Here is a 239298-nt window from a genome sequence, read left to right as displayed (position 1 = left end):
GATGCTTGACAGTGTTACGATTGAAATGTTGTGCCATCTATGCCTTAATGCCTGGTGCAGGTTATGATCTGGGTCATATCCAAAACTCCAGTATGAGTGTGAGGCTTGTCTGGCTTATTCTCACATTGGACTGGAATTACAAGGCATGGTAGCGAAAGACAACAGGAAACAGTCATTAAATTTTGAGGCAGAACTGCCTCCCTAAATGGCAACACAAAGAATCCATAAGGATGAAAATCTAAAAGCAGCTGCAGTCAAGGCATTATGAGAGTGAAGGGAACTAGCAGTAATTGCTGGTCTTAAGTAATTGGATCATTGAGATTTCAACTAGATAGAAAATTGAATCCCTAGTTCTGGTTAGTTCAGCTTAGAAGTCGGAGAGGAACAGAAGGATAAAGCTAGACAACCCAAAGAGAAGGCACCACACTGTATAATACTTTTTTTGTCTGACTAGAGAGCCTGGTGAACAGAAAACAATAGGACCATGAAGTTTCTAAACTGCAGCTCTCATGAGGCACCCCAGCTGCATTTCTAAATTAAAACATCTTCTGTGTCCTATCCTTCCTCATAAAGAACACAGGAAAAAAACATTTCCAGTATAAACTACTACCAGTAATGTGCAATGTTGGCATGTGACATTTCTCCCTTGTTGTGGTTCGTCTTCTAGTGATAGTTCAGTGTGATAGATTAGGCAACACAACACTGTGCTGAAATTTTGAAGGCTTTCTGTTGAGAAAGTTTAGATGCATGAAAATTAATCATAGTTGAATGTTTAAAAAAGCAGATTATTTACTCATTGTTTCCTTGTCCCTGCATGAATACTTTTTCCTGTGTAGAGAATGGCAGAGACAAGCAGCTGATGATGGAGAAGGCAGTGAGATTGCTGTTTTCTTTGTCAGGGCAGTGCTACCTTGAAGTTACCTTGTAGCTGTGGCTCTAGAGCAGAAACCATACCAGGGTCCTACTCATGTGCAATTCTGTTTACTTCCAACAGGAGGTTTATATGTAGAACTGATTGGACAATTGGGTCTTAGAAGTACAGGGAGCTTTGCTTACATCAACAGGATTATAAATTCACCAGATCTGGAGTCAGGAAGGAATTTCCCTCATGAGCATAATGTCAGCAACATAATCAGGGCAAGGGAACAGTCTGCTAGCACACAGAGAAGGAATTATGTTAGGACCAGGTGGGTGTATACTAGACACTCAGTTCTAATGGACACATATTTTGGGGTTGTATTCTTCCAGGATTTTGTTGTTTTCTTCCTCTCCTACCCTGCCAAGAGTCACTCAGAGCATGCTCATGCGGAAGTACAAAAAAATCACTGAGACTCTATGTGTGTAGAGAGGTCTACCATATGCAATTCACTGACTGGAGAGTAAATTAAGGTCAGTAGAGGCTAGAAGTATTTCAGGAAAAACAAACAAACAAACAAACAAAACAAAAACACAAACCCCAACACCTTATTTCTCAGACTCGAGAGAATAACTCCCTGAGAACACAAATAGTACATGTAATTTTAAAAAATTACAGAAATAATTTCAGGTATGCGGTTGTTAAGAATGAATCTACGCTGTTTATTTGAATCCCCTCGTTTTGGTGAAATTCCCCATCTTTATTTAAATATATGTCTTCTTGTGTGTAGCTTCACTTTTTCAAAAAGAGAGAAGACAGGATAAATAGCAAAAGGCAGCATTTGTAACATCAGTGTACAACATAAAGGTGGACTGAGGCAGAATGTATGTGATTCTGTCTGTCTCTCTCTGAACACTATATGGGAACAGGTATCTGTTTTGTTGCAATGATTTCCATAGAGCTCATTCACTCTGGGGAAGGGCACTATGAGATTCAGGTGACATGACCTACATAGAAAGGAGGGACATGTCACAGCAGATTTAGGTGAACTTAGGTGCAAACATCAGAGGAAAAGAAGAAATAAAATTCAAGTTATGGAATGGTATTTTTACCTGTTTATAATACAGTTGGACCAGTCACCTGATACCCCACAGATGTTTGGTTTGTTTGCTTTTGACCTAGCTTTGAAATATGCCCCTGACACAAGAACACATTAGCTTTTCAATTTGTACAGAATAAAGAGCTTCCTAGCAGCAATCCTGTAAACATGATATTGTTATCCTTCTGAGAATAATTCAAAATTCTTCCTTCAGCAGAGAGATGTTAGAAAATGTTGCCCTGATTTCTGTACCAGTTCCTTTCAACACTGCTTTTCTCACTGTGTGGTAGCATGGTCTCTAGACTGCACTTCTCAGAAATCAGGATATGAGCCAACTCCATGCTGCTCTTGCACGGAATGGAACAAAAGTGAAATAACACATAAGGCAGAGGAAGAAAAAAACACAGCAAAACAATGGGTGGTGTAAAAAGGAAAAAGAAAACTGTAGTGAAAGGAAATTCCCAATTAAAGGAGAGCTCTCATTAATATGCAAGGCAGCCTTCTCATCCGCTCTCCTTTCATGGTTGTCTCTTGTTCCTTCAGTTCCCACCCCCATTCCATTTCTTTAAGTATGACACACCCCTGTAGGAATACAAACAATGAGTCTGTCCTTCACTTGTTCACTTCAAGAATTTTCTGTCTACCAGTGTGGGTTTTTTCCTCCTCTAGTATGTAAACAAAGCAAAGAGGACAATTCTCAGCTTGGTTTTGAGCAACACAGACAACAAAGTTACAGATAGGAAGTATTAAGAAACAGTAACTAACAAGCTGGGTTTGTTTGTAAGGTCAAGACTGTTGTCTCATCAGTGCTTGACTATAACAAGTTAACATTAATAGGAGCAATGCACATGTTAAACAAGAAAAGTAGGCTTGTTATCTTGGTAGTGTAATGAGAAAAAATAGCAGGCAGCATGAGCTGGGATTTCCAAAAAAAAAAAAGTCAGAAATTCCTGAGTTTAGACTCCTGGCTCATTCACAGATTCATTGTGCTCTTCCTAAAGCAAAATACATGACTCACCTGACTCATTTTCTTAATCTATAAAATGGTACAGTGCATGCCAGCTGCACAGAATTTACATTGGTATAGAACTCTTGTTTATCAAGTTAATTTGGATTACTAATAAAAGAAGAAAGACACAAAGGACAAAGCAGACCAGTTTGACACCAATTTGACATGAAATTAAAGACTCATCTATGGCCAGAAATAGCTGCATCAACCCAGATATGTATTGTATGTAGTCTAAAATAGGGCATGAACTGGCATGACTTAGATCTGAAGTATTAAAGTAGGATTAAAACAGACTGTGTCAATATTTTTATGAAAATATTTCTTCTAGTGCCGAAGTCCTCAGATTTCAGAATGACTCATTCTAGCTTCCCTCATTACTTCCAGCAGGCTTCCAGACACCCCTTCAATTAAACTTCCTCCAGTTTCCTGGGTCCTTGCCTCAAATTTCTTCATTAGCCCCCTCTCCTAGTTCCCAGCTCTTTACCCAGCTTGCCTTTCTCATCTCTATCTCCATCATCTCCTTTTTCAAATCTATTGCCTTTTTTTTATTGTTTAAATTGTACGGTTTCTTCATGCTGATTAAAGGTCAGCAAGGGAAGAGAGGATCACTGAGAGATTAGCAACTGCTTTCAGCTTCCTTATCAAACTCAACACAAGCAATTATAGTTTTTCAGCAATGATGCAGTGGTGTTTTGGACTCACGCCTACTATTTCTTTCTGAATGGCAGCTATGCAGTCTGGCCATGCATGTGAGAGATTCATCTGCTAAGCAAGCATAGAATATTTTGAGACTTAAGTATTAAACTCTCACATGTCTCCAACATGTGCAAAATGGTGTTTCACAAAGTCTCATAATTTGGCCAAATTTAAGCAGATTTTCATAGGAATTTCAATAGCACATCTTTGATATTAAGGCCTCTTTCTATGAAATCTCAGCCTCCTACTCAAAGGTAGGGATTGCCAACCACTGAGATGAGAATGCATTAGAAATCAGATGTAGGGCTTACCCTGTTTCCTTTTGTCTTGACTTGGACTACACAAACAGTAATCACAATGAAAACAACAAGGGACAAACTGTGAGCTCAAGCTCAATGTAAGAGGAAGAAATGGGCTCATTTTCTCTAGAAGAATAAAGCTTCTTCCTTCTCCATAACCTCCCCTGTACTTTTACTTGATATAAGATGTTTTCACAGTCTTCAGAAAAATCAGACACCAGCTGACTAGTAGGATGATGCCATGTTATGTCAGTAGTACCCCAAATGTCCTTTGTTCACACATCCTTCAGTTCGACATCGCTACAACACCCTCACCAACACCTTTCTGGGAAATTAACAGCCATTACCCTGCTGCATCTCAGTAAAGACCAGGGTTCCTTTACAAACTTTCAGATTACAATGCATTCTGAAACAAACTTCTGGGAGGGGAATGGCCAGTAAAGAGGCACTGGCCAAACAAGTTTGTCTGGGTATATTTCCAGAGCTGCCTCTTGACATCAGAGTAAGCTTGTCCTGTTTTGTAGGAAGCAAGCATTTGGCTGGCTCAGTTACACAGGCAACATGCTTTAGCAGCTACAGTTATCAGTACACTATTGTTTGCCATTAAAAACTTTGCCTCTTTTGCTTAATTAGTCTTGACTACATGCTGGATCCAAGGGACTACTATGCTAGAGGGGCATTTCCAAGAAGTAGCTCAGGATTCTTTTTTGGTATCAAAACAGCATTCTCTAAAAAGTATGAATTATTTCATTACTTAGCACAGGGTATTTCATCCCATATGATTAAAGTTTTACAAAGTTAACAGTAACTGGATATTACAAAGTGAAATGTCAGTCAGCTTCAATAGTCATAGGCATTACCAGCCTGGTTCATAACATATGTGAACTAGCCATTCAGTTTTATTCTATGTGGATATGAATATAACACATCTATACCATGTAAAACAGCAACATGAATTTTTCAAAAGCAGAAAATGTTAGAGGTAATTGTTAAAAATAAAAGCAGAAATGGCTTGACTTGTTAGCCAACCTTGTTAGCCTTCACAAAGAAGACTCATAAATGAACCTCGTTGCTTTCAAAGAACTGAATAAAGACTGATTATCCACCTCTAGGCATGGGAAATTCCCTGTGCTCCTACTATAAGATGAGTAACATCAAATCACAGTAAAAATAGTGTAAGCAGTCAGCTATGTTCATTCAAAGCACAGAGAATTAATCTATTGCTATTTGGCCTTGTGCATTGTTTCTTAGAAATTAATTCCGTGGGCTTGATTTTTGGGGGTTGATTTAATCATGTTTTACGCCCACTTTGTCATTCATTGTAGTAACACAAATGACTGTGGTAGGAAATATTCACATGCTTTTGCCTTCAGAGCTGCAAACTATTATCATAAACATTAAGAATGTAAATATTGTCACCAAAGAGTATGTCTTCACTACACCACTTACTCAGGCCAGGCCTTTAAATTCACTACACTGTTAAGCTGCATTCACACAGTATGTCCATCTGTTTACAGTAACTTCTAAGTCAGCAAGATTTTTACCCATCTTACAGAACACTCAGTGCCTTACTAGCTAGGCTGCCCTGGTACAGAGAAGGATTAACCATAAAACTAAAGGACTCTGGCTATTCCAGTTTCCAATGAAGAAGAAATCCAGTGTAGGAAAATTATTTTTTCTTTGTTCAGATACCTGACTTTAACATGTCTTAAAAATAAGGGCTTTTATTCCCTTCAAACACTAGTTACAATAGGCATATAAGTCCATTTCCTAAAATCTCCTCTTCTGTCCTAAGTTATGCATTATTTCTAAAGTAAGAACACAATTTTTAGAAAATGGAAAAAAAAGCAGAATGACAAGAACCTGATTAGTTGATGGTAGGATATATCCAAATCTACTTGCTTATCAATATGCTTGGCACTATTTGCATTCACTGGAACAATGCTCTGGACCATTTATATGAGGACAGAAGCAAGAAATGATACTGTGAACTCAATACACTCATAGCATGCCTCTTATCACTGAAAATCCAGGAGAACACTGTGCCTTTTCTGTCTCTTCCTTTAACTTAGTTGAAATCCATGTGGAAATGTTATGTGCTGATTTATCTAAGATTGTTCTGGTTATAACATCAGTGGTTGGTCTTGATGATCTTAAAAGTCTTTTCCAATTCTAGGACTCCATGATCTTGTCTGCCCTGTTCAAAATTTTGAAGAAGGCTCCCTGTCCTTTCTTTCCCCCAAAATAATACATAGTTCAAAGTCAAGAATTCTGTTACAAATTAAAGTACTGCATGAAATAGTACTGGAAATACTGCAAATAATAAAATATGCAAATATCTTATTTGCAGTGAAATTAATCTCAGAATGGAAGTCTGCATTGCCAGCGTATTATTCTCTGTTCTCTAGAGCCAGCCTGGTCTGCAGGTAAAAGAATTACATCTGTCCAGATGGTCTTCCATTTCAGGAGTTAAAATGATTTGTTGTTACCTTTTAAAATCTGGAATTGCTTGGACAGCTGAAGAACTTGATTATGTGAAATATGTGTCCCCTGTATATCACATATAACCTGCTAAAATTGTGGGTGCTGCAGCTTATTGGACATGAGGGGAGAGAGCAACTCAAGAAACTGCGCTTGATTTTGTAATGTGTATTCTAACTTCCCAGTTGTTCTTTAAATTACTGGCAATCACTTCTTCCCAGCTTCTTTTTCAGTAGAACTCAAGAGGCACATTTGGCACTGCGGTGTCCAAGGCTTATTTCCAGCAGGTTATTCTTGAATCTTTGTTGGTTTGGTTTTATTGTTTTGTTTGTTTTTTTTTTTTAATTGTCGCTGGATCAGGGTCCTTTTCACCAAATGTGTATCTGATTTGGCCCACAGAGAGAAGAAAGAAGAAAAGGGTCACCCTGTAACACTTTGTATCACTCTAAGCTTTAAATTAATATTTTATGTGCTTACTGTGCTTTCATTTCATCTCTTCTTTCTGCACAGAAACAGTTGTATCCCATGCTGCCAAGCTACAGAGCCTATAGTATTTCATATTAATGCATTCTTACACAGAGATTGTGATGATTAGGGGAGGCCCTTGCTGAGGGACTGGGGCTGTCAGATAAAAGGGATGTTTACTAGTTATGGTTTCAAACAGCAGTGCCATGAGAATATATTAATCAGTTGGAGGTCCCAGATTGGAAGAAGAAACAACTTTTCCCAGTATCTGGTAGAAGACTATTATAGCCTCGTGGGCCATTAGCAAAGCACTGAATGGAGAGAGATAGTAAGCTGCAAAACAGATACAGGAAGTTCTCTCCAACACTTTCACTGACCACTGTGATTTTCTCATATTTCAGTCATTTGTAAGACTCATCAAGCAGGAATAGGGAAAACACACAATTGAACATTAAAAGGATCCTGAATTATGATGCTAAGGCTAGCTAAAAAATAAATCCGATTCTTACTTTTTTGGCTGGAAAGCATCCTGTGAACTAAAAGTAACAAGCGACCAAACACTGCAAACACAAAATTATTTCTTCACTTAGTACAAGTAGGACTTACCACGAACACTCCCTGGAACACTGCTTTAATGCTTAGCACCTGTGTGACACAGAGTTCAGTAGGTGGAGACAAAAAGATAGGCACTTGGTTCTCGCTAAGCATCAGCTTTGAGTAAGTTTAATAGTTACCAGTTAAACCATGCCTACAGAAAATCATTGGAATTTTTATTGGATTGTATGTGCACATACCCAATAGAATAAGGGTCCCAAGCAGGAAAAGGAGACAGAAGATGACACAACTCCCGTCCTTGACCAAAGGAAGAGTCATACTATGCCATCTGCTGTCCTCCACATTAATTAATGCCTGCACAGGTTATAGTGTGTAATTCTATCCATAAGAAAGAACAAACCTTTTATCCAGTAGCTTTGTCATCAATTCTGTTTCTAAGTGAGTCCGTAAATTCACAGTCTCTGTCCATTTTGTTGTTTTTGAGGCCTGTTCCATATCTTGGTTACCACTTCTCTACCTCTGCTGGAGGAATTTCTTACAGTACAGCCCTTTTTGGGCCAACCTCAAATCTGAGACAAACTCTTCTGCCTCAAAAGCTGTCCAATGTGAATGAACAAGTAGATGTACTTTATTTTCTTTTCCTGGCATTGACCTACTCCCTGCTTCATTCTTTCATTCTCAAACTTACAAAAAGTGTTTATCTGTAAGAGTTTGCCATCCAGAATTTTCTTCTTTGCTGTGCTCACCCCAGAGGACCACTAGGAGGTTGTGCAAGTCTCCAGCTAGCTCACAGCATGCTGGAACACAGCTGTCCCAGAGAGTCTCCTTTTGCATTGCTTAAATGAAATAGCTCTACAGAAATGGAAAAAGTCATGTGAAAACAGGGACTTAAACTGCTGTATGGTCCCTCATACTCAAGAGGTAAATGGCAAATTAGTAAGCAGACAGATGAAAATAGAAGTTGTCCTGAATTGTGCAGGGCTACAAAATAGCATCACAGTGCACATGCTGTAATTCAGGTTCACACAGCAAAATAGGTGAGATGGATACCAAATTACTTTAATTTATCCACTTCACTATGCAGGGGACTTGAAGTACATTTCCTAATATGACTTTTTCAGGAACAGATTGCAAGGTATAAAAGTATAAGCCATGCTTCCTCTCCTGTCCTATTTTTGGACATCAGTGGCCTTGTGTAACTCTTAACTTTTCCTCTCTGAAAAGAAATTGTTCAGAGTTTCATCACAGTAATTTTAGTTTTTTGTTGTCAGGAACCGACATGCTTTCCCGAATTTTTTTAAATGCTCACTGCAGACAAAGGTCTAGGTGCAACTTGAATAAACAGTTCAGAGTTAGCTCTAAATGAGCTAGTCTGGGTACTATAGGAGCAGCCCATTATTAGTGACCTGTGGTTACTCTGCACTAAATTAGTGAATTAATGAATAAGTAACCTATAAAATTAGCAGGCTACACTGCTGGATAAATGCAAACCAACGAGTTATATTAGCTTAAATTTGTTAATACAATCTGTAGTTACTGAGGATCTGCAGAGCTGAGAACTGTATCTGTGATCTTAGACCCTAAATTACACTCTGCCATGTAGCAATACATTACAGTCTTGTTGGCCAGTAGATGACTGAGTCGATCTGAAATCCAGGACCCAGAATCCCCCGCTATTTCTCAGGCTTACATTGAAATGAAATCCAGCCAGGCTTGACCTTCTCCACCACCTGGTGTTGATGGGTGGAATAAGAATTGGGCATGAGGCCAGAAAGCAGCTGTACTGTGCTCTGTGGAGGAACTAAGGAATCAGGGTTTGGGTATGTTGTGCAGCACAACACTTTGCAGTTTAGACTGGACTTGTGAAAGTTTAGACTGCTTTAGATTAGTTTCTTGAATACTATGCATATAACCCCCCTTTTTTTCCCCCTGAATTTAATCACTGATTAATCATGCTTCCCCAGCAGATAGTGCATAGATTAAAAAAAAAAGTGCATAAATATTTCAGATTCTTTCCCTGTTTTTCTCAGAGTATTATATAATTAATTTCCTGTTTCTTAAGAGTTACATATGGGAGGGGGCTTTCTAGGCTTGACCTCTGGATAAAGGAATAATTCCTGTTTGTATATAGCAACAATTCACCCCATATATTTCAGCACTTGGACTTTAAAACACCTCTATTTTTACTACATTAATCTTTTAAGGAAGGTTTAATGATGTCATGGTACTCTAACTCTCAACTTCTGTTTGCAATATCCGAAAGCTGCAAAAAAGCTATCTCAAAATTTTCATGTTGTTGTCATGTCGCATTTATGTTTGTTTCCTAAGCAATAAAACAAAGACATCTATTAATGAAGAGCAGACACTCAGTTAACCGCAGACACAGTTTTTTATTCAAGTAGTATTTAATTAAATTGGTAAGTCATCCTTTTGCAGGGATAGAAGTATGGAATCTAAGCAGAGATATACATCAAATTGCTCTCCCCTGCATAAGTACTACAGCTCACAACACAGTCATTTTAAAATGCCAAGAAACATTAGCACCAGAACATTTGCAAATGTCAGAAATTTTTAGTTAAGTTCATAGAGTTTTAACTCTAAATAACTTATTCACATCATAACTCATTGAACCTCTTTCTTAAGTTCCTTTTTTTTCTGAAGTGGAAAATTATTTATTTACACTGAGTGCAAGAAACCTCATACTGTAAACTAATTCAAATATCTACGTGAAACATTCCTAAAGCTACTTTAATTGCTATTTTACTCCTGTTTTAATTTTAATAGGATTTCTATTAATATTTCTTAGCATATTCTCTAAGAAAACAAGATTTGTGTGAAGGGTTGGTCCCCATCTGATATATTTTTAATTAATTGTCCAATTTCAAATAAAGCTGGCAGTAGGTTAGTCTTCCAGTTATGAAGTCTGAAAGTTACTATGAGGATACTAGGGCTAGACACTACTAATGTGTCTCTTGACAGCAAAGGAAGGAGAACTCAGGAGGGTTCTACTCTATTTGGCAGGAGTTGCTGCATCCTTATCAATGAGTCAACCCCTTCTCCTACCATGGTCCAGGCAACAAGCTGGAAAAGGGCAAACAGAGGGCAAAGGTGGCATCTGGAATAATGTACATATACTGGAATAACATGGTGGCAGAAAGGCATCTGAGATACAGAAGGCAGCTGAGGGTATTGGAAGGAAGTAAGGGAAGCAAAGAGAAAGAATAGTTTTATTGCATCATGGGCGGAGGAGTATGGAACACTGAACATAAATTTGTCAAAAAATGACCTACATTGGTTTTATTACTCATGAAACACAGTAGTGGTTTCATGGGTCAGCACCTTCTTAGTAGTTTTTAATGGAACCTATTTGCCAATAAATAATTTTCAGCTAATGAACATATACATGATTTATAAGTAAGAGAGATTTTTAAATGGACATTGAACCTTATACCTTGATTCTGATTGAGAGATGCAAGAAACATTGCAAGGTTATGATTTTAAGATAATACTCTCTCATTTGCACTGAGTTCAGATCTTCTAATTTATTCTCTTGTGGACTAGGTGAACTGCATTCTTCCCAATGTCCAAAGTCTGTTCACATTTTTACCAGTGTGTCCAAATATATTTGAAGTCAGATAAATACAGATCTTTTGTGAGTATTCTTAGCTCGGAAAGTACCCCTGTCTCTATGTCACTTATGTGAATCATCCTGTCTTAGAACGGCAAATCAGAATTTGCATCTTGTTCTTTAAAGCAAATCATGGATTTGTTAGTCTGACTTGCAACTTTGCAAGGCACATCATTTCAACTGCAGCCAGGCAGTGACTCAAGCTGCTTGTTGAGCGTGTGTTTATATGGCACATCTTGCTGAGAAAAACAGAGCATGCCTTTATCAATACGCTGTTATTGAGCAGGGGTGTATTCAAGCTACTTGCCCTTGTAATTTTTGCAGTTTCTGTAAAAGCTATGAAAAATCCTGAACCTAAATTCTTTGAACTTGGGTACAGCACTGTGAGCTGATTACCTTGAACTACCTGGAGCTGACTCAGATTTCCTCAATCTACCTGGAGGAAAACCCTTCTAAAAATCTGTCTGCAGTTTCTTATAGGGCATTTTATCCCAGTATCAGATCAATGGCAAATAATGTGTGCTGCCAGAGGATGCAGCTGCTGTTCACACACTACATAAATCTATTTTGTAGAAATATACACTTACCATGGATTTTTTTTAAGAGATCTCTTCTGATTGTACTCAAGTGAGTATGTGATTGAACAGCTGTGTAGGGGGGTGCTTCGAAATGCATTATGAAGCTTTGGTGATTTATTAGATTTTATGGTTGTCAGCAAGAGGGAAAGCATTGAAAATACAATGTACTTATACAAGATTACCCATGTTGTAATTGCCACTCTATTCTCAACCATATTTATGTAACAGGAAAATTAACACCAAGAAAATGAGTGGAATTTGTAGACCAGTGATGACTAACAGTGGCACAAAAACTTAATAGACCTATGAAAGAACAGTCTGTCTACAGAGGAGTGTGTTGTCCACAGTAAAGTCTCTGTACACAAATTGTCCACACAGGACTGCTGTGTGATGTTGCAGCAGTGAGGCACAGTGTTTCAGTGAATGCTGTTCACCTATCTTGGCTTTCATGAGTTTAAAATGGGACTTCCATACTACTCATGGAGAGAGTTTTTCACATTTTCTCAGTTTGTAAAGGGCAGTTCCAGATCCTATTCTAGGGAGGTGTGTAGAGCCAAGTAGCTGCTGATTAATGCCTTCTGTTTTGTGCCTGGAGAATTTTATGGATTACAGTGAATAAAAGGCTAATTTGTCTCCTAAAGCATATACTGATATAAATGTGATCACTTTTCTGCACTACCTAACTTGGGTTAATGGAGTGTTGCTTCAATGTATTGTGTTTCTGGCATGTTCTGACTGTATCATAATGTCTTTGTGTGGCCTGAACTTCCTATTCATTACAAATGAGTGAACAGCAGTAAGCACTTCAACAAACAGATATTTCTTAAGCCGTCAAAGCCTGAATAACCTAAAGAGGAGTGCAGTCAGACCTGCCAACTGTAAACAATAAACACCCTTCTAAAATGCAGAATGGCTTACAAATAAAATAAAACTGGAAAGTTAGGTTGACCTGCAACTCAGCTGTAGTTTATGAAAACATTAATACACAAATGAACAAAGGCAGCACCAGTGCCTGGTACCAACTACTTGCTTTTCTGCTCTTTTCTTTTTTCTCCTCCTGCTGCTTTCATGCACAGTGCAACACACTACAGGCATACAAAAGGAAAGGGCTGCAGGGTTCCCTGGATTGTGCGAGTCAACTCTCTTCATGTTGGACTGCTAAAAGCCATGCATAGAAATTAGAGGGAGACTTGAATAGATTTTAATGTCTTACTAAGAAGCTGAAGCAGCAGCAGAGCAAGAAGCAGGTGTTCATTGCTCTATGCAGATACCCAAAATGTAGAGCTACTGTCCATGTGAGTTTGGCCCTTCCCTTTAGCTTCTGTTTGTAAGAAATTATTCTGAAATTCTTGGGTCTGTACACACTTATACCCAAATTTGAAAAGATAATGTCATTTTCTTAGTTAACTTTTTTTTCAGAATCTCCATTCTTGCAAACTGCTTTGTCTGTTCCAGCAGTAGTTCAGAATCCTCTGATGAACTTTGGACATAATATTATGTGCCACACATGTCCATTTGGTCTTCTGTAGCAGCATGTACTGAGGATAAATAGGAAAATGCCCAGGCTCTCCAACCTGGAGCCTCAGACTGCAATGTCAACCTGGTAATTTTTTTGTGTATGTGTGGTAGAAACAGAGCACCCCTGCACTTTCTATTTCTACAGAATAAGGCCATCAATCACAACTGTATCATGTTAGGATTTTTACCCGGACCCACACCCACAGGCAGCAGGCAAGTATTGACCAACAACAGAAAAGATTCACAATATATTAAGATGTTAATTTAGATATTACTTTAAAGAAAGGTTTTTATTCTAGGAAAAAGCAGTATGACTGTCAGTGAAACAGTTATCAGGGAATAGAAAGTAAGGAGCTGAGTTTATTAGTCAAGGCTGTCTTTCATAGCAATGGATCAAAACCATGCATGTCTTGGAAGCCCTAGAAAGATGAAAAGGTGTCTTTTCAGTTTTGGAAGAGGAGACTGTCCTTTGAAGGACACAATGGTGCTTTTCAGAAGAGCAGTGACTGTGCAACATGTCTGTCAATGGAAGGCTCTATTCAGAGCAAACCGTGCTCTACTGCTTCCTGATTGACTAAAACTATTGTTGCATAAAATATCTGTAAATATCACCTCTTTGATATGAGTAAAAATCAGGGGGGAAAACAGATAAATTGCTTAAGCAACCACTCCTTGTGAGTCTCTTACAACTCAGAATACTCTGTAATTCTGTGACTTTTGGAAAGGTATCTGTTGAACCAGACTCCTCCCTCACCACAAATTGAGAGGAGGAAAGAAAACTATCTGGACTTCAGCATTGAGGGCTTGCTTGTCTGACTTAGCTCAGCTCAAACTGTGACTGGCCAATGGGACTTCAGCCCAAAACACTTCACCTCTCATTCTCTCCCCCGTTTTCTCTCTTCTCTTCCAACACGCGGTTTCCACAGAAACAGAGTAGCACAAATAGCACAGGTTTTGGGTGCCTTTCTGTAGAATTAATTTTTTTTTAACAAAAGTCTGCATATAACATCTCATTTTGATGAAAAACTTTATTAGATTCAGAGGCTATCTGGATACTAAAAATTATATTTAGAATTCTCTCTCAACATTTTAAACCTTGTGTAGTAACTCCATGGATCATCTGACAATCTGGTAGCAGAAATACAGATCTAATATTCTATTCTTTCACTTGGTTTGGGGCTTTTTCAGAATACTTCCCTCCCTAATATTCATCAGCAACATTGGCAAGCATCTGACAGAAGAAACAGAATCAAGCAAAACACTGTGTCAGCCCACTATATGGCTTTCACTGTGCCCCACAGCCAAGCTTAGACTTAAAGCAGAATCCTCCCTAACACTGCACTTATTTCATAGTGATAAGGTAATTCCGTACCCTGAAGAATACAGTCAAGGTGGTTGCTCTCAGAACATACTCCATGTTCTCAACTGACCACCAAGCAGGTACTGGAGAGGATTCAGGATTTTTTGAAATCATGGATGTTTTCTGTACTGCTTCTAGAGAGTAGCCTAAAGTCAGTTATGCTCTTTTTGTCAAGTAGCCAGGAGGACCCTGAGATTACTTTTGCCAGTGCTAATCAGTTTGATCAACTCCCCACGTGAATGAAGGATCAACGGTATCTCCAGGCAGCAGGAAAGAGATGGGTGATAGAAAGATGGAGGATTACCTGTATTCTGGATTTTATTGTCTGTGAACTACATGCAGAATTAGGCATGTAAAGAAGGAATACTACAATGTGGCTATACCCTAGATGTTAACCTAACTCAGGTACTAGGATTTTCTGTATGGATGATGGGGAATGAGATTTTAAAGTCATCCACAGCTATGAGTAAAAAATACACCAGGTATTGCCATAATCCATTTCAGTTTCAATGTCTGTGACCCTTTCACGTGAATGCTGCAACTTCTGAAGTTTTTTCAGTGGCCAGATCCAGTTGTACTGAGGACAGCAGGCATTTTACCAGGAGCTTAATAGGGGACAAAATTTCACACCAATAACAGCGATCAAATGCAGCCAAAATAATTCTTGGAAAACCCAATGTGACAGCAGGCATAGGCAAGGTGAGAAGGCATATAAACAGCACACTCTTCTACCCCACAGGCCAGCACTCAAGCAGCATGAGCTGTCAGGATAGCTCATCTTCTCCCTTCACCTTTGTAGCCTTTTTTCCTCCCAAATGTGAGGCAGCAGCTTTACTGCAGGAGAAGGTCCCACTTGGCATGACTTGCCATCCTGGCTCTCTTGTGGCCCTGAGAGCAGTGGGAGCAACCAGCTCACACTCCAGGCTCTGTCCTGTTCCAGCTGTTCTCCTCCCATGCACAAACACACAGAAAGGTGTTTTACCCCTTGGAGGTTAAAGGCTTTATGAGATAATTGTGAATGGGGGCAGAAACATATCATTATTCCTCCAGCTCAGATTCCTATTTAATGCAACACTTGCTCTTTACAGTCTTTGCAAAAATTGAACGCTGCCACTCAGATACTTGATCTGTGGGCGATAACATCCTGTTTTGTCTACACTGCTGCAAAGCTTTACAACGTCCCTGAATCAAATATCTAACAGCAAAACAAAGGTAAAAAAAGTGAATATATTTCAGTTACCTCCCAATCCTATGGTTAAGGTTTTACTTAATCTTCTGTAGTCACATACATTCTTAATTTAAAATTGCCCTATAGAGCACAGTACTTGATGATTTGTTTCCAGCTCCCTTTGTATCATTAATTTTTTACAGAGACAGATTTGGTCAAAAAAAACCTCCTGTCTGCCTAAAATTCTCCTTTTCTGTCTAGGTAAGATGCTTTTCCACCTCTCTTCTATTATTAACTAATTAACCAAAAGATTTAGAGGTGCACTTGAAGAATAAGCATAATTTCATTTGAAAAAAGAATGGGTGAAGGGAAAAGGGGAAGAATCAACTTAAAGGTGATGGCCTATTAAAGCGCTATAAAGTTTGATAATTTGTGTTCTCTGAAAACCTTTTTTTGTCACTATTTTGGAAATCTGTATGATTTGGTTTGGTACTGTTTTCAACGTTCTTCAAAGGACCTTCTCACTGAAATTACCTTGTGCATTAAATTCTGTATTTTAAAAAAAAAACCCTGTTTCATAATATTGTATTTTTAAATTTTGCATGGTAATGAATTATCACCTCCACTTTTTGCTTCATGTAAGGCTTCAAAACAAGCACTAGCAATGCAAACAACCTACATTCGAAAAATACATTAGGCTTTTAATAGTTCTTTCATTTTAATTCTCTGTGGTGCTATTAGTGACAGGTAAAAATCAGACTAGTTAAGTGCAGCTGAGGCAAAGGGGTGTAAAATTACAATTTATCTACCTGATTGTCTGTGCCCCTGGGAGGCATAACACTGAAGAAGAGTGAGTGCAGTTATTGCTGCTCTATTTTATCAGTTTTTTTCTACAGACTGGGAACAGGTCAATTTTGTACCTTTGGGTTTTTAATGAGCATCTTTGGAGGAGACTGACTCAACATGCTTCTCACTTGTGTTCTCTTCCTTGCCAGATTTATGCTTCCATCTGCCAAGATGTGCTATCCTGATTTTCCCTTCTGGGGAACCTGAGAGAAGGAAGACATTATAAACTTATTACAGACTATAACTATGGTCAGTCATATTTTTTTTTCCCCAAACAAACTTCCTTTAGGTTACATTAAATAAAGTTTCTATGGGAACATACTGATACTCACATTTTAATTCATATTGAAAAAATTTTTAAATTATACCACCCAATGGGTATTTTAGACCATTTATAATAAAAGGTTTTTTTAATTGTTAAACCAATCATAAGGAAAAAAATCAAGCTACAATTGCAGTCATATCATTATTTTCTTATTACATTTTACACTATAGTTCTGTACATAAAAGGAGCACTTGACTAATGGAAAGAAAAAGTGGTGATGCCCTTTGCCAGCTCACACTTGGAAACCATGTACAGATAGACTGTAACAGAAGGTGACTGAGCAAACCATATTTTAAGTACTGATGGTCTCTACTTGCCAGAATGGCTCAGTTTTGTCTCAGAAACTGAACTAGAGATTCCCTCCTTCCAGCCCCTGAACCATAGGAAGGATGGTCTCAAGGATTTTGTCTGTAGATTCTCAGATGTAGACAAACAGTTCTTTAATATGTCAGAGAATGCTTACTGGTATTGAGAAAGGAGTAATAAACTTTGCTGAATATATTAGAAAATTCAGGTAATGCAGAGGAATGATTATATTAGCTATTTACCTTGTAGTAGCATCTGCAGGTCCTTCAAAATGCTGGTTCTTCAGTGTATGAGGTACTTCATACCACTCCAAATTCTATCTGAGCTGACGGTAATGGATGATAGATGAACACAGTCAACAGGGAGAACTAACAGAAGGGTAATTATCATACCAAGCACAGCTGTAACATACAAGCTACTTAATTACTGACAAGGGTTTTGTAGACAGGGAGGTACTGAATGTAGGAATTTGGAGGAGGAAAAATAAGTATTTTAGGGACATTCTCCCACACAAGATAGAAGAAGCAAAAAGTTACACGACAAAGCAAGTTGGACTGATGCATGGTACAAGTCTTGCTGAAGGTTTCCCCCAGCCAGACATTTTGAGTGAGATGTCTTTGCCTGGAAGAAGTGAAGGAATTACTTTTCAACATACGAGAGCCACAGCAATTGGCCAAATGACAGCAGTCTTCAAATGACACATAGCTCTTTCTGCGCTGCCCCTGCCACCCAGACAGCCTGGGAGTTGGGCAATAGTAGTTCCAGCTCTGGCTTCCTTAGTGGTGCCACAGTCTTCAGAAGTGCCATAATCTGCCTTGTTATCACTAAAATCTATTGCTGTTTCCAGTCCACTGTTGACCTGTTCACAGGAGCGCACTAAACCCATTCCTGATACCCTCACTGGTATCTAGTGGGTTATTTAAATTCCAAGTGTGAAGGGTGGACAGGGTGTAAACTAAAGCTCTGTGATAAAGACAAAGCTTTGATCCCATAGTGCTTTATAAAATAAATCTCTATGGATCCATCTCTGCTCAGAACTAAGGAGAGTCACAAATCTTTGCTCCTTCCTTTTTTCCTTGATGGGGGTCTTTTATAAGCTACTCATAGAGCAATGCATGTGTACCAGGGATTTTTAAAATCCAAACCAAAGCACTCCATTGTGTTACTTTCTTATTCTACTCCAAGGAGGAAGGGATGAGAAAATAAGTTACCTCTATACACATAGCAGTTGTAAGCCTCATCACGTAAAAAGAGTGTGAATACAATACAACTAAAGAATGAGAAGCATGAGACACTAAATACTGGTGTTAATAGCCCGGCAAAGAGGAAGTCTGAGGCAGGCTAGGATCAGAAGATGACACAAAGGGTCTTAAAAATAAGGACAAATCTACGTGCTGAAGTCAATGAAAATACATTCTTTGCACCACTGCTTAAAATAGAAAGGAGGATAAAAGATGACATTCTGTCTATGTCAGAAAAGACTCATAGCACAGATCTGACCTGGTTTTATTTAGCTTTAAAATGGTAGTGTGATTTGCATAGCTACCGTGTAGGTTTTGAAATGGTACTCGAACATGCCCTCGTCGTGGGACTAATGCTCAATCAGCGCAGCGTGTTTCGGATGCCAGGGGAGCTCAGGAAAGCCACCATCTCGCTTACACGACTCCTTGGTTTGGCTACAGCCGCATTTTGGAAATTAAACTTTTTTTTCTGCAGAGTTGCAGTTCTCCTGTAAATTCCCATCTGCTTCCCCCAGACGCTCCGCAGGAAGCCGAGCACGGAGGCGCGGACACGAGCAGCCCCTCGGCAGGTACCACCTCCTTCCCGCTCCGCGCACCGCCGTGGGGCGGCGGGGCGGGCACACGCTGGGGCCGCCTCCGCACACGCGGAGCTGGGGCGGGCTCGTCCCCGCCGCCTGCGCCTCCCTCTCTTCTTCCTCCCCTCCTTCCCTCCCTCCCTCCCTCCCCGCCGTCCTGACGCCCGGCCCGTCCTCCCGAGCCGGCGTGCGGGTAAGTGGCTCCCCCTCCGCGGCTCCTGCCTGGCGGCGGGCGGAGCCGCGCTCTGCCCCGGCAGCCGCGGCCGCGCAGGGCTCTGCGGCGGGGCCGCCTGCCCGCTCCGGGCCCCCGGCCGGGGGGGCCCCGCCTCGGGGCAACTTCGCCCCCGGTCGCGCCGGGCTTTCCGCGGGCGGGCGCCGCGCGGTGCCGGGACCCCGCGGCCGCGCTTGCTCCGGCCCCCGCGCCCCCGCCCTGCCCCGGCAGCCCCGGCGCTGGCAGCGGCTCTTCCGGCGCGGCGCCCCGAGCGCTGCTGCGGCCCGGCCCGGCCCGCGGGGCTCCGGCAGCCCTCCTGGCCCGCTCCCTGCCCGCTGCCCCCGCCCCGAGGGTTGGCCTTCGGGCGCTGTTGCTGCTGCATCATCGCGCCCTCTCTCCGGTCGCCTTTTAATCCCACGTGCCTCATCTCATGAGGAGCCAGCTCCGTGCCCAGCGCTGGCGTGCTCCGGCTCTGTTATTTAGTGTGTCCCCCCCGCCCGCCGTGCCTGCCGGGCAGGTACCACACCATTCCCGACTGGGGAGGAGAATCAAGTCTCTTATTTGTAGTAGTAAATTCAGTCTCTGCTAAAACATTGAAATTGCTGTGGAGTTGCTGTTTATGCAGATTCTGGCTTTTATGGAAACACCTGTTTGTTGGGAAAAGGACCGAGGCAGTTGAGCAGCTGTCAGAAAATAATAGGCGCCTCTCAGCAGCGATCTGCACAAGCGAGGCAGTGTGTGCCCCGCTCACTTCAACTTGCTCCTTCAAATAATTATCCTGCAGAAATTATCCCAGATGATGGCTGCCGTTTGGCACAGGATAGTACTTGGTAGTATGTGAGTCATTGCTCTGCTGTGAGAATAGTCTGCATGTGACAGTTATGTGGAGTATTTGTGCCCAACATTGAATTCATCTAACAGTTTGTACAATTCAATAACTAGATATTACAGTTTTATTTTAGAAACATGAGATTTCTCTTGTTACCGCTTTTGGCAGGTGTCTCAGAGGATTTCACTGTGCCGAATGATTTCACTGTTTTGTTCGCCATGTGAAGACATTCAGAAGCCATCTAGAAGCCTTTTCCTCTTCAGTGCTTTATAGCCCGGGCTCTGTAGATCTCAGTACATAGGAGAAGAATCTGGTAATGATGGTGAACTGCTTCTCTCAGCTATGATTTTATTTTTTGTTCCTTTTAAAGAAGGGTTTTATGCACTTTTGTTTTTATTTGTGGATACAGTAAAATTGGTGCTTTCAGCTTGAAGGTACACTGATTTGCTAATTGCTCTGCTTTCTTCTGTGTGTGTCTTGTCACTTGTCAGGCAATACATACACTTATTTTTATAAGTTTCTCCCTCTTTCCCTTTTGTTCATTTATTTGTGTAGCATCCATTTTCAGTTCTTTATTTGAGCAAAACATTTCAGGTGTTTCTGAAACAGTTGCTCCTCCCTCCTTACCTTAAGTTTGTGATCTCTGCAATGGAAAGTCCAGGCCATGAAGTCAGCAGTGGCTAACAGCTTACTGGTAACAATTAGTTACCAACCCAGCACATGCTGATTATCAAGTTAGTAATGAGTCTTCCTTTAAAAACATACCACTTAAAATTAAATAGAATATGCTATCTAGTGGCTGGACAAATAATACAGGATGATATATGTAGCTCTGAAATACTGCTTTGTGCCTAGATTAATTTCTCAGTAACAGCTGAATCCTATTAATTTAGAAACTTGGTTGTTGTGGGCGAAACTGACTTGACATGGGAAATTTAATTTAATTTATTACTTGTTAACATAAACTTTTAATCACCTATTGGCTAGTGAGATACAAAGAAAACCACCACTTAAACAAACACCTGGGGATAACTCCTTTCCTCCCCTTCACTCCTTAACCCCTCAGGTTAAGCTCTGAACCTTGCACAAGGCAGTGGTAGTGCCGGAGGTTGGGGTTGGTACATGGAGGTTTCTTTCTACTGCTCGTTCCTTTCCCATTTCTTCCCATGAGGGCCTCTCCACAGGTGTGTCCCTGTCGCAGTTTAAGTACCTCCACAGGCCACAGTCCCGTCAGGGATGTCCTGGCTCTGGTGTGTAGAGCCTTCTTCCAAGAGTGCATCTCCAACCCCAGTGTTTGTCCCCTTCCCTGTGCCTTTTTTAGCACTGTCGTGCACCTCCTCCTGTGCTTTCTTTTGCATTTCTGCCACTGGCAGATCCTCCCTTTTTTAAATAAGCTGGAGCAGAGGCACCACGTGTTCATCTGATGAGTTGGAGGATGGCAAGTGGTGGGTTTATGGCTCCAGTTGGAACTGGCACATCAGCACAGGGCAGTTGATGGCCTCCTCCCCTGCTACCAAGTCCTGCACTTTGTCCCTGGTACAGCTGGTGTGCCAGTTGGGCAATGCTGGAAGAAAGGTCCTGTCCTTGCCTAATTAGTTGGAAATCCAACTTCCTTTCATAAACATAGAAATAAAACCAAAGTTCTCTCCTCTAGCTTGCTAAAAAGCAATAATGTGTTGTGCCACTAGGCTGGTAACACTTACCATTGTATTTGTTACTAACGAGTCCATCTGAGTAGCTGTGCAACCTGAATCAGGGACAGCTGGTTTCTGTCATGATCACATTGGACATGTTTTTGTAGTCTTTTTTTTTTTTTTTTGACTAAAAGTTTCTCAGAGTTACTTTTTCTCTGTTTTTCAGATCTGAAGGTGCTAGTTCTGCTGATACAAAGGTGGCAGCTCAAGTTGCCAGGGAAGAGTCAGAACTTTGTTCCACCAGCGTGAGTAGTCATGTTCTTCTTAGAGATCATTTCACTTCCTTGTTGTTTTGTTTGTCCCACTCATTTAATGATTTTGGTATCTCATCCCTCTTATCTTTTGGGCTGAATTGCTGCCACCTTGAGTTCCCTGTGGTATTGTGTGTGTTGGAAGAACATAGAAAAGGAAGCAATGATATTTTATAGTTGGGGGAATCGAGCCATCGTCTCTCAGTCCTTGGAAGATGGAATCTTGATAGAAAACGGAATAATTGAGAATAGTCATGTTTAACAGAAGGCTTGGTAACAAAATGTTTCTTGGGCACTACATTGCTGTTGACAGCAGGGCCTGTGTGTGCACAGGACTGGATGCAGCTATGGTAAGGGCTGGCAAGAGTGACGATGGTGGTAAATGGTCAGTGCAGTACTGAATCCTGCTGTGCTGTAGCCCAGCATGCATGGTGCTTTGTGTGGATATTAAGTCCCTGTAACATCTCCCTTCTCTCTTCCCAAGTACATATTGCTTCTAGCTGTTTGGAATATTTAGTTGATGTTTAACTTAGAAATGCAGAAAAAAGTTATGTAGTTTTTCTGAACCATTGCAGGGGGCAGAGTCCTTGGAGTGAAGAGGCTGTGTATTGATACTGCTCTTAAGCAGACAAGAAATAAACCATTCTTCTTCCTCCTCAGGGCTTTCTATCCTACACTGTGCCTTAAACATGGAAACTGTAGAAATGAACAGTGTGTCCTTGAAACATCCTCGCTCTGAGGATGATGTGGCTAATGCAGATGAAATCAAAAGACAGAAGATCTTGGAGAAATCTAAGACAGGGAATGACTCTGGGCAGAGTATTGAGACTGTAACAGAACCACCTGAGGACATGAAAAATGAAATAATTCCCAATGAGGAAAGTGAGGAGCAGGAAGAAGAAGAACTAGAGGATAGTGATGAAGATGGAGATCCAGAGAGCTTTGCAGACATGATGAAGCATGGACTGACAGAAAGCGATGTTGGCATAACTAAATTTGTTAGCTCTCATAAAGGGTTTTCTGGAATCTTAAAAGAGAGGTAACTCTTTGTCTTATTATATGTGTTAATTCCTTGTGTAGTGCAGTTGTAGTTCTCCATTTTCCTTTTCTGATTCGCAGGATGCAAATGGATTATGTGTGGCCACTAGGGAGGTTCATTACCTTTTATCTGGTGCTGCAACTGAAAGAAAGGTTTAATTTGGGACTTTTCTAGATTGTGGGTTGTTTTTGTTTATTTTCCTGTCAAATGGAGCTCTGAAGAAGGAAGCTGTTCGTAAGTAGAAATACATGATTACACTGACCTTTGCTGTTTGCCTTGTGCTCTGGCAGCAGCACGCAGAGTACAGCATACATAAAACCTTATGCAGTACACCCACCTTTTGTACCACTCCTCACTGCTGATACTAGGGGCACTGGAGAACAGCATCGAAACCATCCCTCTTTGGTTCTTCTTTGCTTTGGCCTGAGTGTTTTGTGCTAATGTCTTTAAACAAGTTTTTTACCAAGTGGTCCATTAGGCTTTAAATTATTATCTGATCAGTTCTAATGTCATTTGCAAAACATAAAAGGGAATTCTGTAATTCAGGGTGCAGAAGTTGTTATATATACACATTATATATTTAGTGAAATATTTGGGTTTTAGTAGCTTTTTCTTTATGAAGCTTCTAGGTTTTTTAAATTAAAGAACATCTTTGAATAAAACAGAATGCAAATACAAAAACTCACTGAAGTGGGAATCGTTGTTTCCTGGCCTTAGCAAAGCATTTAAGGATGCTTTGTTTACACACTGAAAAGTCCCCGTTTTTAAATACTGGCTTAATATATAGGTCATTTTACATAATAAAATGATATGTACATATTATGTGCATATTTAATCTTCATGTGTGGAGCATTAAGCAGCTAGCATAATCCTTCACTAGGGAACACAGTCTATGCTGAATCTTCTGGGAAATCTGCCAATTTTGATTGGCCAAAGGTAGCTGGATGGTAGAAAATTCGTGGGCTTGTGGTTATTTTTTGATCCTAGTTTATAACACCTATTATTAAATCAGTCCTGGCATTTTTATGGTACTAGTCACTAGTATGTCTAGACAGCTACAGAGAGTAAGAGAGAGGACACATAACGCTCCTCAGGAAAGAATTGTACCAGTATGATGTACAGCTGCACAGAGGGATGGCAAACGGGGGCTTGGGGAAGGTACAGTAGAAACATTCCCATGGTGAAGTTTCATTCATCTTTCAACATTCACAGAATAAGCATTTTCCATTGCAAGCAAATGCTACTTAAAAATCATGTTTTTATTACAGAACATAAATGACTCAATCAGAAATGTCCAATTCTTTGTTGCTGTCATAGAGAATGCAGACTAACTTTATTTGAATGATCTCTATAACTGACTATATGAACAAAGCTGAATTTGTCCTGCCTTCCTTAGAGTAGCTAAAAAGTGGCACTTTATCCTGCAGGTTACTTGAAGCAATGGAGTTAATGCATTCATGTTCACACTGTGGCAATGCAGTAGAGTCTTAATTGTCAGTAGTGACTGGGATTGAGGATATGCATTACTGATCTCTGCAAGCTAGTGAGAAAATGACTCAGAATAACTACAGCAGGTGTTTGGTGATGTGCAGAGAAGTCTGCTGTGTTTAGATGTGTGTTCTCATGGTATCTGTCTGGGGGGTGGGAATAGGTACAGCTTTCCCATGGTTTAGGTTTCTTTTATGTGAACTGACTTATGTGAATTCAGAATTCTTCAGTGAATTCTGCTAACAAACTGCTTCTTGGGAAAGGACTTCTTGTGATGTGGGATTTTTATTTTTATTAAAATGTAATGCATGTTTCTTCCTATCAGATACTCGGACTTTGTTGTCCATGAAATAGGCAAAGATGGACGTGTGAGCCATTTAGATGACTTTTCTGTTCCAGTGGATGATGAGGTAAATTTTGAGGTAAAAGATTTGGTAATGGTTATGCTTCTTAAAGCTCCTTGAGCAAGAACATTAAAACACAGAAAGTTGTTCCATGAGGGTTACTGGATGTTTTTTTTTCCTCCCGAATATGCATTAGGACCCATCAGAAGAAACATTTACAGTTTTGTCAGATGAAGACAAGCAGCGTTTAGAGGAGCTCCAGCTTTTTAAGAATAAGGAAACTAGTGTTGCCATAGAGGTAAAATTAATAAATTATATGAACTTTGGGGGTGAGGGCAGAGGGAGTATGAGGGAGTGAGTGGAAGGTACGTGCTTTCTAGTGCATGTAATCTGTAAGAGCAGTTTGAACAGGATGCAGGAGGCAATACCAAACTGTTTCCAGTTTAGAGTTTAATTCTGTAAAGTCTCACAGATGTACTCAAATTCATGCATTTGAGTTGTCATTTTGATTTTGGTGGTATTGAACACAGAACTTAAATGCAGGTTTTAATTCCTGCTTGCAATATTTTGGTTTTCTGTCTAGTATTGTTTTATAGAGTAACAAGGTTTAAATAAAACATCCATGCTGATGAAACACTGTTTTCAAGGGCAATGTTTAGTGATTTAATAGAAAAGAAGATAAATATGGTCTTCTGTAACAAGAAAGATAAGAAGGTACAAAATGAAATTAAAACCTTAGTATTTTTAAACATCCAAATATTCCATGTGTTTGAAGAATAACTGTTGAGCTAAATTTGGGACACAAAGATGAGTAGGATTAGATCTGGTAGTTTCAAATAAGCATTCACACACCAAATAATCTTATCTAGCTATTTTTTTTTCCTTTAAAGCATATAGAAAAAATTTGTTTTGCCGGAGTTTTCTTTAGAAGAGGGAATTTTATTAAGTGCAGAAGACAGGAATAAATCTTGAGAGTTTTCTTCTGTGAGTGTTGAGACTGAAGTTTGCAACAGAGTTATTTATTATTTTTCAAACTAATTTTAAGTAGGCCAGACTTTTAAAAGTATACCTATTCAGTATTTATTGTTATTTGGTAGGTTTTCTTTAAGCATGCAAAATTTAACTCCAAGAGAATCCTTCCCCTTTTGTATTAAATTATTTGGTTTCTGCATCTATGTGTGCTAACACAGGTAATTGAAGATACCAAAGAAAAAAGAACAGTCATCCACCAGGCTGTGAAGTCCTTGTTTCCAGGACTGGAGACTAAAACAGAAGATAGAGATGGAAAGAAATACATTATTGCTTATCATGCTGCTGGGAAAAAAGCCCTGGCAAGTGAGTTTCAGTATCACAGCAGTTGGGTAAAGTAAATGCTAAAATTATCCCGAAAATAAGAATTGTTAGTAAGTACTTCAGGTGGAGCATACTTCTTATGGTAGTCTGGCTTTGCTTTTTCCTTGTTGCAACCGATGCTGTGCATCTAAAATGACTAGGAACACAAGAAACATTTCAAATTTAAATTTCTACTTGTTTTTCTTTCCAAATAATTAATCCAGTACAACCACGTCAGAAGTGAGAACATCTCCTGCTCTTTCAATAGGAATAGGCAAAACGGGCTTTATTTTCAGTATTTTTTGAACTTAGGTTTCATGAACTTACCTGGATGTTTAAGTTTGCAGTGGGAGTACGAGGTTGTAGTTGGAATGTGTACATTACACTGACAGTCGGTGTAATCTTGACTGTCTTGAAAATTCATGACAAAATTCTCAATGACTTGAATAGAGACAAACACCTATTTGTTTTCCCAAAGTTGTAGTTTTATATAAACGTAGTATATTTACCATGATCTCTAAGACTACTTCTGTTTCCAAGGCTAATTATATTTGCAGAAATATGTCTTTATTAATTATAAATCACATTTACTCTTTTGGAATAGTCAAAATAATGAAGGATTTTCAAAATTAAGTACTATCCACCTTAATCTTGCAAATACTGTTTTGGTTACTGGGGATAAATTAATGTGTTCTACATTTTTTTAATGTTACTACTAATTTGTTGCTGTTGTAAGTTTAGAGGATTAATACCTTTTTTTAAAAGTGCACCATTCTGCATGTAGATAAAGTTTGGTTTAAATCGGTTGCTTTCCTGTGTCATTTCAACCTACTGCAAATGACAGTATGTAAATCTAATCCTTTGATTTTACAGGTGAAGGAGAAAGGATAAGGAGATAGAAAAGTTTAAAATTGGAAACAAAATCATATCCATATTCAATTTAGTTATTTTTTTAAGGCTTGTTCTGTGCAGCTATGGGAATGTTGTACTTCTATGGGTCCATTGATAATGTGTTTGTCTCTTACTTAACCGTGTTTAGAAAATGTGTATGTTTGCATGCTTTATGCATGGAGTATGGATACTTACCAGCACAAAATTCTCCTAAGCCAGTTTTGTTCTCTGTTGATTTGTAACGGTTTTACCTCCACCATTTCCTTCTGCTGCTTCTATTCTTTAACCATTGTTACAGTCAAGTGGTTGGTGTTAAGCTGACCAGTCTGATTTAAGAGATACTGTATGAAAGAATTCAAGTATTTGAAATATGCTGAAAAGAATGTAGTGGTGTGTCTCTAGGATTAAAACACTATCTGGAGCACCATCTTGTGATGCAGAGAAGCATCATCTATCTAAACCTGGATTCCTGAGCTGTGGATGCTTCAGACACCTGTGCATGTTGGTGGAGATGTGTGCAGTTCCAGTGAGTGTGTGTAAATGTTTATGGATGTAAGATTGAAGAGTGCAAGTTCTTTTTAGCCAGGATTATATTTATCTTTTGTGTTTACATAGCCACAAATATGTCTTAGTCCTGAGTGGGCTCCCCAGGCAAGAAATAATTCAGAAGTGTAGAATTTTCGAATATTAGCTGAAATATCTGATTACTTTTGTTGATAATGTAAAAGGTTCCCAAACATGCTTCCTAAAACGTAAAATCAGAAGCTGCTTGGTGTCCATAGTAAGTTTACACCCAAAATACTTAAAATACTGTCTTACTAAGTTGTCAGTAAACTGTTGTTTCATCATTGTCCACAAATTAAGTTTGTTGCATCTCCGATTTGAAGCTTTCCATATGTTCACTGTTTCCCTCTGCACGATTCCATTGCATAACTGTCTAAATTGCTGTCATCCACCACCTAACTATTGGATGCTTCCTGAAGCATAAATAATCCCATAACCATAAACCTGCATGTTCACCTCTAAAAACACTTTGACAGTCTAAAAATTAAATGCTACTCTTTTGTGCTCTTTATGCTCTGCATTGGGACAGAGGTCAGAACTGCAACAGGTAAGAGATGTTGACATTTCATGCTAACAGAAATGAAATGCCAACCATTATGACCTCCTAAATAGCAACAGGACTGGCCAAACTGGTAACAATTCCTTAAAAATCCCTACACAAAAATAATGCTTAAAATTCCCTGAAACAGCCAAGTATTGGGCTTGTTCTACCTCTTTTTTGTAGTGCAGTATAGGCAGTAGTCGTTTGGTGCAGAGAAAGTCTGCCAGTAATAAGGGATGTGAATTACCAATTTTGACAGTACTGTTTGACAACTGTGGTAAATTTTCCATAGATTTCAGTAAGCCAGGCCTTTGCCCTTCAGCTTATATTTCAGACACTACTATCTGTCTTTATACAACTTTAAAAGTATATATCATACATCCTGATATTGAAAATGAGCTTCCAGCCCTCAAGTTTCAGCAAAAGGTTTGGAAAAAGGGCTTGGAAATATAGATTCACTGTCAAAAATGTAACAGGACTGAAACACAGCAATAAGGACTGCAAACTGTCCTGTTGGTCCATCTACCCAGTTGAATACTTTGAAGTATTGGGTGAGGAATGGTTAAATATCAGGACTGTAGCTGTACCCTCTGTTGGATAGGCACATGGCTGTGATGCCAAAGCATGAGGAGCCCATTGATATGCATAGTATCTATAGAACCTCTACAGTCTAGACCAGATTAGGGCTCACTTTTTTAAGTGTGTTGAAATGATCGTGTGATGATGAATTAGTTCAATTTAAAGAATGATTCCAGCTGGAGAAGGCTTTCCTTGTGAATTGAGCTCAGTCTTTCCCCTCTTCCCTTCTAATTGCCAAGAGCTTCGTGGAGGAGGAGGTTGCTCTTCCAGCTGACTGCAGGTTTCATTGGTAGTGCTTAAGAGCAGTGGTGGCTCAGAAGGGGAGACCAGCAGAGGTGTGAGGTCTCTTAACAGGCTTTGGACCGTACTGCTCCGTTTAGGACCTAGGAAACTCTGTGGGAAGAGGGTTTTGCTTAGAAACTGATGGTGCAAGGCAAGTGGTGCAGTAATTCTGACTGATCGAAAACTCTACAAATAGCATTTTACACTGTAGCATCCAAAATTATTTTTGCAGAAGTGTGTGTATGGATGCCAGCTTCTCAAATAAAAAAAAAGAAAAGGAAGAATTAAACGTATTTACTGTTGGGGGGGGTATCTGGCCTTTATCAAACTAATGTGAACAAAAAGAGCAAAATTTCTCAAGAAGTTCCTGCATTGGTGTTTATATGTTGAAATAGGACTTGCTTTTTCAGTTAGCTTTTGCTGTTTTGAAAGATGCTTGTAACCTTTTTGTACAAAACCAGGAAAGTCTGCTTTGTGGTTGCCAAGAGATAAGGGACTTCTTATTTAAAACAAAACAGATTCTTAGTTTGTTCTTATAAAGCAAAGAATTGATAAAGCACCTCAAAACTGGTTGCTAAACCTGTGTAGAATCAGTCCCCCTTCCCAGTAATGCCATTAACGGTGGGTTATTATAAAAGGAAAGTTTTATCTCTGGAGGCTTTATTGTGCAACAGAAGCTTGACAAATCATCGACAGTTTTCTTCTCTGGAAAGTGCCAAATAATTGCACAGAACTGTACCTCAGTTGTTAGTCTGTGGGAGCTGAAGTTATCTCACCCTCCAGCCTTCTCTAGGCACAGCACAGTATCAGCCTTGTTAGTGTCTCTCTTGTGCCAGATATCTCTCTCCCATAGGATTAAAAAAAAAAAATCACCTTACAGTAATCTTTTGAGTGTACTTTTTTAGGCTTTTGTAGAGATACAATTCATGCTTTTGCATGACACATAGAAAAAATCCTACAGAAATAAAGAATATGTCCATACTATAAATAATAATTGTAGTCTTCCTACAAACAGGCTTCCAATGGTCCTCAACTATGAATTATAGAAGGCACTAGATGAAATGTGGAGTGGCTGCTACTGCTGAAAATCAGTGTAATGATAATGTTTTTAAGAAATTTAATCAGGTGATATGGCAGTTAAATGACTAGGATATATTTTTAGATAATTCCATGACAAGGGAAGTGTTGCTATTTCATTCAGGATTTTCTAGGTGACAGAGCTGATTAAAGAGAAGTTTACAGCCCACTGGAAGGGGAGGTATTTTTCATTGTGCTTTACAGCTTTTGCTGTCAGTAATTAACTCTTTTCATTTTTTTTTTTTAAAGCAGATGGAAATTAGCAGAAATTGGCTCTTGCATATTTGTTTTAAATGCAGCTGCAATGGCAAATATATTAATTAATTTTTAAAAAAAATGACACTAACTTTTTTGCTTTTAAAGATCCAAGAAAACACTCATGGCCAAAATCTAGGGGAAGCTACTGCCATTTTGTACTGTACAAGGAGAACAAGGACACTATGGATGCCATTAATGTCCTATCCAAATTTTTAAGGTAAGGCTGATGTTTATGCCAGTCTGGCAGCCCTGTATGTTTGATGTTACTGTAAGTGTTATGCTTCAGAATTATGTAAGAGCAACACAAGTGATTGCTATTGCCTAATTTGTAGACAGTGTTTAAAATAAAAAGTTATTTTAGAATGTCAGATTTGAAACTGAAAGGTTTTGTAGGGAGGTGAGAATGGAACAAAGTGAGCCTAAGAATTTTAAAAGACTACTCGGCTGCTTCAGTGGAAAAAGCCCACAATTGATGTTGGCTGATCTGAGAGAGGCTTGGCAGCTCAAAACCTCAATATGTGTAACCTGAATTAAAAGCCAGTTTTTTTCCAGTTTGTGAATATATGCAAGTATGTTATGAACCTGTTAGATATTGTTGTGATAATATGCTGATCAGTTCCTAAGCAGTTACACTTGATAAACTGTTGTTCTGTGTATTAATTTCTCCATGGCAACACAGGCTTAGTTCCTTTCACCCCATCAAGTGCAGAAACAAAAAGATTGGCCAAGGCATGACATGAACACAGTGAATTGCAGAGGAAGGGCAATTTTAAAATTGGGTCAGTTCAGTGATCTACTGGTAGGGAAACTTCTCCACTTCTCCTTTTCCTTTGGCCTCTTCCTGCCCCAAAAAAAATGTTTGTAATCTAGATTATAACCGTTATGCCACTTAGTATTTGTATTTGAGAACAGAATGGCAGGAGCATAGTTAGGTAGAAAACTGTGTGTAATGGCAATCCTGCTACCCCCTGGTGCCCATAGCTGGAATAACTGAAAATACTCCTTGTGTAACACAGGCTATAAAGTCCAAAGTGAAAAAGAAATTTTCCTCTCAAGGAAATAAATGGATCAAATTTTAAATTAACTTCTCATACTCTCACATAATGTGCAGGCATAGTATTCAAACAGAGGTGTTGTTAGAAGTTTAGGGAAGAAGTGGACATGAATTTTTTTTTTTTAGTGAACTTAGTGGTGGCTGTGCATTTGTACATTAAGTGAATGTATATGAAGAAGTACTTCAAAGCTCATATTTTGAAAGCACTGTTGTGGTAAAAGTGAATTTGTCTACATATAATTAAAACAGAAGTTTCCCTTTGTTTTATGTACTCATAGAGGAGACTAGAAAATGTCACACATCTGTCAAATTGTAGCCTAGTTCTGGGGAATGTAGGTATATTTTTACTATAGAAGATTAATAATTCTAGGTAATTATGCTAAAAATTATGTTTGATCTGTTGCTGTTTTAATATACATAATATCTGTTACTGTTGCTTTTAAGAGTGAAGCCAAACATATTTTCCTACATGGGAACTAAAGATAAAAGGGCTATAACTGTTCAAGAGATCGCTGTTCTCAGGTAAGTAAAAGTATACTCTGGAGTATGTGCACTGCTGCTGTGACAGCTTGAATATCTTGCTAAATACCTTAAAGACTCAGTGAACAAATGGCAGATTTGGGTCCTGATCTTGTAAAGCACAGGTATTAATGAAGATGCCATAATTCTTTTTTGTTCCATGGTGATCATCAGTATTTTCTGAGTCATAGGCTGGATATGTGTATTTGCTGAAGCAGTGGGACACATTGCCTATGTGCTCTCATGCTGCATGGATCCCATGCAACAGCAGAAAAGCAGAATGACATGGTGAAAATTATGTCCCATTTCTTTCCTGACTTTTGTTTCCCCCTTTCTCCAGCTGGAATCCTATTTTCTTTCTCACTGAACTCTCTGAACAGCTCCAGAGAAGGCTAAACCACTGCCTTTGCTCATCTGTGAGTAGCCAGAAGGGCAAAAAATTAGGAGGAATTTTTCCTATCTAAACCTATTCCCTTAAGTCACCTACTAAGAGAAAATAAAATTTATGTTGTCATATTCCAAGATAATTATATGGTTTCTGGACACTTTAAATAAGCGTTACACCCATAACTGAGAATGACAGATGTCTCCCAGTCATATATTACAATATCAGTTTAGCAAGTTGGAATATTCTGCCTGCACTACTATTTACAACTTTTTGAAAACCACATTCAAGTGAGGAATTCCGTGGTTTGAGAGCCAGAAGTTTGATGAAATCCTTGTTAAAAGGAGGGAATCCACTACTTAATTGTTGATATATTTCCTCCTGGTGTTTTGGACATGCGTATATTTGCACACGTAAAAGGAGATGCTGATCTGTGAATCGTGAGAAGCCCCTGATTCTTGTTGCTGCAAGGCAGGTTTGCAAAGTGATGACAGATAACCAAACCTGTGGTGTAGCCATCTCAGGTGCTGTTCTGTTTACTTTTTAACATGATCACTTTAAATACTGTGCCCAAGAGCTCCAGTGTGGAGCAAGCATGGACTGGGGGGAGTGTATTGATGTGTGGTGTCTGTTCAGTAGTGCCACAGCACCCGACTCTCCCGAACAGGACAGGAGATATTGCCAGCTAATCAGCCCCCTCTGAGCTTAGTATGCTGACCATGCTAGTTCATAAACTCCTCTATCCTGGTATAAATTTTAGCAGAAGGGTCCAAGAGCAGCTCAGTAATGCAAAGAACAGGATATGCTTCCAAAAATACTAGCAACAAAAACAACGGATATCAGTGACAGATTGGATTCCATGTTCCTTCATCTGCATTAAGTGTACACAGTGGCTAATTTTACTTAACTCTGTGTTGATGACTTAGGTAACTGGAGCTGATACTGTGCTAACAGCATTCATGGAGCAGTTAATCAGATAAAGCAGAGTTCAGCTTGTGGGGTACACTATGCGTTGATATTGCAACATACTTTTTTTGGAGTTCATGTTGTAACATAGATGTGAAAAGACAGTGCTATTTTCTCTTGTATGAGTAGCCTTTAGAACTACCTGATATTTTCTTTCAGCTGTTTCATTAAAATATTTTTAAAAGGCAGCAGTAGAAAATTGGGGAAATGGGGCTCGCTGCTTTTTGTTTTGTAATGCTAGCATTTCTGTATTTATCTGCTTTTCTAAGCATAGGTTGGTCACTGTTTTCTGTTTCTTTTCAGAATCACTGCACAAAGACTTGCTCATTTGAATAAATGTTTGATGAACTTCAAATTAGGAAATTTCAGTTACAAGAACCATCCACTGAAATTAGGAGAATTACAAGGGAACCATTTCACTGTTGTTCTCAGGTAGTATGTTAGTATGTTTTAAGACAGTTTGTTAGAATTTTTTTTCTTTCAATAGGTAAGAGATATCAGTGCAACTCGGGTTACAAAACAGAAATCTTATTGGCAGGAGTCTGTTGAATTTGATATATGCTATATAATATTGATGTTAAGCTTTAATATTATGAGCATCACAAAATAGCATAAGCTCTTAATAATCTGTCTTTAACTTTTTTTTTTAATACTAGAAACATAACAGGAACTGATGACCAGATAGAGCAAGCAATGCACTCTCTCAGGGAAATTGGATTTATTAATTACTATGGAATGCAAAGATTTGGAACCACAGCTGTTCCTACTTATCAAATTGGCAGGTATGTGTTGCTTTCATTCCCCTCCTTTTCTGTTTTGTTTTTTTTTTTTAAAATTTTATTCTTATCCCTATCCCTGTGTAACTTAATGTATTTTTGGGAACGTTTTTCTGGCATATTGCACATACCAGTTTTAATTTTAGATTCAAGAAAGATCTGGTTTCTGAGCATGCTTTAGCAGTTATCTTGCTTATCCCTATCCCTGTGTAACTTAATGTATTTTTGGGAACGTTTTTCTGGCATATTGCACATACCAGTTTTAATTTTAGATTCAAGAAAGATCTGGTTTCTGAGCATGCTTTAGCAGTTATCTTGCATAAGAGCACTACTTTTAATATTGCATAAGTCTAAACACAAATACTTATTTTTTTGTTAAGTTGGTAAATCCCCTTAAAATATATTTAGTTAGATCTTAATACACTTTCCTGTTTGAATCTTAGAGCTATTCTGCAGAACAATTGGAATGAAGTAATGGATTTGATATTAAAACCACGACCAGGAGGTAAGGACTGAAAAATGATACATCAAGTGTTTCTGCCTCTTCTCCTCCAAGAATTGTATATTCAGGAAAAACGCTTTTAGATTTTGATCCTTAATTTGAAAAGACATTTGTGAGGACAGCTTTGCACCTGTTAAACTTGAGGCAGTTTAGCAATGGAGAAGCAATCTTCAGACTTTGCCTTTCTGCTTATCTTTCCTTGCTGTGCAGTTTCTTGCAGTGCAGGTGAAAAGGGACCTGAATACTTACAGAGTCTGCTCAGACTCCATGTGAAGCCTTCCAACCTCAAGTGTTCTATGATTCTGTTCATTTCTGTAATTACTGTGACTGAAACTTTAATTTTTCAACTGTTTTAACAAAAGGTGAGATGGATGCTTTTTTGGTGTGTAGTTAAAATATTTTTATTTTACATTCTCATTCTAGCTGAAAAGGGATACTTAGTAAAATGCAGAGAGGAATGGGCAAAGACTAAAGATCCAGCAGCTGCCCTCAAGAAACTACCTGTAAAAAGGTGCGTGGAAGGGCAGCTTCTACGTGGACTCTTAAAGTATGGAATGAAGAACATAATCTCTGCATTTGGCATAGTGAGTGTGAAAGCGCTGGGGGGTATTTACTTCGATAAACATTCTTTTGATGGTATCATGATGAATTTGAAATAGACTCATAGATGCTTGATGAATGCCAAGTTAAGTTTAAAATCCTGCCTTTTTGGTTGCAGTACTGCTGCATGGTAACTGATGACATCTGTAATTAATGTATGCATAATAAGCTTTCCAACATATACAACAATCTTCCTGGTATGTTGGAAGCAATACAGTTATACTTAGTAACCTTATACTTAGTAAATATATAATAGGGATCTGAGAACTGTGCAAAAGTTCAGTTTCAGTGTTTTTCTGTGGCTTTAAGAGTATAAATCAAACTGATGCTGGGCTAATGAATCAGCCTAGTCTAGAGGTGATGGATTCACTTGTCACTTTCAAGTGCTGTAATCAAGATCAAGTCTTTGGAGAAAATACCCCATCACCAGCAAACTACTGGGCCCATTGTAGGAGACAAGGACTAATTTCTTGTTTATGAAGAAGATAATTAGAATAACACTGGGCTTTCACAGCTGTAAAGTTCACTTAAGATTTCAGGAGGCTGAGTATGAATTCAGTGTTTTATAATAGCCCCATGTGTTTGATCAGCTGTTGAATAATAAAAAAAAGTGTTGTTTTTTTTTTTTCTAAATTTAAGCACAATTCTTTCTTGTACAGATTTCAAGCGTATAAAAGCATTATTTCTTCACATACACTTTTCCCAAATAATGAACAAAAATCAAATCTGTATACCAAGAAATTGTGTTAGTCTTGTTGCTGGATAAGGTAACATTTCAAATATATACCTTTTTGGTTATGATCATGAGAAAAAACTTAAAAATACATCTTTCTAGTGTTTCACTTTTTTTTTCTTTACTTCTAGATACCAAGAAATAATCGTTTAATGTATATTCATAGCTACCAGAGTTATGTGTGGAATAATATGGTGAGCAAGAGAATAGAAGAATATGGGCTTAGAGCTGTACCAGGAGATCTCATACTTAAAGGAGGTAAAATCAGACAAAGCTGGTGATGCTGTGTAGTTCAAATTGCTGCGAAAACAAGGCACATAGCACATGTTTGTCTGATATAGCTTACATAATTTCTCTCTCTCCCATTTTGGCCCAGTGATATCTGAATTTGTTGGCCTTTTTTAATCAAATTTTACAAGGAATTGGAAGTTAGGTATTGCACTTCCATGAGCTCTTGGTTTGCTCATTTTTCCAAATAACTGGACAGGGAAGAGAGACGACAGAGGACTGATTATTCTCAAGAATGACCTCAAACCTAGTTAGGATACGAAGAAGTATGAAAGGATGTTATGAATGTTTTAGCCATAAAAGCTTTTGATTGCATTAGTCTCTTTGTAAAGCAGAAGCTCCACTCAGTTAAAACTTTCTTCACTTGGATTTGCTCTGGCATTTCCCACAGTATTTCTCCTTTATGTATGCCTGATGCCTGTAAGGGGTCTGTTCCTCTAGCAGTCCTTACTTACTTCATTCAGCTTTAAGTCACTGGAAGCCAGGCTGTGATTCTGCCAGTAACTGTGACAGCCTTGAAGGCTGTTACTTCTTTTCTTGGAAATGTCTATTAAGTGGAGATAAAAGACGGTAGTTATCCCTCTCATAGAACGTTTATTTCAATCAAAACGTTTGTTTTAAATTTAGCTAATGTTAACTGTCACAGACATCCATACTGGTAACTCATCGTTTTTCTGTCCTGTCTGTAGCCACAGCTGTTCATATTGAAGAAGGAGATGTTGATAACTACACTATCCACGATGTAGTGATGCCATTGCCTGGATTTGATGTTATTTATCCAAAGCATAAAAGTAAGTCTGACTGTTAACTGATATATTTACTCGGAAATTGTAAGTGTGCTTTAAGATTGTTCTTTAAAGGAAGATGAGATATGTACAGCCTTGGTGACCATTAAAACAATATACTATTTCAGATCTCTGATACATTACTGTCAGCCTTTTGTTGCTACCAGGTTGCTCTGTTTAGTCTCCTTCCCACTGGGAATCCCTGATGACTGTCAGCAGAGTTGCTCCCTAGCCTATAGCACTGCAAGGAGTTAATCAGACTCAGGTACAGGACTTTGTCCTTACTGAATTTCATGAGGTTCCTCCTGGCCCCTAGCACACCTAGGTCCCTCTGAAGGGCAGTTGGGTCCTTGCATGTATCTAATGCCATCCCAGCTTGGCTTTGTCCACAGACTCGTTGGGGTGAATTCCAGCTTCTCTCCATGTATGCTGATAACAGTGTTTAACAGGACATATTCCAGTTCCTTGAGGAACTCTGCTTCTAGGTAGAGCTTAAACCCATAGTGACTATCTTTTGACATGATGAGCCAGACAGTTCTTACCTGCACAGCAGCCCACCCACTGTAACATTCTAACCTTGGATACAAGGATGCTGTGGGAATATGTTGACAGCCTTGCTAAAGGCAACAGTCACTGCTCTCCCCTCATTTACAGGTGTAGTAATTTCATCATAGAAGGCAGTAAGTTCAGTGTTTTGGGTTTTTTTGTTTTTTTCTTCCTTTTTCTCCCTTTGTTAAAACCACACTCATTGTGTGCCCAGAGGGAATTAGCTCCATTATTTTTCCCCAGGGACCAGAGTGAGTCTGACTGGTCTGTAATGTCCTAGATCATCCTCCCTGCTGTTTCTGAAACTGAGTGCAACACTTGGTTTTCTGCAGTTGCCTGGGACCTCCCCAGGTCTTCATGATCTTTCACAGATAATAGAGGAAAGGGTTACCATGACATGAGCCAGCTCTCTCAGCCTGCATCTTCTCCCACTACCAGTAGTCCCTCTCTTTCTTGAACCTTGCCTCTAGGAAGAGAGGCCTGGGAGACCTTGCTGATCAAGGCTGAGGCAAAAGGACCACTGAGACCATCAGCCTTAGGTCTGTCACTAGACCAGCTGCCCCTGTTAATAGCAGGACAACATTTTCCTTGTTGTCTTCTTTCATTCCTTGTGTTGCAGCTTAACTCATGTTGTTCTTGATGTGTGTTGCTGAATTCAACTCTAGCTGAGCTTTGGCTGTACTAACACCATCCCAATGTGCCTGGACAATGTTGGTATATTCCTTCTTTGTAGCTGGATCTAGCTTTCAGCTACTGTGTGTATCCTTATAGGTTAGTCATTAGTTCCCTGTTTAGCCAAACCAGTCTCCCAATATGTTTTCCTCAATATTGGGTTGAACCGCTTTTGTGTTTGGTTGTCAAATTGTCAACTCAGTGCACTCTGCTGCTTTTTCAAAGGGAGAGTAGCAGATAGTCTGGCCCTTTGCCTTTTTTTCTTTTTTTCCCATATACCTGAGATTAGTCTTGTTGAAGTCTAGGTAATTGTAAAGCATGCATGAGATGGCAATAAAGTGTCAATAAAATATTTCGTAAATTTTGTTTTCAGCTGAAAGTTTAATTTGCTAAGATGTTTTCTTGGTTATTGCCTCTACTAATCAGGGTGTAGAAGCAAACATTGTAGATAATAAGATTTGCAGTAATTTTAAACTTCTGTGTAACATTTGTCCCATATATGCTGAAAACTACTAAACGCAAGGGAAAGAATGACCCATGAAAACAGGCTGTTTCAATTGGCCACACTATGCTCTGTCCTATTAAATACTTCCCTCTCTTGCAGTTGGCGAGGCCTACAAGGAAATGCTCGTAGCTGACAATCTTGATATCAACAACATGAGGCATAAGATCAGAGATTACTCACTTTCTGGAGCATACAGAAAGATTATCATTCGACCTCAGAATGTCAGTTGGTGAGTAGGAGGGTAAAGGAAATTACACTTGAATTGACAGCATAGAGTTTATGTGAGATAGTGACTAAGTACAGAAAACCATGAGACTGTTCCTTGGGACGTCTGTGTAAAGGAAGCATAGCTAGGGAGGAATCTCTGCATTTCCCTCATGTTTTTAATGCAGTTTGAACTATACTCTTATTTCTTCGTTGGTCCTCTGGTTCTGTGATAGATATCAAGATGTCTGTCTAGTTGTTCACTCTCCTTGCAAGGGCTTGAACACTTCATAGATAATTATTTATGTTGAAATGATGATAATATTCCAAACAGAGTGTTTTTTGTAATCTTGCTATGAGAAAGTTGGTCTCCAATTACCTATCAATCTCTTAAACTTACTAAATCGCTGTTGTTAGAGATACAACCTAGTTGTCACATGGCAACTGAATAAATACCTTTTAAATAGGTACAAATGTGTAGAAAGACTTGATCACAGATGCACAGAAAAAATATAGAGGGTTTAGGAGGGAGATCAACAATACAAATGTTTATACACTTGAAACATCACTGCTAATTAAGATAAAGCTTATCTACTTCCCAATTATTTTTTGAGCCTCGTTGTTACATATGAAAGAGGGACATATGGAAAAATTCCATGCATATGGAATTTCTGTTAAATGAATGGCGGAATATGTTTAAGCACTTTCTAGGTGTAGATGACTGTATTTAAAGGCTTCGCTTCTCTTAAGTTCTCTTAAGTTCTCATAGTGTTGACACCATTCTTACCTTCTTGTATAGTTGGAAATCCTGACAGCCCATGAGGAAAAACAGATGAGTTATGAAAGAAACTTCTCATTAATTTATTTTTTTTATAGTCTTCATCAGACAGAGGCATCTTCTACATAAAGCTTTACTAGTTATTGTGCCATAAATGCCAACTCCATTTCAGTTTTAACTTCCAAATTAGAATAATAATAAATAGTATTATTATAACATACATTTATATAAAATACCACATGTTATCCTAAATAATTAATAATGATAATAAACATTATGTATATTATAAAGGGAAGTTGTTGCATATGATGATCCCAAAATCCCATTATTTACTACGGATTTGGATAAACTGGAAGGAAAACCATTACCAGTTCTCCCTACAGGTGAGTTGATTTTTGCTAGTTTTCAAAACAGTAGTTTGATCTGGCTGTTGCTTTCAACTGCTGCGTATTGAAAGCTCTTTTAAGGAAGAGCTTTCATTTAAGTAGACTGTTAAGCAGTGGCATTAACAATCTCCAAAGCCAGGTGTCTAAATAAGGGCCCTTATTTCCCAAGGGTGCAAGCCATTGTTCCAGCATTTTCTTATAGGCATCTGTAAAATTGAGGAAATGCTGAGCAGTGAATGTCTGCAACTTGTAAAAGTGGAATTAAGCCACAAATTGTCTGTACAGTTGAGCTTGTATTATTTGTCCTGAACAAAAGAGATTACTCAAATACTTAACTCTGGTCACAAAATGTTTTTACGCTGCTTTCCAGAAAAGTGAAGAGAGGCTAGAATTCAGTTTTGAAAGAACAAATGTTTGCTTTTAAAACAAAGAAAACTCTTATGTTATAAAGATGTTGTTTTATGAAATTTCAGTGTGGATTGTAAATAGGAATGTGAGGACGGTGGTTGTTCTGCTTTAAGGGTTGGGGGATTGGTTGTGTCCGGTTTAGACGGCTTCCAGAATAAGCATTGCATAAGCCCTTAACAACTTTTTCTTGCTTTGTGTCTTCTCTTACACCTTATGATAGATGGTAAATTCAGGGCACTAAAGATGGAGTTCTCCCTTCCCCCATCTACTTACGCTACCATGGCCATTCGGGAAGTTTTGAAAATGGACACGAGCATAAAGAACCAAACACAACTGAATACTACCTGGTTGCGCTGAATGAACTGCAAAATGACTTTAACATAAGTAAAGTGATTTCTTATTTACATGTTCTGTACAAATCCTTAAAGATTGACAGTAAGAGATTTGTATTTTTTTAAGTTTTTTTAGTGCTAGCATTTAACTTCAGTAGTCATTTGCAAGATGGTGACTGTAATATAATATAGATCTTAGAGAATGGTGCTTTTTACTGAATGAGTAAGCTGCTTGAGCTGTAACACGGGTGCGTCTTTAGAAATGGGCTTTTAATAGCATCAGACCTGGAAGAATGTTTAGCTTGCTTTCTTTTGGCGAGCACTGAATGTTTTAATCAGTTCAGCACACCTTGAAGTCTCTTCAAATACACCGAATTACAGCTGAGGAAGATGAGTTACAACAAAGTGAAGATACTGATGAACACAGGTATCGCAGGAATCTTTGCTGGTAGCACTTGCACTGACGCAGTAGAGGATTCTGTTAGCGAGGCTTTTTGCGTGCTGTAAAGCTGTTTTAAATAGTCGGGACTTTCCATCCAGAAAATACTTGTATTTTCCAGCGGATACCTGTACCAAAGAACAGGTACTGAAAATAAATTAACCTGAAAGCCCGAGCGTGTATCAGTCAGTGCCTCTGTCGCGCCCCTCCCTGCCCTTTGCTTCCCTCACGGGCAGGAAACCGGCAGCGGCTCCGTCCCTCGGGCGCGCGGCCGCGCCTGCGCACCGGCACCGCGCGGCGCTGACGCGGCGGGGGCGGCGCCGCGGCCGCGGGGACCCGGCGAGGGGCTCCGGGCTGAGGCACCCCCGGGCTGAGGCACCCCCGGGCTGAGGCACCCCCGGCTCTGCTCGCCCTGCGGCACCCCCGGCTGGCCCTGCGGCACCACCGGTTGTCCTGGCCCTGCGGCACCGGCCTGCGAGGGGAGGCGGCGCCCCGGGGCCCGGCGCCCGCGGCGGGGGAGGAAGGGCTCGCCGAGTCGTAGCCCGGAGCCCGCGGAGCCCTCGGTCGATCCTTGGAACGGCCCGGCCCTCTGGCCGAGGTGGGTGCACGGCCGCGGGCCTCAGCGGGGAGGGAGTGGGAGGGATGCTCCCGGCGTCCTGTTCCTCTCTCCTGTATCCCTGTCCTTTCCTCTAGTAAGAAGAGAGCGCCGCTCGGTTAGTTGTTTTCTGCGGTTTTTTTTTTTTTTTTAATTGCTGCAAACAATGCTCTGTTTTCTTTATTCACTTCTTCCTCAGCAGCACCCGTGGTCTCCCAGTTCGTCCTTGCTGGTGCTCTCTATTGCCTCTCTAACTCTGGCTCATCAACTGCACATCAACTTTCCTGTTGTCAGTTTAATAGAGTTTGTAGCTTAATTAAAGCCTTAATTAAAGCAGATAAAGTGCAAATTTATAGATTTTATTTTTAAATACTGTTTTGGAAGTGATACTAAAAAGTAGAGAACTGGACTAGCCAAACACTCATCACTGTTGCGTTTTGAGAGGATGATCACGCACAGTGGAACAGTGTCAGGTTTTCTCTGGATGGTGCCAAATGTGTAGATCATAAGTGCCTCTTATATTATACTGTGTGGGTTTTTTTAAGAAATATTTGTTATGCTTTTACTTTCCAGATCACTGTAAGACCCGCTTGGACACTTTGCTAATAATATGTCAGTCATCAGTTGATATCTTTGAAACATCCTAAACGGTGTGAAAGGGTAGAGCAGAATGTTATCTTCCTTTGTATTTTAAAAAAAATTTTCCCAGTGCTTTTCGTTAGGTTTTCTGTATTATATATGTGGGAACTACATGTATATTGAATTATTTTTAATATATTTTACACTTTTGGGGATGAAAGAAATTAACAGGCATAGTTCTCTTCAGTAATTGATGTATAATAACTCACTGATTGCCTTGTGTGAGCAAGGTTTTATCAGATCTCAGTTAAGACTTAAGCCAGCAAATTATAGCACTTAAAGCAGTATATTTTGTGAATTTCTTACTTAAGTTTCAGGTTAAATTGAACTGTCCAGCTGAGTTTTCTGTCCTCAGTAGATCAATATTTGTTTGTGCTTAGTGGTGGCTAATTAGAGATTGTATACTCAGTATTGCAGAGAAGGAAAACATGGCAAGCGTTGCTGTTAGAAAGAAAGAAGCCACTAGAGATCTAGATCATTGTGATATCCCTTACTATGTTTCTGAATTTGTGGAAAGAGAAGTTGGAAATGACTATGATTCCCTGAGGAACCTAGACAACCTGATTGATAAGCTATCTGAAAACAAAAAGCAGTTAGAAGAACAGGTAAGCATCTTTCTTTTTCATTTTTTTTCTTCTTCTGAATATGCTGATGACTCATGACTGATTACATATATTTAACTAAATGAAATGTGTTAGTATTTCAAATGGTACTACTCTGCACAGTGCAGTGTTTTTATGTCAGCCTTAATATTTCTCTGTGAATATAGGTACTTACAGTTTCATCAGAAGTCCCTAAAAGAATTCAGAATGCCTTAAAGAATGCAGAAGATTCTAAAAAGTCTCTGAGTCGGCTTCTAGAGGAAGAAACTCTTCTGTCTGATTCGATCAATGCCCACTTACTGAAAGCTCAGCCATGGATGGAGGATCTTGATGTACTGATCAGTCAGGTAGAAGAGATTGAGCGACACCTGGCCTATCTCAAATGGATTTCTCGAATAGAAGAGTTAAGGTAAAGTTTCTGAGTACTGTATATGTGTTCCAAGACCGGTAACCTAGTTTATCCCATCATTAAAATATTTTAGATTCAAGAAAGTTTTGTCTTTGTTTTTCAATATACAAATTATTATTTTCTGTTATCTTTAATGAATATTTGGCCTTGACTTTTCTTGTATTTTACAGTGATAGCATCCAGCAATATCTGATGACCAACAATGTTCCAGAGGCAGCCAGTACTCTGGCATTCATGGCAGAACTGGATATTAAACTTCAGGAGTCATCTTGTTCTCATCTGCTTGAATTTGTGAGATCCACTGTTAAATTCTGGCATAAAATTCTTAAGGACAAACTGACGAGGTAAGAGAAGCACTGTGACTCCCTGGTCTTGGCCTGGTGCTGTGAGTTGGTCTTGAAGTGCTTGCTGTGTGTTGCAGTGACTTTGAGGAGGTGCTGACCCAGCTCCGCTGGCCCTTCGTGGGGCCGCCCCAGTCTCAGGCCTTTGGCCTTGCTGCTCCAGCCAACACTCCCGACGTGTACAGCAACTTGGAGATGCTGTTTTGTCAGCTTCTGAAGCTGCAAACCTCGTATCCTTTTAAACAGTACTTTGGTAACAATAAATGTTAGAGGTGCGCATTCTCGAGGGTAATTATTTAAAATGTTGTTCTCCCTAAAGACGGAAGGTAATTTGAATTTGCATTACTTTGTACTACCATTAGAATACTGGGGGGGGTTGTTTTGTCCTTTAGAAAGTGCCAAGCACCAGAGTTGCCCTTTTTCACAGTAGCAACATTTTAACTTCAAGTCATCAGATCTAGTGATCTCATGGTAGGTGACAGTTCAGGTTTCATGAGGATCTGGTCTTACACACTTTGGTACAATTACACAGTTTTACTTTAGTAAAAGTAAATGGTGATACGTGTTTTATTTTACGTATTTTATTTTACATTTCCTTTATAGCCTTATTTGAAATCAGCCTTAGTAACTTTAATATGTCCCACTCCAGAGGGAAAAGAGGGAAGACTAAAGATACGTGTCTTGGAAGGAGACTTTGCAAAAAGGGGAGACTACAGGAGGATTTTCATTGTGCAGCAATAGTAGTCTGCCTTTGTGGTTACTCAGAAGGCACTGCTGCTCATTCCGCTCCTGGTTTTTGTGAATTAAATAAAGCACAGCTAACCATTTTTTGTGACTGTGGATGTTTTTTGTTTGTTTTTTTGTTTTGTTTTTGTAATCATGGAGTGGGAAGCTGCAAGGCACTGTATACAACCCTGAGTTGGTAACAATTCTGGTTTGGCAGACTGGGTCACTTAAATCAGTTATGTGAAAATGGAAAATCACGTCTTGTATTTATTAATTCCAGGGGTCTTTATCCTCCTTTAACAAATATGAATAAGCATGTCTCTTGGACAGCCACTGTGTTTGGTTCTGACAATGGTGGTTTGCTGTGTTCTTTCTTTTTAATTACATCTTTCTGAAATCAAACTGACTTAAGGGACTTGTATTGTCATTGAATAAACAATCCTTAGAGGCCCAAGTTATGTTAAATATTATATAAAGTGGAATATTTTCAGTATCTTTGAGGAATTGTATTGATTTCATAATACTGCCTTCAACCAGTGAGGTAGAACTAAGCAGTATTGATTTTTATAAGCCCATTCTATTGAAATTATGATATTGGGAGAATAGCACACTTAAATTCATCCTTGACTGTCAAACTTAGAGATGAACTGTTAACCAAGCCTAAACAATTGCCAGAAAAGTACTCTCTACCCCCCTCACCACCCATTGTCCTTCCAATACAGATCATGCTGAATCCTCTTCAGAAAAGATTCAAGTATCATTTCACTGGAAATAAACAAACCAATGTTCTAAACAAGGTATGGGAGAAGATGGTTTGATATTTCTAAATAGCTTTTTTAAACAACAGAGAGACTGCTGTATTTACATTGTATAGGTTTCACAGTTTTCTTTCTGAAATGAAGATTCTTCAGAACTGTGCAGTGCCTATATGTATGGACAGACATGGAGATAGCACCTGGAGACCTTTCAGAGGCACAGGCATTTTCTCTGGGCTAGATGATATTTTTCCTTTGACCGGATCCTTTTCGTTGTACTGAGAAATAAAGACCACACAGAAGAACAAGAGGAAGTATATGAAGCAGAAAAGAGGCTCTCATCAGTGAGAAAGCTGTAGAGAAGGGAAAAATAAAAATGGAGCTTTTGTTTGAGAAGAAACAGAATATTTAGTACATTTAAGACAATGCAAATCCAGAAATATTTCTTTGATAATACTTTTATAAGAATCAGAGGTCAGTGAAACAGAATGAGAGACTTGTGTGACCTGAGATCAAGAGAAGGCAGGGGGAGAGAGTGGTATTTTTAGAAATTTGTCCTAAGATACTAGTAGCACTTGAATAAATGTTGTTTGGATGCATTTAATAGTTTGTTTTCTTTTTTTTAAATAAGCCTGAGTGGTATTTAACGCAAGTACTTATGTGGATTGGAAATCATGCAAAGTTCCTTGATGACAAAATCCAGCCAATACTGGACAAGGTGGGATCTTCACTGAATGCTGGGGTAAGCACTGTCATGGTTTCATGTATGTGAATATCTAAGTCAGCTTCTGATAGATATTTGTGTAATCCCATTTCCACTGATTTCAGTATGTGGTGAGACTTCATCTAGTAGCAGTTTGTTGTGTACATGTTTGCACAGGTTAATACTTCCTATCTCTGGCATTTTATTAACTTTCTTTTCTTTCAAAAGCTTGAATTCTCTCGTGCCCTAGTAATGCTGATTTTGGAGAAGTTGGCTGCTGATATTCCCTGCCTGTTGTATGACGATACGCTCTTTTGTCACCTTGTGGATGAGGTACTTCTATTTGAGAGAGAGTTATACAGCGTTCATGGTTATCTCAGCAGCTTTCCCAGTTGCATGCATATTCTGTCGGAAGAATCCTGCTTCCAAAGGTGGCTAACAGTGGAAAAAAAATGTAAGACTTCCAATGGATTTTGTTGGCCTTTATATTGCACAATCAGAAAGTATGTGTATAACCTGCACAACTGGCCTTTTAAATAGCATAAATCACCTGGACAGGGCTACTACAGAAACATTCGTATTTTTATACTCTGTGATTATTCTGAATAAAAATTGATTAGGCTCTAATAGTGCTTCTGTAGTTTGCAGGACTCTTGCCCCTTAAGCTGTATGGAATCAAGTGGGCTTATTTTTAGACAGATGTTATGTGTGTGCAGGCAAGGGTGAACTTTTAATTGATATAAGGGAAAGATATTGTTTTTGAGAAATGAGTAAGAAATATATTGGAAAGGAGCAAGCCAACTACTAAAAATCCAAAGCAAACCCCCAGTCAACTCTGACATAGCTGTTAATGGCATTATAAATACAGATACATTGAAACTGGTTTTGTATGAAGCCAGTTGCCAGTATTTTTTATAACCTGAAAATGCAAAATTTAACTTACTAGAGATAAGGCTTTTATGTTTATGTATTTTAGAGGGGCTTTTGTTAGAATTTTTTTAAAATGAAAAACTTAAATTACAAGTTTTGTGCATCTCAGTTGCTCTTCAGAAAATGGACTCTATGCTTTCATCAGAGGCTGCATGGATATCACAGTACAAAGATATCACTGATGTAGATGAAATGAAAGTTCCAGACTGTGCTGAAACTTTTATGACTCTCTTGTTAGTTATAACAGGTAATTATATCTATGGGCATTGCTGTTGTTTTAATGAATAGTAAAAAAACCTTCACCTAACAGATTTCTTTACTAAATATTCATTGTCAGCAGTAGTCACCAAATAATGGTGCAAAGTTGTGATGTTTGCAGCTTATAAAAGCTTCATGTTTGTTTTGTATTTTGGACACTAACACACACGAATAATCTTGAGCTAGTGACATGTTTGCAAAATAATAATTAAAAATACACATACATTTACTTGACAGAAGATAATTTGTTGCAATGCAGTAATAAATCAGACTGTTCCTTTTCAATCTGTGACAATTTAGAAGCTATTAAGTAACACCTGCTTTTTTGGAAGAGAACATGAGATCAGCTATGTTTTCAGGATACATATATTCAGTGGCTTTGTCTTCTTCTGTGTGAGGAGGCTTTAGGGGCCATACTGGAGGGTGCAGTATAGCCACACATTGCTCGTGTCTTGGCATGTTTAGCTTTTGCATGAGTAGTTTCCCTGAGGTTGTTGAAATGTCATTATTTTTAAATACTGTATAATGTTCTCACAGGCGTAAGGTGGTGCAGTAACATGACTTAATATTTCTTTCTTCAGCGTTGGAAAACCTAAAAGCATTTTTTTATTAATGTCTTTCCAGACAGGTATAAGAATCTTCCAACAGCTTCCAGAAAACTTCAGTTCCTGGGCCTACAGAAGGAGTTAGTTGATGATTTCAGGATACGATTAACTCAAGTGATGAAGGAAGAGACCAGAGCTTCCTTAGGATTCCGATACTGTGCAATCCTTAATGCTGTTAACTATATAGCAACAGTGTTGGCAGACTGGGCTGACAATGTAGTAAGTAATTATTCTACTAGGAAAAAAAATTAAAAATAGGCTTTGGATGTTTATTTCATAACAAACACTTTTTTTCAGTACTGTTTTAAGTGTATTCAGAAGATTTAATTACAGAGAAAATAGAATGAGATGTAAATTCAGATTTAATAGAAGATGTATAAACAAGGACAGATTATTGTTTGAGATCTAAGCTGTGTTAATTATAAACTTCCTAGGGAAATGCAAAGCAAGCCTGAGGAATGGAATAATCCAACAAAACAAAAAAAAAGTAGTCTCCTTTACATGCCTTTTTATTGTAAAAGACTCTTGAGTTTGGAGATCTCTGAACCACTATTAACAGCCCCTGATGTTGGAGTGTAGGCAGTAGCCTCCAAATTCTTTTTGTCTTCACAGGAAGCTGTGGCTCTAGCAAGGGATAATCTTGACTTGATAGGACTGCAGCCTTCATGTGTATAACTGCATCTGCTACAGTGTCTTGATCTGCTTAAAAGCAAACCAAAATGTGGTAACCATTGTTGGTTACCACAATGTCACATTAAATGGACTCAGTCCATTTTCTTGCTGTTGTCAGCACAGCAAACTTACGATTTAATGAATGCTCATTTCTAAAAAATTACAATTAAAGTTTACTTTTGCAAATGTTAAAAAGTTCAAGGTAGATTTTTTTTTTTATAGCATTCTGCATCAATCTTAAAACATCTTTTTAGTTTTTCTCTAGATCTGTTCCCATTACCTATCTGCTGTTGTATCTGGGAGCCGTATCAGTTCCATTGCTAGAATTAAACCACTATGATTTGTTTTTCACTAAATCAGGACCACAGGGAAAGATAAGAAAGTGTTTTTAAAATCTTAAATTTTTAAGTTTATAAATGTGCCAGAAGAGCGTTTTCTAGAACTGTGCCTATCGAAGTACCAATGAAAAGTTCAAATGGCAAGATGATGTTTTTATAGCGTTCATCCCTGGTTTTGTTTGCCTAGTTCTTCCTGCAGCTGCAGCAGGCCGAGCTGGAGGTCCGTGCAGAGAGTGACGCTGTCAGTCAGCTCCAGCTGGGGCAGTTGGCGTCCATGGAGAGCTCTGTCTTTGACGAGATGATCAACCTCCTGGAGCGCCTGAAGCACGACATGCTGACCCGCCAAGTCGACCATGTCTTCAGGGAGGTCAAAGATGCTGCAAAGCTGTACAAAAAAGAGAGGTGTTTGTCTGTTTAATCTCTTCCCATGTTACAATATTATTTCCTGTTAAAAATACTGAGGTAAATAAAGGCAGGAATAGATAATAGGTAGAATTTTTTTTCCTGAGTAGGAATGCTGCAGAGTAGTGAGTTTTGAAAAATTCTATTAATACTTACCTTAGAACTATTTTCATGATATGTTTTCTAAAGTAGTTCCACAATTAGTGGGTGCATTATCTTAAGAACCAAAGGAAGAATTCTGGATCACTCTAGTTTGGACGAGAATAATTTTATACATTGTGGTGTTAAAGATTTTATGCAAAATGGCCTGTAATGACTGTTCTGTCTTCACAGTCCCATAGAGCTTCTTGAATATTTCCTACAGAGTAGAATTTCTGAAGTACTTCATAAAAGGAATAGAATTTAATGATTTCCAGATTAGATGGGGTTTCCTGGAGTGACATGTTCAGAGATTTATAACTAAAGCATGAGTTTAATATTAAATGAAATTCAAACATAGCATTAGACTGATAACTTGTAGATTAGAAATGGAAAGGAGAACTGTCTCTGAACCATTGTAAATGGGTAAGATTTTTTTTTTAAAGGATAATTTTAACTTCAGTTGTTGTAGTATGAATAATTTCATTATAATGACTTCAGTGCAATGGTTTCTTTCAGGTGGTTGTCTTTACCATCTCAGGCAGAGCAAGCAGTGATGTCTTTGTCGAGCACAGCCTGCCCCATGTTGCAGACCCTGCGGGACCGTTTGCTGCAACTGGAACAGCAGCTCTGTCACTCACTGTTCAAAATCTTCTGGCAAATGCTTGCAGAGAAAGTGGATCTATACATTTATCAGGAAGTAGGTATCAGTGTGACCGGTGCAGTACCATGTAGTATCAGTGACTGGCTTAAACAGCAGATGCACCTCTTTGTGTTTGTAGATAATTATGGCAAATCATTTCAATGAAGGAGGAGCAGCACAACTTCAGTTTGACATGAGTAGAAATTTGTTCCCTTTATTTTCACACTACTGCAAGAGGCCAGAAAACTACTTCAAGCAGTAAGTAGGCTGCTTCTGATGTACTGGTATTTCAGAAGTGAGCGTCCAGATAACATGCGTGTTTTACGTAAGACCAAGATTTTTTCAGTTAGTTTTGAACCACACTTAAAACGTGTGGATTGTTTATGCCTTTGATGTTTTCAACTAGGAAAGTTTTTACTCTGAAGCATGTACTCAGCAACAGATTGTGATGTGTTCTGGGGTATTTTGTGCAGTAAGGATGTCTAGATACATTAACCTATGGAAGGAATATTAACTAGCACAGACTAGTGAAATGGGGGCCAAAGAAACTAATCAAAGATACAGTTACAACACAATAAACTTTACTGTTCGAAGAAAGACTAGTTTAAAATATGTTCCTGCTCAGAACTGCCTTGTGTAGCACTCTAGTTGCTGTCATGGATGAGAATCTACTACCTCATTTGTGATTAGTCTTTTTTTACACAGCCCACAGTCTTCTGAAGAGTCCAGCATCAAACTCTTAGGCTAACTGGGGCAGAAATCTTAATATTTTTAAACCAACATGGAGCATGGAAGTTTTTGTTACACTTCAATTTGTGCACACAGTGATTATCTTATGTTATATTAATCTGATTACATTGATCCATGTAACTTTTTCCTCTAGCATAAAAGAAGCCTGCATTATCCTGAATCTGAATGTTGGCTCTGCCTTGCTTCTGAAGGATGTCCTACAATCAGCCTCAGAAAATGAAACTTTAAATCCAAGCCAGCCCTCTGCAACAGCAGCACTAAATGAACTTGGAGTTTATAAACTGGCTCAAAAGGATGTTGAGATTCTTCTCAATTTGAGAGCTAATTGGCCAAATACAGGAAAATAAAGACTTACTCAGCAATGGTTAATATCTTGGTGTAGATTACTTATTCCAAACAAAACCAAAGCAAATATTTTTTAATATACTTGTGTAATTTTTTTTCAATTCTGTATGCTGAACAACTGTTTTAATCTGATCTTATGCTTTATTCTATACATTTTTTAAAAAAAAATTCAAAGGAGGGGGGAATAAGTCACTTTGTTTTCTTCATTCATACTAATTGATTTTTTTTTTCTGTATGAGAGTCTCTCCTAATTTTTTAAAAAGTTTCTCCTTAAAAATTGCATAAGTAGTGTGTGGCAAGTTTAAAAACAGCACTTTACTTGGAGGTGCTGCCTACCTTTACCTGTGGACATTTATTGTAACTTGTTGAAGTTGCTTTTTCTTTAAAAAAAACCCAAAACACAGCACAAGCCCCCAGAACAACTTAATTTTATTCAGTGGTAATGAGCCAGCTGGTAACAATCCTGTACTGTAAGCTGCAACCTGAAGGAGGAAACTTCAAACCACTATTTTAGTTACATAAGAAATCTCTTTTTTTTTTTTTTTTTTTAAACCATCTAACTGTATTAAGAAAATCAATTCTCAAACAATATCCCTCCAGTGCCTGGTAGACACGAACAAGTTCTTGTCATTTGTCCTTTTCAGCTGATTGCTCATCTGAAGCAGGGGGAGACAAGAAAAAGAATGCTGCTTAAAGTCAGCTATCCACAGCTGACAAGCCAGAAGAAAAACTGAGGAAGATGCCTAGTTTTTGTATATATTGCAGACCACAGCTCAAACTAATACACAGCCCAGCTCTCCAGCATCCTTTTCTTCCTAAGGCAGAAAAAGAAAACCTCTAGTTAGATAACAGTGGGGATAATTAGTTCATTACCTTTCAGTGACTGCAAGTTACTAAAAGTTGTCCCTACAACTCTATCTTGACTATAAGAAATTGTTAAAACTTGAGCTTATTTAATCTACAGCTGTAGTACCACCCCTGGCAAAGAAGACAACAGTGCCTCACTGTTTCACATTTCTAGATGAGTATTGGAACACCCTGGGCTGACCGATGAGAGGGGTAGGTAAGGTGAGAGGTTTCCTGGGAGAAGATCCTGAAACTGAGCTGGTAGAAGAAAATGGGAGTTTGGTTATTTTATAGCAAGCCAAGCTCGGTCAGGCAGTAACTGACCTTGTAAAATCTCAGATACCTCCTATGTGTATCCTCCCCTCCAAAAAACCAACTTTCAATTAAACTTACACTCCTTCCTTGAATACCTCCAGTGTGATATTTTCATCATCTCCAACTTCCAGATCCTCAGTGCTCAGTCCCAAAGTTTTAAGAGCTAAAGTTAAGGAAAGAGAATGTCCTATGTGAGTTTTTGAAAGATGGATTTAACATCTTCAAGTGGCCTAGATGGAATAGAAGGCAAGCATGTAATTTCACAACGTGGAATTTTTTTTAACTTCCCACGTTCAAGGTTGTGCCTGGGCAGGTGTGCCGATAATTCTTAAGTATACAGATGTGTAACTCTGAAACTATTGTATTACTTCTGCGCAAACAAACGACCAGCCCCGCGCAGCTTGGTGTGAGCTGCGGTTCAGGGGGACGCACCTTCCCTGTACTGCACTGGCGTGATGTGGCCCTGGCCCAGCACATCCAGCAGGCTGAACATGGCCTCCACGTTGGCCTCGTCCATCAGGTCCGGGTACTCCCCCTCGGCCCGCCTGCCAGCCTTCACCCTTTCCAGCGCCTGGATCAGGAACTCGCGTGGCTTTTCTGCAACCAAGTCAGACCGGGGCCCTCAGCCGGGGCGCTCAGGCCGCGCTGCCCCGCTCGCCCCGCTCCCTCCCCCGCGGGTCGGAGCCGCACCGGGGCGGTGGAAGAGCAGCAGCGCTCCGAGGTGCTGCAGCAGCTCGGGGAGCCGGTGCCGCCGCAGGTACTCTCGGCTCTGCTCCTCGCCCGCCGCCATCCCGCGGGGCCGAGACACGGCGTGAGGCGGCACCGGGCCCGGCGGGGGCTGTGCGGGCTCGGGGCGGGCTCGGACGGGCAGAGGAGCTCCCACAGAACCGGGGCCCGGGGCCGGCGCTCCCTCAGGCAGCTCCGGCCGCCGGGCGGGAGGCGGCTCCGCCGAGGCCGGGGGGAAGCGAACACTGGTTTTCCTGGATGTCGTCACGGTACCGCCGGAACAGACGCTCCCCGCTGCCGGCGGAGCGGGGGCTTCGCGGTTGCGTTAGTTCGCGGGGAGAGCAAATTAGCGCGGTAGTTTTTTAATATGTACGCGGGTGTTCAGGGTCTGTTTAGTCTGGAGAAGACTGAGAGGGGATCTCGTCAATACATATAAATATCTCAAAGGTGGTGCCGAGAAGATCGTGCCAGACTCTTTTCGGTGGTGCCCAGCGACAGGACGAGGAGCAATGGCCATACACTGAAACACAAGAGTTCCACCCCAGCATGAGGGAGAACTTCATTTCATCGAGGATGGCAGAGCACTGCTCAGGAGCGTCATCGATTGTCCCTCTCTGGGGACATTCCAAACCCACCTGGATGCGTTCCTGTGTCACCTGCTCCAGGTGACCCTGCTTTGGCAGGGGTTGGACGGGATGATCTCCAGAGGTCCCTTCCAATCCTGCCAATTCAAGACTAAGAGAGGTTACATTTAAAAATCATCACAGAAGCTTGCAGCACAGCCTGTGCAAACAGAGAAGAGACATCATGGAAGCTCTTGATTGTACTAACCAGTGTGAATAGGAAAAAGATAATCAAGTGTCCAAAATCAAGCAAATCTACAATGGTATAAGCATTTGCCATCAAATAAAACCAGATGATAAATGGGCGAATATTAAAGAATGGTATTCCTGTGAAAAGTCTAGCCCTATAAATACTTAATTATTTGCCAGAACTAAAACATCTCAAGACATTATAGAATTTGCTTTTTATTTTCTTAGATAAACTGGGAGAAAGGCAGGATCCGAAACTGCAGAGATTGTACAGCCAAGCCTTGTTTGTATTCACTAGTATTTTAAACTGATTATGCTGCATGCTCTGTCTTGATTAGGGCTAGGGGAAGTGTAGGTTTCTAACAGTTACCTCCTATGACAACTACCTGGCATTGATGGAAACTTCCTTTTCCTAGGGAATACATTTCATAGTTACTGAATCCATTCCCGCATTTGATTTTTCTGTGCCTTTCAACAGAGTTTGCAAAGCATTAGCAAATTTTTTTAATGAAAAAGAGCTATGAGAGAAAGTGTAGATTGAAATATGGAGAAGTACAAACAAGAAATTCAGCAGCAAATAAATAAAGACATGGAAAATATTTTCTTAAAATGAGAACCTAAGGATAGAAAGATTGACAGGAGAGGAAGGAGCAAGTGAAAGCCTGATTGGTAGGTAGGTAGGTCAGTGTTTGGGGTAGGGAAAACAGCATTTGGCAAAGGATGTTTCTCCTTTAGTAGTCAACAAAAATAACCAGTATGAAACATGTATGTTGAAGGCTGAAATTTTAAGAATAAACACAGGAATTACAGATTTAAGTGTGTTTCTCTGAGGAATGGTTCAAAAATATCACTAAGCAGAGCAAACCCTGATTTGATTTACAACTAGAAATATATATATTTTAAATTCTATTTCACTGTTAAGGAAGCACAATTTATTGCCTTGAAAAAAATGTTCTGATAATGAATCATGTATTTATTATTTAAGTAATGAATTATTATTCTCAGTTCATATCATGATAGTATCAGCTATATATATGAATCCTAAAAGTATGAGACTTTAGGATAATTTTTCAGAAGCTCACATGGACTATTCTAAGAGAAACTGAACTTTTGGTGACTGAGAAAAACAGGATTTCACAAACATTTGAGCGTATTCTGGTTCCATTACAGCGATGCTACTAAATGAATTTTAATAAAGAACTAAATGACCAAATTATCTTCATGTGTTTAAAATGTCCTGGTTATATAAATTGAATTTGTTTGAAAGACTTAATACCTGTTGTGGCAGAAGCTGAGCCTTCTACAGAATATCATTAGTAATTTAAGCCTTTTATCTAATTTAATAGGACTAAATAGACTACCTGGAATCTTATGGATTGTAATGAAGAGGAACAGGGACTGCAGGTCAGCTATGAAGCTGACTGCAGAACAAGCATTTGTCTTGCAGGGGAAAACAGGCAGATGGACATGTTCTTCCAAATGGGAGTGTCAGAAGACTAATGTCTAGGGCTGTGGGGAGAGACAGGAGCAATACAGATAGGAGAGGTCCGCCACCTGCTTCCTGTGCACACAGCTGGTGAGAGCAGCTCCTTTAATGCTTTGCCTGCCTCTACTCCCCCCCAGCATGGACATCAGAAAGGACTCCGTGCTAGGGGGCATAGGGTGAGCTGCAGGGATTGGGTCCTGCCATTTCTGGAGCTGCTGGGGAACAGCTCCACTGCACCTTTCCTCTGTGTGTCCTCAAGGTGAGTTCCTTGCTAGGGGATTTTACACTATACATTTATAAAGGAAAGTGCTTAACTGCAGAAATAGTGAGCTTCTGGGTATTAATTATCTCAACAGCCAGAACCATTTTTTGGTTGTTTTTACTGCAGAATAATTTAGGTTAGAATGGTCCTTTGGAGATCATGTGGTCAACCCCCTTCCCTCCTCAAATTGTGCTAATTTCCAAGATAGCTCAGGTTGTTCACAGACTTGTAAAGTTTTTACTATCTCCAGGATGGAGATTCCACAACATCGTTTGGTCCCTGACAAAGACTTTTTGCCTTGTCTCTTCAGAGACAATTATCAGAATTCCCCTTGCTCTACCTTATCTCTGTTGCTTCTTGCCATTTTGTTCTGTACCATTAGAAGCGTCTGGCTCCATCCTTCCTACAGTCACACGTCTTGTAGCTGAAGGCGGCACTCAGATCCCTCTCTCCTTCTTAATCTTCTTCTTGTAACACGGAGCAAAACACTTTTTTTAAGCGTATCATTCCACTTGATATGCTCCAGCTACTGATCCTCCGTCAGCGCTCCACTTGGACTCACTTCAGTTCCCAAGCTGAGTCCTGCGCATCGCAGGCCCAAATCAGACACGGTTCTGCAGATTCAGTCTCACGAGTGCCAAAACAGGGGTGACAATCCATTCCCTCCAACTGCTGCCTGTGTTCGTAAGACATGTAGATAGCAGTCAGACTGCTGAAGCTCAGGCTGTGTAGCATTCAGTTCCCTTACTGACTCGTGTTCAGCTTGTCCACCAGCCCCTTTTTCTGCAGAGTTGCTTTCTTGCCAGTAAGTGCCCAGCTTGTTCCATGCCATGGGGTTATGCCTCTCTCCCGTGTGTGGAGCTCTGTGTTTATCTTAGGTGAACCTACTGAGGTTCCTGCCAGCCTAATTTTCTAGCTTGTTGAGCTCCCTCTGAAGGACAGCCCCGGCCCTGCTGTATCAATCACCTCCCTGAAACCTCACCCCATCCCAATGCCTGGGATGGTAATGAAGCCCTTTGGCATTATCTGGCCCATTATTAACCCTTGAGGAATGTTACTAGTACCAACCAACAACCAGACTTCCAAGAGCCCATCTCACCCCTCTGAACCCAGCTGTTGAGCTGATTTTCCAGCCACCTCATAGTTCCCACCTTGAGTCCAGCTCTCTCCAGTTTATTGTAAGAATACAAGAGCAGATAGTGTCAAAAGCCTTGTTAAGATCAGACAACATTCTCTGTTCAGTACCTGAGGGCACTCATTTCGTCACAGAGAGGAAGCAGGGTGGTCAGGCAAAGTTAGACCTTAGTAAATCCAAGTTGTCCAGGCATGGCTTCTAGAATTGTTCCATAATCTGCCTGGGCTGAGCAGCCTGTAGTTCCCTGGGTCTTTCTTGAAAAGGGACATTGCATTTGCCTTTTTCCAGTCCTTAGAACTCCTGTACCCTGTTTATGATCTTTCAAGGGTGAGAGCAGCCTTGTAATGGTATCAGCCTGCATCCTTGAAACAGGCCCAGCTTTTCCCATGGGCTGCTATAGATCCAGGGTAAGCAGTCCTTAACTCAGGCTTCCTCTTAGGCACCCAGACTCTGTCCAAAGCTCTGAGCACAGACCTGTCCACTTAAAACCTGAAGCAAAGGCAGCAACAAGTGTACCCCAGTAATTTCCCTGTCCTCTGTCACCAGGTTACCTACCCCGTGTAGTGGGGGCCCACATTTTACTTAACCTTCCTTCCATGTTAATATACTGAGAGTGTCCCTCACATCCTCCAACTCCAGCTGAGCTTTGGCTTTCTAGTTCTGTTCCAGCATGCCTAGGCAGTGTATTCCTCTAGGGTAGCCCACCCCACTTCCACAGTCTGTGTACTTGCCTTTTGCATCTGCCTCCAGTCAGGAGCTCCCCCTTCAGCCATGCTGCCTTCTCCCATATCTGCTCAACTTCGGGCAGATCAGAATGGACTGTTCCCGTGCTCCAGCTGGCTCTCCTGGGCCCATCAGGGCAGTCTTCTGTGTGATTCTGCCAACAAAATGTCTGTAGGAGACAAAGTCTCCTAAATTCCAGGGTTGCAATTCAACTGTTTATCTTCCTCACTTCCCTCAGAATCTTAAGCTTTGCTATCTTGTAGTCGCTGCTGCCAAGGCTGCCACCAGTGTCACTGTTCCCAGCAGCCCTTCCTTACGTGTGAGCAGCATGTCTAGCATAGCCCCACTTGGCTTGTTGAGCACTTCTGTCAGGAAATTGTCCTTGATGTACTACAGAAGGAGCCGGATCACTTGTGCCACCACCATGTTGCCACCCCAGTCCCCTCCACAAGAACAAGAGCCTGCAGTTGTCAGGCTAAGCTGTGAATGTTGGCTTTTTTTTTCTTCAATCAACTGCAAAATAAAGACTAAACCTGCCATTGGAAATCACTGTACTGGGAAAAAATAAATATCAGGAATTAGAAAAATATTTCTTGTTTCTGAGTCAAGGAAAAGTAAAAATATGTCACAAAAAGGCTAGTTTAGTGTCAGGACACTTTGCTGTCTTACAGAACTGTCCACTTCCCAGCTGGCTGAAAACCCAAGAAACTCATTTCCTAGAACTACAGTGGGACTCCTGCTGAAGGCAAAGGGGAAAAAGAAGTTACTTTATCAGGAGCCTGCATTCTTTGAGTATAGTAGATTTGTCTGTTTAAGTGTGGCTCTGAGCCCATAGTTCTTAAGACCACAGATGCTTTTATTCTAGCAGTACATGTGGAACTTACACCAAAAGGCCTTCACACCTGTGGCATTTTGTAAATATTCGTGTGAGACAACTTTTCTGCAAAACTACTCCTGTGGTGTCATATCAACCATGTTGGCAACTGCTCCAAGTTAATCAAATCTAGATTCAATTTCAGAGGTAAATCTGCCAGGTTTGGGAAACCTGCAAAGGGCACAGCTGGATGTTTTGCACCATCTCAACCCTGAGATGAGCTCAGCTGGTCAGAGCATGGTGCTAATAACACCAAGGTCGTGTGTTTGATCCCTGCATGGGCCATTCACTTAAGAGTTGGACTCAATGTTCCTTGTGGGTTCCTTCCAACTCAGAATATTCTGTGACTCTGTGATCCCAAATCCCTACTCATGTCCTTACCGGCAAATCAAGTTCTCCTGGATCATGACTATTATTGCTGGCAAACTTCTCCTAAAGCTTCTCCTCTCCCTTCTGTAGGGAGAGCAGATCACAGACTAGAGCTAAATATTTCTGGGTCAGTCATACACAACAGAAATCTTCCAAAAAAGAATTCAGCCTGTGTCATTCGTGGTGCATTACAAAATGAGAACATGAGTACGTGTCCTGTCTGCCATGGATGCTCCAGCTGAAGGGCAAACAGAGACCTGCTGCTGAATGATCAGCTTTAGGTTTCTTCTACTTAGGAAAGTATCTTATAAAAGAGATCTGCACTTGTTTTGAGAAGTCACTCAGAACTACTAGAAGTCCTCAAGGAGCAAACAGCATAAAAACTTGCATGAAATAAACATTCTTGTGTTCTGAAGTCTGAATCTGTTGTATGACTCTCTTCCAAATATTTCTGGAATCAGTATTTGGCATTTTTTCCAATTGTGAATCCTAACAGATTTGGAAGAATAAAACAGATACTGGTTGCACACCGCAATGACTTTCTTCTAAAATAAATAGTTCTGTGGTAAAAACAGAAGCATAAAAACCAGAGTGCAATGAATAAAAAACTTACAGTGTGATCTGCCACCCTCTGAAACTGGTATTATTTAGAGCGTGTTTGAGAATGTGAGCAGGAGAGTAGTGCTACCAGCTACTTGGTGCATAACCGAAAAAAAGGAGGGGAAACCCCACTCCAAATAAGAGAACAACTTGCAAGAGCTAAAAACCTACTGATTCATATTTGGGAAATAAAGGCAGTGGTTTTCAACCTTTGCTGGCCACGGGCAACGATGGCAAGCAGCTAAGAACTCATGGCAGCAATATTCTCTTTTCTCAGCTATAGTTTTAATTTCTAATGGCTGCCAGAAGTGGCAAAGCATCTTACAAACACAGTGTCACTCTTCAGCCATACACGGGGACCACTCGCATCAGATGGAACTTCACCATCTACTGTTATCCATGATGTTCATTTTTTCTATACTGGAGAAGATAAACTCAAGACTAAAACAAAAAAAGCTTTCAAAACAAGCAGCTCAGACCAAGGCACTAATTGTGCTAATTGTAGCTTTTGCAACAGGTATCAGAAGGTGCAAGACATTACACAAAAAGCTGTTTACCTAGAAGGTAAAATTTCCCTCCTTCGATTCCTGTTTCCTGTAATGCAGCCCAGCTTCCAACTCCTCTGCCAGTTCTCTGTGTGCACACAAAAATGCAGTTTTCAGTCCAAATTGCTTGTTTTTAAAAAAGATCATACTGTAATTGTGAGCATCTTCCCTAAAGTATCTCTGAGACAGTTTCCAGATACTTCAGGAAAGGAGCATAAAAATGTACATCTTCCCCAGATTTGCAGAAGAGGGTGGCTGCGGGAGAAAAAAACTGCAATCCTCTCTGCAGAGCTGTCGAGCCAATGAACAATTTAAGTCTCATTTGATCTGTAATTGGAACAGGCTTTACACAGAACAAGAATCTTAACGCCTAGATAAGAGCTGCATTTTTAGTATTAACAACGATAAAAAGGCTGGTTATAAATTTGTACTGCCCATTGAAGTGAGAATTCCTAAATCTAGCAGCTGTAACGAAGTTAATTCTTACACTGATAAGGAATGAGAAAATGCATTCAGCTAAGCAAAGGAATTTAAAAATGATTTATCAGTGCAAAAAACCTGAATAGCTGATCATTGCATGTGTCCTGACACATAAATACAGAAATATTTTAGACATGAATGCCAAAAATAATCCCAAAGCAATTCAGCCTTGTACAGAAATGTGGGCAGATCTTTTGAACTACCCATGGAATTCTCAGAGCTGGGTATCTGCACAGCGTATTTCAGCCTCTAGGAAGAGAAAGGGCAGTCCTGCAATACACACCATTTTTGCTTTGCAAAGAGAAATAATGACAAACCCCATCTGTTTCTTACAAACATATAAATTATTTTATTTACAAAGCCATGTTACAAAAAAAAATAATAATAAAGCAAAAAACAAAAAATACAATCGCTCACTAGAGAATATCTCCAGGCCCGGTGTTGAACCATGGCAGTATCAATCAGATACATGTTTGTTCTGGTTTTCCTTTTTTAAACTGTAAGCCATAGAATTTACTATTTACACCTACTTTAGACATTTATTCTGCTTACAATTATCACAAGCATGGAATGAATTCTATTTGATACTGCTAATACATAAAGGTGCAGGACAAAGAATGAAAATACTTAGTGTTACAAAATATGGATTGTAGAAAAGAAATTGGCTGTACAAGTATGGCATTTTTTTTTTCTTAGAATGATTGGACATGCTTTCTTCAAAAGTCTTCTGGAAAAGATTCTAAAATCTGTAGTAGGAAAGCACAATATAGCAGGTGCAAATTCATTTCTGTGCAACAACAGTTATTTAATATATCCCATGACTGACCAGCTATGCAAAACCCACAGAGTTTTGTTAAAGTGCCATGGGTCAACAGCATAACAAAATATAAGGTGTAAATAGAAAAATTTCTTTTTTTCTTCTTTTTTTTTTAAAACAATAGTTCACTGAGAATCAGCAATAATAGAATATGCTGTATAAACTATTCTCTACAAAGGTCGATCAGCACTATTTACAATTGTTACATCGATACAAAAGAAGGCATACAAGTTATCCAAGTCGCTTTTTATGGCTGACGGGCCTATGCATTGCGTATGTGTAACAACCAAAGCTTCTGAGCCTCTATTGCTGGAAACAAATCACAAGATTTTCAGGCAAATGGGGAAGAAAAAGAACTACTGAGTGAATGCTACACTAAGAATGCATTATAGGCTGGTCCAGTTTGTATCCATTTTTTTCCCAAACGTTTATTCCATTTCACTTTGCAGGCTAAAATTTTCGATAAGTTTAATTAAGTAATGACTCTTTGATGATGAAAGAACACCACGGGATTTTTACTTCGTGCTTAACTTTCCTGAAATGCTGTCAGGTGTAAGCCAGTTGAAAACAAAATTTAAGCAGCATTCAAAGGACAGGCTCCATAATTCAGCTTTCCAATTAGAGGATGCATGGAAACAGCTAAAGCTTCCTAAAACTACAAAATTGCTCCTTCAGTCGCTGATTAGCATTAATTCTCAGAAGCAACCACTGAATCTCACAACCACTGTTTTCCCTCAACAACTAGAAATAGCAGTTCATTGATTACAGAGGATGACTTTGTTACTGAGATTTTTAAAATCCTGCAGTTTTATAACTCAAAATAAATTAAAAAAATCAACATAGTACTGCTCCTAAAACTGAACAAGACAAAAATTGTGCAAAAATAACAAAGATATGTACACATTTTTCAGTCTGAAGAAATGTACAATAAAAACATAATTCAAAGAACATTTTAAAAATATAAACATTGCTTAAACTTTCCTAAGTTTCATACTGTTTCTGAAACTATACCGGTCAGTTAGCTCTGAAGTATAGCAAAACATAAATTATTACAAAATTAACACTATAAAAATTTATTTTAAGAATATTTCTAAACTTTTTTTCAAAGGGTCTAGCCTTGTTTATAATTGCTTAAACATTTTTAGTCTTAAAATTTGCCTTAAGCCTTCTTTTTTTAAAAAAGAAAGTAGTAATAATCTCCCTATTTGCAGTCTCTCGCCTTTCCCCAAGATGTAAATAAACCAGCATATAAGTGCACTTTTAACACTGTAGAAATAAAAATTAACTCCTCTGTACTATTGTTCCAGTACCTAGTATTGGCTTCCTGATTATAAAATCTATATTTTATTAAAAAATTATTCAGTAATCCTATAAGAAACACTGTCAGTGCAATTCTATTAATGCAAGCCAATCTGCTCAACTCCTCTCCTTGCAAACCCAAACTGTTCACTGAAGTTATCAAGTGCTGTGTTCTTAAGGGTCTAGGAATCCCACGGGATGTGGGGATTTTCCACGCTGAGCCCCTGATAACAGTAATTGCAGTTTGGTGCAAAACTCCGCTATGCATTGATCGAAGTACGGATTCCTTAAGAGCCTGATCCTGGAAGAGGCTGAACACTCAGAATTCCCACTGAAATTATTAAATGCTGTAGGTACAGAGCACCAGTCAGGATTAGTCCCTAAAGTTGCAGTGCCCCAGCTGTTTGTAAATTACTAAGAAATGCACTCAATTTTTATCCATAGGACAAGCTTAAATACAGAATTACTGTAATTTTTATTTAATGAAAAAATTTGGAGATCCTTTAAATAAATTCAAATTATGATCTGGATTTTTTTTGGAATGTCCACTGTGTTCTGGTAAGGAAACAAAGGGAGCATTGCAACGCTAACAGCTTTAAAAGGCATGAAACATAACCAAGCAGAACGCACAGATCAGTGGCAAATACAAGTGGAAAAACTAAACAAATCACTATTACAGTTTTCTGTAAATTTAATTCTCTTTAAAACCACAAATTCATAAAAGGTTAAATCCATCTGCAGGACATAGAAAAGAAAAACCCTGTGGAGTAGGGCTGCTGAGAGCTAGAGATTATAGGCTGGTTCCTTTTCCTTGTTATGGAAGAGTCCTTATTCTACCAGTCCGGTTTGATGTCTTCTAAAAGAGAAACCAGAGCCAGGTTCAAAATCACACAATGTCTTTTGGTATAAAACACTTCAATAATGTCTGTGTCTGACAGTACTCAAAGCAGGAACTTATTTCAAGTCCCTGGACTAAATTTTCTCCCTGTTTACTGACTACATTAGACCTTTAAGAAAAGGAACTGCTTTGAATAAACAGCATATTTCCTTTTGGGACTGTCTGATTTTAATAAGCTTTGGTGAATCTCATGTTCATTAACTTGGTGTATCATTACAAATAAAGAGCAGCAATTAGACGACAACTCTGAAGAATCTTTTCCTCTACACAGCATGTTTTCATGCACAAGGAATCCTCACACAGCATACACGTTGTCACCTTCCCTTAATAAAATGATCTAGTTACTCAGTATTTAAAAACCACCGCATACTGAGGTCTTGAAGTGTTAACACTTTCAGGCACCTAAAAGCACTATGAAGACAAAAACACTTGATTAGTTAAAAACCTGGAACAAGGATAAAATCTGAAGAAAACAAACTTTAAATACATAGTTTATATCAGCACAAATAATTTGATTGTAAAACTACCATTCCATTAATGTTTGTTAAAAACCAAGTAGTTTTTGTAGAGAAAGGTAGTATTATTTCTACTAAAGCAACAATTGTTGGAAAAACAGGCATGCTTTTATGTATACAATCCCTTGTCAAATCTCAAAGACATGCAGCAACATTCAAATTAAACATTAATTGAGAACAATCTGTCTTAGTTTAACCTGAGTTTAATGAGATGGGAGAGAACTGACGGGCCCACAACAGTTATCCTCACGGGAGCACCTGAGTGCACTTCAACACAGGGAGCAAATGACTGAAAGAAACTACTCCTTTGACATCAAAACAATGACAGGCCACCTTGAACTCACAACTCAATAATGAGAAACACCCAGTTATGGGTGGCAGGTGACTTTCCCAGCATTGCCTTATGTCCTCTCGGCTCCAACCGGCCGCCTTTGGAAGGCGAGCGGGAAGCTTTCCCAGTCGGACTGCACGAGGTGGTCACAGGTGCACACACGACTGGGTTTACAGCCTAACACAACTTCCCAAATGCCACATTCTCACCCAGCCACTTGGCCTCGTGATGAGTTATGGACCCCCCCTCCCTTCTCTTGAGAAATAACCACCTCCTCCTCCCTTTGGCTCCCCCTCTGCACCAGCAGACAGCCCCGGCAGGTTGCCTGGCCAGGGAACACAGCAGAGCCAGCCCAGAGGAACTGCTCCATATGCACATTTAGCTTGTCAGCTGCAACTCTGCTTCCAACTGCATTGTTAAAAGTCTGTTGTTGTGATGTATTCATGAAAACTTGCCTGATTTTTCCAAATATAAACCCCTGGTGTATAGCAAAGATTGTCTCTCCCTACAGACCTTGCTTCACTTGGACTCCCTGATTATCATGGTTATAACAACACTAACATTAAAAACAAGACAGTTCACGTTCCCCAGTTATATCTTTACTGACACAGCATATACTGTAGATCCACTTATTGTTACCTAATTATTAACACCTTCATAATGAAATATTATAGCACAGTTTAAGACGGAAATTTTATTTAGAGACTATTTCATTGCTAGATTGAAGATAAAAGCTGTCAACAAACCAGCTCAGATTTGAAAGCGACAAGCATTTATTAAATAGGGAATCATTATTCATGGTTCAAATACTAAAATCCTGTGTTAGTTAAAAAAAAGAAGGTCAATAACACTTAATATTAACTTGATTTTCTTTTGTGTTTGTACTCTGAGCTCCACATTCAACTACCAAACTGACAGAAACATATTTTTAAAAATAAAGAGTTTGTCAGGCTTAAAACAAGAAAACACTTCTATTTTTGATAAAGTTATGAAAACAGGCAGCTGAAGAGCTCTGCAATAGCCTCAGTTTACATAAGGCTGCCACAAAATTAATGTTTTGTACTCTTAGCTTTTCCCCATGGGATCTAGGCAACAAGTTCTGCTCCCGGGTAGTGTGTATATTATACTAACACAGGAGCAGGAGGTTAAAGCAAAAACAGTTTTATCCCAAGTTTGTCAGTGGCAGCTGGACGACAGTGTCTCACATAGGAAAATGCCAACCCCTAGTAAAAGTATGAAGAAAGTTTCCACTTTTTTCTCTTCAGAGTATTTCTTTCATACATATACTGCTTTGAGAGAAAAAAAAATAGTTTGGCAGTTCATCTCAAGATATGAGTGATTCAGAGTATTTTTAATTGGGATACAGTGATGGGTTATCATTATTACAATCATTATTGTTCTTTTGCTGTGTCTACACAGCAGAAACTAAACAGCACAACCATTTGGAATAACTACTTCTGTATAATTTAGCCAAAATATGTAACAGAATTCTAAAACACTGACTGGTTGTATACAAAAATCTTCTGGACACCTTGCTGAGCTGGGAAACCTTTTCATACTAAGGAACTTGATAATGAATTCTTGATAAAGTACTCAACTTGGAGAGTCAAGTTTTATTAAAACAAATAAACTAGTGTATCAGTTCTCCAGACAGATGAGGGTTGGAGCATGGGTCAAGCACCTGTTCTCACAAAAAAGATGAGTTACAGCATTTATTATCATTACCCAACTCATAGCCTGTGTGATAAACAGGTAAGGTGGGAGTGCTCAGGATTTCTCACAGTCTAGGAAGGACTAAGATTACACACGGGTTAGTTATGCTTTCAGATTAGTTTCTCTGAATAGTCAAGTGCCCTGTCTTCTGTATCCTGTTTCTGTCCTCCCTTTGCTGCTTCATTTCTGGCCTATTTTCAAACGTTGCCCCTCCTATGCCAGTCTGGGGACTCTGCTGAGCCACCTCACTCAGCAAGAGAAGCTGGACAGAAAATCCACATCAGCTCAGCTGAACCCTGCACAGAGAGCTGTTGCTGCTGCTGCTGAGCTTGTGTCACCAAAGCAACAGCCAGGGAGCACATGAGCCAACCTGAGGTGTAGTGCAGGTGGTGAAAAACAAGCAGAAAATTTGTAATTCATAAATCTCGGGGGGGGAAATAGCTGGAAAAAATTACACGAGAGGAGAAATCTAATATTAGTTCACCAAAAGACAGCTTCTGTAAAGAACTGTATTCATAAAGAAATTGTATTTTAAGATTTTACAGTATAAAATATTTCAAAACCTCTTACAGACTACTTAAGTACACTGTTTATAAAGCAACTTACTTGTCTGTTGTGTACTGGGTTTGATGTACTCGAAGGACTGGATTGTGACAAAGCTACACTGCTATTTTTTCCAATCTGAAAGACATTAATTGAGCAGTATTGAGAGGCATATTTGTCAGCTGAATGCGGATGCTGGTGATGGCCTTCCCTTTCGTCTGTAACATGGCACTAATTGCTCTGCATTTTGAACACTGGTATTTTGTTATTGCAAAAGATGCACTTCAGATAGAATCATCATTAACTCTCAGAGCCTGTATACCTTAAATAAAGTCTTAAAAGGAACATAAATACTATTACAGTTCAGAAAACAACATATAAGACAGTTGCCGAGGGAATACAGACTGTAAATTCCCACCTCTCTAGAATGAAACTTGTTTCTCTAGTGCCTGGAGTCACTTAGAGCAACTGGTCAGAGAGCACAGAGTGCTCGAGGTCACAGGCTCCTCCCCAGGGACCTTCCCCAGTCCTGGGCAGTTTAAAGCAAGTAGTCAAGGACCAGAGCATGCCCTAAGTTATTCCATTTTCTTCCATACTGAATCTTCATTTATCGTTGCTCAATAAAGCAAATATTAACCAGAAGAACCAAACTCCAGAGATTCAAATTTGCAATTGTATCCATTTACTGCAGCAGAGAATTTCCCTGGGAACGTGTGCTAATTGTAGTACACATACATACATTTTAAAAATACTTAGTTATAATATTGCAATACTCAACTGCATATTTCCATGTTTGAGAGATTACAGCGCTCTGCAAGAGCAACCTGTCAGGTTTTTCTACAATGACCCATAAACATGGTGTAGATATTTCTGTTGTGATACAGAAAGGGAGACAGCTGTTGAGTCAGAGGAGTAGTTCCTCAGGGGTTACAAGGCTGACAAAGATTAACCATGGACATCTGTCTGCAAATGGCAGATGACTGGAGTGTGAAGAGTTATTCACAAGGTCACTGCAGTTCAAGTAATGTCAACTTAAATCATTTGATGGAGAGGTAGCAAGGACCTGTCTTCTAAACAGTGAGAAATGCAGTAGCCAGTTTCTTACTGGCTCGGTGGGGCTGTGGCGTTGCCTGGCAGGGCCTTCACAACAGCAGCCTTCTCCTTCCCCTCCACAGCATCGTTTGTTACTTTGCCATTTCACATACAGAGTGAAAGGTAGCCCCTGTCTCCCTCTCCACATCTGCCCTTTCTCATACAGTGACTGTTTAAAACAGTGTTCTCTGTTCACATTCTGTCCAGAAGAAATGTTTAAAGATTTTATTTACAGCCAGTTCTTAAGGCGCTCCCGTGATGCACAAAGATTAAAAGGGTGGGCCTCTGCCCATCCTGTTGCCTTCAGCATGTTGTTTTGCCTGCCACAGCTGTTCTCTAGGGAATAATATTCAATATACAGATCTTGACTAAGGATACACAACCTTGTACCCTTCCAAGCCATTCAGAACATGATGGCACATGTGCAAATCACTAAATACACCATTTACAACATTCATAAAACCCTTCGTAATGTCCACCTTTTAAATGGAGAAATAGTCACTAGGAAATGGACGTGCTGAGATCCTAGAATCATGAGAGGGAATATTGTACCTCTTTAGGCTTTCATGCAATCAGTGCTCCTTCTACTAACAGACCGACTCTCTAGGTCAGACAAAGCAGCACAGCTTTGCAGGACCATGTCTGGCCTCAGGCACCATCCCGCCTGCGCTCCAGGACAGAAGGGCCATTCACAGAGGCTGAGCGGTTACAGCACTCCATGAAAATAAAGACAGATTCCAAGATGCCTTGGGTCTTGAATGATGGGAACACCCTTTCAAGAAGATTAGGGTGAGGCCAAAACTCAACCCCCTTTTTTTTTACCTCTCTCTTTTAAAAATAAAAGTATACTTCAAAACCCAGTGGTCAACACTTCCAGTTACTATCTTCCAGTCCAGAGCTGAATTAAATGAACAAAACCTATACCATAGCCTATCACCCATCACTTGACCTTTTTTAATGTGTTCCTAGTCTTTAATCTGCCCTATTACATCAAGGATCAGGAGCAAGATTTTAAGCAATACCATATTTTTGGGTGGGATTTTTACTGTGATTGCATTTCTAGAACACAGCAAGTCAAACAGCACAGCTTAAAAAGGGATTTAAGTGTTGTATTCTCCAGAGTTTTAATATTCACATGTAGAGTATGTAATATTATTTGACCCATATGCATAAGTGGGTACAAATTCCATTTATTTTGTATTGCATACAGTATGCTTGTCACAAAGACAATTAGCAGCCAGTTAGACTTCTGCAATACAATGAACTCCATTTTTCCTCCTATTTTTGATTACTGCTGTAGTTCCAAAAACCGGCAGTATAAGAGGAAAGTGTGACGAACTATTACTTATATACATACACATATATGCATGTAGGCACCTGTACATATATATAAAACATTATGTTTAAATATCTGTATATTGCTACACTTATTACAAATATTTAACCTTTTATGTAAGGAAAAAATATTAGTCAGAATTACACTTTTACAAAAATTCAGTAAAGACTTCCGATTGATTCTTTGCAGTTTATTTACTTCTATTACTGTGCAACATGATGAAATACATCACAAATTGGAACAGGAATGACCCACAGGAACAGATTTAAACCCTAGGAGAGTCAGAATTTGAACTCAGAACCTCCTGCATGTAGCTGTAAGACTTCCTCAGACTGCACAAGCTACAGATACAGTCTATGTCCTGTGAAAAGATGATACAATTAATTTCCTACTACCTATGTTTGAATCAAAGCAACAATTTGTACTTACTTCTTCTTCCCATTTGACACCATATACCTCAGGGCAATTTAATCTTTTTGGGCACACACATATTTCAAAAATGAGATGTGTGACAGAATGAGGAATTTAAAGCATCCTCTGCTGACTTCAGTTACTTAAAGATCAGTTCTGATTGGACACATTTAAGAGGCTTTCAATAGAAAGACAACACCACTACCCATTTTAAAAAGCCAAACAAGTAATCTCTGTTGTACCTCTGCTGGAAGCAGGAAAGAGAAAATATACCTGCTAGGCCATTCTTTGAGACTTTCACTCTGCTTGCTATACCAGCTTTAGGATTCATTTATTCCTTTTTTCCACTCCCATTTCTGCCTGCTGTTACTTACGGATTGCCTTGCCCTTACCACCTCCTTTTCAAAATTCCATTTAATGCGCAATATCCTTAAGAAATGAGAGCTTCACAACCAAAAAAAAGATTCCTAAGCTACGTTCTCTGGACTCTCTGAGGTATTCTATTTTCTATGGCTTTGTCTTCCAGACACAAGGGCCAAGTGTTGTTTTCTGTGCACTGCAGAGCACTAGGCAGGCTGGCAGAATGAAACAGTACATTATTACAAAGATCGTATTGGCAGTTTTCCCACCAAATTTTACTTCACAAACACTTTTGTCCTTTTATAGCACCACTGAAAGAGAGGCCAAAGATCTGTTTCTATTCATAATGAAGTAAGCGTGTGTAACCTCATCTGTTGCACTACCTCCAGTATTCTGAACATATGTACACTAAAAAATATAACCAAATGTCCACTAAGCTCATCTGGTTAAGATCTTAATTTCTTAATTTTTCCAGTTTCAAACAGGAAATGGCATCTGAGGTCAGGTGTCTCAGACTCTCCCCAGGAGAAAGGTAGATATAAGTGTTTTACAGAAGAGAAATGAGGAGACTTGCACCACATTAAGAAATGAATCAGCAACAAGGTTAGGAAAAGAAACAAACAGAAATTCTGACTCTCATCTTCCTGTTTTAATGACACAATTTATTTCAGAGAGATGAGAATTAAGAAAGAAATTATTTTCTAAAAAGTATTCATTCTGGACACTCAATTTTACTTTCATAGATACAAATGGCTACTTTATTAATTGAATAAAAAAATCTCATAAAAATATTTTGAGAAAGTATATATATATATATAATTTTTTTAGCTCTCAAAACATCTATGACTGGTACAAAACAAATACAAATACGTTTCTGTATTAACCTAGAAAGTAAGTTGTGTGATGAGAACCAATCTGAAGCAAACACAGTATTTTCATTTCAAGAATGCATGAAATATTTCAAGGAAGTCAGACATGATCTGCAAAAAAATAACTGGAAGAGTCCCTTACCTGCCGAGAGATGGAGCTGCTTGTAGGATCTGGCACCGCAGAAATAAGGTTGGCAGTGCTCTTTCTATGAACACTATTCATACCAGGCATTTTAGTGATTTTACAGGCTTTGCTACTAGAACTAGAGTTTTTACGTTTTTTTCCTTCTGATTTGTCAAAAGAAAGGGGTAGAGAAGACACTGCATTATGTGCTCCCAGGGAGTGGTCCCCTGAGTGGTGCACGAGAGAAGATACAGACAGATTAGAAGAGTCAATACTGCTCACTACCATGCTCATGTGTTTCACTGAGTCTGTTGAACTACTTGATAATGAAGTCCGTCCTGAGGGCTCCGATTTGGCACTGAGTGGGCTTGTTCCGTTATTGGTATTGTGCACAGACACACTGTTATAGGAGGATGTAGCCTGATAGGAGTTCAACGTTGAACTGGGGTTCAGGACACAGTTCTTTTTGTGGGACCCTGAAAATGAAGATGAGGAAGATGTTTGCAAAGATAATGAGGATGATGACGACGACGATGACGACGACTGCGGCTTTTTCTTTTTGTTACTTGAAGACTCATCACTCCGAGATGACAGGTCTTTCACTTTTGAGGATTTGCTGGTTTTTGTTTTGGATGGCTTGTGGGATGGGGAAGGGATGACTGCTGGCACTGGTGACACAGCTGATGGCGCCTTGAAAGTTGAGTCCATGATACTTAGGCTTGCAGCCACATGAGGAAAAGCTGTAGTGTGTGACATAATGGAATTCGTCTCTGCCGTTGTCACAAAGGCTGCATTTGATAGCATGGCTGATGTCATTATGTAAGAAGAAGTGATTCTCGAACTGATAGGTGTTGAAGGAATATACACCGCACTGGGGTTGCTGAAAGGCTGTAAGACTGAGGCTGGAAAAGGAGTGGAGACATGTGCTGCTGGAGAAGGCATGGGACTATCTGCTGCAGGAGGAATTTTCCTAAACAGAAAAGGAAACAGAAAAAAAAAGAGATTTAGATACATAAAAAATTCCATCCAAACAATGCAGATAGGAGACAATTTCTGTGAAGGACTAACTCAAAAAGGTAAACTGAGTTCATTCTAATTTTGATTTCTATTTTATTAATCAGGTATAGCAATTAAGTGCACAGTAATCCAATTTAATCACTTTAATACAAATTTAATTTCCTTTTTTCCTCTCCTATTTTACCAAACAATTAAAAAATGCAAATAAAATGCCTGATGGTGGCACCTGTAAACAACTTAGTCACTACATTTCATTCATTGCTTATGTTTTGCTTGAAAGTTCAAGTTGTGGAACAGTTTCAATACCAACCTAAGCTCACAGGTTCGATTTGATCAAATGAGCCAGCCTGGGGGATTGTGAAGCACTTAATCACTGAGCTTAAGGAGGAAAGCTCATCTCTTTCCAAATGCAGTGCTATTTCCAACAGCTCATTTGAGAGCTGGTTAGATGGGATTAAATAGGGAATTTATTGATTAATTTTCACTGATATTGAAAAATTGACAAAATATTAAACAATGCCTGATAAGCTTTATAAATAATTGAACACACTTCTGCAATAAAATCTAATAATATTACCTGTGAAATTAGTAGAATGTATTCAAATTCATTTCCATTCAGCCATCATCTTCTATTATTTTATCTAATGCAGTGTTATCAAAGAACCAAACCTTCATAATGTCTCTTGGAAAATTATCATGTGAGCTTTTCCCATTATTTAGACTAAAATTTAATTCACAGTTTAATCCTATTTCCCTTTGTTAAGAAGCCATACATCACCTCACTACTGACACCTTTTCAGTTTGTAAAGGCTTACTCTTGCCCTCAAAGAAGTATGATAAAAGAGCAGCATTGGGTGTGTTGTTTCATCATAAATCAAATCCTAATTACCAGTGTTCTCTCATGGTATTCCTCCCATGGACACCATTGGACAGAACACTGTTTATGGCACAGTTACATAAGGGATTACATACAGTCCATGCTGCCAGAAACAAGGAATTCCTACTGCCTGCCACAACGCAAACAAAGCTGCTTATCAGGGCCGTTCCTCAGGTTAGTTTTAAAGAAGGGCCAACAATTCCTACCCATCTTTGTGAAGTACTTTGAGAACTAGGGATAAAAGTACTTTGTTAATGATATCAAAACACAGCCTTGCATCCCTGCACCTCCAGCCACAGCTGCAGAGCTGCACTAACACCAGCTGTAAAATACCAGACTTACACACACCCCTGCTTGGGGAGCACAGGAAAAGGCCAGTCCAGAGGGATGAGGACAAGAGAGGAATACAGCAGGGGTTAAGCACTGTCAACTTCCTGTGTTATACAGACAAGTCAGTACTGCTGGAATTCATTAAAATATTAGAGATTACGTAAACAGCTAGAATTTGGGAAAACATATAAAATTGGATTTAGTAGGAGCAGGGTAAGGTCTCTTTATTTCTTGTATCGAACAACTACTGCAGAGGTTATTTTTGTTTTCTGTGACAGTAGTGGTACTAATGACATGTTTGCTCAGATGCCTGAGTATCTTTTCTCCTGACAAACAAAGCCAATAGATAATAAGTTTTAATCTCCGTATTAAAGGAAACAAAAATATTTTCATTTGTGGAAGGCGACAGACACTAGTTAACACCCAAACTGACAAAGTAGAAAAGAGGAACCCCTTGCAGATTGAGCGTGATCAGTATCTAAACAGACAAGAAACTGGTCCTTTTACAGCAAATCCAACCATTTCCAAACTATGTCTTCTAGCACAGTGGCACTGTTATCATCAAGTTACCAGGTTAGTCAGACAAGCCAAGCTTTAGTGCTTAAAAAATATATTTAAATAAAAATCAAACCTTGTTTACCTAATGGCTGGCATCCAATGAATATAACACAGTCCTGATAATAAACAGTGACATGAAACACTGCACTTTAGTGTCATTACATTGGAAGAAGAATGCATATTCTGCAATAGAATACCACCCCCAAAATTAATTCTATCTGCAGATGCCATGAGTTGGTTTTGTTTTTTTTTAAAGAATTAACATCTATGTTAGAAGTGTAATCTGTTTTAATGTATCTATATAGTCAAAGCCTATAATGCTTGGAACCTGCATATGTGATACAGAGGTGCTTCAACAGTGAGTAATAATCAGAATTTTAAGATCCCAAATGTGGGAAGGACACTACGGACTAAAAGACTATTATATTCCATCTTACAGACAAATGTGTATAGAGTTCCTTATCTTACAACACATGACTCTTACAATGCAGAGCAAAGCGTGAATGGGTGATATGGGGGCATGATAAAGATATAAAAATCTAGGCAAAATTCAGGTTCAGATAGACTAAAAAAAGCCCTAAATCTGGCAGAAATTTATACCAGAATAGGAGATTGTTCTGTTGGGCTGTGTGTTCCTTAAAAGAAAAGATTTGTACATATATTACCACTATGCCTTAATACAGAGGTAATTTTACAAAAGCTGCTTAGGGAGTGTTTAATTTAGAAGTTCTACAGAATTAAAAATCCCACTTACTTCCACATCTGTGAGTTCAAGTGTTTTTCTACCATGGAGTTCAGTGCGAATCGAAAATGGTCCCATCTCCGGTCAAAGACATAGTACCCTCTTCCCATTAAGCGACTGCCGTATGAACAGAACTGAAAGAAAAGGTATTTCAATGTTGCTTACAAAAGTGTATTTCTATATTATAAAATATTTATTGATAGATCAAGGAAAACCATTGTAATTTGTATCATGCATCTAAAACATCTTTAAAAAGGTGTTATACTACCGATAGTATTCATGCTCTCTGCAGCATAAATACTTTTTTCAAAAATTATGAAATATGTGCATAATGTTTCACTGAGTGTAAAGTATATTTCCAACTTTGCTAATGAGTCAATGTCAGAGAAAATGTAACTGCTGAAGTACTTTTAAGGAGGCAATGCTGATTAGTAATACTCTTACTACCTCAGAAAGACAAGTTATGCTATTCTGTGCATATTAAATCTCATAACTGAGTAACAGTAATAAAAATATAACTAAAGAGGAAAAAGGTGCAACAGGAACATCTTTAGTGTGTATTTAATAAACAAACCACTGACATTTCAGTAAAAAAGTAAATTATCATCTATGGCATCTGTGCCACAACAGAACACAGGATACACTCTTCGCAGTGCATGAAAATCATCTAGAGGAGTAGTAAATATTTTGAGAATTCTGCAGAGCTCAGGAGTAACTCCCTCTAGAGAACTTCCTGTAATGTCCTACTCAGGAATCTACCCTTGCTTCAGTTAAGTCTTAGCGATCTACATGATGTAGACAAACCTGTTGTAAATCATCCTTAGAAAACAAGACAACTCTCCATCACACAAGGGACCAAGTCGCACAAATTCTGGCTGAGAGCAAAAGCACTGATGTGGTAGAAAAGCATCCACTTAAAGTTCTTTTCAGCTTAATGGACAGCAAGTGCTGACTGCAACTGTTCCTCTTAACTATATTTCATGACAAGGTTAAACACGTTAATTAAAACCACCACCTATGTTGATAAACTAGCCTCACCTCCCAGCAAGCTACCACTGACATCAGGTACCACTAAGAGGCAATTAAAAAAGCTACTGACTTTTCACCCCCCTTCAACTATTATCACCTAGCTGGCAGAGGGACTTTATAAGAAAAACAGTTCGCTTCAATATGAAATTCAGCCATTCAGCGTGAACTGTGCTGGAGGTGATTTACACCATCTTTTCAGACTTCAAGATGATATGGACTAAGAACAGTTGCACTACCAGTAACTGCTTCAGTTGACAGATGCTAAGATTTCAGAGAACAGATGACTCAGTGGGTTTGCCTTGAAACAGAACTAGGGTCCTAAACCAAAATGGCTATTGACAGTCATGCTTCATTGATGAGGCCTCTACAAGAACTGGCTGCGCTTAGATTATTTTTTAAATTGTGTGGGCACCCATGCAGTGAACCTTTAGTTTTTAATTCACAGACAAGCAGTCAGCAAAACCAAAGTAGAATACAAGAGTACCAAAGGAACAGGAGGCTCCTGCACATCACAGTACTAAATGGACTACAGTAATAATGATTTTCTCTGTAAGAACCAAATACAAAATTTCATCTGACAGTCATTTAACATTCAGGTCTACTTTTTCCTGGTGTCTGACAGTAACAAGTTCTCCTTTGCTCTAGGGAATATAAACAATGCTACAGTTATCACATGTTTGTTTTACTCTGCATATCATATGGCAAATATGTAAGTGCATTCCTTGGCTCAATTTTTATGAGATCCAGTTCTTCAGAAGTTCAAGAGTTCTTCCATCGCATCTTGGTTTGTACAACATAAACAAATTCACACTGCAGAGATAATGCCACAAAGCAGTTCATAGTACTTACAATGAAATTTCTCATTAACACAGGAGGAAGACAAAACCAGCTGCCAGAGAAACACATACTTAAGCCACAACCAGAGCCTTTCCATTTTAGATGAATTAAGCAATAGCTTCTAAGTCCACATACACTCACACAAATGATATTTAATTACTGCTTTAAACCAGACTACAAAAATGAACTGTACTAGCCCCCTGCTGCAAGGTACAGTTTTGGAAGAATTGTGACAACAAAGAGATTATCTGTTCATGTCACATTTAAAGCAATGCAACTTTCCTCAGTTTAGCAGAACTACACCTAAATTGTAGTCTACTGAGAACTAAAACTACTAGTTCTAAAACTAGAACTTCTGAATTTCTGCTGCTCATCTTGTCCTACAACCCATTTGTCATGTGTACTGACCAGTCTTCTCCTCCTACCTTATCCCATCCATACAATTTTCTGTTAAATGTATTTGTTCTCTTTAGAACAGTTTTCAGAATGTAAGGTCCTTATTCCTTACCTTTTTACCAAATTATTTTTTCTCCGCTCTCTAATTACATAAGAATAATGGCAAGGCATGCCAGAGACAGACACATACCCCAAGAGGTCTGGGATGGTGTCCAGAAAAATGACAGTCTAATTTCTCAGATTCTTCAGCTCCATCCGCTTCTCCTTCATCACTGGACAATCTGCTCGTTATATCTCCTCCCATGGAAGGCAGTGGCAGTTCTGGTACGTACCCACTGTGATTTGAAGAACTGTTGCTGTTTATGCTATTTGCAGATGAAGGTCTAGAAGGAGAATACGCATTTAAATTATCAGTGTTCAAAGTCTCTGCAAACTTACCTGCTGGCATCAGGCATCAAAGTAAATGATACCAGAAATGATCATGTAAAGAAGGACAGTAAAAGATACTGAATAGTTGATATTTGGTCTTGTCAGAAATACATCATGAGGTTATCACTAACATTAGCAGAAGCACCTTTGTATTGCCTGGAATTTTAAATTTGCCATGAAGTTCGGTTTTAGATCTTGAGAGAAGCAAAGTGTATTTAAAACGTAAATAAAAATCAGATGAGTAAAATTGTCTTACAATGCACCATTACTCTGCTACTTGATTAATCCCAAGCATCCAGTTATGAAGTTATATTTCATACCAAAATCCTACTGAAATCAGTGTACTAAATTTAATAAAAGTGTTTAGCTGACATCCTCTACAGCTAGATTAGTGGGTGAAGTAACTGGGAGAAGCTCTCATAGCATGTTTTTTTTGTTTCATTGGATTTTAGACAAAGATAAAGTAGGAATGCCTTTGCACCACAGGATGTGATGGTGCCTCACCTATCAAAAGTAGTTTGGAAACAAATTAGATTAGAAGTGGGTGGAAAAGGGTCTCAATTACAGACCAACACTTGGTCTATACAACCACGTATGGATGGAGGTCTCTGAGGCTGGAGGAGATGTCCACATTGGGCAAAATCTGCAGATGATCATCTTCAGTTTCACGAATTCACTGTCTCTGGGCATAGCAGTCACTAAGCCTGTGGACAGGTGCCCTCTCCTGACCCGTGCAGGGATTGCTCATGGATAGCATCAGCTGGGAATAACTGCTGCAGCTGCTGCTGCAAGGGATGGATTGTTCCAGTGCTCTGCAGCCTTCAGGAGAACCTGGCAGGGTCAAGCCAAGCCACCCGCAGTGAACCCAGCGAGCTGTGCCTCAGCAGAGCAGGGAGCACTCGCAGAACCCCTTCCAGCAGCGGAGCCACAGGCTGGCTGGCTCCCAGACAGGCAGCAAGGCTTTCCTCTGGCACGGCTGCTTGCAAAACCAGACAGGATGACCCAACAGAGGCACCTCAGCAGAAACAGAAGTGTAGGCTGTACAAACACAACATAGGACTGCTAAAATCCTCCTTCTTGTGCACCACTATCTCTGTAATTTCTTCAGCTGACTCTCATGGAATTGCATTCCAGTTTTGCTGCTTTGACTGTAACACCTACTAAAACCCATGTCTGCCTGTCTGTTCTCCTCTCTAGTTAAGGACTCTGTAAGGTCACTCCTTTAACAAGAACTTCAGGCAGATTCACACCAATTTATCTATTCTTTCCTTGTCCTTTCACTCAAACCCTCTAAGGTCCACCCCTGCCACTGTAGGAATAAAATTTCATTAGGGCTTGGTGAATTGAAACAGCTGTCTCTGTAAGACTTGAGAGAGCAAATACAAGAAGTATCTCTTTGAAATAGAGACTGTCATAGTACAAAAGCCCCAAAATGAGCTTGACCAAGGCTTTTGCAAAGAAATGAACGATGAATCAATATAAATATGAATAAAACCAACTAGTTTAGCTCTATGCACTCCAGCCAAAACTAGCACCAAAAAAAACCACAAATAAACAAAACATATGAGAAAGTTTTCCAGAGGATAATTAGAATTCAGCAGACCAAATACCTCATACTGTTTTTCGTAAAGAGATGCCTTCAGAAGTTTGCATTGTCTTTCTGAAGATTGTTTTTGTCTTTTCTAAGAAAAGTCTTCAAAACAAGGGAAGACATGCTATGGACAGTTTCACATCAATAGTTTCAAATCAACACTAAATTACACCTTTTTTTACAAGAATTCCATTGATGTAATCGGCGAAGTATTTGTAGAGAAAAATTCTACATTAATGTGCAGAATTTCACCTGTACTTCTCTAATACCTGAAAGATTCATGTAAACAGACTTTTATTCCTAAATGTCCCAGAATGATTTGAATATAAACTTTCCTAATTATTACTGGCCATTTTAGCAAAAAAAAAAAAAAAAAAGTCTGAGATTCTGAGCTGAAGGTGAACACAACTCCTTACCTCATTCCCAGTCAGACCACAGGTTACCATGGACAGATTTAGGTTAATAAGAGCTAGCAGAAATTCTTATATTAGTATGTTTTATTGTGCAATAGCCTTAAGAAGTATTGAATGCTTATAAAATGAGATGTATGAAAGACTAAGAATTTTCTTACAGCACCTTCAGAATGCACCATTCTACACTGGAGAACTGCTTACCTTGGAAGTACAGAATTTGGTGGTCTAGATTTTGCAGGAGATGTTACTTTAGATTCTTGCCCAGAGTTCACTGAGGATCCTGACAGAGAGTCTTGTGCTGGTGTGGGCTGGCTCTGATAGCTTTCTCTTGCAGATGGTGGATGCTCTTTGTCTTTTGCAACTTCTTTTTCCCTGGATCGAGCTTTGTGTTCAGCTAGAAGGATGTCAAACTGTTTTTTACGGCCTGGAACTGCTCGTCGATGATTAAGTGAATGAGTCTAAAAATAGGGTGGTTAAAAAGCATTTGTGTGTGCATGACATTGTTTATGAGTCCTCTACACTTCTGATACACCACAACTCTAAAAGATAAAATCTACTTCAAACAACTTTAGCCACAGTTATGAAAATAAAGCTGCTATACCACATTATCTTTGATAATTTATGAAGTCATTCTTAAGAAATGCCAACATCAAGGCTAAAATTACTTTTTGCAACAATTTTCATATAATAGAGACTATTGACTTACCTTTTCCAGACAGAAAATAGAATTCCAGTAATTTTAAGATATTAAAAAGTAACATCATTGTAGCTTTTAGCTTCCAATGAAAAACTGATTTCATTGGATTGAAAAATGTGAATACATTTTAAAGTGAATTTAACTGATCATCTCTGCTGACAGGCAGCACATACACATACAAATGTTCATTATAACTGTCCTACATTGCTGCTACTTTTTGACATGAGAGTAACTACTATCACAAGGGCAACCTCCAAGTAAGTCATTATAGAAAAATATGTTAATTTTTTTAAACTAAAACCTGACTATACTTCAACACTGTTGCACACATGAACCAAAAAAGGAGCATTTAAAGTAACACCTGGGCTTCTACACGAAACGTTAATGCTTTCTGCATAATAAAATGACAAGAAAAAAAATATTTTTAGAAACATCAGTGGAATAATGCAGATGCTCTGATTCAAAGAAACAGAATTACTCAAAAGAATTACCTGAAGACAGCGTCTGAATACCATACCCATTGTCTGTAAGACAGGAGCAGGTATGACCTCTCAAACTACTGTGGTAGGATTTAAACTATAACAAAGCATCTGATATTTTATCTTCTAAGAAAAATACCTTGCAGGTGAGCGATCTTGTGCAAGGTTTCTTTGTTTCAGGATCCAGTACTCCACAGTGTTTATTTGGGTCAAATTCTCTTTCTGTTTGATGAGGGAATGAAAAAGGAGAAAAAAAGAGATTACTACAGAAGTTTTAACCAGAGTAGCTTATAATTTTTGCCTGAACCACTGATCCCTACCCAGCATCCCTTATAAATAGTGCTGTGTGCCTCACTCATACAGTTGCGCAGTTTTTTGTCCTTGCATGTTTTAAACTATATAGAGCAGGATTTCAGCCACAGATTTCATGGCAAAAAGTCTGTTTACAGTGCTGTACTCAACGGAATGGCCCAAACATAGGACCAAGCCTTGCAACTTCAATTCCCTCTCTAACACTGCTTCTGAGGCCATGAAATGCAGTAAATCTTCCTCCTGAGCTGGGCTAACAATACATACACAACACATACAATACCACAAGTGCTTTGAACAATATTTTTTTCACATACTTAGAAATTCTAGAAAACAACCCATGGTGTCTCCAAAGTAAATGCAAGATTACTGGTGGCATTTAAAAAACAAAATTTATCTAAATCTGTCCCCTAAATCTGTATAAAAATAACATGTATGTTAGTTTATATTACCCTAAGTGGAAGGAGGCATGGAGTTTAAAGTTTGCAGAGATTGTGAAAACAAGGCATTTACATGAGTTCTACTCATGATTAACATTAAAAATGCATTAATATTTAATATGCTGTATTTACATATTTCATTTTCATTAATATTTTAGTGTTTATATGCCACAGATAGCATCACCTCCTTTAGGTTACATTAATATAGTTTTAGGGTTTCCACTAAGAGCTGTAACAAAACTAAGGACGTACACTTTTTAGTTTATGCAACCAAAAACCCCTACCACTACCTTCACACACCTTGACAAAGTGTGATTTAATTTGCAGACTGGTTTGCTTTTGTTTGATAGGGGAATATAAACTATTGCCAAATCCTATTTTAACTATACAGTAGTGTTACATTCACATATAATAAACATCCTGTGCTCAAATACAACATTTAATCAGAGGATCTAAAAATTCTTTATAAACAAACAAACGAGAGCTAAGAGAAAAACAGTGATTCACAGCTGTGTTACAATGTTATGACAGCATCACAGCAAGTAGAACAGCTGGAAGAAGAAAAGTGAGGCCAAGTAACCTATGTTAGAGAGCAACTGTCCTCCAGATACACAAATACTAGCAGTTTTATGTATTCTGCTACATGGACTTAAAAATGCTTTTGCAAACATTAAATGGCTATTTTATCGACCTATCAGCAGAGACATACCAAAAAATGAGTTTAGAAAAAACAGTTGTCACAGTTTTCTGGCGAAATCTACAAAGGGATTGAAATATGTCACAAGTAGTTGTAGATTCTGTGGCATTTAAAGCACAACAGAAACAGAAAAGTAGCTGTGTATGACTCAATATAATAAACATTTCTTTTTTACTTAATGAATGAAAACACATGTTCACGAACTAAAGGAGTTAATTACTCCTGGGGTTTGAGTGTAAGATGTTCCTATTGCAGATTCCTGAATCACCCATCTAAAAACCTTCAATGCAAATTAAAAAAACAAACTAAAAAGATGATATGGACTAATAAATATGCCTTTAAATGAAAAATCCTGAGGGCAATCATAAGGCTATGGAAAATGTTCTGAAAGTCACCAAGCAAGGACTGTTTTTGATCAACAGGAAAACATATTTCAAAAATCAAAAGCTCTCCAGATTGCTACTGGAGAGCATTAATGTCCCAACCAAGTAAGACTTGCAGGAGTGATTATAGTAAAGCCAGTTATCAGGAAAACATAAACAGATAAAATCAAGATAAGGAATTACAGTCAGAAAGAGTGGAAGCCTCCACCTTTGACTGAACAACAAAATAACAAGCTTTCTCCGAGAAACAGAAAATACTGAACAGGGAACCACTTCTCCTAACCGAAGCATGTGTGGCTGTTCCAGAGAAATCATGAACATCTAACTGTCAGCTACAGACATGCCTGGTTTGGGCAACACACTAAATGAAGCTTACCATCTTCTTATCAATAACAAAATGCAGCTTCTGACTACTTCTGTATTTGGAAATGTGTAGTGTGACAACCCCCAGACTCCTGTGCACAGGCACAGCTTCAGAAAACTGTCTCTTTGGAATGGATTCCACTTCTCCGCGTTGAGTGGATAATGTAAAGAGCATTTGTTATAACCTTCACTGAAAGAAGAGGACGGGCCAAAACTGAACTGTCACGGACTCCTGTTTGGTGTAACCTGGGCATCATCATTCTTTGACTTCACTCAAAGAGAGCAAGAACTAAGGCAGATTTAGGAAAAAAATTTTTTTTTTTTTTGCAGTTTGCTACTGGGAAACACTAATCCACTTATGCTGGGCAGCTACAGACTGTCTTTTGTGGTTCCGCAAGCTGTTTCCTCTCTCTCACCAAGGACAGTGCTCCTGAAAAGAGGGCAGGTTCATTCATCACCCAAACAACCACCAGCTCTCAGCAAAATAGAAAACAAACTTCAATCACAGTTGGGGAAATGGTGTGAGAGAGAGTAGAGGCTGCTAAAAAGGGAAGGAAACAGATGTAAACTGGCCAAACTTATTAAGGAGCTTCAAAAATTAACATCTGTACAGCTCCAGAGCAGCGGGCTGAGGGAAACCTAAATCCCCTAATCACCGTTTCATTCTTTTAACATGAAATGAATGAAATTATGCAATATCTAAAATAATCATCTCATTGACCTTCCAAGATCTTTTTCTCAGCCTTTGTATAATCCTGTATAATAATGGAGAGGAATCCATCATAGTGACACACAATCTACAGGCAATTCATCTCCAGTGCTCTCAGGACTTCCACTATTTGCATCATCGCTAAATTATTGCATTGCTGCATCAATACTCGAGGCAGCGGAAGTAAGACTGAACAGATTGTAAATTTGATAATGACAGAGGAGCTGTAAAAAAATCTCAGTTCTGTGGATTTGTTAACCATATAAAAGTAAACACATGCCTATCGGGGTGCTCAATCAGTCCTGTGCAGAAATTTCCACCAAGGAGACATTCCCTAGCCTGGAAGATATTGTGAGTGAGACCTCAGACACAGAACAGCTCAGGAGTCACCTCCACAGAAAAAACCAGCAAGCTGAAGGAAGGCTCTACAGAAGTGATTCTCCTTTATGAACACATTTCAGCAAGCACTTGTACGAAAAAGTACAAGTATCACCTACAGCCCTGCAGTGCTACGTGGTGACATGAGGGAAACCACTCTCAGTTTTAACTGCCCAAGGAGGAATTCAGAATTGATTAGCTAAATTAAGCATCTAAACCATTAAAGGAAATAACAGGTTAAAAGGAAGCAGTATTTCAAATTAATTGTAAAATAGAGAGAGTTTTTATTAGAATAATAAAATTGGATCTTAGAAAGTGAAAAGTAAGGGTTAAAGCCAAATCTTAAGCTGCTTTCTTGTAATATTTTTTCATTTTGTGCAACACTATAAATGAACAACGGTCTATCTTCTTATACACCACCTTTAACTAGTTAAGAAAGCAATCAGTGTACTGAACCCTTTCAGGCAATGGCATTGTTCCATGCCCCACACAGCCCTAGCAAACACCTCATACTGGACTGGAATCCAGCCAGGGTAGCAGCACCATAGGCTAGCTGCCAAATTTGAGAAAATAAAAAAAAATAAACCTGATATTCAGGCAAAAAATAGGGCACACTCATTAACTGGAAATGAAACCATCTATCTTGTACAACTTATACTTGGTTCATAACTAGTGCACATTTAGAAATCATGTGAACTAACTTTGTGCCAAAGTGACGATCCAGTGCGGATCATGCTGCCATTAGCAAAATTAGCCTTTCAGTACACACAAGAAGTTCCTGCCCGAGTCACAAAGTACTGCCAGCTGATGAATAGACCCTGCACGGCTTCTGGAGCCGTAAACTTGAGTCAGTTACTTTTGCTTTAAAAAAACCATAAAATAAAATCCCTCAAAACACCGTTTCCTTTTATTCGGAGCAAAATCTGTTTTCAGCTTTATGCGGCCAATTCTCTACTTGCTGCCCTACAGCTGGCATGGGTCATGTCCAGGGAACTCCACAGGAAATAATTCCTCCTCCCCATGGATGGCAACCTTTCTAACGGAGCCTCTGCCCTCCCACAACATGGTGGTTCTGTGCTTTGGTGGCAGGTTTGGATGGGGACCACACATCCTCAAGCTACTCTGCCTAAGACCATCCAGGGCATTTCCTATTTAATGGTGCTTCCTCAACTCCACTGTCCTGCCTTCCTGAGAAAGATTGAGAGGCCTATGCTAGAAACATCTCCACTCATGTGTGAACTGTAGAGGGGTAAGGGTGGAGGGGAATTATGACTTTTAAGACTTCCCCAGCATTTCCGTATCTTGTTAGAATTTTCTAGTATCTAAAACCAAGAAAAAAGATTCTTTAAAAAAAATCATGACTTGGAGGATAATTCAAAGTCTTAAACCAAAGTCTTAAAAATTCGACTTGATAATGACTGAAGTCACCCAACCAAGGCACATTTTCTTTTGTTCTAAACAAACCCAAATCCCATAATGGCTCGAGGAAGTCTTCTGCTTTTCTGTTTTAATGAATTTACTTCCTTAAAGATTTATATTTGGCCTGTTGACCAGTAATTTCAAGCTAAACAGAATGTGTACTTTGTAAATACTTTACACACGCTAAGACTGTGAAAGCTTTTTTTTTTATAATATATGCAAACTGGCATCTTACAGTAAAAAAAAATCAAAGCAGCATTTTATTAGCTGTATTACGAGTTATAGAAATATTAACAAAGAAAGACAGACTACCTCAACAGATGAACTACAACATCACTCACCTGAAAGTCTTTTGTAAGGCTTGTTACTACTTTTAGTGCCGTTTTGGTGTTTCTTGTCTATTGATGGAGCTACAATTCCTTTGCCATTCAGAATCTTTTCTGGTGATGGTGGCACTGACTTGGATGTCAAACCAGATTTAACCAGAGTTGGAGCAGGTATGGTGGATGAAGAGGCTGAGGAGGAGGTGATGGTGGTAGTGGTTGCAGAATTCATTTTAACATTGGCACCATCTGCCTTCACTAGGTTAGGAATTTTCTCTAGACTGACTACTGGAACAGGAACGCTGCAAAACCAAAGAAAAATCTTCAAGTGGTATTGCCTGTACTGAAGATTTACAGTTACTTAATCCCCTTCCACAGATATAAAAAGTTTGATGCAAGTGATACAGTATCTTAAGACCAGACTAAAATGAAATACTTGGTACCATTATTGACTATTTTTGTTCAATCAAACACTTACAAAACCAGGCATCTGTAAAGCCCGGCCATGTAGAGAATTAGGAAAACAAACCTTTGCATTTTTGTAAAAATCCAATTCCCTACTATTCATAAGCAAAATCAGCATGTGGTATTAACCAAAATATACCCCTTACAAATATAGTCTCATGCCTTTAACACAAGTGCATAGCAGATATGTGTACACTGTACTAAACTCACCACGATAACAAAGCAGTTTGCTAATAATATTAATATTTTTAAACAAACATAAAAATAATTCATTTGCTCAGATGTGTCTGAATGACATATAAGTTCTGGAAACAAGGAGAAAAGAGATTTTAAGCATAGACATCTTAACAGCGGTCTCTTTAAAAGTATTACAATCCTTGATGACTTGAGCATTACTACAATGTACTTCTAATAAAATCTTAGGAACTTAAAAATAAAAATTCCCAATATAATTATTAGCTTAGTTGGCCCTTTTCAGAATAAAGTTTGCAATAACTAATTTACTCCTACTTAACTACCACCACAGAATATTTGACAGTAACAAATGTTACCTTCTCAATTTGGCAGCAAAAACGACTGAGACAAGTGATTTCCAATTCCAACAGTATTCTAACATTTCTGGGTTCTATTTGCATGAGGAAATATCCAACAATGATAGTTGTTTTTTACCTACTCAACAACTCGAGAATTGGATGTCTTGTGTCTACCAACTAATATATAAATTATATACCCCTCCTTACTGAAACAAACACAAATAAAAAATATTACACAACTGTACGGTTAGGGGCTTATCCCCATTCACAACTGACACGTAATTTCAGTCTTTTGTGTCTGAAAAATGGCACCTTCACTGCACCTTCCTACAGATGGAATGGTTAATAGGTGTGGAGTTTTTACAATCAGAAAGAGACGACTTTGAGATGGCATTCTCCATTGGAAACATCGAAGCAGGATTGAAAATAACTCAAGTCTTGATCTTCCTGGGCTCCTACAAACCTCTCTTTCTCAGTAACTGCTGAAGATGACAAACAGAAAACGCGGCGTGTGTGGCTGGAGCGGACTCTCGCACACGCTCCAATCTTTCTTCTACGTGTCTTTTAACATAGGAAAATGTACGAACTTTGATATAAACAATAAGTATACACAACTGCTAAGAAGATTTAGGCACCAAGATAAATCCTGGAACTGGAATTAAATTATATGAAACTTCCATATCCTGTGGTACCATAAAGGGAGCAGTCAGTTAGTCAGAATACAGATCCGACTGCAGGGAGATGTAGGTCGTTGGCCAGTAACTGAGCAAAAAAATGTACCTTACTCACAAAATCAGAACTGTATTAAGTATTTCAATGAAGGCAAACATGTAGCTATGAAAGGGAGGATTTGATCCTCTACTTTTTTAAACTGCTCTGAATTTATTATTTATAAGGCAGGCAAAAATTACAACATTTCAGTGTAGGAATTATTTTTTTTCCCTTTAAACAGATGGCAATTACATTTTCTGAAAATAGGAGAATCTTACTCTACATCAAGTAGTTTTACTATATATAAACTATAAAAACATATGAACAAATCTTCATGCTCAGTTTGTAAGATCTAACTTAATTCAAAATACTGATACACAGTAAAAAGGTCAAATGTATTATCTGGACTAGTAGTAAAATATGGTTAATAAAAATGAAAAGGGTTTCTCTGTTTTGCAGTGTTCAGAATCTCAGATCCCAAGGCACATATGGATGGATCACTGTGATAATGAAAAATGCCCAGGTGAGGGAACATTTTTGCTTCATTTTATTACAGATCAACAAGTCAACCTTCATTATGCATTTCATTGCAGTGTAAAAGGAAAAAGAAAAATACTCCAGTATTTGAGAACACATGAATTCTACAACAGTCCTGGCACTCTATAGTAAATTATTTGAGATTTCAGAAGCTATAGATGATAATTTCTTTTTTTTTTTTTTTAATATATAAAAAAAAGGTACTGCATTCAACAGTGAGGAACTCTAGTTTAATCTTAGCATAACACATAAAGATGAACTGATAACCAAGCGCCAAATTGGAAGCTGCACAGGATCAGTGACTACAGCCAAATATTAAGGTCTAAAAAAGTAAATATATCACAAATGCTTATATTTATATTTGATGGTTCTTCCTCCAAGCAGAGTTTTTTGAATAAAAATTGGGCATTTATTTTAAAGGTTTGTTAGAAAAATAAAAATCAGGTTTTTTAATTTTATTTACTATATTTTAAAAAAAAGTTTTGAATTTAGATTTTTTTAAAGACAACCGTCGAAAGGGACAATTAGAACACCAACATGCAACAAACATAAAAATCAAGGAAAAAACATCTGTATTCAGTAAAGACAAATTTACTTTTTCTTGACAAAAGAAACTCTAATAAGATTAGCAGTATCTACCTAAAGGGCAATAAAATAGTTACTAGAAATGCAAACATGTCAGAAACATTCATTTTTTTCTTCTTAAAGAAGGAAATATGATAACTCTCTCTAATCAGATAAAAATGCTTTTTGATTCCCTCAGTAAGTGTAAATGCCAGCTGAAAAATAATGATTGTTTTTTTTCTTTTGACATAAGGAAATCTGCATAATGTGGCCATGAGTTCCAAAAGAGATGTAGAGATATCGGGTCTCAGCATATTAATTTCTAATTGATCTTGGAATACTTGGCAACTTAGAGAAGCTAGCTGACTGCTGCTCTTGCATCCATGCTGAAAACCCAAACCAAAATGTCTTGGAAGAAATAATGGAAAAGCTAATAAACTGATAAACAATTAGTTCACAGAGTTTTGCTGAAAATCAGATCTTGACCAAAAATCTGGTTTCACTTTTTGATGAAGTTACCTATAAAGCTGACAAAAATAACTGTGATAATGCTCCAATTCTTGAAAGGCATTATAAAACACATACATGAACACTCTAAAAGCACATGGTAAACAATATGAAATTCAAAACTAGTTTTTCAGAGATTTATGATTCATTAAAGGTGCTTGCTAGGGGGACTTTTTAGCCATCACTACCAAGCCTAAAATGACTGAAAACTTTGGTGGATTTGAGAAATAAATATAAGATTACTGGTGATAACATTTGCTGATGGAATCAGTATGGAGGAAAACTAAATAATGAAGAGACAAAGTTATAAAAAGCAGAATGGAGTGTTTGGTAAAGTTCACGAACTCAAAAAGATATTTTAATACAAGTGAATGTAAAGTTACACATGAAATAAGCTGCTCGGTCTGCAATGAAATACAGGGAAACAATATACTGGAAAGTAGTGACAAAAATATTTAGCGGTCACACTGATTAGGCAATATGAGCTTTTATTGTATTGTTGTGCTTATATCAAAAAGGGGATATGGCAAATAAGATTATGCAGCAAAAACAGTTTTCACATGTCCCTGGTTATACTGATATTGGATTATGATCTCCAGCGTTGCTGACCAGTGGTACAATACCAATGTCGATGAATTAGAAGGGAATCAGCAAAAGGCTACAAAGATGTCTGAGAGCTACACGAAATGCTTGAACATGACAGGCTTTAGAAGTTCATTCTCTTTTTCAGATAAGATAACACTTCCTTCTGTTTTCTCATGTTTTGTCAGGCAGTTGGACTAGATGATAGTTATAGGTCCCTTCCAGCAAGCAAGAAAAAGAATTGCAGTATGTCACAACACTTCTTATACCTAGAGCTCCTTATTACCTGTTTTCCTTTCTTTAGGTTTTTCAAAATTACTGGTTGCTGTTAAGTAATTTTGCTGGGTTTATGTTTTTGTCATTTGTAACTATATTAATTCTAAAATCTCAGCCACTCATTCAACTCTTTTCAAATTTGCGAGAAAAGAAATTAGCATTTAATAACATAAAACATTGCTCTATTTTACATTGCTGGGATTGCCTCTACAATGTGTAAAGTATTTGTGATTTAATGTTGGACTATATGGTCCAAGTTAATTCTGCTGAGTATTGTTTCCATGCTGCAATATCCTTAAATCATGACTATTTTCACTTCCTCAGCCTCAGTACAAACAACGGTATTTCCTAACACAAAAAGATAAAAACTAAGAGATTATTAGAAAATACTTTGAAAAGTGACATTATAAATTTTAAATGGTTACCCACAGGTATACCTTTGTGATCCTACTTCTCTTTACAGAAAGAGTGTCAGCTTTCTCTGTGTTGATAAAAACCACATAATTTCCATCTCATTTTCTTCATTTTCAGAACTTCTGGCAGGCAATGGCTGAGCTTTTGGAAGAAGGCCAAGGAGACCTGCTTCAGCTGCTATCTCAGGGGTAGCTTACTTGAACACTTTACCCCAATTTTTACACTGCCTTAGATCATGGATGGGTAGAAATGAACATTCGGTAGCACCACAGCACCTAAATCCTCCATGGTAGCACCCAGAAGCTGTGCTGGGGCACAGCAAGCAAAGCAGCATCCTTTGGGCAGCTCAGCAGTGAGGGAGAGAGCTCCTAGCTGCAGGAATGCCTTGTATAAAGGGTAAGCATCTGGGCTATGCTTATTAATTATGATCACTTGTTCATTGTTATTGTTATTGCTACCAATCATCTTACTCTTTTTCTTTTTCTATTTTCTACCCTTCTGCTGTACCTCTTACCACCTCGACTGCAAGCTGCAGAAAATAATGGCTTGCATTTATCTCGTGCACAGTGCAGTGGTGCTCCAGCTCTGCTCCAGTCTCTAAGCACTGCTGTATTATTAGCAACCATGTTAGAGACATACAGGCGAAAAAAATCAGAGCTGACAGATATTTCTGGATGATGTATTCACAATAACACTTTATATTCCAACTAGAGGAAGGGAAGTATTAAAACACCGGCTAAAAAATGAAATGGTTCCAGATCTCTTTCATCTGATCATTCTGATCATGCTTTTTAAAGCATTAGTCATGGAGCAACTTGGACCTGTGCAGCACACCTTAGAACAAAACAGAATGCGAAGAAGAGGAAGAGCTACTCAGTCAAGATGATGCTTCAACCAAAACTATAGAATTAAACAATGGAAGAGTTGGGTCTATATGAGGGTAGGTATGGCAAAAGACAGATCTAGTGGGCCATGCTCTTGCAGAGGCCATTCCCAAAATACTAATTGTAACAGCTAAAATTTAAAGGAGATGCTATACAAAAGAATCAGGCAAGCCCAACAAAGGTTATTCCAGGTCTGGAAAGCAATCATTACGATCATACAATTCCTGAATTAAGCTAATTTGACAACTGTCTGGAAGAACTTACGTCAAGTAAATGTTTGGTACGAGACTACAATGTAACAGACAAAAGCATGGAACAACTGGAAGTTTCGAAGGATCATAAACCACAATGCACTTGGATACATGATGAATCCTACTTGCATTTTTTAGACAAATGTTTTTGTGTCAATTGAGTATTTCCTTCTAAAAGATAAGAAATTCTATGGCTTGTACAAGATAGAATCTTTAAAAATAATAAATTTTAAGAATTATTTTATGAATTAATTTTTTCTCCTGATAGGAATCAGACCTGCTGAATATTTTCTAGAATTCTAAATAAATATTATAATCCCCTAATGGAATAGGAACAAACACTTTCTTCTGTAACAGCTGTCAGCTCTCTATAACCTGTGACGATTATCAGACAGATTTTATTCTTTAACAAGTCATATAATCTAAGGCACTTAATACTAAATTTGACAATTTCATTGATCTTCACTTCAGAGTATCTGTGATTTGTTATGTGGTAATTACAATATCTTTAACTACTATAAGCCTCATTTTTCCTCACTGGTAAACAAAACTGCAGTATGATGTCCCAGCAGAGCTGCAAAAACTGGGTAATTCTCAGGTACAACTACTGTCATATTCATTGCCAAACAATTAACAGAGCAGTACAACAGTTATAAATGGCTAAATCTACACTGTTAATCATCAGTAAATATTTGGGATGTTCCCAATAAAGGGAAAAGGGATTGGTGGAAATGTTCAGTTATTTTGTTCCCTTCCAACTTTTACTGACTGCCAGAATGCCATCTGTTGCCAGAACGGAAGATATTGTTTATAGATTCAGTTAGTCTGCTGAAATGTGGATATGTAAGTTGCTGTCTGTAACAGCAGGATGAGAAACAGGTTTATAGTCGATAGTGTTAATACTCTGAAGTCCGTTCTGATTTTCTTTTAATTAGACTTTAAAACCAAAATCCTCTCTTGTATAAAATTCCCCTCCAACATTCAGAGGAAAAAGTCACTATTTAGTCAATAATGTTTGGTTCTAAGTAGTTAATGAGGAACTTACACATAGACGAGATAGAGGCTATTCTAGTTAACGTGTGTATGTGATCTAAATATTCAGGTTTTCTATTTTCAGAATTATATACCATAATTGCCCATAACGCTCATCATGCGTAAAGAGGTGAAGGGTTCAGATTTATACAAAGAACAGATTTTGATCAAGTTTGTTCCAGTGCAAGGTAAATTCTACAGCCAGGCAGAAGCTGAAATCATACCAACTCGTGCATGTTTCAGAAAGCATAAGCTATTCCTTTACTAAAATTTGAGTTTATGCTTTGTCTCATGAGTGAATGGTTTGCATTAAATGATTTACTGCTTTTAGGCAGTTGTGTCCAGAAACACTGCTTAAAATCATAGCCTTCTTATGCTAGATATTACATATAAAAGGAAAGGATCTTTACAAAATAAGTAGATAAACCTTAAGAAAAAGGAAGTCTCACTATCTCACATGTACAGACAGAGAACTGAAGCTGAAGAAACTAAGGCATGACAGAACCAGGAACTGAACCCAGATCTCAGGTCACCAATGTAGTGACCTAATCACAAAGCATCTTTCCTGTAGATAACTAAAGACAAAACAGTTTTTTATGGGATAAAATAGTGACCCAGTTCTGCTCTCATTTACATTTTTGCAACTCTGCTGCTACCATCACAGTCACGGGAGGATGGGCATGGCAGTCTCAAAGCCTGTATGTGTATATATATCACAGTACATGATGTAAGATGCCCCCAAAATAGTGATTTTTGCAGCCAGAACTTTCTTCTGCCATCTTATAAGGCATCAAACATTATCAAAATACAGAATGAACTCCAACAGCAGCTGCTGTTGAAGACAAATGACTATAAGCAGTAAGTTTTCATGAACATCAGTTAAGCCAATATTAAGAACTCTGCAAAAATTACCCTACTGTTTAAAAGCATCAGTTTTAATGGCTGATACTGTAATGGAAGATGGACCTTAAAGACAGCAAACTGGGTCAATATCTCACTTGCTATATCCATCTTAGAAAAGCAGACATTCGATGGAACATTGGAAAAGTAATCCAGTCCTTTTTCCCCTTCCTATATATAGTTTTTTTCTTCATTTAAAAATATCCCAGTTTCCTTCTTTAGAAATGTAGAGGCTTAAACTGTAAACTCAGGTAAGATGAGAATACGGATTTTTTTGATGATTGTGATATATACATAGAGATACACTGAACACCAACATCTTTGGTAACCATTATTTTGGTACTTACCATGGTTTATCCCGTGACACTTTTGAAGGAAAGACTGTGTGCTGTTTGCTACTGGAGGTAAGTAGATTGTCTTTGGGCGTTTTGAATGGCTTTGAGTTGCTGCTGACAGGGTTATGGCCGCTGATACAGGATTTCGGTTTCATCTGTACTAGGGATGTCCTGGAATTACAGGCTGGAGAAGCTGGAGAAGGGGAAGGTTTACACATTGAACCGTGTCTTCGTTCTGTAATGGAAAAGGAATGAATTTTACAACATTTCATAGGCTAAAAGAAAAAATGGAAGTTGCGAAAGAGGAAATTGTTCATCTCTATGCTAGTTAAAATGATTTCATCACTCCAAAGAACACCAATTCATTACTATCCTGAATGCAATCAAGCCAAATGATAATTAAACAAAATCAACTCTGTGAAGTGCTCTGAAAAAAAAGGTAAAAAAAATAGTAAAACAAAGGATAATAATCTACCAGAAAATTTCACCAAGAAATCTCAAATAATTTCTTAAGCAATAAGCAACCACTATCATCTGCATGAGGTGCACTTGGTCTCCCAACTCTTTCATGTCAAGAAGAAAGAGAAGAATGTGTAACAGCAGTTCAGATGACTTGGTAAAATGACCTGTGACAGACATGAGATTGCTCCTATAATGGTTTATGAAGAATTCATGTGACCTGGTTATTGAGCACTTTGCTTTATGACTACCTTGTTTCAAATTTAATGGGAAACTATAAGAAAAATACCAGGAAGATTGAAAAGCAGCAAAAGGTCTACTGTTCCCGGCACTTCCAAAGGTTTGGAAGGGCCTTGGTTTGTACCTTGGAGGTTATTTCCAAGCACCATTCAAGACAAAAACTTATTTTTTTTCCATACAGAGAAAATGGTAAGTGCAAAAAACCAGGAAGTATATAGCTCAATTACAAACACGGCACCGGAGGTCAGCACTCGTTGCCCTCACACCAGAGACCTCTCGAGCACTGCAAAAAGCAAGGCCTGGCTGATCCCAAAGAACAAGCCTCAGGACAGACAGGCTTCAGTGAAATTGTTTTGTGTTTGGTTGCTATTAGTATTTTTTAAATCTAAATGTCCTATCCCTGATATTGTTAGGTAAAAAGATTGTTTTATGGAGGTATTTGGCCATTCTTTACAAATCATTCTTTACAGATCATGTATTCCTCCTGGCTAGTGCTTGGCCAGCTGGTTGAATCAATATGCTGCAAACAGTGGGCTTGTGCTGGGAACTTAAGCACAATTACAAAATACTACAAAAGACAGGAGCTGATTTTTGCTGAGAGGTGCTATAAATCCTGAACAGTCCTGTCCCCCTACTTGTGGGAACCCTGTTTCCCCAGCCCCTGACCCTGCAGTGAGCCGGTTCCAGTGCTCCCCAGCCGGAGGCAGCAGCGGGCGGCAGGGACAGGCTGTGGGAAGAGGAATTTTCCAGTCAGCAGGGCAGTGCTCAGCAGCAGCTGACTTCAGCATGCAGGTGCCCTAACACCAAGAGCCTCCATGGCAGGGATCAGCCAGGTACCCCCCTACTGACACAGTAATCAAATGTACCAAGTGGAATGTAATCATAGACCAAGAACTTCAGACAAGCTGCAGTTTCCTCTTCAACATGCAGCAATTTTTCCTTGTCTAAAGCCTTCAGCAATTAACTTTAGAATCCAAGTGGGTGCTATTCTTCGAGCTTGAACAGCATTGCCCAGTCAGCCAAGAGCAGGTGAGGGAAGCAACAGTGATCTGCTGCTGCAAGGGAAGGTTTTGTATTTGCATCATCAACCCTGTGCTTGCTAGTTTGATATTTCAAGGATAACTAAGAAAAATTTTCCCACAGAGAATCAAAACACGACCATTTGCCTGGCATCCTCACAAGTAAAAACTTGCCAGTAGCAGAAGGATTCATCCATGATTAATTTGCAATAGGCAAATACCTCAAGAATAAAGAGAAATGCTTAAAAAAAATATTCTAAACTGTTTCTCTTAGATCTCCAATGCCTAAATAAAGGCATTTTCTATTAAGATCAAGCACTTCCACATCTTCACATTCACAGCCTTAATTACCAATGAAGAAATTCCCTCCAGATTCTCCTGCAACTGAAGAAACAAAACAGTCTCAATTTTTTTTTAAATATAAAAGTATCACTCCTCGCTCCCGGAAATGCTGACTGTCATTTTCCAGTTTTCACCACACACCTCAGTGTGCCTTTAAAACTGCTTTGCAGGATGCAGTGAATTTATATTCCTTTCACCTCACATTTGTGGCAACAACCGTGTAAGCTACGCACCTGAGTCCAAAACGCAGAGTTCCATTCATGGAGCATTAATTTTTTTAATAATAGTTATTATTTCAAGATTTACCAACCTTCTCAGTAACTGTTTAATCAATTTAATTAGCCTAATCAAAACTTGCAACTTTGCCATTAATTACTTCAGGACTGATGAAAAGGAACTGTTACATAACCAACAAAACTGAGCAGTATAAAAAGCAAAACTTTGGAAAAAACATTATTTCCATACACAAATTACATAAATGCAAGATTAATTACTTAAATTTTTACCACAGCTACTGGCTTTCTCAAGCTTGACTGCTTTCTAGTAAACTGTGTCCTTGATTTCACCCTTATGGATATGTTTGGAAATGAAATATATTACTCTGTTATTAAAATTAATTTCCTGGAAAGACGAACATTCAAGATACTGATTCCCCAACTTTATGTTTTAAAGTCATCTAAGTATCGCATGCTGTAGCAAGTTATTTTCTAACAATCTCTTTGTACTGGATTTTTAGTCAAACTAAATGTTTGGTGCTTTTCTCCAGACAACTTTCTCAATGTATTGATTCCCAAGAACAAACCAGAACAATAACCATGGATTTTTTTATTCTAACATAGAAAATGGTGGAAGAGGTACTGTTGTGATATGACAATATAATAAAGGCATCCCACTATTTTAAATGGATGCTTACTTAAAAGATAGGGAAGGAAAAGATCACATGATTACTTATTTTAGCTGAGTCTGTCAGATTGGTGGTCATTCTTGTGATCAGAACCAAGAGCTACACTTGGCATTTCCTTTTACCTGGTCAAACTCCCCTCTTCCCCCAGAACATGGCTACAGAAAGTCTTCCATTGTTTAGACAGACTCTGTTTGAGATTCCTCAGCATTACCCAGCTTCTCTTAAAATTTCCTAAAAGTGAAATGGAAACTGTGACCACTGTGAAATCATACAGGAGAAAGAACGTAATTAGCCAGTGTCTCACAACCATCGGTGTTCTCAGACACTGCTCGGACAGATAAAATCTGCACAGTTACTCACTAAAGACTATCACTTTAGTGTCAGCAGGAGAAGATGGCAGCAATACCTTGCAGGTATGCCACAGCAGAAAGCTGCAAGAGTAACTCCCTACAAAAGGGCCAAAAAATCCCTGTTTGACCTGGGCAAGCATTGGCCACAGGAGGCTGGACTTGCCAAAGGTGTCAATTCTCAGACAAATTTCGATGATGGGGGCATAAATTGTAACTAAATATCGATATATTCCTTCTGAAGGACTATCGAGTTGCCTCTCACTTCCTCCCTCCTTGCTTTGTATGTGGTAGTGAATCAGCCTTAGACATCGGTGATATGTTTCAGAGAAGTAATGGTAACATGACAAAACAAGAAAGCCATCAGCTGTCAAAATCAACTGCTTAAAAGAGGGGGGTGGTGGCTCCTCTAGGAAACTGACTTCTCTGGTCACATCTGTTCTTTAAAATTTTGTACTAAATTGTCTGTTCCTATTTTACATATATACAAGGAATTACATGCAATATAGAAATCTGCTCTTATACAGACTATTTAATAAATTAGTATATGAATAAAAGACATTTACACACCAAATAGTTGTTATAAAATTAAATATTCACATACTAACATATTCATGAGACAATCAGCTACCTGTGTTACGATTTCTATGCTCGTTTGCAGTTCATATGTAGACAATTAGATCTAGCAGGGCCCATGAACTTATACTCAGACAGCTGTGGACATGGCTGTCCCCATTCACACACAGCAGTGGCACAGTCAGTGGACATAAGTGAATGTAAAGTAGAATGAAAGTTTTGGCTCCTAAAACTAAAAAAATCCTGCAAGGCAACTAGTTATCAACACTCCTGAGATACTAAAGTACATTCTCTACCCACTTTTCTTTTTCTGCAGAAGCCTGCAATGCTATCTACAAATGTGTATTCTAGTTTGAAAGAGAACTTTTCTGATTCATTTAAGTACTTCCAAATGGATGTTTACATTCCACATAAATAACAACACATATTCTGTTTTGTTTCTAAATACCAGTTGCTGTCAAATCCAAGAGCACAGGAGCGCAATCAAAGTTACAATCCTCTTTACCACATTAATCCTTCTGCAACCTCTCAGCTGTCTCCGTGAAGCCACTGCAGCAAGTGACAAGCAACGTGTGACTTCTGCTGTCAAACAGTTAACATATTAATGACATTAATCTTGGAAGAAAGTTTAACACTCTCACTGAATTACCTGCACTTTCTAAAGAATCAATTTCAGATCAATATCTGTTATTTTGTCTATTTAGAGGCAAGAGTCTAAAAGCTGGGCGCTATATATCGTTCTAATGCGCATTGCAAACTCTGCATCAGTAGCATTGCAAACGATCTTAAACTATTCCAGGAGATTCTCCATGTCCTATGGAAACATGGATATAGTCCAACTTTCTCAGCCAAATCTGAATTGTTTGTAGATGTGAAGTCCTTATGTTGTTAGAGACCTAACAGTTCTTGAATCTCCAGAGCTTCTCTCCTGTGCCCTTGTACTCCATTTCTAATCCTCCTTCCCGCATCCTGCACAATGCAACCCCCCACCTTTCCCCAAACCTCTGCTGCAGCTGCCAAAGTCCTCTAGGCCTGCCTTTAAATCTGTAATTCCACTGGATCCTCTCTGACAGGTCACCAGGGAATACTGGCAGCTGTTTTGCAGGAAACACCACATCTCCTTCTAATCATAAGCAAAAAAAGCAAAGCAATAGAGGGGCAACATGAGCTCCAGAGACACAAACACAGTGTGTGGGAAAATGAGGCAAAACCACATTCTGAGTAGAAATTCTCTTCGAATTTTTGGCTTGACTCTTTCACACAAGATCAAGCACTCAGCTCATGGCAAACCTTACAGACAACGACACTACAGCAAATATATTGCCACAAATATATGCCAAACATAGCACTTTTCTACCCAAACAGATCTTTATGTGATCCTGAAAATGCAGTTATCTCTAATTTGGACTACAAACAAAAAACATTCCTTAGTACATCCCACCTACATCCACTCTTACCCAACACGCGCTACTCAAAATCAATCAAATCAAGTGAAGTTTTTGCTCGGAGTTAAGTTCTTCTCCATCAATACAACACAGAAGATCACAAAGAAAAAAAGTCATGATACAATTTGAGCATAGAGAAAGATATGCCTTTGGTTTTTCAGTGGTTTTTTCTTTTTTTGGGTAGTTGAAACAAAGCAAAAAATTCCCTCTTAACGTTGTCAGAAGACAGACACTAGAACTTTGTCAGCACCAGTCATTTTGAAACATTACTCTGGTTTAGCACAATCTGACTTCCTGCGTGCAAGAGGCCTAAAGCAAAAATCAATTTTAGGTTGGCCCATAAATAACTCAGAGACCCAGTGTTATGGATTATAACTTGGTATTACATTTGGTAAAAACAAGCAAAATATAATTGCTGGAACTCAGAAAGGTAAGAGAAAGTTATTTGTAAAGTTATTAGTAAACATTTACAGAATAATAAGACTCCTTTTAAGCTTGTATTCATCATAATGCTTGAGTTCACACCCCTTTTACTTAAAATAGCATAAAGTAACTGATCCGACTGCCCTTAACACAATACGAATACTGTTTGTTACTCCCCATTTATAATATTTAAGCAGACGGTAATGAAATTAGTATCTCATTCGCAATGTAATTCTGTAGCAGTAACATATCACAGTCTTGTTGATAAAGATGTTACTTATGGTAACTCATACATGACCTATGCAAAATCTATTTACAGTATATCCTGAAGTGTTTTGTTGCACAGCCCTTCACTGTGCAAAGTTGAGCAATGTATACTTACAATTTCAGTAAACAGTAAATGAAACCTACCACCTTGTACTGATCCCAGTTCAGAGTTTGCAAATGTACTTGGCACTAATCCTAATAAAACTAAAACAGAAAAAAACCCACACATGCCCGAAAAGCAACAGCCAGCAACCAAAAAACTGAACAACTAGACTCTTGCAGAAATGTGTCATCCTGCAGTAACTGGCAGCTGGTTCATAACAAGAATTCATAAACACCTTGTAAGCACTTTCATTTTGCAGCCACAGTCTGAAAAAAACTAGCAAAACTCAGTACGTGAGGTTAAACAAAAATAAAATTGGATTTGATGTTAGCAAACTACAGCATAATGTTGCAAGATCGAAAGATAACTTTACCAGCTTTTTTGACAAAATACTATTCCAAGTCCAGCTGAAAAAGTTTGGAAATAATATCCGCAAACTGTTCCACCCTTCTTGCGCTGCGCACTGGAAAGGAAACAGCACAGTCGGTTTCATTTTGATACTTCTTGTAAACTGACAAAGGAAATAAACTGCCAGCTCCAACCCCCAGACTGATCCGCTGCATAAAACGCTGCTCAACAATCGCAAGCTTCATTCCAGGTCAAATGACATAATTGGGAAATTATCAAGTGCTAAAATAACCACCGTTCTGCTGGTGTTTATTTACAACAAACACAAGCTTTGCTTTCTGACAGAAACCCACAAAAGCGATTCTCCATTTCACAAAGTCTACAAGTGAGTAGGATCAGCAAAATTATGCAAAACATCCTGCTAGAAGAAGAAATGTAAACTGAGCCACTTACAGAGAGGAGCAGGCTGCCAACTTAATCTGATTCTACGACGACTGTAAACATGTACTTTTGGAACGTGAAACGATTCACATTGCCACAGATGCCGTCAGAGAAACACAGCAACGTGATTAGGTATTCTGCACACGGGAAAAAATCAGGCAGATGACCTGCCGCAGCAAATACCAGATCAGCGCTCGCACACACCAACTGTTTTGACTACAGGCACTTGTTAAGCACCAAGTTTCGGTCCTACCAGTTGGACACCAGAACTGAACCCGTGCCAAGAACAACATGAGCTGAAAACGGCTGCAGGTTTTTTTTTTCTTTTTTTTTTTTTTTTAATGATTGTTGATACAACCCAAGTAACTGCAGAAATGAACCAAAGTGCAAAATTAAAAGCAGCAAAAACACAAGTGTATATTTAGAGGAAGACACTGCATTTTTACTTCCTTGATTCAGGAAAGAAGGAGGGTGTTTGTGTATAACACAGTTAGATGAACCTGCTGTTTTCCTGGAAAAAATTTTGTTTATGGGATAACTTGGCATTTGTTGAGGTAATCATAAGAGACAGGAGAAATAATCTCTAGAGTATCACTAAATTACACTTAAGTGGTCAAATATCTTTAAAAATGGCCAAATTCCATAAAAAGCCACATACTCAGCATTTCTCGGAATATTTCCATTCCTCTTCAGTAAAAAGCATGAAAAGAAAAAAAAAAGACGGGTCAAATGGAACTCCAGCACACAAAAAAATGCTTCAAATAGTGCAATTAATTATCCTAAATGTAAAATGAAGCTTCTGGGTACTTGTCTCTTCTTTTACAAGGATTTTGAGATCTGAATATGAAGCTCCAAGGTATCATTGAAGCATCAGAGCGACAGGAAAACAATGGAAGTGTGAATACTCTGCCCTGGTGACAATGTCAGTCTTCACATCAGTCTTCATCTTCACGTGCACTGGGAGTCCTAGATTTAACTGTAGTGTCAAGGCCTGTTTCTGCAGCTATAAAAGGGGTATTAATGATTTCGGGTATTAACTTGATCAAAAAAAGAGCTGAAGATTTAAGTAGGAATTCATCACTTCTGTAATGATGACACAATTCCACACGTGTAATCAGCATTTGCCACCTGACGCATTGCTACTGCAGAAAAAATGACAATTTTCAACTCTAAGTCATACATATTTCTCAGCTCAGCAAGGCCAAAAATCCCCAGGCAAAAAAGAAATAACAGAGTATGCAAATCCTGGCTACACATTTTTCGAGTGACAGTCTACCAATGAAAAGCAAGGAAAGTTTATGTGCAGAAATTTCCCGTTCTGCTGGATAAGATGCTCTGGTAGTCCAACATGAAACTAGTGAGACATCCTGACGTCTGACAGTTTGAGCTAAATACCATCTCACACCTCATGTCCAGTGCTTACACCACAGGGACAGCCCTCACCACCCTTGTGCACCGGTATCTGATTACCTGATGACATGTAGTAACGACATTCCCACCATTTTTTGTGCTCAGAGGACAGAAATGTATTATTAGCCCTAAACTTAGGACAGATACATCAGGTGAAATGCTAATATATTTCTAGCAATCAAGCCAGGGTACTTTCAAAGGTAAGCACTACTGACATATCAGAATTTTGTGGGTGATTTTATATGTGAAGAGAAATCTTTTATTTGGCTTTTTACTGGATGAAAGAAAAAAGTATCTTTACATTTAAGACTGAAATATAACAAGGGGAACAGTTTACTAAATGTACAAATTTAAGAACAACTCACCTGCTAATTCCTTCAAACACCTGACTTAAATAATTTCACTGAAGATTGTTGCAAATAGAGGAAAATTTAGTATTGCCATCCTCTCATGCTTCATGCCGTGTAACAGACCTGTTTCCTCAGGCAGATCTTTCACATTCAAGATCATCTGATGATACATATTTTTATTTATTTACTTATCAGGTAAAACATTTCACTGTATCTCTATTTCCATCTTCATCATATTTACAAAACACTAACAAAAAAAGTAATTTATGTACATTATTGTTTTAAGAAGTAACTGGATGTTTCCCCTCATCTATCCTAAACCAGAAAAGTGACACTTCTTTAATGCTTTAATGAATCCAAACAGATATAATGGCATTTCTTTTTACAGATAAAAAAGATAAGCCATTGAAGAGTGAGATGTGACTACTGAGGTGGTTTGGCAAAAAGCAATGCTGCACTATGACTCTGAAAAAACAGGGTATCTCTTTTAGGAGATTTATGTTCTTGATCTGGTTTCATGCAAAACAGAACATCAGATTTTATTCAGTATCAAGATGACATGTCAGTAGCTCATTTTATCATTCCTTAGAAAAAACTTAACATAGAAACAGTAACTTCACTGAAATTAGCCCAGAATAACAGCTTTGCAGGACTTGCATATAATCCATTGTTTAAACCTTCTGGCCTTTTCTGTTACTTGGGATCCAAAGCCAGCATCTGGTTAATCAGTGTAATTCTTAACAAGCTGTTTTCTAAGCACAGAAATAGTGGAAATTTTTTTCTAAAAATACATAGGTTTGAACCCTAAATTGCTTCCTCTCTGTTACCCTGAGCTTCTTTGCCTCCCCGCACCCTCACTGCTTCATCCCGTATCCACAGTCCTTTGCCCCTCTCTCCAAAGGGACAGGATAAGCTCTGTTTGGTTTGCAGGTACATGTGTGCCAACTGCCAGTACAAGCTTCAAGAGTGCTCCTGCCACATGAAATACTGTTCTCTGGGGCACTTTAAGGTGCCTCTTCACAGTTGCAGATTTTCACAAGACTGCTGAGACTTCGTATTTTTGAACCAAATTAGCAAAGAGTTAAAAAGTCTTAGACAAAACAGGTATAATCACATAAGGTTTATTGCTATTATTTTTGTTATTATTTATATCATTATTACAATAACTATAATCTTTTAGGAAATCCTAAGTTAAAGTTATCTTTAGGAAATCCTAAAGTTAAAATCTATATATGATTTTTTTTACTTGCTTTTCTGTGTTTGCCACTCCTCCTGGGTATTCCCAGGCACCAAATTAATTCCCTTGGAATATTCAGACATCTTTTAAAAATACAGGTAACCAAACAGATCTGCCCAACTAAGGACACTGTTTTGTTTTAAAAAATGAATGAGCTTACATATAAGTTTCAATTTGCTTTATCAAAACCTGCTACAAAAGCAGCATAACTGTCATTCAGAGTATTTCCTCATTCCAGATGCTTTAGATAAATCAGCTCCCTCATCTTTCAGGCACACTAGCTTGCCAGAGGTAAGAAAATCTATTATTTAGAGTGCTGCATGAATATCCACAAGTGATATCCCTAATACACAGCCTCCAAAGCGAATGTGCAAAATAATTCCTGAAGAGGTCACTTATTTATGTTTTCCTCACTACATACAATAGCTCTTACAAACAAGAAACCAAACTCCTAACCTTCTACAGAACAAAACTCAACAGACAACACTGAAAAACATACCAATACAGAAGTGGGTTTGCAAGGCATTCCTCTCCCTTAAGAGTCTCTGTAGTTGTGTATCACATACAACTTTAGAACTAAAAAGTTTTCTACTTTAACTTGCATAATTTATGACTTCTAAGTGTGCAAACTAAAGAAACTTAGACCTAACTGCACATGAATGAAACAGATGCAAACCAATCTCTGAGAGTCCACGTGACAACTACTTCATATTGTCTCTGCATGCACCTCTTGACCATTCGTCACTGCAACAAACTTCATGCACTAGAAATCAACTCTTTTGAATAAACTATCTATCCATTCCTAATGTTAACAGCTTTCCCATCACTGCCCTGAGTGTTTTATGTCTCCAATTTTAAATGTCTGTCATACCTATATATATAAAAGATTTTTTTCAGATAGGCTTTTACTCAATTTTTTCAAGCTACTATATAACCAATAACAAATTGAGACTTCCAAAATTTGTTGAAGCGTGGTCAGTTGTTTCAGATGCTATGTGAAGAGAGGTGTTTTCCAAGGCCACACAGTCATTAAAGCACAGGTCTGAATTTAAAGCATTCCAGCTTTATTCACCCACTGATGTTGCCTCTGTTATGGATTAATGTGGTGGGAATGACACAAGGGAAAGACAGGTGATTTCCAGTAAAACTACCGACCAAGGTGCATGAACTGTACAAAGTGGCTCAGCTGTAACAGCATAGCTGTGCAATTCAGCCTTCCCTCCTACCACTTCCAATGCCTTGAACAACCTGACACCCAGTGCAGGTGGTTCCAACTTTCTATGCACCTTCTCAGAAGCACACACATACCATATTTTAGAAAAACTTTCGGGTAAAAAGAAATGTGTAGATGCTTACCAGCTGAAGACACAGGATATTTTTCCTGTGAGGCATTCTAATTACTTTCTATAATTACATATATAAGCTTATCGGGGAAAAAAAATTTGCTCATTAAAACAAGGCATAGCTCAACTGAGAAGAATTCTTGTGAGTTTTAACACGGACAGTAAGCAAACAAAGTGAGATCATGAAGATCAGACTTGCTTGCAAGCAAGTCCATATGAAGGAATCAATTTTACTGGAAGACTTTTAACTATGACATATGCAACAGGATGTCTCTGAGAAGAAGCATGCAACAAACATTTTTCCAAGGTAGCAAATGTTTGATGTGTATCAGTCATTTTTGGTTTAAACCAAATGAGGCAACTGGAGCCTAGGTAGAACATTAGGATGATTATTTCCTACCAGGACTTAGCTGGCTTTTTATAGTGCTAGAACCTGTTTTCATCCATGCTTGGTGTAACATTTTACTTCAGGTGGGAAGAATGACTCGTACATCTGTTTGTCAAGAGATGAGAGTAGCCTTTGGTCAGCCAACAAATGATTACAGAGGGAGTAAGCTTGGAAGCTAACAGGAAGAAGAGAAAACAATTTTAAGACAAGGATTTCAAAGTGGGTTATTTATAGAGTCAGCACTCAATTATCCATGGTCAGATTATCTGTACCAGAGATGCAGAAAAAAATCAGCTCCAGCTGGGCTCATTAGCCTAGGTGCAGTTTGGTGCAAATGTTCCTATACTTCTAGGGACAGTATGGGTTCAGGAATTATGCAACATCTTTTTTTCAGTGTAAGACTAAAGTCCTTTTTTCAATTGAAAGTGAGCCACTTTTTTTTCTGTATGGCATTTCCAAAGGCAAGAGTATTGGGGAAAATGGCAAAGACTTCAGGCGAGGCCACTGCCTGGCAGTGTTACCCCTGTGTTCTGGGTCCTAAGAAATGTTATTAACTCAGGCACAGTGTCAAACTCAAGCTGGCTGCACACATTCCGGCATCCTGCATCAGGGCTGCAGCCTCGCTGGGATGCTGGGAGCTGGGTGCAGACAAGCACAAGATGCTTGTGACAATGCAGGAGCCAGGCACTAGCCAGCAGGGCAAACAGCAATCACCTCAAACAGAGCTGGAATGGCGTCCATGTAGAGGGACTGAGCTGAGAAATCATTCAAGAGCACAATTTAAAGTTCAGTCATTTAAACCAGATATTCTAAATAAGGCCGAACTAAAAACACAAGTGCTTTCCTAACTGTAAGAAAAACACAGCCACAGTAATATCAACCCAGCTTGAAGCTGTTTTCCTGGCCACAATGCCAAAAGTGTAACTGACAGTGAAATACAAAGGTAGATGGGGAAGGAAATGGAAAAAATCCAACATTATGTTTCCTACCTATCAATTGCTTCCTCTGAATCAGATTGTGTTCCTGCTCAAGGACTGGAACCTTTCTCCATCTGTTAGGAGACAGCACACTCCAGAAGATACTTCATACTCTTTAGACTCTTCTGGAAGTTGTCCCTTTTCATCAAATTGATGCTGCTACAGTTGAAAGAAATTCTACTGTTTAGAGACAAGAGATACTTCTAAACTAGAGGAGTTCAAGATGCAGTTTATTTTTTTCAGCAGTGGAAGTCACTTGACCAAAGAGCCAAGGAAAGGACAACAAGCACAATTCTGACATGAAAAATCTCAGCTATAATCAACTGACTCCAGCTTGATTACAGAGGAGGAACTAAACTCTGTATTTGGCAAATGGATCACAGAGCAAGTATTTTCTAAAACTTTTTGCTGAGTCTGCCAATTGGTAGCTAGAGAGTACAGCAGATTTAACCAGCAATGGCTAACAAGTGAACCAAAACTAACCATGCCTGAGCTATCACCCCTGGGATTTGCCTACTGTATCTAAATACTGAGAGAAAAAGGTTTATTTACACTGAACAGCTCAAGTTAGTTTCAAATGATAGTTAGAAACAGAGGGTCACCAAGTGCAAGATGAGATAGAGGAAGAGGGTTACCTATCCCATCAGAACATTATTGTAACACTTGGGAAAATGTGCATGTGCTAAATCTACAACCTTATTACCCCTCTTCTCCTGCTGCCTAGTCCCAAATGCCTTCACTTTTCAGGTTGCTTAAGGTCTGAAAAAAAAGTAATTCAAGAAAAAAAATAGTTCAAAAGCAAAATTCACTATGATAGATATTACTTATCAGAGAACTCTGACACTTTTAGTTTTTCTTATTTCTCCTTACATTTCAGATGCCTAAATGCCTACTGCCTAAAAGGTGACAGCAGTGAAGTTACAGGAAGTCTGCTGTCTGTTATTGCTGTTTTACCTAAGGACATGAAGTTTATTCTTAGTATTAGGGACTAACATATTTTGGAAGGTGTAACTTTCAACAAACAAAACCAGAGAACAGATCTGGTGCTGTACAGTATTTGCAAGTCTTGTGTAGGGTATTTATCCTGGAATACATAGTAATGAGGACAGCAGCACAAGAGCAAGAAGGGAAAGGACTCAATTACTGTAAACAACTGGGAGCAAAAGACTGTTAAACATTCAACAATTTACATCAACAGAAGGTTTAAAAGTCTTTACCTCTTGTTTACTGTAACAAGATTAGGTCAACACTCCCCTCCTCCAACTCAGCCCTAGTAAACTAGGAAAGACTGTAAATGCCAAACTAGTGCACTAACTCACTGTAAGGTCTGAGGAAAGACACTCAAAGAATGGGGACGACTGCCACAGTAAATTTCAGCCTGTAACTACCAGGTAATTGGTTGCATATCTGTCAAGCACATAGATGTGAACTGCACTTACAAAACTTTCTGCTCCGTTACTGCTTCCCCACTCCAAGATATCAATTCTAGCCAGAAACTTGATTAGCAACAGACTGTGAAACACTTTCAGAGTACTTCAGAGGTGGCACTTACTAAAGGACAGTGAACTTTTATGGCCTGAAGGCCCCAGAGCAAAGCGTGGCAGCTGGCATCAGGCATTGCATGTTACAGCTGCAGTCATACCACCAACCAAACAGATGCAATTTCTTTTTCTGCTCTTCTTCCCTTTCAAAACATTCCTGGCACACCTTTGGCTTCATCCTAGTATTAATCCATGAATTACAGTGTACAGATAGAGACTAGGCACATTGTATAACATAACCTTGAGTCTTTCAGCAACTGCTTCCTAGAACAGGCTGCTTTCACCCTGCAAGTACAGCGTGTATTGCTGTCCCCAGCCATAGCCTCACAGATCCAATATACTGAATAGGCTTGCTGAGTCCACTTTCACAGGCAATCTTGCTTCATCCTGTATCAGGGACCTCTCTCTTGCTAGTAATTTTATGACAATTTACAAGTCATAAATGTTACATGCTACCCCCTCCTTCCTGGTTAACTGTAGAATTATTAAATACTGTAGTTACATGGACTACTTTTGTATGACTTCTGTCTTCTCCTTCATAATTACCTGTCAAAATCTGGCACATAGTGAGTTTTAAACAAATTAGTATATGCTGGTTTTGTATTTTAATTATATATAAAGCAACACTGGATAAATACCTCAGGACATCTCTTACTTTACAGAAATCAGAACTCACTTAGCAGCCACAATATTTCACAGACTTACACAGACATCACCTCTATCCAATAACACTGGTTTTGGGTAAACAAGTAGGTTTCCTTTTTTCCTCTGAAAACTCTAAAACTAGTGTCACTTAAATTTATAACAATTTAAATGAATATATAATGAAGATACAGAACTTTAAGATTTTCTCCTTTTAAGTTCATCAGAACAAATAGAGGGAGGCTGTAATCCATGCACATAGCAAGTAATTCAGCTGTAATTCAAACCACAGTATAGCAGAGGTAAAGCGGTAATGCCGACATTAAACCTGATACTATTTAGCCCTTAAAGCTTGCAGGTAATCCCTCTCTTTCCAAGAACTCCACACTGAGAGAAATCAGATATATTTAAAGAATAATTCAGCATAATGAAAGTACTCACTTCCTTTTAAATTAAACTTACACATCTAGAACCATATCAAAGCTTCCAAAAAGCAAACACTCAGCAATTGCCTTGTTCTTTATTTAAAAAGCTCTATGGAATACATATAAAAGAGTCCATAAAAAAGTTGACAGCTGCCAATTCAAGAGTCAGCAGTTTCCCACTACAGTGGCACATTGTGTTTAAACTACTTTGGTACCACTGTCATGTTATTAATCAAATTTTAAAGAACCCTATGAATTACATATTTCTAAAATATTACTTACCTATTACCTATGTAATCAGATATAGTTTGCATTATTTTTTCTAAACACATTGTCACATGTAAAATAATAGCAGCAAAACCAAAACATACAACATACAATACAAACTATGCATAAGGGAGAAATCAGAGTAGCTTCTTTGCATATATGGGTCTTGCTAAGTTCCTATTTACCTGCCTCTATTTTTCTTTAACCTTTCAGATGCTGCTGCAAATGGAGCTCAGTGTCTGCTCTTAAGCTAAAAATCTTTGCAGCAATTTGTGTAGATTTTTGCAGATAAAAATAAAAATCACATACTACATTAGGTTCCAAGACTGTAAGCAACATGAGCTATCATATTTGCACAACAGCATGCTGATATAGTTGGGGAAAAAAGTAAAAATAATCACAGTACAGATAACCAAGGGTCAAAGTTCTGGTTATGCCTTAAGTTTCAGTATTGGCACTTCCTGTTCTGAGTCTAAATACTCTTAATTATATCTATTTTGTCCTTCACTTCTAAAGTAATGAACTGCTGTTCTCTCCTCACCCTCATATATCTACACCTGATTTTGCTCACTTACATTACTATAAACTATTAGGCCAGTTTTAAAAAGTCCTCGGTCCACAAGAGGCATTGCCACAAATAGTCACGCAGGCCTAGGGCTGCGCTCAGGCTTCCTGCATGAGGCTCAGCCCAGGAGCACCCTCCCGGAGCGGGCGGGAGTTGGAAGGCATCCTTGCGCCCTGGAATGCCTTGGCTAGTTCGGACACCGCCGGTGCTCCTGACAGCCCTTAGATACGCGTCACCTCCCTCCTCACTGTGCACGTATGTAATTCTGTGGATGCTTCTCTCCAGCGAAGGTTGTGTCCTACAGCCTCGTGCGGCTCCTACAACAGGTTTCTCACGCCGCTCGACTCAGTGACAACAAAGGAAGGCAGGGTCCCTAGCGACCCGGACTCACATTCACCCCGCTGTGAAACCCACCAGCAGCACCTTCCCCCGGTGTGCTGACAGCTTCGCCTGGGGGGCTCCGGGCCCTCCTTCGGCGGGGCTGACGGGCCGCAGGCGCCGTCAGCGGCTGGGAGGCTGCCGGGAGAAGGACCAGGAGGAGGAGAGCAAAGGCCCGGGAGGAGCAGAGGAGAGGAGCGGGCCCGGAGCTCCCCCTCCCGGGCCCGCCGCCACCCGCTCCCGACATCCGTCTTGCTGTTCTCTATCGTCCCTGTTCAACGCGACGAGCAGGAAAATCCCTAACAGCGAAAAGCTCAGGATCGGCACAGTTAAACGCAAAACTTTTAATTGTGAAGACCCTGTTTCATTTATCACTCAATTCTCCTCCTGAAAAGTTGTCCAACTTCTGACTCAGTTTTGGAAGGCTTAGGGAAAAGCCGGTCCTTTGAGCAGCCAGTGTGCCAGCAGTGCCACGGCTTCAGCCACTGCCAGTAAGGTTACGTGCTCCATCCACCTCCCTTGGCCTCTAGCACTTGCTGAACTCCACACAATAATGTATAGTAACTGGTAATTAAAAATTAAGCTTTGAATTTTACAGAATGGAGTACAAGTGGATCCAGGATTAAGATCATGTTGTAGTCAGCTGCTGGATAAACATGAAGTTCTTAATTACCTATTTTTCTTCTTACAAGTACTCCATAATCACAAGCATGCAAATATCAGAGCTATGGTGTTACTACCTGAAATAAAAAGCTATATCACCAAGCTGAGCTTTGCTGTGGCACAGCTCTGTGTGTTAAAGCATTCCTCCGCCAAACCCTCAGCCAGCTGACTGCTGCTGAAGTGGCAGGTTCCCCATTAACCAGAAATTCCTCCTTTGGCATAACTCTCAAGATTTGGAATGGCAGCATGTTTAATGTTTACCTGATGCCATTACAAGTAATTTGTTTCAACCAGACTTAAAAGGGCAGCCCCTCAGCTCTTCTCACATACATGCAACTCCTCTGGCAGCTGAGTTGGTTTGTCCACTAAAACCAGCCAAACCCATCAATCTGTAGCAGGCCAGCATGGGACCCCAGTTTAAATGCAAATTTATTCTCACAGCTGTGTCCAACATGAAGCACACCGATAAATGCAAGCTCACATCACAAGGTATTTTAAAATGTTTTAGGATTAAATTCCATATATTTGCACACATGAATGGAGCAGTGTTCCCCAGGAAATTAAGCTGGAAGAGGTTCTCTGGAGTGCTGCATTCCCTTGCTGTGCACCCTCTCCAACTATGCAGGGATCCCAGTGGGGCGGGAGCAGGAATGGCCCCAATTTATTCAAATTTCTTAATCACAGAATCCTCTTTCTGAGGCCTTGGAAGGAGACAGGAAGTGCAAAAACACAGAACCAGAACTCTCAAAGATTAGGTACAGTAAGTAAGTTCTTCAGAGGGTACTGCGGGTCCTGGCAGCGATTTCAATAGAGTAGAAGACATAACTGGATTCAAGACATCCTAACCCACTGGATCCAAAAATGGAGGCCAGAAATTTGGCCAACAGATCTTTGAAGGTGCATAAACAATTGGTTTGTGGCATTGTTTGCTTGCTTTGTTTTTAATTTAACTTGAACATGGGGCTTGAAGTTGAAAATAAAATAGATTATTTGTTTGAGGCATAAGCCTACCTAAGCAAAATAGTCCTGAATGCTTCTGGGATTTCTGTGTAGGAAATCATTCACTGCAGGTATGCAGACCTCACAAACAGGCAATCGCTGAAGCCAAGGAATAATGAAACAAAATAAAATATGGAGGGATAAATAAGCAGAAGAGAAACAATAATGGGTATAGAAAAAAATAGGCAAGTGATATCAACATGTAAATAAATAATAAGACAAATAGTTAGGTAAAAAGTTTAAAACTGGCTGGAAAAAAAATCCAGCAAAAACACGTGCTCATAAAAAGCTCCAGCAAAGCTGAGAAATTGAAAGCTCAAAGAAACTACGAGTTGTGTTGCATACCTCCATCATTTTATGGCTAGGATGTTAGACACTGCTAATACCTATTTGTAGGTCTCAGATTCATGCCTGTGGAGCAGCTGTCAAAGCATGCTGTAACACATAATCCTGGGGATCCACCGGGCTGCAAGGCTGCTGCAAAGTGAGTGGTGATTGCTGCCTCACGTCAGCATGTGATAAAGGTCATGTCACAGGTCTTCAACGGCCAGTAAGACATTCTGTGGTTGTGAATGTTTAAAATATAACACAGGGTAATGATAAGGAAGGGTTAACTTCCACATAGAAGCAAAACAAGGCACCAGAATTTGAGGGGGGGTGGGGAATAGGCACACCCAGTAACCATGCAAACAATCTAGCAGAAGTAAATTCAAAGTGATGCTTTCACTATCTGAAAGTAAAAATCCATCTTCTGAAAACCAAAGCTGACCTTAGCTTTTGTTTAAGATACAATCAGGATGTTGACCGTTTTCTGTATCTTAATACTGGGCATCTCAAGTGATCCATCACCAGATCACCTAAACCAAATGTTTCAGGAAGTGATAACCAATGCTTTCATTTTCAATCTAAAAAGGGAAATTCATCAACAATATCAAGACACTTATTTAAATAGGAAAGGACTTCTACAGTTGGGCTGAAGACCATGGACATCTACTTTATAGACTAACTTCCTGTAAATGGTTTTCTTTATACAATGTCATGTAACAGACACAGTTTGTGCTAATGACAGACAAGTTCTGCACTCAATCTTATTTAGAAAACATTGTACAGTAAGTAAGTATTTTCTAACTGTAGAATCTTAATACAGAAGTTTTAGCACAGAACCCAAAATCTGCAAAAAGGCTGAGAACAAAACAAGCAAATAGTTAAAAGAAAAATTCATTGTAGATAATATGGGGGTGGAAAGGATATTTTTTTTTAAAGGATCACTCTCTTTGCTCATCTTGCAGCCTTTAACTAAGTGGCTATGAAATAAGGAGTAGCTAAGTGATTCCTTTGTAACATGATTTTTTCAGGCTATGTGTTTCTGGTTATAGTAATACTACATAAAAAACATTAAGAAGACTGCCTACTTACCAAAGACATTAACTTGCCTGATGTCAGCATGAAGTTAGGATTTCAGGCTGTTTTAAAGACTATCTTGAAAAGAAAACATCTAATCCATGTAGCTAGTTTTGAATTGACAAAGCTGGGTTTATCCCTATTGAAGAAAAAAAAAGTTGTATGCCAGCAGCACTTTATAGCAACTCTTTTATGCTGTGCATCAGAAGAATATTCCCATAGAATTTGGAACAGGAGGCCCCAAATTTAAATATGAAGTGCTTTCCTGATGGACACTGGCACTATCGGACAGCTTGCACATTTAAGCTACTTGAACCTGGGAACATTTCTTAGTACCCACCACACGGAGAGCGCCTAGTCTGGAATGCATTCTGGGATTAAAACTTTTAAAATGCAGAATCAAGAGTCCAATCTGTTGGGAGTATACATGTTTCTTGCTAAAGCTGTGCAGGCCTAAAATAGTGCCAAAATTAATTTTGTTTCCTCATACTGCTAGTTAGGTCAACATGCAGGGTTTTTTTCCCACTTAGAAACAAGGCTACAGCTTCAGGAATTCAGCACCAGCAAAACCAACAGAACAGACTTCAGGCAAAACACTTTAACCCAACAGAGAAACAAAACACGAGCATGTATTTGAGTGGCAGCTGTATGAAGTGTTTTGGGTTTTTCTTTGGCTGTTTATTAATCTCACTCTGAGCCCCAAATCAGGTTTCTTATGTTTCAGTGCCACAGATATTTTGGCACCAAAGAAGAGAAGAGGGGTGTTAAGAGAAATGCAAGTCATAGCGCTTGAGAAACACAAAGTTGTATTGATTTTGCCCACGGAGATTATTTCAGAGGAATTTCTAAAACTCTAGCTGATCATTTCTGCAGACAGCTTTTGGAAACTACCAAGGGGTATCTTACCTAAACCACATTTAGCAGAAAAGAAGAGAAGGGACCCAGATTTCTATGAATACCAAACATCCTCACTCAGCTTTTCCAACAGGTCAAGCATCTGATCCATTTTCAGAAACACACTCCGCAAAGCTGTGGCCTATAAAACACTCCTGCTACTCTTACAGCATTATAGACCTCCATAAACAAATGAAACTTCTGTTGTACTGAGGAAAAGTACAAAGCCCTGACTAACAAGTGGTGCTTGACAGACATTCAGCTGTGCTTACATTACCCTACAGATCAGACTGATGCCTCAGCAATCCCAAATTTTCAAGGCAGCTCCTCCAGAAATGCCATGGGATTCTGGCTTCTTGTTTAAACTCTTAGAAATGAAAAGTGAGGAACACTGATTTAGTTGAGGACTGCCTTAGTCCTGCACAATTCACTTATAAAGCCATCAATTAGACTATTATTTTTGGGAAATCCTAGAAGGACTGAGATACATCCATACCCTGAGATACTCCCTTTTTTTTCTGCTTGCCCCCTCCATGTATCTGAGATTTGTCCATATTTGAGACAAGGAACAACTACTCCACTCCCTTTCACTTGATTTCAGTCAGTCCTTGCATGAGGTTTCCTCCATCCTTCTCATACAGTGATTTATGACAAACACTGTTCTCTCCCTTTTCATTCTTCATTCAGGCCAAAAAGGTGTTTCCCATTTATATGTCAATAAGCATACAAATCACATTTTAAAACCAGCTTCTAACAGCACAAGAAAAGACAACCTACCATCTACTTTCTTAGGAAAACATCATCTTTTCAGAAAGTGTTTATTTAATGTCTAGCACAGGATAGCTGTTCCTCAGTCAGGCTTCCTAGAGATCAGTTTCTCTTATTAAAAACAAACTATCGTAACAAAAAAATTAAGAATGAAATTGTTTCCATTTTGAGTTGAACACAGCTTTCTTGCTGTATATCTTTTAACCTAAACTATCTAGGCAAGTTGAAGTACCAAGAAATGATCACACTGTCTTTCCAAAATAGCTAGAGTTAATATTGTACAACAACACAAAACCCAGTCCTTGTTCTCAATTGCTTATAAATTATGATTTCAAACACTTGGGCACTTCACCAGTGCAACAGAGCTCAGCAGTATCACTACAAGTGTAGCTTTGTGCTTATGTGGTTCTAGGATAACCAATGAAACTAACACAACGTGGAATGAACTTTCCTCCTCCAACATTTAAACCTGCAATTCTTCAAGCAAGCTCATGGACACAACAAATCCCTCAGTACTTCTCTCATACAATTTTTTCCACTGCTCAATGGTTCTGAAAGTTTTTGAGTATTCTTAAATAATATTTACATGTTAAATGATAACATTAGCTCATAAAAAGCTAATGAATTTACAAGCAAAATATGCAAAAATAGTATTTCTTATAGAAGCAACGCTGCTCTACATTGAAGTGGTTTCCGAAATCTATTACTTTTTTCCTCATAAACATATTGCTTCCTTATAGTGTTACATGGAAAGGCCTCAAATGTATCCTTTACTACTTACAGCAAACAAGAACAAATCTGTTGCCTGATGTGTGCAATGCTGCATATATCTTCACAAGTACCTCAATGTTAAATATATTTCTTAGTTGTGAAATTATTTCACACTCCCAAGTACTAGTTGGTATCTCTTACTGACTTAATTCAACTGATAATAAAGGGTTTATTTCAATTAGTCTCACATTAGAATCAGTAATTTAGATTGGAATTAAATTCACATAATTTTCACGTCCTGTGGGTATGCATGTTTTGACAGTACTGCAAAAATGTGCTGCAAGTTGCATAGAAGTTGATTGAAACCGTCAAACCAGTATTTAATTGCTTGCTGACATGTACCTCAAAAATATAAAAAAATATACCTCAGATAAATCCAGAGTGGATTTATCTGAACATACAAAAGTACATGCAGAAAACACATTTTAAAGTCATCTGCATGCACTGAAGAAATACAGGTTTTATTACATTTTTAATTCCTGAATCACACCCAACAGCTTTTGTCCATCATTTGCTCTGCAACTGTATGGATTACCTTAGACTTCAAGAAGTTTTTTTCCCACATAATGGATAATATAAAATACTACTTTTAAAATTAAAAAATATTAAAAACAAAGTTTTAAACATAAGGATTTCCTTACTCCTCTTGTTCTGATCCCCAGTCTTTGAATAATCATAACATCTGTGCAGTCTCATGAAATACATTTGCTCAGATAATGCACAATAAAAGCAATCCATAAATAAAATTCACAAAGTTTTTGCAGAAACTGGTATTCAATCTGTTATCCTCTCCCTCCTGAATTCAGTGTTGCAGAAGGCAATATTCTGGATATGCAGTCCAGCAGTCCTCACTACGTTTTCCCCCACTTAAATCTCATTTTCTGTAAATTAAAATTTTTACTTTAATCCTCATCAGTCAGAATATGTGAAGTTTTAGAGTTGTCTTCTAGACTTTCTATGTCTTTTGGTAATATTAACAGCTTACTCAACACATTAAAACTTACTCCTCACCACATCGCTCTTTAGGGCTGTGAATTCCTGTTAGAGAGGAGCCCTTTTGGGCAAAAAAAAATAAAATAACATGCTGCCACCAATTCTTAGATCACAGAATCATAGAATGGTTTGGGTTGGAAGGGACTTTCAAGATCATTGCGTTCCAACCCCAAGTGCCTGGGCAGGGACACCTTCCACTAGACCAGATTGTTCAAAGACCCATCCAGCCTGGCCTTGAACACTTCCAGCGATGGGGCATCCACAGCTTCTCTGGGCAACCTGTTCCAGTGCCTCACTACCCTCACAGTAAAGAATTTCTTCCTTATATCTAATCTAGACCTGCTCTCTTTCAGTTTGAAGCCGTTCCGCCTTGTCCTATCACTACATGCCCTTGTAAAAAGTCCCTCTCCAGCTTTGCTGTAGACCCCCTTGGTACTGGAAGGGGCTCTAAGGTCTCGCCAGAGCCTTCTCTGCTCCAGGCTGAACAACCTCAGCTCTCTTAGCCTGTCTTCATAGTAGAGGTGCTCCAGCTCTCTGATCATTATTTGTTGCCCTCCTCTGGACATGCCCCAACAAGTCCATGTCCTTCTTACACTGGGGGCCCAAGAGCTGGATGCAGTGCTCCAGGTGGGGTCTCATGAGAGCTGAGTAGAGGGGCAGAATCACCTTCCTCGACCTGCTGCCCACACTGCTTTTGATGCAGCCCAGGATACAGTTGGCAATATATCAATGTATTTATGTCAGCAGTCTGTAGCTACCAACTACAAAAAAAACCCTCAAATCTGAACAGGCACAGCACAGAAAAAGACCACTTTAAGATAAATTCAAGCAGTAAGTCTTTCATCTTCAAGGTCAGGTGTCCTTTTCAAAAGATACACTTTTAAGATTGTAGTTTAGAGAAGACAGGCAGAACTGAATTAATAATTAATTGCTGCTGCTGTTCCCTGTGTAAGGGCTACTCTGAACCATGCACTCTCTCTGCTTTCACCTTGCACTACCTCTGGCACTCACCTGCTGCCCCGATGAGTGAGCTTAGCTTGCTAAACCAGCAGAAAACTAACCAAAGAAAGGGGGAAAAGGCGCTAAACCACAAATAAATCAAAGTGAATGGCTTTCTCCTATTATTCGATAACAAGTTGAATAGTGTCACTACAGGGTGAGACAAGCAGCAGGTAAGGAGGAGGGTCCCAGGACTGGGTAGGAAGGGCGAGGTGCCCCCTGCAGCAGAGTGTCTTCAGATCCATTCAGGTGCCCATTAAATGCCCAATGAGTGACACTCTGACACCGTGACACTCAAGAGAGCTGTGTAAAGGGCACTGATACCACCAACAGAGAAAACATCATGGCGAGATGATAACATTTTAAAGCTACTCAAGGTTTTGCTGCTGTTGAAACAGGTTCTTGCTTATTTTACATGGACCATGGTTGTCACTTGGTGCTCAGTCCTCTCTGGAAAAGAGCACCGCTGCACCTTGTGATCCAGGGGTGCTCTCACAGCTGAGTCTCCAACTTGTATTGTCCTCTTCCAATACTTCCCAATTGAGGCTCAACAGTTTATTCCCATGAAACATCATTGACCGCTGTCCTATTTCAAACAATGTTATTTTGGGAAACAATGGCAAGTGTGACAGTCTGGCATCAATCACCAGATACTTGTACCATGCTGGTTGGTCTTAGTTAACCCACCTGCCTTCAGGTATGGCAGTAGAGAAGACATGACAAATAGAGTAAGAATGAGTAACTAACTCTAATATTTTGAGAAATGTGATCAGGAGTCTGTAAAGAACTGGATAAAGAATGAGAGAAACTCTTCATTTGCTATCTTTGTATCACCAAGAAAAAGTGTACTTCATTTTCAAGAACAAAACACTAGAAAAACTTAGAACTACTGGACTGCAGACCTACTTCATCAGTGACTTCTGCATATCTAAGATAAGACTATCAGACAAGTAATACAAAAAGACAGGGAATTTGTTATAACGCTTCTCCATGACTTGGGACTCAACACTATTATACTATTAGTATCCTCCTTCTGAGACTAATACAGTTCATTAAAAAAAACCTACTCCTGACACTGAAAATTCTCTATGTCCTAAACTTTAAAATGAAAACATTTTGCACCTTTAATTTGCCCCAGAGTTTTCAAGTAAAATATGAACTGGAAATACAACAATTGCACTAACTCATAGTTAATTAAAAACCACATTTTTAATTAATTTTAAATTGAGAGTTAGAAAGAAATAATCTCACTACATTAAATTAAGTTCTACATTCAAACAAAGTTCCACTATACCAAAATTGGTAAGTCAGCATGGAACAAATAAAACACAGGTTGCCCATAAAAAAAAAAACCAATATGAAAGACAGTGTAACACTGTTATGAAGATGTAAGTGTTCATTTGCACCACAAGCAAAGTGGTTATTGCATTTCTTACAACACTATATGAATATTCCACATATTAAGGAAAGAAAGATCGCTAAAGCAACAGACATCAGGAAGCCTTTTGATAATGTAAGAATAGATGGATTACAATCAACGTTAAAAAAGCAAACTACTACAAGTCTGTAAATGGCTAATCCACATTAATAAAACCACTACTAAACATCACTGCAGGTAATAATTTACTATAGATTAATATCGACTAAGCCAAAACATATTTTAATGTAACTGTGTGGGTTACATTTTAAAATTGTTTAGTCATTTTTGCCATCAGCACAATCTAATGTATCTAGGAATGCAAGTCATTTTTATTAGGCAGCCTGCTGCAGACATTGCTGGAACTACTAGGAAAATTACCATTCATATGCTTTCAAAAGCTTCCCGAACACGTGAATGGAGGTTGTGTCGAATGGCAAAAGTCAAACAATTTGGAAACTAGATTAAAAGAAATAAGTAGTGATTTATTTGCAGTGTATCCTTTTATGCCACATAAAAATGCTTGTGTTAGTGACCAAGATTTGGTCTATGCTTACAAGAAGGTACTACTGCAATGATGTATTATGAAATAATCTTTAAAAAAATGAACTATGAGCAACTACTTTAAAGAATTACTTTCATGCACACAGCACCAGGGAAGGCAGTGATGACTAATGGGGAGAGGCGCTGCTTGGCCAGCCAAGTCCCACAGTGTGGGGGAGGCACTTGCATACCAAGGAACACTTGCAGGGAATGTAAGGCAGATACTCTTATATCACAGGGAAAATACAGGGCAGTAAAACAAATAAAGTTGCTCAACCTTTTCTCCAGCATTTTTTTAATATAACTGAAAAGAAATTGCTAAATGTCAGGGTAATCTTATGCAAAGTGCCTTTACTTTTCTTATGTAAAGCTAATACTGAATGGGTAGCATCTTACACATAGATGTCTACACCGTCTTCACCTAAAGACAGGTAAGCCCAGGTCTCCATGCCTGTTCCACATAATATGTGCAAAGCCCACATGATAAAACCTTACATTTTGTAATAATATTGATTCTCAAAATTGCACCATTCTTCCTTTTTACCTGTAAATCAAACATTTTAAGCCAAAATACAGCTTCCTATACAATAGTTAACATAGCTGCCATTTTTCAATTTAAACAAGTTATTAATTACTACAGCTTCACCCAGCAACACTTCTTATGCATAGTTCTAGATGATCTAAAGAAACTTCTTAGTCTAAGTTAAAAATGCAGAGATTAAGTTCTTACAAATAGGTACACTTTTTAAAAAACCAATAAAAATAGACAACATTTCAAAATTTCCAGAAGTATCTTCAGGTGATCCGAATCAGACACTTAATACATCCAGCTGCAGTCTCTAATGACATAAAAAGTAGAATTAGCTAACATTATGTTGACCACACTTTATCCTCTCAGTGTGTAAGGAATGGCATTAGCTCAGCACTGTGGTCACTCAACTTTACCAAATCTTGGAAAACTTACATGGAACTTCTTGGCAGAAACTTTGCAGACTTGGAGCCCCGAAGCCATTTCTCCCAAAGCAGACCAGTATACATCCTGCTGACCAAGGGGACCTCAAAGATGTCATCTATACCTGCATAACATAACATGCTTGTGCTATATCCATGGTCCTCCTTCAGCTTGGAGGGTTGAATTATTTAAGAACAAACTGATCTTCCCAAAACTAATCATTTAATGGAACATTTTAAAAAAACAATTGGGACTGATCCCTGTGGTTCAGTTGAAGCTGAGCTTTAAAGTGAAGCATGTCAGAAAAATGAGAAAGGCAAAGTGTAACAAGTAAAACCAGCTTAGGTCAATAATGATGCTGTTGCATCCAGTGTAAATGTCTTATGTGAACTGCACTAAAAAAAAGAATCCCAGTTGAAAGGGAAAGAAAAAAAAAAAAAGGAGGGTCAGGCAGGGTGAAATACAGCCTTTAAAAGCCCGGAACAATTTGCAACACAAACACTGAGGAGCTAGCAGCTTCCTCTTTGAATGAAGCAAGGTCTGGCCCCTTCCTGTGTCACAACTCCCCGCACTTACTTAGTATATTTTCTACTGGCAGCAGAACAAACATCGATTCTATCACCTTCAGACATGTGTGTACTGAAAAAGACACCATACAGTATTACATTAAGTTTTAAAAGAGATAGAACATGTATTTGAACGAGCATCTTCAGATGTTTGTTCTCTGAACTGCTCCGTAGCATTACATGTGATAAAATAGCTTCATATATTAACTTCATTTTTTTGAACGGATGCTGTACAGCCACCTAAGAACACAAAATGACTGCTACAAAATTTACAGGCAAAACACAAGAAGATCATGAAGAAAATGGTACTTTGGCATCTTATGCAATCCAAAGGTCTGCCTTACAAAGCTGAGTTAAACCATGCTTTATGCATTACTTCACAGACATAAAATAGCCAGGTTAAATCTGACTCTTGGACACACACACACAAGTTTCATATGATTATGTTAACTGAAACTATGAACTTTGTAAAAAATTAAAGTAGTAGTGGACCCCTCAAGATCCTGTTCGGGTAGATCTGAGTGGAGCACAGTTTGTATTTGCCTAAGCTAAAGAAGAGAAGGCTGCAAAGTGAAGGTGTGACGTGCTGCTGCAGCAGAGAACACAGTTTTGTTAGATCATAAACACGTAAAAGCACCACCTGTTTGACTAGTTTAACAGTTGATATTATGCAATTTTGACTGTAGAGAGTCAGCTGGCATTCGTATATTCTTTTCCTATTAATCAGAACGTTCCAACAGATTCTAACTTTCTTTAAGTGTTAAAGAAAATAAGTACATTGGGGGTTTTTTGTGTTGTATGTGTGCTTTTTTGGGGGAAAAAAAAGTCAGTCTAACCCTACATTAAACATCAAAGTTTAAGATGTAACAAAATCAAGACATTAGGCAATTCTACTAAAATGACACTAAACCAAGATAGTTTAAAAACTGATTTTTTTCTGTTTTATAAAATGGAACTATGGAGAAAAACCTCAATGAATAACTAATGGTTAAAACAAAGTCTAGCACTAACCTAGTTGAAATTTTAAGTGTTCAATGGAATGTATTTGTTTCCATATCTCTCTTTTGAACCCTGATACTTGAAGCTCTATGTTTCATTTATTTGAACTTTGGTTCATCTCAGCGATACTATCTAGTTAGAATTGTCACGTTCAAACCTGTGAGTTAAAAACCAAAATTAAACCCAACTTATCTTCTCAAGGAGTGCTTCTGGTGCAAATGCTGGCAAAAACGTTAATTCCTTCATATAACTGCATCACATGATATTCAACTGGAAGTAAAACTGTCCTAGCACAGGGGATACTGAGTAACTTGAATCCCTCTGAGGATGAAAGCAAAGCAGAAGAGGCTGAAGTAAATTTTGCCAGGTTTCACTGAAGGAGATCTGAAAATACAAAGAGGAAAGGCAATTCACCCTTTCCTGCTGCATTTCCAAAATCTGACTTTGCATTTTGACTTTTCATCACACAAAACAAGAACAGGCCACTCACAGGTTCAAGATGACTGGACATCCTGAAATAAGGGCAGAAGCAACAACACAGCTTTGTTCCCTTATGCCTCCCTACAACGAGAGTGCTACGAGAATCATCATAAGAAGGCAGGAAAGCACATGGATAATACTGGTACGAAGTGCTGAAGAGGAACAACCTTAGGGAGCGCACAGGCAGAATCTTCACTTAACCCATGCTAACTGTACGAGAAAAATCTTTTCAACTGTTTGTTTCTAAGAACTCCTAAATTGGAGTATCATGGCGATGTCAGAACTACTAATGTCTGTGAGACATGGTAGTCCAGTCTTTGTGGTTTTGTTTCTCTAGTTTATGAAAATAAACTAGAGTGAAAGCTATGAACATAACATGGACTGCATACGCAAATATCCTGACCTGCCTCTCTTCCTAGTTCCTTAAAAAAAACCCCAAACCCTGCTAAGTGTGTTCCTTGCTGCAGCACTGCCGTTGACCTTTCATTCCTGTCCTTTTTCAGATGCAACGACAGGTTAATTTTGATCTAATTTATTCTCAATCTGCCAGATAATGCTTATGGAGCAGTAGGGATCTAGAACGTGGAAAAGAAAGCCCAAAATATTCCAGTTATTCCCAAGTCTGTCAAACAGACACTAGATGGAAGTTTCCATGACTCCCAGGACTCCAAGCTAGGACATGTGAACTGTGGCACTGGGGTTGTGTGTAATGGCCTTGTGCACCTCCTTCTTCTGCTCTTGGGAGACAATATAAAGAGTTGCTTTTTTTAGTTTTTTGTTGTGGCTTGGTTTTGGTCTTTTTACCCCTTTTCACCTCTTTTCAAGAAGAAGACTCTGACCTCAACAGAGCAAATATTACAGGGCACCTGGAGTATTATCATGCTACGTGTTAGGGAGTATTTAACTCAGTGTATGTACAGCCCATAGCTCTTTATAGCCACTGGACCAACAGGACATGAACTATGTCATGGGATCATAAGGGAAGCTCAGGCTTTGTCAACCAACCCAGTCCTGGTAACTGCTGCCTGAGTACTCCGACTGTCCTCAAAATTACTTTATATTCACAATACATCAGTAGTTATCACAGCAGGTGATACTGTTATGGCTTTTTGCCCCCCAGTATCAATTCATGATTCTGTGACAATTCTGTAACTGGCCTTATTTTTCCCTTACAATCAGCTACTTCGTCTTGGTTGAGAGTGGATTTGTATTTAAACTTCTGATTGATAGAATAATAAATATTTCTAAATATATTTTTTATTAAAAAGTCATTGAGTGCTAGGTTTCTAAACAAGAGAAAGGTGGTGAAAGGGAGATGACTACTTCCCTGATTAAAGCACTCACCTTTCTGTAATCAATCTGAACCCAAATCTTCCCCTCTTCATAAAAGGGCTGTGACAAGAGGATAAAGCCTTGTGAAAAGTGTTGAGGGGGTGTTCTCTCTCCCTCTTGCTTAAATAATTTCAACCTTTTATAAACATGTTTCCTGAACCACAGATTGGAAGCCAAGTATCTTACTTGTCAAAGTTAGCGATTAACTCCCCCTCTTACTCTGTTCAACAGCTGTTTAAGTATTTTATGCAAAATAAAAACATCAAAAGGAAAGAAGAAATCAGTGTGGACTGGAATTTGTGTTTTCCAGTAGTAGAAGCACCCAGTTCTTCAACCTGCAGGTAATTCTGAGCCTCTCTCAATCCTTTCCATTCCTTCTCCATATAAAACATGCAACTGGAGAAGCATGCAAAGCCTTGCAAGCAGAGTTGCTCCCTGGCAGATGAGATATCCTAATTCTCATTAGCATTTCTTTATGGAAAGGAGAACAAACACCCAGCAACACCAAGCAGCCTGCTTAAAGTGCTCTTGATTGAACTCCCCTCAGATTAGGGAAGAAAAGGGTAAAGAGGATGTCCCATATTGCACATTAACTGTTCTCATCACTACACTGGTGGCTAAAGAATCAGAAATCATTTTGCAGACTTTGAATTTAATTTCCTCTGGGTTTCTTTCAGTCTCCTAAAAGAGATTTTACCTCAGGCCAAGTGCAACATTTCACCTCTATGGGCATGGAAATTATTTTGGTAAAAAAATGCGAGAAAAATTAGTTATACTCAAGCCATTTTTTAATGTGAAAAACCTCTGTGTTTTCCTCTTCAGCAAGCTATAGGAAAAAAATCCCATTTTTTTTCCAATTGCATCTACTCAGGAAGCGGCAATAAATCACTCCCTAGCAGTTATTCCAGAAAATTAAGGCTACAAATGCATTCGGGGTGCAACGGACAGATCAGCCAATATATATGAATACATACTGGAATGCATACACAGACATAGACACATATGTACAACTCAAACTTTGCTTCATTTATAGTCTTGACAAAAACGACCTTCATGGGCCAGTACCTCCAAAGGACTTGGAAATCCCATCTCCAATGGAACTAGTGGCTTGCACAAGGGAAATCCAATTGACGCAGTCTACTTAAACTTCCAAGTGAAATGAGGCCATGTATGCACATTTCTTAGAGGAAAGATACCTGCTGTTGAGAGAGAGTGAAGGGTAGCAACCCTCACCCAAAGGCTAAGAAACTACTGACAGGGCAAGGAAAAGAGGGTAAAAATGTTCCTCAAAGAAAGAATTTACAATAGCATTCAGCAAGAGCCTGTATTAGGGTATATCAAGAAATTATTCAAAAAAGGTGGTGGTTAGTGAGAGAACAAGATCTTTCATATATAATTACTCAAGAGTACTAAAGATGAAAATCAACAGATGGCAGAAAGACCTGATACTGACCAGGGTAACAAAATAGTAAATGAAATTCAACGTAGACAAATGTAAAGATACAGATATGGAAGAATAAAGTGATCTTCACTTTATATACGCAATTACAGTCTCTGAATTATTATTACACAGTAATGAGACACTGGTATTTTAACAGTTCTATGAAATCTCGATCTGTGGTGGTTAACAAAGACAAAGCTAATGTTAGGCAAGAAATACAGCACATCATGCCACGGCTTCCCTACCTTCAAAAATGTTTAGAAGAGTTAGGCAAGATATAAAACCACATAGCAAAGACATCTGGAGTTTCCACAAGAGTGACAATTAGACCAATTTGGACTTGTCAAACTGGATGAGTGATGACAGAGGAGGGTTATGATGCACGTTTATTATGAAGGTGGACAGGAAATGATCATTTGTTGCTGGTTCAAAAACAAACAAACAAAAAAAGGTATTTCTTCACACAGTGTATAGTTAAGTTTTGAGAATCCTTTCCATGGAATCCCATAGCTCCCAAGTTTCCATTTAGTTCAAAAAACTCACTGGGTCACCAGAATTGTTTAGCAGAACAGTGACAAACACCAGACTTTTCAAGGTTCCATTTTTTGCTGCACCATTTCTATACTCATCTCACTAAACATGCAGTTCTGCACAGTGCTTTTCTTCATAACCTTATCTGTCTGGTCCTCACTGTGCCTTTCCTGCCCATACAAAAATGCTGAAAAATTTTACTGCTCATTCCAAGCATTCTTGCTACATTCATCCGGCATTAGACAGTGACAAAAAAATTATTTAAACTGCAAACTAATCCTTTGTTGTCCTGGACAAATTAAAAAGCATTATTTTTACTCACATCTTCCAGTTTTCATCTATCTATCTGTCTAGAGTCACAGAATGAGAAACAATTGTCTTCAGACTCATTGGGACATGCACAATACTACTGCAAGTAGTGCACAAGGATGCACTGATCTCCACAGACCATGCGGTCCTGTCACCATCACACACACACTAAAGCCATCTGAAAACACCTCTAATCCATGTAGATCTTCACAGTATTGTTGGCCAATTACTGCTCCATGTTTCAGCACACACAGATGTACTCTTGCATACTCTCTCGATATTTTGAGGTAAAGTGGTCCTGAAATGAGACTCCTCCCTGCCAATGCTAACCAAATGAATTAAAAAACGAAACAATTTTTCAATCACAAATCTCAAACCTAGAACCACATTAAAAAAAATTAATTAAAATTGAAAAGCAAAATTGAAAGCAAATGTATCAAATAATGACACATTAAAGCTTGCCTTAAACACATTTCTCATATGCAATGCTTGATATTTTATATAAGTATGGTATTAGTTATACTTCACTAGTTGCAGACCAGATCCTAGGCATGATAAAAAAATATTTCACAGAAACAAGAAGTCTGTCCAAAAAAAGGAGGTGGGGAAAATACGTTATTTCCTAGAACACTAGTCAAAGAAAATGTTCCTGATTAACAGCATCACTATTCTCACAAACAACCAGCTAATGAGGCAAGTTTTCTAAATTTTTTTTAGGTACCTTAACAATAGGTAGGTTTTGGTGCAGGGAATTAAATCAAGTATTTGAAAATTAATCATAATGAAAATATGCATGCAGTAAGGTGAACCAGGAGCCCATCATCATTTGCATAACATATTTTACAGTTCTTTCATTATATCTTGAAGAATATAACTTTATTAATCTATCAACATTGATGCAAAAAAATTATTTTGAAAATAGAAGCCTACAGTGTGTCTAACCTACCTGTAATAATAAAATGTATTTTAGAACAAGGTCTAATTCAATATTTTAGATTTTAATGTGACAATTATTACATTAATATCACCAGTTAAAGAGAATAGCAGTAAACCATTAAGGTGATTATATGAATCACTGCAGGGCTATGAAATGGGAAACACAATGAGCTTCAGCTGTATTTGAAATTTTGAGAACTTCTAAGTACAGTATTCTGTGCCCACAAATAAAATATTTGGAATAGATTTTGCTCTTGTCAGGTACCAAGAGGTTATGTACTACTATTAAAATGAAATAAACAGAACTCGATAGATTTTAAACACGAAGTTGTGACAAACATGCTTGCACACTAGATGAAAAAAAATCATATTAAAATAAACAAGAGGAAATATTTAAAAGATTAAAAAGGTATATGAAATCTAGGATAAATATTACTACTGAAAACTGTGGGAAAAGTAGATTTGCAAGGCTTGTACTAGCTAGATTATCACAGATGAGATTTCCCTCTACTAAAAATAAGGTTTTTTTTAAACAGCAAATAAAAATTATTTCTTCATAAAAGGCATTTAATGTAACTATTTCCAACTTGAAAAAAATAAAGCTCTTGAACTAGAGCCCAATATTTAATTTAATTGCTTTCCATTGCACATCTAAGGAAGAGGAATTATGACTACTCTGTCATCTACTTGCATGCCAATGGACTTTTGTTTTCCCCACTGCACCTCAAGTGGCCTGTAGATGTTAGAAAAGGCAATGGAAACACTGTTGGAAAGAAGTATTTTGGCCTCTCGCAAGCAGTACTTCTGGAACTTAACAAACTGCCGTTCAGTTTTCTCTCCACTCACCAGTGAACACAACCAGGCAGCTGTGAGCGCCAGAGCCATATTCTGGGGTCATCCAATGTCCTCCCAGGCCCGCCTGGTTCCCCAGCTCTGAAGGAAGCCCTGGACGCCCAAGATGAGTTGTACCTCCAGCCCCACCTGCCACCTCACTTGCAGGCTCAGCAACCACAACTCCTGGCACAGGAGATGTTCAGCTCCCAGAGAAGACAACACCCAAAAAAAGGTGCTGCTGTTTCCGTGAGGAAAAGCCAATAGTCAACGGACAAGAATCAACTTTATGAGCCAGCTCATAGTAAAAGTTTCAATACAAGGACAGTCAGAACTTCATAAACTTGTGATATGCTTTGCAAGAAAATGCTAAACAATAACCCAGTAGAAATTGCAACAGTCAGAAAACTAACTAAACCCAAAATATTTAGACAACTACTAAAAGTCATGATCACTAGGTATGGTTATATGCAGACATGACTTCTACAGATTTGAAATGGAACTTACAAAATTTGGCAGTGGTTAATCCAAATGTTAATTACCCTCTGTAACAAACAAAGTGAAACACTATTACCAAAAAAACCCAGACCCCACACTCAAAACCCGCCCCACATTTTCCTTGTCTAATCACATGCACAAAGTACAAGGAGATAACACAGAGAGGAGACTTGCTCTTAGCACTCCTATACTTTTGAATACAGTGAAGAAACAATGACTTGTTATTTGGGTCTTTGGCAAATTCAGATTCCCCTTCCAATTTTCTTTCTTGAGAGTGCATCACAATTTGATATAAGAAGAGATTTGGTCTTGCTTATCTTTTACTCATTAAAACACTTACAAAGAGTGACTTCAAAAAGCTCTTAATTCTGTTTTGGACTTTATCTAGGAATAGCACCATGAAGTCTTCTTTTAAAATTATTTTTAAAAACATTCCTTCTCTAAGATGGAAGGCATCCACCTTACTCAAAGACATGCTATGGAACACTTCAAGCCAAATACTCCTAATTTTAATTTTGTCAGGTTTTTACAGATTCTGACATAAAATTTCCACTACACTTTTCTCTCCCACTATCACAACCCCCATCCCTCCACCACTGAAGCAGCTGGAAGACTGATGCACTAAACACAGCCCTGTAAATTATAGTATGTATGAGATTAAACTTAAGCCTAATGCTACAGTCAACCTTCAACAGCTGAGTTCTATTAATGGACACTCCTTAAAAGAAATCCTTATTGGTTACTATTTAAAACTACAACTCTATTAAAGTCTTGACTGAAAGAAATTACATGTGATATGTATTACCCATCACTGCCAGGACAACAACCCCTAGTTACGTATGCACTGCATTGTTTACCACGATTCATATGAAGTAAAAAAAATACAAAAGGGTTCACTAATCAAATACTATCAATGAATACATTATGTGGAAAGAGATAAGCTAATTTATAATGACAGGAATTTTGTATAAACTAGAACAATAAGACTTCAAGTGCACTGGAAAGCCCAGTGCCATTATTACTCTTTCAGTCTCCTTCCTATGTGGATTTATTTAAGATCAGCATTGTAAAATTACAGCACAGTCAAGGCACTGTAAAGAACTTTATAGAAAACATCAGGGAAAAGACAATTAATTGATGTTTCACTTCCAGACTTCAATTTCATACACGCGCCCAGAAATAGGGGGAGGGTGAGTAGGTTACTGTGCTGAATAGGAACTGCACACCTGTGGCATTCTGTTCACTGCTGAACATCTTCTCCTGCAGAATACTTACTCCTCTCAAATGCACAATCCTTTCAGACTCAACTCTCCCAAGAGTTTCTGCTTTCTCATTCAAAGAATCTTTTGAATGAAGAAATTTTCAATTACTGACAGATCAACCTAGGGCCAAGTAGGCAGCTTCCTACTTAGACTACTCATTGACCTCTATATATCATACCTCTTTCTACATCTGCTTCCCTGTTTTAGGCTCTATCACTGATGATGAATTAGTAACAACAAAGAAGAAAGCCATTTAAGCAATGGGATGATAGTAGAAAATATATAAAAAAAGCCAACCCTATCAAATGTTGTGCTACTTGCTTCTAAGAAATCGGGTCAGCAGGTCTGAACACAGCTCCATTTTTAATTCACATGCTAGACTAAAAATGAAAGCACAACAAACTCCCTCCAGCCTTGAGCAGGTCTCAGCAACCTGCAGTGTGAAGACATAAGATGTGGCTTTTAACATCAGATACACATTTTTCAGTCCCATCACAGTTCATCCCTTGGACCTGGGTGTTACTCTCTACATTAGCTTTATTTTGTCTGGTACATCTCTGATGCAAAAAGCATGTGCTGTCTTGCTTTAGCCTGGGTTATGGTGTGCCTGGTGGTTAGGAGATTTTCATCTCTTAGGAGGTGGAAGGTGAGAGAATAGCTCCTAGGTGGTAAGGCTACTAAATCCAAATATCTTGCTTCCTGGACAAGTAAATACAGAGAAGTAGGATTTTGTTGGTTTTTTTCTTGAATGAACATACCCTTGTCAATCTATCTTTCACTGAAAATATAAAAAGGCTTAGGACTGTTTGCAGTCCTGAATAAGCACAGACAATACTGAGGTGACCAACACTCTCATGCATACAAGCAGCTATGAAGAATTTTTCTTTATTGCCTCATTTGAATCAAGTATTAAAATGTCAATTGATTATTTTATTGATCTAAATGCTTTTCTGAATCTGGCCAGACTCTATCAGCAGTTAGGATATAAACAAAGTAACAGAGTAAACAAAGACAGAATTTGCATTTTTGCATCTATTCAGAGGCTCAAGAACTGCTAACAAAAACTACATCAGTCCAAGAATATGTAGGGAAAAAGACGAATTCCAAGGACTGCTGGTTTAGTTTTGCCTCTTCAAGGGTAATATTGACTCAAGCTGGATGGTCCATGCAGGGATGTACTATCTAACTTCTATGGGAATGGCACAAAAGATGGCTCGTGACCCCAGTTTCAGTGTCTGCCATTATGCTGGGCTTGGACATCTTGCACTGACACGGACATGACAGACCCACATGTACCACCACAGCAACTACAGCTCAGATTTTCATTGCTGACAGGAGACAGGTTTATGCCACTGGCTGTGCTTTTGTCTTGAGAATAAGATTTCTGATAGAAAGATCGTAAAGCTACTGAATTTTTTTTTTGGAAACTAGTAGTTTCCAATTTAAAGCAATGGAAATGAAAGTTGCAGACAAGAATCAGCATATCCTAGGCAGTCACCTAAATAGAAATGGGGATATAAAGTACACAAAACATTCAATTTCTTCTGTCCCCACTCCTACCAAAAGAAAAAGAAAACTGGGATTCTTGTCAGTCTAGCTGCTACTGTTTCTGTTTTGAACAAAAAGCCAGAGGAATGAGACCAATTTTTATTATTTTAATTATTTTATGCAGCTAAACACAACCATGTGACAAGCAGAAAGTTATTTAATCAATAGTGATATCGCGTAACAAGGTTTGACATGGCTATGAAAAGAGAAAATCGCAGTAACAGAAGGAGAATCACTTAAAATGTCATTGTCCTTGAAGGGCACAAGAGTGCTCCCCCTGATAAAAGGTACACTGCAGTAGGTAAAATATTAACAATTGCAAAACCCCAAACATCTGTATTTAATAAAAATCAAGGCACTGAATAATTGAAAGTATAAATACTGAGAATCTGTTAAATGTGACAGTAATACCTGTATCAAAATCCTTATGCAAAAAAGATGCCAACTAGTAATGTTCCAGCTAGTTTTAAAAAAAGCAAATAATTTTTATTCACACTGTAAGTTCAGCCTTCTTGTCTTTAATCATGGTTCATCAAATTGTAACGCACAACTGGCACAATGTAAAATAGTCTGAGTAATTCAAAATATATAACCTCTCTTAGGAAAATAATTATGATATGGAAAATAATTTATTTATATTCTTCAGTACTGCATTACTTTCTAGTTTGTTTTTCTTTTAAATGACACTTATACAGCCAAACAGAAGGATAAAAAGGAAATATCCTTTTGCAACTTTCATGAGGACATGAAGATGCCAACCCAAGGATTTACAACTCAGAACTAATGAAAATCAAGTGCAGGGTTTTTTTTCTTTTTTTTTTTAAGGAATAAAAATTTCTTAATTAGAAGCCTGTTAAGAGAACCTTAGAGACAGGCAGGGTAGATAACAATGAACCTCCAAAAATGAAATTAGCAAAAGAAGAGGTCTTCATGGTCATTTCTCCTTGACGAAGCAGAACTGGTTTCCTCTGTATGCTACAACTTCATCAAATGGGGATCTTAACTATTCAGTTCATTAAAATACCATCCACAGTTTTGGAAATTGTTCCAGAGCACATTTGGAAACTTGCTTTGATGGTTATACTGCCATTACTGTTTAATCAAGCTGCATTATTTAGGTTGGTTAATTCACCTCTTCCCCCAACTTTATTCTTTATTTTTAACACTTTCCCTTCATTAATTTATTTCCTCACATTAAAAGTAAAAGCCAAGATGTTCTGACAAGCTTTCTGTATGTGCACTGCTTGATCTTTGCTATGACAGAACTACCTTTTATGAGAGGTTTTCCTTTTAACAGGGAAAGACCAAAGTTAACAAGACTATTACTGTACAGAACATTAATAAAAATAACCAGAACTGTACCTGATGCTCTTCGGTCTAGTAAAGAACAATGCAATAGAAGAATATGAAACTTTACTCTTTCTGCGGCCAAAGGAAAATGGAAATGTTTCTTGGAAGATCTTACAGGTGCCACCTTAACAAGTATTTAACGATGACACACAATTAGAGTTAGCAGAAGTCCTATGGACAGAGCTCAGTATTGGCTGCCAACCAAAAAATCTGTAGAAAACAGATGTGTTGGAGAAAAAAACCTAAACAAAGAGGAAGAACATTATTATACTTCAGTATTGTACTACGGTACCATATTTTGGTGCCCCAAGAAGTGCTGTGTATCTTCACTGAGGTTGGCACTTGGGAACAAATTAAAATTTGTTAAAAATCAAAACTAAAATTCCTGACATGTTAAATATACCTAAAAATGCTGCAAGCTGCATAACCAGACTGACTTCTCATTTCAAACTACTTTGTGGAGGAATAAATACAACTACATGTTTGCACATTAAAAAAAAATAAATCTAAGATATTGAACCACGGCAAGAGGTTACCAAAAGAAAAGAGCTTCAAAGGCAAACAACAATATTTCAGTGCTATTGTTGATGACATTATGTTATACTACTTTCTAAGTGCACAATAATACTGAAATTATTTGATGTACATGGTTTATCCAGTAGCCTATAACAGCAAGACTATTTCAAGTGGGCTTATGTCATATGTACATGAATGGTTTAATCCTTACAAACGGATATAAATGTTTATCCCACAGATACAAGAATGTGAAACTGCTCTTAAAAATAATTCAGTATTTCTCTGACTTAGGGGCTAGAACACATATACTGCCTTGCAACACTGAGCTTTACATTGCATTCACTACATATATTCTCAAGTCCAGCAAGCCAGGCTTCTAATTAGCCAGATCTCTACTTTTACCTTCCTGATTTCTACTGTCTAAGGTTGTATGATGTATTGCCTCCCATTAAAAATACCCTGAACTGCAACCAGATTTTTCTCATTTTCTGCTTGATATCCCAGGAATCAAACCCTTAAAAGTTAAATAACATCTGCCTCTATAATCTTCACAACTTCCCAGAGCCAAGGATGGTTGCCACATGTCTGAAATCAGAGGTAAATGAAACAGTGGGTCTTCTTACACTCCAGAGAAAGGCAAATGCCAGCAACGGCTCAAGAGAAGTGTTACAAAAACGTTTGCTAAACTAAGCATTCCAATGCTGCTCCAAAGCCAAGACCTTCAAGTTACAATGCAGGGAACCTAAAAACATAAAGCATGTGCCTGGCATGGACCTAATTCCTTACTGAGAATATGGACAGGATCTTACCAGGGATATTAGCAACAAACCACACTTTGTGGGAAATTCTGGGATAGATCTCTACAAGACCTTGTCAGTAGCAATAAAGACTCCCCATGACACAGCCTGCAAGAGCCAAAAAACCAGTAGTGGCTTCTAATGCTTTCTCATTCCATTGCCCGTGTTACAACTTTGAAGCTGCAATTCAAGACATTTATAATAATGCACTTCATGGTAAATATGACAGTCTAAACACCTCAAAGCCTACTGACAGACATGCTCAGCATCCCTGAATTTACAGATATACTGCTGCATGCTCTAATTAGTTAAAGAAAATCTGATCCACCAAATTGATTGTGTTCAAAGGTGATAATAGTCTAAATAAAAGAGAAAATTAAATATTCCTGCTTCACAGAAGAACCCTGTGCAGCCAGAATCAATGTCTCAAACGAAGATTTCTCCAGACCTTTCTCAATGGACTGTTGATACCATCACATATACAGTGAGAGACTATTCAGCCACAAGCAGCTCATGATTGATATATTTTCTAACAGATTTTTTATAATTTTCTAATCAGACAATGCAACTACAGATCAATTAATAACATCTACGTGTAGCTCTTCTTTAGATCTTATTTCTTACGAAAACAACTATGTTAGTAGATGCATTTCACATATACAACAGGTAGTACCTTTAACAGAGTAATTTTTTGAAAATAAACTATTAGTTATTTTACAGTAATTCTCAAGACCTCCAAGAAACCTTCTATCTTCTAAAACTTCTTTTATATGGTTTTAGTACATCACCTTTACTGTTTTTTCTTTAAAACAAAATAATTTATCTCTATATTTAAAGCTCTTTCACAGGCATTTCAGCAATATTCCTGTACATCTTTCCTGAAACAAGTCTGACTAGATTAAGTACAATCTTCAAGAGGTAACACCTTTGGTCAATTATTTTCAGTATTTTCCTTTTTTTTTTAATAGAGTCTATTTTTTTTTTTCAAGTCTTTATTGACCTTAGGCTCTTAAGACAAGCAATTCAGAACTAAACATTCAATCATCCAGTGTAACAAGATTGCTATAATGAAGATGAAGTAAAAGGAATTGTATAAATAATGGAGTAATGGAGAAAAGAGGAAAAAGAAAAAAAGACATTAACTCACAGGATCTTTGCAGTTTACGGGCAATACACTAACATGGATGACAACTCGTTACTTACAAAGAGCTCAGAAAGTCCTTTCTAACATGGAGCAATTTACTCTCATCTAGAGGTAACATCGTTCCATATGCCTACTACTTGAAAACAGGACCAACTTTCATACTGTTCCCCAAACCAGGCCATGTCCAGGAAAGAGCACAACTACGGAAGGCAACAGCAAGGTGTTACACGGGTTCTTCTGTTCTGCAGCACATCATTTACTGATGCACAGTTCAGTGTTTATGGTACCCTCTCTACCTATGACCACATCCAGAGCAGCTTTTCTGTCACTGAAAGAATCATAAGCTGGGCAAAAAAGAACCATAAGACCATGGGTAAGAACAAAATTTTGAAAAATAAAATAAAAACAGCAGGATGGCTTCTTGAAACAGTAAAATCAACACTTGTCCCCACCATTAAATTAATAAGCCCTTCTCACCCTATAATAATACTTTTAGATCTTTTCTTATTCACTGGATATTTCACTATTACCATTTTTCCACAGTTATTTCAATCTAGGTCAAAGCTGGTGGCGAGTCATACAACTGCCTCACAACATGAATGCAGCTGCTCCTGGTTGGTTGTCAGCAGTGCATCCATACAAACGCAAGGAAGTATTTTGGTAATACATCTTTAAAAGTAAATAAACTTCTTTTCTGTCCATCCCACTTACATTTTCCCCTTACTGAGTTGCTTTGCTGTCAAGAAGACAGAGAGGGGTGTATGATTTGTGAAGTTTACTTCTTATATGCAAGCAAGGAAAATCTCGCTGGGCTTTTTTTTCCTTAATGTATTTAATTGATTCCATCCTCAGTATTAGCTGCCTTTCATTATTATGCAATCACCTTCAAATTATTTTGATTAAACTAAATTTGATTAAACCTCATGCAAAGCTAGCTATTCCAGTCACATCTTGCAATCCTTTAAAAAAATAATAAAGCAACAAAAAAAATCACCACAGAAACAAATCACGGAACAAATAACAAATAAACCATGGGATAAGTAATAAATAAACCAGACTTTGGGATGAAGTTTTTCAGAAATAATTGAAAGTAGTTTGTTAATCAATACCAAAAATTTCTAACCGGAGTAATTTTGTTTGCAAATACTCAACATCAAAATTGTCATCTCACTGTTGTCATACTAATTCAGAAATAAACATCTGCATATTTCTGCTGCTTCTCAAGATTCTCTTGAAAAATATTAATTTAAGAAACGTGACTCAAAATGCCAATTATGTAAAAAACTAAACCCTATGATAAATATAAAACTAAACTCTATATGTAGCTATGGATAAATCCCATCAGAAAACAATCCATAACATCCAACTTCTAGTTAATGTAGGTCAGTATCACAGACCTCACTTTGCAGCTTTGATAAAAGACAATCCAATGTTAGGTCATAATAGTTTTAGCCTAGCTAGTATCTAACTAACAGGATTTATTTGTTGTAATAGGTTAATTTAGTATAACAAGTTCAATGTGAAAAGCTCAGCTTCTAGAACAACTAATTTAACTTCCTCTACAGGAAATACGCTTGTTTGAAGGCATTGCTGGTATTTTCTGTGGAAAGAACACAAGATAACCAGAAAAGTCTATCTGCAATGCCTCTGTCATGATCGTATGCAATGATTCTTAAGAGACCCATAAGCCAGTTTGGCACTGTAATTCAGGAAAGAAAACATGCACTTACCGCAGTGTGACTGGAAAACCTGTGGCTTGACTACCTGATTGCAGATATTGCACACTACAAGATAGAAATCATCATGAGCTGGATAATGGCCAAATAAGTGCATATCTGTGGGAAAGTTAAAAATATATACAAGAATTAGAAATTGTGCTTTAAATATATATTAAGAAAAAAAATTGAAAATACTGTAGGGCCACTACTGTTATATTAATTTATACAAAGCAAATTTATACATTGCTCCATAAGAGCTTCTTACTAAAGAATCTTAAAGAGATTTTTTTTCCCCTCTTCTGGGTCTCGAGGTCCTGTACTAATGCTCCAGTCTCATCCCTCAGTCTGAGTCAGAACACAGGCTGCAACACCTTTGTCTTAACACTCACTGCCAAGAAGTGGAATAAGCATTTCTGTATTGGTCAACTGCTCAAACAGTAAAGCAGTATGTTTTTAAAAATCTCTACCTAAAGATCCTTTTAGGAAACAAGTTGCATAAGTTATGCTCCATGTTACAATATTCCAAGCTTGACCACAAATTGCTAGAGAAAGGCTCCTGCTTAAAAGCTAGTTATAGTAATCAAGGTCAAGGATCCTACAGCTTAAAATACAGTCAGGAAGTTCATAACATGACATGAAATTTCTGATTCTGTGCAAATGCCCTTCTCTAGTTCCAATGCCCTGTTGTTTGTCCCCAACAAATACTCCGGGAAGAGACAAAGTTGGTTAATGAGGTATTTCTCGGGTGATGGTATGAGGAATTTCGTGAAATCCAAAGATGGGTTCAGTCAGACAATGACAGGCACTTGTCCCTCTCAGCTGAAACACAGAGTGCAATACATGCATTCTTAAGCCATTACAAACAGAGTAAAATGGGCTTAAACTACTAATTGAAGGCCTCAGAGCTCTAACATTACAAGTGAGGTAACCTGTTTCACTCTGCATTGCTATAACTTAAGAACAAGCACACATACTCATCCACCACAGCTTGGCTTAGAGGGTGGAAACTCCAGTCACTTTTATGCACTTCAGTGGGATCATGTCACCATGTCCAGTGTTGTTAATGAAGGTGTTGCTGCATTAGTAACCCCATGACAAATATCGGCCCCACAGATCACACTACCTCTCAAGACAGGGCAGTGACATCTTTATTTAAAGATGTTGTAAAATTGCATTCCAGTGTTATTCAGCAGCATTTGAAATCTATTACAGGACTTGCAAATGCAGCTTCCGACTCAGATTGAAACATCAACCTGCCGCCTTTTAAACATGAGGAAAAATGAGAAGACCCTCTGTAAAGACAAACGTACAACAGCAGCTGTGATTGATGAATATCAACAACTAAATCCTGCTTCTCCAGTACATCGTGTATTTCTAAAAAACAGTGATTCCTTTCAAAAACTGACTCAAGCAGGTACCTTAGTTCATTAGTTCTTAGCCAAAGCAATCATTTTGGCCCTAGAGCTATTTTTATAAGCAATTCTGCTGTGGCCTGTACCACTGTAGGTAACATCACTGCTCATGATGGCAGTTGTTCGCAGGATGAAGTGAAAAGTGTCTTCAGTCCCTGGAAACCCAGAGGAACAAGACATCCCTCTCACGGTAATTCAGGTAGTACCACAAGCAGATCCAAAGAGGCTCGTTCAAGCACTCTTGGGCACAAACCAGCCCCACCAACCTGCAGGTATTTCACAGTACGATATGATATGAATCGTTCCTTTATCCCCTGAAAACCAAAACCTTCTCTCTGTTACTGCTCATATCAGGCTATGAAATTCAGTTCAAAGGTTAACCAGTCATGACCCCTTTGCAGTGCTGGTCTTGGACTAACCAAGCCTTTAAATACAGCACAGCCAGATGAACGCAGTCAACATATTCAGCTTAAATTTAAAGGAACACCAGTGGTGAGGTGTAAACTCCTTTGGTGTAGTGTAAGTACTAATGAAGCTAAAACTGCAAAATTAGATTAATTCAAATCCTCCTTACTGACAGAACAAATAAACAAAACTATGCAGGCACTACAACTTGCCTGTTTATTTTATTTCTTGTTTTAATGTGATAAGTCAGTGATCTTAAAAATCACTTTACATTGGCAATTCTTAGCTGAATAGTTTTGATCGGAACCTACAGATTTCCACTAACAGCACTGCAAACTCCACAGAAAGGAGTATTTCTTCTGGATATGATTTGACAAAAAGTCTCAGCTCAAAAACATGCATTTAATTACAATTATGAAATATTTCAAAAATGGTTAAAACATCTCAACTACTTAAAATACTTTTTTTTCCTGTTGTTTGAATAGTCCAGTGACAATCTTCTTATGAAAACATACAGACTCTGCCCTTTGCAAACACAAAAGTCACTATTTTTTTCCAATTGGAATTCCTTAGGTTCATTTAACCTTCACAGCTCTGTATCCCAGCCTTTAAAATATGCCCAGCTCTGAGGCATCTAACGTCTGGCCGGGTCTGTCTGAGTTTTTATGAAGTCTGTCTGCAGGGAATAACTTAAAAAAACATAAGGTATTAATACTGGAGAAATCTATTAAAGGTGGAATAAGGAATCAGGTTAGTTCAGAGGATCACAGAACCATCTGTGTTTTCACCAGGCACCACCAAGACGACAGAGCAGTGAAGGAAATGTCCTGGTATCTGTGAGCTTGCTCCACAACCCTGGCAAACACCACTGCACCCAATGGGAAAAGAGCACTGGCTAAAATCTGAGCTTTTATCATACTGTGGCAGCAGAGGTTGATATGCACTGATGTCTAGAAGAACACATCAAAATGCTGTTGTGAGAAACACAGCATCAAAAGGATGCACAGACATAGAGTAAGTGACATCCTGAAACAGCACTTTTGAAGTTTTCTCATTTTGCAGCTGCCCAGAAAGAGCTCAGTGGAGATGCAAACATCTACTGTAAATGGGAGTTTTCTGATATGAACTGAAGTTATTAACCCCCTCTCAAAAATCCACTTAAAATAATCCATGAATCTCAAGGACAAAAGTTCATGGGTTGGAAATAAGAATCACAGCACACAAATATACTGTTGTTATTGAATCAGAACAGGTAAAAGCTTAAACTAAACATTGACTTTTGGATTTTTAGGATTCCTTAAAAATCTCACTATGCAGGGGTTTTTAATAGAGGAAAATTCATCAAGCCCAAACAGATTCAACTACCTCTCCTAGTTCATCGATGTTAACAAGATTGGCACAAGCCTGTTTTCATGATTAAACTCATGATTTGTAAGCACACACAGCGTATATATAAATTACTTTTTAATTGAAATTGCATGAAGTATTAATATTGTCTCAGTACAAATTCCAACTGGGGATACACTTTATTGGATGTAATAATATTACTAAAGCAATCCAGATCAGAGAATTTACAATGAATAAAGCAAGGAACGTTTGAAATTAAAAAGAAAGTAGAAAATATAAACAACTATATATGATTTTATACACGTTTTTCTGTTTTAAATAAGAATAGTTCAATGCTCCCATGTCCTACTCAAAGTGACCAGGACTGAAGGATTATTCTGGATGCTGGTATCATTCTTAGATCAGATTACAGCCATTTGACAATTTACACCTCCTGTGTGCAGCAAAAAAGACAATGGCCTCTCCAAACAAAAAATTACCTTCTAAAGGCTACAATCACACCTCCCTGCCTGCTTAGGCAGAAGCAATGGTGATAAGCTTTTCAGGAAGGACTAATTTTGGGGAACGAAAACTTGTGTCTCTAAAGGTAGCTCAGGAAAGACTTCATGGAAAAAGACCACTAAAGAAGATAGGCTATAATCAGTGAATAAGGTGAGTGACTATCAAATAATACTGAAATAGTTTTCAAAGTACAAAGAGAACAGGAGGGACAGAAAAGTAACTGCAAAGAGTATTTATTTACTACCAAAAACTGCATTCCCCCCTAAAAGTGAAACATAGTGACCATGGGTGGCATGACTCATCCCACACTGGCATGGTGAGCTCTCCCTGAGCCTGTGACCTCTTTGTTCCCTATGTGTAAATACAGATAGACACAAGTCTGAGACAGAAAGGGCTGCCCAGCCCTTTCGCTGGGTAAAAGCAGTCCAGAGCCCCCCTCACAGTTACCTCATTTTACTGGAAGATACTTCCAATACATTCAAAGTAGGTTCCTGACAGCAAGAAAGAATTGATAACTTGTTTTTCAGTACCCACACACTCTTCAGAAGTGCTATCTACACATATCCCACTCCTCGCAGTACTGAATCGTCCTCCCCTCAGAATGAAATCTTTTGCCCAGTCGTGTCAGTTGATACCATACGACAACAAAAGCCCTGCTTGAAGATGAGCTGTTGAACTAATAGGATACCAAACCATATGAAAAATATGCAAGATAGGTGGAAATCTGAGACAGTGAATGCCGACTGTTGGAAATATTACTTTCCTAGATTAAAATCTTAAACAAAATATTACTTTGTGTATACTTTGCTATGGCGCTTAAAAAAATAAATACAACTTCTCCTTGTAGCTTTTATATTACTAACATTTGCAAATAAAAAGACAGCTGTAGCCATATGACATAGTTTTGTAAGACATCAGCTTGGTGAAATGTGCATCAAAACCACAAATACCATAGAAACAACAGAAAATGTTGCTTCTGCAAATTGTGGCACAAACACAAAAATGCAGGTGTCAGATATGACTTTATCTTCTCCAGTAACACACAGAAAGGAATTATTTTTAGTAACAATCAAAGGCAGGTGACTTATATGAAGTTCCTCCTCTATTATTATCTAATCATTTACATCCCACTGTATAATAAAACACAAGTTAGAAATAATCTAAAACATTCTTCCACTGCGGAATTAAGGTTGTCAAACAGTAAGACCTCACAACACTGCATGGGAAATCAAGTTTTTAATTATCATCTTTTGCTATAAATTATACACACTTGAAACATTCACTTATATATCTGTTTCTCCACTAAATATACGCAGAAAGCCTATTTGGAAAAATATTAGTGATGTTTATGTGCCAGGAGAGAGATGAGGAGGAAGGAGCAGGGAGCCAAAGACTATTCAAGACATATTGGTTAAAAACTAACAGAGAAGATGAAAAAGAAAAAAGGCAATGGCAAAAATGGTAATGGACAAAAAAAAAAAATCTGTGTGGTTCCTCCAGCTCCTGGAGCTACAGATTTTTAAAGCTGATGTCTAGAAATGTACTCAATATTTCCCTCTTGTTCCACAGAAGTGACAGATCTGTACATCATTCAAAAACTGGAGGAATCTACAAAACCTTTCAGTGCATTAGATTACTTAAAAAACTAAGTAATTTGAATGGTGAATTGAAACTTGAAACTGTAACAATAAAAAGACATCTTCAGGTATTACTCAGACAGCAGTTAAGCACGCTTGCACAGAGAGGTTAGTCTTATCATAGAAATGAATGTCATACTCTTTCCACTTAACATCAGCTTATTGTCCCCCGAGTGCAGTTTTCCTTTAGTTTTCCTTTCTTATGCAGAAACCAGTAAGTTGCTTCAGTAATTAGTTAGCCAATATAAATTGCATTTTACTCCTGAAAATGTCAGAGTCACAGTTGCAATCAATCACAGAATAATTTAGGTGGAAAGAGATCGCTGGATGTCATTTACTCCCAGACCCTGTTCAAATTGTGGCTAACTTCAGGGTCAGAACCACAAAGTAATGCTCAAACTCATTTCTTTTTGATGGAAAAATGCAGGTAATGGCTAAAGTAATCATGAAATTGAGGAAAAAATAAAAATTAAAATATGCACAACACAACTAACATAGGACCTGTTAGTTGTCCTAAGTACTGACTGATGTCCTTTGGATGTTTATGCGAGGAATTGAAAGATTCTACATGCTAAAAAGTCAAGTGAGAAGAAAAATCAATGAGAAGACAACAAATACTGGCATTTTCAGCAACAGCAATAATAAATGAAACATGACAGTGACAAAGAAAAAAAAACAGAAAAAGCAGCAAATAGACTTAAGTGTCAGTGTGGTAAGGAGTCAAGGTCATGATACCTTTAAATCAGTCCTGTATGGTCGAATGGTATGCTGCCTCCCAGATTAGAGCAATCATAAGGATACTGGCAGTCCTAGAGAATGCTGGGAATAGTTCATTAATTATAGTTTATACAATAAATACTACCCCCAATGACACAGAAAAACTTTGTACTACATTGCCTTATCTAGGCATTATGAAACCATACTGAAGATGTAAGTGGTACCCTCCATTCCCAAAGACCCACAAAAAAAAGAAAAACCAAAAAGTTCATAATTGGGAACTAGTGATATAAACAAATATTGTGAATTAACCATACTGGCATATCTTTTGTAACAACCTGTGTTGGGAAGGGATTAATAAAGTAAGCTACACAACACTGACTTTACTATTCTGCATAAGACACTACAGATCAATAAAAAAGAAAAAAGAAATCACCGTGTGAAAATGTGACAGCCTTTCTTCTACAATTCTGAAGACTTTTATGTAATTTATATAGGCTACTTGCCATCCCAGTCTAAAGTAATTAGACAATATAGGACCAGAATTGCCTGGGCTACCAGATTAATGTATCACAAGAATACTAGAAGAGAAAACCCCAAACTCACAGGTCAGAAAGTATGCTGCATACCTGTGACACCAAGAAATCTCAGCTTTCCACTTCTTTAAGGAATCTAGAGGATAAGACAGTAGCTCATGTAAGTTTTTTCTCCTTGGAAAACTTTCTTAAAACTTCCTATATGGAGGCACATGGTCCTTTAGCTCCTGGAGTAGGCACAAGATAGTTCATCTGCTTATGGAGTCTTTATTACACTTTCTGTACACAATTTACAATTTAAACTGATCAAAGTTATCCATCAGTACAGTCCTTTTGGACTCCAAGCTTCATATTCCTATCCCTCCCTTGTGCTTTTACCATCAATTAACTGATTATACAAGGACTCAAGTTCAAGACAACTCTAAATCAGGAGCAAAGTAATACAAAGAAGGACAGAACAAAACAGGAAAATGTTTTCAGACCATTTAATTCCAAAAGCTGCTCCCCTGCAGAACCTGATAAATGCTATCGCTGGTGTGAGGAGAAGGAAATGCAGAGCCCAGAACTGAACAGCAGGAGGACTAACAGGACCAAGACCAGTTAAAACCACTGTGGAGTAGCCGTGCATCTCTAGCTTACACTGAAATCTGTCACAGAGGTATCTTTGCAATATTAAAGGAAGACACTTGGCTCAAAGAGAAATCTTGTAAAACTAAGGCTACTTGCCTCTCAGTTAAAGATAGCAGTAAACACATTCATTAATTTGTGACATATAAAAACATTCAGAAGCATTGTAATGGGTTTGTGTGGCAAGGTTTTGGTAGCAGGGGCAGTGGAGGGTGGGGCTACAGAGGGGTTTCTCTGAGAAGCTGCCAGATGCTATCACAGTGTCCAACAGAGCTAATGCCAGCTGGTTCCAAGACAGACCCGCCAGGGGCCAAGGCTGAGCCCACCAGCAGTGGTAGTAATGCCTTTGTAATAACATATTTAAGAAGGAAAAATAAAAACCCACTGCACAGAAGTAACTGTGGCCAGAGAGCAGAGGTGAGAAAATGTGTGAGAGAAACAACCCTGCAGACACGAAGGTCAGAGAAGAAGGAGGGGGAGGAGGTGCTCCAGGCACTGGAGCTGAGATTCCCCTGCAGCACGTGTTGAAGATCATGGGCTGCAAGGGGACAGCCTGCCTCACCATGGAGGTCCACAGTGGTCCAGAGATCCACCTGCAGCCCGTGGAGGACCCCATGCTGGAGCAGGTGGATGCCCAAAAGAAGGTTGTGACCCTCTGGGAAACCCACACTGGAGCAGGCTCCTAGTAGGACCTGCGTACCCATGGAAAGAAGAGCTCACACCAGAGCAGGTTTGCTGGCATAACTTGTGACGCCATAGGGGACCCACACTAGAACATCCTGTTCTTGAAGGACTGCACACCATGGAAGGGGACCCACACTGGAGCAGTGAAGGAGTGTAGCCTGTGGGAAGGACTCATGTTGGAGAGGTTCATGGAGGACTATCTCCTGTGGGAGGGACCCCACACTGGAGCAAGGGAAGGACTCCCCTACCTGAGGAACAAGTAGCAGCAGAAACATGTGAAGAACTGACCGTAACACCCATTCCCTGGGTGGGCAGGGAGAAGGTAGAGAACTGGGAATAAAGTTAAGCCTGGGAAGTAGGGAAGGGTGAGGGAAAGGTGTTTTTAGGATTTGCTTTACTTCTCACTATCCTGCTCTAATTTCGACTGGTAATAAATTCAGCTAATTTCCCTAAGTCAACTCTGTTTTGACCGTGACGGTAATTGGTGACTGATCTCTCCCTGTACTTACCTCAACTCATGAAACTTTTGTTATATTTTCTCTCCCTCAGCTGAGGAGGGAAGTGATATAACAGCTTTGGTGGTTACTTGCCTCCACCTATGGTCCAACCACCACAAGCTTATCATCTCCTTTCACAGAATTCTTTAGGTTTCTAACACTTCAGATTACTGAACTAATCTCTAAAACCAGATTCCCATTATGCAATTTAACTTTTCAATTATTTTGTGCAATGTAATCACACAAGGTAATTTTTACCTTTTCAGATTCTGAACACACTGGCTTTCCTGCCTGTCCTTCAAGTAAAGAGCCTTCCCATTTCGGACATGAAGGGTGCAGGTATTGAGAAACCAGTGCACATATAAGAGAGGAGGTTATAGACCACTGAGGTCTGCTTGGATGGTTATGGGAAATTTGGTTAATAACTTTCTTTTTGCTTTTTTATCATCTGAATTTTAATGAACATTTGCATTTAGACACTGCATCCCAGGGCTGGAGTGACAGGGGATGGCCCTGAAGAGGACCTGCTAGAGCAAAGACAGACCATTCACCAACTTCATAATGCCCTGCATGGCCCTTCTCTTGCAAGTCCACATGGAAGAATGTGGAGAAAGGAACAAGGCTCCAAAGCAAGACAAAACAGAGTTTAGCAGGGTGACAGGAAATAAGCCCCATGTTTATAATTGAAACAGGCATCATTCCATTACATAGTATTTAGTTTTCAGTAGGTAAGTGTAATTGTAACATGAACACAAGGCAATTGTAACAATTCCTGCAACATCAAACTATTGTCTACACAATTGTTAACCAGTCTTATGTGTTTCTTTAATTATTAGATTGCACCATGTAGCTTCCTTCTTGTGAAATTGGATTTTGAGTTGCCTCTCTTTTTACATCTAACAACATATTCTAGGAACTAGAGCAACAACTTACAAAGTCTACTATTGTAAAACTGTACAAAGTCAATACCCAGAAAAAAATCCTGTTATGTTGTAAAATATTAAGGGTTAAACATGTTAAGGGATCCAAAGACAGAAACAAAAGAAAAAAAATCCCAAAACGAATCCTCCACAAATCAGATACAAAACATGCCTCAAAATACAAGGTGAGCAAAATACAAGGAAGAAATAGGCTTTTCATGTGTTCAAAAGCAAGCTAGAAGAGTCATGTAAATGCAGACAGTGTCTTTAAATAGACCAACAGGTTAACAGTTAGATCTGGCTTTTGGGCTTTAAGGAGATGTGTGCCCCCAAATGTCTCTATTTTCCCTACCAGCTACAGTTAGTCTAACTAAAGATATCACCTTCAGCTACAAATTTCATCTTGCTTATATCTGGAAATCTTCAAGACAGCAACAGTGGTGTTAAATGGCTGCAAAAATTAAATTACTGGGGGCAAGGAAAAAAAGACACATTATTTATAAAGATCCAGACTATGCACCCCATAACCAGAAGCAGAGGTGACATCAGCTGTGTAGAACATATTAGTAAAACTTCCCTAAACTCCTGAGTATGGACAGTGTGGCAAAAATCTGATGAGGACACTTTCTAATCCTGCAGAAATAGTGGATTTCTCTCAGATCTCACACGTATCACTATCAAAAACCTTGGAGAGTGAGCATGGCTGCACACAGGTGTGCATACAAAGGTTAGAGACTGTGCAGTAAGATTATCAGACTCCTGATTTCTCAGCTTCCCACAGGAAGACATAAGGGAATGAATGGCTGGAAATCAGCTTCATTTCCCTCATAATTCGAAGTGAATGTCATGCACCTTGACTAGAGAGTCTCCATAAACCACTACATAGCAACAGAACAATCCTCAAACATGTATCAAGAGAAGTCTCGCTGCAAATGAGATTTGTCAGCACAAGTAGTACCCTTCATGGATGATGGCACTAAATTTCAGCTCAGATTGATGCATGGCTCTCCAGAATTAGACATTTGACCTTTAGCAACAGTTAGAGGGTTGTACCACATCCACACTTTCTGCAGCAGGTAGACTCTGAGAGCTTCTCTGCCAGGAAAACACACCTTGACACAGGAAGAGATGTCATCTGTGAGTTAACTACAGTAACTCACAGAAATACACAGTGTTTCAGCTTTTGACTTTCCTGCTAGAAGATGGTTAAGCTTTCTGACACACAGCCAAATAAACTAAAGAGGCAAGGAAACATCATGAATGTACTGGTCCTGCAGAAGCAGTAAGGTAAAGATCTGGAGATATCAAATGCTGGTTGATATATGTAATCTTTGAATTTTTGCCACAGTATTTCCAAGCTACAGAAGTACACAGGGTATGCAGAGTGTACCTGGGACCCCTTCTCAACTTTCACCTCTGGTATCAGAGCAGCTGATGATTGCTGCAGGGCAATAGTTTGGTGGTACTGTCCTTCATTTGTGGAGGGAACAACCCTTGTTGGAGCCTGAGACATAAATGGGTTTCAGAAAAGCATACTGGACTTCTGCAAGTCATTAGTGTCCTGAAAATTCCATTATATTAGTCCGTCCAGACCCAAATGTCAAAACACAGTATGGGTAACAATTAGGGAATTTTTTGCTGGAAAGACGGGCCATTCAAACAGTCCTACCATAGATCTAACTTTCTGATAGTCTGGCACCAAGAGTCTGGCCCAGAATGCTAAAGGGAAACTTCTTCCCTTTTATCTGTGATGAAGGCTGTCTACTTCATACTTCTACAGCTGTACTATGCACTCAAGCATAGGTGATTTCCAAGACTGCCAAGACTGACACCAATACAGTCAACAAAGCGAATAAGGGATTGGAAAAAAGGCTTTTCCGGTCTTTCAAACTAAAACCTGCAGAATTTGAAGGAGACAGCTCTGCTTGAGAGATGGGAAAACATACCTACTTTATGGTAACAGAGAACAACTATTTTTTCAGGAAGTTGTCATTACACAAGATATTGTGGTTTGTTACAGAGCCTGTATTACTGCAGGTTATTGATGGGTACCAGCACACCTGGATCTGCCTGAATCTTGCTCTCTGAAGACAGATTTAGTTAGAAGAACACTGCTAACACTTGCACCCTGCATAGTAATCTGCTGCTTCTCTTCACATCTTGGCAGTAAAAGGCTTCCCTGTTCCTTTTGTTACAAGACTGATCTTCCTGAGCTTCTTGGTCAGCACTTAGTTTGATCCTGTTTGGTGCTACACTTAACATGAGCAGTAAACCTTAGTTTGCTAAGTAAGAAAGGTGGAGAATGTTTAAAAAGGTTGACAGATGCTTAACTTCATCTTATAGTAACATAACATATTCACCAAATACAATCTTACTGGCATGACATGAAACTAGGGGAGAGCTACAACTGTTATCAGCCCCCTCCTGACTTTGTATACAGAAGACTTTGAAGACTAGTTTTCCAAGCCTGTTAGGACAACCTGACAAAGTTAAAAATACTTGGTCCCACATAGGAGAGTGGCATGCACTACTGCAGCAGGACCATCAGCAACATCTATTCCAAGAACCTGTTCTATGTACACAAGACATTTCCTCCTTATTTCACCAATTAAGACTTTTAAAAAGAAAATGCAGAGAAATGGAGAAAATGCAGATCTTCCTCTACTCCAAACCAAATCTTGCAGATATTTTTTAATGTTCAAATTTAGTTGACAACTGTTAGCTGACTACCTCAAAGAACAAAATGAGCTCTTGTAAGGTTATTAGAATGGCTGAGGAACAGCCAGAGTGACCCGAGAAATTTATTTGGTTCTTACATGCCTTCCTGGATAAAGAAGTGAGAAGATAGCATAAACTAATGTCAATTATTCTTTCTTTGTCAACCAACAAGGGCTGCTCCCTCCACACCACAATAATCCTAAGGGTTCACTATAATCCATAAGTATTTACTAGTGAGGTAGGTATGCTACTACCTGATTTCAAAACAGCACGGTTTCAACATGGACTTAGTGTAAAGACTTGAAGCTTTCCATTGTGCAAGTCAAAATAAATACTAAGAAACAAAATAAATTAATAACTCATCTGTAAACTAAACAACAGTACCTCTAGGCTACACATCATCTTTACAGTGGGTCAGGATGAGTACTAAAGTGGTTTTTCCTTATTTTTCCCCACTTGCTAAAACCATAGCTTCAATAATCTTATATTAAGTGATAAAATATTAGTGATCTGAAAAATAAAGTTTGAAAGAAAAAAAACTTCTCTGATATTTACTGATATTTTCTTTTATCTTTTTCAATGTAAGGAAACACTGAATACATTGTATTAAGGACTACTAATAGACATATTAGGGACTACTGAATGTTCAGCAAAAAGACAGTAATCATTTAAATACAATGAATTTGAAATACTTTTAATAATTCCATAATTTGGAGTGCTAGTAATGAAACACTATAAGGATTGCAGGTTTTCTTCTTTTATTTTCTTGCCAATGCACACTAACAAAAAGATGTTGTCTATGCAGTAAAACAGTTCTCAGGAGAAAAATCCTATGGCTGAAAAAACCCTTCACTTCTTTTTCTTCTGTGCAGACTGCCATGAAACAAGACTTTAATCCTACAACTGGTGTTTCCTTCATAAACACTCAGCAAGACACAACTGGCACTCACACGACAGCCTGCAAAGCTGTATTATCTTCTGCAGAAGAGCGACTCTGGTTTAAGGCAGTACAACTGGACTGAAGGAGAGAGCTGGCTTAATTCCTGGCTCCCAAACAACATTCTTGCATGACTCTGATTAGATTTTTCTGTGCCTCAGTATCCCATCTCTAAAATCAGGATAATATGCTCTTTGTCTGCCCTGCCTGTTTAGATTGCAGCCTTTCAGTGTTCTCTTACTATTTGTCCATACACTGTGGCCACAATAGGGCCCTTCATTTTGGCTGGGACCTCACTATGACAATAGAACAAGCAAGGAATAAGATAACTTTCAGTGTGTTTTAGAAGTGGTGTGTGATAATTGAGATGCTATCACTGATATATTAAAGGAGCCTTAATAGTGTTTAAAAAAGCATTTTCATATCTAAGTGGCATTTATAACTGCAGCAAATATTCTTCTTTGTTGACATTTTCAAATGAAACTTCTGTTGTGCATTCTTTACAGAAATGCTACTTTTTTGAGTAAGAACGTAAGTTACTAAGGGTTAAAAAAAGTCTTACAAAAAAGAATTTTTCACAGCTTTCTAGCCCAGCATTTTAATAACAAGATTATTATTCTTATTATCAGAAAAGTTTAACAATAAAGATAGCATCATCAGAAAAATATTTCTCAGACAATGACTAATTTTTATAGCAGGAAAAATGATGAGTAAATGAGCTAAAAAACATTGAGAAAAATAAAATCTCTAATCTCACCTATGTCATTTTACAAAATGCTAAGTATCTTATTGAGTGTTACTTCACTTCCCCCTACAACCAAAGCCAAGGGCAAGAACATCTTTTAATTTAACCCTCTTCTCACCCAAAATGGAATGTGTCCGCTCTTTCTTAATCAATAGCCGGATATTAAGTGGCAATGTATTGTCTAAATGTACTGTCTAAAAGGACACAAATAATTCTTATACCAACTCTCTGAGCTTTTTCTGCATTGCCTCCTACACCTATAAGAGCACCTCTCTACAGGAATATTGCCTCTCATGTATCTCAACTCTCTGAAAAGTTACTTTCAGATGGACTTTCAGTAATATGATCTTTTTCCTTCAAATAGTAACAAGTGAAATGGATTTCATTATCTTTCTTGTTGGTGTGCAGATCAAGGTACTGCCTAAAGTGTTCAATTGTGGGTTTTTTGCAGTTAGAGGACTGTATGCCAAAGAAAAATATATGAGAAAAATTATTAACAGATAACAGGATACGAGATGAATGAGAAGCTTTCTAACCAAAGTCCGAACATAAAAACTCTATCCCAAGGCCACTTCGACAAAACAGTTAAAAAACGCCTACAGATTGAAGCAGCCTTTAGTTCCACTAACATACAACTCCAGAAAATAGCTCTCGTTTTAAGAATTCTGCTCTCAAGGGAATAATTATCCTTGCAAGTGCAATCAGTCAAATACTTGTACTGTCTGAAAAAGCACACATACATCAGCAGCTCTTACACTGAGATTTATATAGTACACTTACGTGCACACCACAAACATTTCTCAGGATAGGAATATGCTCCTACTGGTTCAACACGTTATGTACAAACTAGTCTGGTAACACAGCACTGTGTGCTAGTACAGTAGTCTCTTCCCCATTCCAGGAGATAAAAAGTACAGTTCTGTTAGATTGAGTTCATGACAAGAGTCTGCTGCACACCTCAGGGCGGGTTCTTACCTCCAAGAGACACAGTCCTTAGAGAAAAACATGGTCATGGAAGGGCTCAAGTCAATACAAGTCTGTATGCCACTAAAGTGTCCCTCAAATCTTCAATATGAACATCCTAAGGCATACATACACACTGCATTCAGAGATATTCCTTTCCTTCCTGTTCCCTCCTTCTTCCAGGAGCGCTACAAACAGTTTGTCAAAGGTGCAGGATCAACCACAGTTTAAAACCGCAAAACAAAGCAATTACCCTGTGAAGGAGCAAACTCCACTAGCAAGACACGCTTATGAGATTTGCTGCCATTAGATGAGAGAAAAAGGAATTATTATTTTTTTTTATGCTACATCAAGCAAAAAGAGGCCTTAAAAAACGTGAGAAGTTTTTATCAACTAAAAAATGAACAGAAGAAACTCTGAGTATTTCCCCTCTGAAATATTCCGGTATTTCAGCTATGAAGACTTTCAGAAAATTTACAGAGCAAGTCTAAGGAAACTTGCCCATCTAGTAGTACTGATGCTGCAAAAGACAGAAGGTAAAAGCAATGTTACTTGTATCTCTCAAAAAACCCCTGCAATTGTTATGTTGCACAGTACCTACTCATAAGACAAATCATTGGTTTAATAGTCACTCAAAGGCATACACACTAATATAATAAAAGCTATTAATGAGGCTCTTTCCTTTTAATGAAAGAAAGAAGCAGTTTATTAGTTCAATCACGTTATTGTTCTGCTTCAATTTCTGCCACGCTGAATACTGCACAAGTCATATTCTGACCGACATATATGTAATTCTCTCTATCTAACAAACAAAACCAGTGCAACAATTTCATTTTCATGTTCTCAGACAGAGACTTGGAAAAGCTTCAGACATCTCTGGAGTTGCTTTGTTTGTTTCCAGGACAGGAGAAAAAGGCAGCTTTTGTGAAATAAACTACTCAAAATTTGGAAAGATAACAGTTTTTCCTAATTTCAAATCTTAAGTACATGACTACTACAAGGATCTTTCCAGCTCACTGTTCTTCACAAGAGTAGATCATTTTCCACTATTTGGCAGCATCAATGACTCACCTAGCACTTGGTTGGTACTTCAGGGGGTTAACTCAAATACCACAAAGTAGCATTTCTGAGGCTTGAGAAGTCTTTCTCTTTAAAGAAAAACCACTGAATGTAATTAAGAAAAAGCAGGCTGAATCGAGCTGTGCTACACTGACCAAAAAAGAATGTTTCTGAGCCATTTGATCATGAAGGCAGTGAACCTGCTTCTCAGTGCAGCCCCAAGTTCTGTCTCCTTGCAGCAGGTACACTGCAGCTTCACTGCTGCTGACATCTGACTGAAATTAGGATATGAAGGGCTCAGACATTTTTACTGGGGTGCTAAGAACATCCTAAGATCACATACAAAGAAAGCTGCTAAAAATGGGTCTGCTCAGTGACTGTCTCAGGTTCTTGGCACGAATGTGCAAAAGGCCAACAACAACATTTTCTGACACGACCTGGTCCCAGCAGCAATCCTTTCACCAGCACTCAGCTTCCCAGATTAATCTCATCCACCTAACAGCTCACTGACATGAGCAGACCACTTAACACTTCTTATGCTGCAGTCTGATGCCTGTCAACTTTGCTCAGGAGGAAACTCCCCTCCAGCATTGTACTGTTCTGAGGATTCGAGTGTAGCAAAGCAACTGTTCATTTATTTCTGAGGACTGGAGTGTAGGGAAGCAGTTACTAATTTATTCCATCCAGTATTATAGTCTTGTGCTAGCTCTTCAACAGTTAAAAAAATATCAGCCAAAAAACCCAAAAAAACCCAAATATAACCAAAAAACCAAACCAGTTCTGTTTAAAGACTGATGCTTCATGTGTTTAGAATCCACATTTTTCTTCAAGTCTGCTGTGCCCTCTAGTACTCCATGACTTATCTAATTGTAGGGTCATTGGAACAAGAGGTTTCCTAGATAGAGTTCAAGACACAGCTTTTCAGAGACACTCTCAGTTCTCTGGCACATATCTGGCTTTAGCAGTGATAGTGCCTTGAACGGACAGAAGAAAAAGGAGATAGAGAAGCAAAAATACACTGCCTTGTCTCATGCATTTAGGGTACACTCCACCATCACAAAGCAATGAAAGGTCATCAAGATCCATGGACAGACACCACCTAGGAAACCTTTTCACCAATTCCATTAGACAAAAACGTCCTCCACATTATTACAAGGAACAAACCTTACCCCCATTTACTAGCAGTAACAGTAAGGGTCCTTGGAGGGCTGCTACTAACTACTGCGTAATCCAACAGACAGGACAGTGGACAAAGGAGGACTCAAACCCTGCATTCCTTAATCCCCTACTGGGAAAACTTTTAGCCAAATTTCTTGAAGTCTTAGTGTCTTTCCCTGTCCATAAGGAAGAATTATGTATATTGTAACTCCTAATTAAACACTTTGAAATTTATTAACAAAAAGTATCACACAAGAAAAGAAGTATATCCATTATTATGCATCTGTGAATAAATGTTAACAAATCATCTGCAAGTTTATGTGATAATTACAATGGTGTAAGTGACAGCTAATTCCTATCACAGCATTTCATCTGGAAAAAAACCACTGGTATTACTACTTTTCCAAAAGACTGAGTTCAACAAAATTCAGCTTCTGAAAAAAAAACTCAACCAGAAAATAGCCTGAATATGGTACAGCAGCCATGCAAGTGAACATCTGTCCACTGAAAATTGTTTGCATGTTCTCCAAGTTGCAGATCAGAGACAAACTCTGGAGCTGCTTGTGTGAGCTGAGGTTGCTTCAGCGTGAAGAGGTACATGTGCATTTTGAGGAACGCACCGCACCTCAGCACAGGACTGCACTGTGCACGCTGTTGCAGCACCAGAGCTCTGGAAGGTACCTGCCTCAGGGATCTTGCCAGCAGTTGGGTGAGAGATTACCATGGTGAATGGATTTAATGAAGGGTAAATTAATATAACACCAAACAGATTCATTATTCTAACCAAAAGAGTCTGTGAAATTCTCTGGAAACCAAATAACTGAGTACAGAAAAAATGCAGAATGCACTAATACCCTACTCAGCACAGCACAAGGAATGACCATATATATCTGTAAAGTGCATATTTGGAGTATCACTCACAAAACCTCCAAGTTAACAATGTGCACTTTGCTTCCCAATCTCCTGTTTGATAGACATGTGAGTTTTGTTGAACTCTGTATCTGAAAGGCAGACACCACTTGCTAATGTTAATGAAGCTTCTGTAAATGATCTATCCAACTACTCTGCAATTAAATACCATCTTGTTTTCAAGATGATCGTAAATATTTTTTCCACCAACTTTCCAACCAAAAGGATATTCTGTAGTTATCAGAGCAGAAAGGTTGAACAGTCCTTTTTTTTTCTCCCCAAGCATTCATCATAGAAAGCTTCAGCCTAAGGAAAACTCTTAAGTCCAGAATACACTTCCTTACACAATGTTAAAGCATCTCCAAAGCTTCTGTCATAGACAGAGGATTCCTAAACCCAGTTTCATACTTCATTTGTTCTTTAAAGTCTCCCAGTTCAAGCGCAGTATTTCATTTGATACCTAGAATGTGGTTATTTGACTCTGTTTAAAATTTGTCTCTTAATTGCAAGCATTAAAGAGTCAAGAATCTTGTAGTTTATAAAACGGAACTTTAAATTTTTATTATAACAGCATGTTTCTGCAATGTAAAAAGCCTCCAAGAACTGTAAAAAAGAAAGCAGTTAACTATGGGGAAGCACGTACTCTGAGTAAGTTACTATGATGTATAGTTACTGCATGATGATACAATGGAGTCACAGCAGTCTGGACACCTTACCTATAAAATTCTTTACTGATTTAATGAGTTTCTTTAAAAATTATTTAATAGCTTTATCACTCTACCTACTTTACCTATATTTGCAATAGCTGAAGGATACTTGCATCAGCATTTTAGCTACTAAAAATCTTGTAATATTACCACATTTTTTCAGCATAGTTTAATATTAGTGAAAAAACAGTTGGTTTTTTTCTTCCTGACTGTATCATCCTCAACTCTTCATAAACACAAATTAGAACTTGCTAATTACTACTTGCTATTTCTTTATCACTTTCATAGAAGCAGTTTCTATTTCCTGTACCAGTTGAATTTTAGAGCTAACACTCTCACAGCCATCAGCTATTAAATTCAACAGCAACACACTTCAGTGTGTATATTGAAAAACATTTTCAATAGAAAACATGGGCATAAGTAAGATCCCTGGATTCAAAGTTTTTGTCTATACCTCCATGTACATAAAGTGGGAATACTGAGTTTCATCTCAGAGTTATACTTTATAGCAAGCAGAATATTGCAACTATCTACCACTTACAGTTCAGGAGCTGGCCACTTGGCCATTCACAATCAATTTATTTTGGTTTGGTATCAACAGGGTAGCTACCAGAAATTGACAAATGATGATTCCCCTTGCAAAGAAAGGAAAAAAAAAAAAGAAGAAAGAGAGAGCAATCATGAAAAAGAAATTATAATACTATAAAAATCACTAGTAATTATTCATGCTCAGTTAATTATCAAAACATGCCCCAATTCTTATTAAAATAATATACTCACAGCTAGCTCACAATCACTGTTTACATTCCAAGTGCTTTACAACTGCGTGTTTCAATAACCTTACAAGGACTTATTCCTCTGTGGAAACAGAGCGTTACAAAATGTCAAACTTGTTGCAAAACCGCTGATGAAACTGTGAATAAAATAATTTCTGCTAAAATTCCAGCAAAAGGATACCCTATCCAAAAAAACCCCAACAAACTAATTAGAGCATTCCTCCCAGGTGAATATTTCTTAATATTTAACAAATCTAATTTAAAAAAAAAATAAATTAAATATTTAGATTAAATATTTAAAACATGTAAATAGCACAGGACTATTTCTTCCAGTTCTATTGTCAGCTGTTATTTCACACATTGGAATTGCATTTCACTTCATTAAAAGTTACAGAACAAGTGTACATTTTAATGACTGGATTACTATATTATCACCATGACATCTGCATACAAGGATATAAGGACCTCCTTAAGTGATATGCACGGATTTGAGTGCATGGCTCTCAGTTATAGTCAGAAGACTTCTAGATTTTACAACCTTCAAACATAAATGAAAAAGAAATATTCTCATTTTCAAAACAGTCAATATTCTGAACTTTTAAGAAAAGATTTTTGGACATGTAAGATGACCAACATCATTCCCAATGGGAGTTACACTGCTGTTAACGAAAACTTTGCCCTACATTTTGCTGTGCAGACGTGCTGAACACACATACCAAAGGAACTGTAAGCCATCGGTAGCCCAGACATATCAAAACTCGGGACACGCTAAGCAAACGAAAACTTAATCATTTACCACACTCCTTGACTCCTTCAAACAGATTCTGATGATTTGTAAGCTCCCATCATATTCACATTAGGCATATCTGAAGCACTTACACCTAAAGCAAATTAGGCAGGAGGGCACACTACTAGCCAGGACACATCCCCTGAAACTCCAGATGATACATTCACAGAACGCTACCACAGTGCGAATTCCCCCCTGCTCCTCTTCCTAATTCTTCTCCAGGGTAATTTCCTCTCACCTCTAACCCCCTGTGTCCTTCCACTTGCCCAGACCTCTCTTATTGAAAACAAACCTATGGCCAAAAAAAAAGGCAGGCGCAACTCAAAACCATGTAAAAGGAGATATTACACACAAAACAAGATCCTTGCTGAAAAATGTCTCTCTGAATGGACCAATCCCACAGGAGAGTCAATTTGCTCTCATAAAAAGAAAAAAATGCACTGATACCTGCTAAAGTGAAGGAGAGCCTCCTTCAAGCTTTGGAACATGCACAGTAGCATCAAATTGCTACTCTGCCAGCTGCTTCAATCTAAACACAAATTCAGAGGAAAAACAACCCAACAATTCAGAGCTATCTGAGGTTTCAGTACATAGGTTAGTAGAGTGCAGTCCACAGATACTTCTGTATACATTGTACACTCCAAGGCAAGCTTTGCCAGTGCTGCCTGACAGAGACCTGGATTTTACTAAGTACCTAAATTCGGTTGATTGCAAGTACAGCAAATTTTAAACACAATGAAAGAAAACAACAAGAAATAAAGTACAACTATTCTGGTGACAAAATCTCTTCCATAAGATACCCTTAAGAGAGGGACTTCCTGGAGAGACAAACACAGTTTTTCTCTCCTCAAATAAAGGAAGAATTAAAACTTAACTAGACACCAGCAGTGTACCTGGTACTCCATTACCCTCCATAAAAGTATCAGTGGTAAGGGGGGTGTAGCCTCTGTACAGATACAACAAGCTACCCTGTGTAAATAACAAGATATATGTCTTAGGTGAATGTTGTTGAAAACATGTAATGTGCTGCACTTATAGGCAGCAATTTATTTATTTTTATTCACCTCAGCCTCATACAATCTCCAAATTGGGTGCATTTAATCAAAGCACTCCAGTAACACAACTAGAGATTTATCTTATACGTCTGGAGCTAGTCACTTGGCTTCTCCATGTTTCTCTGTTTCTCCATCTGTGATGCTTCAGAGAAAGCTTGAGAGGCTTAATTTATTAAGCAGCCTGCCAAGTGCTTTAGAGAAGTGTGTTACTAAAGCATTAAAACCATGTTCATTGGTTCTGAAAGGGTAAATCACTAGCCAAACTAAAATAAACCCAACAATATCCTTAAAAGGTGGCTACACTTTTTAAATGCAGAAGTATCATGTTTACCTTATTTGCCTTTAGAGAAAAAAAGCCTCCAAACTTTAGGTATTTTATTACATTAGGACATGATCTGTTTTTCTTCTGAACCCCCCTTCCATTCCCCTTTACTGTTACACTCCCAAAGGAGGTGACAAGCAGAGAGAAACAAACCCACAATGCCAAATCAAAGTGACACATGCCCAGCCAGACTCACTGTCCCCAGGCCACAGAGGAAGACCTCTACTAAGGCACCAACAATGTTTAACTGACAGCAGATGTCAACTACAGGTCACCTGATCAGGGCAGGAAACAGCCTGGATGTTAATACAGACAAGGGCAAACTGTTCCCAACACCTGAAGACAACATATTAAATACTGGCAGTAAATTTATTAAAGCCCTAGGCACCTTTAAAAGCACTATGTATGTGAAAGATTTCTATCTATACAAACCAAAGGTACAAGCTTTTGCTCTTTTGTAAGTATTGTTTTTGCTGCAGTACCACTTAAAGAATTCTTAGGAAGCCATTCCTTGCAAGAGAAACAGTCCACCTAAAATATAGTCAGTGGACAAGGATCATTTAAAAATACCAGCTATATAAAATACAGACATATAGACCAACTCCCAAACACTAGTTCCACTTAAGAGCATACGTTGTATACTTTTTATAGCTAAAACCAGCTGCTATAAAAGAGCCAGCTGAAGCAAAATAAGAAATGCAAAAGAGACCGATAAATAACAGTACTGATTTCTTGTAATTTTTCAAATTATCAAAATATGAATAGCCAAGTAAGACAAAAGGTCTCCAATGTATCACAGATTAAAACCAGCTTTCATTTAGGCAAAAGACCCCTAGCACGCTGTATAAAATCTGTAACATCAGACGTGGGAACATAACTGATGCATTGAAAGAGGGTCATTTTGAATCACCAGCTCCTTAAAAAAAAAAAAAACCTAGAAAACCCTAAGCAAACATCATTACAGGAAATTTTCTAAATATATGAATATATGTGTACACACATGCATATATTTTTAGGACATCTGCCTGTAGATTTTTAGCGTATAAATATAGCAACAGTGCAGTGCCATCCCTCATCTTGTTCTTGCTAGCCTTGTTGTGTGCTTTGTATCTCTTTCAGACTGCAGAGGTACCACAATTTGCTGCTAGTTTATCCAGCACACAATTTAAAAATGCCCTGATGCAACTGTCAGGACTGTGCATGAGCTCTCTGCATCCTTAACCTCCCACATCAGCACAAAGTATTTCAATCCCACACTTCCACATTCACACCGCAGAGTCTAACCTGCCTATAGCATCCTGAAGAGTCACTATGGTAAAAACAACATTCTCCTCCTAACAGGTCAGTGTGGCTCTCTCTCAGCAGGTGACTGGCAGTAAGAAAGTAGAGTTTCTGTTTCATCAGATGCACAGAGATGAACATACTTCTCTCCTGGAACTGGCATCTGACCTATGTGCCATATAAAATCCACACTGTTTAGCAAGAGTTACCAGGCTTCTGCACACCTCAAGACAGGAACTCTTCTGGTGCGAGTGACTGCTGCCATTTGTCTCCTGCAGAAGCACACGGTGATACTTTGGCAAGGGGAGTGGGGAAGAGAGGAAAGGCTTCTTTGTAATCAACAGACATGAGATGGAAATGCATGATTCAAGATGTCCTGTCTTTTGGTAGGCAGGACACTGACACAAAAAGCCAAGGAACTACGCAGAATGGTTTGGTGCCATCATGTGCTATATGAGGTTCTGAAGCTTTGCATCTTGTTTCTTCTGAAGCAAGCACAATGTTTATAAGAGGACAGTCCTGATCCATTTAAACTTTGAGACTGTGGCAGGACAATCTACAGAATGATTTTTTCAACATGTTCCTTGTTCCTGTAGAAAGCAAATGAGAAATAAGAACTTTGGTGCTCTTAACCTCCAGCTTAAGTACCAGCCATGAGGAACACTACCTCACAGGATGGTGAAGCCTTGAGCTTTCTACAGTACCATGGTTTCTATAGGTTTTAAAGATCTTTATCTGACCACAATAGTGACGTAGCTCTGCCTAATACACAGACCATCAAACCACTGCCTTGGCTGGACACACCATGTCGGCAGAGTAACTTTTATCTGACTACTTCCTCTGACTTTTAATGAATCTCTCCTTCCTGCAGAGTATCAGCCCCTACTGCTTTCAGATTAGAAATTACCCTTTCTAGTACAAGGCAAAGCAAGTGTCATCTTTTGTTGTCGTATTTGCCAGTCTCAAATACAATTCACCTGAATGCAAGTATGGATTAAATGATGCTGGGAAGGTTGAGTAGACCAACCATCTGATTGATTTTAGCATGGCTGTTAGTATTCTGCAGAGAATACTGGCCTAACGGCAGATCCTGACCTAATTCAGCATTTGTGAAATTGTGGAAAGAAGGATATACATAGTGAGAGGACCATGACAAGGACACTTAGTACTAACATTCAGTCCAGCCCACTACACAAGCAACATTAAGGGCAACTCCAAGTGTAAACTTCTAAATATTTTGTAATTACTCAGCCAAGAACTGATGGATCTGTAAAGCTATACCACATTGTCACAGGCAACAACGGGGAACTGAGAAAGATTCAGATTCCCTGAACCTTTAGAATATCCTCATGATACTACTAAAAGGTTGCACAGGATATGTGTGATCCTGTACATTCCCAACCAGAAAAAGCCTGAGCTCACACAGAGTTCACATGGCTTTAGAACAGAACACACACTAATACGTATTTGGAGCAAACCTCATACTCCAATTCACAGTTTGTTTTAGCCTTTCCAACTGCAGCAAAAAAAACCCCAACAACAACAACAACAAAATCTGAGTACTGAAATATTTTACCCTAATATTTCATAAGAAGAAATTCAATATTGCCTTTTTTTTTTTTAAACCTCAATTCATGCTGCCTTCTTTTAGAAGTTTTTGGAGGCAACAATATTGGTAAGGGGATGAAGGTAAAGAATTTATAAACTTGAGATGCAGCACATTTGCTTTCCACTTATTTTGTATACAGAGCTTATAAGAGTTACAGGATCACGGGTGCTTGGAAACCCCTTAAAAGTCAGTTAGCTGCTTCTTTTAACCCAATATACAAAATTTCCCATCTAAGTTGAATGGTACATTAAATTGGCACTGATTTGCCTTGCTGTGGGCATAATCAAGAGAAAAGGTGACACTTTCACTCAGACTGGTGATGATTTTAAAAGAAAGAGGCAAACTCAATGATGCCAGTGCTAACCCCTAATATCTCTTTTTCAAAACTAGGACAAAATGAGTTCTCACACAATTAATTAGAAATTACAGAGCCTTTTACTCTACCACAAAGATTCACCTGCTACATCCTCAAAAATCCATGGCCAAGAAGGCAACATCAGGGATGATGACAAAGGTTGCTTTGCTCTGCAAACAAAGTAAAGTCAAAGAAGGTGTTTGGGTCCAGCTGCCAGTTACATGACCTTACAGTGAGAAGGCACAAACTATCTGCAGTGCTTCTAAGAAGGCCAACAACTACATTGGTAAATGATTGTTATGCTTAGAATTAATGACTGGGGGGATATTAGTGTTTTTGATTACCGGAAAAATATAAAGTGAGACTGGAAAATGTTAATTCTTCTTTTGTCTGGTATTAAAGGATGGTCCCTTCTCAACCACAATGCTAGAAAGCTTTTTGCGTTGATCACCTCATCTTTCAGATAAACTTTTTTTAATAAAAGAAGCAGTAACAATGTCTGAAATTTTAGGGAGGAGAAGAGTTAGAACAGAAATCTTTCTTACGATCTGTACTGAAATTCTATGTTAAAACAGGCCATAGAATTTCATCATAGGCCATAGAATTTCAAACCCAAGCTTTCTGGCTCTGGCTAAAGCACCGTGTGCTTCCCTGGTGTGAAAGCACCAGGGCCTTATGCGAGGATTTTGAGCAACAGAGAGTCTACTACATCCCTTGATAAGCTGTTCCTATTTAATTGTATCTTTAGAAAACTGCATCTTATTTCTAGTCTGAACTGATCTAGCTTCAGCTTTCAGCCATGAGAATCCTCTTAATCTACCTGACAAAGAACCATCTAACTGTCAGATACCTTCACCCTGTCTAAGTACTTATAGACTTATCAGGTAGCCTCTACTGTCTGTTGATAAACTAAATAGATTGAGCTTCTTAAAGCTTCCATTCTAAAGCTGATTATCCAAGCCTCAAATTAATGTAGATTTTTCTGAACTCCTTCCAGATTTTCCAGCACCAGATGTGGACACAAGAACTGGGATACAGTATTTCAGTAAAGCTGGATAAAAAGTAGTAGTGTTCACCTTCCTCCTACTCTCTCAGTTAAGCACTTTCAGCTTCCTTCAGGACTGCTTTGCACAGGGAGTAACACTGAAATTAAATTAATCAACCCTCTAGGGTAACCCTTCCATTCCTACTTAAATTCTAGATAGAAGTTTTTCCTAACACATCAAATTCAGAATGGACCATGCCCAAACTTACTTCTGTCTGTTATAAAGAAAAAACATACATATTTTTTAAACCCCACTGCATCAACTCCAAGTGTGACAGAATGTATAAATTCAGTGTCTGTATTTTACAAGAGAAGAACTACAGGGAGAAAGATTACAGTGCAAACACGTAATAGTTACCCAATTTAAACCTACCTCTTTAACCTATTTCATTCAATGAATTTGCCATTCCCAGCCTATTTTGCACTATGGCGTTCTGATGCTCACTTGTCTATTCACCTCTTGAGGTGCTGGGTGGCCACAGCAGGCTTTATTCTCAGCAAAATCCAATGGGCACAATGAAAGATTGCTTCAGGCTAGAGCCAGTGTTCTTGCAGACAAAAGGCAGAGCTGCAGGCTAGTCATGGAGGATTTGCTAATGTTATAAATCTACCCATGTAGTGAAAATTAACTGCCAGTTATAATCTGCAATTATCACTGGCTATCACCAACTAGTTTCCCTTCTTATCTAGGATGAAAAAAGAACCTAAGTAAAATCATAAATATCTAGGATGACCATTTCCACAAACAGAACAAAAAGTAAACTGCCAAAAAAAAAATCCGGTTAGAGATTATAAGATCATATCCTACCATATCTGGTAAAGTAAACATGGTCCTCACTGGTAGAGCAGGTGCAGAAAAGAAGAGAACGTCCATAATGTTTGCATAGGAAAGGAGCAAGCAATCTAGCTTTTGGTGCAGTAACATCAAATTCTGCTTTTAAGTAATTACAAAATTATTGAAAAGCACTAAACTAGTATGTGGACTTGCTAAAGTAATAGTGAAGTACTGTGGGCTTTTGCTATAATAAGAACTGGTCTATTCTCATAAGTGTGGTTTGGGTACCTGTTCTTTGAAAGAAAGATAAACCACAGCAATGTATTTTGAAATACAGCAGTCTTTAATCAGTAAAATTCAGCACCAATGGCAGCATTAACATTTGAAAAACAGTAAACAGAGTGCTAGTCAGCAAAGCCTGCTGCAAACTCTCGCAGGGAAAAGTAATGTGCTCTGGTATTTTACCTCTTTTTTTCTGTTTATTTGGGGTTTTTTCCCCGTAAATAAATATATTCTATGTACCAGTATTCACTTTGTAATCTAGAAATAAGGTATTGATCCTTACCTTTCCAAATCATTATGCAATAACATATTTCATTGAGGACTGGATTATACCCTATAAGTACACAGGAGGCTTTCAGCATTTTTTCATTTAATTCCAGTGCAGGTAGGATTGGGCTTTCAGTAGCAGCCATGTTAGCCCATCCTCTTTCAGTGACAAATGGATTAATTTCTACACATAGATGGTAGGATACCTTGGGCCTCTTTCCAAAGAAAGGTGATCTATAAACATTATCAGTAGTCAACTTCTTTATTCTCATGACTTCTTCCCATTCACTCACTCCCTCTGCCTCTCCTCACATTGACATAAATCGAACTTCACCCTTCCTCTGGATATACACACACTGTCCTGATTATTACTCAAAGCAGCTTCAGTATTGTGATTTTGAAGACAGGGAAGTCTCTCTCGCAGCTTCACAGTATTCAAATTAACAAGCTTTCAAAAGCACTTGTTCTGTGTATTGTTTTCATAGCACACTATGCTTGCACATGGTATGTCAGAAATCTGCCATGAAGAGCCCACATCCAAGGGGTTCTCCTAAAAAAAATTCAAACTACAGAGGAATTCAGACACGACAGACTTACTCTAAGGTTGAAGTCCAGAACAAGAGTCAAAGCTGCTTAGAATTTTGCCCGTTACTTATCTTCTGAACCTGTAATACGCATATAAACAAATGGGCATAAAAGAACTAATACAGAAGAAAGAGTATAAGAGAATGACAAATGTTGTTGCATACACCATGCGTTAGCTTCTCTTCACTTTTTGCCTAGTAGCAAAACTAGGGCACTATTCAGGAGAACAGATGAGGCTGAAGCCTAATAAAAAAGGGAATGTTTAAGTATTTGGAGAACAGAGGGCATGTTTAGGGAACAGAGTTAAGAAAGATTAAGATTTATCTTTCAATATTTATGTTATTTTTGCAGTCTGGCAATTACAATTAGTTTTGCTTTCCAGCTCCCAGACAGTAAGACAATATTAACAAAACAGGGAGAGTTTATTTTTACAAATAAACTGCTCTCACTAGGAATCTGTTCTGTACACTACTTTCCTGTTGATATACTATCAGTTTTGATGCCTCCTTCCTCCACATCAACTAATTATTCTTTACCTCCTTCAAATTCCTCCTTAAAATAGCTTCCTGCAAGAAAATTTTCAACACTCACAGACTGATTTTTGTCTCCACAACACACACTGCTTCGTCTGAAATGCATCGTAAGCTCTGTAATACAGACCATATCTTGCTGGTTTTTAAAGCTAACACTTCTATATGCGTTACGTCATTTGAACACATATGTTACACATCTCTCCAGAACTTTTCCAAATATATACTTAATAACAAGGAACTAAAAAAACTCCAAACAGCCCAAAACCCTACAGAAACTCCCATACAGGATAAACTCTTACCTTCCAGGAAAGCGATAAAGGTTTACAATACCTTTGATTTGCCAAGGAGCTTGGAAAACAAACACTCAGAATAGTGACATGTATCTTGAAAAGCTGGAAACAATAATAAATGCCACAAAATAAAACTTGTAGCATTCCCTCCTTCAGCAGCGCAGTCAAGAATAATTTTTCCCGATGAGCAAGAAACCCAAAAATATGTAAAACTGCATTACCTCTTTCAAAATTTAAATACCTACAAGGCTTGGTAACATTCACACCCAGTGTGTTGTGAGTTATGAGAGTAGCTGAAGAAGACTTACACCAAGCACAGAATGTACGAAGACTCTATTAAAAGCACTATACACACAGCTCACCATAATTTCAAGAGCTGAAACATTTTTCCTCCCATTTCTCCTCATGTTTTTCCATTGCCATGCATTCAGTTTCTTAGTATATTTGCCCAAGGTTCTCCAAGTCTTCTAAAAAGCCAAAAATACAGCAAAAGCATGAATATAGATCAGAACCACAAAACTTTATGACAGTGCACAAAAAAACCCTAAGAGACTTTGAAGAGAAAATCTGAAGATGTTTTTTCTTTCCCTTTTTTCTCAGTACCTCTGCGTGGTGACATGTATAAGCTGCTGGGATGACTGAACATTGATAACACACAGGGACATGCAGAAAGTTGCTTGGGAAAGGCAGGCAAGGTAATGGATAAAGCCTTCCAAGTCAAAGGATCAGCTCAATGCTCTGTGCGTGAGCAAACAGCTCTTTCCCACAGCATTCTCCTCTTCCTTAAACAAATGTTTAGATCTACTAAAGAGATGTGAAAACCTGAGATTAACTTCTTAAACACTGAGGAGCCTGCATCATGAATGACAGCCATTCCATGTAACACCTCTAAAATCATTAAGTCCTGCTTTCTGAGAGAAAAAAAAAAGTGCTGTATCATAAAGCATGTCTGCCTGTAGCATGTAGACAGGAACAAGCTTGCTTTGCCCTGCGAGACAAGCAAAAGCCATACAACCATGGTTACTGCAGCACTGCGCCCAAGCTCTCATGATACACCCTGAGCAGTACGACGTTACCCGGGGCCCAGTCCACGATAATGCAATCCCGTGGCCTTGTCTCGGCTCTGGAAGCAGGAAGCACAAGTCAGTATCAGTATGTGACAGATCACATAGACATAGTATCTACTTATGATGCACTGCAAGGAACAGAACTATTGCTTTCACATCCATCACGCACTGTGATAGATATGACCAGACACACACTTCTCTCTCCTTGAAAGGCTTTTTTTCTGTGGTGGTTTTTGCTTCTACTTGCCAATACTAGGTCCACCAATCCTGAACTCATGCTTGTCTTAAACATTGATTTTCTTTGCTGTATTCTCGCCTGTCCTAGAATTTGCAGTGGAAAAGAGAACCAGTCTGAAAATGAGGTTATCGCACATTTTCTCTCTCTCCTGCTGCTTACTAATCTGTGCCATTCCTCCATTTGAGCTGAACCCACACCTGCAATTTCAGCCTTTTTTCTTCCTACTTTTGACTCACTCCTCAAACCTTTTCTTTTGTATCCATTTCTTTCTCCACAATAGAATGCAAATATTTATTCCAAGAGAAAGCGAGAAAACATAATAACCATTTCACGTTCTCCCTTCCCACTCCCTTTCTCTTCCTTATAGTTCTTCTTTCTTCCTCCCACAACAGACAGAAACCACATCTGTCCCACTCTTCACTTGCCTCACTCACATCGCCCCATACCTCACATCTCCTTTCTCTCTGTTCTCTGATAGAACAGCAGAACAGCCAATCAGCCTCTTCTATGCTTGAAAATCTACTTCAGACCCCTTGCTTCTCTAACTACACTACTCTTTCTGTCACTCTTTCACCTCTAAGTTCATTATGATCTGTCTGATAACAAATTACACTTTTGTCTCTAACTTCAGCCTGAGTTTCCTGCAGCTGTCCTTTGCACTACACTGAAACTATTCTTACTATAATGTCTAAAAACTTTTATGATGCAACATCACATCAAGTTAATAATTTCCATCAGCCATAACCCTCATGCATTCTTCATGAAAATTAAATGCCTTTCTCCTTCAGAAGCATTCATTCTCTGTTCCTGACTTCCATGACCCTACCCTCTTCTGCTGCCCTTCCTTCCTGTACCAATCCCTTCACAGGTCACTGGCAGGTTCCTTATTCCTTCTTTGTCTTCTAGCAGGGCTCCATTGAGATGTATCTTTTGTCCCTTCTCTTACATCTGAGAATTTTACCAACACATCCAGTTCCCGAGGAGATAGGTCTCAAAGACAGTACATTTATGTCTAAACAAAAAATCTCATTCTGTTTTTCTGACACCTCTCGCCACTGAGTAGCTGTCAGCTTCAGCTTGATACAGCTAGAGCAGAACTTAGATCACATCACTCCCACCCTCTTTTCTCTACCTCCTCTCTTGATAACCCTGGACAGCATAATCATCTTGCCCATCATTCAGATATAAAATACTATGATAAAACAGTATGTCATCTTTGCCAATGATTTCTCTCTTGATCTGTTCATTTAGGTTACATCTATATCTAAATGATTCTTCCTGTCTTGCATCCCTAGGACAAAGTATTCTTTAAACACCTTCACAGCTAAAGGTTTGTCTGGGCCTTCACCTCACATTAGCTATTTATATTTTCTTCTTTTTCATATTGACAAACATTATCCTGCTTGTTCACACTGCTCTAAAAGTTCTTTCTTTTATATTGTCATACCGCTTTGCCATTCTCTCTGCATCCTTCTATGCACAATCCTCCATTCCAAATTTATATATTGGGAACAACTCATCTTTGCTTTCCAGGCTCCTCTCTCTTATGTACACTATACTGTCCACATCTTACTTGCTATCACACCACTTGCTCACATTTCTAGTTGGTTCATGATATCAGTATCCATTTACTAAGCTTTAAACAAGCCTGTATTTTCACTCAGACCAACTTCCACACTTGAGTAAGGATACTTTCAAAGCACTTGCAAAATTACTTCAATGCCCTTCAAACATCACTCTAAAGCCTTCCTTGCCACAGTCCTAAGAAAGCCACTTTAGTTTAGGCTAAAGTAAAACACCTATCACATGGAGCAACTAAGTCCTTTTGTTTGTCAATATTAAAACTCCTACTTTGTCATATATTAAAAAATTAGTTCTCTGCAGCACAACGATTTCACAACACACACAAGCACACACCCTTCCTCCTTGTGCTGGTACTCAGCACGGTAGTGTCTAGTGTCTGATGGGGCTGCTAGGCATTAGGATCATGCAAAAAGTAATACTGCCTCCCTAATCACAGCAGTAACAGATCAATCACTTATATTCATCTAGATCATTGTCCTCTGACTATCTCCATTATCAGCCCCAAACAAACAAGGTTTTGGCTCTGACAGTGGTTGTTGTGGTGGCATGGGTCCAACAAACTTTTCAGATTTAAATCATCATAGCATCCTGTCTCAATAGACATAACTAAGAGCATCTTAAAAAACAACTGGATATGCTGACTGCTACCTGATAATCTGTCTAATCTAGACAATCAAAAGGAGCCAGCCTAAAGGCCACTTGAGGATAGAATACCTATCAGAGACTCCAAAATGGACACACATAATGATTTACACATTTTAAAATCTCAGCTTCTATTCTGACCATTTCATCTCAAAATGATGACAAACTCAAGTCACCTTATTCTGTCACTGGAGAGGTCCAGTCCCATCCTGTTTTGTCTTGCTAGAGAAGACACTTCTGATTCAACAAACTTCTTTAGAACTATAACTTATATGACATTAGCAGGGTTCAATTCAAATATAACTTCAAATTCACAGATGCTGACCCCCCCCATGTCCAGCCCTCTGCAGTAGGAAGAGACAGAATGACTGGACAGAAGACATAAACCACTGTAAACCAGAAAAAAATTATAAACAAAACAAAGAACATAGCAAAGATCACACAGAATCAAACCCCATGAACTCCTCCCCTTTGCCAGCCATTCTTATGTCTTGATGTTACTTCGTGAGTCACTCTTCTGTCTCTTGTGCTGAACACCTGCTCCAAGGGAACGGAAAGGGAAGCAAGCCTGAACCCCCTGTGTACCGCGCACAGCTCTGTCACAATACAACTGCTTCCGTTTCACAGATGATTCAGGAGGGGCCTGTGGACTAAGTGAAACTGCACTAGACATGCACTGGAACCAGCAGCTATGCAGAACTTAGAACTCTTGTTGTCAAGTTATTTGCTACTTCTGGCTGGTGCTCTTTCTGATCTGGGAAAACTCCACTTCTCTTTTGCCAAACAGTCCACATTTTATAAATACATGAACACAGAAACCAAAAAGCTGGAAAACCAAATAATTCTAAATTCTAATTACTGTCAAGAAAACAGATAAATAGGAATACGTGTTGAGCTTAAGCACTGTATTATTCATACAACTTAGTAAAATATGAAAGGAAATTACTGAATAATAAGCACAGCATTTCAGAAATAAGGAAGACATTTCTATTGAGTACAACACCAAGAGCAATCAGAAAGCTCACTTCTCCAGCAACATCAGTGGATTTCAGGCATAACTTTTAATAAGCCATACAAAACATTATGACAAAACCAGTCCCTTAAAATCAAACACAGAAAGGGACACAGAAAAGAAAAAGAGAGAAATTATGCATGCAATAGTTGGTTTTCCTATGTTCCACATAGGTTGTAAGTAACTGTGCTGGATTCCTTCTCCAATTTGACTCAGCTTAGTCAGCTGCACAGCACTATGATAAAAAAGTGGACCATTTTTACCCTCATAGTATCTACCCTTCTCATCCAGCAAGAGAACCATCAAAGATTTCCTGTTTTAGTCTTGCTGAGAGACCTCTGTCAAACACCCTTACTGTGTCACAACGGCATTCACCACAGGTTTTTTGGCACATTAATTACCTAAAGACACCAGCTTCACCCTGCACCTTTAACTCCTGAATCAGCTTTTTCAAGGACAAGCCGAAGAACTTCTGCACCAAGTTGAACTTGGAAGACAGAAAGATCCAGTAGCTTAACCCATGCCCACATAAACTGAAAATCTTTCTTGCTAGTTATTCCAAAATTACTCTTAATAATGAGTAGTCATGGCACTCATATAACCTTATATTGGAGTTAACTCTTTAAGAAACACATATATCTCTAAAACATATACTACTTTTACTGAAGGAGATCTTTCTTAGTAATGCACACAGTGGACTACCAGAAACTCCACAACTTAAACAAAATGTAATTTGAAATGTTTTCTATAGGATTTTCCACTGCTTCCATATCATTCATACACCTCAGCTTTGGTTAAATGGCTAATATTTTTTGCCCCAAAGGTAAAACAGAATCTGATAATGTCCTAATTTTTAATTAAATAGAACAAAAGGTCCATTTCAAAGAAATTACTCCATTTCATTGTGGAAATGGTTCAGCTCTTGTGTAGTCTTTTTCGTAATACATAGAAACCTATATTTCATCTATAAACTATTAACCACATACAGAGGCAGATAAACAAGAAAACACACACGTGTTTTTATATTTCAATCAAAATTAGACACAAGAAGTCATTTCACTTTCTGTGGTGACAGAAGGGCTTGGGGTACACTCTAGGAAACACATAAATTTCCCTCTTTCTCAAGTCTGGTTATAAATTACAACAAGTACAAGGAATGTCAGAGACAGATCCTTAGTGACAGAGCTGTCAGTTGACAGAGAATCACACATGGTTTCCTCACATGCAATCAAAAGAGGTACTTTAAACTACCAGGAGATCTAACCTCTTCAGAACAACTGTTGCATGAATACTGAACTTCAAGATATGTGCCACCTAACAAAACCAGAATTTTTAAAGAAGTAATTGAGAGAACAACAGTTCTAGATACATATTCAAAACCATCAAAATCTTGATTCAAAACACAGAATGTCTGATCAGAGAGCTTTACCATTACTCCACTCCTTTTATCCAGTGTGTGGGTTGAAGAGCTAAAGGACAGGTTTCAGAAAATAACTACATAACTATGAGGATAAACTACAATTCTGACTAAATTTTCTGGGCACTATCATACATAATGTTTCATTCTTCCTCTGTCACCATTCCTTGAAACACATTAAATGAGGTGACAGCCATAACCAGGAGCCACGCCACCCCCCTGCAGAAGCTGTCCATGCGAAAAAAAAAAAAATCAGTCAGATATCACACACAGAACTGATCAGGCACTTACACACCAGAATACACACCAGAATTCAATCCCACTATAATTTCTCATCCTAAAGAAAACCCCCATGGGGACCTTTGCTCACTGTTCTTATTGCCAGCATAAAGATAAGAATGGTAAGAAAAAGTTTCTCTTGAAAACAGCCACAGTTTTGTGTCCTGACAATTCTCAGTTCTTCCACTCATCAAGCTTCACCAGAATATTACATCTGTTTAAAAATCAGTATCTCTGGAAGACCTTATTAGCTTACAGGGAAGAGACAGAAAATTATACAACATTCAACTCTCTCTTTTGCCCACTGCAAAACCAAAACTAAAACCACCTGTAAATCACCAGCTATGTTGGTCTAAATTCAATAACCTCACATCTTTCTTTTGGGGTATGTGTTTAAAACCTTGCTATAATTTTCTTTCCCTCTCAGCTCTTTCCAACATTCCCTACTACCACAAAAAGGTGAAAGATGAATTCATCTAAGAAAAACATGAACGTTTTTATTCTTTTTGGTTTAGTATGTTTTTAAAGGAGACAAACAGCACCATCGGCAAACCACTAGTAAACAAACAAACAAAAAAATTAAATAAAAATCAACTCCAATCCCAATGCTTACATTAACCAGCTGGTTTTGTCTTGTCTTCACTTCTTTCCCAATCTCCCTATAAAAAATTTTAATTCTTTCTTTTGCTTTTCATAAAGTAGAATGTTTTATGTCACATCCTTTTTTCCCCTATAGAAGTGTTCCCTACCACCATCTAGCCTCCTTAACTTCTTATTTTTCCAAGAAGAAGACAAAATCATCAAGATATTTTTCTGAAGAATTAAAAAGATACTGAAAGCTAAACTAATCAGTATTCCTTTAATTTTGTACTGAAGTTGTCAAAGGATTTATCAAAAAGCTTTCCATCAGACATTTGTGTGGGAAGTCAAAATAGGAAAAATATAGTGTAAGCAACTGTACAATAGATTTAAAACTCCAGTTTGCATGTGTAATCATGAAGTAAAATGGTCAAGTTTAGGGTGGTGCAAAAAATAACGATTGTAAACTTCTAGTTTTAACACAAAATCAAAAAACTATTAGAATTTTTTACCTAACATCCTTAATGTCAAACGATAACAAATCAGTATGGTCAGTGAAAAGATTATCTGAGACAAAACACACACATCATCAGATTGAAACCTCAATAATACAAACCCACTGAACTGGGAAACTGAAGTTGACTACGACACCAAGTATCCAGATACAGACCTAAGTCCCATAGGTCATATTTAACCCTGTTGTAGTTCACAGACATACACAGGATATCTTTTGCCCCTTTACAGCCTGTGCCTATCTAGAAACACTCACAGCACTCAATGCTTGCACATTTACTAAACCGATTAATACAAGTTCTGTACACAAAATCAAAAAATCCCACTCTTCTGTTTTTTTCTTCAATATCGTATAAAGTAAAACACATGTCTCCAAAATTAATCTATAATCAGTTACAGGGTAAGACTGAAAATAACAGAACACTGTATCTACCTCAGGTACGCAGTTACTGTAGCATTTTACAGGATACAAATTCTCAAAGAAATACAGACCTCTGTTACTATGCACGCTACCTGCAAGAAAATCTTTAATTTTTCGACCATGCCATTCAACTTTTTAAAATTCAACATAAATTGTAAATGCTGTTCCAATTCTGATAACCCTTCTTTTAGCTAAGACGGTTGCTTGGTAGTGATTTGTCAGATAAATTACACAATACTGTTTCTGTTTCCTGATTAGATAAGCAGATAAGGTTTTTTTTCTGGCACAAACGTTTATGCATAAAATTTCTCATTTTCTGTGAACACTTGCAACTTTGTAATCCCCTCTCCACAAGTCTGCATGCCAGTAAAAGTCAACCACAGACAGACTGCGTTTGCTGAAGGAAAACTTAAGAGTAAGTATTAGCATGCAAAAAGCAATTCTGTCTACAAAACTGAAAAATCGTTCAGGAAATTTCTCTCCCTCTGCGCTGCCTACATATACACTGCAGAATAAAGGAAAGCAGCGAGCAATACTTTTACCCTTACGGTGGGGCACAGGGGGCACGTGGCCTCAGGGCATCTCTTGCATTACAGAAATGAACAGCACAGTGACTGTGACCCCCTTGCCCAGGGATGCGCAAGAAAGTATCAACCCCTTGGGCAGGCGGAGACTTGGCAGTGAGTGCTTCTACCCACCACCTCCTGGGAATGCTGCCTCCCAGGTCCCCACCCGGGCCAAAGGGAGGAGGAAGAGCAGCCCACCAGTCTAAACACATACAGTACACAACCAGAAAGGAGGCAGTGAAGCAGGGATGAAGCAGGGATGGCACTTTTTGCCACCAGACCCCATATTTTTCTACAAAACCAAAGTGAAACACCTTGTGGTGGTCTGGAGGAGACCACTTGTCTTCTCATCCCTTTCCCCCACCACGCTCTGCACATAGTTTCACTAGTCTAAAAAGACTCCTTTGCTTAACTGCTTACAAAGGGATGACCACATAAATCTGGTCATATCAACTAAAGATGACAAAATGCAGACAAATATGACAAGAAGTAAATGCAGAGAGATCAGATTTTACACTATCTTTATCAAACAGGACGGTAATTTTTGATACTTAAAATCCTGTCTCTGTCGTCCTCAGTTACTTGATACAAGTAACATTTGATTTTTCTAAGACATCACTTACAATCTCTTGGCACCACAGATGCCATAAAAAGGTTTACTCAAATAGATAGGATTGCAAAGAAAAAGGAGTTGGGTTTGGTATTCAGACCTATCATGACCACAACCCTTGCCTATGAACAAAGCAGTCAAAAAAATTCAACATGTCACAAGACAGATGTGTGCAAGATCAGAGTAAAAGCACAAGCATTCCTTCAAACACACGAGTGATGTCTCCTGCAGACCAATCTAACTTATCACATGTTTCCCCACCTTTATGAATAAGGATGGTGAGGCCCAAGAAGATTTACAGTGGATGTTCAGACATACAGATGGGTGTGGTAGAAACACCTGTATTAACAGACTGCTTAAGTGAATATAGAAATATTTCAACACATACTAATTTATTCAAACTTCATGAAAGTTATTTTTAAGTGATCTAACAGAAGTTACTACTTGGAAGCAATAAAATTTCTAAAGCCTTTTATTTTCTAAATATAAGTCAGGTTTGGTTTTTTAAACATTTATATTACACCGTAAGTACTATAAAAACCAGTAAGTGCTTCACACCTGTCACCATCATAACGTCAGCAACAGCATTATACTTTGTTTGGAAAAAATTTTTCAAGAGAGTGAGTTTACATAGAGCTCCTTTGCTGGAGTCTCTAACCCCCCAAAAAACCCAAACAAGACTAGAACTGATAATCTAAACTGAATCGTTCTAGGAAACAATTTGCATATTATGTATGACTAGGGAGTAGAGACGTGCTTCAATCTTTATGTCTCGAGTAAGCTTATAATAAGAATTTGTGTTCAAGGACTTCTGAGCACAAAACATTTTATCTCAACAAATTAAGCTCCTTATGAAGGCCAAGCTGAAGTAGCAAGACTTTTATTCGATTATTTTTGAATCAACATTACTGACAGGTGTACAAACTGCACCTTGAACCTTTTACCTATAAATATACTACAGGAAAATCCCAGTTCTGCCGCTAACTTATTTTTGGGCTGGTAAAATAAAGAGGTTCAGGCACTTAAGAATCAAGACAGGAACACAATCAAACTTCGCATCTCTAGAAAGGTCTTCCAAAAGGGAAGTTTTATGGTATTTTAAATGATTTTAATGTGTACTCCATGCAATTTTATAGTTTATCACACAAATCTACATTACTGATTAATTCATTCTTTTTTCAAGAGGTTGTTTAGAAAACATAAGATTCCTTTGAGCTGCCAAGATGCTCAAAATTGAATGCACGTGTAATGACAACTATAATATATTGAGAAACTTAACATCATTTCAGAATATATATTATGGCATTACAGGTAATAGCAGGATTTCTCTCAGCATGAGTAAGTCACAACGAAGTTTCACTATGATGGGATCGTTCATTATGAACTGACTTTACAATAAGTATTTCTCATGACAGAGAGGTCCTATACGTAAACTACTTTCTTAACACAACAGAAACAAACAGAGAGCTACATGAAAGAGCGTCCCAAAGCATTTCACTAGTTGCATTAGGTGTTCCCCCAGCACGATGTTAATGACACATATCACAAACGAAAGGTGTAAATTTGATTTGTTTATGCTCACCACTAAAGTTTCTCTTCTCGCAACTGACAGAACTGTGTCAGGCACGGCATATTGGCAAATACCAGTAGCCTGGAATCTGCCTGTTCATACTGATGGTACCAGAAAACTTTATGGCCCAAATGACTCGTTATATTTGTTTTCGCATAATATGCATGGCTTTGTTTAATGTAAGATAATATTTGACATTGGCCGCTCAGTTGTCTGCAAGTCACACTCAGCAGTGAGAATGAAAACATAAAATGTGACTTGAGCTAAACTGAATGAACTCAAAAATTGTAACAGACTCTTTCCACAAGTGAAAACGTCTTCGCTAGTCGCTAATGATAATATAATGTGTAAAGGTGATGCCCAGGTTTATATGCTTATCTCCACACAGAAGCAAGTGAAATGTTGCATGAAGGGACAGGGTCTACAAAAAAAAATCCAATATGGCCACTGATGTGTAGTTGTCTTTTGACTCAAAATTGCCTTATCTTTTACCACGTCTGCCAGTTGCACGCATACACCTGTTATACCCGTACTTCAAAAGAAGTTGACACAGTGACAGTCATCTGCATGTATCCAATCCTGAAACATTCTTCACGGCAGAGAGATCCATATGCTTTGAGACAACCCTGTCAAGGCCAAACCACAGTAATCCACAACCACCAAGAAACAAGACAGGTAGAGAGGTGTGCCAGCACTATCCACTTACCTTCTTTATTAAGCCTCATAACCTCCCTGCTTTTTCCACCCTCCTTTCCAGTCTCTTCTAGATCTACACCTGCAGAAGAGAAGCAGAGTCAGGAAGCGCCGAGGGCCCTGAGGTGTGCATTTATTGTTTGGCGAGGGGAGGAGGAGGAGGAGAGGTGAGGAGGTGAGCAGTGTTTCTATTTGCAACAGCAAAAGCACAATGGTCGGAGCATCTGCCAGGGAGCGGAACCGCCGGGCCCCCCGCGGCAGCACCCTCCGCCCCCCCCCTCCCGCGGCATCCTCCAGCCCCTCCGCGCATCCTCCCCCTCGCCCCCTTCCCCCACCGCGGCGCCGGCCCAGCGCCGCGGGGCAGCGGCACGGCAGGCGCGGCGTGCGCCTCCCGCACACATGGCACGGGGGCTCGGCCGGGCGTCAGCTGAGCGCCCGGGGGGGCGGCACCTCCCGGCCCCGGCGGGAGGAGGGAGGGGAAGGGAGAGAGGGGAGGGGGGGCGGCCCGGTCGGACCCCGGCCCCGCTCCGGGGGGAGCGGCGTGCGGAGCCGGACCGCGGCCGGTCCCTGCCCTTACTGTGCGGGGGGGCGGCGCCGTGCGCGTGCGGGGGGGCGGCCTCCCGCACCCAGGCGGCCCAGGGCTGGCCCAGGAACGCCTCGGGACTGGGCACGGGCCGCTCCAGGGCCGCCATGGCGCCGCGCCTGCTCCTGCCTCCTTGTTGCTTTTCCCGTTTCCTTCGGCGGCGGCGGCGGCGAGCGAGCGAGCGAGACACGGGATTCGAGAACGCCGCACGTCATCCTCGGGACGTTCCGCCGCCCACACGGGGGTAGTGTCAGCCCCTGCTCCCTATCAGATCGGGCTCCCCGCCGCCCAGCGCGCATGCCCGCGCCCCCCGCGCCTGCGCCTCGCGCCGCCGGCACCGGGCCCGCGCCCGCCCCGAGGGGCGCCGGACCCGCGCGGCCCCCGCGCTGCCCCTCCGGCCCCGACCCGGCCCCGGCACCGCCCGGCCGAGCCGAGCCGAGCCGAGCGGGGTCCGCGGCCCAGGAGCCCCGCCGGGAAGGCGCAGCCGCCGGCCGTGCGCTCCCCGGGGCTGCGCGCCCCCCGCGCGTCTCGCAGCGCCCCGCAGTAAGTGCCTGGGACGGGCTCTCGGTAACTGCGGCACGGCCCCGCCGCGCCCTGGCGCGGCCCCTGATCGGCCCCGGAGTGTGGGGTCGGGGCTCCCCCGCCCCCCGGCTTCTTCCAGCTGCGCTTCTGTGGATCACTTATAGCCACAGCCATTTTGTTGTCCAAATGCTGCCTGATCTGTAGTAGGGCTTCGTCTGCTTGCAAATGGGATTGCTCTGGTTTTGGTGTTTTAGGCAGGTAGTATTTGGTGTTTTAGGTACAGCAGCTCTGAGCTCGCAGGTCCTCCTCCTCTCAAACAACACCGAGGTTTTCATCTCGCTCTACGTAACCTGGCGGATGTACATGCTTTTAATTTAGGGCCATGTCATTTCTATTTAATTCTCCATTGAGGTAAGAATAGAAATTGAAAATTATCCTCATATATACCTGATTTGGGTAAGGAGTTACACCATAAGCCTATTGCTCCAGCTCACACCTCTTAAGCCAAACATGAACACTGCTGGTGAAGGACTTGGTTTCATTTAATCAGCCTCTGATTCCACATGCAGAACCTTTCATACAGCTCTGCGGCCCCAGCAGGAGTGCTCATGTTTATTGTTCATCAGACACTTCTTGGAGTGCTGATGTGGGCTTTGCATGGCCCTATCCCCATCTATGTCTTCTGCCAGCCACTCATTTAAGACCCTTTGTCACCGTTCACTTTTTGCTGGTTCAAACCATCGTGCGACAATGCTGAAGTAGAGCATGGAATTAATCTAGACTCAAGAAAAAAGAATAGCACTTAGGGTGTGCTCAGGGTCTGGACTTACGGCCAGAGGAGCAGGACAGGAATTGCTGAAGTCAGCACTGCTGCCTAAAGGTATATGGTGCTACAGTCTGGAATGGATTTAAGTAAATTTCTCACAGCTTCATTAAGATTAGGCTCTTTACAGCGCTGGCATGGAAAAATGTTTTGGGCAAAGCACAGACACGCTTTGCCTGTCAACAGATGCAGTGGTAAATACACACAGTGTTCACACTCCACCTCTTCCAAAAAATAGCTGGAATATACAAGTCCCATCCTTAATACCTGGAGGGGAGCCTAAAAGCTTTCATAACATGTGGCCTGGCCGGAGTGCCTCCAGTAAAGTAATATTAGCTATAAGAAACTTCAGGAACATAATCAAATAAGTAGAAAGCTCACCAAAATACGCCTCATGTGAGAACCAGTCAGTTGCAGCAGGCTTATTGGCAACCAATATGAAGCAGACATAAGATGCATGATCTTAGATATATGTGGAATTTCCAGAAGCAGGAAGGGTGCTTGTGGTATAGTACAAAGCCCTGACAAGATCTATTCTGGAATATTAAGTACACTCCTATCCACCAGTTTAAATTAATCTTCCTACAGAAAAAGTGTGGAAAGGGTTACTAGAAAGATCAGAGGAATTAAGATTCTATCATATGAGAAGAATTTGACTTAGTCTAACAAAATTCAGCTGGTAGTGGATATATTTGATGTTTTTAATTATAAGGAGACATAATCATCAGTGAGGAAATAAAAATAAAGAATAGACATAAGCTGCTTATGTTGAGGTTGAAAACCCTGTCCACTATACTGAAAAACACTTTGGTCAGGAATAGCAAGATGGAATTCCTTAGGAGGAATGATAAAGCACATGAAGTTAATAGTCAACATGTTTGGCACTTGTGTTCAAATTGACTGCAAGATGGTTGAGCAAAAAATCTTGACAGCAGCCAGATAGTCCCATAATTAGAGAAGTTACACTGCACAGCTTATACCATAACACTGGTGTGATTACCCAAGATGTGTATCTGGAGACAAGATAGAAAAGAAAGGCACGTGAGCACCCAGGAAATCCCCGTCAATGAAAACCAACTTTAGATTTCAGGGAAGTAGGGATGGCCAAACATCTAACTAATATTAAACACTGCCACAGGATATACAGGCAGTAAAGCAATTCCTAACCACACAAGTGAGAAAAAAGGAGAGAGGGAAAGTACTTAATACAAGCAGCCTCAAACAAAGCAAGAAAAGTGAAGAAACTTTCCAGCTTTGACACATGGCACTGATCTACATACTGCTTACCATGACACACTGCAGACCTACAGTCTAGGCTCTTAACAGAAACAGACCACATGAAGGAAAATTAGCATACAATCAGAGATGCAAGATGTACCAATTCCTTCCTCAAAAGAATCCAGTGACTTACAGTTTGAGAGAAAGATTTCCAAAGCCCTCCCAAAAGGATTCTTCCTCCTCCCTACCATATGTGTTTAGAAACAGCCATTAAACAAATGGTTCCACAATCAGAGTCATATAATCATTTAGATTGGAAAAGACCTTTAAGATCAAGTCCAACCATTAACCCTGCACTGCCAAGTACAGCACTTAATCATGTCCCTAAGTGCCACATCTACGCATAAGCCTTTCCAGTGATCAGCATCTTTTGTTTAAGAAGTACGAGCTTGCTTTGATTGTGTCTGCTGCCTCTGTGATCTGCACCAAGGAATGAACCCCATCCCTGAGCAAACCAGCCATCAGTTTATCTCCATTGGCTTGTAGGGTGCAAGCCCTGAAGCTGCAGAAAAGTAGCTTCTGTTCTGCAGCAGGGCTTCTCCGAAAGAAGAAGCACTCCAGATTGGTGCCAAATCAAACTAGTGTATGTTGCGTGGAGAGCTGTGCATTATGCTCTAGAAATTTATAGCAAAATAGGAAGAGAGCTGATTTGACATTATAGAAGTTTTCCCATGGTTGGGAATATATGTAGTTTTGTCTGGTGAACTTGAGCTGCAGCTTTACCATAGCAAGAACATTCAGATGGTTTCTTCTTCCCTTCTCCTGACATCTGCTTTCACAAAATTCATTTGAAGACAATCCTATTTAAGACTTTTACTCCTCTTTCAAATTTGTTTTTATTAATCAGTGGAGCCAAAAGTTATGGGTGGAGACAAAAAAAAAGGAGGGAAAGGCGCAAACATGATCACATAAGACTTATTTCCATAGGAAATGAATAAAAAAAAGGCTGTGCATGAAAATGCAGACCAAACATCCTCTGTTTCTTTTCCACCTGCCCACCAGCATAGAAATTCAATTCACGTGTGATCTTCAACAAGTCATTTTTCCACAGAAAAATAATTAAGTCAGTCAGGAAAGGTGCTTCTTTCCCTTCCTGGTCTCTGAGGATCTTTTTTATTTCAACTGCCAAGCAGGGGCTTCCTTTTACTATTGTGGTTTTTCCGAATTCAAGGTAATGGAGCTTTTATTTTGGTTGCAGCTTCTAAATACTACAGTGATCCAATCATAACATGGTATTAAAAAAGTACACTATAAGCAAATGATGTCCTTTAATTGACAGACAGCAAAATACAGATGGAACCTTAACTCTAATCTTTTTAATCCATATATCACAGGTCTTTTAGTAAGATGATCTCCAAATGTAAGCTTTTTGCTAACTAACCAGGAGATAAAAATCGTATGTTCCTATATCTACTTACTAGAATTATAATTAAAGACTTGGGCTTTATAAAAGCACAAGAAAAGTTACGACATTTAGAAGAGATCCAAAGCTGCGTGTCAATCTTTGCCTCTATTCGGAGATCAATCTAACATTTATATAACTTTCAGGATCTGAATGTGAAGAGATAACAAACTAAAGCAGCAATTCTCACATGTGGCTATCAGGAACCTCATAGTAGTCACTGTGTCCAATTAAATAATGACATGATCCCATTTCAACTCCACTGTCATACACTGAGAAAATACCATGATTTTGCTGAGGGTGCACATGTAGTCACAACAACAACAAAATCATATATACCTGGCAATACATGCACCAGATGGCTTTAAACTGGCTACAAAAATGTTACAAAAAACCCAGCTGTATAAGGCTTCAGTATCATAACAAGATTATAAACATATGATGCTTGTGACAAAGTAATTATGATTTAAGCAGTTTGGCAAGAAATTCATTAGTACTTCTCAGGATCCTGTTTTGCAATGGATTTACCACAATAGTGTTTTTATCCTATATAGCAGAAATCATTACATAGTAGACAGTTTTATGAACTCACGTATCTACTTTGGTGGGAATGAAACAGTAAAATGAATCACAAGACTTTCTTAAATATAGTCGGTGATGGAGTTTGCATAAGAAAAGCACCGGCAAACTAGCTGGCTGTCAGTCACAGCAGCAGAGAAACTTCAATCCTCCTCCAGGATTTTTAGAAGTGTAAAACTAATGTGTATGTTGACTTGTGTGCAAATGGTTTTGATAGTGGATTTTTTACACTCTTGCTAATTTTCACCCGTAGATTTTCAATCTGTTGTCTGTTCCACAGTGGATAAATGAAGTTTCTGTTTAATACTCCAGCAGCACCTCAGGATGCAAAATGTACCAGATAGATAGTCCTGCATTTCTCTGGTGAAACTGATTCTGAAACTTTTTTTAATACAATGTAACGTCCTAGTATGCTATGTGATAATTAGAGTAGCTGAATTCATGAAATAAAACAGGCTTCATGAAATAAAAAAGCCCTATACCTAGATTTCTGAAAAAAGATGCATACAGGATGGCCATGAAAACAATGCAGCACTTAGCAAGCCAAATGTAGAAGCCACTCTGGGCCAGTCTTCCTAGACTCTGACCAAAAGTGCACTCCCTGTACTATTTCTGATCTCTTTGTAATTTCAGAAGGTGTCTCAAACGCTGTGTGAGTACCATCGTAGAAGATTTGAGCTAGAAAACTATATTAAATAGACACTTATAGCAGAGAAATCTATTTTTAATGTCCTCTGAAATAACACAAGAAAAAAAAATCTGAATTATGCTTTCAGTTCCATCTTAGCCAAAGAAGCCAGCGCTTAAAAAAGAAAGTCAGAAAAAATGGAGAACTGAAAAAGAAATTCTGAGATACTCTTGTATCCAAACAAAAACATGTTTCTCAAACAGGGGTTGCAAATTGCTTCACACAAATCAAAGCAATGCTTGAAACACTACAGCAGCACTAATCAGATGAAATAGGAAATCTAAACAGAGGTGTACTTCACAGATTTTTGAAGAGACAATGCACGATAAGGTAACTTATTACAGGGAACTCAGGGAAGTTTAAAGAAAAAAATGCTACCAAAAAAAGGGCTATGAACTAGAAATGGGAATCAACAGTTACTACACATTTCAAACCTAAGAGAATTATGCAAGCACCGTGAAAAAATTGCACACACTTTGGTTCCAGTGGCTAAGTTTGTTCTAAGCAATTTTGCGCGAGTATTGGCTGTAGTCTAAGTGCGTTAATGTAGTACTTTACTGTCTTTTCAAGAGGATAATTATCTACTTTATTACCATAGCTAGAGTGTTTCTGATACCAAAGCTGGTAATTGTAACTTTCAGTGTACCACAGGACTTCCTTGTGCACTGCAGACGTGCATCCTCACTGGACACAAGGACTTACCAATTGCTTGGAAGAAGCAAAACAGTTTCTTTTTTTTTTTTTTTTTTTTCTGCAATAGTTTGGTTTTTTTTTTTACTCTGCAGCAGATTCAGGTTTTAGACAGGAGTCTCTCTGAGAGTTCAGTTCAGACCATCTTATTTCCAGTATTTTCTCTCCCTTGAGAATCTTCCCTTGACCTTCACCCAAACATCCAGTCTCAGTGCTATGGTATAACCTGTATGAAACATGGATCTCAAACTCTATTCCTAAAGCACACTACCCAAGGACCCTGCCCAACACTTTATTGGCTAGACTCGTGGCAACAAACCGAGGATTAGACCAGGTCAGACGGGTGTATTCACTGCGGAAGACTGAGGGGTAGATAGTATATCTATCTGGGAAACTGGAAGACATGAATGACAGATCAAAGAATACTCAACAGGCTAAAATTCAGTTTCCTTGTATTGACAGAGAAGAAGTCCAGAGAAGAGCAACAAGGCTGGTGAAGGGACTTGAGCACAAGTCCTATGAGGAGTGGCTGAGGGAGCTGGGGTTGTTCAACCTGGAGAAGAGGAGGCTTGGGAGAGACCTCATCACTCTCTACAACTCCCTGAAAGGAGGTTGTAGCCAGGTGGGGGTTGGTCTCTTCTCCCAGGCAACTCTCAGTAAGACAAGAGAGCATGGTCTTAAGTTGTGCCAGGGGAGGTTTAGGTTAGATATTAGGAAGAAATTCTTTACAGAGAGGGTAATCAGGCATTGGAATGGGCTGCCCAGGGAAGTGGTGGATTCTCCGTCCCTGGAGATTTTTAAGATGAGACTGGTTGTGGCACTTAGTGCCATGGTCTAGTAACCACGGTGATAGTGGATCAAGGGTTGCATTTGATGATCTCTGAGGTCCCTTCCAACCTAGCTGATTCTGTGATTCTATGACAGGTTCTCAGGAGAGATCACAGAGAAATTGTTTTAAAACACAGTCATCAGTATGTGTTTCTTACTGCTGCTTAAAATTATTAGCTGTTTCTAGCAGAAGATCACTTTTACTTCCTGAATACTTATCTGTCTTTTTTTGTTTTTAATTGAAACATTTTTTTTGTAAACTACAGCAATAATAATATTTTTGAAGGCCATATCCAGATTCTAGAGGAAGGCTCTTAACCATCCAGTTGGGACAGAAAAGAAACTTGGAGGAGCTCCCTGCATTTTTGAAAGATGTGGCAAACTTCTTTGTATTTTGAGGTATAAAACAACTTGGGGATGGACAAAGTTACCTCGCCTCAGTATGAAGTCTGCAGTCAAACATCGTACTACTTTCCTGTGCTTTGCTCTCTCACAATGCCCGTGTGAATAACCAAACCCGCAAAAGTCCCCGAAGATCTTCACCCATTTTTCGTGAGGTAGGCGTAGAAATATTCTTTCATTAAAGATTAAGTTTGCCCTGATGAATAACGTATATTATAACTTTCCATTCACCGGCCATGTTTGCATGTGTTGGCAGCACACAACAGCTCTTCTACCTCACTCTATTGTAACCAAGTTTCTTAAGTTCCTTCTCAATGTAGGTGCCATATTTCTCCTGTTTGTATCTCTTTCTCCCAACTGCTTCCCTTTCGTGAATTTTGTTCCCTCTTTTCTGTTACTTTACCCTAATGCTGGAGGGTGGGTTTTCATCTCCTGCCAGGTTACTCCACTGAAGCACCGGTTTGGGTCCTGTTTTTTGCTCCCAGCCACACTCACCACCGTCCCACTTGGGCCCAACTGCCTCACCAGTGGCTATCATGTCTTTTACTATGCCCTTCATTGTTTTTTATTCCCTCCTTTGCAGTTAGGAGCCTCTCCTCTTCTCTCCGCTGTTTCCCTCAGTGGAAGACAGGTCTCTCCCAGTCCTCTCTCCCTGTCCCACCAGAGAGCTGTGTCTCCCATCATAAAGCAGTTTGGAATTGCCCTCTTCTTCTCTCTAAATGCTTCCTCACCTCTTGGGGGAAGTCCCCTCTTCTCAGCAGCCCGTTCTCCTCTGCCTCTCCCTGGGAAGCCAGCAGTCCTTCACAGCCTTGTCCTGGCCCTGGCTGGAGCCCCTTGCCCTCAGTGCAGGGGCCTGCCTCCCCTCCCACCATTTTCCACGAGTGCTGGTGCTCTGACTGTCCCCCTCTCCCAGAGCTCGCTGTTCCCCACTGTAAGCAGGGACTCATCCCTGGTAGGGCCAGGCACTGTGCATGAGTGAACTGAGAGTAGGCACCCAAGAGCTCTCAGATTTCAGCCTGGGTGGGCTGTCCCTTGGTGTTTCGGAGACACTTGGGTTCCCTTCAGCCAGGCTGTGAAAGCTTGGGGCTATCCAGACAAGATAGTTGAATGAGGGTCAAACTGCAACACCTTTGGTGGGGTCACATTTGGTCACTGCATCAGCGGGTAGCAGAGAGGGCCCAGCCTGCTCACATGGCTCCCCAAGCCCTCGCTGACTCCAGAAGCTGGCTCCAATCACACCTTGCTCGAGCTTCTGAAATGTTTTGACAATTGTTATGGTATGTCCTATTTCCAGCTCATACAGGAAGCAGACATGTTGAAATCGCAGAAGAAAGCAAGCCTGTTCATCTTGTATTTCTGGCTGAGCCTGGAAGTGGAGTGCCAGAAATCAATTGTGTCTCATCTGTTGTACAGGGAATTCTTCTGTGCTCCTTGCACTCCTGGTGCTATCTTTGCGAGGAGCTTTGTCCTAATAAGATTCCCATTGCACCCTGGAAGAGTCAAAGATGGTATCTTGTGATAAGCACTGCGAATTCTGTACTCAGTCCAAATGGATCTCAAAGGCCTTACCAGGAACTGAGGTGTAGTGAGGGATGTGCCTGACAACTGAAGGCACTGGAGGTAAAAAATAGGTTCGATATTTAAGCATTGGCTCACATGCATAAACCTCTCATGGGCCACCCTGCACTTCTGTCATCAAACTCTTCACCAGACCTTTTAAAAAGGCAATACGGTTGTAGAGACCAGATGTGGATGGACCTCAGTTGCGATCTCACAATCTAATTTTTTTAATTAAATCCTCCTCTTAATGGTATAAATACAATGTCCTTTGCTACTCTATTTGTTGGAAACCTATGGTTTGATAAATGTCAGAGCTAAGGCTGCAACTTTGCAAGCTCAGATTAAGAGAATCTTTGTATGTCTATGGCCATCAAACATTTTAACTGGTTAATAACATCCAGTGATGCAGCTCTGTGCATTGAATCCAGTCTTATTTGTAGATACTCAGCATGTGACATCTGGTATATGCAAAAGTTACAAGACCGATGAAAAGTGAACAATAGTGGTTTAGGGAAAAAAATCCACAACTAAAAATAATTACAAAATTAATATTTGAGAATCTTGTAGTTCAGATACACATTTGATACAAAATTATAGCTAGAACTGGCTGTTGTTTCCCAAATCTTTTAATTGACAGATAAAAAAAAGTGCTTTTCCTTTAATAGACACTGGGCATCTGTGGATTCTCACTGTCTGTGTTTAATTCTGCTGAATAATATATAACAATAATAGTAGATGAATAGAAAATACTCAAATTCAGACCATTAACTATACCCAAACTCCTCCTCCTTCTTGTGTGGAATTGAAGTCTTCCTCCTTGTGGGGAATTGGAGTCTTATTCCGATACTAAATCTGAGCTCTTACATTTTTACTTGCATTCATATTTATATTCAAGGACTATAATAATCTGATAATACAATGCCTGCTTTTCCTTCTGCACTAATAGCAGTTTTGGCATTGCAGCTACTAGTGACTTCAAAATACTATTACAATTGTGGCCTGGGATATAGGAAAGCTGGCAAAATTAGAATGCTTTATGTGTAGCGGGATGAAAAATTTCATGTAAGGTTATACATCTAAGAATATACTGACTGTCAGTTCTCTATGGCAAGAGGTGTCTAATCTTCCATTTATAAGAGCAGTGGAGCCCTTTTTTTCTGTGTCCTCACACATATCATAATTAGCACAATTAATACGACTCAGTCAAATCTACTAGTAGCATAAGCAGTGGCATTTTATTGAATTATATGTTCATGTCACAGTAGAGTTGGGCACTTCAAAATATTTCTAAAGATTTTCATAACTGATGAGGCAAAACATACATGGTGCTGTTATAAATAAATACAAAGTTAGAGGCTGTATGGAAACAGAGTGAGTTATGGTGGTGAAAAGACCTCAATAAACACAAGATTTAATAGCAGTACAGTTGAATTTCTTGAAATAAAGAGAGGAGTCTACATTGTAGGGGGTAGAAATAGTCTTGTATGGAGAATTTGTGGGTGCACAGAGCCATGAACACGCATCTTCTGGATTTGTAGAGGTAAAACTTGAAGGGCATCTCTAGGTCCTGAAAGCACTCAAATGTGAGTGAATTCCTCCGTGTATTCAGGGTTTAATATTTTTGCCTATGGAAATTTTTGCATCAGCTGACAAACCCCCCTCAGTCTGTCTTCGTCAATCTGAATCTTAATGTAGCCAACTGTTGTGTTCAGTTCTCACACTACATTTGTGGTGTAAGAGTCTAAGAGCGTGCTGTGTCAGCCATGAGATTATTGGTCCTAGATTTTGCAAAATTTCCCATACACATTTTTAAAACAACAGCAGATAATTATGAGAGTTGGCAGATACCACAGACATAATTGTTTTCAGCAGTTACAATAGATGTTTTAAAAACATTTCCATATTCAAACCTTTAGTTAATTCAGGGCTAGTGAAATACAATTCTTCCTATTGTCTCCTGCCCTCGGGGTGTCCTCTGGGGATAGCAACCAGCAAGACCTCCCTCTTTCTCGCTTCTCATTACTTTTCACCTGCCTGTCTCACCTTTTAGGTGACTGCTTCAGTTAGTTTGCTGGGCTTTTTTATTTCAAAAAGTAACACGGATGAGAAGTTCCATTGGTATCAAAATGTTACATGTTAATATTTAAGGAATGATGATGATGTCACTGTCATTTTGCTTTCTTTTTCTCCTGTCCTTCTCTCAAACTTGACCTGGCGTGGGATTAAACAACCAGAAATGTTGTCACCATAACATGCTTCCTCATGCTAAAAGAGCACAAGTAGGCTGACCTCAGCACACAATAGAGATGGTTGGAGTGGCAAAAGGTAAGCAATAGTACACGTGTGATCTTGACCGATTCATTTATACCCATGCCCTGCCCGCAGCACAAGTGGCCACATGTCTGTGAGATGATAGAAGTTTTCCTTTCTTTTCTTTCACTTCCCTACTCTATTTACCTAAGCAGCAGGAGTCATCCTGACAGTTGTTAGTGAGAAAAGACACAGAATGTAATACATCTTTTTGTCCCTCAGGAGACATCTGATAAATTTGGAATGAACATCTAATTCTCCCCAGGATGCTCTGAATGTAAATTTGGAAAGAGGAATCTGTCCGAATAATTACAGTTTAAAAGCCGAATTCCAAATATAATTATTTTCTTTGCTTTTTTGTTGGTGCACATTGCATACATGCTGGAAGAGATTTCTTTTTTGTGGTTGCTATGGTAAAAAGCAGTCCCCAGTTCTTTTACTTAAAACCATGAACTGCAATTAACTGTTTAATGTTGTAACATGCAACAGCTCTAGTAGCACCTTAACAGCTTTGAGCATGATACTCCCATCATCTCAGCAGATGGTGATTTTTGGCATTCTGTGTTTTCAATGTATTCTTCTCCTGTATAATCTCTGCCATTATACCTTCTGACAAATGCTTCTGGAATAAATTATAATTTGATTGTACTGAGACATTCCTCAGATCTTTTTGCATTTCTGTTAAAGATGACCAATATATGAAAAAAAAGTTTGTATGTGTACCCCATCAACAATTATAAAACCAGAATTTAAAGTAAGAATCTGTTTCTTCTTATCTGTAACCATCAAAATACAGTCTTAAAATGTATTTAGTATACTATAGGAACCCTACACCTGAACAGAGAAGGAGACATGAATGATTCTTTTGTGAAGAAAGAGTAACCCTGAATGTTTGTCAAGAGTCTGAATTAAATAAGAGTTCCCAATTTCAACTTGTTTTACTCTTTATTATTATTTCTATAGAGCTGGAGACTAAATTCCTCATGAATTTTCCTCATTGTTTTAAAGATTTATGACTAATATAAATCCTTTTCAATAGGGAGTTGCAATCATATTTAGAAAAATTTTGACTTTGTCCAGATATTATCTAAAGCAAGATTATCTGGTGAAACTGTTTTTCAGCTACTCTCCTTCTTTGTCCCATGGTATAAATACATTTGTATTCCATTTCTAATTTTTGTTTTCAGTTAGAAATGAATTATTTGGATTTAAAATCAGGACTGTTCTTCATATTGCTGTTTGAAGGGATTTTATGTATTAAGCAGGCAGGACACTTCAGATGTGTAATTCTGTAATACAGGACCAAATCAACTTTCTTTGGTACCTTCAGCAGCATTTCTTCTTCTTTAGGAAAAGAAAACAAGAGGAGAAAATGAAAAGATTGGTTTTCCAGAATCATAACAAGATAATTTTGCAGTTTCAGATTTTAAAATATAAATGTCTCATTCTTAGCTATTTCCTGGCTGACTCCAGGTTTCTATGATTATTATTTATTCCGTGCTGATAGTGCTTGACGTTGTGCAAATATAGAAGGAGAGATTCATGTGGACTATCTGCCAGGATTTCCTAGTTGTTAGTGGCAGTGTTAGCCTCTTTAAGCAAAAGCTTGAGGCTGTCTTTAAAACGAAGATGCTTATCCATCCTGCCAACATGCAGCTTCAGACTTATGACCGTGGGAAACACTGCTCAAATGCACCCAGTAAGGCTTTGGAAGGATGGACCCAGTGGAGTTTAATTTAATTAGTACAGCAGCAGCGTGTGATAGCTCTGACTAATCAAATCTTTAAGACCAGTCATGGTAATTTCAAAACCTGGACATTTTTTAAGGAAAGGTGACTGGGAAGAATCAATCCTTCTGTTTTGACACAAAGAATCAAAGAAAGACTGTTTGCCTGAATGCTACATGGTTTAAAATCCTGTGTCTTCTGTGAAGTCCATGACCTCTTTTGTAACTTATTTGTAGGACCCACCCATGGTCGTGTGCCTAATTCACCTCGACGGTAATGTTGTTGCTGCTGTTGGCCAGCTGTCCATTGCAGACTGACATCTGCCACTGGCTTTGTCAGAAACAACATGTTACAAATAGTAGCATTGAAGGCTTTTGTCAAGGACCAATTTCAAGGTGACATTTTACTGGCGGGGGGGAGGGGGGGGGAAGATAAGAACGTCTTAGTCTAAATGGGAGAAATATTTGTCTTTTTATTAGAAAAGAGTTGCTGTCTTTAGATTTTCCTTCCAATCATTCTAAGGATCTTTAGTGACACTTTCTTGACTTTATACATGAAAGAACGAAAGATTTGCTGTCTACCGTTTCATAAATGAAGAATGTTTTCCTCCTTATCACTTATAAAAATAATAAAACTCCCCAAATTCCACCAGAAAACCCAACTTGCAGTGAAGGAAAAGGTGGAATGCAAATACTTGTCCTTGTTTTCTCCCTGACTAGGATAAGCATTTCATTATCTGGTTCCTTCAGTTACCCCAGCAGAATGAATGGATGACGACAGCAAGCTTATCTCTTTGTCTGAGATGGTGATACCACCCCATCCAAGCTAACACTGCCTTCCCTGGAGCCACACAAATCATGGCTAGGAGTCAGTATCAAAAAGCTCCACTTCCAGAAATGAGCACATCTGCCACGTATTGTACAGAAGCAGCCAAACCAAAAAGACTCATAGGAAAATAAACAAACCTCTGAGGGATTTGAAAGCTGAAGTGAAACGTCTGGAGGTCAGTTCAGAACCGTGAAGAAAGTTAAAAAGGGATATATCAAATCTAATATATAAACTACAATTCCTGTATTAGTCATAGTTGTTATATCCCAAATTTTCTTTGGAAAAGGAAAGGCAGTGCTCAAATTTTCTTGCCTCTCCACTGTTCACCCCCCTGAAGACTTCCCTTTGGCTTGCAAAGAATTTTTTTACACTGAGCAAAATGTCTGGTTTACACTCATAGGAAAAGTTTTAATTAATTCTCATTTTACAAATCTTCCACAATATTTATTCAAGAGATTGACAAATTCCAGGAAGTTCACCCATCCCTGAAAAAATAAGTTTTGTAAACAAATCTGGCAACAAATTTATTTTAACAGCAACAACCCTGCTAATCTGTCAAGATGTAGTTTGTTTCTGACACTTGATTAAATTCTTTTTGCTCAAGAATAGAAAATAATTTGCTCCAAACAAACCGTTTAGCTGGGATATGGTGACTGTCCCTCTGCTATTTCACAGAACATTTAATTCAACAGAAAAAAGCTAATAGTATAACGTTTAGCACTTTTTTTTTTTAAAAAAACAGAAGCCAGGCTAAATTTCTGTAGTCACAAAACAGCAACAACGTTAGAGGTTTCAGGGTCTTTAAAACCCATTTTTGGTGTATCCCACAACGTGGATGAGCATTACTCCACATCCTCTGAACACAAAGGAATGGAGTGTTTCAGGCTGTAGTTCCACAGGCACTTTCTTGCCCAGACCCCTATTTCCTGGCCGTTTGTTCCTGGGTGTGTCATCCACTCAGTTCTCATCCAGGCTCAATTTGTGGATCCAGTTCCCTGTGTGGCAACACCAGCAGTTGTGTGGGTGCATTAGCCTGGGATAGCCTAGGCTGATATGAAATAACAGAGTGGACTGTGCAGCATAGGATGGTTTCATCAAGAAAAATGCCCATGTGCAGAAAAATGTTTTATGCAAAGAAACAGTCTCAGAGGTTTGCAAATATCAGTACAGCAAAACAAGTAAACCCCACTGCCTGCCATTAGTGTTGATTGAAACAAAAGATAAATGGGTGCTGATATTAAACGTGTGTGGACATCACCTTTCTTTGCATTAAGATTGTCCATCCAACTGGATTGCTGAGTGGGTGGACATCTTGAGGTGTTCACCTCTTGATTCTTAAAGAGATTTGGCATGTCATCTTACTGCTGCCCCTTAGCATAGGAAAACAATTTATGAATGTATTTCATGTCACAGCTTCCTAAAACTGCGTGTCCTGGTGTAAAGGCTCAGCTGATGCCAACGCCAGTATAGTCATGGTATCTGTACCAGTAGGTAAAACATCCATCCTTCCTGTCACTTCCCCAGCTCCTTCGAACTTAAAAGAGCAATCCAGATCCCAGTGAAATCAGTGAGAGCTTTCTTTCTGTGCTGGATACAGCTGTAGGCAGCCTTTTAAGTACAGCAATTAAGATATTGAGCTAATGTTAGTAATTCCTGCCTGCCTAGAACACCCAAGCTGTTTGAGCCAGGCTTCATTTCAGGCAAAAGCCTGAGGAAATCAGCTGGGTTTAAGTTGCATCTGAAAGGTCAGTCTGTGTCCCTGTGGATTAAGAGGTATGGGGGAATTCCAGATTTTGCTGCCAGCTTCTTGCTATTTATTTCTAAACTGTTAGCTTAGAATTTTTTTAGCTAAACTTAGTTATGGGGAACTTAGATGGTAAGAGTGAGAGCTTTAGAAAGTCACATTTCTAGGTGCTTTAAAATCTGTTTATAAATCTGCGATCCTTGCTTTTCAGGTTCCTTTTTAGATGGGATTTTAATTCACGTTATGGACACTCAGGACAGTGCAGATATTCTTTTTCTTTTCTAATACCATATGTAAGGGCTTTGCCAAGTGAACCTCCCTCTCTAAAACAAAGAAAATACCCCTGAAAATCCTGGCAGAGTTTGACATCAGTAACTTTATACGCTACTATTATTGTGAGGCATTTTATTACCTAAATAAGTCCTCATTTAGAGGAACTTTGAATACACATTTTTTGCAGCATATTTAAAATCAATGAAGAAAAGGATTTATATTTGATGATGTGAAATAATAAATTTTTAAAATACAAGCAAATTAATTTAGTAACCTCTTGTTTAATTGGCATTCATGCTATTTAAAAGAAAAGGAGTGGTAGGTGTCTAAACTCTTCTCGGGTCGAAAATATTCTTTTACATTATTGACTTTAATTCTCTTTGTGATTTAATCCTTTTCTTTGAATGTTTACTGGGTAGAAATAGTGGGAAAGTCACAACCACAGGCAATAACATGGCAATTAACACAGAGGTACTGGAGGGACATTTAAGTAATTTTAAGTCAACATATATAAACATGACATTCCTGGTTTGAAAATCTGGACATTGTTTGCAGTTGGAAGATTTGATTTTCAAATTGCTTTTGAAAATCAACCACTGGTTTGAATCTGCTCCAGATGGGCAGTGACTGAAAATTGTTATAATATGGCATGTATTTGGTAACACAGATGAGTTGATGGCCTCATTAAAAGTATCTCAAACATATGCACTCATTAAAAAACCCTCATCTCGTGCTCAGCAGGGTCTTGGCTGAAGGGAACTGAACTGCTCTGTCACCCCTAAGGGCTCTTTCTGGCATGACAACGGGAAGAACTTCATAATGCTGCAGCACACAGAGGTGAATTTAAAATGTGTCATGGCCCAGTGTGCTGGCCTGTCAGCAAAGGCAGTGTGGTACAGGCCAGCACTTGTTTCCACTGTGGTCAGCGGGAACTCCTGTGTGAGTACATGTGTCCCCCCAACCTGAATGAGAATCACACAACTGAGATCATGGGGTCTAGGGGTCTAAAAGCAGTATTTATTTTTCCACTGACAGGTCATCAAAATTGTTGCCTATCTGGTTAAAAAATGACACAGAGAGACAAGCACTAGGGGTTGAAGGGCTCTGAATATCAGACCTAGCCATCCCAAACCCTCTTTATTGTCACTGTGGGGAAACAGATGTTTCAAAAGTACAGCACTTCCCATTCTAAAGGCAACAGCTAAAGCTGGTCTCACCAGTTGTGTCCTGGTACTTTTTTGTTTCCAAAAGAAGCCTAGCTTGACCATATAACATTAACATATACAGGTTTGTGTTTTATTAATATCAAGGAAGGCAAGGTAAATCCCATCCTCAACAGCATCCCATCATTCTGACTGTTACTTGCTAAACTGCTACAGGAATACTTCACACTTTTCACAACCTCTGAAAGACTGAACAGGGTCTCTCCTTCAAAGCATTATGACTCAGTCCCCACGATGCAGTCATTTTTTTAAAGGAGAAAATGTACCATTTTTAGTAACAAGCTTGGCAAAGACACTGACCAAAATGATGTCCCTGGCACATAATGTCCCTGCTTTTTAGGATGCTTTGTAACCATTGCCTATATGAACTAAATGGCTTTTTTCTGTTTAGACAGCTGGATTTTTGTGTGGCACTAGATGGCAATATTCCCTCAGCTCCAGCAATGGTCAATGGGAGCTATACACAGCAAAGGGACATATCCTGACCTTGTTTTCTTGTTATCACCCCCATAGCTCATATTATAACAGCCAGGTTTTATGTGACTAAGCTCAATCTGGGCTGCAGAGTTTTTTTTAATCTCTGTGCATTCATCCACCTACCTTTACAGCTTCACAGTTCTCTGTCAAAACATTTATTGGACACTAGGTTTACTGTGTGGGATCTGTTTCATTAAGAAAGCTCTTATGGTCTCAGACTGTTCTATGATGTTGATGCTCAAATCCACAGGCAAGTATCTACATCCGGAATATTGCACTGGTTTCCCGCTGCCTTTTGTGTATTAATGTGGTGGCAGACTCAGTCAAGTCATTACTCGGATATAATGTTTCTTTATGTCAGTTGTAAGTAAATTATTTTTTCCAATCATGTTTGCTCTCATATAAAATAAGCATAATCTAAACTCAGCAACTGTAAAAAAGTGATTCTGTGTCGGTACCCAGATGAATTTGACCCTATCCGTGTGCGATATTTCTAAAGGTTTTCTCTAATCACAGAGCTTACAGACAGCAAGGAACAGGGCCAGTGATGAATATTGCATGTTTCCTTTGTGTGATTAGGATTTTGTTTGCCTTTGGACCACTTTATTCAGGTCCAGGTCTATTGAAATTGCTCCTTTCAAAATCTGGCTTGTCACTGATCTTTGGGAGTCTAAGGTCATTGTAATTATTTTCCAATAGCCTAGATGAAATGGTAGTGCTACCCAAATGTAGAAAGATTTCAAGGATGGCTTTGGACAATATATGTCCCAGGCAAGATATTGAGGTAAAAATTGAAATTATTTTGGAAAAGCTATTTATTTTCTGTTCCCCTCCTGTCTTAGAATCACCAAAGCCTCCTCTTCGAGCTGATGGCTGCCACTTCCCATGCACCCCATCACCACTTTTTTTCCAACTTACAGACTTATGTCTGTGCTGCCGCAGCTGTTCTGCCACATGCTTCTTATTGCAAAGACCCCAAAACCACACCCACTGCCTCCCTCATCCTTGTATTGTACATCTCCATGTCCCTAGCTTCATACACCCCATCTTTTCCTTTCTTCCACTCCTCAACTTTCCCAGCAGAGATCCAACTTTTTCCTCCATCATGTCTCTTCACTGTCTTGAATATTTCACAGCCCCAGCTTTAGTCCTCTGCCTCACGAGTGTCTGCCCTCACGTAGCTGAGTGAATCATGGTACTACTGCATTGGATATTGCTAAGCATGAGAATGGAGCAGAGACAAAAACAATACGCCAAATCCTCAGGTGGTATCAGGCTGCTGCATGCCATCTGATCTATGGTGATGATAGGACTGAGACTATGCACATTGTAGTTACCATCAGTCAACTGATGGGTAGTCATTTGATGGGGACAGAAGCTCACGGGAACCACCAGAAGTGCAAAATCCTGAGCAGTCACCTTGCAGTTATTTAAGGTTCCATGTAAAAGAGTATTATCCTCTCTGGCATATATCAGTCCAACAGCCAGACTGAGCTTATAGTGTGAAACAAAGAGAGAAAGTGAAATGTCCCTCCTTATGCACCATGCCACCTCAGGGCCCTGGTGCAGGTCAGTCCCCACCACAGCTTTGGCAGTAAAAGCAAAACTGGAGTGTATCCAGAGTTACAGGCCCTTCTCTCCTCACACACCCCTCCTCTGGTCTCCTGGAGAGCCACAGAGCCCAGCTAAAGATCTCAAAGTTCTTGAAACCATAAACAAACAAAATTTCATGGTGTTAGGAAGTAGTGAATTATTCTCACTCCTTCTGTTCCAAGGATGGAGTAGCTTACATATAAAAACCTGTCCCCTTCTGAGTGAACTGCACCACCTGAGCCCTCAGCCTGTGCCCAGCCATGCTCTTTTCTGTTAGTTGCACACTCTTCTGGGAGTTGTTTTTACAAAGTCAACAGAAAATATTTTACTTGTGCTAAAATGCAAGATTGCTTTTGCAAAAATAATCAAGTCCCCTTTGCTGATAAAATAGGGAAGATATAGTATGTTTTGTGAGGCCTGTTGAAGTAATTCTTGATTATATAATAAAATACTTGACTAAGTGAAGTGCATCACGCTGTGTACATAGAAACCTCAGTTTGTGTACCCATAATTGCCCAGAGCATTCTTTCTTGTTGCATTTGCATCTTTTGGTATTTCACATCCTTGTTTATATGTTTACCAAACAGCTCAGGTGGTCAAGCAATTGCAAAAACAGACAAACGTGTAATATGCAGTAAATGCTGTAACATGAGATATACAAAGAATCACTGCATGGGTTCAGGCCCTGATCCAATAAACAGTAAACACAGAAAGAAGACTTCATTGGCCTCAACACATTTTTCACTGAATCTTTACAGGCATTAGAACTTGCTTTGGAAGACAAATCACATGATTAAAATCCAAGTGTTATACATGTTGGGTGTGGACAAGTGACATAATTTCTTGCAGGCACTGAATGTTCTATGCCACCACACGTTTTTGATCTTGAACCACAAAACACAAAGTAGTTGCTGATAGCATCAACTTTGCTCAGGTGAATGAATATTGAAACTTGTCATTGACTTCCATGTTTTTTTTAAGGCAGAAGAAAAAGTAGTATTTTTTACCAGCACAAGAACTTCTCAAAGAGAAAAACATTTGTCAACCAATGTGCTTTTTACAATCATGATGTCTTACAGTCATCATGATGGAGATTGGGAGTGGGACCATAAACTTTGGCTTTTCTGTACTTTCTGTGTGGCCTTGTTAAAGTCAATTGACGTCTTTGTAGGGAAGATTCAAGTATCTCTGGAGCTTTCTTGAATTCATATTCTTGTAGTCATCTGTCTGCCTCAGTCCACTTTTGTCAAGATGGAGCAGAGAGAATGGGAAGGATCAGAACAATCTCTGCTAACTTAATGCCTTACATACTCCTAGTGCTCCTAGAATAAGTGCTCATATTCTTAGTTGCAAAAGACAGACTCTCAGGATTCCTTCTTCTCTGGCAAATGCTTTCATCCTTGGGCGTATAACTGGTGAAGCAATGGGAGAACTTGTTTTCAGCACTGACAACAGCATCATTTTTAGTCTTCTGCGTGTACTCACCCAGATTTTAGTCTGTTCTTAAGTTAAATCTGGATCCCCAAAAATCAGTTGCTGTGATGGAATCACTTCTTGTTAACAAACACCTCAGGTTAATTGTCAAGAGAGTGACTGGTGGGTTTACATGTTTACGAGTCAATGTTAGGAAGATGTGTGCCCAGGACTTTTTTTGTCATTGTATGGGTTACTGACCTTGCCAGGCTGGGATCACTTTAGGTGAAATTAAGGTAGCATGGGTAGTACTACATGACTTTTAGTTTGTTCTTGTCACTCACAAATGGTACAGAGGAAGCTTTTAGCTGAGAAATCAGAGGAAATGGTGCATAAGGTTTTGGTGTAGGATGCTAAGGTACTGTTTTAATTTTTTAGGAAATGTTACCAAGGCAGTGAATGGAGAAGCTGTACTTTTTAAAGAGAAAGGAGTTGAAAATAAAACCTGACAGTCTCAGTAATTTAATTAATGAAATAACAATAATAAATACTCATAAACTGAGGTTGGAGCAGGTGTATGAAAATTCTCCTTAGGCTGCTCAATTTTTGGTGAGTAATTACCAGACTAAGAGCAAAATGTCTCCTTTCCCATGAGTTGGCTAAGGACAAGAGAGGCACTGCTCTGGCTGAAATAGCCATTAATGGGAAAATTATGTCCTGAACCTCAGATGTGTTTGAAAAGTGAGAGAACATTTCCTTCATGTTGACAGACTGGAAGGCAATTAAGAATTAAATGCATAGAAAACAGATGAATGTTGTTACCCTGGACATTTTGTTATGCGAGTAGACTACTTCTCTGAAGCTGGCCTCTGTTGAAATCCCTCACTTTTTTGAGGACAGGCATTTGGAAGCTTGCACATCAAGTTCTGCTCTTTCCCACCTGATATCCTTCACTTCCTGTGTTCTTTCTCTTGGCATCAAAGTCTAAGGCAGTGCAGTCTCTCATACTCCAATCTATTGGTCTTTCCCTTGGAACCAGGATTCTTTGATTTCTTGAAAGATGTAGCATCTTCCTTGTATTCTCCATTTACCTGATAATCCAGAAGACATTTTTTCAGAGGTGTATGTTTTCTGTACTGCTTTAAAATGACCAGATTTCAAATCATCTTGAAAACCAAAGAATTACTAAAACCCCATTTTTTCCTTGACCTTTTCATTTGCTCCAATTAACTTTTCCTCCCTCTATTTTACCTGCAAACTCCCAGGTTGTATTCTTGCTTGTGTTGCCTTGATCTCTCTTCATCTAATTGCTTTATATTCCCAGGATTCTCAGTCCTGACCTTGCAGTGTGAGAGCTGCTGTTGCCACCCTTGCCAGGGAACTTCTGCCTTGCTCAACTTTTCATAATTCATCTGTTCCTAACCAGCTTGTATACTTATTTCTACTTGATTTTCAACCTGCTCTGGGCTCTCTTTTAATTCTGGCTGCTCTTTCACTTCATGCCTCTCAACCTGGCAGGTTGAATCAGAAAACCACAGAAATCCGCTCAGAGGAATATAAGAAAAGAGGGACCTAAGGGAGGTCCAGAGAGATACTGGCAGTGACTCAAGGAAGAAAAAAGAGCCAGAGCCCTTTCTGCTCACACTTATTCCACACTCTCCTTCCTCGTTCCTGTGTGCTACGCTTGGCTCTCCTCTCATCTCCCTGGTCACCTCTATAGTCTCTTCTCACAACATACTTGAACCACGAGGATTAACAGGAACTACTTGAAAGCCCTGGAGATATATTTAGAGAGAAACCAGAAATTAACTGCTCCATGGGTATTCACATAGCACCTGAAACAATTACCTATTCCACTTCCAGGTTAAGCTGGGTAAAGGCTAGCATTTCAAGCACGTGTGTATTCCAGATGCCTTTCCCATCCATGTCTCCCATATCCCTCTGTAGTGTCTATATCATGAAATGTGCAGAGGAAAATCTGATTTATGTATATGGACACTGAACCCTTGCTGAAAGTAGATCTGTGTAAGTTTTCAGAAGAGGGAAGGACAAAACAAGGAAGATGGAAAATGTATTTATAGGGAAAAAACCACCTCAAGCCGCACCAGAACCAATTCCTCTCCCCACCCCCAAACCCCAATCTAAACAGTAAGAGAAAGAAAATAAAGGATAAAATTTGTGACCTCTGAGTTCTGGAGATGGCTTGGCTTTTCAGAACAGTCCTATCACTGGGATGGAATCAGTCCTAACACTTGAAGTAGATACTAAACATGTTTAGTCACATGTTTAGTCACATGTTTAGTCTGAAAGACTTTAAAACTTATCCCAGATGTTTCTATAGTTTTTCCAAGACTTAGAGATACAACCTTACCATGGTGTAGATTATACATTGCAACTAAGAGGAGGGAATAAAGCTAGCAGCAGTTTTACAGTGTTCTGGTAACAGGTAAAAGATCACTGTACAAGACATCACACTGTACAAGCCTGGTTCATGCCTGTGCACAGAGACCTCATCTTTGTGAGATGTCCAGTCAGGTCAAAAGCTTCTTTGTGAACCTAGGAAACACATAAAACAGGATGGGCAAAGATCTGGTAGGTAAAGGGACAGGTTAGACTTTTTGCCAAGATAAATACATTTACATTATTATCAGCATAATTAGGTCACTTGAGGGTGAGGTTTTCCATATATTTTTTTTACTAACATAAAGTCTAGGCACACCTCTCCTGGGGCGATGGAAGATTAGCTTCCTCAGTACTACAGGTTGATGCAGTGTGTATTCCCAGATGATATGGTGTGGCCACATCCACTTTAAACCCAGGCTGCATCACAAGGCCCAACAAGCACTTTAAAATAGATGCAGGTTAGCCATCAAATGAGTATTTCTCATGGTTCCCCAAATCATTATCAGATATGTAGATATAGCTCAGTTCCAATCAGTAAGTTGTACTGATGCATCTTTTCCAGTTTCATTGTATCAGCAAATTCTCCAGGGCACATATGTGTATTAAAGCATAGTTTAAGCTGCAAATGCAACAAGCATAGGCAGTGCCTGCCCCAGCATTAAACTGTCTGCTCGTGTTCAGCATGTTCAATTAGCACGCTCATGCTACACAAAACACAGGAGCACAGGACAGAGCTTTCTGAACTACTGTCAGCTTTCAGTGTGACAGCCACAGAGAGTCATGCAGAACCATCTAGCAATGCTAGCCTAGCTCACAGGTCAGTCAGGTTTCTCCACAGTGGTGTTAAACCTGAATCTCAAAATTCTACCCCTTATTAGAGCTGTTAAGTTTGTGTGGATGTGTTTGAGTATCAACTAGATGAATTCCTGAGCAACCTGATCTAATTAAGTCTGCTTTGAGCAGGGTGTTTGAGTAGGTGACCTCTAGAGGTCCCTTCCAACCTAAATTATTCTATGAGTCGATTCTAATGCACCTATATTGCATCCAGTTCCAATATTAGTGTCAAACTTATACTATGCCCCACAAAAAACCACTAGGACTGCCTGTAGTTAAATTGAAAAAAAAAAAAAAAGTTGTATGGGTGTATTGTGGGCTAGGGAGCTAGATGCCTAATCTGAGGGAACCAGCGCACTTTGTATAGGGGTCCGTGCTGTTCCTGAGACAGCTACAGCAAAGCGGCATCATGTACAAACTTCATCATATAAAAAAGCATGAGTATTTGACTCTGGTCAAATGCTCATTGCCAGAGTGGTGAAAGCAGCATGGTATTTCCAGATTTAGAACATACTAGATTCTCTTCATAATGCTTCATTGAATTAGACAATTGCGGTGACAGGACAATTAATGATTATTTTCTCAAGTGCAGACCAGGTCTGTGGATGAAGTGTCAGCAAGGAGCAGTTCCTGACAAGCAATCAAGCTGACGGTGTTTGGAAACTCCCTTAGAGACACGAGTCCTTTGTTTCAGTTCTCACTGCACAACACGACAAAGAAAAAAAAATTAAGTGGAGCTGATGTAAACTAAGGAGAACATACCATGATCTTCCTTCAGTTTATATCCTGGGAACACGAAGGAGAGGGTTGTAAAGACAATGAAGATCATTCTCCTTTTCCTCATTTTGCTGGGAGTAGTATCTGGTAAGAACATGATTTCATTATGCTGCTAAAATTAGAACACTGTTGGCTGTTATACTTTCTCTTGGGAGCTTTATAATACATATTTAGGGATCAGACATGGATGGGAAAAATCAAGTAACAATTATTTTCCTACTGAAATAGATTGAGCTCTGTGGTTACATCAGTATAATGAAGAGGATATGCCTCTTTTCTAAGATACTGTTGAATGAGGCACTTCATGTGTTATAGCCACTGCTAGTGTGACAGCATTGGAGTGGGAAAGGAGGTCAGCTCTCCAAGAAAAAATAAGTAGTTTTAATAGTCCAGTATTCTCCTTTCAAATATTGATAACATTTCTCTTTGACAAAGTAAAACAAGCAACCTAATGAGACCAAACAGAAAGAAAAACTTTTGGAGAATATTAGAAAGATAATATCACTGTCCTTGTTCAGTGTAAATGCATGGAACATTTGCCCATACAAATATGTTCATGTTAGCAACTTAAAGTAGATCTTCCAACTGCAGCCTGTGTGGCTCATGGAGCAGTGATGTTGCTACCTGTTCACTTTGGTCTTGAGGAACTGCCATCCCTCAGGAACCTGTCAGTGTTTATTTTCCTGATATCCCCAAAGCTGTGATGCAGACATTGCATGAGAATCTCAGCTTTCCTTTTTCTAACCTGTTGTTTTTGGAGAGACAAGGTGTGACTCAAGAACATTGTAAAGACTAACAAATCACAGATAAATAAGGCTTATATATTCATAAATTTCTCAAAGCTAATCTCATTATTGCTTTGTCTTGGACTCGGCACTCGTCAATGTTTGACATGGGCAATTATGATAAATAATATATTAAATTACTTCAGGCATATTTTGTTCTGCAAAGTAAAGAGGTAAGCAAGGACTTGTGAATACGGAAGGAGGGTTTTTGTAAAATCAGTTGAAAAAAGAAGAAGCCATTTAGATGCAGTACCAAAAAAATTCAGTTAAAAATAAGGATCAAAAAGTAAGAACTTGTGATTTAGAAAGACAGATCTGAAATAAGCAGCCAACAAAATCTTTAGAGACAATATAAAAATAGCAACTCCTTTCTACATTTCTAAATGTTGCAAATTATTTCATTGTTTTTATAAATGGCTTCCATTAATGAATTGCGGCTTAATGAGGGAACTGGATTAATCAGGTACTGTCCACAGGAGATTATATTCAAAGTTCAGCTCCACTTATGGAAATGTATTCCCAGAAGACTCTCTCAGCCCAGCCTTCTTTGCATGGGTTATTTTTTGTTGATGGTGTTTTCCAGAATCTGTAAGACTAGTAATAAAAACTTAGTCCTTCACACATAAATCAGTAACAGCTCAGCTGAACTCGGTCCTATCGGAGCGTCAGCATGACCTGTTCAGATTAACTCTTACAGGCAGACTCTTACAGTCTTCCCACCTCAGTGTCTCCCACACCCCAGCCTGTACCTCACCCACCTGCAGAGTATTTCCAAGGACTTTTTTTCCATAAATGCCAGAGTAGTCCCAGCCAGATCAGTGATCCATGGACCTGCTGTATCTGGAGTGTGGGAGCATGGGAATCCCCATGCAGCTGTGTAGAGGCTGCAGCTCTAATGGCCTCAGACTACTTCCCTTAGCAGCTTTTTACCTTGCAGCTGTGTAGCAAAAATAAAGACTTCCCGGAGCTTTTCCTACAGTAACTGCTGGTGTACGAACAGCCTGTCCCAGCCCCTGAGTGAGCTGTATCTGCCTTCCTTTTGGCACCCATTGTGTAGGAATTTCAACTGAATGCAGCCAGCTTTCCTGGAGAGTGTTTTGGATGAGCCAGAGAAGCATCCCCAAGCAATAGTCAGCCCTGCCATAGTCTCGTGTTGGGGCATGTTTCTAGTTCGAGGATGTGAAATTACTAAGATGTTGTTTCGGGACATACCTTAAAAGCTGTTGTGATTTATGTTTTCTGGACACTCTTTATGAAATAAATCACAACAGGCTTTGTCAAAAATAGCAAAAACTAGAAGCTAAATAACAGAGAAAGCAAAAAGTTTGATTTGGGGACTCCAGAGATCTGACTGGCAAGCTGTTGGATGCCTCCCCAGTATGGGCTGCTTCAAGGCAGTTTTGAACCATAGGGAGCTTTTGTGGATCCACATCTCCTCCAAGGACTCCAGGTTGCTATTCCATGCCCAAAGCAGGAGACACAACAGCACAACACCCAAAGTTGTTCCTAACTCACACTACTCACGAGCCAGGCATGCACAAAGCTGTCCTAAAAATAATTAGAAGAGGGAAAACGAAGGAAATGGGTGCTGCAGACAGCATAATTTACAAAAAATGTTTCCTTAACATCCTGGGCTGTGTGATTCTAGGTGCTTTTTGATGTGACAGTGAACAGAGGCAGCAATTAGTACAGGGAGCAAAATGACATGATAGAAACATCCTTGATTTCTTTGCTTCTATAGAAAGACATACATGAAGGCAAACAATAATACTCCAACAACAACCACTCTAGATGACAACACTATAGGACTGAATTAAAGTTTGATTCTTTAACATTAGCACTGGGTTTACCACCATGCATGCCCCATTTATAAGCAAAAAGGGAATTAGTCCATTTTGTGCTCAATAATGGCAGCTCTTAGCAAAAGCTGTGTACTCCTGATAGCCCAAGATTTCCAGAAGTAATTTTGCATTTATTTTCATCTTGCAGGAAGAAAAACCCCGTTGTTTAAGGGTTTACCTGCAACAAGCACTGTTGAAGAAAACACAGCAGCTGGTGTTTCAGTCTGTGACTTCAATGTAACTGTTTCTCCATTGTCTTCTGAAGGTGTTGCAATTCTTCCTACCATAGTAAATTCAAATCCACTTACAGAGGCTTTTGATATTGAATCAAAAGGAGGTCTTGAATACAGGGTGAGTTTTACATTTAGTTTGAGCAATGTTCAGTCATGGATGCTGGCGTTTCCTGGATTACTGAGCACTGAGAGTGTACAGTGTCTCATCTTTTAATCAGAAATGAGTTGTAAATGCAGATGTGGTAGTATTTGGACATGCTGTAATAGATATGACCAGTGAATAGCAACAGTGAATATGATTTTTAATTGCATCTAGGCAAAAATCACTCATCACAATAATTCCATTAATTCTCTGATAGAAAAAATGTGATTTTTAGAAAATAAGAGGTGAAGAAGAACAAGTAGAACCCTGCTTCTGTTTTGAGGATTTGTCCATAGTTTTTCAACTTAATTTACATGAAGTCACTGTGAATTTGAAGTGGCTTAGTTAAACCACTAAGCTTCTGTTTGGCCACTCTCACCTAGAATTAATTAATTTGACTCACTTCCAAAATAAAGGCAACTGAGTCAGATCAAAGTAATTTTTAATTCTGAACGAAGACTGTGGCACATGAGGAAGTTATATTGAGGTAAGAAGTTATCAGCTTTCCACACATCTGTGATCTATTTCTATCCACTGCATGCTCTTTCCTGTGGCAAATGCAAAGCAACTTCCATTACTTCAGGCTAATTTTCGTTGTTGGATAAATTAGCAAGTATTAGCTCCCATTTGTCACTGGCAATGAGTGTTCAGACACATGATAACTTGTCATCCCATTGTAACTTGCTTCTATGTCTGAGACTGAACAGTGACACTGAAGAACATCTTTAAAAGATACAGATAGAAACTGAGAAGCATCTTAAAAATTTGAATATCCTTTTCTGGGTATTTCCAACGAAGCAGAACTGCTGCAAGGGCTCTTTTCTTGTTCTCTTTGCTGGTGTTTCTAGGAGAAAATTTGGGAAAAGTAAGACTGTCACCCTGGGTGGTTGTGGCTCATTGATTTGACCTGCCTGAGGGGAGCTGCTGCAGCTCACACGCTCCCACACTCCGACCTCCCAGCAAAGTACAAAGCTCAGTTGTGCTAGCTCTGCTGGTTCTTTACTGCTCCCCAGCCAGGCCAGTGAAATGGTTAAAAAAACTTCCAGAAAAGCCCTCTTTCACCTGTGAAGCATAGGATGTGGCTGGACAAACACCTGGACTGGGTCAGCTGAAGAGATCATAGAATCATATAGTCATAGAACATGCTGAGTTGGAAGAAACCCATCAGGATCATTGAGTCCAACTCCTGGCCCTGTGCAGGACACCTGAAGAGTCACACCATGTACCTGAGAGTATCGTCCAAATGATTCTTGAACTCTGTCAGGTATGGTGCTTTGACCACTTCCCAGGGGAGCTTGTTCCAGTGCTCAGCCACCTTCTAGGTGAAGAACTTTTTTCTAATCTCCAACCTAAACCTCCCCTGACACAGCTTCATACTGTTTCCCGTAGTCCTGTGTGACAGTCAGAAGGAAACAGATATGTCCCTTGAGCTGACTTTGCTGCCAGAAAATTCATATTGTGGGATTCCCTTTCTAGGCTGTATTTTGGCATTTTGAATTAAAATTATTCCTTCCACTGCAAAACATACTGCAAAACACTGCTTGCTTCTGTCCCATGCCATCTTTATGTTGTGAAGCATAAGAATTGATGTTGCTGCTTTTTGAGTGAGACTGAGAAATTAATTTGGAAGAAAAATAACTCTGCAAATAGATAAAAAGTCTCTTCTTGGTTTTTTGTCATGGCAAGGATGATGGAGAAATTCTTGTTCTAGCAAGTTCAGAGTGACACAAGGAGTAAAATGAATGGCCAAAAAATTTGTAGGCTGGAGTCTGCTTCTTCCAAAGTGCCAGTTTATATTAATTTCATTCCACAGCCCCATTACCAGAATGGCCTGTGAACATTTGTATGTTTTGCTTGAACCGTAGCTGTTTTCAAGGTTTCCTAACTCACTTGGAGGAGTAGAACAAAGAGGTCGAGTCAGTGAATATCAGTCATGACAAAATCATAAAGCAAGCTACATACAAATTCTACAAATTAGCAGATGAGTGTTAATCACAACTCATAAGGCAAGGATAAATACAGGGGTGTTCTTAGTTCATTTATTTTATGAGCATTGCTGCTTTTAATTACTTATACTATGCTGTAGAAGATTTGTTGAAGATATTACAAAAGTGATGTCATCATAAATGAGATATCTCAGCTCTACCTACTGCTATTAGATCTTCGCTAAGATATAGAAAAAGGCAGTGTTTCATGTATGAATTATGGGGGTTTCACATCAGCTAAGTACTTCCTAGGACAGGCTTTTATGTATTTATGAAGCACATTTACTCTGGTTGCTGCAAGACAAAGCAATATCACATTTCTTGATATGTTTTGAAATTTCTGAGAAAGTCACAGTTTCTGAAATCTAAGCCCTGCCCATTCCACCTTACCTTACTCTTAAGATTCCCAAGGGTGAGATGTGTTGAAGGCATGAAAACATACTTCCGCCTGAAACTACCCGGGTGCTGTTAGTGATGTTCTCTGAATATCTTGAAGGTGAAGGGGGGGGGGGGCAGAGAGTCGTGAAATTCCAATGTGGAATGAGGGGTAGACAGTTATGGGGTGACTCTAGACCCCCTTTCACAAAGTCTGCACCTGCTTCAAGTATGTACAGTCCCGCCTTTTTCAGTAAGCGTTGGTCCTGCCTGGAATAAAGGTGAATAGTGGCTCTCAGCCTATGTCAGTGGCAAGCTCTTCTCAAAAAGGTTCAAAAGCAACCTAGAAAGAAACCATCTAGATTCACATCTTCACTTCCAAGGCCTCTATAAAGGAGAGTGTAAGATGTATATTTAGACACATTTAGTCTGGCTGTAGTTACAGCATTAATGAAAATATTTGGCTGTGAACTGGAGGGATAATACCCAGCGCACATTACTCTGCTTAGAATAGGACAGTTTCTCATTTTGAATTCATTGCATCTGCTTACTGTATTTGGATCGCCAACTAACATTCATTTTGGAGACCAGCCTTTCCACTGGTGTGACAAACTTTCGTAGCGTGGTTTTTCTGAGGTAGCATCAAACTTCTATCTGTATAATATAGGAGGAAAGGAAACCATCCAGGACACAGTTATTTTCTCCTGCAGTATTGTGACAAAAAGATCCACAAGGTTCCAGACAGCAGCTTTTTTACATACCAGAAGGCACAAAACATTTGTGCTTCTGTTCACTCTCCTTTTTGTTAATTGGCTCTATTTCATCTTCTTTCTTCAAACCACACAAAAAGGACATCACTTTTGTATTTGAACTCTGGCCACAGTATCTAATCTAAACCCAAGGATTTATTTCATTGTTCTCCTTCTGCATCCGCTCCAGCCTTCTTTATTCTGCAGCATTGTGAATAGAGACACTCTCTTTGTCACATACACTTGCGAGACCCAACTCTCCTCCTTCTCCAGTTCTGCAGCACCCTGCTACTATGTTCAGGCTTCACAGCTCTTTAGCTACACAGTAAACTGAACAGTTACCTTTTCCTTTCTTGTCCAAGAAAGGAAAGTCCTTGGGGTTTTATTGATTTCAACAGTGAAGTTTGAAACATACAACTTTCAGCATCTGGCTGTTGCTCTGGACTCATCCAAAATCCAAAATGAATGCATTTAATGTTTTTTCGTGGAGTGTCAGTCTTATGTTTGTACATATTCTGTGTTAAGAGGAAATATGCAGAGGTGGAAGCCTTAAAAAAACCCCAAACACAAAGCAAATGTTTGCCTTATCAGTCTTGCAAAACTCCAGGCCTAGGTTACTTTTGAATTAGTTCAGCATTTTCACCAAACAGTTCTGGTCTCTCTCTCATGCACTGTACTTGTGCAGCTCCCTTCTTCCTGTGATTTTCTGCAAATTTTCTCCCAGAAACAGGTTACATGAGGAAGGGGCAAAATGTAGTCCTGACCTTGAAGGAAAAGCATTGCCTGTGAGGCAGGACAGCTCCTTCCAGGCTTTCTCCTCCTCAAACTGGTCCTCACACGAAAGATCCTTGAGTTGCTCCATGAAACCACAACAATTTGGTCTCTCTCTCCACTCTGTTTTTGTCACATTTTTGCCACTGACAAGAAATGTGCCAGCAAGTAGAAGGTGATCTGAAATACTGTTTAGTGATGGAAAGTATCCCTTTACTTTATTCACTCATCTAGACCATAACTTATTCACTCATCTAGACTATAACTTATATCTCTTGCATCATGTGCTAATGATAATCTTTTATTTTCAGGTTGTTACCACTGGAAACCCTGTCCTAGATTATGAAACAATGCCAAAGAGCTTTGATTTACACATTTTCGTTGAAGATACAACTGGAAGAACTGACCTTAGCATATTGACTATTCGAGTAACAGATAAAAATGAACATCCTGTATTTAGAGGAAATATGGCAATTCAAAGTAAGATAATGGTAGTATTTGAAAAGAACAATATTTGAAAATATGACATCAGCTTAAAAAAAGCTATAGCTGCATATGGTGCCCATAGCTAAAGTAGTCTATGAATTTCCTTTAGAAAAACGAGGGAGCAACAGGACATGGTGTTTATCACAGCTTTATTTAACACAAGTATTTGGTGTTCTTCATCACTGGAAATGCCCTTTTATTTTTCTTGAAGCTTTGACCAAAAATTATTTAACCGTTTTGAAGCACCTGAAAAATTAAAAGAAAAAAGAATTTATACCAATAAATATATATGTTCTTTTTTGATTAGATGAATACCTACCTAGAAATATATATCAGAGACTTGAAGTTTGGTGGGGATATAACCACTGTGTATGGGTACATGTTTCAGTAGTTTGTTGAAAATTGGACTGATTTGGACAGGCCAGATAAATTTAAATAAGTGTGTATTATATGTCCAAGAATTTCTGAGGGAAAATGATAAAAAAATTGCTTTGCAGATGTTTTACATCTGTATGTTGCATTGCATCTGCACATGAGAAATGAAGTGGAAAATCAGTTTGAAGAGTGAGACCTCAATGGTTGTGATCTATGGTGGTGCAAATGGAAAGAGGTAGAGAGTTCTGTCTCCTGTGTGGGGCAGATGATGTTAACCACGTTTACTTTAGACCATAGGCAAAGATGCAATGGGGGGAATGTGTAGTAGCCTTAGGAATGAGGCTGGAGAGTCTGGATCCAGCTGTGGCCAGTGCAGGCTGTGCATGCCATGGTACCTAATGCAAGTGGCAACTCCCTCAAATGGATAGGAAATAATTGTCTTACTCTCTGAGTGACCTTACCTTTCTCGTTTACTAATGAGAAGGACCTGGAAAAACTGTACCAGGAGGCAGCAGAATATGGTGATGTATTTGTCATGTGTTCACATGCAGACAGAACAGTTCAGATTATTTCGTGATGTACTGAGCGCCTGTTTGAAGACTTGGTATTCTAACATCACTGTATGGCAGAGCACACTTCAGTATTCAGTTTTTAAAAGTCTGAAAATTCTAAACTGTGATCCCTTCGTGGTAGCTGTTCAAAGCTGGCTGCTGACTCCCCAGGTCTGGACTGGCAGCAGTATAATGTGGGCTGCAACTTGCCAGTTCTGACCGGCCCGCTCAGATTCAGCCGCTTCACTGATGCCTCCTAAGCACTTTGACATTCCTGATTCCATACAATACTTAGTTTGTAAAGCAAATTAGCTTCCCCTAGGGAAGAGGTTGTGTCATCTTCTCAGTATAGCTGGTGTCTTGCATATCATAGGTGCTGCTGGAATCTAATAATAATTAAATGTGACACTTCAGGGGATCAACACAGCATGAAACACACTACGTGGGAGCTTGTTACAAATAAGTGCATCAGCTTAACTCTCAGCTAGAGCTGCCATAAATTGGTGAGCACAGATGTCTGATCTGTCTGACTGTGTGGCTTTAGTTAACAGTACCAGCTACAATTAGACACTAATTGCGCATTCACTGTTTATGAAAAAGTATCTCCATCTCATTAAACTTTATATTCAGATTGTTGTCCTCTGGGAACAACTCATTATGCTGCTCTGGATTTCCCACTGCTCTGATGAGAAGCAGCAATCAGTAGGGGTCACAGTGGAAATTAATAGTCCAGAAAGAGCAGGTCCAGCAGACACGAAAAGGCATAAAGCAAATAATGTGATCTAAAGACCTGTTGTCCTGTTAATTGCTCTACCCAAGGAGAGATAAGCTTCTTGCCAGTGGTTCAGTATGGGGTAGCCCAGCTGTGAGAATCCCTGCTACGTGAAGAAATACACCTTACACTGAATTAGCAACCTTAGTAAAGCAAACATTTAAATTGGTGCAGACCATCCACTTTTTACCTCACAGGTATAAAGGAAAAACAGAAATGAAGAGGAAAAGCTCTGAGCTCTCCTGGCTGGGGACAGGAGGTGAAGAGGAAGGGGATGTTGATGAGGACCTAGCGCAGAACTGTGTTCTCCCTGTCTAAATAGTAAAGAAAGACACAGATGTAGTCCAAGTGCATAGTTTTACTCTGTAAACTGTGAACAGCTCAAGATAGGCCATATGGAAAGATCAGTCTTTTCCCTGGAGGCACAATTCATGTTGCAGTTCGCAGTGATGGTTACCTGTTTACAGATGTGTAATTGGTTTCTTTTTATCTTTTGAGTATTTGTGATCTTTGTGACGATTTTGGAATTACACTTGTGAAGTGAGAACATGCAGCAAGCAGTAATACCTCCACACAGCTTCAGTGCATCGGTTTGTTTGCTGCTGGGTACTTTATTCTTACCCAACTAACGCTGAGTACACTTATATCCATGCAGCTCTAATGATCTATGTGTTGGAAGGAACACGTCCACAATGCATTTACCAAGTTGATGCAGCTGATCCTGAAAATGCGAAACTCAAAGTAAGTTGTATTAAAGAAAAAAAGCCAAACAGAGATTATATAATCCACTGTATCTGAGAAGCTAATTACCAATATCTTTCAACAACTTCCTTCCTTATCAGGAACACAGGAAAAGGTTTAGTCAGAAAAAAATAAGCATTTTCAATACTAAAGTTAGAAAACCCAGCCTTAATATTTGGCACAAGTTGTATTTTGAGTTCTTAACCTTCCAAAATTAAGTGATATTGAAGGCAGAGTTTGACATTGTTAACCAGAGAGGCAGCAGAAACTGTGACTCTTTAAAAAAAAAAAGGCTTGCAAAACATTTCTTGTAGATGAGAGTGACTAAAAGTAAATAAGTTTTTTAACCTTCTGTATCAAAATGTAAATTCTTTTAAATGAGACTGTAAGGAAATCACTTACCAGGCAACTGAATCTCAGGTTTTTGACAATGCCAGGGCAAACTGTGACCTTCAGTTACAAAAATGTGTTAGCTGATCTGAAAATACTCTCAGTATCAGAAAAAAATCTGGAAAGTGATAAGTTTGTTTGCAGACAGGGAAAAAGTAACTGTACTTACCTAAGAATTGTGTTTTATCTTTGGTCTATTGGCTTTGGCTTACAAAACCAATAAGTACAGCACATTCAAGAACTGAACCCAAAGATGCTACTTCAATGTGTAGCATTATTCAAGAAAGCAATTAGCTTGAAGTCCATCCTCAGGCTTTGCCCAGTCAAAGCTCCAAACCCAAGCTGGTGAGAAGGGAAGCAGAGCTGTGGAAGTTTAGCTCTGCTTTGTGTCTAAAAGCAATGGCAGTAAGTTCCACAAGCTGACACATCTCAGGCTTAAGAAGGTGCAAATAGAGAAATGCCGTTACATCCTCGGACAGATCTGCTCAGTGGATTTTGCAGGGTACTTGCATGGTGCATGACTCTATGTTGTTGCATACTTCAGATTGTATGGGTATTATTAACACCTACACTAGTAAAGGAAATGTTCTTGGGGCTACTAGTGCTGGCTTGGCATGTGAAGGTAGAGGGCAGGACGTGGTGGGAACGCCTGCCACATAGCCACAGGGAGCAGGGTGCTGCCTTTCTCCCTACTGTGTACAGTGTTGGGGTGTTCTTCTCCCTCCCACACCCATGCACTGCTGCGGTACCCATTGGTGTTGTGCAATGCACTAAGTGGCTGCTGTTATGTCCCACCTCAGTTAGCACTGGGCTGTTGTGAACACCCTCCAGCCTCGCCCCCTTATGTACTCTGTGAAAGGCCACTCTCCTCTCCTTGTCTTCTCCCATCATCTGGATCCCCAAATGTCATTGCCTCCTCCATAGCATCTATGTCCCACAAGTCCAGCCTTGCCCCTTCTCTCTGTCCTTCTTTGTGCATGCACTCTGCTGCCACCACAAAGCTGATTATCTCTTGCGGTGCTGTAGCCCGGATGGCTGCCCTCTCTGTGAAATTCTAATTGCAGACTTGGAGTTCCCAGAGGTAGAGAACAGTGTGACCTTTGATGTAGTTTGGTGTCTGTGACTCTTCGCTGGCTGTAAGCAAACCACTTACGACCAAGTTCAAGCTGTTCGGGTGTGATGATCAGGGCCTGTGCAATCTGTGTGTCAGAATTTCATTGTGCAGTTTGAGGCAAATGCTGTACTGTAACTTGGCCTGTTCTACAAGACGAGGAATGAATGGAGGGATGTTTAAATAGACAAAGACTAATTCCTTACTCTCTTCATTTCAGTATTCACTGCTCCCTATGACAGTGCCGTTCTTGATCACGGAAAGTGGAGCCATTTTCTCCACAAAAGAATTTGACTATGAGAAAGATCCACATTGGTGAGAATGTATTTTATTCACCATGCACCTGTTAGCTTACAGTAGTCAGAGAAATGTTTTCCTGCATAGCCACAGAACAATTCTTGTTTTTTTTCTTATTTTACAGTTACTTTTTAAATGTAACAGTGACAGATCTGGATGGACTCAACTCAACTAAAACAGTAAATATAAATATAATTAACATCAATGATGAAAGTCCTTACTTTACCACGTGAGTGAAAATTTTCCATTGCACTCGAAATGTAGATGTTTTCCCAGGTTTACTGTTTTGGCATCAATGAGACCATGTAACATAAGGGCAAATAAATATAACAACAAAATATAATCGAAAAAAGTATTTTAATTTAGTTATGATTCCTGTTCTTACACTGGAAAGCTTTGTCCTAATTTCCCTCTTTTATTCTTGTATATATTCTTAGTAGTTTAGAGTTTTCCAGGCTCTGCCTTCATGCTAAGAAAAGTCAAACAAGCTTGTTGTACTTTTTAGCATTTAGAGAGATTATAGGTATGCAAAGACCTTTGGACAAGTTCAGACAAGGAGATTCATTTCAACCTGTGTGAATACAATCATCTAGAATTTACCCTTTACGCAGGTGTGCATTTCACCATAATGATGTTTATTCATGCAGAAATGTCTAGACATAAAAAAGGTCTCCCTTTTGATCTGTCTTCCTCTTCTTCCCAGACACACTTGTAAACAATCCCAGCGATTTTTTGAAACATTGTTGTCTCTTACTGTGTCATAAGCAGGAAATTGTGTCATAACACACAAGTCAGAAATAGCTTTGAAGACTAATGGAGTTTTAGTTGGAATCAGGAATATTGTTGAAAATTCGGAAAAATGGGAAAGAAAATGCATTTGCCGCAAGCAGGCTATTTTGTGGTGGAAAGCATGATGGACGGTTGTTTCTAAAGCAGGAGTTTGACAATTGTTGCAGTCCATCTGACTGTTGTTGATTAATCTTTGTCACTTGCATGAGACACTAATGGGATTCAAGACACTCTCTTTATGTCTCTGATTCTGAGACTCTACAAGGCCCTGCTGAGAATATTTATGATGGCTGCTCTCCTGCCATCTGTGCAAAGGTTAAGACAGGATAGCACCTGGGGCCATGCCAAGAGGTTCCAGCCACTTGTTTGGAACAACCTTCTGGGTATTTTGTGAAGCCAGAACAATGCACGGCACCTGTGCCGAAGTCAAGGCTCTGGATCGTGATGGGTAGAGGGCTGGAGAATCTGAAGAAACAGAAGAATTAAATGTTAGAAAAAGGAATGGATTTTTGTTGTTGTTGCTACTACTTATTTGATACTTGAACCTCATGTCTGCAGTACACAATAATCTTAATAGCCTGGCCCACGTTACTGCACTTCTGCAAGAAGGAGGAATCCTCTTCTCATGCCAACGTCTGCACATTGTGTTCTAGACTGATTATTCCATCCAAATGTTGCCATTTCTGTGTATTTATCCTTATTTCTGGAATGCTAAAGGAGCTCTTTTAAATATTTATCTACTTGTTTGAATGAGTGAAAGCTGCAGTGACTTGAGCATCTGTAACACCCAAGTTCTAAGACTCAGTTCTCATATGGCATGAATACAGTCTGGTATTTGTTTGAATCTTCTCCCTTTTAGATTGACACTACAGACCAAAAAGTGCAGCTCAGTTTGTAAAGCACTTTAGATTAAATTACACTTCATGATCTGTCCTTAGTATGCACACATATGGTGTCTCCTGTGCTAAAATGTGAGCAGCATGCTGGGGCCATGTACTTTCTGATACTGTAATAATTAGTGCTGGGATGGGAGCTGGAGAAACTTGATGAGTTAGCAAACCTCCTTTATTTACCCCAATCAAAGCTGTCAAGAACAGAGTTTCAAAAGGTCTTTTTAATTGTTCCCACAGTATATGCAAGCACATCTGGTTTTGGTGTTCACAGCGCTCTGTTGGCATTCAGCCTTTTGAAATTCTGGCTGTTAAAATCCATGGAAAACTTGTGGAGTTGGGAAAACAAAGGAGAAGACAACAAACATATGCTCCCTTTGCAATTACATTGCAGTGTCTGAAAGGTCTGCTTGAACCATCCTGTAAAAAGCCACTGGCAAGTGGCAGACAGATGGACTACAGGACACGTCCCAGACACAGCTGTGTAGGAAGTGGCCTCCACTCCTCTCCAGTTGTACTGGCACTTGGTGCTATGGGGGTGTGCTCAATAATGTCCCACTTCTTTCTGAAAGATCTAGTGGGGACCAGCACAGGGTGCAGGAGGGTTGGTAGGGAAAGTGGACCTGTGGTGACTTTGCTGTCCACAGAGAGGCTGGAGTTGTGGTTCCAGTGGGCCTAGGGAATTCCTACTTTGAACCAAAACCAGTTAGAGCTGTCCCTCTTATATCCTTCAGGCATTTTGGGGTGGCATTTTTGGTACAAGTGAAGGACATCTGTTACTGTTTTTTTCTGAGTGACTCTGGAAGCAACAGGAGAACAAGGAAGGAAGACATCCAATGAGTGAGATAGAAGCTTCATACATACATTGATACCACAGCCTTCATAAACTCCTTGTTTACTTCTACTGTAAGTTAGGTGTTTTTACCAGGAAAACCCTATGTGATTTCTCTCTTGTATACTTGCCTCTTTTCATATGACCTGGCAGAACAGCTGAAAATAGTGTGTCTTCTTAACCATTTTAAAATTGCAAGTGAAGACCTGGAGATGTGGGATCTTCTGTTCTGTAATTCTCTGCTCCAATTGCTAAGTGCCACATGATGTGTATTTTCAGAGAATAATGAAGGGCTCATGCTTTCCTGTACTGGGAACTATAGACTAGTCAATTAGTTAAGTGGTGGCATAGAAAGTTTAAAATGTACAAAAGGTATTTAGTATTGAAACACACTACTAATGCTTTGCTGAACTCTTGAGCACCTTCAACTCCCTTTGAGTTCTAGAAGCAGGAGATGCCTGTGTGTTTGCATGTGTTTCAGTAGTATAAATCAGCCTTCAGAAATTCCTTGCACAATGTTTTTGTCCTGGCCCATGCCTGTTTTTGCATGTGGTTCAAGTTGCCTACCTATGTGAACATGCAACTGGAACCACTGTAAGCAATCCTGCATGTACCTGCCAGATATATCTGAGCTATAAAACTCAATTAATAGGAAATTTGGGAGCACTGGCATACCAAACAGCAGCAGTAAAAAAACGTTTTCTCTATGTAAAATGCATCAGACAGGCAGATGTTGTTGGGAGTTTGAGGCACATTCATCTGTCGAGCACCCACAGGAGTTCTCCTCCTTGACTCTGCCTACTGCAGGGACAACTCAGCTTTTCTGTAATACTGTTGTCCCCCAGAAACCTCCAGCATTTATTCCAAAAGATGATTAACTACATTAAACTTATTCTATTTTTGTTTTTCTCTTGCAAAATGAAGGAATTAAAGCAAGTGGCTTTACGAGCTGGTGGGTCTGTAGGACAGCATGACTTAACGGGCCCTCCCATCTTCAGCTTCCATGATTCTGTGAAAGTCAAACTGTTTTTACTGTGGAAAAGTTGCAGGGGAAGAACACTTATTTGTGTGGCTGTGTCATGCTTTATGAAAACAGGAACACATGCCAGTTCAGCTACTGCTACATGTCCAGCTGGCAGACATTTACCCTGACATGAAAATACCATCTCTGAGCCCCGTATGGCCATGGCTCTGCTCCTACAATTGGCTGCTCAGAGAAATCTGTAATCAGTCACCCTTGTAAACACAATGTGTGCTTTGCTGAATTTTGTTTTATCTTGTAGAAAACAAAGAATCTATAGAATTCCAGAGGAACAAAGCCCAGGCACCATTGTTGCCAACATAACAGCTAAAGATCCAGATGATGAAGGCTCTCCCAGCAGACTTTTCTACAGCATCCAGTCTTCTGACAGATATTTCTCCATAAATCCATGTAAGACAAGCAAAAATGTGCCTTCTGACATCTAAAAAAAAAAAAAAAAAGAGAGTGGCTACTTTGGAGAAAATGTTTTTGCCTTGGTTTTAGATTGACTTACTTTTTCTTGAGCCTTCCCATATCAATAATGAATGCTCAGTCCCTTATTAGGGTCAAAGTCTTCGGTCACCTGACCAAGACTCAGTGACATATCTTGAAGAAAGTAGACCAAAGGTGACTTCTTGACAAATATTGACTTGTGGCAGCAGGGCGATGGTCCCTTGGGGGGAAATCAGATTAGATGACTTCTTTTTAATCTCTGAGAGCTGCAGTGACCCTTCTGGGGCTCTTGAAACAGCTGCACATAGTTGTACCATAATATCCTCTCTCCTGTCTGAAATCCTCTCCAGCATTGAGGTGCACAGCAAATCTACACCTCAGGTTCATTGCTCCATTCATGACCCTCCTCAGGTAAGGCCATCCAAAAGAATCCTCTCTCTTACAGTGGTCCTACCTCCTTCGTGCTCTCTGGGGTCCATATGTCTGTTCCCCAGAGGTTTTTACTCCAGGACTGGAATTCATCGACTGCTTTGCTCCTTGTCTGCTATTGCTTTAGAACTGCTTAGCACAGTTGTAAGAGGTACCACACAACACAGTGCTGTGGGGGATCAGGGAGATCCTCAAATGCTTTGGATTCCCTATGCCCTTTGGCCGTATGTTGTCACCCTCCCCCTCAATTACACTCCAAAAGGCAGAGGATATATATGCTGTTCTTTTACCTCTGTGCTCTGGGAATAGTACTGTGCTGTGCCATAAAAACCTTCTATTTTTGAACAGAGGCTAACAGAAGTGAAAAAAATATTAAGTGAATGGCTGACCAGAGCACTTGACACAGTCTGTCACAGCTAAGAGCAGCTCTGTTGATGCGTGAGTAGATTTGGAGGTGCTGAAGGATGCTTGAATGATAACAGTAGAAAGTGAAGCAGTCTTACTTGCTAGAGAGCAAGGACGGCACAGGCATTAGCAGCTCATTCTCCTTGATGCTCTGTGAATGCACTCAACTCTGACTTGCAATAACAACTTGAGAGTAAGGGAAGCCTAACTGCTTTACAAATGCTCTGCTGAGGCCTCTCAGGGCCTATATTTGAGCAGTGAGTATGTAGCCATTATGGATGCTCAGAACAGAATGTTCAGTACGGTTTTGTATCACTTAAAAAAACCCCCTAAACCAGACATGATTTGTACAGAATAGAAGACTTTGTTCTGCTACCTGTCTGCTGAGCTGCCCTATCCTCTTGCATGTACACCATGACCATTTGTTATTTCCCCCCATGGTGAATGTCCAACTTCTGTCTGCTTTCTGCCCAGCGACTGGAGTGCTGCAGGTGACTGGGAGAATCGACCGTGATGCCCTTCCACTGCAGCTCCATCCCAGCATCTCACTGATAGTCCAGGTGGAGGACAGTCCCAGCAATGGTCATACCAGTAACATGGAGATCACAATCATTATTGATGATATCAATGACAACCCACCAGAATGCAGTCCTTCTGCCTTCAGGTATTGAGAGTCTTACTGCCTTGGTGCTGCCTTTCTGCCCCAGACCAATGTGCAGTTCAGGGCACATCAGTTGGGCTCCCCAGATCTACAGCTAGAAGTTCCAAGGGACATTAATCATTAGCCTGCCCACTGTACAGGGCTGTTGTCTTTCACAACATATGGATCATTCTGGGTTGCTTCATCTATTGTTGTATTTGGATCTAGGATTTCACTTAGAAAATAAAGCAATGTTTTGGCAAATAGTATATGAAGAGTTCAAAAGAAGAAATATAAGTTGCTCTGATGGGAAACATGTTTGTTTTATAACAGGAAAGAAGTAAATGAAAATACGGCTCCTGGGACATTTCTCGTTGATCTTAGAAATTACTGTAAAGATATTGATGTTGATCCACCAAACAATCAATTTAATTTCACTGGATTATCTGGTTTTGGAAGCAATAACTTCATTCTGGATTCCACTGTGTCCGGAAGACTTGTGGTCAGTCATTTGTGGCTTTATATTAGATTATCCCATTTCAGAAGTCAACTTATGAAATATTATAAGGTTTTTTTTAATTCATTGTCTGCACAAGAAAAAAATAATTACTGTAATCCATTTCAGTTGGTATAATATGGAGAATGACTGTTTCGACTGGATGTGAACTACATACCCTTTGATTGGGTGCTTTCTAAGGATTCTACAGAATTTAGTGAACAGAGACTGTTTTCTCCAGTTTTAAATAAATGTGATAGATATGATTAAAAAAAACACCCTTTTTTAGGGAGTGTGAAGCACCAATTTTGACATGGATAAACAGAAATCTGATGCCATTTCATACCCATTTACTCATGACAGACTGTAGAAGAACCTTGCTATTCAGCATGAAGAATTTAAATACTTTAGAAATCCCACACTCAGTGATGACTTCCCAGCTTCATTGGTCAGAATTATAAAACCACTCTGAGTGGCAAATTTTCCCAAAAGTGTGGTGGGTTTTGCACTTGTGTGATTTTGTATGTCAAAATATGTGTTCCTTATGCTGATAGCTGCTGGCAAACTCGCATTGGCCAGAAACTCCACTAGTTCCTGGACATGTGCAATAGTGGTTGTTTTATTGCTTCAAAAAAGAACCATGGCCAACTACAGAAAAAGGGAAGCAAGAAAAAACAGGCATTCTGTCTAAAAGACAAGAGTGCTACAGGAGCAGTAAAATGATTTTGTATGGCTTACTTTAATTTTGGATCTGAGATATTCTTACCAATAAGTACTACCCTTAGTTGCTTTATCTACCAAAATAGAAAGCATTTTCCTTGCTGCACAGGATATGATTGTTGTCAGCCCTTTGATTGTTGTGTATGTGTAATGTAACAGGCTATCTGAAGTGACCTGTTCCTCCAGGAGTTTCCCTGTAGACTATGATGAGCAGTGGATGTCTGTGTGTGTTAGTCCTACTGCCCCAAAGTTTATGAGGCTCCAACAGCAAGATAGAGAGTTCAGGAGATTAGCATTTAAATCCGTGTGAGCCAATTTAGTAACAACTTGGTGCCTGGATAAACATTTGTGGCTGGACCTGATACTTTAGTAAATGTCTGCAGGCATGAGCTCAAGGAGTAACTACTGTTGTTTAGCAATCACAGATTCTTGCGGAGCCAACAAAGGGCAGAGTAAATAACCAGCTCATTACACGTGCTTTCAATTGATTAGGTAAAAGGTTAAGACCTTATGATCCAAATGATAAAACTTCCTGCACTTATGGGAAAGAAATTTTTTGGCAGGAAAGAGTTTTGAATTTCCAAGAGATAACAGAGCATGAATGTGTAGAAAAAAGCCTGGAATTCAATCCTGTGAGTGATTAATAGCCTGTATTATTCCTGTAGAACAATTCTATATGTCCAAGGGGGAGACCATACTTACAGAACGCTGAAAAAAGTAATTGCCATCCTGTGTACTGTGACTTCCCACAAGGAAGCATAAATACAATTGTGTTTCTTTTTAATTTAGATGACTGGAACTATTGATTTAGAGAATCCAGCTAATCCAGGAATTGAAGTTTATACTTTGACTGTCAGGGTGCAAGATATTGCCCATCCTAACTACTCAAGCAAGTATCCCTTTTAAATTGTTTTTGATAGTTTTCTGTGCTGTAACAGCATGGGGAGAGGGATACCATATGTATTTTGAATATATGCATGAGAAAATTTCACAGCCATACTTAACTCTGATTTATTCTTGTTATATTTCCAGATATCATCTACATTTACATCAGGATAAAGCCAGTGAATGAATTTTTTCCAGTCTTCAGTACTTTATCTTATGTATTTAATGTTTCAGAAATTACTAAAGGTACAGTAACACCTACATTATGGAAATAATGTTGTCATGTTGGTAAGTACCTCTTAGCTCTACATGAATTTTCATATATTTAAATGAGGTGAATGGTTCAAAGTCCCAGTTCAACCAGGGTCTCACCATACAACCACCTACTACCCTTAAATAGACTAAACTGGCGAAAACTCCAATTGTACAGATGGAAGCTGAGACACAGACAAATTCAGCAATTGCACAAGAAATCTGTCACAGTGCCAGGAAATGAACTCAGATGTCTTTCTGCTCTTGCTAAATTAGCCTTTTGGAGGGAGTGTGATGCTGCAAAGAAACCATTACAGACTGACACAGACAAGGGAGGACTCCCTTGGCCTAGCCACGGTGCACTTCTGTTGTGGTTCTCTACAGACTCTTCATGTTTTGGTATTTACTGCTGGCAGGCAAGCCCATGCACAGGGGAGCCATAGCACAGTGTAGTGAACTAGTGCTTTTCACACCATTGCTTTAATTTTTTTGGGGGAAAAACTCTAAACTGAATCTTCAGTTTCATCAAGTTTTTGTAGGACCAAGTACTCTGTACCTCCTGTTCCTTAAAATGTTAATGAAATATGGATTTTCTGTCTCTCAGTTGGATCCAGCATTGGAAGAGTGAATGCCATAGACAAGGACTGGCCACCCACTATCATCACTTATTCCATTGTAGCTGGAGGAGGCACCAGGGATTACACAAATATCTTCTGGATCAGCCCAACCAAAGGAGATGTGAGGATTTTAGCTAGGTTAGACTATGAAACAACTCAGAAGCACATTTTCATAGTACAGGCCTCAGACCAAGAAAAGTTTACAACAGCATCAGTGAGTAAATCCTCTACTTCTTCTACTTTATCTACGTTTTTCTCTTTTCTTCCTGGCAAGAACAGTAAGACATTGGGCAAAGCACTTTGGTCTGTGAAGGGCAAGTTGAACCCTGCACAGACTCGTATATTACTCAGATGAAAAAGATTCATTCAGTTCACTCAGTCTTGGTTTATTTCTTACAAAAACAATTAAAGTAATATCTTAATGTTTTTAACTCTGTGTTTTTTGTTTCTCAGTCTTTTTTTCTTATTTTACCTGAGCAGTGAAATTATTTTCTGTGCCCTAAACAATTTAAGTTTTTCTGTGTGGCTATATATGTACCAGAAAATAGAAAAATAACAAGGTCTTGAGGCCAGGTAGCACAATCTAATAGTAGCCATACCTAGTGACAAGTCCTTTTTGGAACCTGTGTAGTGTCCCTCGGCCCTCAAACATAATTTAGATTTTATCTGTCATGTTTTGTTACTGCAAGGCATCCAAAGTAATGTGGGAATTGTGTTGCAGCCCATCAGAGTTGTGTTTTCATGGGTGGCACAGAGAGGATGTTCTAAATACCTTGGGGATGGGAGCAGGGCTTGGGCAGCCTCTTGGGTTAATGTCAGAGGGCCCAGCCCAGCACAGCTGTGTCCACATGGCCTATTGGAGTTGAACACTTACACATGCCTTCACACTTACACATGTGATCTATTTTTTTCCCTGATGGTGTTATCTGGCAGGATCCAAGGCCATGCCAGGCACCGGTGACAACATTTAACAGCAGGGTTGTGCTCAAATTTGTTGCCCAGACCTATTTTATTCTGAAATAAAAATATAGGTGGTATGCCCACAAAGGTCACTTTATAGTCAGTTCTTTCAAAGTATCCCAGTGTCCTTCACAGACAGACTCCTTTTTGCTTCTTTTCACATTTTCTCCCTCATGACTGCTTCACATTTGATTTTTGCACATCTCTTGGAGGTGACACAAGTACTAAACTTGCTTTTTATTTCAGCCAAGCACCACCCATAGAGAGGCCAGGTGGGAGATACTTACTCTCTTTATCATCTATAATATTTCTAGGTGATGATTAATGAAAATTCAGCATCAGAAGATTTTAAGTATGACAAGTTTATCTATTGCCTAACTAGGAAAGAACTTTGGGAAGGGTAGCCTTTTTCTCTCAGCCAGATAATCCCAGCTGACATTAAACACATCTGGTGCTACTCGGGGTGCTCCCAACCATGCAGAAGGCCATTACCAGCATTTCTCTCTCACTGGGAACAGTCTATAAGCATTGTTTCTTCCATGGATCATGCCATGAATTATTATTAAATATGCTAGGAAGCCTAACTGATGACTGTGAAGCAATTCAAGAGGTTTGAAATGGAGTTTAATGAATATGTCATTCTAACTATGACACAATTCAGGTTATTCAAATGGTCAGAAAGCTTGAAAATCCCAGTTTTGGAAGATGGTTCAGGTCAAGGAACCTGTTCCCAGAAGAGCATCGCAAGAAAAATTGAAGCACAAATGATGATAGACATTTTCTGGCAGGAACTGTATTGGAAGGGGGGTTCAGTGCTCTTCAACTGCTGTTGATCAAAAGAATAAAATGGGCAAAGCCAAACAGTTTCTGAAGTTAATAAAATTCTGACTCAGCACAGTGGAGCAGCTCCAGCTTGCTATTGCTCTTTTCTTTCAGGTAACTGTGAATGTTTTGGAAGTAAATGATGAAGAACCAGTTTGTTCACCTAATTTCTATTCATTTCAAATCCCAGTCAGCTTAGCTGTTGGGACCAATATTAACGGCTTCAGGATTGAATGTCAAGATCGTGATTCTGATCCCAGGTCTTTCCGTTACTTCATTAATGAAGGTACTGTGTCAGAGTGTGCTAGCTGGGAACGGTGAAAAAATTAGTGAATGCTGATGGTTCACTTAGATTTGTAAACAAAAATCTAACACATTTTATGTGCTGTTTGTCATGGTGAGCTAGTTGTGATCCACAAGTTCTGCACACCATTATTTTTGCTGCTTACCAAAAGAGATGTCTCTCCACAAGCTGGCTACTGGTGCTAGCACCTAGAACAATTCCCTTGCAAGACTGCATTGCTTACCACATGAGTTAATTGACAATTAATTACACAGTTGACACGCACTTTGGAAGAATGAGCTGGAATGATATGCAGTGTCAAATTTCCATTCCAATCACAGCTGAACAAATTGTGAGAAATGATGGAGAGTTCTGTTACTCTGTGTATCTCACATCTAGATGCTGGTATACAGTTGAAAACAACTGTTCAAACCTGCATGTCCAAGGTCCATGCTGTATCCATTAAATCCCCATTTTAACAACCCTTGTTCGAACCTACAGCAACATCCACTTGGAGAACTGCAGTGGTGTGGGATGACACTCAGCTTCACAAGAGGGAACACACTCTCTTGGGGCAATTCCTTTTGTGTTGCTAAGGTGACTGCTGCAAAGGAGAGAGCAGATTGTCCAGGTGCTGTGAGCACCAAAAGCGAGACTCTCTGTCCTACTGCAGCCCCTTGGTGCCAGAGAGGGAGCTCTGCAGCAGTGGTATTGACACATGAACCTACACAATGTCTGTGTTTGTGTTAGTCAATTATGGTCTGCCCACAGGTCCACTTCTGGCAATACAGATGTGAGCTGTGCCATGTACTTGCCCTCTGAGCCACACAGCAGCCCACGGCTCATTTTGTGCTGTACAATAGACATAGCCCTCAAGGTCATGTCAACTCTAATGCTTTATGGGGCGATAAGAACCAAACTAAAGCACATTTGGTGCATTTTCATGTCTCTGATCTCCTGTATGTGTCTGCCCAGAGCCTAAGAGCTGGGGCTGTCCTACCTGCAGCCCAACCCATGAGCAGTTCTTCAGCTACACAGACAGAAAGCAGCGGGTGGGGAGCCAGCACCTCTGAGCTCTCCTCCCTGCGCCATGGTGCTGACAAAGCCCTGGAGGCAATTAATGTCCCTGAGTCTTTAGCTGTCTTCTGGGGGACCTTTTCAAAGGCTTTTGCTTCTTGGCAGAGAGAGAAGCCACAGACAGGGGCTGGAGTAACACTCCAGGGACAACCCAGTAGTAGAATGAGTCACAGTGTAGGGTCTTCACCACAGCTGGGTGTTGTTGGATGCTCCCTAGGCTGTAAGGACAGGTCATTCTGGTGACCTCTCATGTGCCCTATGGCTCTGAAGTGTTTCCACAGCCTCCTTTTAGCTGTTTCCCCATAGAGGATCTTATTCTATATTGTAATGCCTTTATGACTGTATTGTTTTAAATTATTTTATATGGTAACAGAAAGATCCAGGAGCCATTCTTGTAACTGACATTTCACCACACCTCATCGCTTGTTCCACACATTTACTTTACTGTGGGATTAATTTTTTGGCATGTTGGTGTTACTTTTTTTGCAGGCAACGAGAACAATCATTTCACTTTTTCACCAAGTGCTGGCTCCAATACATCTCGGCTGATTCTTGCGTCGCGGTTTGACTATGAGAGCGGGTTTGACACAAGCTGGATTTACAATCTGCGCATCTACATAACAGATGACAATTTACTGTCTGTCAGGGACAAAACTACACATTTAATTGAAACTGGAACGGTGACTTTAAGCATCAGAGTTATCCCAAACCCAACTACTGCCATTACCACGACAGTAAGTTCACTGAAATTTATGTCCAGTTCTGCATGTCCTTTATGGACTAATCTCCACAGAATTGAAGAAAAGAGGGTAGGTGTATGCAAAAGGAAAGCAAAAACCTAGACTGGGTCCGGTCCTGGGCAGTGCTGAGCCCTATGCTCTTATGATAAAGCCAAAGGTGCTTGATCTGCTTAGTGCCATGAAGCATTAGTCTCAGGTACAGAGTTGTAACATGTGTTTTGTATTTCAGTTTCTAAAACAAAAAGGGCAAGTGGCCAAAGGACTGGGCACACTGCCATTACCATGCAACTGGAAAGTTAAAGATTTTGGCAGCTTTATTAATAAGGAAAGAGCAGGGATTAACCTTTGCCTGGAACCTTAAAATTACCTCATGCATTTTGCACTATTTTTTTTATTCATATCTATTTACTTCTCCAGCTGCCTTGCACTTCTCTGTGCTTCTTTAGCAGTGGAACACATTAATCTGTGGCTACCAAAGTTGAAAAAGACAACAACAACAACAAATCCTCATCACTTGGAGGGATCTTTTTCCCATCACTGTCCTGTAAAACTTGGAGCAGCCTGTCAGGAGCTGAAGCCGTTGTGCACAGCCTCAGCATGTCACTGAGGTTTCAGCAGGTTTCAGACAACAAATCCACAGGGGTGGGATGCATATTTCCTGATCTCCCATCCCGTGTGGTGGTCCATAGCTGAGTTAGGGAAGCCTGTACAGCTTTCGGCAGCCCAGGTGGGATCTGATCTTGCACAGCCTGTGGGGCTGTGGGCCTGTGTCCCAGCAATACAATTTGCTCCTCTGCGCAGCCATCCCAGGCAAGCTCTGGTTTTCCAGTTTAATTTTGGAGCTGATTTCTATCAGGCTGGTGCAGGATGTAAAGAGAGCTTTCTTTTGTCTTGTCTGCAGAAGTGGCACATCCTGAGGGTATGGACCACTCTGTCCCCATTCTTGTGCTGGTCATCTCCTTTATCCCTTGCTGCACCATCTTCCATCATCCAGAGTTCATCCATTCCCTGCCTGCCTGCAGATGGCATTACCCTTTTCTCTTTTGCATGCAGGAGTGAAAATATGAGTTTACAAAGTAAAAGAGCTCTTCACTGTAAAATGGTCTGGGTCTGCTAGAGGCTACTGGTAACTGAGCCAGAACCAAGGATCCTGCAAACAGCACATGCAAGTCTTTATGCTGTGCTATGAAAATGCTTAGATCCAAATTTGCAGACTGATTAATAACGCTGTTATTATTTAATGCTCTGTTGGGAAGGAATAAATGGTTTTCTCACAACCTTCTATTCCCCCCTACTTGATGTGGAAATGAAAATTAAGCTGAATAAACTTATTCTGTATTTCTTTCCCGTGCTTTACCACAAATACAAACAGTCTTAACCACATACCACAGCATTAAATCTGCCTCTCCAGAGATATCAGCCTTCCACTTTCAGTCTATTTTCCAGAAGAGCACTTCCATTACAGCAAGTTCTCCCATCACTACTCATGTGTTCAGTGCAGCAATTTGATGAATCAGATACTGGAAGGCTGGTAGTGTAGAAAAGAAGCCCTGTCACAAAAAGTCATTTGTGACTTCAGTCCAAGTGAGGATAGAGTGGTGGCGGTGATCTTGAGATTATTTGAGAGTTTCTCTAAGGATTGGATGTATCTTTTATTGACAAGGCTAAATAGGTTATTTTAAAATTATTCTTAAACTGGAAAGAAATAGACACCCTACTAAATTTCATCCACAATGTGATTACAAATGTCTCACAGAAAAGTAAATAAAAACTTCAGTAGATTAAAAAATCTAATAGTACCACAATGGATAATGAACCAGCTAGAGCAAATGACTAATTTCTTACATGCGTGAGGATAGTTTCATGATGGGACCTTAATGAATGAGTTGCTAGCACAGTGACATGCCAGCTCAGAGATGTGTCTCCTGACACTCAGGAAGATGTGGGAGATTGCAACTGCTTAGGAAGTGTGGTTTTCCCTTCTGGAACAAGTCACGGGGCAAAAAAAGGAGTTTCATTTCTTTTTATACAATAATCCAGTTCCTTAGGGTTCAACTCCTCTTACAAAGGAGGCTGAACGATGACTGCAGTGAAGATGACCTACTTCCAGTTTTGCCTTAGGTAATAAGAAACCATTATCTCAGTAATGGCAGTATTCCCTGAACTTGCTCACCCTCCAAAATCCGCTCACAGTCTCTCAGTCAACCTGTGGCTTTTAAGCCCCACCACAACATGCTTGTTTTAATATAAGGTATTGAAACTTGATATGGAACCTCCCTTTTGCATTGTGGGTGGGCTTCATTTCACCTGCCTTTGTTTGCCCCAGGAGCTCAGTGGTCTACCTCAGCAACCTGAACTGCCTTGGCAGTCAGCAGGCAGGTAGGTGGGATAGATCACTGTCTCCAGCAGACACTATTTCCCAGGTGCCAGGTGCTTCAATGCAGAAGTTCAACCAGATGAAAGGTGCTGTTGGTGTCAGTACCCTCACAAGTGTTCAGCCTTAAGGAACTTTTCTTGTCTTCTTTTAAAAGCCCGGCTTCACTGTTGTGACAAGAAGGGAGAACCTCTATTCTGCATTGGCGTGGTATGTGCCGTTCGTCGTCACCATTGGCAGTTTGCTGCTCCTCGGACTCCTGGGGTTCCTGGGATTCCTGCTGGTGACCTGGGTCCGCACCTGCTGCCCTCCAGCAGGGAAAGCACACCGCACACCTCTGTGAGTCCTCCCAAGAGGAAGTCCCCAGCAAAGCCTGGCAATGACAGAGATAGCCCAAGCCTTTCAGCTGTAATGAAATCTACACTTTAAATCTTTTATAGTGTTGTGCCCTTCCCTGTAGTAAATGCTGTCACCAGCTACAGTGATATTTAGTGTTAATGATATGAAATCAAGAAAAAATGTCTATGGCATTTTTTTTCATGGGTTTAGTAACATCAGCATTAGCTGAAGGTAGCAGGGGAATTAGCAATTATGACCTCTAAAGGCAGCTATGCTCATGAGGCTCAGTCAGAGCCTGTGCCAGGCTGTGTTGCCCATAGCAAGTACAAATGCTTTTGGTTTGCATTTGATCCCCTTTCCAAGGGAGCTCCCATCTAGGTAGTTACTGGATGCAGTTTCCTCCCTCCCAGAGTCCTTTGCAAATCCGCTCATGCCAAATTCATTGTCCTGGCAAGGCTTCTGCAGGTTTCCTGGAGTTTTACCCAAGCCAGTTGCAAGGCTCTGGCCCATAAAGCTTAATGGTACCTCTAAATGCTTGTGCTTGGCAAAAGCCGTGGAAGCACCTGGGACTGGACTCCGGTTCACTGTGGGAAGTGCAGAGATCCCTGCTGGCTGGCTTCTCAGTGGGCTGGAGCCAGGCTGCCTCTAAATTGACTTTTTACTTCACAAAACAAAGGTAAGCAGTCCTTTAAGTGGACTGGGATTAAAAAAAAAAAAGAATTTCTGTAAGTATTCTCTGGATTTGGACATAAATTTAGAAGTTACAGGAAATGTAAAGAGGTAATATATGACTGTGATGTTAATTCAAAAGGTGTGTGCAAGGCATTTGCAAGGTGTGATAAAAATGACAAATGAATCTAAGCTATTGTTATTACTTATTAATAGGCAAAATGATTCATTGGGAGCCAGGTTCTCCCATTAAAAAGTAATTTCTATATTTTCAAAAACATTTACAACCTTTCAAATATTTTAAAAGGTATTATCTGAGCAGATCAGACTCAAAAAGTTGACCTTCCTCCAAGGATGGAACAAGATGACAGTATCTGAAAATATATTTTTCCAGATTATATAAATCCATCATGCTATCATCAATAAGACTTTATTATTTCAATATCATCCCTTCTTGAAGAGGTTTTAGAGCAATGTTCAGGTCTGCTTTTCTGCTTGAGAGCAGCAATAAATGATGCAGGCCTTCAGTGAAAGCAAAACCAGAAACCAAACAAATCAGGCAAATGGCAGAACTCAAGGAAACACCCTTCTTGCCAAATAAAAGAGAACAAAGCATGACATTTTTAGGTAGGCAAAAGTATGACATTTGTTAACTACACTCTTAATCTTTTTTTTGTTACAGGATAAATGCTCCAGGTGCGTACCTCCTTTTTATATTTTAATGCTTCACGACAAGACCTTGTTTATGAATCAGTGTAAGATTTGTAAACTAATTTCTAGACAAATGAATTTGACCCAGTACACGAGTACTGAGATTAGATAAGTCTGGCCAATTATGGAAAGCCTGGCTAAGTGATTTCATGGCCCTTTTGGTGTTCAAAGCTATCAGCTATGAGGTAAAAAGCAAATTCAGAATATCCTGGTATTTTGGTACGGGTACTAAAGAATGACTGTATTTTTCACATGTAATTCATACACTATCTGTTAAAAAATAATCCCATCCACCTACAGCACCTTCAGGAATCCTCTCCACTCTAAGTCCCTGTTCTCTGGTCACTTCATTTGCTCCCTTGACACCATTACTTCATGTACCTGAAGATTTATTTTCAAGTATTGGTGCTTTTAAAGGGATTTGTATAACTTAGCAGGGGCATAAGTTGCACATGAAAAAGCATGCTTTTTTAAAGAGTTCCTTTTATCCCATTAGCTTTCTGCTAGCAAGCATTGTTCATATGGGCTCAGTAGGACTCCGCTTTTGTAACTCTTTCTCCTCAGCTGCTATCTCCCAGCTTGAAAAAACACAGAACTAACAAACCCTAAAGAATTAGCTGTTCTCTTGGTTGCCCAATTTGAGACACTTCAGCATTGGCTGGTTTCCAAAAAAATGAATGCTTGGCTTTTTCTGAAAAACTGGTTCTCAAATGCTGGGCAGCAAAGGCCAAACAGAACAGGCTTCCCATCACTGCTCAGGTTGAGACCCATCTGCAGCACTTCAGAGTATTGCAAAACCTATTGGTGGCCAGGCACACAGTTCTCCAAAGAAAGCCCATTAAACAAATTGGCAAGGAGCAAGAAGAAATCATAGCAACTTGTTGGGTATCATCCATGAATCCATGCTGTCGAGATGCCCATGGCACTGCTGCTGTATTTGTTTACATGTGGGAGAGTTAATAGTGTGGTAAATTCACACAAAACCAAACTGTTCTTCAATCTGAATTTTACTTGACTGGAACTGCAGCACTTGCCTGTTTTGTCTCCAAGCGGATGTTTGTTGTAGTTCAAGTAACTACGATAGTCCACATTTCTAGTTCAGATATCCCCAAAGATGAATTTCTCTATATCTTCATATTATTTAAAAAGGGAAATTTGTTTAAAAAACCATTGTTATTCATTCTAATGAAGGAATAAGACTTTTCAAGGCTAGACTTTTAATTAATCTTAGGCAACTGTGGATTCCCACTCTAAGATACTATGAAGGAACTCACTTTTCAAGGCTCATTTGAGATGTCTCAGAAGTTGAGTAGCAAGAATATCTATTTGTTTGAGGAAATCTTGGCTTTAGTTTCTATAGTCATGATCAGAAAAGTCTGATTCTTTACAGCGTGTGTGTGTTTTCCTTTCTGCAGAAAAGAAGAAACCTAAGAAAGATGTGGTTGTGGTAAGTACTGCCAGCCTCAAAACAAAACCCTGTTTTGCCAGCCCCATCCTGCAATATGATCATGGGACCCTTTCTATGACAGATGTCTGTTTTCAAAGAGAATATAAAAATGATAGGCAAGGAAAAAAGGATTGCCCCCAAGTGCAAAATATTTCAGTGCTCCAACTGGCCTCTGTGTTTGGAGGTGACATTGGGTACGAGGGATGCTCTCCTGCATGGGGCCCCTTTGCTTCCAAATGCTGAAATGCCTACTGGGGAGCCCAGACAGGCTGTACCCACAACAAGGAAAGGGAGACTCACTGCACCCACAGAGGTGGGATGACGAGTGCCACAGCTTTACTGATGGCAGTGGTGTGCTGCTGAGACACCTCTGACCTGTGCAGCTGACCCTGACCCACCTGAGTGCAAGCAGTGAGGTACACAAGCTGTAAAGAATCTGGTCTTGGTAAGCTGTTTGCAGGAAAATGCCATAGTTGTTTCTACTGTTGTGGATGTTTCTTTGCTCCTAGATCTCAGGGCTCCTTCTTTTTCATAGACATAATATCATAAAGGCTGTAATGCTCTCAGGCACATGGTGTCATTCTTGGAGTGGTCCTGTGCAGGAGCAGAAGCTGGACTTCAATGATCCTTGTGAGTCCCTTCCAACTCAGGATATTCTATGAATCTATGCAAGACACTTTCATCAGTGAACTCCCTCTCTACAAGTTCTTCAGAGAGGTGATTCCCAAGCCTTCTTTGTGTGGAGGAGACCACCTTGTGGTTACCCAGGTGGAGGTATTTAGAGTGTCAGACTTTATCAGTTCTCTTTTGAACACCTCATGGCAAAACCCTACACCATGAATGGCTCTTGTTGCCAGTTTAGATTAAACACAGCCTAAAGGAATGCAACATACAGGTCACACAAATCCACCTCCATCCATGTAGATCACTGTTTCCAAGTCACTGCTTCTTCTTCATACTCAACTAATTCACAGGATTCATTTCACATTTCGTGTCTCTTCACAGACAATGACAAAGCTAAATACTATCTTTGATGGAGAAGCCAAAGACCCAGGTAAGAAAAAGCAATTAACAGGGGATATGAACATTTGTCTGGAAACAAACTGGATTAGTTGATTTAAATATGGTTCGACATTGACTTTTCAAGTTTCAGGTTTGCTGTTTCCAAGGAGAATGGGAGTTATATCTCACAGACAGTACAAATCAAGACAGTGCCTCAGTAACATTTCTAATGGTAAAATACACTCATGGCCCTTGAAAGCATACATCCAATGGCCAGATTATTCACTACTCATCTGCCAAACTTGAATATATGGACGTGGTACAGGAAGGTGGGAGGGGAGGAGGAATTTTCTGCGAGCCTCTTGCTCTGGTTATGTGGTTTCCCCCATCCCATCTCTGGGAAATGGCCAGGAGATTAATGTAGCTGCAGAAGTACTGATTTTGTCTCTTAAATCTCTCCCTGGATGCACGGAGGGTCACTCATTCCTGCACAGATCTTCTCCTTTGCAGAAACACTGCATTGCTGCTTTTTATCCAAGCATCTCTTGTTAGGGAGGAAAGGGAAGACCTTTTGCTTTTAGATACAGTTACGGTGGCATCAGCTATCAAGTGTGTCACCAGGCTCCAGTTATGCTAACTCTGAGCATATCTGATTAACCAGCTGGGAAAAGGGAAAATAGGGCAAAAGCTACAAAACCCAGGACAATCAGGGAGGTGTGTGCTTATCCCCTTCCCCAAGTGACAGCCAATGTGCTCTGCAGCAGGGTTCATTGCAGAAAAATGTGGTTTTTTTCTAAGGCTTGTTCTGACTTACCTCATTCCCCTGAAACACAGCCCCTGCCTGAGCCCCTCACTGTGATGCTTGGCCTGGAATTAGGATGCCCAGCCCTGCGCCTAATGGATGAGGGCCCCAGCATAGAGATGGAGGGGTGGTAATATGTGACAGTCAGTCCAAATAGGTCTTTAACAAATAGATCTGAAAATAGGTCTGAAACAATAGGTCTAGAAATTATCCAGAAGAAGGCAGGTTTATTTTGATGCTTGAATTCATCTGGCCAATTTCCACCCAAGTGCCTGTACCTTGTGTTTCTTATTAGCTGGCTCGGAGCTGTTGAATGCCTTGAGCTAATGGGAAACACTAGGCATGGAGACTTCAGTAGAATTTGGGGAAAACAAAGGGGGACCTACTGTGCAATTAAACCCATCCACAAGGCTGCTCAAGGCCAGTTTGATCCAAGTCCAAGCACACCTGCTTTTTATAAAGAGATCTGGAGGGATGGGCTCCAGAATCCCTGCTTTTTCCCTGTGTAACTTCATTTGTAATACATGGATAGTCTCTAGGCTGCCACAAGAGCTGCTTTTGTGTTCTTGCATGTTCATGCAAGTGTTCTTGCATGACAGCTGGTGGCTCCCTTTCTCAGCGAACCTGACCACACTAAACTTAAGGATATCTGAGCCCATCCAATCTGCACTCCAGAGCCAAAGCATTTATGTCATGCCTGACACAAACATTAAGCTGTAACGCAGCTTTGTGGTGTCAGCAGGGAAATGTGTGCTCCTTGCTCCTCCCTTCTCTTCTCCACAGCTCATCCAAAACCTAGAGGATCAAGTGTTGCCAGTTTGGAAATAAGATTTAATAATTCCCAGGACATCATCTGTTGAATATCATTAAGAGGGATGGTCAGAAACTGCTTCCTGATCTGGGCTGCTTTAACCTGCCCGCCTTGTAAGCGGGCAATAAAAATAACATATAAAGAGATCCAGTTTCATCTTTAATTGCTTAAATCCTGTTAATGTGTCAGAAACCATTAATTCTGATACAAACTGTAACATGTAGTAACACATAAGCACTATTTCTTTCCAGGCCTTAATGGTCTATTGTTCGTCTTATATTACTAATGTTTAATTACAAGAAGTGCCACTATAGCTCCTGATTCTTTGTTTAGCAAGAAATAGAGATTTAGACTATGAGGTGATCACACTGGAGACATGGCAATTTTTCAACCTATCTCTAGGTAGCAAACAAGCTGAAGGAGAAAACATTTACTTTTAAAGTACAAGTAGAAATCACCCATAAAATCTAAACAGAGACAGAAACCTCCCTAATAAGGAAAGGCAGCCATGTGTGCTGAACAACCCAAATGTAACAATATTTTATATATATGAGGGAAGCATGTACTTGTACAAACCGAAAACACACGGTACTTCGCTCTATTAATGACAATGTGCACAGCAAGCCTCAAGGAAGGCATTTTGTGCAAATGCAGAAGGAATACATGCAGCCAAAACTCATTGGAGAGCCCATATCTCCAAATCCTGCATCAACTTAGATGAGCTTACATTGCCTGGAAGATGTATTGTGCTCCTAAGCAGATTTTGCTACCTCTGGTAGGCAACTCTACTTGACAAAATAGGCACAGACATCCACAATGGCCTTGCTCAGTATGGCAAAAGACAGAAGTTTTGGGATAGTTAGTCCTTACAACTAACAACTATGGATGTGTTTGTTACACTGCCCATGTTAATCTATGGTAGCTGTAACGGATAGAGGTATAGGATGATAAGAAGGTGCTATTTTTTTGAATGGGAATGTTTTGAATATTCCTATGCCCCAAACTGTAGAGCCTGTTCTTACAGTGGCAGAACAGCAACTCCTCTGAGAGGCCACAGCAATGCTCAAGTCCCCACATTTTCTTGCAGAAATGAGACTCTCAGGGCCACCTCCCCAGCTCAGCTGATTTTCCAAGTGCTCCATGTTTCTCACTTCAATCCCATGCTGAGAACTGTCATGTCTTAATCTGCTAAAGCAGGAATGATTTTAATCAGTTGTCTTTTTGTTCTTGCAAGTTACTGGCAGAATGTATGAATTCAATACGCGGTCGGGGGCCCGGAGGTGGAAGAAGAGCAATGAGCCCCTTAAGCCAATGCTGGCTGGTCAGGTAACATCTGGTGCCACAGACAATAGTGGCCAAGGGACAGACAGAGCAGAGGCAGCAAGCAAAAAAGAACCTTCAGAGAAGAGGAAAGAGCTAACTGCAGCAACAAAACCGGCTACCAAGCCCTCAGCAGACCAGGATGGACTGAGATTACAAAAGCAGAAAGAGGAGTCTGAGGGCAGGGGGTTATCCTCAGCAGCTCCTCAAGGTGGGAACTGACCTCCTATCCCCAAATGAACCCTGCATTGCCATTAAGCCAGAGTTCATGAGATTCCAAGGTGCTTTCCAAGCAACCTCTGATCTGAGTAGCCAAAGAATCAGATGTGATTTTTCTCTATATATATCTCAGCTGCAAAACATAAGGTGGCCATTGGTGTGTATACTGGACCCAAAAACAGGATGAAGCTGGAGGTACCTTTGACGGGTGCGTGTATGAGTGGGAGAGAAAGGGAGGACATGAGAGTGGGAGAAAAGGAAACAAAAGCAGAGTCACAGACAAGAATTCACTGCCCACTGCCCCCTACGGACACTGGCAGTGTCCTCCTGGAGGAGCTCTGCAACCCCAACCAACATGGCCACGTCCTCTGACTGCCTTTGGGAATGGCAGCATACATAGAGATGTGCTTTCTCACCAGCAAATGGGGTCTCCTGTCCCTGCTGAGCAGCAGAATGAGTGAAAACCACATCAGGGTAGAAATGTGTGTAGAAATGTGTGTTTATAAAAGCTAAAAATACTTGCTTTTCATTGAGTATTTTATTTCAGCCCTTCCTTGCCCTCCCATCTTGCTGTAGAAAAGACTGTGGCTTGAAAGCAATTATGGAGTGGAGAAAACCCACAGCTTGTTATGGTATCTCAGGCTGTCATGTCAACGCTTTCAGCTTATTTATCTTTCATAACACTAGCAACACTAGCAGCATTTAATATCTTCACCTTTGGTATTTCCTCTGGCATATTTAATGCTTTACAGAATCAAGTGGAACACACTCAAAAGAATAATGACGGTAAGCACATGGGGTGAAATAATCTTTTCCGAGTGTGGGCATGTATAATGTAAGTGCTGTCTAAGAACTGATATAAAACAAGCAAACCCTACAAGATTTCTGAAAATTATTTTAATCTGAAGAAAAATAGTTATAAATGATGACTTAATGCTTCATATCTTGGCTTCTTTTCTTTCCTGATTACAAAAAGGTTTTTTGGCAACAAAGGGCTGATACCAGGTGACAAAAGAAAAACTCAGTTTAACTTGAGCAGGGACAGTCAATGAAGATTTTATTCAGATGCATTGTTTTTTGTCATACAATGAAGGAACTGGATGGAGAGCTCCATGATAATTTCACCAAGGATCCTACACTTCACAAAACCACCCGTCATGGTGTTGTGACCCTTTGCTGTGCTCCAAAGGAGTGGTTTGGCTCAGCAACAACTTCCCTTACAAACACCAATCACCTTCAGTCAAATACTCGTTCATTGCACAATCAGAAACCCAGCATGTAATCAATATCACAATGATAGAGATAGGAAAGAGTGATTTATACTGTTAGCATGTTATCAGTTTATTGTGTCCCTGGCGGTTGTCATAGTGTTGTTTGACCCTCCAGCATCAACAGGGCCAGATACACATTCAGTGCTCCAACCCACTATTGTTTGCATTTGTTTGCTGTAAATACAATACGTTTGATTCCTATGCAGGTGATTTTCCAGTGACACAGAGAAACTCTGCAGTAAGTGGTAGTACTGCTGTAACTCTGATCTTCCTAGCACTCTGGCATGAAGCTACCCATAGGCATACATGGCACCTCCAAATGGTAAATTTTGTTACCTGAAGAAGTTAACTGCATTGCTTTCATGGCAGGAAGACACACGGGCATTTGTATTTACTTTCCTGGACATTTCTCTAGGGCAGCTGCTCTGCTTCCTCAGTTATTCTCATTCTACTTTAGTGATTAAGAGGCAAATACCTTTTTTTTTAAAAGGAGGCAGAGACAGGCTGTAGTTTCAACCAGGAAATCTGCAAAGGGACAGATGAATACTCCTCTTTCTTTACTACTGTTCCTGCCTCTGAACTGCACAAACTTATTTCCTGCCTTCTCAGGAAAAAAACCCCAACAGCAGCATAACATGGTATCACAGCATAGTCCAAACACCCATGTATGCAAACACATTGTCACAGCCAACACTGCTGGTGCTGTAGTCTCTGACAGCTGGCCAACAGCTGGGTGAAAAGCAACTACTCTCATAGTTATGCTCACATACTCTAACCTCAGAACAACTGAGAGTTCTACAAAGAGGTGCCGTGGACTTGAGAGACACCAGATCCAAGAGCTAACACTGCCAGAATGCTTGCACCTGGTTGAGGTGTGTTTAGCTGGCATACTCAGAATCTGGGGGCAGGGCAGGGGGGCAGGTTTAGGCAAGATAAAGCATCCTGTGGTCTGTGCTGCATGGGTAAACAAGTGTGCTGACCATAAACTGCAGCTTCACCAATCCTTACACTGTTGCTTCAATATGTGCTATGCTGGTCTCCAGGTCCAACAAATTCTTCATCCTGATCTTCACTGCAGGACCACTTTCCTTCCTTGGGATCTACTAAATCAAGGAAAAACAAGGCTTTATATGAGCAATAGCTTTATGCAAAAGTGGCACCATTTTCCTCTTAGCTGCCCCTGCAGCTAAGAGGAAAATATTCTCCCTGTGAAGTAATCAAGAGTGAATTTAGGTCTCATTGAGCCAAAGCACAGCCATTCATTTCTCCGGGCTGCCTTTGATAAGACAAAAGCTGAGAAGATAGAACTGACTGACCTAGATGTACACCTGTTACTTATTGTATCAAAAAATACGTGAAATGATGATTTGAATATATGCAAAAGCAACATATATTTTTCATAAAATAGAAATTGTAATATGCTGTGCAGTGCAGCTTTAAATGTTAGAAACCTCTTCTAATTGTCAAACCAGCTTTTGTGCTTTTTCTCATTCATAAGTGTCTCCTAGAGCACAGATTCAGTGTCCTGAACTGGCACTAGATGGACTGAGAGCAAAGATTAAGTGTAGCTCTACACAATAAAAGCATTTGATAATTGGAACAATTAGCTAAGACCAGGAGGCCTTTCCATCATTTGAAGCCTTCAGAAGTCAAGAATGGCTGCTGTGTGCTGTAGAGGGTCAGACTAGATGATGGGAACAGCCTTTCTAGTCTTCAACAGCTCTGTTAGTCTCTGCGCACACAGATACAAGGTGTGAACTTTGGTGCCATTTATTTTGGAGTGATGACACTGATAAGCTTAGACTAGAAGAAGAAAGGCACCTGGTGGTTCAAGCAGGGTGGCTGAGGGCAACAGTTCCTGACCTACAGCTGCCTTTTACGTGTTATGCATTAATTTTATCTGGTCTACAAAAATCAGTGTGAGTTCTGCCACAGGTTTTGATTGCTGTGTCTCTACCTATTACACATCTCTGAAGTGCTTTGAGACCTGTGGATTAACATTGCTCTGAAAGTATCAAGAGTGATTAGGAAAGAGCACAGGTCACTTTTCCTGACTGAGTCTAATTCCCCCAGTAGCTTATGTGTGACCATGTTACTGAGGGTTTTGTGCTGTTTTCCAAACTGAATGTACTTCTAATGCATAAATGTTCTGTTTTCATGCTGGTGTTATAAATAGCACTTGCAATAAACATCAGAAGTCTCAGCTTCTGGCACTGTAACTTCATTTTTATCAAGGAATGTAAAAGTGCTGATACTGTATTTGCTCATGGTCCCAAAGAGACCTACACATGAGAACAACCTCAGCTATAGAGATGGAAGATGTTTCCCCAGGAGGCTGCCACTTCATGACTGCTCACTAGGAGCAGGAGATGGTGCTTGGATCCCCTCAGAGGAGTGTCAGACAAGGGGAACAATCCTCCTCCCTCTGAGCAAAAATCTGACTGTTAGGTTATTTTATGAGACCGGGATTGGAATGCTATAATGGAACTAGCATTTTAACAGCAAGCAGCCACAACTACATATTGCACATGCCCTGGATGATTAGTTGTCTGACACCCCCAGCCACAACAGGCCCTTCAAAAGGCTCCAGATGAAAGGCTGAACATGGGCATGGCCCCCACTGGGTTCCATTCACACACGGTTTGTCTGAACTAGTCACTGCAAGCTCCTCGTGTTGTCACTGGGGAGAAAGAGCACTTTGGGGGTGACATATTAAAAACAAGATGTCTAGAACAGATCAGATGAACTGTGCCCTAAAAGCAGCTCTTTCTGGATGTCTAGATCAGATATCAATGCCTCCACAATACACACAAAGGTAAATCAGCTGAATCTCAGCCCAGGTTGTTCGGGTGAGGGCAGGTCTGTACTGCTGCACCCAAGCCTGAGGAAGCTGAAAAGCAGAAGAAAGCTGAGCACAGAGGTCAGCCAGGCTTTGCTCAGGAGGAAATGGGGCTCCACCCATGCTTTGTTAGTGCTCCGAGGTCTGCAGGATGCTTTCTGGGATCTGACTTGGGGTAATTCTGCACCTGGAAGCATGTTCTGAGATGTGCTTCAAAGCAGCCCTGTAGAAAAGCATGGACCTGGCCAGGAGACTGAAGAAGTCAAATACAAACTTCAGCGAGTTTCTGCAGTGACTCTGTTATTGAGTGAAAGACACCCTTGAAATCAAAATAGATAAATAGATCTTACTCTGAATGCTATTCAAGGATGATACCACTCAGCAGCTCTTTGGAACCAAACTCCAGCTCCTGCAGGTCGATAGATACCCTGATATTTGATTTTGAGGCGAGGTGCATGCTTTCCAAGGCTTGAAAATAGCAGTTGGTGAACGACACAGGCAGGCATGGCTTGGTCTGGTCATGCAGTTGTGCCTAATTTTCAATTCCTTATGGTGGGTACCAGCTGGGGCCATGCAAAGAGGAGCAGCAATGCTGTGTTTGCACAGGGCACACCTGGATTAGCCCTGTCTGGCACAGCACAGCTTGCCCTGCCCAGGTGTCAGCACCGGGCTCAGCCCATGGTGCCCTGCCTGCTGGCCAGCTGTGACAGCCAACTGTTTCCAGAGGAGCTCTGAGTATCCCGGTGCACAGGAACCTCCACTGGGGAGGGTTTGCAGACTGGTTCCTGTCCCTGTAGGCAGCAGGGCTGGTGGGCCCACAGGCTGCTGGATGTGTACATTTAGCACAGCTCTGGACACAGCCTGCTATGAGGTCCAAATAGGCTGTCATTAGA

General features: G+C 39.4%; 5 protein-coding genes across 19 annotated transcripts; 3 read left to right on the top strand and 2 right to left on the bottom strand.

Moving 5' to 3' along the window:
* Positions 1-19158: 19158 nt before the first annotated feature.
* Positions 19159-41438, top strand: PUS7 (pseudouridine synthase 7). 5 transcript variants are annotated; one of them, XM_027751837.2, is made up of 19 exons: positions 19159-19198; positions 20214-20358; positions 21906-21984; positions 22651-23029; positions 24843-24939; positions 25058-25159; positions 26052-26196; positions 28178-28195; positions 30491-30602; positions 31884-31961; positions 33613-33741; positions 33966-34091; positions 34529-34590; positions 35011-35171; positions 36052-36178; positions 36898-36999; positions 38816-38945; positions 39990-40081; positions 40713-41438. In XM_027751837.2, exons 4-19 carry the CDS (start codon positions 22680-22682, stop codon positions 40847-40849), a joined length of 1968 nt encoding a protein of 655 aa, XP_027607638.1. In that variant the 5' UTR covers positions 19159-19198; positions 20214-20358; positions 21906-21984; positions 22651-22679; the 3' UTR covers positions 40850-41438. The 5 variants fall into 5 exon arrangements, with proteins under 5 accessions (XP_027607638.1, XP_027607639.1, XP_039235375.1 ...); XM_027751838.2 differs by lacking the exon at positions 19159-19198 and adding an exon at positions 19563-19733; XM_039379441.1 differs by lacking the exon at positions 19159-19198 and adding an exon at positions 19564-19733 and having other exon boundaries at positions 24843-24927.
* Positions 41439-41638: 200 nt separating this feature from the next.
* Positions 41639-51138, top strand: RINT1 (RAD50 interactor 1). The gene is made up of 14 exons (XM_027751827.2): positions 41639-41861; positions 42907-43102; positions 43267-43508; positions 43679-43852; positions 43930-44079; positions 45216-45372; positions 45962-46072; positions 46262-46487; positions 47073-47210; positions 47846-48045; positions 49024-49238; positions 49896-50076; positions 50159-50277; positions 50903-51138. The coding sequence occupies exons 2-14, from the start codon at positions 42926-42928 to the stop codon at positions 51114-51116; spliced, it is 2304 nt and encodes a 767-aa protein (XP_027607628.1). The 5' UTR covers positions 41639-41861; positions 42907-42925; the 3' UTR covers positions 51117-51138.
* A 386-nt stretch (positions 51139-51524) lies between these two features.
* EFCAB10 (EF-hand calcium binding domain 10) lies at positions 51525-53298 on the bottom strand. Its single transcript, XM_027751828.2, has 4 exons — positions 52966-53298; positions 52708-52872; positions 52354-52438; positions 51525-51929 (listed from the first exon to the last, which is right to left on the bottom strand). Exons 1-4 carry the CDS (start codon positions 53063-53065, stop codon positions 51893-51895), a joined length of 387 nt encoding a protein of 128 aa, XP_027607629.1. The 5' UTR covers positions 53066-53298; the 3' UTR covers positions 51525-51892.
* A 7318-nt stretch (positions 53299-60616) lies between these two features.
* Positions 60617-176550, bottom strand: ATXN7L1 (ataxin 7 like 1). 9 transcript variants are annotated; one of them, XM_027751819.2, is made up of 12 exons: positions 176307-176550; positions 175743-175811; positions 136110-136214; positions 93015-93237; positions 85030-85313; positions 80130-80212; positions 79016-79272; positions 76572-76764; positions 74132-74253; positions 70614-71565; positions 66467-66541; positions 60617-63259 (listed from the first exon to the last, which is right to left on the bottom strand). In XM_027751819.2, exons 1-12 carry the CDS (start codon positions 176419-176421, stop codon positions 63218-63220), a joined length of 2520 nt encoding a protein of 839 aa, XP_027607620.1. In that variant the 5' UTR covers positions 176422-176550; the 3' UTR covers positions 60617-63217. The 9 variants fall into 9 exon arrangements, with proteins under 9 accessions (XP_027607620.1, XP_027607621.1, XP_027607622.1 ...); XM_027751820.2 differs by having other exon boundaries at positions 60617-63712; positions 176307-176421; XM_027751825.2 differs by having other exon boundaries at positions 62612-62750.
* A 242-nt stretch (positions 176551-176792) lies between these two features.
* On the top strand, positions 176793-237769 carry CDHR3 (cadherin related family member 3). Of its 3 annotated transcripts, XM_039379435.1 has the most exons (25): positions 176793-176855; positions 183389-183679; positions 187319-187409; positions 189358-189516; positions 192705-192803; positions 193917-194029; positions 200497-200773; positions 203461-203663; positions 207879-208047; positions 210407-210492; positions 212214-212308; positions 212415-212519; positions 216085-216233; positions 217584-217773; positions 218083-218251; positions 219755-219854; positions 219998-220096; positions 220707-220933; positions 222616-222787; positions 224351-224595; positions 227133-227314; positions 228666-228679; positions 230110-230141; positions 231147-231195; positions 233991-237769. In XM_039379435.1, the coding sequence occupies exons 7-25, from the start codon at positions 200728-200730 to the stop codon at positions 234296-234298; spliced, it is 2640 nt and encodes an 879-aa protein (XP_039235369.1). In that variant the 5' UTR covers positions 176793-176855; positions 183389-183679; positions 187319-187409; positions 189358-189516; positions 192705-192803; positions 193917-194029; positions 200497-200727; the 3' UTR covers positions 234299-237769. The 3 variants fall into 3 exon arrangements, with proteins under 3 accessions (XP_039235369.1, XP_039235370.1, XP_039235371.1); XM_039379436.1 differs by lacking the exons at positions 192705-192803; positions 193917-194029 and having other exon boundaries at positions 200502-200773; XM_039379437.1 differs by lacking the exons at positions 192705-192803; positions 193917-194029.
* The last annotated feature ends 1529 nt before the right edge of the window (positions 237770-239298 follow it).

Source organism: Pipra filicauda, unplaced genomic scaffold (assembly GCF_003945595.2).
Source record: "Pipra filicauda isolate LSUMZ 115617 unplaced genomic scaffold, ASM394559v2 scaffold167_size3244652_pilon, whole genome shotgun sequence".
Classification (NCBI taxonomy): domain Eukaryota; kingdom Metazoa; phylum Chordata; class Aves; order Passeriformes; family Pipridae; genus Pipra; species Pipra filicauda.
This window is presented reverse-complemented; position numbering and strand designations above follow the sequence as displayed.

Excerpts from the sequence above, each read along its gene's own strand:
- CDHR3 (XM_039379436.1), top strand. The coding sequence starts at position 200,728 with ATGAAGATCATTCTCCTTTTCCTCATTTTGCTGGGAGTAGTATCTG. Across the intron at positions 219,855-219,997 it reads TGCCCATCCTAACTACTCAA|ATATCATCTACATTTACATC; the intron begins GCAAGTATCCCT and ends TTATATTTCCAG. Across the intron at positions 220,097-220,706 it reads TGTTTCAGAAATTACTAAAG|TTGGATCCAGCATTGGAAGA; the intron begins GTACAGTAACAC and ends TCTGTCTCTCAG.
- RINT1 (XM_027751827.2), top strand. The coding sequence starts at position 42,926 with ATGGCAAGCGTTGCTGTTAGAAAGAAAGAAGCCACTAGAGATCTAGAT. Across the intron at positions 46,073-46,261 it reads GATCTTCACTGAATGCTGGG|CTTGAATTCTCTCGTGCCCT; the intron begins GTAAGCACTGTC and ends TTCTTTCAAAAG. Across the intron at positions 49,239-49,895 it reads AAGCTGTACAAAAAAGAGAG|GTGGTTGTCTTTACCATCTC; the intron begins GTGTTTGTCTGT and ends GGTTTCTTTCAG.
- ATXN7L1 (XM_027751825.2), bottom strand. The coding sequence starts at position 176,421 with ATGGCGGCCCTGGAGCGGCCCGTGCCCAGTCCCGAGGCGTTCCTGGGC. Across the intron at positions 85,314-93,014 it reads GTGTCACGGGATAAACCATG|CGTTCCTGTTCCAGTAGTCA; the intron begins GTAAGTACCAAA and ends TTGGTTTTGCAG. Across the intron at positions 62,751-66,466 it reads ACCCAGTACACAACAGACAA|CATTTAATAATTTCAGTGGG; the intron begins GTAAGTTGCTTT and ends CTGTACCTACAG.
- EFCAB10 (XM_027751828.2), bottom strand. The coding sequence starts at position 53,065 with ATGGCGGCGGGCGAGGAGCAGAGCCGAGAGTACCTGCGGCGGCACCGG. Across the intron at positions 52,873-52,965 it reads GCTGCTCTTCCACCGCCCCG|AAAAGCCACGCGAGTTCCTG; the intron begins GTGCGGCTCCGA and ends ACTTGGTTGCAG. Across the intron at positions 52,439-52,707 it reads GCCAGTGCAGTACAGGGAAG|CTCTTAAAACTTTGGGACTG; the intron begins GTGCGTCCCCCT and ends CCTTAACTTTAG.
- PUS7 (XM_027751837.2), top strand. The coding sequence starts at position 22,680 with ATGGAAACTGTAGAAATGAACAGTGTGTCCTTGAAACATCCTCGCTCT. Across the intron at positions 25,160-26,051 it reads AAACTAGTGTTGCCATAGAG|GTAATTGAAGATACCAAAGA; the intron begins GTAAAATTAATA and ends GTGCTAACACAG. Across the intron at positions 33,742-33,965 it reads CATTTCACTGTTGTTCTCAG|AAACATAACAGGAACTGATG; the intron begins GTAGTATGTTAG and ends TTTTAATACTAG.